A 260,698-nucleotide genomic window follows, 5' to 3' on the forward strand; every position below is an offset into this window, starting at 1 on the left:
CTCTCTGGCCAATGCTCAAAACTTTGGTCACTGAGTTGATCGAAAGTCTGCTGTCTTCACATGGAATCAAGCAAACCACAGAGACTCGGAAGACAATTGAGCACAAGCTCAAAAAATTCGAAGATGTAATATCCACACCGTCAAGACAGCAGGGCAAGAGGCACCCCCATAAAAAACAGATAGAGTCCAGCTCGTCGGAAAGCGACATTGATGAGTCAATTTCAGGTCCACTAAGAACCTATACACCAATTTCAACTTCCATGGCGTGTTCATCAGACTCCATGGATACCACGGAATTATCAGCAAATTCCAAGAACCTAGAGGTCTAAAGATCCTGTAATGGAATGCGCAAGGACTGCGCACTAAATTGCAACACTTGCAATGCATACCAGCAACCAAGGGCATAGACATCCTGATACTACAGGAGAGCTTGCTTTGAGCCGGATTAGAACCTAAAATCTCAGGCTATCGAGGCTTCTTCCTTCCATGGATCAATGGGCAATCCAGGGGATGTGCAATCTATGTAAAATGTGACCTGATCTCCAAATCCATAACCAGCCCACCTCTCTCCGAGAGTGTGAATATAATTGTGATAATTATAATTGTAATAAGGATACAATTGTGGAGCAGGGACAGAGGTAATGGGAGTCACCATTGAGCTAAGACTCGACAAACTTGAAGTGTTCAATGTGTACAGGTCTCCACAAGCCGAAATGGATCTCTCTGTGTTATTTTGACAAGCGACAACAATAAACACAATCATTTGTGGAGATTTTAATGTCCATCATCGATTGGCACTGGGCTCGAACAGAACAAATGAAGCCGGCATACACATTACACATCTACTGGACCAGCTTCCAGAAATACAAATCATAAACAAGAATGAACCTACCCACATCCAAGGAGGCAGATTAGACCTAACCTTCGTTTCAGCCTCCCTAAGAGATGCAGCAACATGGTCAGTTGAGCCCACACTCACAAGCGACCACTATGGGGTCCAAATTGATCTTCAGTTAGACCTACCCACCCCACCTCCGCCTCCATCTGAAGCCTGGAACTTTGCTTTAGCAAACTGGGACCGATTTCAAAACCTCATTTCAGAGTTGCAAAGAAACTATGATCTTCCCGAAGACATTAATTAGGCAGAACAAGAATTTGTCAAAGCGATTCAAAGTGCAGCCAACCACTCAATCCCACTGAAAAAACAGTCCACCGGACACCATAAAGATCATTGGTACTATTGCGAACGTGTCAAAGAACTCAACCATAGACTCAATAGAACAAGAAAGCTATACAAAAAGCAGCCAAGTGACCGCAACAGGATCTTACTTTGTGAGGTCAAGGAACATGTACATCGAGAGACCAGACAAATAAAAGAACAAAAGTGGCTGGAATGGTGTTCACACCTGAATGAACACACCTCTCTCGGAGAGATGTGGCAGCAAATTCACCGGGCCAAAGGGAATAAAACACCTAAAGCTCCACACCCCAAGGATCCTCAACAGGAAGCCAAAGTACTGGCAACCAGGTTTGCAGAGAGAGCAGCCAGCAATCAACTTCCACCAGATGTATTAGCAGTACAGACCGGACTAGAGGAAGAAAGGTGGCACAGAATTCTTACAGCATGTGAAGAAGTCTCTGACACTAATGCCCCCTTCACACTGGATGAGCTCAATCGGGCTAAGAAAAACTCCAAGGATACATCCCCTGAAGCCGACAAAATAACCTATAAAATGATTAGAAACCTCGGCCCAGAGGGAGACGCTGCATACCTAAGGTTAATTAATTTAGCCTGGACTTCTCAAACTAGACCTTCTGCTTGGAATAGAGCAGACATAGTGCCGATCCCAAAACCCAAAGATCCAGCTAATCCCAGGCCCATCTCTCTCCAAAGCTGTGCAGCCAAGACGGCTGACAGAATGGCACTCAACAGACTGGAGTGGAAAATGCCTAAACTGCACCATGATATGTATGCCTATAGAAGAGGGGTTGGCACAGTGGAATGTATTACAACTCTGTTAGCCCACTTGAATGATAGACCAGGACTGCTGATATTCCTGGACCTCGAAAAAGCCTTTGAACTGGCTAGCGCCCCAGCTATTCTCTGCTGCCTCATTGACAAAGAGGTCAGAGGCAACCTGCTCTCCTGGACCAAAAACTGTCTCATAAAGAGAGAAGCAAGAGTAAAACTTCATGGCACAGTCTCTGAGTACAAAAGACATGAAAATGGTACACCTCAAGGAGGTATTCTCAGCCCTCTTCTCTTCAACTGTTTAATGGAAAGAATAATGAAGTTGAAACTCCCACATCACTGCAGGCTGCTAAACTACGCGGACGACTTTGCCATCATCATAAAAGGAAGGGATGTGGCGCGCCTTGCACCCAAATGCTTAGACTGCATCAGTAAAGAGGCAAAACAGATTGGGATCAAACTCAACCCCTCAAAGTCAAAGGCCATGCCCATAAAAATAGCGAAGCCCAACATCCAACTCACAGTAGAGGGTCAACCAATAGAATGGGTCGACACCTATCAGTATCTAGGAATCATCCTGGACACACACATGAATTTTAATGCTGAGGTCACTTACTTGAGAGAGCGAACTGCGGCCCGGACGGCAATCCTCAGGTCGCTAACCTCCCTTTCTGGAGGAGCCAATCTGCAAGTCCTTCGCACATACTATGTACAGGCAGTCAGATCAGTGATCGATTATGCCGCACCTGCACTCACAAATCTATCACACCAACAGTGGAAAAAGCTTGAAGTTGCCCAAAACAATGCTATGAGAGCTGCACTGGGAGCCCCCATGTGGACCAGGCTTCAAACTCTTAGACTGGAGACGGGTTTGCCCTCTCTACAAGAAAGAATATCACAAAGGACAGCTACAATTATCAGTAAGATAATTATTTCTTCTGATCCAATCCCAGTCCGGCAGGCCTTGGTGGTTGGACTAGGCCAAAACAATGGAAACTCTTGGGTTGCAAGAGCAGGGAAAGTCCTAAACAGACTACATTTAAAAAACATGATTCTTGATAGAGAGGGTGATCATCCACACCCAAATTACACTCCTTCCGCGCCGTGGGAAGAGCCTACTTTCAAAATAGTAATAGAAAGTCTCCCAATGAAAAAGGCTGCCTATGATCCGACAATCCTAAGGCGCATAATAGAAGAGCAAATGTATAGCATAGCAGTAGCATGAGCCACCCACATCTTCACAGACGGATCGGTGGACACAGAATATGAGAGTGCTGGCGCTGCTCTTTGCACGACCAGCGTACAGGCATATTGGAGACTGGGAGGACTAGTATCATCAACCCAAACTGAGCCGTTTGCCATACAACAGGCATTCGCATATGTGATTGCACAAAACACTCAAAATGCAATCATACACACAGACTCAAAAGCTGCACTTCAAATACTAGGACAAAAACAGTTGAAATATTACCACCATTTTGTATCTTGGAGCAGTCGCTAAAGGCTAAGGACTCAAGATAACTTTAAACTGGATCCCATCCCATATTGGAATCCCATTAAATGAAAAAGCTGATGAAATTGCTAAATTGGCAACTCGTCATCCAGTGATACATAAAACAATTCAACCCAGCCTAGAGAACATAAAAAACATCATCACCAAAAAACTCTCACATCTCAACAAAGCCGACCTACACCAGAGAACAGCTGAAGGTTCGCCATCTGCAACATGGTATCTACAGGCAACCAAATTAGAAAGGTTAAATATCCCAAAAGGAATCCACAGGGAAATAGCAGTTAGGTTATATAGACTACGTCTAGGTTACAGATGCAACTGGGAGATTGGTGAACCCCGACAGAGAGAGTGCATCTTCTGCCAAACTGTGACAGAAAAGCCATTACTTCACTATCTTCTGGAATGTGAAGCAACCAATGACCTTAGAAGAGCTTTAAGAGTTCCTGAATCATGCAGTGGCCACCCTGAAGCCATCAACACAGCCACTCTCCTGGTCAACAAAGGTGTCCAGCAGCTGGACACCCTCATAAAGACTGTGAAGCAGTATCCTCCCCTGCGATAACAGCTTGATGGTTAAATGCAACCTCAGAATACTGAGAAAAAGAAATTGTACCACTTACGGGCTATTCATGCCCGTGCCACCTCTTGGGTGGCTTAATCTTTATCAATCAATCACCCTATCTCTGTACTGAGGTCGCTTCTTGTGACGTCGCTAAACAACAACGAGTCTGTAGAAATGTATTTGTTTTATAATAGATCAGGTTAGGAGCGTTTGTTCGAGCTTATGAATAAATATCGGAAAATATGAGCAAATGAGCGAAAATACGAGCAAAGGTATCCGAATATCGTCTCTGATGAAACACAGACTACAGTTGAGGTATTGAGAGCGATTAAGAGAATGCACTAATGTGTGAACCTTCTAGGAACCGCATGTAAAACGTTGGCTAAAAGCTTTGTACTCATTGGTGGATCGGACCGCATTATAAGAGATTAGAATATCAGAATGAAGGTAACTGCAGAAGGCCTTATTTCAAAACACGCGAGGCCGCTTTTACTTAATGCATTTCATATATATGTGCACTGAATGAGTATTTTGATTTGTTATATGCTACAGTAAGGTGTGGGGGGGGGGCATGTTTTTGAGCGATTGAGAGACGTTCATAGGACTAGCAGTGAAGGAGGAATTAAATAAAAATGGCTGAGTGTTGGTGTAGTCTGTTTTTTGGGGAAAAATTATATAATATCACATATTTTGGATTACTATCGAATCCCCTGTTGAAGTCTCCCTATGCTCAATAAACGATCCAAGAAGAAAGATTGACAAACCTTAAATTACATTCTCTAGAAAGGCGAAGAAGAAATAGGGGTGACATGATAGAGGGAATATTAACAGCCCATAATACTATCAACACGAGACAGGACACGAAACAATGGGTATAAATTGGATAAGTTTTAAATTTAGGAAAAAGACCTGGGTAAATACTGGTTCGGTAACAGGGGTGAACTCTATACGTGATAGTTCATGCTTTGTGCTGCTCCCCCTTGTTTCATACGAATAAGAGATAGTGTATTTCATCCATTTCTATGCTCAATAAATGATCCTTGGCTAGACACTATAAATATATAACTTCTAGATAAGTATATGGGTTGTGAATAAATACACCACAATAAAAAATAGGCTAATACAGGGGAGATGAAGACTGGTGACGTCATTGACCATTAGCGATGTCTGTGCATGGGTCAGCGGGGTAACGAAAAACACACGACTCATAGAGGCGCCGTCACCAATTGTAACGAAAAACACACGACTCATAGAGGCGCCGTCACCAATTGTAACGAAAAACACACGACTCGTAGAGGCGCCGTCACCAATTGTAACGAAAAACACACGACTCATAGAGGCGCCGTCACCAATTGTAACGAAAAACACGACTCATAGAGACGCCGTCACCAATTGTAACGAAAAACACACGACTCATAGAAAAAAGCCGTCGAAAAAAGCAAAACAGCGCCTCTATGAGTCGTTTCCCACTACTGGTGTGGTGGCGGGAGAAGTTGGCATGGTGTGTTAACATGGTGTGGTGATGTGGTATTGCGTGAGTAGTAGGGATGACAGGTCAGAGGTGACAATCGGTTTTGGGTCCAGCAAATAGACATCTCAGCAGTGACATTTAATTTAGGGATGTCACCGCTAGTCCGTCAGGGTTTCCAGGTAAAAAAAAAAAATCTTAGTTGTTCTTAGTCCTACGGCGTCGGGGGTTCCAGGTAAATTTGTTTTTTCAGAGATTTACTTATTGCTAAGCCACCATCCGTTTAAGGCCGAAATTATTTCCGAGTTCATATAATTATAGAAGTTTGTTTAGGAAATCTTATAGAAAAAAAATCAGGGTCTTCTCTACATTCTTATTAAACTCTACAGACATAAACAGATATTTTAAATCTGTAGGTTTTAAGTAACCTGCATGTATAAATACACTTTATAAGAAAAAACGCCAGTCGCATTACCCACCAACATTCCCTATTCCAACTCCACCTGTTCCCATCTCACACCCCCCTCCCTTCCCCACCGCCCACTCTGGCACCATCAATCTTATCCCTACCTTCACCTTGATCTAATCACCCGCCCGCCCCTCCCCCTTCCCCCGCTCCACCATTTCGCACCTCACATTGCCCCTCCCTCTCTTCATCCTTCACCCCTCCGTGGTGCCTCCTTGCCATGGTGAGGGGCTCACGTACACAACCCTGGGACAGGTGTGGGTTGCCTGTGCCCCCTCTCCTGCCCCCTCTTTGGGTGGTGTACGTGCTGAAGGGCACCATGTAGGGGCCTTGTGAGCCATCGGACCACCCACTGGAGGGGTCGCTTGTAAGAGGCCGCCCTGAGTGGATGGTTGGGTGTCCAGGCTAGGGCGATAGGGAGACTGGGGTCTTAGCACCAGTGTGGGAGAATGAACGAAGTAGTAGGACTCCCCTGTTGAAAAGGGGGAGCACCGCTGGGGACGACACACCCTTCCTGCACTGGCCCGCTCGGCCAGAACCTCGACCGAGCGGGCTGCCCTGGTAGGTGGTATCCCTTGGTTCCGGGTCCCATCCCTTATATATTGGTTTGCTATATGGATGACGACTTGACTACTCCTAACCAGGCTCATGGGGTGGGCGACCAGGCCCCTGAGTTGGACCGTCCTGGAAGACCGGGATCTGTAGCCTCCGCTACAGGGCCCGGTTTAGACTCAGGCCAGACTCTTCCTCCCTGCTCCCCTCCCTCCTCTGTGGTTGGGTCGAGCCCCAAGCCTGCTGTGATGACCGTCTCGTCCCCTTGCACGGCTCCATCTCTTCTTGCGACTACTGAACCTTTCAACCCGTCTCTCTCTACGGGTTCTCATCGCCGTACCCGCCACGGCCGCTCTCGTATGCTCCCTTCCCATCCTCCTTCGTTCCATGCTTTGTTTGGTCCTGCTACATGGACTAAATACTTTGACCTCCAACCTTTGGACTCAACTCCTCCTGATGATTTTTCCCTTCATAGGCATCTTGTCGACTCCGTGGATGCCCCTGTCACCTTCAACCCCACTCGTCTTGGTACCCGTGTCGTTGCTGCTCCTTCTCAGGATGCGGCCACTCACTTGGCCGCCTTATCCTGCCTTGGTGAAACCCCTGTTCGGGTCTCGAAGAACGCTCGGTTGAATGCCAGTGTGGGCACTGTTCTCCTCCCGCACCATGTTGCGACTGGTGTTAGGGATCTCAGGGACTGCCACGAGGATATCAAGCATGTCCTCGAGGCCCAGGGTCATTCTGTCCTCCAGGTGGATACATTTACTCGTCCCCCTCGTGGTCATCGCCGTCTGCCTCTTCAGGTTGTGAAGGTTACCTTTGATGGTAGGACCCTTCCATCCTCTGTTATTCTTGCTGGTGCCAGGTGCTCCGTTCAGGAATATATTCCCTCTCCGAGGCTCTGTGGTAAGTGCTGGAAGTTTGGGCATGGTACCCTCAAATGCTCTAGTCCTGTCTCTCTCTGTCCCCTGTGTGGAAGCGAGGGTCACTCTAAGTTGGAGTGCACTTCTCCCCAGGCCCACTGCCTCAATTGCGGTGAGGCCCACCCTACCTTTTCCCGTGCGTGTATTCATTTCAAACTTGAAGTGGCTGTCCTCAACTTGAAGCACCAGGACCGTTTGTCTTTTCCTGAGGCTCGGCGCCAAGTTCATCGTCTCCCCTCTTTCGCTGGTGTCTCCTATGCTCGCATGGTGCGCTCTTCCTCTCCTCATCCTTCCCGCCTTCCTCAGTCTCACAACCGTTTCCGAGCCTTAAACCCGGACACGCCCACCACCACCTCCCCTGTTTCCCTCCGTTCTGTCCCGAAGGGTCCCCCTCCTGATTCTCTGTCTAGGGCTCCCCTCCTTTCTACCCAGTCTGTCACGTCTCCTGTGTCTTCTATTTCCTCTCCTTCTAGTCCTCCTTCCCGTCCTTCTCCTCCGTCTCCTGGCTCTCCACGCCGCCTGACTGTGCGGGCCGACGTCCATCGCTCTCCTGATGGTTGTGTTGCTCGCTCTCGATCTTCTTCTCCTATCGAGACACTGGAGTTTGTTGCCCAGTACGTTGCTGCTGGGACGCCTGTATCTTTGAGTCAGAAGCGGAAACCTGGCTCCTCTCCTTCCTCCTCCCCTGTCGGTAAGAAAGCTTCGCTTTCTTCTTCACCCCCTCTCTCTGATTCTATCATGCCTTCCCCTCCCGCTTTAGTGGTGGTGCCCCCTGTTCCTACTGTGGGGGTTTCTTTAGCCCCTGGTTCCATCTCGGTTACTGCCCTTGCTGAGGTGCACTCCCCTCTTTCTGCCCCCCTCCTCCCCTTCCTTCTCCTCCAGACCCTGCTCGTCCACCTTTGGTCCGTCCTCCTGCTTCTTGCCCTCCTTCTTTACTCAGTTTACCTATGCCCCCTAACCCTGACTTCACTGACCCTGATCCTGACTCTGTGCTTTTTTAGCGTGCTGTGTTCCTTCTTCACCTTTGTTTCTTCTTTGCTCTCTGTTGCTCTCCTCTCTCTCTTTGGTGATGTCTTTTCTCCAGTGGAACATCCGTGGATTTTACGCCAATTTTCTTGACCTCCAACTTCTCATTTCACAGTTTTCGCCCCTTTGTGTCTGTCTCCAAGAGCCGATGCTTGGTTCTCGTCCTGGTCGCTTCTGTGGCTATTCTTTTCTCTCCCCTCCCCCCAGCTGTAGCTGGGGTCCATAATTCTTCTGCTCTCTTGATTCGTTCCGATGTTCCCTTTGTCCCCTTACTTTTTTCCTCGCCTCTCCACTGTTCTGCCGCCCGTATCTTTGTGCGTAGATGGTACACGGTTTGTTCTATTTATCTACCCCCCACTGTCCCACTTTCTCTTCCCGATCTTAAACACCTCCTAGACTCCTTGCCGGAGCCTGTGCTCCTGCTGGGTGATTTCAATTGTCGTCATGCCTTTTGGGGTGATGTGCTGACAAACACCCGGGGTCGTCTCCTTGAACCTTTCATCCTCTCTTCTTCCCTGTCCCTTCTTAATTCTGGTGAGACCACTCATTTGGACTCTCGGACTCGCTCTTTTCTTGTCTCGATCTTTCTCTGTGCTCGTCATCCCTTTCCTTAGATTTCGGGTGGCGAGTCCTTGATGACCTCCATGGCAGTGACCATTTTCCTATCCTTGTCACTTTTTTCTCCTTTCGCCCTCCTCTCTCCTTCCCTAGGTGGCGGTTTGCCGAGGCTGACTGGCACCTCTTTACTCTCCGTGCTACTATTTCCAACCTCTTCGTTTTACCTCTCCCTCGCACCGTCCTTCTTTTTCATGACACTGTCTTTGACGCTGCCCTCCACTCTATTCCTCGCTCTTCCTCTCGGGGAAGTTTGGACTGTGCTCGGGCTGTCCGCTGTAAGCGTGCAGCCTGGAAGAGACATCGCCGCCAGCAGACGGTTGAGTCTTTTCTTTTGTTTCGGAAGGCGAGTGCGGTGGCCCGTAGGACCATCCGTGCGGCTAAACGTGCTTGCTGGGAGTCTTATGTCTCCACCGTTACGTCCGAAACTCCTCTTCCACTGGTCTGGAAGCATATCCGCAAAATTGCGGGTAAGTTCGTTCCCGATGTCTCACCGGTCCTTCGCCTTCATGGTACTCTTGTGGCGGACCCGTTGCAGGTTGCGACCGAACTGGGTTCCCATTTCTCCTCTGTTAGTTCTGGTTCTCATCTCCCCCAATCCTTCCTTCTTCGTAAGCCTCTCCTTGAATCTCGTCCTTTAAATTTCTGTACTTATCTTCACCTTCCCTATAATGATCCCTTCTCTCTCTCTGAACTTCAATCTGCCCTAGCCCTTTGTGGTTCTACGGCAGCGGGCTCCGATGGCATTCATTATGAAATGCTTCGCCATCTCCCTCCGTGCACGTCTCAGTATTTACTGAGTCTGTACAATCGGGTCTGGGAGTCGTCGTCAGTCCCTGAAGACTGGCTCGATGCTGTTGTCCTCCCTGTTCGGAAACCAGGGTCTCTCGGGTCATCCCCCAAGGACTTCCGCCCTATTGCTCTCACGAGTTGTGTCTGCAAGCTCTTTGAACGTATGGTCAACGTTCGTTTGATGTGGTTCTTAGAGCACTATCGCCACCTCTCCCCTTCTCAATTTGGTTTTCGCAAGTGCCGCAGCACAACAGATGTCCTGGTGAACTTGGAGGTCTATATTCGTACTGCTTTTGCTGCGAAGACCTCCGTTGTTGCCGTCCTTTTTGACCTGGAAAAGGCTTACGACACTACCTGGCGGTATCATATTCTGTCTCCACTTCATTCTTTTGGCCTTCGTGGGAACCTCCCTCTCTTCCTCCGGAGCTTCCTCTCTCGTCGTTCCTTTCGTGTGCGGCTTGGTACTGCTCTCTCTGCCCCTTTTCAGCAGTATGAGGGTTTACCCCAGGGTAGTGTTCTGAGCACTACTCTTTTTCTAGTTGCCCTCAACGGTCTTCTTTCCTCTCTTCCTTCTGGCGTCTTCTCTGCTCTCTATGTTGATGATCTTACCCTTTGCTGTCGGGTGATGATTCCCCTCTCCTTCAACAGCGGCTTCAACTTGCGATTGATGCCATGTCATCTTGGGCCACCGACCATGGCTTCAAGTTTTCTGTGTCTAAGACTTGAGCTATGACTTTTACTCGGAAGCATGTCGTTCTTCGTCCCTCTTTGTCGCTTTATGGTCATCCCATTGTGTACAGGGATTCCGCGAAGCTTTTGGGGTTAGTCTTTGACACTCGTTTGTCTTGGTCAGCCCATATCTCTTACCTCCGAGTTGAATGCTCTAAGGCCCTTAACCTCCTTAAGGTTTTGTCCCATACTTCTTGGGGAGCGGATAGGCGCACGCTCCTCTATTTGCACTCCTCTCTCGTCCTGTCTAAACTCGATTATGGTTGCCCTGCATACTCCTCTGCTTCTCCTTCTACTCTTCGCCGTCTTGATGCTTTGCACCATACTGGGTTGCGTCTCAGCTCTGGTGCCTTTCGTTCGACTCCCGCTCTTAGTTTGTATGTTGACACTGGCTTTCTCTCTCTTCAGGACCGCCGTGATCGCTACTGTCTTCGCTATGTTGCGGGGTCCTTCCAACATCCTTCCTCTCGCCTCTGTCGTGCATTGACTTTTCCTCCTCCTGTGGTTCCTGTTCCTCTTCATTGTCTCCCACTTTCTGTCCGGTTATCTCGCTTACAGGATTCTCTTACTGTTCATATTTCTAATGTTTCTCCTCGTATTGTTCCTTCCTTACCTCCGTGGAGAGTCCCCCTTCCCAAGTTTTGTACGTCCTTGACTTGTACTACTAAAGCCTTTACCCCTCCTACTATTCTGAAAAGCCTCTTCCTTGAGCACTTTTCTTCGCACTCCCACTCTATTTCCATCTTCACTGATGGGTCTAAGTCTGCAGACGGTGTGGGCTACTCTGTTGTTTTTCCTGACCGTACTTATATGTGTCGCCTCCCTTCGGAGGCTAGCGTCTTTACAGCAGAACTTTATGCTATTCTCTATGCTCTTCGTCTCTTGCTTTCTCATTCTCATTCCTCCTTTGTGGTTGTAGTTGATTCTCGTTGTGCCCTCATGGCTCTAGGGTCCTTTAATCCTGTCCATCCGGTGGTCATCGAGATTCAACATTGGCTGTTTCTTATTTCTAGTAAATTTAAATCAGTAGAGTTTTGCTGGGTTCCCAGCCATATTGGTGTTTCTTTCAATGAGCGTGCGGATGCTGCCGCTAAGGAAGCTATCCGTTCTTGTCCCATCTCCCGTAAAAGTATTCCTTATTCCAACTTTTATCCTGTTATTCATTCTTCCATTCTTGCCCGTTGGCAGGGTTGTTGGTCCTCTGTGGTTGGCAACAAGCTGCGTACTCTCAAACGTAGTGTGTCCCCGTGGCCTTCCTCCTACCACCGTAACCGGCGGTGGGAAACTGCTTTGGCACGGCTGCGGGTTGGTCATACCCGCTTAACCCACGGTCACTTAATGGAGCGCCGCCCTGCTCCTTATTGTCCAAATTGCGTTGTCCCTCTTACAGTTGTGCATATCCTTGTTGAATGTCCTGACTTCCAGGACGAGCGTGTGTCTTGTTTTCCGACCGTCCCTCGCGGTCACTTGTCCCTCGATAGAATTCTAGGTGAATCGGATACTTTTGATATCGTTCGCCTTATGCGTTTTTGTTCTCGTATTGGCATTCTTGGTGATATTTAGCGCCCTCTGATTATTTCGCATTTTGATGGTGCTACATAGCCTTCCCGGTTTGGTGCCTTCTTTTGATAATTACCTTACCTCTTCATCCTTCATAGCTTGAAAAATCGTTATTAATCTACATTTCAGACACCCTAAAGCAATTCATAATATTAGTTTGGGATTTGCCAAAATAGACCAAACAATCAATCAGGACTATAATTCATACTAACTAATATCCCTAAAATTTTAAACAGTCATATTACAGACGTAGTAAATAAGATCAAGTCAGTAACCAAGTTCTAGCTCCTTTCCCAACCTTAACTTCCTCTTGTATCTGCGTTAATACCTAATCAAGTGCCCTAAACTTTATCATTCTAGGGAGGCACTAGAATTGCCTTCAGAAAGTCTAATCCCTGACCCAGCGGAGCTGACTAATGACTCAAGTGACGAGTCAGATGGAGAGAATGACCCTCTGTCATCTCTCATCAGTAGTCAAGTGCACTCTCGTCACCCCATGGTAACAAGATCTCGCACTGTACAGTAAAGGTTAAAGTAACTCCCTTAGTCAGTATACTTTAGAATTCATTAGATTTTCCTGTAGAGGCAATGATGTTGATTTCTTAACTGTGCTTAACTCAGATAGCAGACTTTACCTTGCTCTGGGGTTTCCAACTTCCAACAAACCCCAGAGTTATATCCATGCTTCTGTCATGTTATTGTCTGTCTTTCCCCAGGTCTGAATTGTACACCTGCCCAGTTGTTCCAATCACACGTGAACCCTATCTGAGAAGATCAAGGGGGAGGCACGTTACACAAAGTCCTCCCCAACCAGACCCAGTAACTCGCAAATTGGTTACGTAGGGTGAGTGACGTTACACCAGTCACTCGACCGAGACCTCACGTCACTAACGAGGTTGTCTTGGCACAGCGTGCTGTCTACAAGGATGCAGTCACTGGATGTCAACGTTTTACACAATTGTGGGTAGCGGTCTCGACGTCATCACCAACCATCAGCTGCGTCATCAAAACTGCAAGTTGACCAGAAGTAAATGCAGGAAAATCGAAGAGGGAGCCAGCATGTAGCAGTACTAATTATTCTCGTCGATCGATCCATGGTAACGTCGTCTATTGTAACGCAAGCGGAACGAGGCGAACACTAGATGAACGACACAGGCTCCCTACAGAGTACAGTTGACTCGCCATAGAAGGGGGCCAATAGCCTCCCTCGGCCCAAGGTTAACTGTACAAGGGTATACACGAATGGTGTTTACGGTCTAGTAGTCTGGTGTCATCAAGAAACGCCTGAGATGAAGTGAACCATGGTGACTGAAGATTGGGAGCCACTTGTTTGGCCAACACGCCACCCACCTCAACGCCCTTCTGCAGCTACTTCCGTCACGAGACATCGTTGTGCGTTTCAGTCCGGCGCGGTCGTGGTTCAGCTGCTGGTTCAGTCTCTTTTATCAAGACTGTTTTGTGTGTTACAAGATGAGTAATGAGTCGCGTCCCTTTAGCGAGGTGGGCTGTCACTGGTCACTCAACACTCAATTCTCGGACAGTCTGTTATCCTTCAGCGGTAACTGGAATGAAGTACAAGAGGACCAGAATTCTCCACAATTCAGCAACTGATGGTCGTTGGAACTTCAATCAACTACTCGTCAGTCTTCGAACATCATCATCGATTTTTTTTGTGTTCATGAACAATTGTGGAACAGTAAAAGTAATTGTCATCTTTGCTCTATAAAATTAATGTGATGCTTTTGAATACCTAGGAACGTGAGTTTGGAAAAATAGTGTTTAAATGTTGAAACCAAGAAAATAAGTACGTAAAATTCTGGAAGAAGGAAATATGGAGATTTTTTAAAATAACAGTCTAATGAAAACTTATTGCACGGTGCCTAGAACAACAGGTACTAGAAAATTCTGTTGTCATGTCATGTTCTGTGCTTTGAGAGCAAGAGGGGCGAACTCTATAAACATTTGACACTTAGTGACAGTGTGAACATCCTTATGGCTGTAATTTCAGCAAGGAACTGTGACATTAGACGTAGTATTGGTAAATAAATAAAATATTGTATTTTACTGTTTAATCTCAGAGAATGTCATGTAGACATTAAATTTTTGAATAAAAATGGTGAGTGGAACACATGCATGAACTTTGAGGAGTTCAGTTTTCCTTTCCTGAAAGATTGAGATTTCAGTTTGTGTTTTAAGTTCTCATGTTCTAGATGGAACCCGTGGATGGCTAATAGAGGTTATCTTGAGTTGATTTCGGGGCTTTAGTGTTCCCGCGGCCCGGTCCTCGACCAGGCCTCCACCCCCAGGAAGCAGCCCGTGACAGCTGACTAACACCCAGATACCTATTTACTGCTAGGTAACAGGGGCATAGGGTGAAAGAAACTCTGCCCTTCGTTTCTCGCCGGCGCTCGGGATCGAACCCGGGATCACGTGCCCATCGTGCTGTCCGCTCGGCCGGTCGTCCCCCATAATTGGAGAGCCAATGATTTTTGCTAGTTAGCTTTTGCTGAAAGATTAGGGATATTGCATTTAGTTATATTAGTTCAGGGATAGAATGTTTTGTCTTCAGATGTATTGGGAAGATTATTGAGCTGTCAACAGGATAGTCGGGATTCACATCCCTGGGTTTTCAATTGTGTATTAATGATTATTGCTATACAACCTGCTGGTTGTCACTGATGGTTAGATAGGATAGTTTTTGTTATTTTTGGAGGTTTTGGTTCAGATTGGTAATTATAGAGTAAGGGATTGGGATAAGAAACTGTGTGCTAAATAGTTTAACACAAAGTTTCTTAAATACTTGAGTGAGGGGGTTGTAACAGTAGAACTGTAATACAGAAGACCATAGATCTAACATGAAATGTTGTAGTTCACTAAAAAGGAGGATACGCCTTATATAAAAATATGGAGTGAGTGGGTAGTTGACCTGACTGGCAGCTAGGGTCATCCCCCCAACCCCGAGGGATTAGAACTCAATTTGGCCCAATTTGCCTAATAAGCCAAGTTTTCCTGAATTAATATATTTTCTCGAATTTTTTTCTTATGAAATGATAAAGCTACCCATTTCATTATGTATGAGGTCAATTTTTTTTTATTGGAGTTAAAATGGAGTTTATTGGAGTTAAATATATATATATATATATATATATATATATATATATATATATATATATATATATATATATATATATATATATATATGTATTGGGTAAGTTAATGGAAAGAATGGAAGTAACTGTAAAAGGCCTATTGGCCCATATTTCTTGATGCTTCTATATTGGTGCGGAGTCTTGAAGTGGGTAGAATATAGTTGTGCATTAATTGTTATGTTAGTAATACAGTTATGCGTTTCACCAGGATGTGAAACGCCATGCAACCTCTGAAGAGACAACTAACACAACACCTGTACCCCCTATTAGACTATTTTACAGGAACTTCTTTTCCACAGCTTATTAAACTGAGGAAAGGGTCCTGAAAGATATTGTTAATAGAATCGTTATCCCTACAGACAAAAATCAGAATATACAATTGACGATTTACTATAAAACCAAGAAAACGGCCAACCTATTCATGAGAAACTCTCCAGACACAAAGCAGAACGCTTTAAAAGAGACCAATGTCGTCTATGCCTTCAAATGCCCACTTGGGGACTGTAAGCCTCAAAGAACTCAGTATATAGGTAAGACAACAACATCTCTTTAATGTTAACAACTTCAGACCTATATAACAGTTGATGTTAACAACTTCAGACCTATATCAATTCTGCCAAACTTGTCTAAAATATTCGAAAAACTTGTCTACAAGCAGCTTTACTCTTATCTAGCCAAACACAATATATTTAGCTCTTGTCAATATGGCTTCAGATCCAAAAAAAAGCACTAACGATGCACGTATTTGTATGATTAACTTGATACATGCAGCTCTTGATAAAAATGAGTTCCCTATTGGGTTATTTGTGGACTTGCGTAAGGCTTTTGACACTGTCAACCACCAATTAAATTACAACATTATGGAGTCAGAGGACACTCCCTGCAGTACCTTAAGTCTTACCTTACTGACAGGCTCCAGTATGTTTCTGTGAATAATTCAATTTCTCCCACCCTACCCATCAACATTGGTGTTCCCCAGGGCAGTATACTTGGCCCTCTCCTCTTTCTCATCTACATAAATGATCTTACAAATGCCTCCCAACATCTCAAAGTATTTCTATTTGCTGACGACACGACCTTCATTTACTCCAGTCCTGATCCCTTTGCTCTAAATGTCACAGTGAATACTGAGCTAAATAAAGTCCATCACTGGCTAACTGCCAACAAACTCACCCTCAATATTGACAAAACTTTCTATATTTTGTTTGTCAATAAATCCTCAAATCAAATAAATCTCAGGATTAACAATATGCAAATTTGTAACAAAGTAGATGGCAAATTCCTTGGCGTTCTCACTGACCGCAAGCTGAATTTCCAGGGACACATTCTAAATATATCAAAAAAAGTTTCAAAAACTGTTGGCATTCTTTCTAAGATCAGATATTATGTACCTCGCACTGCCCTGGTGAGACTCTATTACTCTCTCATCTACCCTTATCTCAACTATGGTATTTGTGCTTGGGGTTCTACTACCCAAAATCATTTACGTCCTCTAATTACTCAAAACAAAGCTGCTATTAGGACAATATATAACTCTGGCCCCAGACATCACTCGGTACCCTTACTGAAATCTCTGAATATGTTAGATATTAAGTCACTGCACATCCTCTCATGTGTATTTTATATATATAAAACGCTGAACTGTAATGTCAATCCTGACCTTAAAAGCTTCCTAGAAGGTTGTAACAGATCCCATGAACACCACACCAGAAACAAATACCTTTTTGATATTCCAAGAGTACGACTTAGTCAAACTAGAAATGCTTTATAAATCAAGGGACCTCGAATGTGGAATGACCTTCCCAATTATGTTAAAGATTGTACCTCTCCCAACCTGTTTAAGATAAAAACTAAGTACTACCTAATTAACTCAATGTAAGCTAGCTACCTCATCCCTAAATGTTAACCCATGTCTACGATTTTAAACAATGCTGTTTGTTGACCAAATTGTATTTTTGTTTTTTCTGTCATGTTCCCCCCCCCCCCCCCTCTTTTCATTTGTTTTCTTATTTTTTCTCAACACAATTTATACTTTAATCTTAACTAGTATTAAGTTTTAGTCTTAGTGTTTTTCCTGCCCGAAACGCTTTGCGTAATAGTGGCTTTAGGCATTGTATGTACTAGCTCTATCTATAAATCCATCAACTTTTGTATCTCACCTTGTATGTATTTACTTTACCTGAATAAATATTTGTATTTGTATTTGTATTTAATCATAGGTTAAAATAAACTGGGTAATTAACCCCCTTACTTTACAATCTGGTTTTCTCCTGGAACATGAGAAAAGAAAACATACTTGGAATGATTATGCACAGTGACGGTATCTATTAAACCGCACCCAAAACAATACACACAGTTATGTAAATCACAGAATATACTAAATGTGGTAAACATGTGAAATACACACACTCAGGCCAAGCTACGGTGATCACTCAGATACATGGTAATTGCCTACACTCTTTACATGATTCCTCGATCTATGTAACCATGTCTCCCATTTCGGACTATTGAGAAACAACAGGCCGTGAGGCTGATATGAATTCAGCACAAGGAATATGCACCTCTTGATAATGATACAATAAGGAGTTTATTATTCCATTATTACTTTATTATTAGTCCTCCAATTAAGGAGTACTCACTTTGATAACCAGCTTACATTCAAACAATCTCTCTCTCTCTCTCTCACACACTCAGTAGATCTCCACCGTTCTGAAGATCAGGCATGAACACAGACCGCATGTGGTAGATCCCTTGGCACAAGATACATGTGTGGGGTGTTGAGTAGGGTGGTTTCAAAGGACGCTGAGGTGTTGAGCGGGTGAGGTAGCCCCTGAGTAATACGGATTAGAGTCGATAGCTCCGACGGTGGCGTGAGGAGGCAAGTCGAACCACACAGCAGGTGTGGGCAGTGGATGGGAATAAAACAGAGTTCACGACAGTTTGTGATTTCTACGTTTATCTCTCAGATTTTTTGCTTAGTTCACAGATAATTTTATATCTTAAATTCCTGCTATCAGTTTACTTAGCTATGGAACGCAAATGATTAAACCGATGAAAACGGATAAGATTGTAACAGGGGCTAGCCTTTAACCTCACTTACGGGTTAAATGCTGGTCGTTAAGTAAATCTACAGACCAGAATTCTACTGAGTAACCTTCAGATCCACTCCTCGAGATCTAAAACGTTCGATCGTTTAGATATCACGACCTGAGGACACCGTACCCTTCTATGCTACAGTGCAAACCTCTGAGACGCCGCCACCACCTGCTACCTTCTACCAACTGCGTAATTCCCCCAATTAACGGTGAAGCAGGATACCGTCAATTAGGCATAAACCCAGAAAATGGGTTCCCAGTTATCAGAAAAGGAGGGATAAGATTTACGTTAAGTGTGGAATTAAATAAAGTACAAAGGGATTATATGCGATATTAAATAAATGCTTGCTGGCTTGCAAAGGGAGCCTAGTCTCACGTATGGGGCTTGAGCCCAGCAGCAATGTGAAATGAACGATGGGGAAATTTCACTAAATATCATAAAATTCATTTTTTTTTATTAAATCAAAGATTATCAAAGAAAATAAAAATTAATTCACCCTATCTGAACACTTCCTAATTGAGGCAATTAATACAAAAATAATGTGGAATCTACAACTGTACTTAAATCAGAAAGAAAAATTACCTTAAATGCCACAGCTAGGCCAGTTGTTCAGCATGTCTCTGGAGAGGAGAATGCATGTTGACCTCCCAGGATGTCTCAACCCACACTGACCTTAGCCTGCTTTCTCAAGCTAAGACTGACCTAGGCTAAGTTGCCAAATTAATCTTTGAAGAAGATTACTAACTAAAATCCTGTATTCGTCACTGAAGGTGACTTATTATTCCAAAACAATTGGGAATTATCTAGATACTCGAGTCAGGCTAATTACAATATTCAGTAGCACTTGTATTTCACTAATTTACATGAATTAACAAGTAAGCTGGGAGGTACTTATTTACCAAGTAACGAGATACCATATTCTTACTGAAGTCACATGCCTCTTTGATATCATACGAATCTTATTCTTTATTCTTAATTGACGTTAATTTTAACATAAGTACTTAACCACTAATGATTATTCCTACTAATTATTTAATACCTGAATTATTCTCCTAGTTTGATGACTCGACACAGGATGCCTGTGGCGCTGATGTTTTTCTACATAAGAGCTCTAATCCCTCGGGGTTGGGGGGATGACCCTAGCTGCCAGTCAGGTCAACTACCCACTCACTCCATATTTTTATATAAGGCGTATCCTCCTTTTTAGTGAACTACAACATTTCATGTTAGATCTATGGTCTTCTGTATTACAGTTCTACTGTTACAACCCCCTCACTCAAGTATTTAAGAAACTTTGTGTTAAACTATTTAGCACACAGTTTCTTATCCCAATCCCTTACTCTATAATTACCAATCTGAACCAAAACCTCCAAAAATAACAAAAACTATCCTATCTAACCATCAGTGACAACCAGCAGGTTGTATAGCAATAATCATTAATACACAATTGAAAACCCAGGGATGTGAATCCCGACTATCCTGTTGACAGCTCAATAATCTTCCCAATACATCTGAAGACAAAACATTCTATCCCTGAACTAATATAACTAAATGCAATATCCCTAATCTTTCAGCAAAAGCTAACTAGCAAAAATCATTGGCTCTCCAATTATGGGGGACGACCGGCCGAGCGGACAGCACGATGGGCACGTGATCCCGGGTTCGATCCCGAGCGCCGGCGAGAAACGAAGGGCAGAGTTTCTTTCACCCTATGCCCCTGTTACCTAGCAGTAAATAGGTATCTGGGTGTTAGTCAGCTGTCACGGGCTGCTTCCTGGGGGTGGAGGCCTGGTCGAGGACCGGGCCGCGGGAACACTAAAGCCCCGAAATCAACTCAAGATAACCTCTATTAGCCATCCACGGGTTCCATCTAGAACATGAGAACTTAAAACACAAACTGAAATCTCAATCTTTCAGGAAAGGAAAACTGAACTCCTCAAAGTTCATGCATGTGTTCCACTCACCATTTTTATTCAAAAATTTAATGTCTACATGACATTCTCTGAGATTAAACAGTAAAATACAATATTTTATTTATTTACCAATACTACGTCTAATGTCACAGTTCCTTGCTGAAATTACAGCCATAAGGATGTTCACACTGTCACTAAGTGTCAAATGTTTATAGAGTTCGCCCCTCTTGCTCTCAAAGCACAGAACATGACATGACAACAGAATTTTCTAGTACCTGTTGTTCTAGGCACCGTGCAATAAGTTTTCATTAGACTGTTATTTTAAAAAATCTCCATATTTCCTTCTTCCAGAATTTTACGTACTTATTTTCTTGGTTTCAACATTTAAACACTATTTTTCCAAACTCACGTTCCTAGGTATTCAAAAGCATCACATTAATTTTATAGAGCAAAGATGACAATTACTTTTACTGTTCCACAATTGTTCATGAACACAAAAAAAATCGATGATGATGTTCGAAGACTGACGAGTAGTTGATTGAAGTTCCAACGACCATCAGTTGCTGAATTGTGGAGAATTCTGGTCCTCTTGTACTTCATTCCAGTTACCGCTGAAGGATAACAGACTGTCCGAGAATTGAGTGTTGAGTGACCAGTGACAGCCCACCTCGCTAAAGGGACGCGACTCATTACTCATCTTGTAACACACAAAACAGTCTTGATAGAAGAGACTGAACCAGCAGCTGAACCACGACCGCGCCGGACTGAAACGCACAACGATGTCTCGTGACGGAAGTAGCTGCAGAAGGGCGTTGAGGTGGGTGGCGTGTTGGCCAAACAAGTGGCTCCCAATCTTCAGTCACCATGGTTCACTTCATCTCAGGCGTTTCTTGATGACACCAGACTACTAGACCGTAAACACCATTCGTGTATACCCTTGTACAGTTAACCTTGGGCCGAGGGAGGCTATTGGCCCCCTTCTATGGCGAGTCAACTGTACTCTGTAGGGAGCCTGTGTCGTTCATCTAGTGTTCGCCTCGTTCCGCTTGCGTTACAATAGACGACGTTACCATGGATCGATCGACGAGAATAATTAGTACTGCTACATGCTGGCTCCCTCTTCGATTTTCCTGCATTTACTTCTGGTCAACTTGCAGTTTTGATGACGCAGCTGATGGTTGGTGATGACGTCGAGACCGCTACCCACAATTGTGTAAAACGTTGACATCCAGTGACTGCATCCTTGTAGACAGCACGCTGTGCCAAGACAACCTCGTTAGTGACGTGAGGTCTCGGTCGAGTGACTGGTGTAACGTCACTCACCCTACGTAACCAATTTGCGAGTTACTGGGTCTGGTTGGGGAGGACTTTGTGTAACGTGCCTCCCCCTTGATCTTCTCAGATAGGGTTCACGTGTGATTGGAACAACTGGGCAGGTGTACAATTCAGACCTGGGGAAAGACAGACAATAACATGACAGAAGCATGGATATAACTCTGGGGTTTGTTGGAAGTTGGAAACCCCAGAGCAAGGTAAAGTCTGCTATCTGAGTTAAGCACAGTTAAGAAATCAACATCATTGCCTCTACAGGAAAATCTAATGAATTCTAAAGTATACTGACTAAGGGAGTTACTTTAACCTTTACTGTACAGTGCGAGATCTTGTTACCATGGGGTGACGAGAGTGCACTTGACTACTGATGAGAGATGACAGAGGGTCATTCTCTCCATCTGACTCGTCACTTGAGTCATTAGTCAGCTCCGCTGGGTCAGGGATTAGACTTTCTGAAGGCAATTCTAGTGCCTCCCTAGCATGATAAAGTTTAGGGCACTTGATTAGGTATTAACGCAGATACAAGAGGAAGTTAAGGTTGGGAAAGGAGCTAGAACTTGGTTACTGACTTGATCTTATTTACTACGTCTGTAATATGACTGTTTAAAATTTTAGGGATATTAGTTAGTATGAATTATAGTCCTGATTGATTGTTTGGTCTATTTTGGCAAATCCCAAACTAATATTATGAATTGCTTTAGGGTGTCTGAAATGTAGATTAATAACGATTTTTCAAGCTATGAAGGATGAAGAGGTAAGGTAATTATCAAAAGAAGGCACCAAACCGGGAAGGCTATGTAGCACCATCAAAATGCGAAATAATCAGAGGGCGCTAAATATCACCAAGAATGCCAATACGAGAACAAAAACGCATAAGGCGAACGATATCAAAAGTATCCGATTCACCTAGAATTCTATCGAGGGACAAGTGACCGCGAGGGACGGTCGGAAAACAAGACACACGCTCGTCCTGGAAGTCAGGACATTCAACAAGGATATGCACAACTGTAAGAGGGACAACGCAATTTGGACAATAAGGAGCAGGGCGGCGCTCCATTAAGTGACCGTGGGTTAAGCGGGTATGACCAACCCGCAGCCGTGCCAAAGCAGTTTCCCACCGCCGGTTACGGTGGTAGGAGGAAGGCCACGGGGACACACTACGTTTGAGAGTACGCAGCTTGTTGCCAACCACAGAGGACCAACAACCCTGCCAACGGGCAAGAATGGAAGAATGAATAACAGGATAAAAGTTGGAATAAGGAATACTTTTACGGGAGATGGGACAAGAACGGATAGCTTCCTTAGCGGCAGCATCCGCACGCTCATTGAAAGAAACACCAATATGGCTGGGAACCCAGCAAAACTCTACTGATTTAAATTTACTAGAAATAAGAAACAGCCAATGTTGAATCTCGATGACCACCGGATGGACAGGATTAAAGGACCCTAGAGCCATGAGGGCACAACGAGAATCAACTACAACCACAAAGGAGGAATGAGAATGAGAAAGCAAGAGACGAAGAGCATAGAGAATAGCATAAAGTTCTGCTGTAAAGACGCTAGCCTCCGAAGGGAGGCGACACATATAAGTACGGTCAGGAAAAACAACAGAGTAGCCCACACCGTCTGCAGACTTAGACCCATCAGTGAAGATGGAAATAGAGTGGGAGTGCGAAGAAAAGTGCTCAAGGAAGAGGCTTTTCAGAATAGTAGGAGGGGTAAAGGCTTTAGTAGTACAAGTCAAGGACGTACAAAACTTGGGAAGGGGGACTCTCCACGGAGGTAAGGAAGGAACAATACGAGGAGAAACATTAGAAATATGAACAGTAAGAGAATCCTGTAAGCGAGATAACCGGACAGAAAGTGGGAGACAATGAAGAGGAACAGGAACCACAGGAGGAGGAAAAGTCAATGCACGACAGAGGCGAGAGGAAGGATGTTGGAAGGACCCCGCAACATAGCGAAGACAGTAGCGATCACGGCGGTCCTGAAGAGAGAGAAAGCCAGTGTCAACATACAAACTAAGAGCGGGAGTCGAACGAAAGGCACCAGAGCTGAGACGCAACCCAGTATGGTGCAAAGCATCAAGACGGCGAAGAGTAGAAGGAGAAGCAGAGGAGTATGCAGGGCAACCATAATCGAGTTTAGACAGGACGAGAGAGGAGTGCAAATAGAGGAGCGTGCGCCTATCCGCTCCCCAAGAAGTATGGGACAAAACCTTAAGGAGGTTAAGGGCCTTAGAGCATTCAACTCGGAGGTAAGAGATATGGGCTGACCAAGACAAACGAGTGTCAAAGACTAACCCCAAAAGCTTCGCGGAATCCCTGTACACAATGGGATGACCATAAAGCGACAAAGAGGGACGAAGAACGACATGCTTCCGAGTAAAAGTCATAGCTCAAGTCTTAGACACAGAAAACTTGAAGCCATGGTCGGTGGCCCAAGATGACATGGCATCAATCGCAAGTTGAAGCCGCTGTTGAAGGAGAGGGGAATCATCACCCGACAGCAAAGGGTAAGATCATCAACATAGAGAGCAGAGAAGACGCCAGAAGGAAGAGAGGAAAGAAGACCGTTGAGGGCAACTAGAAAAAGAGTAGTGCTCAGAACACTACCCTGGGGTAAACCCTCATACTGCTGAAAAGGGGCAGAGAGAGCAGTACCAAGCCGCACACGAAAGGAACGACGAGAGAGGAAGCTCCGGAGGAAGAGAGGGAGGTTCCCACGAAGGCCAAAAGAATGAAGTGGAGACAGAATATGATACCGCCAGGTAGTGTCGTAAGCCTTTTCCAGGTCAAAAAGGACGGCAACAACGGAGGTCTTCGCAGCAAAAGCAGTACGAATATAGACCTCCAAGTTCACCAGGACATCTGTTGTGCTGCGGCACTTGCGAAAACCAAATTGAGAAGGGGAGAGGTGGCGATAGTGCTCTAAGAACCACATCAAACGAACGTTGACCATACGTTCAAAGAGCTTGCAGACACAACTCGTGAGAGCAATAGGGCGGAAGTCCTTGGGGGATGACCCGAGAGACCCTGGTTTCCGAACAGGGAGGACAACAGCATCGAGCCAGTCTTCAGGGACTGACGACGACTCCCAGACCCGATTGTACAGACTCAGTAAATACTGAGACGTGCACGGAGGGAGATGGCGAAGCATTTCATAATGAATGCCATCGGAGCCCGCTGCCGTAGAACCACAAAGGGCTAGGGCAGATTGAAGTTCAGAGAGAGAGAAGGGATCATTATAGGGAAGGTGAAGATAAGTACAGAAATTTAAAGGACGAGATTCAAGGAGAGGCTTACGAAGAAGGAAGGATTGGGGGAGATGAGAACCAGAACTAACAGAGGAGAAATGGGAACCCAGTTCGGTCGCAACCTGCAACGGGTCCGCCACAAGAGTACCATGAAGGCGAAGGACCGGTGAGACATCGGGAACGAACTTACCCGCAATTTTGCGGATATGCTTCCAGACCAGTGGAAGAGGAGTTTCGGACGTAACGGTGGAGACATAAGACTCCCAGCAAGCACGTTTAGCCGCACGGATGGTCCTACGGGCCACCGCACTCGCCTTCCGAAACAAAAGAAAAGACTCAACCGTCTGCTGGCGGCGATGTCTCTTCCAGGCTGCACGCTTACAGCGGACAGCCCGAGCACAGTCCAAACTTCCCCGAGAGGAAGAGCGAGGAATAGAGTGGAGGGCAGCGTCAAAGACAGTGTCATGAAAAAGAAGGACGGTGCGAGGGAGAGGTAAAACGAAGAGGTTGGAAATAGTAGCACGGAGAGTAAAGAGGTGCCAGTCAGCCTCGGCAAACCGCCACCTAGGGAAGGAGAGAGGAGGGCGAAAGGAGAAAAAAGTGACAAGGATAGGAAAATGGTCACTGCCATGGAGGTCATCAAGGACTCGCCACCCGAAATCTAAGGAAAGGGATGACGAGCACAGAGAAAGATCGAGACAAGAAAAGAGCGAGTCCGAGAGTCCAAATGAGTGGTCTCACCAGAATTAAGAAGGGACAGGGAAGAAGAGAGGATGAAAGGTTCAAGGAGACGACCCCGGGTGTTTGTCAGCACATCACCCCAAAAGGCATGACGACAATTGAAATCACCCAGCAGGAGCACAGGCTCCGGCAAGGAGTCTAGGAGGTGTTTAAGATCGGGAAGAGAAAGTGGGACAGTGGGGGGTAGATAAATAGAACAAACCGTGTACCATCTACGCACAAAGATACGGGCGGCAGAACAGTGGAGAGGCGAGGAAAAAAGTAAGGGGACAAAGGGAACATCGGAACGAATCAAGAGAGCAGAAGAATTATGGACCCCAGCTACAGCTGGGGGGAGGGGAGAGAAAAGAATAGCCACAGAAGCGACCAGGACGAGAACCAAGCATCGGCTCTTGGAGACAGACACAAAGGGGCGAAAACTGTGAAATGAGAAGTTGGAGGTCAAGAAAATTGGCGTAAAATCCACGGATGTTCCACTGGAGAAAAGACATCACCAAAGAGAGAGAGGAGAGCAACAGAGAGCAAAGAAGAAACAAAGGTGAAGAAGGAACACAGCACGCTAAAAAAGCACAGAGTCAGGATCAGGGTCAGTGAAGTCAGGGTTAGGGGGCATGGGTAAACTGAGTAAAGAAGGAGGGCAAGAAGCAGGAGGACGGACCAAAGGTGGACGAGCAGGGTCTGGAGGAGAAGGAAGGGGAGGAGGGGGGCAGAAAGAGGGGAGTGCACCTCAGCAAGGGCAGTAACCGAGATGGAACCAGGGGCTAAAGAAACCCCCACAGTAGGAACAGGGGGCACCACCACTAAAGCGGGAGGGGAAGGCATGATAGAATCAGAGAGAGGGGGTGAAGAAGAAAGCGAAACTTTCTTACCGACAGGGGAGGAGGAAGGAGAGGAGCCAGGTTTCCGCTTCTGACTCAAAGATACAGGCGTCCCAGCAGCAACGTACTGGGCAACAAACTCCAGTGTCTCGATAGGAGAAGAAGATCGAGAGCGAGCAACACAACCATCAGGAGAGCGATGGACGTCGGCCCGCACAGTCAGGCGGCGTGGAGAGCCAGGAGACGGAGGAGAAGGACGGGAAGGAGGACTAGAAGGAGAGGAAATAGAAGACACAGGAGACGTGACAGACTGGGTAGAAAGGAGGGGAGCCCTAGACAGAGAATCAGGAGGGGGACCCTTCGGGACAGAACGGAGGGAAACAGGGGAGGTGGTGGTGGGCGTGTCCGGGTTTAAGGCTCGGAAACGGTTGTGAGACTGAGGAAGGCGGGAAGGATGAGGAGAGGAAGAGCGCACCATGCGAGCATAGGAGACACCAGCGAAAGAGGGGAGACGATGAACTTGGCGCCGAGCCTCAGGAAAAGACAAACGGTCCTGGTGCTTCAAGTTGAGGACAGCCACTTCAAGTTTGAAATGAATACACGCACGGGAAAAGGTAGGGTGGGCCTCACCGCAATTGAGGCAGTGGGCCTGGGGAGAAGTGCACTCCAACTTAGAGTGACCCTCGCTTCCACACAGGGGACAGAGAGAGACAGGACTAGAGCATTTGAGGGTACCATGCCCAAACTTCCAGCACTTACCACAGAGCCTCGGAGAGGGAATATATTCCTGAACGGAGCACCTGGCACCAGCAAGAATAACAGAGGATGGAAGGGTCCTACCATCAAAGGTAACCTTCACAACCTGAAGAGGCAGACGGCGATGACCACGAGGGGGACGAGTAAATGTATCCACCTGGAGGACAGAATGACCCTGGGCCTCGAGGACATGCTTGATATCCTCGTGGCAGTCCCTGAGATCCCTAACACCAGTCGCAACATGGTGCGGGAGGAGAACAGTGCCCACACTGGCATTCAACCGAGCGTTCTTCGAGACCCGAACAGGGGTTTCACCAAGGCAGGATAAGGCGGCCAAGTGAGTGGCCGCATCCTGAGAAGGAGCAGCAACGACACAGGTACCAAGACGAGTGGGGTTGAAGGTGACAGAGGCATCCACGGAGTCGACAAGATGCCTATGAAGGGAAAAATCATCAGGAGGAGTTGAGTCCAAAGGTTGGAGGTCAAAGTATTTAGTCCATGTAGCAGGACCAAACAAAGCATGGAACGAAGGAGGATGGGAAGGGAGCATACGAGAGCGGCCGTGGCGGGTACGGCGATGAGAACCCGTAGAGAGAGACGGGTTGAAAGGTTCAGTAGTCGCAAGAAGAGATGGAGCCGTGCAAGGGGACGAGACGGTCATCACAGCAGGCTTGGGGCTCGACCCAACCACAGAGGAGGGAGGGGAGCAGGGAGGAAGAGTCTGGCCTGAGTCTAAACCGGGCCCTGTAGCGGAGGCTACAGATCCCGGTCTTCCAGGACGGTCCAACTCAGGGGCCTGGTCGCCCACCCCATGAGCCTGGTTAGGAGTAGTCAAGTCGTCATCCATATAGCAAACCAATATATAAGGGATGGGACCCGGAACCAAGGGATACCACCTACCAGGGCAGCCCGCTCGGTCGAGGTTCTGGCCGAGCGGGCCAGTGCAGGAAGGGTGTGTCGTCCCCAGCGGTGCTCCCCCTTTTCAACAGGGGAGTCCTACTACTTCGTTCATTCTCCCACACTGGTGCTAAGACCCCAGTCTCCCTATCGCCCTAGCCTGGACACCCAACCATCCACTCAGGGCGGCCTCTTACAAGCGACCCCTCCAGTGGGTGGTCCGATGGCTCACAAGGCCCCTACATGGTGCCCTTCAGCACGTACACCACCCAAAGAGGGGGCAGGAGAGGGGGCACAGGCAACCCACACCTGTCCCAGGGTTGTGTACGTGAGCCCCTCACCATGGCAAGGAGGCACCACGGAGGGGTGAAGGATGAAGAGAGGGAGGGGCAATGTGAGGTGCGAAATGGTGGAGCGGGGGAAGGGGGAGGGGCGGGCGGGTGATTAGATCAAGGTGAAGGTAGGGATAAGATTGATGGTGCCAGAGTGGGCGGTGGGGAAGGGAGGGGGGTGTGAGATGGGAACAGGTGGAGTTGGAATAGGGAATGTTGGTGGGTAATGCGACTGGCGTTTTTTCTTATAAAGTGTATTTATACATGCAGGTTACTTAAAACCTACAGATTTAAAATATCTGTTTATGTCTGTAGAGTTTAATAAGAATGTAGAGAAGACCCTGATTTTTTTTCTATAAGATTTCCTAAACAAACTTCTATAATTATATGAACTCGGAAATAATTTCGGCCTTAAACGGATGGTGGCTTAGCAATAAGTAAATCTCTGAAAAAACAAATTTACCTGGAACCCCCGACGCCGTAGGACTAAGAACAACTAAGATTTTTTTTTTTACCTGGAAACCCTGACGGACTAGCGGTGACATCCCTAAATTAAATGTCACTGCTGAGATGTCTATTTGCTGGACCCAAAACCGATTGTCACCTCTGACCCGTCATCCCTACTACTCACGCAATACCACATCACCACACCATGTTAACACACCATGCCAACTTCTCCCGCCACCACACCAGTAGTGGGAAACGACTCATAGAGGCGCTGTTTTGCTTTTTTCGACGGTTTTTTTCTATGAGTCGTGTGTTTTTCGTTACAATTGGTGACGGCGCCTCTATGAGTCGTGTTTTTCGTTACAATTGGTGACGGCGCCTCTATGAGTCGTGTGTTTTTCGTTACAATTGGTGACGGCGCCTCTACGAGTCGTGTGTTTTTCGTTACAATTGGTGACGGCGCCTCTATGAGTCGTGTGTTTTTCGTTACAATTGGTGACGGCGCCTCTATGAGTCGTGTGTTTTTCGTTACCCCGCTGACCCATGCACAGACATCGCTAATGGTCAATGACGTCACCAGTCTTCATCTCCCCTGTATTAGCCTATTTTTTATTGTGGTGTATTTATTCACAACCCATATACTTATCTAGAAGTTATATATTTATAGTGTCTAGCCAAGGATCATTTATTGAGCATAGAAATGGATGAAATACACTATCTCTTATTCGTATGAAACAAGGGGGAGCAGCACAAAGCATGAACTATCACGTATAGAGTTCACCCCTGTTACCGAACCAGTATTTACCCAGGTCTTTTTCCTAAATTTAAAACTTATCCAATTTATACCCATTGTTTCGTGTCCTGTCTTGTGTTGATAGTATTATGGGCTGTTAATATTCCCTCTATCATGTCACCCCTATTTCTTCTTCGCCTTTCTAGAGAATGTAATTTAAGGTTTGTCAATCTTTCTTCTTGGATCGTTTATTGAGCATAGGGAGACTTCAACAGGGGATTCGATAGTAATCCAAAATATGTGATATTATATAATTTTTCCCCAAAAAACAGACTACACCAACACTCAGCCATTTTTATTTAATTCCTCCTTCACTGCTAGTCCTATGAACGTCTCTCAATCGCTCAAAAACATGCCCCCCCCCCACACCTTACTGTAGCATATAACAAATCAAAATACTCATTCAGTGCACATATATATGAAATGCATTGAGTAAAAGCGGCCTCGCGTGTTTTGAAATAAGGCCTTCTGCAGTTACCTTCATTCTGATATTCTAATCTCTTATAATGCGGTCCGATCCACCAATGAGTACAAAGCTTTTAGCCAACGTTTTACATGCGGTTCCTAGAAGGTTCACACATTAGTGCATTCTCTTAATCGCTCTCAATACCTCAACTGTAGTCTGTGTTTCATCAGAGACGATATTCGGATACCTTTGCTCGTATTTTCGCTCATTTGCTCATATTTTCCGATATTTATTCATAAGCTCGAACAAACGCTCCTAACCTGATCTATTATAAAACAAATACATTTCTACAGACTCGTTGTTGTTTAGCGACGTCACAAGAAGCGACCTCAGTACAGAGATAGGGTGATTGATTGATAAAGATTAAGCCACCCAAGAGGTGGCACGGGCATGAATAGCCCGTAAGTGGTACAATTTCTTTTTCTCAGTATTCTGAGGTTGCATTTAACCATCAAGCTGTTATCGCAGGGGAGGATACTGCTTCACAGTCTTTATGAGGGTGTCCAGCTGCTGGACACCTTTGTTGACCAGGAGAGTGGCTGTGTTGATGGCTTCAGGGTGGCCACTGCATGATTCAGGAACTCTTAAAGCTCTTCTAAGGTCATTGGTTGCTTCACATTCCAGAAGATAGTGAAGTAATGGCTTTTCTGTCACAGTTTGGCAGAAGATGCACTCTCTCTGTCGGGGTTCACCAATCTCCCAGTTGCATCTGTAACCTAGACGTAGTCTATATAACCTAACTGCTATTTCCCTGTGGATTCCTTTTGGGATATTTAACCTTTCTAATTTGGTTGCCTGTAGATACCATGTTGCAGATGGCGAACCTTCAGCTGTTCTCTGGTTTAGGTCGGCTTTGTTGAGATGTGAGAGTTTTTTGGTGATGATGTTTTTTATGTTCTCTAGGCTGGGTTGAATTGTTTTATGTATCACTGGATGACGAGTTGCCAATTTAGCAATTTCATCAGCTTTTTCATTTAATGGGATTCCAATATGGGATGGGATCCAGTTTAAAGTTATCTTGAGTCCTTAGCCTTTAGCGACTGCTCCAAGATACAAAATGGTGGTAATATTTCAACTGTTTTTGTCCTAGTATTTGAAGTGCAGCTTTTGAGTCTGTGTGTATGATTGCATTTTGAGTGTTTTGTGCAATCACATATGCGAATGCCTGTTGTATGGCAAACGGCTCAGTTTGGGTTGATGATACTAGTCCTCCCAGTCTCCAATATGCCTGTACGCTGGTCGTGCAAAGAGCAGCGCCAGCACTCTCATATTCTGTGTCCACCGATCCGTCTGTGAAGATGTGGGTGGCTCCTGCTATGCTATACATTTGCTCTTCTATTATGCGCCTTAGGATTGTCGGATCATAGGCAGCCTTTTTCATTGGGAGACTTTCTATTACTATTTTGAAAGTAGGCTCTTCCCACGGCGCGGAAGGAGTGTAATTTGGGTGTGGATGATCACCCTCTCTATCAAGAATCATGTTTTTTAAATGTAGTCTGTTTAGGACTTTCCCTGCTCTTGCAACCCAAGAGTTTCCATTGTTTTGGCCTAGTCCAACCACCAAGGCCTGCCGGACTGGGATTGGATCAGAAGAAATAATTATCTTACTGATAATTGTAGCTGTCCTTTGTGATATTCTTTCTTGTAGAGAGGGCAAACCCGTCTCCAGTCTAAGAGTTTGAAGCCTGGTCCACATGGGGGCTCCCAGTGCAGCTCTCATAGCATTGTTTTGGGCAACTTCAAGCTTTTTCCACTGTTGGTGTGATAGATTTGTGAGTGCAGGTGCGGCATAATCGATCACTGATCTGACTGCCTGTACATAGTATGTGCGAAGGACTTGCAGATTGGCTCCTCCAGAAAGGGAGGTTAGCGACCTGAGGATTGCCGTCCGGGCCGCAGTTCGCTCTCTCAAGTAAGTGACCTCAGCATTAAAATTCATGTGTGTGTCCAGGATGATTCCTAGATACTGATAGGTGTCGACCCATTCTATTGGTTGACCCTCTACTGTGAGTTGGATGTTGGGCTTCGCTATTTTTATGGGCATGGCCTTTGACTTTGAGGGGTTGAGTTTGATCCCAATCTGTTTTGCCTCTTTACTGATGCAGTCTAAGCATTTGGGTGCAAGGCGCGCCACATCCCTTCCTTTTATGATGATGGCAAAGTCGTCCGCGTAGTTTAGCAGCCTGCAGTGATGTGGGAGTTTCAACTTCATTATTCTTTCCATTAAACAGTTGAAGAGAAGAGGGCTGAGAATACCTCCTTGAGGTGTACCATTTTCATGTCTTTTGTACTCAGAGACTGTGCCATGAAGTTTTACTCTTGCTTCTCTCTTTATGAGACAGTTTTTGGTCCAGGAGAGCAGGTTGCCTCTGACCTCTTTGTCAATGAGGCAGCAGAGAATAGCTGGGGCGCTAGCCAGTTCAAAGGCTTTTTCGAGGTCCAGGAATATCAGCAGTCCTGGTCTATCATTCAAGTGGGCTAACAGAGTTGTAATACATTCCACTGTGCCAACCCCTCTTCTATAGGCATACATATCATGGTGCAGTTTAGGCATTTTCCACTCCAGTCTGTTGAGTGCCATTCTGTCAGCCGTCTTGGCTGCACAGCTTTGGAGAGAGATGGGCCTGGGATTAGCTGGATCTTTGGGTTTTGGGATCGGCACTATGTCTGCTCTATTCCAAGCAGAAGGTCTAGTTTGAGAAGTCCAGGCTAAATTAATTAACCTTAGGTATGCAGCGTCTCCCTCTGGGCCGAGGTTTCTAATCATTTTATAGGTTATTTTGTCGGCTTCAGGGGATGTATCCTTGGAGTTTTTCTTAGCCCGATTGAGCTCATCCAGTGTGAAGGGGGCATTAGTGTCAGAGACTTCTTCACATGCTGTAAGAATTCTGTGCCACCTTTCTTCCTCTAGTCCGGTCTGTACTGCTAATACATCTGGTGGAAGTTGATTGCTGGCTGCTCTCTCTGCAAACCTGGTTGCCAGTACTTTGGCTTCCTGTTGAGGATCCTTGGGGTGTGGAGCTTTAGGTGTTTTATTCCCTTTGGCCCGGTGAATTTGCTGCCACATCTCTCCGAGAGAGGTGTGTTCATTCAGGTGTGAACACCATTCCAGCCACTTTTGTTCTTTTATTTGTCTGGTCTCTCGATGTACATGTTCCTTGACCTCACAAAGTAAGATCCTGTTGCGGTCACTTGGCTGCTTTTTGTATAGCTTTCTTGTTCTATTGAGTCTATGGTTGAGTTCTTTGACACGTTCGCAATAGTACCAATGATCTTTATGGTGTCCGGTGGACTGTTTTTTCAGTGGGATTGAGTGGTTGGCTGCACTTTGAATCGCTTTGACAAATTCTTGTTCTGCCTAATTAATGTCTTCGGGAAGATCATAGTTTCTTTGCAACTCTGAAATGAGGTTTTGAAATCGGTCCCAGTTTGCTAAAGCAAAGTTCCAGGCTTCAGATGGAGGCGGAGGTGGGGTGGGTAGGTCTAACTGAAGATCAATTTGGACCCCATAGTGGTCGCTTGTGAGTGTGGGCTCAACTGACCATGTTGCTGCATCTCTTAGGGAGGCTGAAACGAAGGTTAGGTCTAATCTGCCTCCTTGGATGTGGGTAGGTTCATTCTTGTTTATGATTTGTATTTCTGGAAGCTGGTCCAGTAGATGTGTAATGTGTATGCCGGCTTCATTTGTTCTGTTCGAGCCCAGTGCCAATCGATGATGGGCATTAAAATCTCCACAAATGATTGTGTTTATTGTTGTCGCTTGTCAAAATAACACAGAGAGATCCATTTCGGCTTGTGGAGACCTGTACACATTGAACACTTCAAGTTTGTCGAGTCTTAGCTCAATGGTGACTCCCATTACCTCTGTCCCTGCTCCACAATTGTATCCTTATTACAATTATAATTATCACAATTATATTCACACTCTCGGAGAGAGGTGGGCTGGTTATGGATTTGGAGATCAGGTCACATTTTACATAGATTGCACATCCCCTGGATTGCCCATTGATCCATGGAAGGAAGAAGCCTCGATAGCCTGAGATTTTAGGTTCTAATCCGGCTCAAAGCAAGCTCTCCTGTAGTATCAGGATGTCTATGCCCTTGGTTGCTGGTATGCATTGCAAGTGTTGCAATTTAGTGCGCAGTCCTTGCGCATTCCATTACAGGATCTTTAGACCTCTAGGTTCTTGGAATTTGCTGATAATTCCGTGGTATCCATGGAGTCTGATGAACACGCCATGGAAGTTGAAATTGGTGTATAGGTTCTTAGTGGACCTGAAATTGACTCATCAATGTCGCTTTCCGACGAGCTGGACTCTATCTGTTTTTTATGGGGGTGTCTCCTGCCCTGCTATCTTGACGGTGTGGATATTACATCTTCGAATTTTTTGAGCTTGTGCTCAATTGTCTTCCGAGTCTCTGTGGTTTGCTTGATTCCATGTGAAGACAGCAGACTTTCGATCAACTCAGTGACCAAAGTTTTGAGCATTGGCCAGAGAGCGTCCAGTTCAGTGGGAGCACTATTTAATGTTGTGCAGGTTTGGGGCCTAGTAGCTTTTAGACCCTTCTCGGTGGTAACTTTGACACTGGAATTGCTACTCCTATTGGCCCCAGTGTGCTTACTGGATGAAATGGGAGGCCGACTGCTTTGAACATGATTCTTGTGTCCTCCATCTTTCTTTTTGTCCTGTACTGTCTTCTCACCCTTCACCATGGCCGATGGTGAAGGGCCGTGTGCCCCCTCTTCCTGAATGGGTAGACCCCACGCGGTTTTAGTAGGCATGGGAGCTGGTATTCGTTTTGGTGGGGGTTTCGGCTCCGCTGTAGGCGTGGTGGGGTTCGTTTGAAGCCTTTTGAGCTTTTCAGGGCATTTCAAGTTCCAGGCATGATGTGCCTTGGAACAATTTGGGCATTTTGCCTGAACAGGGTGGTTTGCCTTGAATTTATCAATACATGTTTTTGTATCATGGGGCTGGCTGCAGACTCCGCACCTCACTGGGCGTTGGCAGCCATCTTTGTGATGCTCAAATCTCTGACCTCTAAAGCATCTTAGGGGTTCTGGGGTGTAAGGCCTGTGTTGGAACACGCCCCAGATTCCAAGGTCAAGTTTCTCCGGGATCCGTCCTCATACTGTGAGAAGGACTTGTCGAGTTTCCTGTTTTGTGGTTCGTACTTGGCATCTCTCTGCTGACACCACATAGTTCAGCTTTTCGAGATGACCAAGGGCCATATGCAAGGGATAGTGGAGGACAATGATTTTACTTATTTTATCCTCTGGTTTCAGTTCCTCACATTTTGCGTAATTTTTTTGAATCGTAGCGGCCGACTCGTCTTTAGGCCTCAGAATGTATTCTCCTTTGAGATTAGGTTTTGCTCTGACCTGGAGCTGGGGGTACTCTTTTTCCAGGTCCACTACCGTAGTGTAGGAAGACTTACCTTCCGTGTGCTGCACTTTGAAGATTGGAAGCGTAGATCTGGTCTGAGGCGCTGGGAGAGCTGGAGAAGCTGGAGAGATTAATGGGCGATGGGTCGTCATGGAGTGGCTTGTCCTGTTAGCCTTATTCACGTGATGCCACTCGCCGTCACTTTCAGAACTAGTATCCATTATCGATGGTCTTTTCCTACACTGAGCAGCATTGCTGGATCGATTATAAGTCAATTGGAATTCCATGATGAAATTCAAATGATCACTTGTGGAGTGGTCTGGTGAGTGAAGGTGATGCTCTGTGCTACTGGAGACAAAGTCAGCGTGCAGTTGGCTCACTGGGTGAACTGTGAGAACATAACATAACAATAAAATGTTATAGGGTGTAAATGTGCATGTGTTACTAAACTTTTTAACCCAGCATGTCGGAGAACCCACAAGGATGAGAGGAAATGACGAACCAGCGAGACTCGACCTAGTCTTCACTCTGAACGACTCCGACATAAGAGAAATCGGTTTTGAGGACCCAGTAGGAATGAGCGACCACAGTGTACTGGTGTTTGAGTACTTGATTGAAGAAGGGTTATTGAACTCGAGGAGGGATACCGAAACCAAAAGGTTAGCATACCGAAAGGGAAACTATGAGGGGATAAGAAAATTCCTAACAGATATAGCATGGGAAACAGAGCTCAGGGGAAAGACGGCCCAAGATATGATGGATTACATCACGCAGAAGTGCAAGGACGCAGCTAACAAGTTTGTCCCAGTCCAAAAGGAAAACAGAGAAATGAAGATGAGAAACCCATGGTTTAATCAGAGATGTAGGCTAGCTAAGCAGCAAAGTAAAAGGGCATGGAGAAACTATAGGAATAACAGGACACTGGAGAGCAGAGAAAGATACCAGAATACCAGGAATGAATATGTCAGGATGAGAAGAGAGGCAGAAAGACAATACGAAAATGACATCGCAAACAAGGCAAAGACTCAGCCTAAATTGTTGCATAGCCACATTAGGAGAAAAACAACAGTAAAGGAACAGGTTATGAGATTAAGGATAGGGGCGGAAGGATTCACTACAAATGACAAGGAAGTGTGTGAGGAATTCAATAAGAAATTCCAGGAGGTATTCACCTTAGAGCAAGGAGAAATTCCAGAGGTAAGTGAGGGAATAGCTAACCAGGAACCACTGGAAGAGTTTGAGATTACCAGTGGGGAAGTAAGGAAGTGTTTACTAGAGTTGGACGTGACGAAGGCTATAGGCCCAGATGGAATCTCCCCTTGGGTTCTAAAGGAAGGAGCAAGAGAACTGAGCCTACCACTCTCCATAGTGTATAACAAATCACTGGCAACAGGGGAACTGCCAGATATTTGGAAAGCAGCTAACGTAGTCCCGATATACAAGAAAGGGGATAGACAGGAGGCACTGAACTACAGGCCAGTGTCCCTAACCTGCATACCATGCAAGCTGATGGAGAAGATTGTGCGAAAAAACTAGTGGAGCATCTGGAGCGAAGGAACTTTGTAACACAGCATCAACATGGGTTCAGGGATGGCAGGTCCTGCCTCACAGGGTTACTTGAATTCTACGACCAGGCAACAAAAATAAGGCAAGAAAGAGAAGGGTGGGCAGACTGCATATTTTTGGATTGTCAGAAAGCCTTTGATACAGTGCCACACAAGAGGCTAGTGCGAAAGTTGGAGATGCAGGCTGGAGTGAGAGGGAAGGTACTCCGGTGGATAGAGGAGTACCTAAGCAACAGGAGACAACGAGTCTGTGTGAGGGGTGAGGTCTCAGATTGGCGAGACGTCACAAGTGGAGTCCCGCAGGGGTCAGTCCTTGGACCTATACTGTTTCTGGTATATGTAAATGATCTCCCAGAGGGTATAGATTCGTTCCTCTCAATGTTTGCCGACGATGCAAAAATTATGTGGAGGATTGAAACAGAGGATGATAGTAGGAGGCTACAAGATGACCTGGATAGACTGAGTGAATGGTCCAACAAATGGCTGTTGAAGTTCAACCCGAGTAAATGCAAAGTAATGAAACTAGGCAGTGGAAACAGGAGGCCAGGCACAGGATACAGAATAGGAGATGAAGTACTTAATGAAACAGACAGAGAGAAAGATCTAGGAGTTGATATCACACCAAACCTGTCTCCTGAAGCCCACATAAAGAGAATAACGTCTGCGGCATATGCGAGGCTGGCTAACATCAGAACGGCGTTCAGGAACCTGTGTAAGGAATCATTCAGAATCTTGTACACCACATATGTAAGACCAATCCTGGAGTATGCGGCCCCAGCATGGAGCCCGTACCTTGTCAAGCACAAGACGAAGCTGGAAAAAGTCCAAAGGTATGCTACTAGACTAGTCCCAGAACTAAGAGGCATGAGTTATGAGGAAAGGCTGCGGGAAATGCACCTTACGACACTGGAAGACAGAAGAGTAAGGGGGGACATGATCACAACCTACAAAATCCTCAGGGGAATCGACTGGGTAAACAAGGATGAACTATTCAACACTGGTGGGACGCGAACAAGGGGACACAGGTGGAACAAGGGGACACAGGTGGAAGCTGAGTACCCAAATGAGCCACAGAGACGTTAGAAAGAACTTTTTCAGTGTCAGAGTAGTTAGTAAATGGAATGCATTAGGAAGTGATGTGGTGGAGGCTGACTCCATACACAGTTTCAAATGTAGATATGATAGACCCCAATAGGCTCAGGAATCTGTGCACCAGTTGATTGACGGTTGAGAGGCGGGACCAAAGAGCCAGAGCTCAACCCCCGCAAGCACAATTAGGTGAGTACATGCACAAATACATTCAATATAGCGTTTTAAGCACAAAGCATTTCTACACAAAATTCCATTTACACAGAAAATACAACATTTACACACCAAATATGTCATTTATGCACAAAATATTATTTACACTCTAAATATACCATTCACACACACAAAATTTATTTGTAGACAAAAATATGTCATTTACATACAAAATATGTCAGTTGCACACAAAAATATACTATTTACACAAATATTGCATGTACACTCAGAGTATGACATTTACACACTCAGAGTATGACATTTACAAAAAAATTATGGTATTTGCGCAAATATAGTAAATTGCTTATACATTTAGACAATCAAAAATACGCTTTCACTAAAATTACACAATTTCACCAACATAATTTTCACAAAATACCCACACATTGGCTCATAAACCAAAATACACTTTCACATGAGGATCTATTTTTTTCCGATTACATATACAACTATCAACCAGGTAATAACCAGAATTTATACAAATACACAATTCGCACAAAAAAATACAGTCGCACCAGTTCCACTTCAGCAAATTAAAAACACAACTTGCATAAATTCACTGTTGGCACAAAACGATTGTAAACCATGGACAATTATTTCACAAATCGTGAAATTATTACAAATCATTATACACTTTGCACAATTAATATAAGCAAACTTGCAATATAATTACATAACTTGCGCATTGACAATCAATACACAACAGGTGTAAATACACAATTCGTCCATATACAATCACACAACATGTGCAATTAATACACTACTTGCACAAATATTATGCATCTTTCATAATTATTATTACACAACTTGCATAAATGCAATCAAAATACATATCCAGCACAAATACATACAATACATAACTAGCTCAAATATGTTAATACGGAACTAGCACAAATGCACAATTCAAACAAATTAAATTACAACATATGCACTATTAATACACAACTTGCACAAGTATAAAAATTGTGCTATTTGTACAGTTACAATCACAACCAACTAGGTAAAACAATACACAACTTGCATTATATTTTTTCTAGGTATGTTTTGGTCATCATTTATAATATGCCGAGGTTAACCATCCCCTCAAAAGTCAGATTTTCACATGAATGAATTGCAAGTCTGACATCCTATGAGCTCAATATGAAAACACATTTACCATAAATGTTTCAACATTATTATTGCTAAACAATTCATCTAGCATATGTCCATTGTTTTTAATATCTTATTAACACCCCCCTTGTTACATACTCTTCAATCATGTCACCCATATTTATTTAGACAAACCCTCAAACAGATTTATTGGTTCCAGCCTTAGTTATGTTAGGGACAGGCGAGGTTAGGTGAAGTCAGTAAACTTAACCATCCTTAACCTAACCTTAGTCAGAAAGGGTTATGAATCACTAAAACTATACAATTACCATTACCCAATTTTCCTTATCCTAAACCATAACTAGGGGGTTTAGACCCCCCTTACCTCGAAATTAAAGTGTAAGGTAATGAAAATTTATAGGGGTGAATTAGGGTTATGATAGGTTAATATGTGAAAATATAGTCCTACCTTAAATATATAGTATAATTTCGAGGTTAGGGGGGTCTAAACCCCCTAGTTATGGTTTAGGATAAGGAAAATTGGGTAATGGTAATTGTATAGTTTTAGTGATTCATAACCCTTTCTGACTAAGGTTAGGTTAAGGATGGTTAAGTTTACTGACTTCACCTAACCTCGCCTGTCCCTAACATAACTAAGGCTGGAACCAATAAATCTGTTTGAGGGTTTGTCTAAATAAATATGGGTGACATGATTGAAGAGTATGTAACAAGGGGGGTGTTAATAAGACATTAAAAACAATGGACATATGCTAGATGAATTGTTTAGCAATAATAATGTTGAAACATTTACGGTAAATGTGTTTTCATATTGAGCTCATAGGATGTCAGACTTGCAATTCATTCATGTGAAAATCTGACTTTTGAGGGGATGGTTAACCTCGGCATATTATAAATGATGACCAAAAAAGTACCTCTTACTTAAACTCCAGCATTATGGAATCCGAGGCCTTGCCCTTGACTACATAATTGTATTTCTATATCTTGTGTTTTGTATAGTCCATGTTTATATGTTTTTTCATTAATCTCTTTTATTACCTAGGTTGCCTAGCCTAGCCATACTCCCTTACTCCATTGTACCCCTAAGCCCCTTGTAAGCTAACTTTTTTGTTTTTTTTTTGTTTTTTCATTTTGTGTTTGTTTTGTACAGTATTGTGTATATTTTTTTCCCTATTTTATAGCTTATTTCTACCTTGTAATTTGCCTTTCTTTCCTTGTTTTTCCTGCAATCAGCTTTTTTTATGCAGACAAGTATAGACCCAGAACTTAACCTCTTATCCACTATCTATGACAATAATCACTTTAATGATCTAAATTGCAGATATTTTGCTGCACATGATGTAAACAATGTATTAACTCATAATCACAATATCTCTGTAATCAATTTGAACGTTAGATCCCTAGGTAAACACCTCGATGATGTTAGTGCCTTGATTGAAACTATTGGCAACAAATTCTCTTTTATTATACTTACTGAAACATGGTTGAAAGAGGATACTACTTAACTCTTTAACATGCCTAACTACTCAGCAATTCACAACTGTCGTCAACTTCAGAGAGGTGGTGGCACTGCTCTTTACTACCACCAAGAACTAACATGCTTAAAAGAAATTAGAACTAGAGACTGCTATGGGTAGTATATCTTCGCCAGCTTCAGAGTCAAGGGTGCCGAGTCTGTCCTGTCTGTGGGTGCAGTCTATAGAATTCCTAACACTGATGTGTCTGAATTCAACTCAAACCTTAGAAATCTAATACTTGATAACAGACTGAACAAAAACCACCTAATTATCGCTGGGGACTTTAATATTGACCTCTGCGAGCCAGAACACCCTACTGCTGTTAGCTTCCTCAACTGTATGAATTCCTGCTTCCTCATACCCTTAATCACTAGACCTACTAGAATCACTGATAGCACTGCCACGACTCTAGATCACATCTGGACCAACATAACCTCTCCGCTCACTTCAGGTATAATCACCGATAGCACTACAGACCATTACCCCACATTTCTCTTAACTAACATTAGCAAACCACCTCTAGAAACAAGGGAGTTAAGCTTTAGGCTGCACAATGAAACTGCTATAAACAATTTTATAACTGCTGCTGATAATGTCAACTGGGAGTCCGAGTTAGGTAACATAGGGGACATCAACCTAGCAGTGCAATCTTTTCTACAAACAACTCTTAGCCTTTATAACACCCACTGTCCTATGCTTACAAAACAAGTCACAAGCAAAAGGCTTAACAATCCTTGGCTTACAAAGGGAATATTTAAATCCATTAACAAAAATCACGACCTTGAGAAGAAGTACAGGTTAGGAATTTTCTCCAAAGAATTCTCAAAGAATTACTCATTATTGCTATCTAAGATAATTAGACGAGCCAAAACTAAATACTACGAAGATAAATTTACCCAAATAAAGAGCAACATTAAACAAACTTGGAGCACAATTTCACAAATATTGGGATCAAAGAAATCTTTAAATAACAAACCGACTCTCCTGTCTAATAACGATGGTCAGCTTTCAGCCTCGGATTCTGCTATTGAGTTCAATAGGTTCTTCTCTTCCATTGGTTCATCCCTTGCAAATGATATTCCATCTTCCAGTACTGACATTAAGGACTATCTTTCAGGTAACTATCCACAGTCTCTGTACCTAAAGCCTATTAACTCCACTGACGTCAATGAGATAATCTTTTCCCTTAAAACCAAGTCTGGTGCCCTTGAGGAGATACCAACTTTAATTTACAAAAAAGCCTCCAGATCTTTAGCCCCTGCTATTGCTTTGCTCTTCAACAAGTCACTTGAACTCCAAACCTTTCCAGATATTCTAAAAAAAGCGAGAGTAACGCCTGTCCACAAATGTGGTGATCTCACAGATGTTAACAACTACAGACCTATATCAATCCTGCCAAACTTGTCAAAAATTTTTGAAAAACTAATATATAAGCAGCTTTACTCATATCTAGCCAAACTCAATATACTTAGCCCTTGCCAATATGGCTTCAGACCCAAAAAAAGCACTAACGATGCACTTATTAGTATGCTTAACTCGATTCATACAGCTCTTGACAAAAAGGAGTTCCCTGTTGGGTTATTTGTGGACCTGCGTAAAGCTTTTGATACTGTCAACCACCAAAACCTTCTTCTTAAATTACATCATTATGGAGTCAGAGGACACTCCCTACAATACCTCAAATCCTACCTTACTGACAGGCTCCAATATGTTTCTGTGAATAATACAATTTCTCCCACCCTACCCATCAACATTGGTGTTCCTCAGGGCAGCATACTTGGCCCTCTCCTCTTTCTCATCTACATTAATGACCTTCCAAATGCCTCCCAACACCTCAAACCAATTCTATTTGCTGACGACACAACCTTCATTTACTCCAGTCCTGACCCCCTTGCTCTAAATGCCACAGTAAATACTGAGCTAAATAAAGTCCATCTTTGGCTAACTGCCAACAAACTCACCCTTAACATTGACAAAACTTTCTATATTCTGTTTGGCAATAAACCCTCTAGTCAAATAAATCTCAAAATAAACAATACCCAAATTTGTAACAAATTAGATGGCAAATTCCTTGGCATTCACATTGACCACAAGCTGAATTTCCAGGGACACATTCTAAATATATAAAAAAAAGTTTCAAAAACTGTGGGCATTCTTTCTAAGATCAGATATTATGTACCACGCCCTGCCCTGGTGACTCTCTATTACTCCCTTATCTATCCATATCTCAACTATGGTATTTGTGCTTGGGGTTCTACTACCCAAAATCACTTACGTCCTCTAATTACCCAACACAAAGCTGCTATTAGGACAATATCCAACTCTGGCCCCAGACATCACTCGGTACCCCTACTCAAATCTCTGAATATGTTAGACATTAAGTCACTGCACATTCTCTCATGTGTATTATACATATATAAAACGCTAAACTATAATGCCAATCCTGATCTCAAAAGCTTCATAGAAGGTTGTAACAGAACCCATGAGCACCACACCAGAAATAAATACAGTTTTGATATTCCTAGAGTACGACTTAATCAAACTAGAAATGCTCTACAAATCAAGGGGCCCAGAATGTGGAATGACCTTCCCAACCATGTTAAAGACTGTACCTCTCTCAACCAGTTTAAGATAAAAACTAAACACTACCTAATAAATTCCCTGTAACCTACCTCACTCCTCTATTGTCAACCCATGTCTGTTATTTTCTTTTTTTTTAATCAACACTGTTTGTCAACCTATTGTATTTGTGCTGCTTTTTCAGTCATGTTCCCCTTTTTTTTATCTTTATTTGTTTTTGTTCTAAACACTTTTTATTCTTTATGCTCAATTAGTATTAAGTTCTAGATATTAATGTTTTTCTTGCCCGAAACGCATTGCGTAATAGTGGCTTTAGGCATTGTATGTACTAGCTCTATCTATATATCAATCCATTAATGTATCATCACTTGTATGTATATACCTTACCTGAATAAACATATTTATTTATTTATTTATTTACATCCGATCCTATCTTAGTGACAGACACCAATATGTAACCATCAATGATACAACTTCTTCCACTCTACCAATTACCGTTGGAGTGCCACAGGGCAGCATCTTAGGACCTCTTCTATTTCTTATATATATAAACGATCTGCCTAATGTCTCTAATATTCTCAAACCTATATTGTTTGCTGACGATACTACCCTTATCTACTCAAACCTCAACCCACATACACTAAATAATGTTGTGAATAATGAATTAAAAAAAGTCCACTTATGGATGTCAACGAACAAACTAACATTAAACATCGAAAAGACTTACTACATCTTATTTGGAAGCAAATCATCAAATGCAATTCAGCTACAGATAGACAACATTAACATCAGTAATAAAAATGATGGCAAGTTTCTTGGCCTATTCCTAGACAAGAGACTCAACTTCAACACCCACATTCAACACATAACTAAGAAAGTCTCTAAGACAGTTGGTATACTCTCCAAAATCAGATATTATGTTCCTAACTCTGCTCTCCTCTCACTATATTATGCACTAATCTACCCCTATCTTAATTATGGCATCTGTGCATGGGGGTCTACCACTGCAAACCACCTTAAGCCCATCATCACACAGCAAAAATCTGCTATCAGAATAATAACTAACTCTGCTTTCAGACAACACTCAGCTCCCTTGTTTAAATCCCTAAACTTGCTAAATATTAACTCCCTCCACACATTCTCTTGTGTCAGCTACATTTACAAAACCCTGTTCTTAAATGCAAACCATGCTCTGAAACTCTCCCTGGACAGATGTAATAGGACCCATTAGCACCACACCAGAAATAAATATCTCTTTGATATCCCCAGGGTCAAACTTAATCTGTGTAAACACTCTATGCAAATTAAGGGACCTAGTCTATGGAACTCACTCCCTAGTGAATTGAAAAACTGTAAAACTTTTGCCTTATTTAAAAGCAAAACCAAAAAGTACCTAACTTCATCTTCTTAGTTTCCTACACTGAGCTTTAAATTTGCTCTGTACCTAGTGTTACCCAATCTCCTAATTTTTATGTAATATCAAACAACCTTATCATTGTGTTCATTGCTGTCTTCTTTTATGTGCTAGCCATATGCTGTATTGTGACTACCAATTTTTGTCAACTACCATTCAAGCTGTCATTGCAATCAATCTTATATTGTTTCTGCTGTATTGTGCCTACCAATTTGTTGTCAACTACCATTTTAAGCTGTCATTGCAATCAATCTTAGCTACCTATGTGCTTTAATATACTGTACCTACAATTTTCTCTCATCTTCTTTTTTTTCTTTTTTTTTTCATTTCATGTAATCTGTTATCATTTTTTTGTCTATAAATTTTGCAAGTATTTACCTCCTTAAAATTTTCTTAGATTAAGGACCTCCCCGAAACGCTGCGCGTGCTAGTGGCTTTACAAGACTGTAATTACCATATTTGTATCCTCACATTCCTTATATACATTCTTGTATATGCATAAATAAAGTAATATAAATAAAATAAAATAAAACAAAACTTACCTAGAAAAAATATAATGCAAGTTGTGTATTGTTTTACCTAGTTGGTTGTGATTGTAACTGTACAAATAGCACAATTTTTATACTTGTGCAAGTTGTGTATTAATAGTGCATATGTTGTAATTTAATTTGTTTGAATTGTGCATTTGTGCTAGTTCCGTATTAACATATTTGAGCTAGTTATGTATTGTATGTATTTGTGCTGGATATGTATTTTGATTGCATTTATGCAAGTTGTGTAATAATAATTATGAAAGATGCATAATATTTGTGCAAGTAGTGTATTAATTGCACATGTTGTGTGATTGTATATGGACGAATTGTGTATTTACACCTGTTGTGTATTGATTGTCAATGCGCAAGTTATGTAATTATATTGCAAGTTTGCTTATATTAATTGTGCAAAGTGTATAATGATTTGTAATAATTTCACGATTTGTGAAATAATTGTCCATGGTTTACAATCGTTTTGTGCCAACAGTGAATTTATGCAAGTTGTGTTTTTAATTTGCTGAAGTGGAACTGGTGCGACTGTATTTTTTTGTGCGAATTGTGTATTTGTATAAATTCTGGTTATTACCTGGTTGATAGTTGTATATGTAATCGGAAAAAAATAGATCCTCATGTGAAAGTGTATTTTGGTTTATGAGCCAATGTGTGGGTATTTTGTGAAAATTATGTTGGTGAAATTGTGTAATTTTAGTGAAAGCGTATTTTTGATTGTCTAAATGTATAAGCAATTTACTATATTTGCGCAAATACCATAATTTTTTTGTAAATAAAATATAAAAAAAATAAAATGTTTACTTAGGTAAGGTACATACATACAATAAATTTTTACAAAGATTGGTTGACTTATAGGTAGAGCTAGTACATACAATGCCTAAAGCCACTATTACGCAAAGCGTTTCGGGCATGATAAACTTAAATACAAATACAAATACAAATTTATTTAGGTACGGTACATACATACAATGAATTTTTACAAGGATTGGTTGACTTATAGGTAGAGCTAGTACATACAATGCCTAAAGCCACTATTACGCAAAGCGTTTCGGGCATGATAAACTTAAATGACAAGCTTAATACTAATTGAGCATAATGAGTAGAATGAAAACAAGAAATGAAAACATAGCTGAAAAAGCAGCACAAATACAATTATGTCGACAAACAGCGCTCTTTAAAGAAAAACAGACATTGGTTGACAATAGAAGGGTAAGGTAGGTTACAGGGAATTTATTAGGTATAGCTTCGTTTTTAACTTAAACTGGTTGAGAGATGTACAGTCTTTAATATGGTTGGGAAGGTCATTCCACATTCTGGGCCCCTTGATTTGTAGAGCATTTCTAGTTTGATTAAGTCGTACTCTAGGAATATCAAAACTGTATTTATTTCTGGTGTGGTGCTCATGGGTTCTATTACAACCTTCTATGAAGCTTTTAAGATCAGGATTGGCATTATAGTTTAGCGTTTTATATATGTATAATACACATGAGAGAATGTGCAGTGACTTAATGTCTAACATATTCAGAGATTTGAGTAGGGGTACCGAGTGATGTCTGGGGCCAGAATTGGATATTGTCCTAATAGCAGCTTTGTGTTAAGTAATTAGAGGACGTAAGTGATTTTGGGTAGTAGAGCCCCAAGCACAAATACCATAGTTGAGATATGGATAGATAAGGGAGTAATAGAGAGTCACCAGGGCAGGGCGTGGTACATAATATCTGATCTTAGAAAGAATGCCCACAGTTTTTGAAACTTTTTTTGATATGTTTAGCATGTGTCCCTGGAAATTCAGCTTGTGGTCAATGAGAATGCCAAGGAATTTGCCATCTTATTTGTTACAAATTTGGGTATTGTTTATTTTGAGATTTATTTGACTAGAGGGTTTATTGCCAAACAGAATATAGAAAGTTTTGTCAATGTTAAGGGTGAGTTTGTTGGCAGTTAGCCAAAGATGGACTTTATTTAGCTCAGTATTTACTGTGGCATTTAGAGCAAGGGGATCAGGACTGGAGTAGATGAAGGTTGTGTCGTCAGCAAATAGAATTGGTTTGAGGTGTTGGGAGGCATTTGGAAATGTCATACTCTGATTGTGTAAATGTCATACTCTGAGTGTACATGCAATATTTGTGTAAATAGTATATTTTTGTGTGCAACTGACATATTTTGTATGTAAATGACATATTTTTGTCTACAAATAAATTTTTTGTGTGTGAATGGTATATTTAGCGCAAGCCCTTCGGGAGAAGGTCTGGGCAAACAAGTATGTGGACATCGAGCACTTGCTTGCCTATGAGCGGGAATCAGGTTCTTTCGAGTCCCACTCAGCGACAATCCCTGACGCAAAGGAGGCTGGTAAGAAGCAGCCGCCCCTGACGCCGGACCAGTGGGCACTTGGCCTTGACATTTACGCCACTATCTACGTCGAGAAGCACCCAGCGGAGGCTCAGGCGCTGTTTACCTATGCGCGTTACGTGAAGACCATGAAGACGACCCTCAAAGGTGACTGGATGTGGTACGATAAGGCCTTCAGATGGGACAGGGAGAGGTCGGGCTGTTCTTGGTTGGACTACAGGCTGGACTTGGAATTTCGCTCGGTGCAATGCATCGCCCAGGCCGCTGCTCAGCCGACGAGGCACGAGGCAGGGCGACCGGCAGCACTTACTCTCTCCAGCGCCCGGGCAGCTGGGCTACACCCGGGCTACTGCTTCGCCTACCACTTGAGGGGACCCGGCTGCACTTTCACCTCATGTTCATTCAAGCACTACTGCCCGCGCTGCCGAAGGAGGCACCCTGCCTACAACCCATGCCCTCCAGCACGGCCTCGCGACGAACCCACAGAGGAGCAGCGCCCACGTCGCCACCCGCAAGTTACGGCTTCGAGGAGCTAGGCTGGGTTCCAACTGGTTACGCCCCTCTCTTTTTGGACTAGGCGGGGCCCTCAGCCGCCTCTAGAAGGGCTTGCCGAACAGTACTATCGCGGTAGGCAGGTGGGAGAGTGACGTTTCCTTTCCAGTTCGGTTGCTGTAGTTGCTTGGCCACCCTGAGGTTTCCCTCGCGGCCAGCGGGCACTCGCCCTTCGGGGGGGGGGGGGGGTTTCCGGCCTACTGGCCTGCGGGGTGGGGGTGCAGCGCCCGTCCCCAAGTGTTCCGCTGTCCGCAGCTACTACTTTGACTTTACAGCCATTCTACTAGTAAGCCCTACCTTGTCAGGTAATTCCTTCTTCCTTGGCGGCTCGGCCTCTGGCCTGGGGTTATTTTCTTCTCCAAATACATATCAGGCTTCCCCAGTCACTATGTATTTTTCTGCCGCCTGATTATTCTCCAGCTAGGGTTTCCCTTATGTTATGTTGTTCACTTTCGTGTCCTGTTATACTTAGAATAAGATTTGTTACATTCGCCTCACTGCTAATTCTAGACAATAGGACATTAGGTTTCTGCAGAGTTTGTTACTAGGCTATAAGATTACGTTATTCTACTACGGGTGTACAATTTAAGATGTTTCGTGTACTTTGAGTTAGCCACGGCTATGTTATACATTTGTTAAGACCTATTTAGAAGCCTGTTTTACTTCTGCAGAATTATTTATCCTGCCTAATAAATTTACGCCCCCATGTGTTGGTGTCTTCCTTCCCCTGATCAGAAAATAATTTTTTGTGCATAAATGACATATTTGGTGTGTAAATGTTGTATTTTCTTTGTAAATGAAATTTAGTGTGGAAATGCTCTGTGCTTAAAACGGTATATTGAGTGTATTTGTTTTATTATTTACACCCCATAACATTTTATTGTTATGTTATTTACGCACCATAACATTTTGTTTAGTAACACATGCACATTTACACAGTTCAGTAACCCCCATTATATATGGTTACTGAAATCTTGTTCTTAAATACATTTGAGGGTTTCATATAGCATAAATTGCTGTGCATCATTTGGTTAGCTATTTGATGGACGTGAGGACAGTTGACTAGCCTATGAACATAGCTACTAATACGCTGAGATGCCAGATGTATGGTAACTACTTGCGGGAAATAGTACGATATTTCAGCGTTTCTGATGTACAATACAATACAATACAATACAATTTTATTTAGGTAAGGTACATACATACAATAAATAATTACAAGGATTGTTTAACTTATAGGTATAGCTAGTACATACAATGCCTAAAGCCACTATTACGCAAAGCGTTTCGGGCATGATAAACTTAAATGACAAGCTTAATACTAATTGAGCATAATGAGTAGAATGAAAACAAGAAATGAAAACATAGATGAAAAAGCAGCACAAATACAATTATGTCGACAAACAGCGCTCTTTAAAGAAAAAAAACAGACATTGGTTGACAATAGAAGGGTAAGGTAGGTTACAGGGAATTTATTAGGTATAGCTTCGCTTTTAACTTAAACTGGTTGAGAGAGGTACAGTCTTTAACATGGTTGGGAAGGTCATTCCACATTCTGGGCCCCTTGATTTGTAGAGCATTTCTAGTTTGATTAAGTCGTACTCTAGGAATATCAAAACTGTATTTATTTCTGGTGTGATGCTCATGGGTTCTGATACAACCTTCTATGAAGCTTTTGAGATCAGGATTGACATTATAGTTTAGCGTTTTATATATGTATAATACACATGAGAGAATGTGCAGTGACTTAATGTCTAACATATTCAGAGATTTAAGTAGGGGTACCGAGTGATGTCTGGGGCCAGAATTGGATATTGTCCTAATAGCAGCTTTGTGTTGAGTAATTAGAGGACGTAAGTGATTTTGGGTAGTAGAGCCCCAAGCACAAATACCATAGTTGAGATATGGATAGATAAGGGAGTAATAGAGAGTCACCAGGGCAGGGCGTGGTACATAATATCTGATCTTAGAAAGAATGCCCACAGTTTTTGAAACTTTTTTTGATATGTTTAGAATGTGTCCCTGGAAATTCAGCTTGTGGTCAATGAGAATGCCAAAGAATTTGCCATCTAATTTGTTACAAATTTGGGTATTGTTTATTTTGAGATTTATTTGATTAGAGGATTTATTGCCAAACAGAATATAAAAGGTTTTGTCAATGTTAAGGGTGAGTTTGTTGGCAGTTAGCCACAGATGGACTTTATTTAGCTCAGTATTTACTGTGGCATTTAGAGCAAGGGGGTCAGGACTGGAGTAAATGAAGATTGTGTCGTCAGCAAATAGAATTGGTTTGAGGTGTTGGGAGGCATTTGGAAGGTCATTAATGTAGATGAGAAAGAGGAGAGGGCCAAGTATGCTGCCCTGAGGAACACCAATGTTGATGGGTAGGGTGGGAGAAATTGTATTATTCACAGAAACATATTGGAGCCTGTCAGTAAGGTAGGATTTGAGGTATTGTAGGGAGTGTCCTCTGACTCCATAATGATGTAATTTAAGAAGAAGGTTTTGGTGGTTGACAGTATCAAAAGCTTTACGCAGGTCCACAAATATCCCAACAGGGAACTCCTTTTTATCAAGAGCAGTATGAATCGAGTTAAGCATACTAATAAGTGCATCGTTAGTGCTTTTTTTGGGTCTGAAGCCATATTGGCAAGGGCTAAGTATATTGAGTTTGGCTAGATATGAGTAAAGCTGCTTATAGATTAGTTTTTCAAAATTTTTTGACAAGTTTGGCAAGATTGATACAGGTCTGTAGTTGTTAACATCTGTGAGATCACCACATTTGTGGACAGGCGTTACTCTCGCTTTTTTTTAGAATATCTGGAAAGGTTTGGAGTTCAAGTGACTTGTTGAAGAGCAAAGCAATAGCAGGGGCTAAAGATCTGGAGGCTTTTTTGTAAATTAAAGTTGGTATCTCCTCAAGGGCACCAGACTTGGTTTTAAGGGCAAGGATTATCTCATTGACGTGAGTGGAATTAATAGGCTTTAGGTACAGAGACTGTGGATAGTTACCTGTAAGATAGTCCTTAATGTCAGTACTGGAAGATGGAATATCATTTGCAAGGGATGAACCAATGGAAGAGAAGAACCTATTGAACTCAATAGCAGAATCAGAGGCTGTAAGCTGACCATCGTTATTAGACAGGAGAGTCGGTTTGTTATTTAAAGATTTCTTTGATCCCAATATTTGTGAAATTGTTCTCCAAGTTTGTTTAATGTTGCTCTTTATTTGGGTAAATTTATCTTCGTAGTATTTAGTTTTGGCTCGTCTAATTATCTTAGATAGCAATAATGAGTAATTCTTTGAGATTTCTTTGGAGACAATTCCTAACCTATACTTCTTCTCAAGGTCATGTTTTTTATTAATAGATTTAAGTATTCCCTTTGTAAGCCAGGGATTGTTGAGCCTTTTGGTTGTGACTTGTTTTGTAAGCATAGGACAGTGGGTATTATAAAGGCTAAGAGTTTTTTGAAGAAAAGATTGCACTGCTAGGTTGATGTCCTCTATGTTACCTAACTCGGACTCCCAGTTGACATTATCAGCAGCAGTTATAAAATTGTCTATAGCAGTTTCATTGTGCAGTCTAAAACGTATCTCTCTTGACTCAAGAGGTGGTTTGCTAATGTTAGTTAAGAGAAATGTGGGGTAATGGTCTGTAGTGCTATCGGTGATTATACCTGAAGTAAGCGGAGAGGCGGTCCGTCTAATTACCACAAGCTACCACAAACTTCAGAAAGCTTCCTGGCAATATGTTAGTAATGAATATATATGATATATTTACTCATTATAATGTTGGTGCTGAATGTACAACACGAAAAAACATAATTTTAATCTGAAAAAGTATCTTTTTATAAAGAAATTAGACAAAAATAAAAAGCTGGTGACGCCAAATCAAGTTGACGATCCAAGCTTCGGTTAGGTTAGGTTAGGTTTGGTTAAGTTAGGTTAGGTTAGGTTAGGTTAGGTTAGGTTAGGATAGGTTAGGATAGGTTAGGTTAGGTTAGGTTAGGTCAGCCTAACTTAATATATCATATTTATTCATTACTAACGTATTGCCAGGAAGCTTTCTGAAGTTTGTGTAGTTTAATTGTGGTAGCTTGTGGTAATTAGACGGACCCGCGGAGAGGTTATGTTTGTCCAGATGTGATCTAGAGTCGTGGCAGTGCTATCAGTGATTCTAGTAGGTCTAGTGATTAAGGGTATGAGGAAGCAGGAATTCATACAGTTGAGGAAGCTAACAGCAGTAGGGTGTTCTGGCTCGCAGAGGTCAATATTAAAGTCCCCTGCGATAATTAGGTGGTTTTTGTTCAGTCTGTTATCAAGTATTAGATTTCTAAGGTTTGAGTTGAATTCGGACACATCAGTGTTAGGAATTCTATAAACTGCACCCACAGACAGGACAGACTCAGCACCCTTGACTCTGAAGCTGGCGAAGATATACTCCCCATAGCAGTCTCTAGTTCTTATTTCTTTTAAGCATGTTAGTTCTTGGTGGTAGTAAAGAGCAGTGCCACCACCTCTCTGAAGTTGACGACAGTTGTGAATTGCTGAGTAGTTAGGCATGTTAAAGAGTTGAGTAGTATCCTCTTTTAACCATGTTTCAGTAAGTATAATAAAAGAGAATTTGTTGTCAATAGTTTCAATCAAGGCACTAACATCATCGAAGTGTTTACCTAGGGATCTAACGTTCAAATTGATTACAGAGGCTAGGCTAGACTTGCCAATATAGTGTGTAATTAACAAAGATACGCTTATAAAGCCTAAAATATTATATATGCCTTCAGAAAGACAGAGATATGCTCGTTATTGTGAGTGCACCAAAGGTAATATATCTTGTTGGAGAACAAAGATATATCAATTCTAAAATAAGTTTCGACTCTGGCCCGGCCGAGAGATAGCGCGACTCTAGCCCCATCTATTGGAGATTCTGTTCACCTAATGACCCAAAGCTACTCAAAGCTTCCTAGCATTACTTAAATAATGAAGAAATATGGTATATTTATTCACTATAATGTTGGTGCTTAATGCAGAAGACGAGAAAACATATATTTACTATGAAATAATATACTTCCATTATGAAATAAGTAAATATGTGGCCTCACAGGAAGTCAACAGTCCAGGTGTCAATGTTGTGGAGCGACTTATCCAAGATATATTGTTGTCTGGAAAGTATTTGTTGGCATATCAACCTTCTGTACACAGTGATCCAGTCGTCGCACTTCTCTCCTTAAATGATCGCAAATTTAATTTATTATATTAACAAGTAGAATACGTATTTCTAATAATATCTAACATAACTAGCCAGAAAACATTTAAGACTTATTGAAAAATACATGTCTGGAAGTTAAATCGACTTCATAGAACAATAGTGTCTCCGTGGTGTAGTGGTAAAACACTCGCCTGGCGTTCCGCGAGCGCTATGTCATGGGTTCGTATCCTGGCCGGGGAGGATTTACTGGGCGCAATTCCTTAACTGTAGCCTCTGTTTAACGCAACAGTAAAATGTGTACTTGGATGAAAAAACGATTCTTCGCGGCAGGGGATCGTATTCCAGGGACCTGCCCGAAACGCTACGCGTACTAGTGGCTGTACAAGAATGTAACAACTCTTGTATATATCTCAAAAAAAAAAAAAAAAAAAAAAAAAAAAAAAAAAAAAAAAAGTGTTGGTCTATACTAATCGTTATTCGTTAGTATGCGTTCGCTACTTAAAACATTTACTGTACTGATGTAAAATCACCCATGTCTCTTCGCACATGGAACACCGAACCCTACACACTCTCTGATATATTGTTTAATTAATAGAGATTCACTAATAAAGCTTATAAATAATCACTGATTTTCTCAGAAAAGCGGTGAAATTCTGCGAAGAAGAAAACGCATTACCATGAGTCGGAGACTAACCGACTATGTAGCGCGCGCGCGCATCCGAGTGGGGTACTTAAATGCAAGCCGCGGACACAACGCCCTCTTGCTCGCCTCTGCCTCACCAGTTACACTACAAAACGGTGGGTCCGTCTAATTACCACAAGCTACACAAGCTTCAGAAAGCTTCCTGGTAATACGTTAGTAATGAATAAATATGATATGTTAGGTTAGGCTAAACTAACCTAACCTAACCTAACCTAACTTAACCAAACCAAACCTAACCAAACCAAACCTAACCTAACCTAACCTAACCTAACCTAACCTAACCGACGCTTGGATCGTCGACTTTATTTGGCGTCACCAGCTCTTTATTTTCGTCTAATTTCTTAATAAAAATATACTTTTTCAGATTGAAATTATGTTTTCTCGTGTTGTACATTCAGCACCAACATTATAATGAGTAAATATATCATATTTATTCATTACTAACATAAGCTTGTGTAGCTTGTGGTAATTAGACGGACCGTGTGGGAAGAGCTTCGGTCAGCTTGGTGGTATGAAGACTCACATGGTGAATTCGGGTGACAAACCTCACGAGTGTCCTGAGTATGGGAGGAGATTCAGTCAGCGTGCAAGATTCAGTCAGCGTGGAAATATAAAGACTCACATGTTAGTGCATTAGGGGGAGAATCCTTATAAGTGCCTAGAGTGTGGGAAGAGGTTCAGGCAAAAAAGAGCTTCAGTCAGCTTGGAGGTATGAAGACTCACATGGTGCATTCGGGTGACAAACCTCACGAGTGTCCTGAGTGTGGGAGGAGATTCAGTCAGCGTGCAAGATTCAGTCAGCCTGGAAATATAGACTCACATGTTAGTGCATTCGGGGGAGAATCCTTATAAGTGCCTAGAGTGTGGGAAGAGGTTCAGGCATTTTCGAAGTATGACCACTCATGTTTTATTACATTCGGCTGACAAACCCCACAAGTGTAGCTGCCAAACCTCACGAGTGTCCCACGTGTGAGAAGAGGTTCAGTCTGCTTCGTCATATGAAGACACATTTTCGTGCATTCAGATGATAATTCCTCACGAGTGTCCAAAGTGTGGTGAGAGATTCGGTCGTCCTCTCCCTATGATGAGACACATGTTAAGGCATTCAGTTGAACGCCGTTTCGAGTGTGCAGAGTGTGGCGGGAGATTTATTCATATGGAGGATCGTCCTCATGAGTGTCGAGAATGTCGGAAAAGATTCAGGCGTCTTCGATGTATGAAGTCCATATGTTACTGCATCCAGGTGTTAAACCTCACGAGTGTCCAGAGCGTGCACAAAGGTCCAGGCAGCTTGGACATATGAAAACTCGCTGGCAGGTACTCACAGGAAGATACTCACAAAACTCACAAGGCTCGCCTCCACCTCGCCAGATACACTACTAAACGCTCCGCCGCCATCCATAGAATTCCATAGTCCATAGAATTCCATAGGTCCATAGAATTACCCAAATCGGCCCAAAACTACACAAATCGTCCTAGCATTACGTAAGTACTGAAGAAATATGGTATATTTACTTACTATAATGTTGGTGCTACACGTAGAACATGATCAAACCTATTTTAACTCTGAAATAATCTAATTTCATAACGAAATGAGACGTAAATATGTGAGAGTTGACGCCATAGGAAGTCGACGGTCCATGCGACAATTGTGTGGAGCGACTTATCCAAGATATATGGTCGCCTGGAGAGTGTTTGGACCGACCGACCAGGGGTGGACTACGACGCCAGTAGCTCTGTCGACTATGGGCCTTCGACTTAGCCTTCAACGCCACCCCCTGTCGCCTGCAAGGGCGGCCCACACGGGGCTACAGAATGATTGAAGTTTTCAGTGTTAGCCATAGGCGTTCCAGAGCAGCCGGCCCATCTCCATTATCCTAAGGTACAGTCCTGCCCCTGTTCCCTCCACGCCCGCGTGTGCGGCGCCCTGTTTTAGTTAGGAATATCACCAGTGCCCGGCGTGTTCCCTGTTTATCGGTCCGTCCGGTCCGTCTAATTATCACAAGCTACACAAGCTTCAGAAAGCTTCCTGGCAATACGTTAGTAATGAATAAATATGATATATTTACTCATTATAATGTTGGTGCTGAATGTTCAACACGAAAAAACATAATTTTAATCTGAAAAAGTATCTTTTTATAAAGAAATTAGGCGTTCTCATCAACCACAAGCTGAATTTCCAGGGACACATTCTAAATATATCAAAAAAAGTTTCAAAAACTGTTGGCATTCTTTCTAAGATCAGATATTATGTACCCCGCCCTGCCCTGGTTACTCTCTATTACTCCCTCATCTATCCATACCTCAACTATGGTATTTGTGCTTGGGGCTCTACTACCCAAAATCATTTACGTCCTCTAATTACCCAACACAAAGCTGCTATTAGGACAATATCCAACTCTGGCCCCAGACATCACTCGGTACCCTTACTCAAATCTCTGAATATGTTAGATATTAAGTCACTGCACATTCTCTCTTGTGTATTATACATATATAAAACGCTGAACTGTAAAGAACACGGTTTCCCAAAAACGGTGGGTTTTCTGAGTGGAAGAAAACGTATGTCTGGAAGCTGACTTTAAACCGCCCCAAGCTGCGCACGCATTGACCCGAGGTTATATAAACCGGGACGGAGACGGCGTGGGCCCCTTTCCCAAGCCAGCAGCTGCTCTTACATAACGTTTTCAGTTTTATATTTATTTGGTCATATAAATAGGCGGCCTCCCAGGCCGCTGGTTTATCCAGACGTGTTGTCTGCCCAGTGTAGCCCGGATGTCACTGCGGCCTCCCAGGCCGCTGGTTTACCCAGACGTGTTGTCTGCCCGGTGTAGCCCGGATGTCACAGCGGTCTCCTAGGCCGCTGGACGCGAAGTTCCAGCTGACGTGTCTTTTTTCACTCCTTTTCGTTATTGTATTTGGTTGTATTTACCTCGGCTCAGTGTTAATCCCGTTTCTCTAACGAGTTATAGTCCAGCTTTATTTTGAGCATACTTTGTTTTGCAATTTATAATTATTTATAATTAATTATAGTTATAATTGGTTTATAATTTTATTATTTACACCATTTTATTTAAGATTATTCATGTAATATAATTTATTACATTGTTAGGCTTTTACAACGACGTCGCCCCAGCCGGTGTTGTTCCTGCAGAGGATGGGCCAGCTGGTGGCTCGGCCGTAGCTGTTGCAGCGGGCGCCCTCACAGACTCGGCTAGTTTCAGCAGACAATGTTACAGCTGCTAACGCCCCAGTTCCATCTTAGGCTTCCCGGCAGCCGATGCTTCAGTCAGGAACCTCCAGCTGAAGCGTTCCAACCGACGTTGCGCCCAGCAATTTATCACTCTTTTTCAGTTTTGTAATTCTCGCTTTCCCAGCTTCATGAATTGTTCCCGTTATTTTCTAGGACAGTTATATTCCAGTCTTTAGCCTTAATTGTCTAGCAGCTGGCCCTCTACTTACCACTAACGTCTTCCCTGGTGGCCAGTTGCTGTTACTTTCCTCCCTTTATCAGATGTTGATGCTCCAGCTGTCGATGACCAGCTGCAGGTGCCCGGGGGCCGGCCAGCCCCGACGTTCCAGCCGCGGACGGCAGGATTTTGCAGTTCAACATTCGGCAACGGTCGTTAAGTTAATCCATTATTTTGCACAAATTTGTCTATTGGTGTTTGTGGTATACACGCTCGTTAATGTGGGTTTAAGGTCCAGGTACTACCCACGTGCATAATTCTTTAACTTATAAAGCCCGTGCTTATTGTATTTGAGTTATTAACTAAGCCAGCTAGGTTGTGCTAGTTGCCGTGTCACAGGCCTCTTGCCTCTTGCTTCAGTTTCCCGGGCTTCGCATTTTCCACTAGCCTACTCACTTTCTTCCCGCTCAGGATGCTTCGTCTCGTTACATGAGTCTTTTACTGTGTTTACGTATGGTTGTTTAACTTTAAGTTTCTGGCCCTGCTTTCATGTTTAGTTCCCTCTGTAAATTATTACTGTTATTACGGGTAGCCTTGCGGCATATTTGTTGTTTCTCCTGGTTACGTTATGTCATTTACGGCCTAAAGGTTTACATTTACCCTATCACAGTTTAATTCAATTGATGCCCTCCCAACCCCAGCTGCAGGTTTTACTTCCCGGTGGAATTTTATGCTTGTTCGCTCGACTTTGTTTAACTTGTTAGGTAAGGCCAGCTAGGCTGAGCGAGTGGCTACTCGCCGTCTCGGTTATCTCTACCTTAAGCTTTGACGCCCTGGCGTCGTGCGGTACGCCGTTTTGGTGTTTTATAATTTATATTTGTGAACAATTTTAAAATATATCTTATGATTGCTAGACTTTCAGTTATGAGTTGTATTGCTTCCGCAATTTATAGCATTGCTTTCGCCTCATGCCTAAAATTTGTTATTGTTGGACTCGCAATTACGATTCGTATTTATTACGGAAAATTTTTCCCGCAATTTACACTTTGCTTAAGTTTCACGTTCAATTTGTTATATTAAGGGACTTTCAATTAGGATTTGTATTAATCTATTGCTTTGCCTCTGTGCCATTAAGTTAATTTCAGCTAGGGTACGCTAGTTGCAGTGCATTCGGGTGGGGTCCCCCCCCCCATTTTTTCCTCCGGTTATTTCGTCCTATTACACTCGTTTCCCCCATTATATATTCTAAATATTGTGCATTATATTTGACCACCCATTCTTCATCGCATCGACAGTACATTAAGATACATTTGGAATGCTACAGAGAAGTTGAGCATGGCCTCGCGCACGGTGTCATGCAATAACTGGCCATACGGCCTTCCTTTCGGCAAGCTCAAGCCAGTCAGTTAGCATGATGTCGGCCAGCATGTTGTTGGCCAGCAGCAGCCAGCATATGCTGTTGGCCATCCAGTCGCTAACGTTCTTTGGCCATCCGGTCGCTAACGTTCTTTGGCCATCCGGCCTTCTGGGCTAATTTACTCTGCTTGACCCTTCGCCATTGTTGTTTCCTACTACGTAATGGTATTCTATTTAATTTAACCTCATCTATCATTAGGTTAGGGGCCCTTACCTCCAACTGCTATTCCTTCCCCTGCGCTCTGCCCGCTTGGCGCACAACGTCGGCTTCTTCTGTTCCCTTTTTTTTGCAGCCACGACAAGCCGAAACCACCCCCCCCCCTCACCCTACTGCGGCGAGGAAGAGAACGCGAGCCGGATATTCCTCTTATCACCATTACAACACACGCAGCGGTGCCGGGTTGCAGCCGCCCAGGGCCTACGTTAATACTATTATCTTCCCTTATTTGCTGGGCTATATGGTAGTATTGATATTATTCCGTATCGTTACTGTCATTCCAGTATTATTTTATTAAAAATATAAATTGTGTTATTATGGTTTGGCGTTGCTTTCTTAATTTCTTCCATTCTGCGGCACTTGCCGTCATCGGTTATTTACGATATTACATTGTATTCTTACATTGTACGATTATTTACGACATTGTATTCTTAATATTATTCCTTATTACAGTTACTGGATGACGGTTCCCTGCCGTCGATTTCAGTTTGCTCCTGTTCTAAAAGACGTAGCCGAAGTTCACGGCGTACTAGCTGCGGCTTGCAGACGCTCATTGACAACACAAGACTACACTCAGCGGCCACTTAAGGCAGACTCCTTGGCTTCTATCCAGCCCTATCACCCGTCTGGAGGCAGAGATGGGATGGAGACTAAGGGTAATGTTCCCCGCTCACATTCTACATCCGCTTAGGACACAAGCATGTTATAGATTTGGCTTTAAGAATTGGTTCTTATTCCATTTTATTGTTTATGTATATATTGCTTTGTTGTATATACACGTTCTTGGTATATGTATTGTTTATATTCAAGATTTATAGTGTTTCGTATTATCCCTGTTTATAGTTGCTTTGTGCTTCTTTGCTGTTCTCCTACTGGCTTTCTCCCACCTTTGCTCTTAGCAAAGGTACTTTCCCCTTCCGTTTGCTGGAAGATTCTTAGAATTGTTAGCCCCCTTCATTGCTACAGTATAATTATTCGGAAACTCCTTATTCATCCAGGATTGTTAATTAAGGAATCTCTTATTTCCTGTGCCGGGCTCCCTCCCCCCGTTTTTTCGTCTCCGTATTGATTCAGCTAGGGTTTCCCTCTCGTTTGTGCCCTTGCCTGTCATGATAACACTGCATGCCGCTTCTGCCCACCCTTACTGCCTTATATCTTTCAGCCCGGGGGAGGTGATCTACGCGACAAAAAATCGACGCACGCTCCGACTGGACCAGGTATCGCTTACATGGTCAGGAATCAACACTCTTCGGATCCTACAAGCGCAGTGCAGGACGCACGCATACCCTAGCCCAGCGAGCGCCCCCCGGCAAGTTCTACCCGGCCAGTGACCAGTGAACAGGCAACACTTCTTCAGGGCGATTAATTCGCGCCGCCCTCACAGAGCTAGGCTCGCCTTCAGCCGACCACGCCCTCTTACCTGTTCTTACGAAGTGTTGCCTGTTCACTGGGCACGGGCCGGGTAGAATTTGCCGGGGGGCGCTCGCTGGGCAAGGGTATGTGTGCGTCCTGCACTGCGCTTGTAGGATCCGAAGAGTGTTGATTCCTGACCATGTAAGCGATACCTGGTCCAGTCGGAGCGTGCGTCGATTTTTTGTTGCGTAGATCACCTCCCCTGGGCTGAAAGATATAAGGCAGTAAGGGTGGGCAGAAGCGGCATGCAGTGTTATCGTGACAGGCAAGGGCACAGACGAGAGGGAAACCCTAGCTGAATTGACAGGGCCACTCGGCTCTCTTGACGGGCTAGCCATCGGAGTTAACGGCGGGTCCAGCAACCAGCTGGAACACCCAGCTGACTACGTCCGAGACGTTGTTGCACTGCCACTCTGAGGCCTCCTTGCGACCAGCGGGCCTCGCCCTTCGGGGGGGGGGGGGGGGCCCGGCCAGCTGGCCTGCGGTGGGGGTGCAGCGCCGGTCCCCAAGTGTCCCGCTGTCCGCAGCTAATCCTTTGCACAGTCTACGTGCTAGTAAGAGTAAGGAACCCCTTCTCCTTAATCCTTCTCCTGCTGGCCCTCGCGGGATTGGGGGTGCTCCGCCGGAAACCCCAGTGATAAGCCTGCAGATAGCTAAGAAATATTCCCATGAATTGTAATTAGTCTAATTAATGCAACTTTCATTTACTACCTATGGATGTAGTTATTAATTGTAATTGATCTCTACTTTATCATTAAGGATTATTCATTATAATTATTCCTTAATACTTTATTGTTATGCACTAGTCAATAATTATTTATCATTCATCCTAATTAGCTATTTGATTAATTAAAAATAATTGCTTATCATTATACTATTTGTTATTATTATTATTTATTATATAATAATTTTATTTATTAATTTATTATTTATTAATTTATATAATAAATTAATTTATTATATATTAATTTATTATATATAAATTTATTATTTACCATTATAAAATAAACAAGTCCCCAATCTGAGCACGTTTTCTTCCAACCTCAGAAAAAGAACACTGTTTCCCAAAAACGGTGGGTTTTCTGAGTGGAAGAAAACGTATGTCTGGAAGCTGACTTTAACCGCCCCAAACTGCGCGCGCATTGACCCGAGGTTATATAAACCGGGACGGAGACGGCGTGGGCCCCTTTCCCAAGCCAGCAGCTGCTCTTACATAACGCCCACCCTCCTCCCGGGATCCTCTGCATCCCCTGTTTTAATTTTGAAAGGGACGGCCCACAGATGTGCTCAAGGGGCACTTGCTCTAGCATGCTAAGCATTTGCTGTATCTTTGGGGGTGCTCCGCCGGAACCCCCAAAGTGATAAGCCTGCAGATAGCTAAGAAATATTCCCATGAATTGTAATTAGTCTAATTAATGCAACTTTCATTTACTACCTATGGATGTAGTTATTAATTGTAATTGATCTCTACTTTATCATTAAGGATTATTCATTATAATTATTCCTTTATACTTTATTGTTATGCACTAGTCAATAATTATTTATCATTCATCCTAATTAGCTATTTGATTCATTAAAAATAATTGCTTATCATTATACTATTTGTTATTATTATTATTTATTATATAATAATTTTCTTTATTAATTTATTATTTATTAATTTATATAATAAATTAATTTATTATATATTAATTTATTATATATAAATTTATTATTTACCATTATAAAATAAACAAGTCCCCAATCTGAGCACGTTTTCTTCCAACCTCAGAAAATGCCAATCCTGACCTCAAAAGCTTCATTGAAGGTTGTAACAGAACTCATGAGCACCACACCAGAAATAAATACAGTTTTGATATTCCTAGAGTACGACTTAATCAAACTAGAAATGCTCTACAAATCAAGGGACCCAGAATGTGGATTGACCTTCCCAACCATGTTAAAGACTGTACCTCTCTCAACCAGTTTAAGATAAAAACTAAACACTACCTAATAAATTCCCTGTAACCTACCTCACTCCTCTATTGTCAACCCATGTCTGTTATTTTTTTTTTTTTAATCAACACTGTTTGTCAACCTATTGTATTTGTGCTGCTTTTTCAGTCATGTTCCCCCTTTTTTTTATCTTTATTTGTATTTGTTCTCAACACTTTTTATTCTTTATGCTCAATTAGTATTAAGTTCTAGATATTAATGTTTTTCTTGCCCGAAACGCATTGCGTAATAGTGGCTTTTAGGCATTGTATGTACTAGCTCTATCTATATATCAATCCATTAATGTAACATCACTTGTATGTATGTACCTTACCTGAATAAACATATTTATATTTATATTTATATTTATAAAATAAAAAGCTGGTGACGCCAAATCAAGTCGACGATCCAAGCGTCGGTTAGGTTAGGTTAGGTTTGGTTTGGTTAAGTTAGGTTAGGTTAGGTTAGGTTAGGTTAGGATAGGATAGGTTAGGTTAGGTTAGGTTAGGTCAGCCTAACCTAACATGTCATATTTATTCATTACTAACGTATTGCCAGGAAGCTTTCTGAAGCTTGTGTAGCTTGTGGTAGCTTGTGGTAATTAGATGGACCCGGTCCGTCTGGTTGCCGCGGGCTGCGCGGGCTTCGCGGAGCTTCAGGGGGCTTGTGTTGGTGGTGAATATGTTCCGAACCATAATGGAAACTGACCCAAGTATAGGATGGGTTAGCCCAAGTATCGCGTTTTCAAAATGGTCGCCCGTGTTGGAAAAGACGAACGCTGAAAGAATATTGTTGAAAACATCTTGGTAACTGATTAAACCAAAATTAATTATTAGTCAGAAGAAAGACAGAAACGCGAGCTATATGTAAAACCTCTACCAGACAAATATTTTAAGTAAAACCGAAGATATTTGTAGTTGTAAAAAAGTGGCAGTTTTCATCGCTCGTCGAGCTCGAAAACCGCAGCATTCATCTCAGAACCATGCCTATTTCACGCAGATTCCTTAATAAACGTAAGAGTTTTATATGTCACAAGAAAGACATATATATAAGCTTCGTTCTAAATACCTTACCATTGGCATATTTAAATTTAAAGCGACGATACGAGTACTTTTATAATAGCCGAGCTCCGACTCTGGACAGATCGATCGACGGAGCAATTCTCTCTCAGAACAATGTTTATTTCACGTGAATTCGTTAATAAACATATATGTTTTATATGTCTCAAGAAAGGCAGACATATAAGCTTCACTTTAAACACCTTACCATACACATATTTAAAGTTTTAATGAAGATACATGTATTTTAAAAATTACGGAGCTCCGACCCCGTACAGTCTTGACGACAGAGCAACTTTCTCTCAGATCAATGTTTATTTCACGTAAATTCGTTAATAAAAACAAATGTTTTATATGTCTTAAGCAAGATAGAAATATGAGCTTCATTTTAAATCCATTACAATATACATATTTATAGCTCAAGTGAAGATACATATGTTTTTAAAGTGGCATTCAGTAGCTTTTCGGTCATGGAGTGCAGACGCCTATACGCACTTGCCGATATATAATTGTATAATTAACAAAGATACGCTAATAAAACCTAAAATGTTATATGCCTCCAGAAAGACCCAGATATGAACATTAATATGATTGCAACAAATGAAATATATCATGTTGGAGGACAAAGATATATCAATTTTAAATTAAGTTTCGACTTCCGCCCGGGCGAGAGAGATGAGGCGACTCTCGCCCCATCTATTGGAGCAGTTGCCCTCAAGCTAGAGGAGGAGCAGGCAGGATGTATCCATCCTCCTGTTTGACATAGGCCTAGGCCTAAGGTCTAGTCTTCAGTACGCCAAGTAGGTCAGCTACAGCGGCACTAAGTGTGACCGCCCCTCCTACCAACTGTGGTAGGCCCTAGACGTGTGGATTGGCCAGAAATTAAGGCAGCAATTGTTAATGTGGCAATATCGAGGCCTGCTGAGGGGAGAGTTGTGAGGTAGGTGGGCCGCCTCGCGGTACCTGAAGCCTGGGGCTCCACGCGCGTAAAAAATAGCCTTTGTGCCCTCCCTACCCAAGGTCGTGGTCTGTGTGCGCGACTAGTGTGTTTACACAAGAGACTGCCAGGACACACCATAGAGTGCCCCTACGCTACGTGTGAGTGTAAACCTTGTGCCTTGTAGGTGTCTAAATGTACATGTCTATATGTACTTGTGTATCCTCCATGGCTATCTAGTGACCTTAATTCTACCTCTAATTGTTTCAATTCTTTTGTTTACTTGCATTTATTGTTGTGTTTTGCCATAATTATTCTCTAATTTAGCAGACTCAATACTTTGTAAGCTCTTATTGTATTGTTATATTATTATATTGTGGTGTTTTGCTATAATTACTTTCTATTTTACAGCAGATTTGCTTTCATCTGTTCCTGTAACTGCTCATCTTATTGTATCGTGACATTCTTATCTATATTGATATATATTATCTATCTATTGTTACTTACAGTGTACCTGAGAGCACTTGTAAGCAATCTACCTCATTTTTCATTTTTGATCAATTTGTTTTTGTATTGCTTAGTCTTGTTTATATTTTTGTTTTGTATATCTATATCTTGCGTTTTGTTCCACATTCAACACATAACTAAGAAAGTCTCTAAGACAGTTGGTATACTCTCCAAAATCAGATATTATGTTCCTAACTCTGCTCTCCTCTCACTATATTATGCACTAATCTACCCCTATCTTAATTATGGTATCTGTGCATGGGGGTCTACCACTGCAAACCACCTTAAGCCCATCATCACACAGCAAAAATCTGCTATCAGAATAATAACTAACTCTGCTTTCAGACAACACTCAGCTCCCTTGTTTAAATCCCTAAACTTGCTAAATATTAACTCCCTCCACACATTCTCTTGTGTCAACTACATTTACAAAACCCTGTTCTTAAATGCAAACCATGCTCTGAAACTCTCCCTGGACAGATGTAATAGGACCCATTATCACCACACCAGAAATAAATATCTCTTTGATATCCCCAGGGTCAAACTTAATCTGTGTAAACACTCTATGCAAATTAAGGGACCTAGTCTATGGAACTCACTCCCTAGTGAATTGAAAAACTGTAAAACTTTTGCCTTATTTAAAAACAAAACCAAAAAGTACCTAACTTCATCTATTTAGTTTCCTACACCGAGCTTTAAATTTGCTCTGTACCTAGTGTTACCCAATCTCCTAATTTTTATGTAATATCAAACAACCTTATCATTGTGTTCATTGCTGTCTTCTTTTATGTGCTAGCCATATGCTGTATTGTGACTACCAATTTTTGTCAACTACCATTCAAGCTGTCATTGCAATCAATCATATATTGTTTCTGCTGTATTGTGCCTACCAATTTGTTGTCAACTACCATTTTAAGCTGTCATTGCAATCAATCATAGCTACCTATGTGCTTTAATATACTGTACCTATAATTTTCTCTCATCTTCTTTTTTTTCATTCCATGTAATCTGTTTTCATTTTTTTGTCTATAAACTTTGCAAGTATTTACCTCCTTAAAATTTTCTTAGATTAAGGACCTGCCCGAAACGCTGCGCGTGCTAGTGGCTTTACAAGACTGTAATTACCATATTTGTATCCTCACATTCCTTATGTACATTCTTGTATATGCATAAATAAATAAATAAATAAATAAATAAATAAATAAATAAATTGTATAGTCCATGTTTATATGTTTTTTCTTTAATCTCATTTATTACCTAGGTTGCCTAGCCTAGCCATACTCCCTTACTCCATTGTACCCCTGTAAGCCCCTTTTGTGGTTGTTTTGCACAGTATTGTGTACATTTTTTGTTTTCCCTATTTTATAGCTTATTTCTACCTTGTAATCTGCCTTTCTTTCCTTGTTTTTCCTGCATTCAGCTTTTTTTAATGCAGTCAAGTATAGACCCAGAACTTAATCTCTTATCCACTATCTATGACAATAATCACTTTAATGATCTAAATTGCAGATATTTTGCAGCACATGATGTAAACAATGTATTAACTCATAATCACAATATCTCTGTAATCAATTTGAATGTTAGATCCCTAGGTAAACACTTCGATGATGTTAGTGCCTTGATTGAAGCTATTGACAACAAATTCTCTTTTATTATACTTACTGAAACATGGTTGAAAGAGGATACCACTCAACTCTTTAACATGCCTAACTACTCAGCAATTCACAACTGTCGTCAACTTCAGAGAGGTGGTGGCACTGCTCTTTACTACCACCAAGAACTAACATGCTTAAAAGAAATTAGAACTAGAGACTGCTATGGGGAGTATATCTTCGCCAGCTTCAGAGTCAAGGGTGCCGAGTCTGTCCTGTCTGTGGGTGCAGTTTATAGAATTCCTAACACTGATGTGTCCGAATTCAACTCAAACCTTAGAAATCTAATACTTGATAACAGACTGAACAAAAACCACCTAATTATTGCAGGGGACTTTAATATTGACCTCTGCGAGCCAGAACACCCTACTTCTGTTAGCTTCCTCAACTGTATGAACTCCTGCTTCCTCATACCCTTAATCACTAGACCTACTAGAATCACTGATAGCACTGCCTATCAAGTATAGACCCAGAACTTAATCTCTTATCCACTATCTATGACAATAATCACTTTAATGATCTAAATTGCAGATATTTTTTATAGATATTAGGTAACTCTAGATCACATCTGGACAAACATAACCTCTCCGCTTACTTCAGGTATAATCACCGATAGCACTACAGACCATTACCCCACATTTCTCTTAACTAACATTAGCAAACCACCTCTTGAGTCAAGAGAGATACGTTTTAGACTACACAATGAAACTGCTATAGACAATTTTATAACTGCTACTGATAATGTCAACTGGGAGTCCGAGTTAGGTAACATAGAGGACATCAACCTAGCAGTTCAATCTTTTCTTCAAAAAACTCTTAGCCTTTATAATACCCACTGTCCTATGCTTACAAAACAAGTCACAACCAAAAGGCTTAACAATCCCTGGCTTACAAAGGGAATACTTAAATCTATTAATAAAAAACATGACCTTGAGAAGAAGTATAGGTTAGGAATTGTCTCCAAAGAATTCTCAAAGAATTACTCATTATTGCTATCTAAGATAATTAGACGAGCCAAAACTAAATACTACGAAGATAAATTTACCCAAATAAAGAGCAACATTAAACAAACTTGGAGAACAATTTCACAAATATTGGGATCAAAGAAGTCTATAATTAACAAACCAACACTCCTGTCTAATAACGATGGTCAGCTTTCAGCCTCGGATTCTGCTATTGAGTTCAATAGGTTCTTCTCTTCCATTGGTTCATCCCTTGCAAATGATATTCCATCTTCCAGTACTGACATTAAGGACTATCTTACAGGTAACTATCCACAGTCTCTGTACCTAAAGCCTATTAATTCCACTGACGTCAATGAGACAATCCTTTCCCTTAAAACCAAGTCTGGTGCCCTTGAGGAGATACCAACTTTCATCTACAAAAAAGCCTCCAGATCTTTAGCCCCTGCTATTGCTTTGCTCTTCAACAAGTCACTTGAACTCCAAACCTTTCCAGATATTCTAAAAAAAGCGAGAGTAACGCCGGTCCACAAATGTGGTGATCTCACAGATGTTAACAACTACAGACCTATATCAATCCTGCCAAACTTGTCAAAAATTTTTGAAAAACTAATCTATAAGCAGCTTTACTCATATCTAGCCAAACTCAATATACTTAGCCCTTGCCAATATGGCTTCAGGCCCAAAAAAAGCACTAACGATGCACTTATTAGTATGCTTAACTCGATTCATACAGCTCTTGATCAAAATGAGTTCCCTGTTGGGTTATTTGTGGACCTGCGTAAAGCTTTCGATACTGTCAACCACCAAAACCTTCTTCTTAAATTACATCATTATGGTGTCAGAGGACACTCCCTACAATACCTCAAATCCTACCTTACTGACAGGCTCCAATGTGTTTCTGTGAATAATACAATTTCTCCCACACTACCCATCAACATTGGTGTTCCCCAGGGCAGCATACTTGGCCCTCTCCTCTTTCTCATCTACATTAATGACCTTCCAAATGCCTCCCAACACCTCAAACCAATTCTATTTGCTGATGACACAACCTTCATTTACTCCAGTCCTGATCCCCTTGCTCTAAATGCCACAGTAAATACTGAGCTTAATAAAGTCCATCTGTGGCTAACTGCCAACAAACTCACCCTTAACATTGACAAAACTTTCTATATTCTGTTTGGCAATAAATCCTCTAATCAAATAAATCTCAAAATAAACAATACCCAAATTTGTAACAAATTAGATGGCAAATTCCTTGGCATTCTCATTGACCACAAGCTGAATTTCCAGGGACACATTCTAAACATATCAAAAAAAGTTTCAAAAACTGTGGGCATTCTTTCTAAGATCAGATATTATGTACCACGCCCTGCCCTGGTGACTCTCTATTACTCCCTTATCTATCCATATCTCAACTATGGTATTTGTGCTTGGGGCTCTACTACCCAAAATCACTTACGTTCTCTAATTACTCAACACAAAGCTGCTATTAGGACAATATCCAATTCTGGCCCCAGACATCACGCGGTACCCCTACTCAAATCTCTGAATATGTTAGACATTAAGTCACTGCACATTCTCTCATGTGTATTATACATATATAAAACGCTAAACTATAATGCCAATCCTGATCTCAAAAGCTTCATAGAAGGTTGTAACAGAACCCATGAGCACCACACCAGAAATAAATACAGTTTTGATATTCCTAGAGTACGACTAAATCAAACCAGAAATGCTCTACAAATCAAGGGGCCCAGAATGTGGAATGACCTTCCCAACCATGTTAAAGACTGTACCTCTCTCAACCAGTTTAAGTTAAAAACGAAGCTATACCTAATAAATTCCATGTAACCCACCTTACCCCCCTGTTGTCAACCCATGTATATTTTTTGTTTTTTTTTTGTTTTTCAAATCAACGCTGTTTGAATGTAATTTTCTGTAATAATTTGTAATTGTATTTGTGCTGCTTTTTCAACAATGTTCCCCCCTCTTTTACCTCTATTTCTTATATGTACTCATCACATCTTTTCTTTTTACCCATTAGTTTTAAGCTGTAGTCATTAATGTTTTTCCTGCCCGAAACGCTTTGCGTAATAGTGGCTTTAGGCATTGTATGTACTAGCTCTATCTATAAAGCCAACAAACTTTGTAAATTTCTTTATGTATGTACCTTACCTAAATAAAGATTATTATTATTATTATTATTATTATTATTATTATTATTATGTGTGTGTACGTAGGGCAGAGTGCAGTGTTGAAGACATACCACCCAACAACACATGAAGTGAGCCGCAGCAAATAGATGGTTGACACGAGAAGTAAGACTTTGAGACAACAACAACAAGTGACCATGGATGGTGTACCCAGGAACCATAACGGCCCCCCCCCCGGCGTAAGCCCCCATCCCCGCCAGGGGCCCCTGGGTGATGGTCCACACCCGGGGCCCTCTGGTCGGGATCCCAACCCGGGGCCCTCCAACAGTACTGATACAGGAGACTCTACAACAGACGATGAAGGTTACCAACTAGTCCAAGGTAGAAGTGGCAAGAAACGGGACAAGTTACAGCGACAGGATGAGCAGCAACAGCAACCTCAACAACAACAACAACAACGACGACGACAAGACGAAGACAGTGAGTGGCACACCCTAATCTTTCCTGCAGGGGAAATGACAGCACCAGAGAAGTTCAGATAGATTATTGAGGCCGCCCGCGCCCACAGAGAAGATTATCGTATAGACAGCAGGTGTGTAGGTGGCAATGTTAGTGCACGGGTGCAGGGGCACAGAGCCCTGAAGTACTTCACAGAGAACAGTCTCGAGTATCAAGGTAAGAATGTTAAATTGTTGGAAGCAAACCCACAGACAAGACAAACTAAAATTATAATTATAATTATATATATAGTATTCATGTTGACGTGGCATATCTCAAGGACTATGACGAGATTGTTTGGGTCGAGCGCAACACTGGACCAGGGGGACTGGCCAAAAATCAAGCAATTGCTATGTGGAAGGGAGAGCTGCCCCAAGTCATTAAAATACCAGGCATGAGGGCGTGCAAAGTGGAGAGGTATATTGGCAGCCCGTCCTTGTGTGGCAACTGTTAACGGTGGGATCACAGAACGTGACAATGTGATCGCCCAATTAGGTGTGGGTGTTGCAGTGGCTCTCATGACACCAAGCAGTGTCTGGCCAAGCTTAAACCGAGTGGGGGTGGCGGGGTAAAACCTAAATGTGTCAACTGCAAGCAGCAGTTGACCCATCATGCCTGGAACAGGTATTGCAGCAAGAGGCCTGACTGGCAGGGCTTGAGAAGGACGCCGACGCAGACAGCAGGTGGACCAGTAAACAGGGGCGGGAATGGCTCCGTGAACAGTACCACAGCAAGCCAGGGTCCAGCCTCCAGTAGGCAGACACCAGCCTGGGGTAGTGGTGGAGTGACCCACCACCACCCCGCACAGGCCCAACCAGACCCCATTTCTCTCACAAACCAACTTACCTCTACCCCACTCACTAACCCCAACCTTATCTCCCTCACTAACCCCAACCCTACCCCACCCAACAACCCCATTCCTGCCTCATCACCCATACCCCCTAACGCCTTCCAGTCAACCAGCCCTTCCGCCTCTCAGGCGACCCTTCCTTCCCCCCACCCTACCACTCCCCCTCCCCACTCACCAGTCAACACCTCACTGGGTCCAGATAAAACAATGCCGCCCGATATGGAAGCAATGATTACCCACATGATAAAAAATCACCCACTCATGCAAGAACTAACAAGCAAGCAAAATAAACTTGAGAATACCCTATGTACAATCCAGAAGACCCAGGAGGACATACTTCACATTCTGCAGGGCCTGAAGTTGCCTCAGGCGAGTTCAGCAGGTTGCAACTTGGTGCATGAGGATGCAACACGAGCCACGGCACATAACAGCAAACTCAGTGCTATCGTTGACCCAGTGAATACACCACCACCAGTGAACACAACACCACCAGTGAACACAACACCACCAGTGAACACAACACCACCAACAGCACCATCAGTGAACACAACACCACCAGTGAACACAACACCACCAGTGAATACAACACCACCAGTGAACACAACACCACCAACAGTGAACACAACGACACTAGTGTACACAACACCATTGACCACTGGCACCCATACAAACAGTACCACCAGCACATGACGGTGGTGCAACACCACATACAACACCACCAGTGCACACACTCTCATCAGCAACAACACCGCACACAGCACATCTGATGACCAACACCTCCACGATGGATAACCACGCTGAAGAAAGTCTCACTATCCTACAATGGAACTGCAATGGCGTTCGCAATAGAATTAATGACATCATACAATACGCTCGTGAACACCAAACTGACGTCATAGTGCTACAGGAGACGATAGTAGGTGATGACTTCAACCCAAGGTTCAGCGGTTATCGCAAGTTCTCCCTGCCCTCTGGGGAAAGAAAACGGGGTCTCATCACTTTTGTAAATAACAACATTCCCGCACAGATTATTGATGACCTGCACATGGGGGATGAGTTTGAATCACTGGGAGTAACCCTTTACTTAAACAATAATGCCCTACATATAATCAACCTATATGTGCCACAGAGTAAACTTGACCTTGACACACTGCCTGAGTTTGTTAATGAAGAACCTACCCTGCTGGTCGGTGACCTGAATGCCAGACACCCACACTTTGGTGCCAACTGTCATCAGCCCAATGTCAATGGACGGAAACTGTCACTCTTTGTCAGGGGAAGTGAAAACCTTAGGGTCCTGGGTGATGAATAGCCAACTCACCTCAGAGGAGGAAGATTAGACTCTGCTCTCCTGTTGAATGCACAGTACACGGATGCCAGTACACACATTGTGCACAGTTTATGTAGTGACCATTGGGCACTGATTACCACCGTCGACATGAGCAAGAGAAGGAAAGAGACAAATAAAACACAGTCTCCGTGGTGTAGTGGTAAGACACTCGCCTGGCATTCCTCGAGCGCTATGTCATGGGTTCGTATCCTGGCCGGGGAGGATTTACTGGGCGCAATTCCTTAACTGTAGCCTCTGTTTAACGCAACAGTAAAATGTGTACTTTGATGAAAAAACGATTCTTCGAGGCAGGGGATCGTATTCCAGGGACCATAGGATTAAGGAATTGCCCGAAACGCTATGCGTACTAGGGGCGGTACAAGAATGTAACAACTCTTGTATATATCTCAAAAAAAAAAAAAAAAAAAAAAAGGATCACTCGGACCAGATATGAGGCCGCACTTCACAAACAGGATGAGTGACTGGTTCACGGAATACCAAATCCCAGAAGACATTAGTACATTTGTTGATGACCTTAATCACCAAATTGAGAGCTGTCTAAGAGTTCCGCGCCGTACGCCTGGGCGAAGTAACCCTCAGAGGAAGAAAATAAAATGGTATGAGAATGATTACATAAAGATGCTTAACGCAAATGTGCGAGACATGAGTAGAGAGTACCGGAGACATCCCACTGAAAGTAACCAAGAGTTGTTTAAAACTGTGTCAAGTAGCCAGGGAAGAGAAGATTACAGAGCGGGAAAGACAATGGCTTGAGTTCACTAGCTCTATTGGACGGGAAACATCTGCAAGACAAGTGCGGGCAAAAATTCAGATAGCTAAGGGGGGCAGAGCCCGGCCTGCGGCTCACAAAGACCCTCAGGGTAAGGCTGAGGAACTAATTCACAAGTGGTGTGATGCAGCATCCTCCTCCTCCCTCCCTGCAGAAATCAGCAGGGAACAGCTCCTGCGACATGTTGACAGAAGAATTAGGATAACAAGAGCACTGTCTAGTGATGACGAATATGGGGAACCAATCACAGCCCAAGAAGTAACGGGCGCTATGAAAAAGGGTAAAAGTACAGCACCTGGTGAAGATGGCGTCACCTACGACATACTCAATGCACTGTGTGAAGTGTCTGGGAATCCACTACTCCACCTGTTTAACAAGTCATTCCTAAGTGGAGTGTTGCCCACACAATGGAAACACGCAATAATTATTCCCATACCGAAGCCTAATGACCCTGGTAATTACAGACCTATCAGCCTCGTGTCATGCACTTGCAAGATGCTTGAAAGGATCATCCTAAACCGACTGTTGCACAAAATAGGCAGGTTAGGGGAGGGGGTCAATGGATTTGTTAAAGGACGGAGCACAGCAAATTGTATAGTTAATTACTTGGCTAATGACACGGCTAGGTACTCTGTATTTGTTGACATCAAAGGAGCCTTCGACAAAGCACAGGGGATTGCGATCCTGGACGAGCTTGCATGCATGGGTGTCAAGGGGAGACTCATGAAATGGGTTGAAGACTACCTCACAGGAAGGAAAGCCAAGGTTTGCTTCAATGGAGCAGTCTCCAGAACAATGAATATGGAACTCGAGACTTCCCAAGGCGGAGTCTTAAGCCCTACACTATTCAATGTACTTATGAACGCCATTGCAAATATTGATTTTCCGGAAGGAACACAACAAGTGGGATATGCAGATGATGTCCCAATACAAGCTCCCACCTTGGGAAAAATTGAACAGTCCAATGAACTCCTCGGAAGGAAATGTATTGAGCTCGGTTTCACTCTCTCCACAAACAAGACGAAGGCATACTCCCATCACAAGCGGAGAGCAAATGAAGAACTGCAAATTAATGGTGTAACACTTGAATGGGTTGACCACTATCGGTACCTTGGCGTCACTGTCGGCTCTAACAAGGGAAAGAAAGAGGAGCTCAATCAACTCATAGGAACATGCAAAAGTCGACTCAGGGCACTGAAAGCTATGACCTGGAATGGACATGGAGCCTCTATTGCCGTGCTCAAAATGATGTACACAGCCTATGTGCGCTCCGTCATAGACTATGCCGCACCAGTACTGTGCACCTACTCCCAAAGCGATATGAAAAGGCTTGAAAGCATTCAAAATGAAGCCATGACAATCATTCTTGGAGTTCCAAGAACTGCCAAAACGTCTAATCTACGAGAGTTGTCCCTTCCCAGTGTTAAAAGCAGAATTCAGGAGCTGAATGCTAAGCTTGCAATTAGGATAGCCAGAGATCCCCATTACAATGATATTGCCAAGAAAAAACTGAGCTCTTTGCTACTTTCAGGGGAAAACAGGAGAAGCAAAAAATGGCATCACAGAGCAGTCTGCTACCTTGAAGAGCTTCACCTGCTTGAGCAAGCCCGTGAGCTCCTGCCTGTAGAGAGGTTACCTCCCTGGGAGGATGACTCATGCAAGATCATCATCAATGAAATGGCAATGAAAAAATCCAACATGATACCACAAGAAATGAGGCACAAGTATCTCGAGGAAATTTATAAAGAAGCCGGAGATGAACTAGATCAAATCTACACTGACGGGTCATCTAATCCTATCAATGGCAGGGCTGGTGCAGCATACACGGTAATCAAGGATAATACCTTCCAACGCAGAAATGAAGAAAAAGCACGTATTGAGAACTATGCCTCTTCAACGCAAGCAGAGCTAACTGCCATTGTTATGGCGTTAAGGTTTCTTGAACGGAACACTAATGGTGCAGTGATTTGCACCGATTCAAAAGCAGCACTGCAAAGCCTAAGTAAAAATCAGGCAGAAAATCTTGCAATAGTCGCTGAAATCAAGAGAGCTGTGAGAGTACTTACCATTCAGGGAAGAGTCATCAAGTTTCTGTGGATCCCCTCCCATGTTGGAATATGTGGAAATGAACGAGCAGATGTGCTGGCTGCTGATGGCGCTGAAGGAGACCATATTGAATACTTCATACCCAAGACTCAACTACAAATTAGAGGTGTTATCAGGCAACATTACCGTGACAAGGTAACTGAGGAAAGGAGGATAGAAGCACAAACCAGTGAATCTGTACGATGGTACAACATGGTTGCAGCTGGCAATCCCAATCAGTATGGCCGAAGAGGAGGAGGACGAGGGAGAGAATCAGTAATAGAGAGAATCCATATCCATGGAGATTTGGAATGGAAACAACAGTTGATCAGCGAAGTTGCAGAATCTGTGGTGAGAGTGATGGACACCGCCTTGACCACTATCTACGTGAATGTGAACACCTGAGAGACATTAGGAATAACTGTAGAATAATAAACCCAACATTGTTTGAGTTAGGAAAACACTATGTCAAATATTGATACTGTTCTTAAAAGATTTCCCCATTTTGCACCCGCAAGATAACGAAAGCTTTTAAGGGTTGATAAATGTTAATCTTCTTGTTTGAGGAGCTGTTCACTTGAGACAGTTAAGCAAGTCCCAGCTGTGTCTGGGTACAAGTGACAGGATGAACAACCCAGCGGGTTTTCTTCCTATTGGGGAGTGTTGTACATTCTGCTATGGCGGTATGTTCACTCACAAGATGAGTGGCGCTGCCCAATAAACTCGCCCCTCGGGGCAAAATTAATTATCTATTGGAGATTCTGTCCACTAAAGACCCAAAGCTACTCAAACCCTCCTAGTATTATCTAAGTAATGAAGTATTATGGTATATTTACTCACTATAATGTGGGTGCTGAATGCAGAACATGAGAAAACATATATTTATTTATTATTTTATTTATTTCTTTATATATATACAAGAAGGTACATTGGGTTTGTGAGAATACATTGGATAGTACAGTATTTACATTCTTGTAAAGCCACTAGTACGCGCAGCGTTTCGGGCAGGTCCTTAATCTAGCAGATAATTTTAAGTAGGTAATTTCAATCAGAATTGATAAATGAAAGATACATTACAAGAGAAAAATGAGATGAGAGAGATAAGTAAGTATATTAAAGCACATTGTTATATTAAAGCTCTGATTGATTACATTGACAGCTTGATTAGTAATTTAAACAAGATTAATAGACACCATACAGCAGATTGACAGCACATATAAGACAGCAATGATCACAATGGTAAAGATGTTCAGAATGGGTACATAAAGATTGGGAGACTGGGTAGCAAAAGATACAGATAAACAAGATTTATAAACACCATACAACAGATTGGCAGCACATATAAGAAAACAGCAATGATCACAATGGTAAAGATGTTCAAATTGGGAACATAAAGGTTGGGAGATTGGGTAGCAATAGATACAGTGCAATTTTAAGGCAAAAAGTGAAAAACTATGAAGATGAAATTAGGTACTTTTTAGTATTGATTTTGAATGATGTAAAAGTTGGACAGCTTTTCAATTCAGTAGGGAGTTGTGGTGTTTGTGTGTTACTGATGAAGTCTTGGTTGTAGGGTTGATGTAAAGTCATGACTTGGTTACTGACTTTAATACTTAATATGATTACATGACTAGTAGCTACCAAGCTTGGCGGGCGTCCTGTATGCTCTCTTGTTTACCTTTCTCTCTGGCGTCTCAGCCGCCGCACATAGAAAACGGATGGTACCATTTTCTGTGAACATGACATCCCTCCTTTTCTTTAAAAAGAATGAATACAGGATGTCTACCATGCGTGTAGCACAAAGCAAAGTTATTGACACAAAGTAAGTTATTACCATATCAAGAGATACTGCATACATTTAACATTAATCAAGCACACAAAGAATTTAAACAACTTAATCTTTTCCACAAAGGATTTCAATGTTAAAAATACATATGCAATGTTAAACAAACATGAAAGAAACTGTACTACAAAGTTACAAAATATTGAATGAGATATCTGCATTATTCAAACAATATTAAATTTAGTTTAGCATAATAAGTAAATACTTTTCATTACATAGGAACACAATTAATCATCAAATCGTGTAGGGCGTTTAACATGACGTTTAGGACGAGAGTCCTTAAATGCAATAACATCCCTTGATGAATTGTTTGTCGGGTTATAACTATTTTTTTCTTTTTCTTTTGCACGACTTTGCACTTCATCATTTTCTACACTAGTTGGAATCACTTTGAAATAAGCCATATTACGTGTTATACTATGATCTCTATTACTAGCTGTTACCATAGTTCCTTTTACACTAATCACTTTATATGGTTTTGTATCATACGGCATATCTAACTTTCCCTCTTTTTTCTTTTTAACGAGAACAGTGTCACCAACCTTTATGAACTGTTCCTTTGCACGTTGATCATGAGCAATTTTCATTTTGCCCTTGGCTAGTGCATCCTTCTGAGCGAGACGTTTATCCGTTACCTCGGCTGGCATGACGGGTAGTGCGATTCTCATAGGACGTCCAAATAAAAGTTCGCCAGGCGACTTGCCCAGTGTTCCATGTGGTGTTGCACGGTAGTTCCTGAGAAAAGCATACATAGCTTGTTTCCAGGATCGTCCTTCGGCATGAGCACAGCGTACCGCTTTCATGAGAGGTTGCATGAATCTCTCAACTTCTCCATTTGCTTGGGGATGTAGTGGCATCACACGGCGGTGTTTGAATCCAATATGCTCAGAAAAGTTGACGAAGTCTTGTCCATTGAATGGCGGTCCATTGTCTGTCTTGACAACTTCAGGAATGCCAAAGTTTGAAAAGATCTTGTCGAGTTTCGGGATGACAGCCTTTGCAGATGTGGAAGTGATGACTTCTACTTCTGGATAACGTGAGTGATCATCAATGACTACCATCAAGTACTCTCCAGTTGGTAGTGGTCCGCAGAAGTTCATCGATACTTCCGTCCATGGTGCAGCAGGTAGTGGTGAAGGTTGTAGAGGTGTTGGTCTTGAAGTATCCACTGCAGCTTGGCAAGGGACACAGGCATCATGCATATCCTTTGCTTGACGATCAATGCCAGGAAACCACACCTTTTCTCGTAGCAGCTGTTTGGTCCTAACAAGACCTTGGTGTCCTTGATGTGCAAGCTTCAGAGCACGTTGCTGGAGAACAGCTGGAATCACGATACGAGTACCTCGCAGCACAGTGTCGCGTTATTGCGTAACACTTAATTCTGTCTGGATGCGTTCAAGTGCTTTGAATGCATCTTGGTCAACTCCTGAGGGTGGGATGCGTGGAAACTTTTTCTTAGTCAATGCATCCACTGTTGCTTGCAGAGTTGGGTCCTCTAGGGTTGCAGTACGGATTTCATCAAGAGTGAGAGCCTTAGGGACTGCATCACAGGTTACAGAGTGTACATATTCCTCGGCAACTTGCTGATGCTTGGTGATGGTGAAACTGTTTGCAGGATGTCGACTGATGTAATCAGCGGGATTGCCTGCACCCGGCTTGTATTTCACCGTAAAGTTGTATGGTTGCAGACGAAGAGCCCATCTCTCAATGCGAGCTGGTGGTTTGGACTTTGGATTATTGAAGATGGTCTCCAACGGTTTGTGGTCAGTGACTATCGTGGCGAAGGGTGCACCAAGCAGATACACATTGAAGTGTTCACAGCCCCATACAAGAGCAAGAGCTTCCTTCTCTGTCTGACTGTATCGTTGCTCAACATCTGTGAGAGAACGGCTGGCGTAGGCAATTACTACTCTGGAATCTGGTTGACCAGGTTTGTGTTGGGCTAAAACAGCACCTAATCCAACAGGACTAGCATCCACCGTTAACTCAGTGTCCATTGATGGATCAAAGTATGCAGCAGTCGCATTCTCTACTAGTGCATCTTTCACAGCATCAAATGCATTTTGCTCGATATCGCTCCAGTACCATGATGCGTTTTTCTTCAGGAGCTCACGTAGAGGCTTTGTAATGGTAGCAAAATCTGGAATGAAGCGAGAACAGTAGTTTGCCATTCCCAGAAAACTGTACTTCAGTGGACGTTGAAGGAGGTGCAGCATTCTTGATATCTGCAACTTTCTTAGGATCTGGAGACAGACCTTTGTCACTAAGTACATGTCCAAAGAATTCAATTTTATGTTGATTGAACTCACACTTTGCTCGGCTTAGCGTCAAATTCTTTTCTCGTAAGCGTTGCAATGTTGCACGAAGAGCTTTGTCGTGTTCAGCTTGGGTACGGCCATAAACAATGATGTCATCAGACATGTTGTCAGCATTAGGTATGTCTTGCAATACCTGGCTGATGATGTGCTGGAATACCTCGGCAGCACTGTTAATACCAAAACTCAGGCGCTTGTACCTATACAGACCTCGATGTGTCGTAAACGTTGTGATGAATCGACTCTCCTCATCAAGTTCAAGCTGATGATAGCCCTTGTTTAAATCTAACTTGCTGAATACAGTTGCACCATTCAAGCGGTAGATCATATCATCTACAGTCGGTGTAGGATGGCGTTCACGCATTATTGCCTTGTTGGGAACACACAAATGCGTATCTCAACAGGATTCTTCGGCTTTGGTGGAGTGACAATTGGGCTTACCCATGGTGTTGGGCCTGTTACTGGTTCAATGATATCTAGTTCTATGAGCCTATCCAGTTCGGCATCGACTTTCTTGCGAGTATGGAATGGTTGTCGGCGATGTGGTTGGGCAACTGGAATTACATCTGGGTTGATATGCAGATGTACTTTGCTATCAGTATAACAACCTATGGATTTAAATCGATCAGAAAATTCAGCAACAATACCATCAACATTGTTTGCAGATTCCACTGCTACAGCATTAGAAAGCTGAAGTAGCCCCAATTTGGTTGAAGTCTTGTAACTGAGTAAAGACTCCTTTGCATTCCTAACAACATGGAATGTAGTAATGAGCATTGCATTCTTTGACTTAATCTCTGCAGTGAAAGTTCCAATCACTGGCAAGGCTAACTTCGAAGCATAGGCAGTGGCTTTACCATTGTATTTTTCTAGCTTTGGGAACTGTTTTCTAAATTTTTCATAGTGGCACTCAGCCATGGTGTCAATGTTTGATCCAGTGTCAATAATAACTTTGAGACAAATACCAGCAATATATACACATGTCTCTGGGTTGTTTGGAAGATCATTCCATTCTGTGATTGCTTGTACTCCATGAGTATAATCACATTCACTGTCATCTGAGACTGGTTGTAATGAAATGTTGTCTTGTACATTATTAACATTCTGGATATGAGGTGCAATATTGTGTTTACCACCTCGACCCCTATGACCTGATCCTCGTACAGTGCTTTTATTCATTGACTGTGGTTTCTTTAGTGCGGAACGACACATAGCACCAAAATGACCTAGTTTTCCACACTCATAGCACTTCTTACCTTGAGCAGGACAAACATTATCTTGGTGTGGGTAGTCTCCTCCACAATTGTAACATTTATTGTTGACACCCTCTGATGTGGGTCGTTGTGACTGCTTGAGCCTTGTTCCTTGACCCCAGTTGTGACGTGGTTCTCGGCTAAATTTACTGTTAGGTTTGCCATGATATCTTCTTTGATCACGGTGTCCTCCCTGAACCTTACGTACCTCATCACTGTTAGTAACAGTGGCAGAACCGTTATTAGCACTGCACTCCATGACACGAGCATCACGTGCAGCATCTTCCATTCGACGAGCCATATCCAGTATCTTGGTAAGAGAACTTTCATCATCAACAAGTTCTAGAGCTCTTCGACGGAGACGTGTAGATGTGCATGTTTCAATTATTTGCTGTTTGATTTCTTTGTCAACATCAGCAAACTCACAATGGGCTGCTAAACCCTGCAGACGTGTGTGGTATTGATCCACAGTTTCATTAGAGAGTTGTTTTGCTCTCCTGAAATGCATAATTTCCATAGCAGTATTTTGCCTTGGTTTGAAATGCTCTGTTAGTTTGGCTTTGGCAGTGTCATAATCTTTGGCACCACCAGTGTCTTTCAGTGTGTCAAAGATGTCACAAACTCTATCACCTGCATAATGAAGTAGAAAGGCACGCTTTCTTTCAGCACTTTTGATGTCAGAAACTATCAACAAATTTTCAAACTTTTTAAGCCATTTGACCCACCTCTGTGACAGGTTTGTCTGGTCACAGTCAGGATCAAATGCAGGAAACTGAGGTATATTTGCCATTTTTTACTGAATAAATGTAAACTTATCACTTAAATGTTCCTCAGAATATTAAACACTTACTGCACTGTATATGTTAGTCAAGAATTCACTGTAATTACTTTAATTTTGCAAAGCACACAAGCATTTTAATGCAAAAGTTCACAACAGTGCACAATATAGCAGCAACTGACTTCTTACCTAGCCCTTGTGTACATGTGTTGTTCCTACTCACAGCAGCAGCACAGCAGTTGGTGCAGCAGTTGGTACAGCAGCAGTTGGTACAGCAGTTGGTACAGCAGTCAGTTCAGTGTGATGAATTTTGTAGCACGAAGCGTCGTTTCGTAACCAAAACATCAGGTTTTGTACACATCAAAGCGTCGTTTCGTACACAACGTCGGCAGATTCCTCAGTACACAGTTTCTTCAGCACAGCTTGGGTAGCACACAGCTTGGGTAGCACACAGCATTGGTTAGCACACAGCATCGTTTAGCACACAGCATTGGTTAGCACACAGCATCGGTTATGGCGCTCACAGCTTCTCTTCCTCCTCCAGGCAGCATGCTTCTCCCTTGTGTTTGAAACTGAACAAATACCTGCGTTCACAGTTCATCCTCGTCGCCAATGTGGTGTTTGTGTGTTACTGATGAAGTCTTGGTTGTAGGGTTGATGTAAAGTCATGACTTGGTTACTGACTTTAATACTTAATATGATTACATGACTAGTAGCTACCAAGCTTGGCGGGCGTCCTGTATGCTCTCTTGTTTACCTTTCTCTCTGGCGTCTCAGCCGCCGCACATAGAAAACGGATGGTACCATTTTCTGTGAACATGACAGGAGTGAGTTCCATAAACTGGGTCCCTTTATTTGCATAGAGTGTTTACACAGATTAAGTTTAACTCTGGGGATATCGAAGAGATATTTATTTCTGGTGTGGTGATAATGGGTCCTATTACATCTGTCCAGGAAGAGTTTCAGACAAGGATTTGCATTTAAGAACAGGGTTTTGTAAATGTAGTTGACACAAGAGAATTTGTGGAGTGAGATTATGTTTAGCATGTTTAGGGAGTTAAACAAGGGGGCTGTGTGTTATCTGAAAGCAGAATTTGATATTATTCTGATAGCAGATTTTTGCTGGGTGATGATGGACTTGAGGTGATTTGCAGTGGTTGAACCCCAAGTACAGATACCATAGTTGAGATAGGGATAGATTAGTGCATAATATAGAGAGATGAGAGCAGAGTTAGGAACATAATATCTGATTTTGGAGAGTATACCAACTGTTTTAGAGACTTTCTTAGTTATGTGTTGTATGTGGGTACTGAAGTTGAGTCTCTTGTCTAGGAATATGCCAAGAAACTTTCCATCATTTTTATTGCTAATGTTTACATTGTCAATCTGAAGCTGAATTGCATTTGTAGATTTGCTTCCAAATAGGATGTAGTAGGTCTTTTCTATGTTAAGTGTTAGTTTGTTGGTTGACATCCATAAGTGGACTTTTTTTAGTTCACTTATGGATGTCAACCAACAAACTAACACTTAACATAGAAAAGACCTACTACATCCTATTTGGAAGCAAATCTACAAATGCAATTCAGCTTCAGATTGACAATGTAAACATTAGCAATAAAAATGATGGAAAGTTTCTTGGCATATTCCTAGACAAAAGACTCAACTTCAGTACCCACATACAACACATAACTAAGAAAGTCTCTAAAACAGTTGGTATACTCTCCAAAATCAGATATTATGTTCCTAACTCTGCTCTCATCTCTCTATATTATGCACTAATCTATCCCTATCTCAACTATGGTATCTGTGCATGGGGTTCAACCACTGCAAACCACCTCAAGTCCATCATCACCCAGCAAAAATCTGCTATCAGAATAATATCAAATTCTGCTTTCAGACAACACACAGCCCCCTTGTTTAACTCCCTAAACATGCTAAACATAATCTCACTCCAAACTAATATAATTTCATTATGAAATAAGTAAATAAGTGGCATCAAAGGAAGTCGACGGTCCAAGCGTCAATGTTGTAGAGCGACTTATCCAAGATATATCGTTGTTTGGAAAGTGTTTGTTGGCATATCCAGTTGTCGCACTTCTCTGCACAAATTATCACAAATTTAAATAATAATGTTGACAAGTAAAATACGTATTTTTAATAAAATCTAACATAACTAGCCAGAAAACATTTAACATTTATTAAAAAATATATGTTTGGAAGTTAAATCGACTTCATAGGACAATAGTTTTGTTATATATACTTGTTATTCGTTGACATGCGTTCGCTACTTAAACTACCATGTACTGTACTTATGTAAAATCTCCCATGTCTCTTCGCTCGGCTTAGACTTGGTTACAAGTATCTCTGGGAATTCTCATTATCTGCTGATGTAGACCTGACCAAATATAAATTGTGTCAACAAAATTATTCGCACACCCTCCGTCACTATGTGATGGAGTGCGAAAAGATACGTGAATTTAGAGACAATTCTATAACCAATGTTCCAGCGATGTGTAAATATTTCATTCAAAATGATCTGCTACCAGAAATTTTAGCCAAGTATCCCCCAGTTTGCTAACTGTAGGTAGTAACTGAGTGATTGTAACCTATCCACCGCTGCCCACTGGATTGGGGGCGGTGTGCAGGACAACATATAAATTTTGACACTAGCTCTCCACATATGTCAGTTGCTTAATTTAGAACCTGTACTTGAGGTCGATCTCGAACCCATTGTTGATGTGACGACTTATATTGAATTTTGTAACTAGCTTATCAAGATTGTAACTTGCTTAGCTAAATGAATTGTGGGGTTCAGTCCCTGAGCCCATTATGTGCCTCTGTAACCCTTTCCACTACCGCCCACAAGATGGGTATGGGGTGCATAATAAATGAGCTAAACTAACTAACAGAGATGAGTTGATAAACATTAATGTTTTATATTTTATTAAAAATACAGATATAAACTTTGTTTTCAAACGTTGAATGTAACAATATTTCAAATGTAAGAACCAAGATATATTTATGATTTAACGATTTCCTATAAAGTTGCAATATTACCGTAATTGCACTCTATCATCATATAACGCAGGATCGCTGTCTAGGTGAATTATGGCTGACACAGTCAGATTATATATGTGAGCCACAAGCAAGTAATTTTCAAAAGAAGGTACCAAACCGGGGAATGTCATCTACAAGTACAGTACAGCTCTTAACTTAAGTATAAGCCTTATATCACACACAAAAGCCTTATATATTATATATCATGAGAAATTCAGAAACATAAAATATACTTTAAAATTTTTGTCATATATTGTATATATATGCGAGCCTGAATGGTCCCTAGGACAATATGCAACTGAAAACTCACACCCCAGAAGTGACTCGAACCCATACTCCCAGGAGCAACGCAACTGGTATGTACAAGACGCCTTAATCCACTTGACCATCACGACCGGACAAAATGAGGTGATAGCCGAGGCTATTTGAAACACCCCACCGCCGGCACTCGGATAGTAATCTTGGGCATAGCATTTTACCAAATCATCTCATTCTTTGGGGCACACGTGAGGAACACAAATGCGAACAAGCCTGAATGGTCCCCAGGACAATATTGTATATATATATATATATATATATATATATATATATATATATATATATATATATATATATATATATATATATATATATTTTGAACCACATACTCATCCTGTGAGTCTTAGTTTACTGTGCCCCCCATATTCATCACGTCACTCAAGGGGTCCGTGTAATTACCCAAAGCTAATTACCCCCGAGGACCAGGCCTCCTCCGGTTTGTAGTTTGGTCTACCAGGATGTTTGGCGCAGCTGTCATTTACACATGTTACATTTATATGTGGATAACTAATCAATCATTGATTTTAACATTAGTAGCTCAACGTCTATAAAAATGATGAGTTGATTTATGAGAGCAGTCAAAACTAACTAGCCAAATTTGCTTCTTTTTTATTTACTTATTTTATTTATATATACAAGAGTTCTTACATTCTTGTAAAGTCACTACCACGCATAGCGTGCCCGCATAGCGGGCATGTCCTTAATCCTAATTTTGACCCTGGAATACGACCCACCAAACCGTGTACCCATTCACTGCTGGGTGAACAGAGCTAGGCTACTGTTAAGGATTGGCACCTGGTCAATTCTCCCCGGTAGATACAAACGAGGGCTTTACCACTGTGCCACGGGGACTGCTTTTTTAACCCAATCTGGCAGCAGGACTCGAGAGAGAGAGAGACCATCCAGATGTGCTGCTTCTAAACAGCACATACATAATCACTAAAAAACTTCTCTAAATATCTTTCCGGCAGAACAATTCAAATAAAAATCGTTCAACAACTTGAATTCTTTTATTAAGCTCTTGGGGGTAAAGCGTTTGAACCTAAGAATTGTCTCAGTCATTCTCTGTTTTATTGTTATTAAACATATATTAAACTCAAGCCAAACAAATCATCGGACGAAGTATTTGCCAGTTGTGCTTAAGAATGTTAGTAATAAAACACCTGGTGTTATTCTTCACCTATATCTTTTTCTGATTAGTCCCCTATTTACATTATGCAGTTCAGGTTTCGTCGCCATACTATATTTTTAGTTTAGTTAATTTATCACATAATGGGTTCAGGGACTGAACACACAATTTATTTATCTAAGCGAGTTACAATCTTGAGAAGCTATCTAGCCACAAAATTCATAACACATCGTCACATCAACAACATGTGTTCGAGATCGACCACAAGTACAGGTTCTAAATTAAGCAGATGACATATGTGGAGAGCTATTGTCACAATAGATATGTTTGTCCTGCACATTTCCACAGTGGTTTGCTTGGGTTCTAATTATCTTAGATATCATTGAAGAGAACTTCCTAGGTACTATATTGTATATATGCTTGTAAGAAGTATAATAATCCTGAGAAATCGTGTAAATTATGTTGTACGAGTGCTTCCAGTTAAGTAACATAGTTCATTTGTGTGCTCGTGCTTGAAGAGGAAATGTTATCCACCCCCCCCCCCCCATTGTAAATATTTGTGGCTTTCAGACCTTACGACCGCGGCTTATCCTCGCCGCGGTCGAGGGTAAGAACACCAGATGTATACCCAGTATTACAAGTAAACATTAGCAATAACATTTATGGAAAGTTCCTTGACCTATACATAGACAAGAGACTGAACTTCAGCACCCACATACAACACATAAGGGGGTGCTGAGAGAGAGAGAGAGAGAGAGAGAGAGAGAGAGAGAGAGAGAGAGAGAGAGAGAGAGAGAGAGAGAGAGAGAGAGAGAGAGAGAGAGAGAGAGAGAGAGAGAGAGAGAGAGAGAGAGGAGAGAGAGAGAGAGAGAGAGAGAGAGAGAGAGAGAGAGAGAGAGAGAGAGAGAGAGAGAGAGAGAGAGAGAGAGAGAGAGAGAGAGAGAGAGAGAGAGAGAGAGAGAGATAGAGAGGAGAGAGAGAGAGAGAGAGAGAGAGAAAAATATCCACTGATGTCTGATTAAGTCCTTTTGGGGACCTTAATCATTAGGACGTCCAATGATGAACGCAAAGTGAGGCGTATTCAGATGGCATATTGACAACATTCAGCATATCTCATAATGACCTAGTAGTACTTGGTGCACAAATACGTTTTCCAAAGGAATCGCAAAACATAATTAAACACAACTGTACCGTACAGTGTTATATATTTATTTCAGTTTGAACACTTTTTAACATTAAAGGATAAATCCTTTAATTGATTGAAATTTGTTTTAACATTCGAAATATAATTTGTTGATGTTAAATAATATAAGGTTCAAATTTATTAAGATAGTTACTTTAAAACCTATTTCTATTTGAAATTTAAATAACAAAAAGAGTACAGAATATAACAAATACCGACTGTATAAAAGACCCGACACTTGCAGCACTTAATTATGCTATTGTAACACATTGAAAGTAATAACATTATTTGAGAGAGAGAGAGAGAGAGAGAGAGAGAGAGAGAGAGAGAGAGAGAGAGAGAGAGAGAGAGAGAGAGAGAGAGAGAGAGAGAGAGAGAGGAGAGAGAGAGAGAGAGAGAGAGAGAGAGAGAGAGAGAGAGAGAGAGAGAGAGAGAGAGAGAGAGAGAGAGAGAGAGAGAGAGAGAGAGAGAGAGAGATAGAGAGGAGAGAGAGAGAGAGAGAGAGAGAGAAAAATATCCACTGATGTCTGATTAAGTCCTTTTGGGGACCTTAATCATTAGGACGTCCAATGATGAACGCAAAGTGAGGCGTATTCAGATGGCATATTGACAACATTCAGCATATCTCATAATGACCTAGTAGTACTTGGTGCACAAATACGTTTTCCAAAGGAATCGCAAAACATAATTAAACACAACTGTACCGTACAGTGTTATATATTTATTTCAGTTTGAACACTTTTTAACATTAAAGGATAAATCCTTTAATTGATTGAAATTTGTTTTAACATTCGAAATATAATTTGTTGATGTTAAATAATATAAGGTTCAAATTTATTAAGATAGTTACTTTAAAACCTATTTCTATTTGAAATTTAAATAACAAAAAGAGTACAGAATATAACAAATACCGACTGTATAAAAGACCCGACACTTGCAGCACTTAATTATGCTATTGTAACACATTGAAAGTAATAACATTATTTGATTCAGCAAAGCATTTGGTAAGGTTATAATAATAATAATAATAATAATGTATTAATTAAATATTTACAATTATACTTCACAACTTGCTAGCACAAGAAACAATTCCACGAATCATCATTACATTCTGTAACACCTACACATGATCCATGGTGCCAAATATTGCAATGGTCACAGCATAAAATCAGCTTCAAATCATTTGGCTTTCTGCAAATGCAGTACACTTCCATCGAGCATGACCGGATGATTCGTTTTCTTCTCAGTGTCAAAGCTGCAGGGAATGAGGTGAGATACTTTCCTTTGAAGTTCTCTTGTAGATGTTGTCTCATATTCTGCACATCATATACAAGGTTCACCGGATCTTCACCATTTGCAAGTGATGCAGCAAACGCCACAGCATATACCTCACTCATACTTGAGTCCCATCCTGGCAATTAGCAAGAGCACACAAGAAAACATCAGTAGATTTGGATGGTAATTTATGCCTGGTGTTGTATATGTTAATTTGTCCAGTTTCTCCAGTGTTGGAAACGGTGACCCAGTGACAACCATCAACTTGAATTATTTGAATAAATTCACCTAATACAGCTGGCCAGGAGAGGTCCCGCTGCAACACTGGGTCATGAAGGCCTTCTACGCTTGGCATATTTTGTTTGATGAGGTCACATGCAGCCTTTATATGAAGGTCAGAGAGCTGTTCATTTATTCCAATGTTTATGATCTCGTCATCTGTTAAATAATTTAACATTCTCAAATGTGAAGCACTGCTATCAATCTCCGTATTATTGCATTGGTGTGAGGAGTGGCAGTGGTTGTGTTACGGCCCTCTCGGGACGCAACGGGGTCCTTACTCTGATGTTGTTAGAGGAAGTTGTATCCGACCCCAAGCCAGTAGTGGCTTTCAAGGGATGTGATCCGTGACGCAAGTAACTTAAAGGGGGGTAGGGAAAGAAAGTTAAGAAATTAAGACTATAATTGATACCATCACCAAATAAATAATATATAAAAGAGTGCACAGGGGGAGGGGTATAAACACTTATTTACAGGGGAAATACACTGTAGTCTTCTGCTGAAGACTCTGGACATAGGCTCTCGGTGCTAAATCCTCGGTGCTTCTTCGTGGCCTCACAACGAATTCTCTGAGAAGTTGAGCCTACCCTGGCCACAGGTCAGCCAAAACACAGGTCCACTGGGGGCACCGCCGTGGAGGCCGTCAACCACACGTCCAGCAGGTCTGCTGGCAGGTTCCGGATCAACAAGGCTGGTCAGGCCACTCCACGAACGATATAAGGGTAACGCCCTAGACAGGAGCCTCGTGTGATAACACAAATCACTCTCCTGTCCTCAATACCCCAGTGGATAAACGTCTCCAGCAGTCGGTCCCGGGTAATCCTTCTACTGCCACTCCACTGGCAGGGTAACACCACAGTGTTCTTCCGGGGGACGACTTCACAGCTGCTGCAGCAAAGCACAAGGTATGGAGACAGCTGCCTTGGGTAGACTGACTCAACTTCCATCACAGCAGTCCCAGGTCGACTCTGTAAGCAGACACGTCATCAATAACTGGGACACACTAAGGCACCTCACTTACAGGTTCAGACACAAACGCCCACCTATCCACTCCATAGATGGCGCTGGTGTCTGAGCACCACCTCACCAGAGGTCAGCAGTGGCTGTGTTGAGCGCTGAACAGGACTGGAAACTGGCCCTCGTGGCCAGTACACGTCGTCCTCACCAAGTGTCGTCGTCCGTTTGGAGGGGGTTTCGGGAGCTGACCCACAGATGGCGCGGTCGTCACTGCTCCGGGCTCGGACGCTGGATCCGGGTTCGTAACAGGTTGGTGCAGTTTATTCATCACCACCTGCCTCTAGCACATCTTCACCAGTGACCTCTAGCACATCTTCACCAGCTGCCTCTAGCACATCTTCACCAGTGACCTCTAGCACATCTTCACCAGTGACCTCTAGCACATCTTCACCAGCTGCCTCTAGCACATCTTCACCAGTGACCTCTAGCACATCTTCACCAGTGACCTCTAGCACATCTTCACCAGTGACCTCTAGCACATCTTCACCAGTGGCCTCTAGCACATCTTCACCAGCTGCCTCTAGCACATCTTCACCAGTGACCTCTAGCACATCTTCACCAGTGACCTCTAGCACATCTTCACCAGTGACCTCTAGCACATCTTCACCAGTGACCTCTAGCACATCTTCACCAGTGACCTCTAGCACATCTTCACCAGTGACCCCTAGCACATCTTCACCAGTGACCTCTAGCACATCTTCACCAGTGACCTCTAGCACATCTTCACCAGTGACCTCTAGCACATCTTCACCAGTGACCTCTAGCACATCTTCACCAGTGACCTCTAGCACATCTTCACCAGTGACCTCTAGCACATCTTCACCAGCTGCCTCTAGCACATCTTCACCAGTGACCTCTAGCACATCTTCACCAGTGACCTCTAGCACATCTTCACCAGTGACCTCTAGCACATCTTCACCAGTGACCTCTAGCACATCTTCACCAGTGACCTCTAGCACATCTTCACCAGTGACCTCTAGCACATCTTCACCAGTGACCTCTAGCACATCTTCACCAGTGACCTCTAGCACATCTTCACCAGTGACCTCTAGCACATCTTCACCAGTGACCTCTAGCACATCTTCACCAGTGACCTCTAGCAAATCTTCACCAGCTGCCTCTAGCACATCATCACTAGCGACCTCTAGCACATCTTCACCAGTGACCTCTAGCACATCTTCACCAGTGACCTCTAGCACATCATCACTAGCGACCTCTAGCACATCATCACTAGCGACCTCTAGCACATCATCACTAGCGACTTCTAGCACATCATCACTAGCGACCTCTAGCACATCATCACTAGCGACCTCTAGCACATTATCACCAGCTGCCTCTAGCACATCATCACCAGCTGCCTCTAGCACATTATCACTAGCTGCCTCTAGCACATCATCACCAGCTGCCTCTAGCACATCATCACTAGCTGCCTCTAGCACATCATCACTAGCTGCCTCTAGCACATCATCACTAGCTGCCTCTAGCACATTATCACTAGCTGCCTCTAGCACATCATCACTAGCTGCCTCTAGCACATTATCACTAGCTGCCTCTAGCACATTATCACTAGCTGCCTCTAGCACATCATCACTAGCTGCCTCTAGCACATTATCACTAGCTGCCTCTAGCACATTATCACTAGCTGCCTCTAGCACATTATCACCAGTGACCTCTAGCACATCATCACTAGCTGCCTCTAGCACATTATCACTAGCTGCCTCTAGCACATTATCACTAGCGACCTCTAGCACATCATCACCAGTGACCTCTAGCACATTATCACCAGCTGCCTCTAGCACATCATCACCAGCTGCCTCTAGCACATCATCACTAGCGACCTCTAGCACATCATCACCAGTGACCTCTAGCACATCATCACCAGCGACCTCTAGCACATCATCACCAGCGACCTCTAGCACATCATCACCACCTGCCTCTAGCACATCATCACCATCTGCACTGGAAGTGACAGTGTCTTCCAGTCAAATAAAAATGTATCCCCCCCCCCCACTGATCAAAAAGACATTTCAGCATTAGGTTTACAAACTCTTTGCCATTGTCTGAATGGAAAATTCTCGAGAGTCCTAAATATGCTAAAACGCGCTCCTCCAGCATTAAAGCAACTTCCTTGGCAGTTTTATATTTTAAATGAAACACAATATATTTGCTGAAATGATCTACCACATGGCAAATATAGTTATAGACTCCGTCTGGAGAAATGGCCTCTGCTTTGAAATACAGAGCGGAGATGTTTCTGAAGAGGGGGACAAAGAAACAGTTGCGCAGTGCGCCCCGCGCTGATGCGCGGGAAGTCTGGGGCCATATAAATTCCGAGGCAGAGAGGGGCTCTCCCTCACTTTCACCCGACCGCCACAGTACTCGAAACTCCCACCCGCCTCCCCTTCATGCAAGTGGCAGTTCCCAGTCATGCTTTGTGCCAGTGTCCCTGTCTTCCCCACCGCAAGTGGGGAGGGGGGTGCAGCGCCGGTCCCCAAGTGTCCCGCTGTCCGCAGCTAATCCTTAGCCCAGTCTAGGTGCTAGTAAGAGTCAGGAAACACTTCTTATTCCTTGGCGGCCGGCCTCACGCCCTGGGAAAAACTTCTCCCATTTGTCATATCAGTTTTCCCCAGTCACTAGGTATTTTCTGCCCGCCTGTTAATTCTAGGATTTCCCATTATGTCTTGGTAGGGCTCCGTTAAGTGTTGTGTCTATACACTTTATTTCCCCATTGTGTCCTGACTGTTATACCTAGTTCTAATTATATTTCATCTGCCATTAGGTTTCTGCAGAACGTGTTTGCCATGTCTAGGCTATGCTTACTACTACGGGGGTACATTTTAAGTTAATTAGTCCTCAGACATGGACATGTTACATTTGTTAATTCCTACTTATATTATTTACATGTTCTGCAGAATTTTATTTACTCTTAAAAAATTTAAGCCCATTCGGCCTGTGTCTTTTTCCCCCTGGTCAGAAATTTCTCATGTCTATCAGCTAGGTCTACTTGTATGCGATGCATAAACTCCGTTTCGACGATCAGTTTCAGAAAGGGGGGGGGGCAGCATGTCTGCTGCTGTGTCTTTTCACAAGTTGGGCAAGATTTGCAAATTTCTTGCACAAATTGCCTAGGAATACCATAAAATTCCCTTTTCAAAATTGACGCTGCCTTTTTGTAACCACAGTGTGCAGTACCTTCTCTATAAACCCTAGCAACTGCATCATATAGCATGTTCTCTGAAAGTACATGCTTTACAGTTCCCAAGGTCCCATCAGCTTCCTCCCCTGAAAAATCGAAAGCTTGACCAGGTTTAATTGGCAAACTAAAACGCATTGGGATCATTACCATGTTTCTGAAATCATGTACATATATATTAAATAAATGATGTGAGAGATAAATATATGTGATATTACCAGAGTCAGACTAAATTTGTTTAAACACTCCATTCATATAAAAGGACCCAACATCTTGCAACTCGCATCCAAATGAATACAATTAAAATGTAACCTATACTTTAATAAAAAGTAGAACATTGAAATATCTAATTTCATCTCTGTAGTATCTTGCCTTGTGCTACTAAGTCTCACAATATCTTTTACATCTAATTTCTTGCTTCTGACCAGTGACATCTGACTGACATTAGTATGACATTTGTGAATTTGATAATATTTATGTCAGTCCAGGATTCTTCTCAGCTGGGGAGGTTGAGAATATGGCAGCGTATAGTGGCCTTGATCGTCAGGCGCATCTGGGGTGGAGGTGATTTTCCGTATCTGTATGGGTGTTTTGTCCTTACTCTACACTCAAAATTTCACCCTTTTATTACTGTTAACGCACAAAAAAATCACCCCCCCTCAGCTTGATTAGTTTCATTACGCGGCAAATTTAGGAAATTTATAGCATTGCTTGCACCTCTTGCCTTAAAAAAATTCTATTTTCATAAAAGAATTCGTATTTTCATGTCAATTTAGTGAACGGGAGCCCGCTCCTGTATTGGTGATTTATGTTCCTCCATCATTAACTATACCCTTACTTAAATAACTTGCTATATTCTTAGTCTTTCAGTCACGATGCGGATTAAGACTTGCCTCATTTATTCCTCAAGTTTTTCCTCAATTTAGCATTGCGCAAGCCTCTGGATTTAGATCCTTTAGTTTAGAGGTAATTAGGTATTCGTTTCCATGTCAATTTAGTGAACGGGAGCCCGCTCCTGTTTTGGTGATTTACGTTCCTCCATCATTAACTAAACGCTTACTTAAATAACTTGTTATATCCTTAGTCTTCCGGTCATGACGTGTATTAAGCCTAAAGTTATTCCTCAATTTAGCATTGAGCAAGCCTCTGGCTTTAGATTATTCCTGCACTTGATTTATGAGTCAATTATCCTCAGCAATTTGTTACTGCAATTTATGCATTGCGTTTGCTCCACGTTTTATTTAACTTTTGTGCCGCAATTATGTATGTGTAACTGCCGCTTTTGTCATTGAGTTTAAGTTAAATCAGCTAGGATGAGCTAGTTAGGTTATACTGTGGTGACTTTCAGTCACGACGTGTATTAAAGACTTTCAGTTATTCCTCAATTTAGTCGGAAGGTACTACGGCTTCCCAGCCGACGTCCTCCCTGTGACGAGTTAAGCCGGCGATGTTTTCAGTTTTAAATTTGGTCATATAAACAGGCGGCCTCCCAGGCCGCTGGTTTATCCAGACGTGTTGTCTGCCCGGTGTAGCCCGGATGTCACTGCGGCCTCCCAGGACGCTGGTTTATCCAGACGTGTTGTCTGCCCGGTGTAGCCCGGATGTCACTGCGGCCTCCCAGGACGCTGGTTTATCCAGACGTGTTGTCTGCCCGGCGTAGCCCGGATGTCACAGCGGCCTCCTAGGCCGCTGGTCGCGAAGTTCCAGCTGACGTGTCTTTTTTCACTCCTTTTCGTTATTGTATTTGGTTGTATTTACCTCGGCTCAAAGTGTTAATCCCGTTTCTCTAACGAGTTATAGCCCAGCTTTATTTTGAGCATACTTTGTTTCGCAATTTATAATTATTTATAATTAATTATAGTTATAATTGGTTTATAATTTTATTATTTACACCATTTATTTACGATTATTCATACAATATAATTTATTACATTGTTAGGCTTTTCCAACGACGTCGTCCCAGCCGGGGTTGTTCCTGCAGAGGATGGGCCAGCTGGTGGCTCGGCCGTAGCTATTGCAGCGGGCGCCCTCACAGACTCAGCTAGTTTCAGCAAACGATGTTCAGCTGCTAACGCCCCAGTTCCATCTTAGGCTTCCCGGCAGCCGATGCTTCAGTCATGAACCTCCAGCTGAAGCGTTCCACCCGACGTTGCGCCCATCAATTTATCACTCTTTTCAGTTTTGTAATTCTCGCTTTCCCAGCTTCATGAATTGTTCCCGTTATTTTCTAGGACAGTTATATTCCAGCCTTTAGCCTAAATTGTCTTGCAGCTGGCCCTCTACTTACCACTAAGGTCTTCCCTGGTGGCCAGTTGCCGCTATTTTCCTCCCTTTATCAGATGTTGATGCTCCAGCTGTCGATGTCCAGCTGCAGGTGCCCAGCCCCGATGTTCCAGCCGCTGATGGCAGGATTTTGCTGTTCAACATTCGGCAACGGTTGTTAAGTTAATCCATTATTTTGCACAATTTTGACTATTGGTGTTTGTGTTATACACGCTACGTTAATGTGGGTTTAAGGTCCAGGTACTACCCACGTGCATAATTCTTTAACTTATAAAACCCGTGCTTATTGTATTTGAGTTATTAATTAAGCCAGCTAGGTTGTGCTAGTTGCCGTGTCACAGGCCTCTTGCTTCAGTTTCCCTGGCTTCGCATTTACCACTAGCCTACTCACTTTATTCCAGCTCAGGATGCTTTGTCTTGTTGCATGTGTCTTTTACTGTGTTTACAGTATGTTTGTTTAACTTTTGCTTCGCCTTAAGTTATTAAGTAAAGTCAGTTAGGATGTGCTAGTCGCGGTGTTACGGGCCCTTGACTCCTGCTTTAAGTTTCTGGCCCTGCATTTATGTTTAGTTTCCTCTGTAAATTATTACTGTTATTACGGGTAGCCTTGCGGCATATTTGTTGTTTCTCCTGGTTACGTTAGGTGGTTTATCATTTACGGCCTAAATGTTTACATTTACCCTATCACAGTTTAATTCAAATTTGGCTGAGCGAGTGGCTACTCGCCGTCTCAGTTATCTCTACCTTAAGCTTTGATGCCCTGGCGTCGTGCGGTACGCCGTTTTGGTGATTTATAATTTATAGAATTCATTTGATGCCCTCCCAACACCAGCTGCAGGTTTTACTTCCCACTGGAATTTTATGCTTGTTCGCTCGACTTTGTTTAAGTTGTTAGGTAAGGCCAGTTGGGCTGAGCGAGTGGCTACTCGCCGTCTCAGTTATCTCTACCTTAAGCTTTGACGCCCTGGCGTCGTGCGGTACGCCGTTTTGGTGATTTATAATTTATATTGTTTGTGAACAATTTTAAAATATATCTTATGATCGCTAGACTTTCAGTTATGAGTTGTATTACTTCCGCAATTTATAGCATTGCTTTCGCCTCATGCCTAAAAATTTGTTATTGTTGGACTCGCAATTATGATTCGTATTTATCACGGCAAATTTTTCCCGCAATTTACACTTTGCTTAAGTTTCACGTTCAATTTGTTATATTAAGGGACTTTCAATTAGGATTTGTATTAATCCTAATTAATAGGCTTTGGCTTTGCCTCTGCCGCAGAGGCTTTGCCTCTGCGCCATTAAGTTAATTTCAGCTAGGGTACGCTAGTTGCAGTGCATTCGGGTTGGGTCCCCCCCCCCATTTTTTCCTCCGGTTATTTCGTCCTATTACACTCGTTTCCCTCATTATATATTCTAAATTGTGCATTATATTTGACCACCCATTCTTCATCGTTTCGGCAGTACATTAAGATACATTTGGAATGCTACAGAGAAGTTTAGCATGGCCTCGCGCACGGTGTCATGAAAAAACGGGCCATTCGGCCTTCCATACGGCAAGCATAAGCCAGTCAGTTAGCATGATGTCGGCCAGCATGTTGTTGGCCAGCATGTTGTTGGCCATACGGTCGCTAACGTTCTTTGGCCATCCGGCCTTCTGGGCTAATTTACTCTTCTTGTTCCTTCGCCATTGTTGTTTCTTACTACGTAATAGTATTCTATTTAATTTAACCTCATCTATCATTAGGTTAGGGGCCCTTACCTCCAACTGCTATTCCTTCTTCCCCTGTGCTCTGCCCGCTTGGCGCACAACGTCGGCTTCTTCTGTTCCCTTTTTTCGCAGCCACGACAAGCCGGAAATCCCCCCCCACCACCACCCTCCTCACCCTACTGCGGCGAGGAAGAGAACGCGAGCCGGATATTCCTCTTATCACCGTTACAACGCACGCAGCGGCGCCGGGATGCAGCCGCCCAGGGCCTATGTTAATACTATTATCGTCCCTTATTTGCTGGGCTATATGGTAGTATTAATATTATTCCGTATCGTTACTGTTATTCCAGTATTATTTTATTAAGAATATAAATTGTTATTATGGTTTGGCGTTGCTTTCTTAATTTCTTCCATTCTGCGGCACTTGCCGTCATCGGTTATTTACGATATTACATTGTATTCTTACATTGTACGATTATTTACGACATTGTATTCTTAATATTATCCTTATTACAGTTAATGGATGCCAGTTCCCTGCCGTCGATTTCACTTTGCTCCTGTTCTAAAAGATGTAGCCGAAGTTCACGGCCTACTAGCTGCGGCTTGCAGACGCTCATTGACAACACAAGACTACACTCAGCGGCCACTTAAGGCAGACTCCTTGGCTTCTATTCAGCCCTATCACCCGTCTGGAGGCAGAGATGGGATGGAGACCAAGGGTAATGTTCCCCGCTCACATTCTACATCCGCTTAGGACACAAGCATGTTATAGATTTGGCTTTAAGAATTGGTTCTTATTCCATTTTATTGTTTATGTATATATTGCTTTGTTGTATATACCCGTTCTTGGTATATGTATTGTTTATATTATCAAGATTTATAGTATTTCGTATTATCCCTGTTTATAGTTGCTTTGTGCTTCCTTGCTGTTCTCCTACTGGCTTTCTCCCACCTTTGCTCTTAGCAAAGGTACTTTCCCCTTCCGTTTGCTGGAAGATTCTTAGAATTGTTAGCCCCCTTCATTGCTACAGTATAGTTATTCGGAAAACTCTTATTCATCCAGGATTGTTAATTAAGGAATCTCTTAATTCCTGCTGCTGGGCTCCCTCCCCCCGTTTTTCGTCACCGTATTGATTCAGCTAGGGTTTACCTCTCGTCTGTGCTCTTGCCTGTCACGATAACACTGCATGCCGCTTCTGCCCACCCTTACTGCCTTATATCTTTCAGCCAGGGGGAGGTGATCTACGCGACAAAAAATCGACGCACGCTCCGACTGGACCAGGTATTGCTTACATGGTCAGGAATCAACACTTCGGATCCTACAAGCACAGTGCAGGACGCACGCATACCCTAGCCCAGCGAGCGCCCCCCCCCCCCCGGCAAGTTCTACCCGGCCCGTGCCCCAGTGAACAGGCAACACTTCTTCAGGGCGATTAATTCGCGCCGCCCTCACAGAGCTAGGCTCGCCTTCAGCCGACCACGCCCTCTTACATTTAGAATTGACAGGGCCACTCGGCTCTCTTGACGGGCTCGCCATCGGAGATAATTGCGGGTTCAGCAACCAGCTGGAACCCCCAGCTGACTACGTCCAGGACGTTGTTGCTCTGCCACTCTGAGGCTTCCCTGCGACCAGCGGGCCTCGCCCTTCGAAGGGGGGGTCCGGCCAGCTGGCCTGCGGTGGGGGTGCAGCGCCGGTCCCCAAGTGTCCCGCTGTCCGCAGCTAATCCTTTGCCCAGTCTAGGTGCTAGTAAGAGTCAGGGAACACTTCTTATTCCTTGGCGGCCGGCCTCACGCCCTGGGAAAAACTTCTCCCATTTGTCATATCAGTTTTCCCCAGTCACTAGGTATTTTCTGCCCGCCTGTTAATTCTAGGATTTCCCATTATGTCTTGGTAGGGCTCCGTTAAGTATTGTGTCTATACACTTTATTTCCCCATTGTGTCCTGACTGTTATACCTAGTTCTAATTATATTTCATCTGCCATTAGGTTTCTGCAGAACGTGTTTGCCATGTCTAGGCTATGCTTACTACTACGGGGGTACATTTTAAGTTAATTAGTCCTCAGACATGGACATGTTACATTTGTTAATTCCTACTTATATTATTTACATGTTCTGCAGAGTTTAATTTACTAATAAAAAATTTAAGCCCATTCGGCCTGTGTCTTTTTCCCCCTGGTCAGAAAATGGCCTCTGCTTTGAAATACAAAGCGGAGATGTTTCTGAAGAGGGGGACAAAGAAACAGTTGCGCAGTGCGCCCCGCGCTGATGCGCGGGAAGTCTGGGGCCATATAAATTCCGAGGCAGAGAGGGGCTCTCCCTCACTTTCACCCGACCGCCACAGTACTCGAAACTCCCACCCGCCTCCCCTTCATGCAAGTGGCAGTTCCCAGTCATGCTTTGTGCCAGTGTCCCTGTCTTCCCCACCGCAAGTGGGGAGGGGGGTGCAGCGCCGGTCCCCAAGTGTCCCGCTGTTCGCAGCTAATCCTTTGCCCAGTCTAGGTGCTAGTAAGAGTCAGGAAACACTTCTTATTCCTTGGCGGCCGGCCTCACGCCCTGGGAAAAACTTCTCCCATTTGTCATATCAGTTTTCCCCAGTCACTAGGTATTTTCTGCCCACCTGTTAATTCTATGATTTCCAATTATGTCTTGGTAGAGCTCCGTTAAGTGTTGTGTCTATACACTTTATTTCCCCTTTGTGTCCTGACTGTTATACCTAGTTCTAATTATATTTCATCTGCCATTAGGTTTCTGCAGAACGTGTTTGCCATGTCTAGGCTATGCTTACTACTACGGGGGTACATTTTAAGTTAATTAGTCCTCAGACATGGACATGTTACATTTGTTAATTCCTACTTATATTATTTACATGTTCTGCAGAATTTAATTTACTAATAAAAAATTTAAGCCCATTCGGCCTGTGTCTTTTTCCCCCTGGTCAGAAATTTCTCATGTCTATCAGCTAGGTCTACTTGTATGCGATGCATAAACTCCGTTTCGACGATCAGTTTCAGAAAAGGGGGGGGGGGGGCAGCATGTCTGCTGTTGTGTCTTTTCACAAGTTGGGCAAGATTTGCAAATTTCTTGCACAAATTGCCTAGGAATACCATAAAATTCCCTTTTCAAAATTGACGCTGCCTTTTTGTAACCACAGTGTGCAGTACCTTCTCTATAAACCCTAGCAACTGCATCATATAGCATGTTCTCTGAAAGTACATGCTTTACAGTTCCCAAGGTCCCATCAGCTTCCTCCCCTGAAAAATCGAAAGCTTGACCAGGTTTAATTGGCAAACTAAAACACATTGGGATCATTACCATGTTTCTGAAATCATGCACTTATATATTAAATAAATGACGTGAGAGATAAATATATGTGATATTACCAGAGTCAGACTAAATTTGTTTAAACACTCCATTCATATAAAAGGACCCAACATCTGTAACTCGCATCCAAATGAATACAATTAAAATGTAACCTATACTTTAATAAAAAGTAGAACATTGAAATATCTAATTTCATCTCTGTAGTATCTTGCCTTGTGCTACTAAGTCTCACAATATCTTTTACATCTAATTTCTTGCTTCTGACCAGTGACATCTGACTGACATTAGTATGACATTTGTGAATTTGATAATATTTATGTCAGTCCAGGATTCTTCTCAGCTGGGGAGGTTGAGAATATGGCAGCGTATAGTGGCCTTGATCGTCAGGCGCAGCTGGGGTGGAGGTGATTTTCCGTATCTGTATGGGTGTTTTGTCCTTACTCTACACTCAAAATTTCACCCTTTTATTATTGTTAACGCACAAAAAAAATCATCCCCCCCCCCAACCCCCATCAAGAACAGTATGTATTATTCCCGAAAAAAATCTATTTTGAAAAAAAATTTAATTAAAGATTAACACACTGGCAAAGCACACATTCAGTCCCACATCAGGAATTATCAGCCACCAATCCCTGTGGAAAGCTGATCATTGCACCAACTTACGAGATTGTAACAAACTAGGCTGTTGTAAGAATTATCCAGAGTGGTTTATCGACAAAAGAGAATGGGAAGCTGAGCCCGCATGGTGACCTGACCCCCAGGGGAATTCGCGGTGGAAATAACCGACGCTTTGTTCATAGCTGTGTATAATGAACCATCCTATAGTATTCAGTAATTTAGAGAAAATTAGCCTTTATTCATTTTGCATTAAAATTGTATTGTATAATAGTACTGGATACAATATCAAGAGTATTCTAATTATTGAGTTTAAGTCACCATCAGTGACGTCACGAATCAGATCTAACTTGTAAGGCGGAGTGACCGGCGGTCATAGGTCAGCAGGGTTGACATGTCTAGTATTTCTCAAAGTTCAATTAACCATTTTGGGGATCGGGAACAGCTCTGCCATTAGATGTTTGTAATTTAATTCAGTAAAATAATTACACCAGTCTGGATCAATTCAGTACAAACAGAGGTTAATTGTTATAACTTAAACCTTGCTAGTAACTTGGTGAAACTTTGACTAGGCGGAAGGTTACAATGCTCTGTCTGGGGCAGACGAGGACAAATCAGTGTGAATACGGGAGCAGCTGGGAGAGGTCAAACATCTTACCTCTCCCCAAGACCAGCCCAACATCTAGAGCTGGTCGCCCAAGGTATAGTTGCTATTGTTAATTATAGGGATAGTCTTCTCATTTGCCATTCAGGTCAAGTAGGGAGTGTTAAAGTGACAGGGAGTGAACATATTTAGATTTTGTTTTAGTTTTCTTTTAATAAATTAAATTTGTTAATATTTTGCATTTCATTATTTCCATGTGTTTGATGTGTATACTTGTCCTGGTCACGTGGTCCACACGAGGCAGAGTTGTATTGGGCGCCGATTCTAACATCGAATCGGAATTATCATTACCGTGTAATTTATTCCACACTCAAGGTCATCGTTTATAGTGGGGATCGAGCCCCTAGGTTGATTAATTAGCGTGATCGATCCAGACCTCGATCATTGCTCTTGTATTACTGGTCTGGTGGTGGCAGCGTAGAGGCGACTCTAGGGTTTTGCTCAGAGCTTAGGTCACGTCATACTGGGAGTAGAATCCTAAGTCGGTCAATCGTCTTAGGACCACGTGGCGTGGAGTTGGCTTTGTTAAAAGTTTTGGAGTCCCTTGGTCCCTTGGTGGCAGCGTAGAGGCGACTCTAGGGTTTTGCTCAGAGCTTAGGTCACGTCATACTGGGTGTAGAATCCTAAGTCGGTCAATCGTCTTAGGACCACGTGGCGTGGAGTTGGCTTTGTTAAAAGTTTTGGAGTCCCTTGGTTTAGAAATAAAAGTAAGAATACGGGTAGAGGGTAAAGAAAGAAAGAGAAGTAGAGAGAGGAACCCAAACCCGAGTTACAAAATTATTAAAAAAAGTTAATATTTAGTTAAATTTTTTTAATAATAATATTTATAATATAATAATATATATAATAATAATATATATAATATATATATTATATATATATAATATTATATATAATATAATATAATATATAATATATAATAATATATATAATATAATAATATTTTAATATAATTATAATATTATTATATAATAATAATATTAGTTAATATTTAGTTAAAATTTTTTCGTAATTCATGCAATTTCCCCTCAGGTCTGCTTAACAGACATAATGTTGCATACGGGGAGGACTATCCTTCAGAGGTCCTTGGAAAAATGAGAAATGCATGGAATATTGCAGCTGAAGCGTCCAAGAAGGCACGGACTCGGTATGCTCATTTTTATGACAAGAAAGTGTGCCCTCTTGAGTTGACGGAAGGAAGCCTCGTATTGAGAGTGAATGAGGCTGCGCCCGCCAATCAGAGCAGGAAACTAGCTCCGAGCTGGCGAGGACCATATAGAGTAATTAAAAGGGCGGGGCCGGTTAATCTTGTTATAAAAGGAGTGTTCGAGGACCAGGTGGAAAGGACAATTCACGTAAATAAATTAAAACAATATCATGCTAGAGAGGAATTAGAACTGCCTTCAGCGGGTCTAGTTCCTGACTCAGCAGTGCTGACTCATGGCTTCACCGACGAGTCAGAAGATGAGGATGACCCTCTGTCATCGCTCATTAGTAGTCAGGTGCAGTCTCGCCACCCTATGGTGACGAGATCTCGCGCTGTACAGTAAAGTAACTTCCTTGGTTAGTATAATTTAGTATTCATTAGATTTTCCTGTAAAGGCAATGAGATGTACTATGTCTATACTTGACTCAGGTAGCAACTTTTACCGTGCTCTGGGGTTCCACCTCCACCAAACCCAGAGTATATCTATGCTTCCGCTGTGTTGTGTCTGTCTGTTCCCAGGTCTGATTGGTACACCGACCCAGTTGTTCCAGCCACACGTGAACCCTTGTCTGTAAAGACCGAGGGGGGAGGCACGTTACACAAAGCCCTCCCCCCACCAGACCAAGTAACCCATACATCAGTTACTTTGGGGATGAGTGACTGTCCAAGAGTCACCCGGCCGACGCCTCACGTCACTAACGAGGTTGTCAGGGCCAGCGAGCTGTCCACATTATAGCAGTCACCGGAGGTGCCATACAACGCCGGGGTAGCTGTCTCGAGATCACCACTACCCACCTGCTGCGTCATCAAGACTGCAGCCATTCCAGCAGTGTTGGAGGAGAGGTCAAGAAATAGAAAGCACGTAGCAGTACTCAAGAATTTCGCCGGAAGATTAATGATTACGTCATCTGAAGCAACAAGAAAGCGGAAATAAGGCGGTCACAGGTGGAAGGCACGGTTTCCCTACAGAGTACCGGGACTCGCCAATAGAAGGTCGCAAAATTGTCTCCTTTGGCCTAAAGTCGGCGGTACGAGGGTATACACAGTTGGTGTTTACGGCCTAGTAACCTGGTGACATCAAGAAACGCCTGAGATGACGTGAGCAATGATGGAAGACGAGATTCACCTGTTCTGCAAACAAGCAACCCGCCTCTACGACCTTCTGACACCACTCCTGCTAAGAGACACTGTTGGTACATCCAGTTCTGCTCTGCTGTGGTCATCTGTGCCGTCAAGTTTAACATCAAGACTGCCGTGTGAACTGTGATTGATATGAAGGCGTGTGGACTGTCGAGAGCAAGATTAATGGCCGAAGTAACAGTATTCTACAGCTGTCACTTGGCACTCAGCTCTACTACACTCTGTCGTCATTCAGGAGTACCGGATGGGAGTACAAGAGGACCAGGTATTGATGTCTACACATGGGAAGAAGCAAGATCGACATCGTCATCGTCAGCGACTACATTCAGCATCCAGCAGCATCGATTTTTTTTTTCGTTTACTCAATATGAACAATTGATACAAACAACAAAGTGGCTCTGAACATCTGTGTAAAGAACATCTGGACACTTTTGTTTAAATGTTGAAAAACAGAGTTAGAATTACAATATTTTTTAAATGTTGAAAAACAGATTTAAAATAATAATTCTGGTATAATATATGAAAATTTAACTCTATAAATTGGTCAGTAATCAAAATCGAAGCCCCTGTGTAATTGTCTCAGCCCAGAACAAACGGTTATGGAAAATTATGTTGTGCTATTTTTGCAGAATGTTTGAACACAGGAGAGGCGGACCAATATAAACATTGACACTTCTAGTGAGTGAGAACACTTGGCTGTACAGTCAGCTGAAACCTGTGATAATAGTATAGGAATTTTTTTTTATATTTTTAGATACATGTAATAAACGTTAGGTGTGTTCCTTAACATGTCAAGGTTGACATTGATGGGGAGTGGGTAGTACACGGATGTGAACTTGATAGTTCCGTAGTACGCTCCCGGATGACTGAAAGTTCAGTCTGATGATATAACTTTAATGTTTGTTTGAGCACGGTGTGGCCGGCTCTAGAGGACACATGAACTTGGCTAGTGAAGAGCCAAGAGAGTTTAATAGCTAGTCTTTGATGATAGAGTAGGGACATGTTATTTAGCTATGTCAGTAAGGATAGAATGTATGTTTCTTGATGTTAGAAGATTGCTGTCAGTTGACAGCTGAGAAATTTATGAATTTAAACATGTTGATGTTGGACTATTATTTGTCAAATTTTATTAGTTAGGTTAGCTTTTGTTTGTGGCATGAGTTGAATTCTGGGTTTGGATACTAAACCTCGTGATTTTTTAACAAATTAACAAGGTTTACTAAGTGCTTGTGCGGGGGGGGGGTTGTAACAAACTAGGCTGTTGTAAGAATTATCCAGAGTGGTTTATCGACAAAAGAGAATGGGAAGCTGAGCCCGCATGGTGACCTGACCCCCAGGGGAATTCGCGGTGGAAATAACCGACGCTTTGTTCATAGCTGTGTATAATGAACCATCCTATAGTATTCAGTAATTTAGAGAAAATTAGCCTTTATTCATTTTGCATTAAAATTGTATTGTATAATAGTACTGGATACAATATCAAGAGTATTCTAATTATTGAGTTTAAGTCACCATCAGTGACGTCACGAATCAGATCTAACTTGTAAGGCGGAGTGACCGGCGGTCATAGGTCAGCAGGGTTGACATGTCTAGTATTTCTCAAAGTTCAATTAACCATTTTGGGGATCGGGAACAGCTCTGCCATTAGATGTTTGTAATTTAATTCAGTAAAATAATTACACCAGTCTGGATCAATTCAGTACAAACAGAGGTTAATTGTTATAACTTAAACCTTGCTAGTAACTTGGTGAAACTTTGACTAGGCGGAAGGTTACAATGCTCTGTCTGGGGCAGACGAGGACAAATCAGTGTGAATACGGGAGCAGCTGGGAGAGGTCAAACATCTTACCTCTCCCCAAGACCAGCCCAACATCTAGAGCTGGTCGCCCAAGGTATAGTTGCTATTGTTAATTATAGGGATAGTCTTCTCATTTGCCATTCAGGTCAAGTAGGGAGTGTTAAAGTGACAGGGAGTGAACATATTTAGATTTTGTTTTAGTTTTCTTTTAATAAATTAAATTTGTTAATATTTTGCATTTCATTATTTCCATGTGTTTGATGTGTATACTTGTCCTGGTCACGTGGTCCACACGAGGCAGAGTTGTATTGGGCGCCGATTCTAACATCGAATCGGAATTATCATTACCGTGTAATTTATTCCACACTCAAGGTCATCGTTTATAGTGGGGATCGAGCCCCTAGGTTGATTAATTAGCGTGATCGATCCAGACCTCGATCATTGCTCTTGTATTACTGGTCTGGTGGTGGCAGCGTAGAGGCGACTCTAGGGTTTTGCTCAGAGCTTAGGTCACGTCATACTGGGTGTAGAATCCTAAGTCGGTCAATCGTCTTAGGACCACGTGGCGTGGAGTTGGCTTTGTTAAAAGTTTTGGAGTCCCTTGGTTTAGAAATAAAAGTAAGAATACGGGTAGAGGGTAAAGAAAGAAAGAGAAGTAGAGAGAGGAACCCAAACTCGTGTTACAAGATACGCCGCGAATGATGTCTAATCCCTGCCAACCTTAAATTTCCCTAACACTAAGCTTGAATTAGTATAAGGAAAAAATATTTTATATAAGGTACCTAGGTCATTACTTTCCTTCTCCACAAGCTTCTGTTACCCCTACATATCTTTAATTCTAAATGTCTGTCTACTTCTTGATAATATATATATATATATATATATATATATATATATATATATATATATATATATATATATATATATATATATATATATATATATGACAATGTCAGACCACGGAGGAAAACATTGTCACATTCTTAATCACGTGTTTATTTTCGTGATACACACACATATATATATATATATATATATATATATATATATATATATATATATATATATATATATATATATATATATATATATATATATATTTATATATATATATATATATATATATATATTATTAAATATGACCGAAAAAGTAAGATTAATAATTCTAACACGAATTTTCTTAATCTTTCGTACATTTCTTTTCACTGTTGGAGGTAATTCAAAAATCAATTCTCCAAAATTCATTTTTATTTCTAGTCTGACGCGACACTTGAGCGCGTTTCGTAAAACTTATTACATTTGCAAAGACTTTAGTTAACACATACACAACTGAATAGAACTTACACATCTCCGATTTTGTTTATATCTACATTTGAGTGAGGTGGATGGGGTGAGGTGGTATTTAATAAGGTATTAATTTCATCAACACAAGCCAGAACATGAAACAATGGGTATTGAATAGAAGTGATTGTAGAAAGCCTATTGGTCCATATTTCTTGATGCTTCTATATTGGAGCGGAGTCTTGAGGTGGGTAGAGTATAGTTGTGCATTAATTGGCTGTTGATTGCTGGTGTTGACTTCTTGATGTGTAAAGCCTCGCAAACGTCAAGCCGCCTGCTATCGCTGTATCTATCGATGATTTCTGTGTTGTTTACTAGGATTTCTCTGGCGATGGTTTGGTTGTGGGAAGAGATTATATGTTCCTTAATGGAGCCCTGTTGCTTATGCATCGTTAAACGCCTAGAAAGAGATGTTGTTGTCTTGCCTATATACTGGGTTTTTTGGGGCTTACAGTCCCCAAGAGGGCATTTGAAGGCATAGACGACGGCATATTAGGAATATAATATTGGGGAATATAAACCTGGATATGCGTATGGAAATGTCAAGACACACAAGCCTGGAAACCCACTTCGACCAATCATTAGCCAGATACCCACACCCACGTACAGACTGGCGAAGCGACTCAACGGCCTACTGACTCCTTATGTTCCTTGCGCCTTCAGCCTGAAGTCTCCAAAGGAATTTGTTGACTTACTTCGGGGCACACAGGCCACAGGGATAAGAGCCTCGTTAGACGTAGAATCGCTGTTCACTAACGTACCAGTGGACGAGACAATCGGGATGATAGCCGACAGAGTGTATCGTGATCCAGCCTGTACTCCTCTTGACATACCAGAAAATATCCTAAGGAAACTACTCCAAGCTTGTACTAAAGAGGCACCCTTCTTGAGCCCGGATGGGCACATGTATAAGCAAGTAGATGGGGTCGCCATGGGTTCTCCCCTAGGTGTCCTGTTTGCAAACTTCTACATGGGTACCATCAAGCAAAAAGTCTTAGTCGACATGAACATGAAACCGGCCATATACTGCAGGTATGTTGACGACATTTTTACACAGGTACCTGATGTCAGACATCTGCAGGAGTTGAAGGATGCATTTGAGCGGAGTTCCGTGCTGCGTTTCACTTACGAGATGGAAAAGGATGGGAAGCTGCCCTTTCTAGATGTAACAGTCATGGAAAAGAGCGGAGGTTTCCACACTGCAGTCTACACTAAGGAAACGAACATAGGAATGTGCCTAAATGCCAAAAGCGACTGTCCAGATAGGTACAAGAGGAGTGTTGTTAACGCATATGTCGACCGTGCTCTCAGCCACAGCTCAGAATGGAAGCAAGTCGACGAAGAACTCTGTAGGGTAAGGCAGGTCAACAACGGCTTCTCCAATGGTTTCGTCGAAGACATCATAAGAAGGAAAGTGAAACGCCATGCAACCTCTGAAGAGACAACCAACACAACACCTATACCCCCTATTAGACTATTTTACAGGAACTTCCTTTCCACAGCTCATAAAATGGAGGAAAGGGTCCTGAAAGATATTGTTAATAGAAACGTTATCCCTACAGACAAAAATCAGAGGATACAACTGACGATTTACTATAAAACCAGAAAAACGGCCAGCCTACTCATGAGAAACTCTCCAGACACAAAACAGAACGCTTTAAAAGAGACTAACGTCGTCTATGCCTTCAAATGCCCTCTTGGGGACTGTAAGCTCCAAAAAAACCAGTATATAGGCAAGACAACAACATCTCTTTCTAGGCGTTTAACGATGCATAAGCAACAGGGCTCCATTAAGGAACATATAATCTCTTCCCACAACCAAACACCATCGCCAGAGAAATCCTAGTAAACAACACAGAAATCATCGATAGATACAGCGATAGCAGGCGGCTTGACGTTTGCGAGGCATTACACATCAAGAAGTCAACACCAGCAATCAACAGCCAATTAATGCACAACTATATTCTACCCACCTCAAGACTCCGCTCCAATATAGAAGCATCAAGAAATATGGACCAATAGGCTTTCTACAATCACTTCTATTCAATACCCATTGTTTCATGTTCTGGCTTGTGTTGATGAAATTAATACCTTATTAAATACCACCTCACCCCATCCACCTCACTCAAATGTAGATATAAACAAAATCGGAGATGTGTAAGTTCTATTCAGTTGTGTATGTGTTAACTAAAGTCTTTGAAAATGTAATAAGTTTTACGAAACGCGCTCAAGTGTCACGTCAGACTAGAAATAAAAATGAATTTTGGAGAATTGATTTTTGAATTACCTCCAACAGTGAAAAGAAATGTACGAAAGATTGAGAAAATTCGTGTTAGAATTATTAATCTTACTTTTTCGGTCATATTTGATAATATATGTCTACAGGAAAGACTGCTACCAATATATATATATATATATATATATATATATATATATATATATATATATATATATATATATATATATATATATATATATATATATATATATATATATATATATATATATATGTCGTACCTAGTAGCCAGAACTCACTTTTTGGCCTACTATTCAAGGCCCGATTTGCCTAATAAGCCAAGTTTTCATGAATTAATTGTTTTTCGACTACTTAACCTACCTAACCTAACCTAACCTAACTTTTTCGGCTACCTAACCAAACCTAACCTATAAAGATAGGTTAGGTTAGGTTAGGTAGGGTTGGTTAGGTTCGGTCATATATCTACGTTAATTTTAACTCCAATAAAAAAAAATTGACCTCATACATAATGAAATGGGTAGCTTTATCATTTCATAAGAAAAAAATTAGAAAAAATATATTAATTCAGGAAAACTTGGCTTATTAGGCAAATCGGGCCTTGAATAGTAGGCCAAAAAGTGAGTTCTGGCTACTAGGTACGACATATATATATATATATATATATATATATATATATATATATATATATATATATATATATATATATATATATATATATATATATATATATATATATCCACATATAATGTAATGTGTGTAAACGACAGCCGCGTCAAACAGCCTGGCAGACCAAACAACCAACCGGAAGAGGCCTGTGGTCCTCGGGGGTAATTAGCTTTGGGCAATTACACGGACCCCTTGGGAGACATGATGACTAAGGGGTGTACAGTAACCTAAGCCTCAGGATGAGTATAGGGTGCACAATAAACTAAGACTCACAGTATGAATATGTGGTTCAAAATACACTGACACTCACAGGATAAGTATGGAGTGCAGAATAAACTACAACTCGCACGACGAGTCTGTGGTATTCATGCTCTATATTAGGTAAACTAGAATACATCTCTGTTTTCAAAATATATAATTTAATAAAACAAAATTGGAAACATATTGTATGTTTCCGAATTTATGAGGATATAGAATATATATTAAAGTTTATAATAAAGGTAAAAGTGGCTGTACTTATGGATGACAATCCTCAGCTTGGCGCCTTCTTTTGATAATTACTTGCTTGTGGCTGACATATATAATCTGACTGTTTCAACCATAGTTCAACTAGACGTCGATCATGCGTCATAATTAATATACAAACAGTATATATCTTTACTTCTGTTTTGTGTATTAAGGTGACTTAAATTTTATAAGTTAAGCAGACGAGGAGTCACAATAACGTGGCTGAAATATGTTAACCAAACCACACACACTAGAAAGTGAAGGGATGACGACGTTTCGGTCCGCCCTGGACCAATCTTAAGTCGATTGTGTCGATTAAGTTCACAATCGACTTTAGAATGGCCCAGGACGGACCGAAACGTCGTCGTTCCTTCACTTTCTAGTGTGTGGTTTAGTCAACTTTATAATTAATTTCTTTCTGTATATGATGATAGTGTGCAATTAGGGTATCATTGCAACTTTATGGGAAATCGTTAAATCATAAATATATCTTGGGTCTTATACTTATATTGTTAAATATACAATGTCTTATAATATATTTTGTGTGTAAATCATGAAAATTAACACGTAATGAAAAATGTGACAGTGTCAGACCACGGAGGAAGAACTGAAACAGGAATTTCCTTAAGTACTTTCGTATATTAATACATCTTCAGAAGGAATGGTTCGCTCTGAAGATGTATTAATATAAGAAAGTACTAAAGGAAATTCCTGTTTCAATTCTTCCTCCGTGGTCTGAGAGTGTCTTATTATATATTGTATATACTGAATTATATATACTATGCTTATATAATATATACTGAAATATTGTTACATTTAACGTATGAAACAAAGTTTATATCTGTATTTTTAATAAAATATAAAACATTAATATTTATCAACGTATCTCTGTGAATTACATAATTTATCAGTATTGTACAGCCTGTGATCTCCACCTGGCTGGCCACTGATACCTAAGTAGCTCTCATGTGTCCGGACACCGGCGATAGGATTGTATTATTTAACTTTAGAGAGAGATATTTCTTGAAATGTTGTCACATTAACGTCTACATCTTCCTTCCTTCTGACATATAGATTTTAAGGTTAATTAGCATATATGGAAATAAATTACACAATTTATAGGCTGGTGTGAAGGGCTTCACACTCTTAGAGCAAACCATCAAGAAACTGTACAGTATCAAGTTGCTATACAAATGCATATATCTTCGCTTTCACTTCAGTTATATTTATGACAAGTATTTAAAGTGTAGCTTATATTTCTGCCTTTCTGTTGACATAGAAAACTTTCGTTTATTACATTATCTAGATAAAATTAGCATTGATCTTCAAAAAGTTGTGGTTGTAACATCCATTATAAACAACATTATTATTGCAAACAGTAGGAGTTTCAAAGTCTCATTTGTTTGGATACCTTCTCATATAGGTGTTGTCCAGCATGATGACACAAACAAGGCAGCTAAAACTGAATGTGATAAGCCTGAAGTTGAGTGGGATATGGGCATTCCAATCTCTTCTGTCAAAGCCGCAATATTTTAGGAAATTAGGGAAGACAGAAGAGCAGTCACTGACACACAAAAGCCAGAAAGCAAGAGTATAAAGAACTATGACATGTTTATGTGCCTCTGTAACCTTTTCCACTACCGCCCACAAGATGATATATGGGGTGCATAATTAATGAACTAAACTAAGTAAACATGTTTAGAATCGAGAATTATATGAACGGACAGCATAAAACTTCCACTAGTGTCACAATGACAGTGTGACATTGTAATTGCCAGAATTAGGCTAGGATATCGATATGTATCGCAGGTGGCTGCAGGTAATGAATAGCCCCCAATGGTGAATATTCCAATTGTAAACTATGTGAACAAGAGCTGGGACATACTCACCAACACTATATCTGTGATTGCCCTGTTATAAGTGACTTCAGACCAAATGGTATAAGGTACTTTGAACTCTGCAATTACTTCATACACTTAGGAATATTGGAAGATATTCTTATGCTGTACCCGGATTTTGCTAACGGAGGCTAATAGATCAGCCTTATATTTTATGTTCTCACCTGATTGTTAGTCACAGTTGATTTTTTGTTATTGAGGCTGGTATTTTATCCCCTGATTCCATGTATAACTAACCATCCTGTGAGATGGGAATATTTGATGAACAAATAGCTAGTTTTTGATATACACTGTGTAATCTTTCATATAGAATAGGGTAGCAGCACATTACTGTGTATACCTAAGTTTGTTAATAATAACAAAAAAAATGGCCACTGCTTCGCAAAGCGGGGATGTTTCTGATGGGGGAGAAAGAAACATTTGCGCAGCGCGTCCCGCGGCGTTGCGCGGGCAGTCTGGGGCCGTATAAATACGGGGGCACAGAGGGGCTCTGCCCTCACTCCACCTGCCCCCGCCGCTACCCTCGCAAAGGCCGGGTACATTACGTGTTATGTGGTCTCTCACTTATTAGTTATTCTTTGTGTCCTGCCTGTTATATCCTAGTGTTATATAATTACTACACATTTGCACTCGGCCTTAATTCTAGTACCAGTTAACCTTTAGGTTTCTGCAGAATTAGTTTCCATGTCACTATAGGCTAAGGTCTCATACTTACTGCGGGTGTACCTTTTAAGTAAAATCTAGTCCTCGGACTTGGAATTGTTACTGTTAATTCTTACTTTATATATTTACTTTATATATTTTAATATAAACTTTATATATTTACTTACTTTATATATTTGAAACTTTATATATTTACATGTTCAATATTAAGTTTAATATAATATAAACTTTGTTTATATGTCTATAATATAAACCGTGTTTAATATAAACTTTATATATTTACTTACTTTATATATTTGAAACTTTATATATTTACATGTTCTGCAGAATTTAATCTTCAATAAATTTAAAGCCCCATACTGCCAGTATCTTTCTCCCCCTGATCAGAAAAAGTTAGTTTCTATCGATAGGGAGAGCGATGGTTCAAAAATCCTTCTTTAAAATATGAATATCTTTCCTATCTCACTAAGATCTAATCTCTGTGATTAAAATGCAAAAATGACTTTGTCACTGCCTTTTTGATAACGTATACAATCATAAGCTTTATTTGTGAATCTCTATTAAACAGTAAATCAGAGAGCGTGTAAGGTTCCGTGTTCCATGTCCGAAGAAACAGGGAGATTTTACATAAATACAGTACATGATAGTTTAAGTAGCGAACGCATACCAACAAATAACGATTAGTATCTATAACAAAAATATTGTTCTATGGAGTTGATTTAACTTCCAACCATGTATTTTTAAATAATCTTTAACGTTTTCTGGCTAGTTATGTTAGATTTGATTAAAAATACGCATTCTACTTGTTAATATCGTTAGATTTGATTAAAAATACGCATTCTACTTGTTAACATATCATAAATTAAATTTGCGATAATTTGAGCAGAGAAGTTCGACGACTGGATCACTGTGTACAAAAGGTTGATATGCCAGCAAACACTTTCCAGAGAGCAAAATATCTTGGATAAGTCGCTTCATGATATTGTTGCTTGGACCATCGACTTGCTTTGATATTTATTTATTTATTTATTTATTTATGCATATACAAGAATGTACATAAGGAATGTGAGGATACAAATATGGTAATTACAGTCTTGTAAAGCCACTAGCACGCGCAGCGTTTCGGGCAGGTCCTTAATCTAAGAAAATTTTAAGGAGGTAAATACTTGCAAAATTTATAGACAAAAAAATGATAACAGATTACATGGAATGAAAAAAAAGATGAGAGAAAATTATAGGTACAGTATATTAAAGCACATAGGTAGCTATGATTGATTGCAATGACAGCTTAAAATGGTAGTTGACAACAAATTGGTAGGCACAATACAGCAGAAACAATATAAGATTGATTGCAATGACAGCTTGAATGGTAGTTGACAAAAATTGGTAGTCACAATACAGCATATGGCTAGCACATAAAAGAAGACAGCAATGAACACAATGATAAGGTTTTTTGATATTACATAAAAATTAGGAGATTGGGTAACACTAGGTACAGAGCAAATTTAAAGCTCAGTGTAAGAAACTAAATAGATGAAGTTAGGTACTTTTTGGTTTTGCTTTTAAATAAGGCAAAAGTTTTACAGTTTTTCAATTCACTAGGGAGTGAGTTCCATAGACTAGGTCCCTTAATTTGCATAGAGTGTTTACACAGATTAAGTTTGACCCTGGGGATATCAAAGAGATATTTATTTCTGGTGTGGTGATAATGGGTCCTATTACATCTGTCCAGGGAGAGTTTCAGAGCATGGTTTGCATTTAAGAACAGGGTTTTGTAAATGTAGTTGACACAAGAGAATGTGTGGAGGGAGTTAATATTTAGCAAGTTTAGAGATTTAAACAAGGGAGCTGAGTGTTGTCTGAAAGCAGAGTTAGTTATTATTCTGATAGCAGATTTTTGCTGTGTGATGATGGGCTTAAGGTGGTTTGCAGTGGTAGACCCCCATGCACAGATACCATAATTAAGATAGGGGTAGATTAGTGCATAATATAGTGAGAGGAGAGCAGAGTTAGGAACATAATATCTGATTTTGGAGAGTATACCAACTGTCTTAGAGACTTTCTTAGTTATGTGTTGAATGTGGGTGCTGAAGTTGAGTCTCTTGTCTAGGAATAGGCCAAGAAACTTGCCATCATTTTTATTACTGATGTTAATGTTGTCTATCTGTAGCTGAATTGCATTTGATGATTTGCTTCCAAATAAGATGTAGTAAGTCTTTTCGATGTTTAATGTTAATATTTAGTAATGACATTTATGTAGTAATGACTTACTACATCTTATTTGGAAGCAAATCATCAAATGCAATTCAGCTACAGATAGACAACATTAACATCAGTAATAAAAATGATGGCAAGTTTCTTGGCCTATTCCTAGACAAGAGACTCAACTTCAGCACCCACAATCGACTTGAGAATGGTCCAGGACGGACCGAAACGTCGTCGTCCCTTCAATTTCTAGTGTGTGGTCTGGTCAACATGTTTAATGTTAGTTTGTTCGATGACATCCATAAGTGGACTTTTTTTAATTCATTATTCACAACATTATTTAGTGTATGTGGGTTGAGGTTTGAGTAGATAAGGGTAGTATCGTCAGCAAACAATATAGGTTTGAGAATATTAGAGACATTAGGCAGATCGTTTATATATATAAGAAATAGAAGAGGTCCTAAGATGCTGCCCTGTGGCACTCCAACGGTAATTGGTAGAGTGGAAGAAGTTGTATCATTGATGGTTACATATTGGTGTCTGTCACTAAGATAGGATCGGATGTAGTCAAAGGCAAGGCCTCGGATTCCATAATGCTGGAGTTTAAGTAAGAGGTAGTTGTGATTAACAGTATCAAAGGCTTTTCTTAGGTCAATGAAGAGTCCAATCGGAAACTCATTTTTGTCAAGGGCTGAGTAGATAATGTCAAGGATACTAATGATTGCATCATTGGTACTCTTTTGGGAACGGAAGCCAAACTGGCAGGGGCTGAGTATGTCGAATTTTACGAGGTAGGAATAGAGCTGTTTGTAAATAATTTTTTCAAATATTTTTGATAGAATGGGTAGATTTGATATTGGTCTATAATTGTTTATGTCCGCCGGATTGCCTCCTTTATGGACTGGCGTTACTCTTGCTTTTTTGAGGATATCAGGGAAGGTGTGACACTCTATAGATTTGTTGAACAGTAGTGCTATGGGTGGGGCAAGGGCATGGGAGGCTCTCTTGTACACAATGGACGGAATTTCACTGGTGTTCCCTGCCTTGGTTTTTAGAGAGTGTATGATGGACACAACATCTGCCGGGCTGATTGGTGAAAGGAGAAGAGAGTTTGGATAGCTGCCTGAGAGATATGTGTTAATATGTGTCTGAGTCTGTGGGATTTTACTGGCAAGATTAGCACCAACCGATGAAAAGAAACTATTAAATTCATTTGCCATTTCTAAATCAGTTGACGGTATATCCCCATCCTTGTAGAGTTTTATTTGGTTATGTGAGTGTTGTTTAGTTCCTAGGATACTAGAGATAGTTTTCCAAGTGTTTTTCATGTTGCTTTTTGCTTCATTGAATCTATTCACATAATATGCAAGTTTTGCCTTTCTTATGATACTGGTAAGCATTGATGAGTACCTTTTAGCTACTTCCTTTGAAACTAGGCCAATCCTAACTTTCTTTTCATATTCATGTTTCTTGTTGATTGAGTTGAGAATGCCACTTGTGAGCATGGATTGTTTAATCTTTTGTCAGTTACTTGCTTTGTAAGAAGGGGACAATGAAGGTTGTAGAGGCTTAGAGTTTTGGAGAGGAAGAGGTTAGCTAATGAATTTATATCATGGGTATTATTGAATTCAGAATCCCAGTTAATATTGTGAAGTGCCTCTGTAAGATTGTCTAAAGCTGATTCACTGTGTAGCCTAAATGAAAGTTTCTTGCTTTTTGGTGGTGTTATGTCCATGTTCGCTATGAGAAAGGTAGGATAGTGGTCAGTTGTTCTGTCGTAGATTATACCAGATACAAGGGGAGCTGTTATGTTTGTCCATATGTGGTCCAAGGTAGTGGCTGATGTTTGAGTGACTCGGGTAGGTTTGGTGATAGTGGGGATTAGCATACAGGAGTTCATGCTGTTAAGGAAATAGTCAACTTGAGAGCAATTTTGTTGACCCAGGTCAATATTAAAGTCTCCTCCCAGAATGATGTGGTTTTTGTTGAGATTGTTGTTTATAATAAGATTCCTTAGGTTGTCTGAGAAAGAAGCTATGTTAGTATTAGGAAATCTATAGATGGCTCCAATAGTCAAAGAGGATTTAAGGGATTTAATTGTACTGAGCAAAAGTATATTCACAGTAGTCATCTCTGTCACTAATAACACTGTTGCAGATAAATGTATCTTGGTAATATATAGCTGTGCCACCACCTTTTTTATTAGGCCTACAGTTATGAATGGCTTTATAACCAGCTAAGTTGTAGAGTTGGGTATAGTCTTTATTTAGCCAAGTTTCTGTTAAAATAATGAACGATAGGTTAGTACTTAGTGCTGTGAGTAGTGCATTTAAATCGTCAAAATGTTTACCAAGTGATCTAACATTTTGGTTATAAACTGATAGATAGGTGCTATTTTGGAGTTTGTTTTTAGCCTGGTGTGCTGTGAAATACTTGCAATAATGATGATCAATGTGCTGGTTGGTATAGATATGAGACAGAAGATTTTGATCAGGATCAATATCAGTGTGCATAGAGATGCAGAGGGATCACGATACAAGATACACGATAAAGCAAAACACAAGAATAAGAGCAGATACAATAAAATAGTAACAATTTAGAAGTAAAATAAAGATCCAATAGATAGCCAGGGAGGACACAGAAGTTACATAAAATAAAACACAAAAAATCAGTAGAGACTGACAATATAAATGTAAAATAAAAAATAATAAGAAAAATAATAATCATAAAAAAAAATGATCTTGAAGATAATTAGCTTAGTAATGGTTAATTAACAGGGTAATAAAAAGCCCTAGGTTTAGTGACAAGGGGATTAACGAAGAACAAATAATTAAGAGTATAAAACAGGCAAAGATGACAAACAAAAAATAAAGTAAAAATTAAAATAAAAATAAAAATAAACACCTTTGGAAAGGAAAGGCAGAGCTTAAGTACACTTTGGTTGTATGTGAGACTACAAATTATGTTCTGGTTATTCAGCTGATATCCCACAGTCATCCAGGAAAGAAGTGAGGTGTGCTTCAGTGGTTATGACATAAGTTTTTCCAGAGTCAGTCTTCCTAGCTATTATTTTACCATCGCGCACAAAACAATGTTTAATAGCAGTGGATCTATTGCGAATTCCACGTAGTTTAAATAAGAGATTTTGTCTGAATCTGGTAAGACATTCGTTCACATAAACCTTGGATTTCCTAGCGACTGCAGCAGTGATAAGGTCTGACTTGCGGGAGCAGCTATCTAACTTCACGCGTATCCTTCTGTTGTTTGCACCAGATGATTTGGTACCCACTCTATAAGCTGACTTAATGTCTCTTGCTTCGATTGAATAATTCAACTTAGTACGCAATTCCTGGATCACGATGGCAGTACAGTCTTCTCTGTCAGTTTCATGGGGAAAATCCTGTGATGAGATGATGACAGAATCAAGGAGCTTAAGTTGGTCTGATTCGTCTTGGGTTGCAGTGTGTTGCTGTAGTAGGGAGTTAAAGTGGTTCTCTAACTTTTGTAACATCTCTTCTTGCTTCTTAGAGGTTTCTGCTGGTTTAAAGTTAGTAACCGAGATCTGAAGAGAGCTTAATTCATGTTCGAGGTGGCCGACTCTGGCAGACAGATCTTGGTTAGCCTTGTGCATTGCCAATGCATCACTCTGAAGCTTCATTATCAGGTCCGACTGCTCTCGGATTATAGACTTTTGGTCATCATGTATTTGAGTCAATAATCTGAGCCATGGATTATCAGCGGGACGCTTAAAGTCAATACATGGGGAGGCAGCTCGTTTAAGTTGCTCCATATGGTTACATAACTGTTGTAAGGCTCGAGTCAGTGACGACGCTTCAATCAGCTGGGAAGGTTTGTTATTGTTGACGCAGGGAGGGTCGGTACTCCCCCCGGTAGCCCCTAAGGGGGAGACAGCCGCATTATTCCTGTTGCTAGCTTGGCTGGTTGGGTTCATCCTGATAGGTGTGCTATCATTCTTTACGGCCTTGCCGAGCTTAGAATTGTTTAGCATGGTAGCAGCAGAGATGTATGCAGCAGATGGGGTAGACTTGTTGATATGGCAGCAGCAAACGTCAGGTTAGCTTCCTCCAGGGAGCAACACTAATGAGGTCGAGATGAGGTAGTAGGTTAGGTTTTGTCGAATATTTCGGTCACTGGGTACTTAGCTGCCTTCTGGGGTTGTTACATCATGTTAGGGATGTTGTGGGCTCAAGGAGCAGCTGATAAAGTTGGAGGGGGAGCAGGGTCGTCAGGAGCGGATGAGCGTTCGAGCGTGAACGAGATGTAAATATTACATATTTACATCTTTTTTTGTTATGAAATGATATTTTTTCAGAGTAAAATTATGTTTTCTCATGTTCTGCATCCAGCATCCACATTATAGTAAGTAAATATACCATATTACTTCATTGCTTACGTAATGCTAGGAAGGTTTGAGTAGCTTTGGGTCTTTAGTGGACAGAATCTCCAATAGATGGGGCGAGAGTAGCCCCATCTCTCTCGACCGGGCGGGAGTCGAAACTTACAATTAAAATTGCTATATCATTGGTCTCCAACATGTTATATTTCTTTTGAGGCACTCACAATAACGATTATAGCTCAGTCTTTCTGGAGGCATGTAATATTTTAGGCTTTATTAGCGTATCTTTGTTAATTACACAACATATTGGCAAGTGCGTAGGCGTCTGCACTCCATGACCGAAAAGCTACTGAACGCCACTATAAAAACATATATATCTTCATTTGAGCTTTAAATATGTGTAATGTAATGTATTTAAAATAAAGCTTATATTTCTATCTTTCTTAAGACATATAAAACATTTGTGTTTATTAACGAATTTACGTAAAATAAACATTGTTCTGAGAGAGTTGCTCTGTCGCTCAGTCTATGCAGGGGTCGGAGCTCGGCGATTATTAAAATACATGAATCTTCATTAGAACTTTAATTATGTCTATGATAAAGTGCTTAAAATGAGCCTTATATTCCTATCTTTCTTGAGGCATATAAAAATTTACGATTATTTACAAATTTACGTGAAATAAGCATTTTTCTGAGAGAGAGTTGCTCCGTCGATCGATCTGTCCGGAGTCGGAGCTCGGCTATTATAAAAGTACACGTATCTTCGCTTTAAATTTAAATATGCCCATGGTAAGGTATTTAGAACGAAGCTTATATATCTGTCTTTCTTGTGACATATAAAACTCTTACGTTTATTAAGGAATCTGCGTGAAATAGGCATGGTTCTGAGATTAATGCTGAGGTTTTCGAGCTCGACGAGCGATGAAAACTGCCACTTTTATACAACTACAAATATCTTCGGTTTTACTTAAAATATTTGTCTGGTAGAGGTTTTACATATAGATTGCGTTTGTCTTTCTTCTGACTAATAAATAATTTTGGTTTAATCAGTTATCAAGATGTTTTCAACAATATTCTTTCAGCGTTCGTCTTTTCCAACTTGGGCGACCCTTTTGGAAGCGCGATACTTGGGTTAACCCATCCTATAGTTGGGTCTGTTTCCAACTGGGGTTCTGTAGCGAGTAGATTATCCCAATAATATACTCGCTCCAAATATAGTGTTAATATTCCTGTCAACCTTTGGAGATGAATGAGGTGAGGCATTGCCCGGGCAACACGGTGAGGTGTTGCCCGAGCAATATAAGCTGCGGTGAAGCGAACATTATACAATACAATACAATACAATTTTATTTAGGTAAGGTACATACATACGATAAATTTTTACAAGGATTGGTTGACTTATAGGTAGAGCTAGTACATACAATGCCTAAAGCCACTATTACGCAAAGCGTTTCGGGCATGATAAACTTAAATGACAAACTTAATACTAATTGAGCATAATGAGTAGAATGAAAACAAGAAATGAAAACAAAGATGAAAAAGCAGCACAAATACAATTATGTCGACAAACAGCGCTCTTTAAAGAAAAACAGACATTGGTTGACAATAGAAGGGTAAGGTAGGTTACAGGGAATTTATTAGGTATAGCTTCGTTTTTAACTTAAATTGGTTGAGAGAGGTACAGTCTTTAACATGGTTGGGAAGGTCATTCCACATTCTGGGCCCCTTGATTTGTAGAGCATTTCTAATTTGATTAAGTCGTACTCTAGGAATATCAAAACTGTATTTATTTCTGGTGTGGTGCTCATGGGTTCTGTTACAACCTTCTATGAAGCTTTTGAGATCAGGATTGGCATTATAGTTTAGCGTTTTATATATGTATAATACACATGAGAGAATGTGCAGTGACTTAATGTCTAACATATTCAGAGATTTGAGTAGGGGTACCGAGTGATGTCTGGGGCCAGAATTGGATATTGTCCTAATAGCAGCTTTGTGTTGAGTAATTAGAGGACGTAAGTGATTTTGGGTAGTAGAGCCCCAAGCACAAATACCATAGTTGAGATATGGATAGATAAGGGAGTAATAGAGAGTCACCAGGGCAGGGCGTGGTACATAATATCTGATCTTAGAAAGAATGCCCACAGTTTTTGAAACTTTTTTTGATATGTTTAGAATGTGACCCTGGAAATTCAGCTTGTGGTCAATGAGAATGCCCAGGAATTTGCCATCTAATTTGTTACAAATTTGGGTATTGTTATTTTGAGATTTATTTGATTAGAGGATTTATTGCCAAACAGAATATAGAAAGTTTTGTCAATGTTAAGTGTGAGTTTGTTGGCAGTTAGCCACAGATGGACTATATTTAGCTCAGTATTTACTGTGGCATTTAGAGCAAGGGGATCAGGACTGGAGTAAATGAAGGTTGTGTCGTCAGCAAATAGAATTGGTTTGAGGTGTTGGGAGGCATTTGGAAGGTCATTAATGTAGATGAGAAAGAGGAGAGGGCCAAGTATGCTGCCCTGGGGAATACCAATGTTGATGGGTAGGGTGGGAGAAATTTTATTATTCACAGAAACATATTGGAGCCTGTCAGTAAGGTAGGATTTGAGGTATTGTAGGGAGTGTCCTCTGACTCCATAATGATGTAATTTAAGAAGAAGGTTTTGGTGGTTGACAGTATCAAAAGCTTTACGCAGGTCCACAAACAACCCAACAGGGAACTCATTTTTATCAAGAGCTGTATGAATCGAGTTAAGCATACTAATAAGTGCATCGTTAGTGCTTTTTTTGGGTCTGAAGCCATATTGGCAAGGGCGAAGTATATTAAGTTTGGCTAGATATGAGTAAAGCTGCTTATAGATTAGTTTTTCAAAAATTTTTGACAAGTTTGGCAGGATAGATATAGGTCTGTAGTTGTTAACATCTGTGTGATCACCACATTTGTGGACAGGCGTTACTCTCGCTTTTTTTAGAATATCTGGGAAGGTTTGGAGTTCAAGTGACTTGTTGAAGAGCAAAGCAATAGCAGGGGCTAAAGATCTGGAGGCTTTTTTGTAAATTAAAGTTGGTATCTCCTCAAGGGCACCAGACTTGGTTTTAAGGGAAAGGATTATCTCATTGACGTCAGTGGAATTAATAGGCTTTAGGTACAGAGACTGCGGATAGTTACCTGTAAGATAGTCCTTAATGTCAGTACTGGAAGATGAAATATCATTTGCAAGGGATGAACCAATGGAAGAGAAGAACCTATTGAACTCAATAGCAGAATCAGAGGCTGAAAGCTGACCATCGTTATTAGACAGGAGAGTCGGTTTGTTATTTAAAGACTTCTTTGATCCCAATATTTGTGAAATTGTTCTCCAAGTTTGTTTAATGTTGCTCTTTATTTGGGTAAATTTATCTTCGTAGTATTTAGTTTTGGCTCGTCTAATTATCTTAGACAGCAATAATGAGTAATTCTTTGAGAATTCTTTGGAGACAATTCCTAACCTATACTTCTTCTCAAGGTCATGTTTTTTATTTATAGATTTAAGTATTCCCTTTGTAAGCCAGGGATTGTTAAGCCTTTTGGTTGTGACTTGTTTTGTAAGCATAGGACAGTGGGTATTATAAAGGCTAAGAGTTTTTTGAAGAAAAGATTGCACTGCTAGGTTGATGTCCACTATGTTACCTAACTCGGACTCCCAGTTGACATTATCAGCAGCAGTTATAAAATTGTCTATAGCAGTTTCATTGTGTAGTCTAAAACGTATCTCTCTTGACTCAAGAGGTGGTTTACTAATGTTAGTTAAGAGAAATGTGGGGAAATGGTCTGTAGTGCTATCGGTGATTATACCTGAAGTAAGCGGAGAGGTGATGTTTGTCCAGATGTGATCTAGCGTCGTGGCAGTGCTATCAGTGATTCTAGTAGGTCTAGTGATTAAGGGTATGAGGAAGCAGGAATTCATACAGTTGAGGAAGCTAACAGCAGTAGGGTGTTCAGGCTCGCAGAGGTCAATATTAAAGTCCCCTGCGATAATTAGGTGGTTTTTGTTCAGCCTGTTATCAAGTATTAGATTTCTAAGGTTTGAGTTGAATTCGGACACATCAGTGTTAGGAATTCTATAAACTGCACCCACAGTCAGGACAGACTCGGCACTCTTGACTCTGAAGCTGGCGAAGATATACTCCCCATAGCAGTCTCTGGTTCTAATTTCTTTTAAGCATGTTAGTTCTTGGTGGTAGTAAAGAGCAGTGCCACCACCTCTCTGAAGTTGACGACAGTTGTGAATTGCTGAGTAGTTCGGCATGTTAAAGAGCTGAGTAGTATCCTCTTTCAACCATGTTTCAGTAAGTATAATAAAAGAGAATTTGTTGTCAATAGCTTCAATCAAGGCACTAACATCATCGAAATGTTTACCTAGGGATCAAACGTTCAAATTGATTACAGAGATATTGTGATTATGAGTTAATACATTGTTTACATCATGTGCTGCAAAATATCTGCAATTTAGATCATTAAAGTGATAATTGTCATAGATAGTGGATAAGAGGTTAAGTTCTGGGTCTATACTTGTCTGCTTAATAAAAGCTGACTAGCCAAAAGCCACTGACTAGCCAAAAACCACTAAAAACTGACTAGCCACTACTTTGGCTAGTAGACTAGCCAAAAGCAATGGCTAGTCTACTTTCAAGTGTGGTCTAGAGCAGACACTTGCGAGATACTGTACCGACGCTCAGTGCGCTCAACTCACACCAAAGTATCACCAGTGTACTACTGTATATTCGACCAAATATATATATATAGTATCTTAGTGTCTGTGTTTATTTGTCACCATACTTTACGTAACAATAGAACCGTTACATTGGTGACCCCAGAGAGTTTCGACGATACCCAGCCACGATGGACTACAACATGGACTCTCACTGGACCTCCACTGCTGCTGCTTGCTGTGGACCGCAGCCACCTGTCATGGAACGTTGCCAACACCCTTGCCATAGCTATGATTTTCATCGCGATCGTCTCTGCATTTTCATCTACTACGGCTTGCTGCTCCACGATCACTACTCACTCATCTGGCAGCTTCATCAGTAACTACATAATGTGTGATCTACAGCCTGTCCTGCCGACTCTCCGTCGCTGCCAGGGCACTGCTTGTTCTACAGGGGCGCCCACGAAAGCTGCTCTTTCGTCAGATTCATCTACACGTTCACTGCATTCTGATACTCTGCCGACTCAAGCACTTTGCGCAGTACAGGACTTACAGCTTGTGTTTCCGACTCTTCGTCGCCTCCAGGACAATTCAGCTCTAGCAGTGATTACCTCGTTGTCCTAACTACGTGCCTACATTACCTCCTAATGTCTTGGTGCCCGAGCCCATCCGCCCCGGATCTAAATGCTCCACCAGCGACCCAAGGACGCAACAATTATGCACATTCTTCTCTCCTGCTACACCGAGCTTGTCCACACACTGCCTACATCTTTTGGTACCAGACTACAATTTCCACAGTCAACAATGTAGTACTCAGCGTGTACAGTCCTAATCAACCCAAGACGCTACAGCTTCGACACAGAGCAGACAGCAGACTACGACCGCATCGAGCCGCCACGCTCTCGCTCCCCGAGTTTAGACACTCACAAATCTCAATCGAGCCGCCACGCTCTCCCACATAGAGCTCCACGACTCCGGCCTCACTCAGCTCTCTGCTCTGCTCCAGGCTTCGTCTCAACGTCTGTGACACTGCTAAATCCAGAGACACATCCGCCGACTACGCAGTTCACTTTTCGACCCCAATTACCAGCCGCACCACAAACTGATCCTACGACGACGGACGATCCTGTGCGACCTCCCACCCTACGACCCCAGTTAGATGACATCAGCGAAGAGGAGGAAGTTAACTTTGATGGTTATGTAACGCGAGCAGGGCGTACAATTCACCGACCAGCTAAGTTCCTTGATCAAGTATTTTTCCTTTCATCCCCTGGGAGGGGGAGTTCTGTAGCGAGTAGATTATCCCAATAATATACTCGCTCCAAATATAGTGTTAATATTCCTGTCAACCTTTGGAGATGAATGAGGTGAGGCGTTGCCCGGGCAACACGGTGAGGTGTTGCCCGAGCAATATAAGCAGCGGTGTAGCGAACATTGGCTAGTCTACTTTCAAGTGTGGTCTAGAGCAGACACTTGCGAGATACTGTACCGACGCTCAGTGCGCTCAACTCACACCAAAGTATCACCGGTGTACTTCTGTATATTCGACCAAATATATATATAGTATCTTAGTGTCTGTGTTTATTTGTCACCATACTTTACGTAACAATAGAACCGTTACAGTTCGAATAAATGTATGTGATATATTTACTCATTATAATGTTGGTGCTGAATGTACAACACGAGAAAACATAATTTTAATCTGGAAAAGTATATTTTTATTAAGAAATTAGACGAAAATAAAGAGCTGGTGACGCCAAACAAAGTCGACGATCCAAGCGTCGGTTAGGTTAGGTTTGGTTTGGTTAAGGTAGGTTAGTTTGGGTTGGGTCAGCCTAACCTAACATATCATATTTATTCATTGCTAACGTATTGCCAGGGAGCTTTCTGAAGCTTTGTGAGGCTTGGGTGGCTTGTGGTAATTAGACGGACCCCTGTTTATTATTATTCCCTTTATTATTATCCTCATATTCAATTATCATACTGGTTATTATAATTTCGCTACTCATTTGTTTTGCCGCTGATGTGATCCCTGCCGATGATCCAGCAGCTATTGGCTCAGCTGCCTTTGGGCCGGGCACAGCTGCTGATGTACCTGTCTCAGACCCTGTTGGAATATTGTTCCGAACCTTAATGGAATCTGACCCATATATCAATCAGGTCAACCCATGTGTTGCGTTTCCAAAAGGGTCGCCCATGTTAGAATCGGTTAGTTAGACACAGTTATCCTCATTCTTATGTTCAGCTCATCTGCTATGCTGCCAGACGTACGATTCTGCTCAAATTGCGGTACGACATTTGGGTCACTATTTTAGTTTTGAACTCATCACTGCATAATGCAATGATTACAGTTGTGGTTGACTAAAAGGCATATTCTTAAACATCTGATTAGGTTAGGTTGAGATGGTTAGTCTAGCCATTTTGAATAATAACATTTACCAGACTACATATGCAAGTACCATGCCAAGACCGCATTGGCCATCTAGTGACGTCACACCCCAGTTTGAAAAGTCAGGTCGCTGTGGGGAAGCCTTAACACCGATTTGTTAATGGGAGCTAATACCCTATCTCTGTACTGAGGTCACTTCTTGGGACGTCGCTATAAACAACAACGAGTCTGTAGAAATGTATTTGTATTATAATAGATCAGGTTAGGAGCGTTTGTTCGAGCTTATGAATAAATTATGGAAAATATGAGCAAATGAGCGAAAATACGAGCAAAGGTATCCGAATATCGTCTCTGATGAAACACAGCTAGACTACATTTGAGGTATTGAGAGCGATTAAGAGATTGCACTAATGTGTGAACCTTCTAGGAACCGCATGTAGAACGTTGGCTAATAGCTTTGTACTCATTGGTGGATCGGACCGCATTATAAGAGATTAGAATATCAGAATGAAGGTGAATGAACACACATCCCCAAGATGCAGCCTTTAGCAGCTTCCTGACTTTCAGGTTCCTATTTACTGCAAGGTAAATAGAGGCATTAGTGTGTGTATGTGTGTGTGTGTGTGCGTGCGTGTGTATACTCACCTAGTTGTGGTTGCGTGGGTTGAGCTCTGGCTCTTTGGTCCCACCTCTCAACTGGCAATCAACTGATGTACAGATTCCTGAGCCTACTGGGCTCTATCATATCTGCATTTGAAACTGTATATGGAGTCAGCCTCCACCACATCACTGCCTAATGCATTCCATCTATTAACTACTCTGACACTGAAAAAGTTCTTTCTAACATCCCAGTGGCTCATTTGGGTACTAAGTTTCCACCTGTGTCCCCTTGTTCGCCTACCACTCGTGTTAAACAGTTTATCTTTATGTACCCTATCAATTGCTCTGAGAATTTTGTAGGTAGTGATCATGTCTCCCCTTACTTTTCTGTCTTCCAGTGTCATGAGGTGCATTTCTCGCAGCCTGTCCTCGTAACTCATGCCTCTTAGTCCTGGGACTAGCCTATTGGCATACCACCAAACTTTTTCAAGCTTCGTCTTGTGCTTGACAAGGTGTGTGTGTGTGAGTGTAACACACACGTACTTATGTGGTACGTATGTACTACATAATTGTAAGGCGTTTGCTGAATTAGAAAAGTCGGCTAGCAGTCCACCCTTAATGACACAATTAACTCATTACATAAAAAAATACGTGGCTGTGCAACAGTGTGTGAGAATTGGGGAACTGGTGTGTATTTAGACGACTGGTGAGCACCAACAATGACGTAGAAGGATGGCATCAGCGTCTGAATCAAAGAGCAGTGAGGGACAACTTGGCTTTATATATTTTAATCCCCTAACTATACCGTGAGGCGTCCCTGGTAACCTTGCAATACCAACTGGTTTCTGATCAAAAGCTAAAGTCCAGTCGCCGCAAGGGCAATAAAGAGAAACAGGAACATTTGTGGAAGCTTTGGGACCGTTACGAGGAAAAACAGATAAGAACCTCACAGTTTCTCAAGGAATGTTCGCGTTTTATCCCAGGAAGTGCCTGAATTAGAATTAAAAAAAAACAGCAGTCTGTTTACTGGTTGTTATTTAACTTAAGTTAGTTGTAAATGATAATGTAAAAATAGCCACTGAGAACTGATGAGTTGCCCAAGACTTTTGCTCGTAAAGAGGGAATTGATTACAAACTTCGACTGCCTGAGGGCAGCAATATCCCAGGAACATCAACTAAATTTCGGAGACTTGAGGCAAAGTGAAGTAGTTAACGGATGGAATGCATTAGGCAGTGATGTGGTGGAGGCTGACTCCATACACGGTTTTAAATGTAGATATGATAGAGTCCAGTAGGCTCAGGAATATGTACACCAGTTGATTGACAGTTGAGAGGCGGGACCAAAGAGCCAAAGCTCAACCCCTGCAAGCACAAATAGGTGAGTACAAATACCTGAGTACACCAGGAAGTAGCCCGTGACAGCTGACTAACTCCCAGGTACCTATTTACTGCTAGGTAACAGAGGCATAGGGTGAAAGAAACTCTGCCCATTGTTTCTCGCCGGCGCTCGGGAATGAACCCAGGACCACTGGATCACATACCCAGCGTGTTGTCAACTCAGCCGGCCGGCCCCCAAATAATTGTAGAAACTTTCATTAGTTTATATTCCTAATTTTCCCCGAAATACGACCCGCCAAATAGTTTAACAACCAGGTACCCATTCACTGCTGGTTGAACAGAGGTTACAGTTAAGGACTGGCACCCAGTCAATCTTCCCCGGCCAGAATACGAACCCAGGCCAAACCCTCGCGAAGCGCTGAGCAAGTGTCTTACCACTGCGCCACTGAGACTGCATGCAGTAGTGGAACTACCACTCTGGTACCAACTACCACTACCCCACTAGTGGGGTAGTGGTAGTGTGGTGGGGTTCTGTGGAACTTGTGGGGTGGTAATTGTAGTGTGTTGGCGTGGTGTGTTGGTGTGTTGGTGTGGTGTTGGTGTGGAGTGTTGGCATGGTGTGAGTAGTGAGAAACGACTCATAGAGGCGCCGTTTTGCTTTTTTCGACACAGCCTCTATGAGTCGTGTGTTATTCGTTACAATTGGTGACGGCGCCTCTATGAGTCATGTGTTTTTCGTTACAATTGGTGACGGCGCCTCTATGAGTCATGTGTTTTTCGTTACAATTGGTGACGGCACCTCTATGAGTCGTGTGTTTTTCGTTACAATTGGTGACGGCGCCTCTATGAGTCGTGTTTTTCGTTACAATTGGTGACGGCGCCTCTATGAGTCGTGTGTTTTTCGTTACCCCGCTGACCCTTGCACAGACATCGTTAATGGTCAATGACGTCACCAGTCTTCACCTCCCCTGTATTAGCCTATTTTCTATTGTGGTGTATTTATTCCCAACCCATATACTTATCTTGAAGTTATATATTTATAGTGCCAAGGATCCATATATATAGCCAAGGATCGTTTATTGAGCATAGAAATGGATGAAATACACTATCTCTTATTCGTATGAAACAAGGGGAACCAGCACAAAGCATGAACTATCACTTATAGAGTTCACCCTGTTACCGAACCAGTATTTACCCAGGTCTTTTTCCTAAATTTAAAACTTATCCAATTTATACCCATTGTTTCGTGTCCTGTCTCGTGTTGATAGTATTATGGGCTATTAATATCCCCTCTATCGTGTCACCCCTATTGCTTCTTCGCCTTTCTAGAGAATGTAATTTAAGCTTTGTCAATCTTTCTTCTAGGATCGTTTATTGAGCATAGGGAGACTTCAACAGGAGATTCGACAGTAATCCAAATTATGTGATATTTATAATTTTTCCCCAAAAAACAGGCTACACCAACACTCGGCCATTTTTATTTAATTCCTCCTTCACTGCTAGTCCTATGTACGTCTTTCAATCGCTCAAAAGCATGCCCCCACACACCTTACTGTAGCATATAACAAATCAAAATACTCATTCAGTGCACATATATATGAAATGCATTGAGTAAAAGCGGCCTCGCGTGTTTTGAAATAAGGCCTTCTGCAGTTACCTTCATTCTGATATTCTAATCTCTTATAATGCGGTCCGATCCACCAATGAGTACAAAGCTTTTAGCCAACATTCTACATGCGGTTCCTAGAAGGTTCACACATTAGTGCAATCTCTTAATCGCTCTCAATACCTAAACTGTAGTCTAGCTGTGTTTCATCAGAGACGATATTCGGATACCTTTGCTCGTATTTTCGGTCATTTGCTCATATTTTCCATAATTTATTCATAAGCTCGAACAAACGCTCCTAACCTGATCTATTATAAAACAAATACATTTCTACAGACTCGTTGTTGTTTAGCGACGTCGCAAGAAGTGACCTCAGTACAGGGATAGGGTATTAGCTCCCATTAACAAATAGGTGTTAAGGCTTCCCCACAGCGACCTGACTTTTCAAACTGGGGTGTGACGTCACTAGATGGCCAATGCGGTCTTGGCATGGTACTTGCATATGTAGTCTGGTAAATGTTATTATTCAAAATGGCTAGGCTAACCATCTCAACCTAACCTAATCAGATGTTTAAGAATATGCCTTTTAGTCAACCACAACTGTAATCATTGCATTCTGCAGTGATGAGTTCAAAACTAAAATAGTGACCCAAATGTCGTACCGCAATTTGAGCAGAATCGTACGTCTGGCAGCATAGCAGATAAGCTGAACATAAGAATGAGGATAACTGTGTCTAACTAACCGATTCTAACATGGGCGACCCTTTTGGAAACGCAACACATGGGTTGACCTGGTTGATATATGGGTCAGATTCCATTAAGGTTCGGAACAATATTCCAACAGGGTCTGAGACAGGTACATCAGCAGCTGTGCCCGGCCCGAAGGCAGCTGAGCCAATAGCTGCTGGATCATCGGCAGGGATCACATCAGCGGCAAAACAAATGAGTAGCGAAATTATAAAACAAGTATGATAATTGAATATGAGGTTAATAATAAACAGGGAATAATAATAAACAGGGGTCCGTCTAATTACCACAAGCCTCACAAAGCTTCAGAAAGCTCCCTGGCAATACGTTAGCAATGAATAAATATGATATGTTAGGTTAGGCTGACCCAAACTAACCTAACCTAACTTAACCAAACCAAACCTAACCAAACCTAACCTAACCGACGCTTGGATCGTCGACTTTATTTGGCGTCACCAGCTCTTTATTTTCGTCTAATTTCTTAATAAAAATATACTTTTCCAGATTAAAATTAAGTTTTCTCGTGTTGTACATTCAGCACCAACATTATAATGAGTAAATATATCACATGTATTCACCACCAACACAAGCCCCCTGAAGCTCCATGAAGCCCGCACAGCCCGCAGCAACCAGACGGACCGGGTCCGTCTAATTACCACAAGCTACACAAGCTTCAGAAAGCTTCCTGGCAATACGTTAGTAATGAATAAATATGATATGTTAGGTTAGGCTGACCTGACCTAACCTAACCTAACCTAACCTATCCTATCCTAACCTAACCTAACCTAACTTAACCTAACCTAACTTAACCAAACCAAACCTAACCTAACCGACGCTTGGATCGTCGACTTGATTTGGCGTCACCAGCTTTTTATTTTCGCCTAATTTCTTTATAAAAAGATACTTTTTCAGATTAAAATTATGTTTTTTCGTGTTGAACATTCAGCACCAACATTATAATGAGTAAATATATCATATTTATTCATTACTAACGTATTGCCAGGAAGCTTTCTGAAGCTTGTGTAGCTTGTGGTAATTAGACGGACCGGACGGACCGATAAACAGGGAACACGCCGGGCACTGGTGATATTCCTAACTAAAACAGGGCGCCGCACACGCGGGCGTGGAGGGAACAGGGGCAGGACTGTACCTTAGGGTAATGGAGATGGGCCGGCTGCTCTGGAACGCCTATGGCTAACACTGAAAACTTCACTCAATCTGTAGCCCCGTGTGGGCCGCCCTTGCAGGCGACAGGGGGTGGCGTTGAAGGCTAAGTCGAAGGCGCATAGTCGACAGAGCTACTGGCGTCGTAGTCCACCCCTGGTCGGTCCATACCGACCGACCCCTGGTTGGTCGGCCCAAACACTCTCCAGGTGACCATATATCTTGGATAAGTCGCTCCACACAATTGTCGCTTGGACCGTCGACTTCCTATGGCGTCAACTCTCACATATTTACGTCTCATTTCGTTAAGAAATTAGATTATTTCAGAGTAAAAATAGGTTTGATCATGTTCTACGTGTAGCACCAACATTATAGTAAGTAAATATACCATATTTCTTCATTACTTACGTAATGCTAGGACGATTTGTGTAGTTTTGGCCGATTTGGGTAATTCTATGGACCCTGTGATCTTGTTATTCTAATAATAGATAATAATTTTAATAATGGAAGCGCTAATTATATGAACAAGTGCCATGTATTTATTCAGACGAGAACAACAGCGAACACAAACCAGCACATATACGAACGGAATGGTTTTGTATGTACAAACTTCTCAGTGAACGAAGTTGTTTCTAGCCCGGTATCCGAAATTGCAGTATACGACTTGACCAGTCCCCGTAACAGTTGGCGGCGGAGCGTTTAGTAGTGTATCTGGCCAGGCGGAGGCGAGCCTTGTGAGTTTTGTGAGTATCTTCCTGTGAGTACCTGCCAGCGAGTTTTCATATGTCCAAGCTGCCTGGACCTTTGTGCACGCTCTGGACATTCGTGAGGTTTAACACCTGGATACAGTAACATATGGACTTCATACATCGAAGACGCGTGAATCTTTTCCGACATTCTCGACACTCATGAGGAAGATCCTCCATATGAATAAATCTCCCGCCACACTCTGCACACTCGAAACGGCGTTCAACTGAATGCCTTAACATGTGTCTCATCATAGGGACAGGACGACCGAATCTCTCACCACACTTTGGACACTCGTGAGGAATTGTCATCTGAATGCACGAAAATGTGTCTTCATATGACGAAGCAGACTGAACCTCTTCCCACACGTGGGACACTCGTGAGGTTTGGCAGCTACACTTGTGGGGTTTGTCAGCCGAATGTACTAAAACATGAGTGGTCATACTTCGAAAATGCCTGAACCTCTTCCCACACTCTAGGCACTTATAAGGATTCTCCCCCTAATGCACTAACATGTGTCGAGTCTTTATATTTCCACGCTGACTGAATCTTGCACGCTGACTGAATCTCCTCCCACACTCAGGACACTCGTGAGGTTTGTCACCCGAATTCACCATGTGAGTCTTCATACCACCAAGCTGACCGAAGCTCTTCCCACACAGTCCGTCTAATTACCACAAGCTACACAAGCTTCAGAAAGCTTATGTTAGTAATGAATAAATATGATATATTTACTCATTATAATGTTGGTGCTGAATGTACAACACGAGAAAACATAATTTTAATCTGAAAAAGTATATTTTTATTAAGAAATTAGACGAAAATAAAGAGCTGGTGACGCCAAATAAAGTCGACGATCCAAGCGTCAGTTAGGTTAGGTTTGGTTAGGTTTGGTTTGGATAAGTTAGGTTAGGTTAGGTTAGTTTAGTTTAGCCTAACCTAACATATCATATTTATTCATTACTAACGTATTACCAGGAAGCTTTCTGAAGCTTGTGTAGCTTGTGATAATTAGACGGACCCACCGTTTTGTAGTGTAACTGGTGAGGCAGAGGCGAGCAAGAGGGCGTTGTGTCCGCGGCTTGCATTTAAGTACCCCACTCGGATGCGCGCGCGCTACATAGTCGGTTAGTCTCCGACTCATGGTAATGCGTTTTCTTCTTCGCAGAATTTCACCGCTTTTCTGAGAAAATCAGTGATTATTTATAAGCTTTATTAGTGAATCTCTATTAATTAAACAATATATCAGAGAGTGTTTAGGGTTCGGTGTTCCATGTGCGAAGAGACATGGGTGATTTTACATCAGTACAGTAAATGTTTTAAGTAGCGAACGCATACTAACGAATAACGATTAGTATAGACCAACACTATTGTTCTATGAAGTCGATTTAACTTCCAGACATGTATTTTTCAACAAGTCTTAAATGTTTTCTGGCTAGTTATGTTATATATTATTAGAAATACATATTCTACTTGTTAATATAATAAATTAAATTTGCGATCATTTAAGGAGAGAAGTGCGACGACTGGATCACTGTGTACAGAAGGTTGATATGCCAACAAACACTTTCCAGACAACAATATATCTTGGATAAGTCGCTCCACAACATTGACACCTGGACCGTTGACTTCCTGTGAGGCCACATATTTACTTATTTCATAATGGAAGTATATTATTTCATAGTAAATATATGTTTTCTCGTCTTCTGCATTAAGCACCAACATTATAGTGAATAAATATACCATATTTCTTCATTATTTAAGTAATGCTAGGAGGCTTTGAGTAGCTTTGGGTCATTAGGTGAACAGAATCTCCAATAGATGGGGCTAGAGTCGCGCTATCTCTCGGCCGAGCCAGAGTCGAAACTTATTTTAGAATTGATATATCTTTGTTCTCCAACAAGATATATTTCCTTTGGTGCACTCACAATAACGAGCATATCTCTGTCTTTCTGAAGGCATATAATATTTTAGGCTTTATAAGCGTATCTTTGTTAATTACACACTATATTGGCAAGTGCGTAGGCTTTTGCATTCCATGACCGACAAGCTACTGAATGCCACTATAAAAACGTATGTATCTTCAATTGAGCTTTATATATGTCTATGGTAAAGTATTTAAAATGAAGCTTATATTTCTCTCTTTCTTAGGACATATAAAACATATGTGTTTATTAACAAGTTTACGTGAAATAAGCATTGTTTTGAGAGAGAGTTGCTCTGTCGATCAGTTTGTGCGGGGTCGGAACTCGGCGATTATTAAAACGCATGTATCTTCATAAGAACTATAAAATGAAGCTTATATTTCTATCTTTCATAAGACATAAAACATTTGTTTATTAACGAATTTACGTGAAATAAGCATTGTTCTGAGAGAGTTACTCCGTTGCTCGATCTGTGCTGGATGGGAGCTCGCCGATTATAAAAATACACATATCTTCGCTTTAAATAGAAATATGCCCATGGTAAGGCATTTAAAATGAAGATTATGTTTCTATCTTTCTTGAGACGTATACAACTCTTACGTTTATTAACGATTCTGCGTGAAATAAGCATTGTTCTGAGAGGAATATTGCGGATTTCCAGCTCTACGATGAAAAATGCAACTTTTATACAACTACAAATATCTTCAGTTTTACTTTAAATTTTGCCCTGAAAGAGTTTTCATATATAGATCCAGTTTCTGCCGTTCTTCTGACATAAAAGACTTTTGGTTTAATAAGTTATTTAGATGTTTTCAACAATATTACTAGGGCGTTCACCGATTCTAACATGGGCGACCCTTTTGGAAACGCAACACATGGGTTGACCTGAATGATATATGGGTCAGATTCCATTAAGGTTCGCAACATATCCACCCAATCTTATTCATATATATGTCCTACCAGCGCTTAAAACAATCAAGGTACCCCACACCCGATATTAGTTTACAATAATAGTTTCAAATAAATAGCTCACATTCTAGTATTTTACACATCAGAAACGCTGAAATATCGTACTATTTCCCGCAAGTAGTTACCATACATCTGGCATCTCAGCGTATTAGTAGCTATGTTCATAGGCTAGTCAACTGTCCTCACGTCCATCAAATAGCTAACCAAATGATGCACAGCAATTTATGCTATATGAAACCCTCAAATGTATTTAAGAACAAGATTTCAGTAACCATATATAATGGGGGTTACTGAACTGTGTAAATGTGCATGTGTTACTAAACAAAATGTTATGGTGTGTAAATAACATAACAATAAAATGTTATCGGGTGTAAATAATAAAACAAATACACTCAATATACCGTTTTAAGCACAGAGCATTTCCACACTAAATTTCATTTACAAAGAAAATACAACATTTACACACCAAATATGTCATTTATGCACAAAAAATTATTTTCTGATCAGGGGAAGGAAGACACCAACACATGGGGGCGTAAATTTATTAGGCAGGATAAATAATTCTGCAGAAGTAAAACAGGCTTCTAAATAGGTCTTAACAAATGTATAACATAGCCGTGGCTAACTCAAAGTACACGAAACATCTTAAATTGTACACCCGTAGTAGAATAACGTAATCTTATAGCCTAGTAACAAACTCTGCAGAAACCTAATGTCCTATTGTCTAGAATTAGCAGTGAGGCGAATGTAACAAATCTTATTCTAAGTATAACAGGGCACGAAAGTGAACAACATAACATAAGGGAAACCCTAGCTGGAGAATAATCAGGCGGCAGAAAAATACATAGTGACTGGGGAAGCCTGATATGTATTTGGAGAAGAAAATAACCCCAGGCCAGAGGCCGAGCCGCCAAGGAAGAAGGAATTACCTGACAAGGTAGGGCTTACTAGTAGAATGGCTGTAAAGTCAAAGTAGTAGCTGCGGACAGCGGAACACTTGGGGACGGGCGCTGCACCCCCACCCCGCAGGCCAGCAGGCCGGAACCCCCCCCCCCCGAAGGGCGAGTGCCCGCTGGCCGCGAGGGAAACCTCAGGGTGGCCAAGCAACTACAGCTACCGAACTGGAAAGGAAACGTCACTCTCCCACCTGCCTACCGCGATAGTACTGTTCGGCAAGCCCTTCTAGAGGCGGCTGAGGGCCCCTCCTAGTCCAAAAAGAGAGGGGCGTAACCAGTTGGAACCCAGCCTAGCTCCTCGAAGCCGTAACTTGCGGGTGGCGACGTGGGCGCTGCTCCTGTGTGGGTTCGTCGCGAGGCCGTGCTGGAGGGCATGGGTTGTAGGCAGGGTGCCTCCTTCGGCAGCGCGGGCAGTAGTGCTTGAATGAACATGAGGTGAAAGTGCAGCCGGGTCCCCTCAAGTGGTAGGCGAAGCAGTAGCCCGGGTGTAGCCCAGCTGCCCGGGCGCTGGAGAGAGTAAGTGCTGCCGGTCGCCCTGCCTCGTGCCTCGTCGGCTGAGCAGCGGCCTGGGCGATGCGTTGCACCGAGCGAAATTCCAAGTCCAGCCTGTAGTCCAACCAAAAACAGCCCGACCTCTCCCTGTCCCATCTGAAGGCCTTATCGTACCACATCCAGTCACCTTTGAGGGTCGTCTTCATGGTCTTCACGTAATGCGCATAGGTAAACAGCGCCTGAGCCTCCGCTGGGTGCTTCTCGACGTAGATAGTGGCGTAAATGTCAAGGCCATGCGCCCACTGGTCCGGCGTCAGGGGCGGCTGCTTCTTACCAGCCTCCTTTGCGTCAGGAATTGTCGCAGAGTGGGACTCGAAAGAACCTGATTCCCGCTCATAGGCAAGCAAGTGCCCGAGGTCCACATACTTGTTTGCCCAGACCTTCTCCCGAAGGGCTTGCGGGACATGCACGCCCAAGACTGGGATGCTGGAGCCCGTGGTCGCCCGGAGTTGCCCCGGCCAAGGGCTAGAAAGAGTGGGGGGCGCTCTCTCCTCGGGGGACTCATCGAAGGAGGACGGACTGGAGGAGCTCGCACGTCGCCTCGACGTATGCCCCCTGGCCCTGGCCCGTAGGCGATGGTCGGTGAAGGGGGGCAGGGCGGCTGTGGCAGCCGCGGCAGGGTCGGCTTCAGAGGTCCCCATGGCCGGAAGGCTTGTGGCGTGAGAGGGGCCCCCGGGCCTGCACGATGAGCGCCTGCAGCGTCGTCCAATCGTCGGCCGAAAGGGGTGGAGGCTGTGACGCTGTGCCACCCGCCGCTTTGCCGGCAGTGGGCCTCTGGGAAGTGTGGTCGCCGTCCGTATCCGAGCCGCCCGAGGAGCCCCCCGAGGAGGGGGAGGCGAAACGGGCGGGCTTCATCCTGGCCATGGCCGGCTGCGTCCTTGCACCACTGCGCTGTTGTCCTCGCGTCGACGCCGCCCGAGCCCTCTTCCGTGTTGCAGTTGCTGCATGATCCGGCTTCTTGCCACTGTGGAAAGGTGAAAATGTAAGCATTGGGCGCTGCTTTAACACTGCAACAGTATTATAAGTAAATACCGGACATAACTGAAGCTGGACTGGTTGCAAAATAATTTTTAGTAAACTTAAATAAACAATAACATAGCGAAGCCAAAACAGCAAGCAAGGCATGGGCGTAAGCAAAGCTAGGAAACAGAAGAAATAGCGGTGTAAATACCCGACAAACTGAAACTGAACAAGAAATAGAATAAGACCGTAATATAATGTACTTGTATTTAAGCTGAACAAATAAAAGAACAACAGTGAATCTTGGGAAGAGTTGGTAGCTGAAAGCGGGATTAATCAAGGGATAGGAGGTAGGTTAAACAGTAATAATGCATGGTATGGTTTGGATAGAGTAAAACTCTAAAGTTCAAGGGATGGAATGGTTATTAAACAGTACTAATCAAGGGAGAATGGCTAGCCTAAAGCAATAATATTCTCAAAAGTGAAACAAAATTAGTTGAGTATCCCACAGCAAAGGACACTGTATTAACGCTGCAAGAGGAATAGTAAGTAAATACAAGGCATAACTGTAAGCTGAACAATGCAAAAATTAATTTAGAAAACTTAAATAAAAGATAATAACATAACATAGCCCACCCAAATGGACAGACTGCTCGACGGCATGCGCCTGCGCTGGGGTAGGACAAGACAGGAAAACAGGAGGGAACGTGTACGTGCCGGAACAACAGGCGGCTACACCGAGTGGGCGAGACGTCGAGGACCAAACAGGCTGGTCTACGCCGGTCAGGCCAACTACTGGGGCGAACATAACGTGGGACACCGTGCCAGCAAACATCTGGGGACGAACAAAACGGGAGAAACTGGCCAGCCCAAACGACTGGGTACGAACAAGCCGGGATACACCGGCCAGCCCAGACGACTGGTTACGAACAGATCGGGCTACACAGGCCAGACTAAACGTCTGTGTACGAACAAGCTGGGCCCCACCTGCCAGAAAAAACGTCTGTGACGAACAAGCAGGGCTGCGCCAGCCAGACAAACAGCTGTGACGAACAAGCTAGGCTACACCAGCCAGACAAACAGCTGTGACGAACGAGCTGGGCTACACCAGCCAGACAAACGTCTGGGGCGAACAAGCTGGGCTACACCAGCCAGACAAACGTCTGGGGCGAACAAGCTGGGCTACACCAGCCAGACAAACGTCTGGGACGATCGAGCTGGGCTACACCGGCCAGACAAACGTCTGGGGCGAACGAGCTGGGCTACACCAGCCAGACAAATGTCTGGGGCGAACAAGCTGGGCTACACCAGCCAGACAAACGTCTAGGGCGAACGAGCTGGGCTACACTGGCCAGACAACAACTGGGACGAACAAGCTGGGCTACACCAGCCAGACACACGTCTAGGACGAACAGGCTGGGCTACACCAGCCAGACACACGTCTAGGACGAACAGGCTGGGCTACACCAGCCAGACAAACGTCTAGGGACAAACAGGCTGGGCTACACCAGCCAGACAAACGTCTAGGACGAACAGGCTGGGCTACACCAGCCAGACAAACGTCTAGGGACAAACAGGCTGGGTTACACCAGCCAGACAAACATCTAGGTACGAAAAGGCTGGGCTACACCAGCCAGACACACGTCTAGGACGAACAGGCTGGGCTGCACCAGCCAGACAAACGTCTAGGGACGAGCAGGCTGGGCTACACCAGCCAGACACACGTCTAGGACGAACAGGCTGGGCTACACCAGCCAGACAAACGTCTAGGTACGAGCAGGCTGGGCTACACCAGCCAGACAAACGTCTAGGTATGAACAGGCTGGGCTACACCAGCCAGACAAACGTCTAGGACAAACAGGCTGGGCTACACCAGCCAGACAAACGTCTAGGTACGAACAGGATGGGCTACACCAGCCAAATGCCTAGTTACCGACAAAACGAGCAACACCAGACGGACAAACAACTAGGACAAACAAGCTGGGTTTCTCCGTCCAGACAAACGACTGAGGAAGAAGATGCCGGACGACACCGGCTGACGCAAGGCAGCCATTAACAAGAAAGTTTTGGGCCTACCCACCGGGGCACCGCCGCCACAAGGGCGTCTCCTGCCCGAGGGCGAGAGGGAGAAGGACAGGAAGGAAGCGTAACTGTTACGGCCCTCTCGGGACGCAACGGGGTTCTTACTCTGATGTTGTTAGAGGAAGATATATATCCGTTCCCAAGCCAGTAGTGGCTATCAAGGGATGTGATCCGTGACGCAAGTAACTTAAAGGGGGAAGGGAAAGAAAGCTAAGAACTTAAGATTATAATTCACCGTCACCAAATATATAAATAAGATATAAAAGAGTTCACAGGGGGAGGGGAATAAACACTTATTTACAGGGGAAAATACACTGAAGTCTTCTTCTGAAGACTATGGATCCTCGCTCTCGGTGCTGAGTCCTTGGTGCTTCTTCGTGGCCTCACAACGAATCCTTCTGAGAAGCTGAGCCTACCCTGGCCACAGGTCAGCCAAAACACAGGTCCACTGGGGGCACCGCCGTGGAGGCCGTCAACCACAAATCCAGCCGGTCTGCTGGCAGGTTCCGGACCCACAACACTGGTCAGGCCACTCCACGAACGATATAAGGGGAACGCCCTAGACAGGAGCCTCGTGTGACACCACAAATCACGCTCCTGTCCTCAATACCCCAGTGGATGATCGTCTCCAACAGTCGGTCCCGGGTAATCCTTTCACTGCCACTCCACTGGCAGGCTAACACACCACAGTGTTCTTCCTGGGGGACGACTTCACAACTGCTGCAGCAAAGCACAAGGTAAGGAGACGGCTGCCTCGGGTAGACTGACTCAACTTCCCTCACAGCAGTCCCAGGTCGACTCTGTAAGCAGACACGTCATCAATAACTGGGACACTAAAACACCTTACTTACAGGCTCAGACACAAACGCCCGACACATCCACTTCATAGATGGCGTTGTAGTCTGAGCACCACCTCACCAGAGGTCAGCGGCGGCGGTGTAGAGTGCTGAACGGGACTGGAAACTGGCCCTTGTGGCCGGTATTCGCCGTCCTCACCAGGTGTCGTCGTCCGTTTGGCGGGGGTTTCGGGAGCTGACCCACAGATGGCGTGGTCGTTACTGCTCCGTGCTCGGACGCTGGATCCGGGTTCGTAACACCTCCCCACCAAAAGGAATTTGGTTTGGGGTTCTAGAAAAAGAAACACAAACCAAATTAGTACGGCGACACAACTCCAAATGGACACACATGCTTCATAAACTGGAACGGCGAGGCTGTCTCGTCCACAGAACTGTACGACTGGGGAACTCTCGCACAAAGGAAACTTGCAGATGTAAGGCCAAACCTGCCTGATGTACTTCTCCACACCTCCACCGAGATGTTAAACTGGAGCATTATCTCACACCTCTCGAGTAAGGATCGGTGTAGACACGATCTGGGGCGACTCGACACTTCCCTGTGTCATGGCACCGATGATGGCTGGACACAGACGGCGTTTCTGGTACCGATCCGGCGGTCCTTCAGGGAGTGAGGCACCTGGAATACAGGGGTCTGATAATTTAGAGTGACAGCGACAGCGGGTAAAACAGTACTTACAGCATACTCTACTAGGTCCACACCTAGTCCCAACGGGGCTGTTCGTACGTCGCAGATGGCATTCGCTCTGCCACCGTTAGGTCGACCAACGTTCCACATAACGCTGTATTGAGGCTCAGCAGTCACGCGGGGGGTGTCGACCTGTCGGAAACAGTCACTCACATTATCATATCTCGTACCTCCTGTATCAACCATCACCTTCCAGGTCCCTTCTTCGACTGCACTACTCACTGTGCACGTCTCCAATCCCTGGGACCTCTTCCCGATGTTCAAGGGAGCCATCATCCTTCGGGTCGTCCACTGATCCTTACCGAGACCACACACGAGAATAAAACAAAATACTGCTAGGAAACATTTGGTCACCTTAGGGACAAGTTTCCTGAGCCTGTCATGTCCATAGCCGGCAACATCCACTAGCCTGGCTTGGACCGAAGAGGGCACTAGATCTTTTGAACACACCTCACATACCTCTGACGTCTGGGGAATCTCTGGCTGGTTCAATACACGCTGTAACTTGCCATACCGCAAGCACACATCCGCCTTCGCTCCAGACTCGTTGGTATCCGTGGGTGCCTGCACACAAGGCCTCTCTTCTAGCTCAGGTACTTCTGCTATCGTAACCTCATGTTTCTTGTTGAGAGAAGAATTAGAAGTCTCTGCTAGAATATCGTCGATCTGCGGGTGAGAGGAAGGATTAAACACACTTAAATCCGGGTCTGTCTTTACCTGGATATTACCATTGCCTGTTACCTCAGACCTTGCTGTTCTGGCTGACTCGTCCACGACCTTGGGATGATTGGTGCTCCAATCCGATACCAAGTCGTTGGCTAGTACCACGTCAATCCCAGCCACAGGGAGGGCATCGACTACTGCCAACGCACATGTGCCGCTGAAGTAAGGCGAGTCGAGATGTACTGGCACTAAGGGGGCGATGTACTGCGTCCTAGGGTACCCAACCAGGACAACCTGTTGTCTCCCGTCCACACTTACTCCCTCGGGTAACGAGCTCTTCACGATCAGGGACTGGGCTGCTCCACTATCTCTGAGCACTACAACTGATCTACCAGTATGATCACTCGATACATACCCGCTTGAAGTGTGAGGGGCGAACAAACTTGATCCTTCCTGTGTCGTCGTCGACTGGCTTCCTGCTGGTGGCGTAACACAGCTCATCATCATCACCTCCCTACGTGCGCTGCCACCTCTTCTGCCTCGACACCTAGCAGCTACATGCCCTTTCTGCCCACAAGTCCAGCACACCATATTCCTCCTCGGGCTCCGGTGTTTCGGACTGCTAGGACTTGTTCTTCGAGGGCTACTTGGGGGCGTCTTCTTAGCGCTTTGTGGGACAGGTCTTTCTTCTTCGTCATGAGGTCTGTCAAACCGGCGCTGGTAATTCCTCGGGACGTACTTAGCAGACGGCCTATGAGTCAGGATATACTCTTCAGCCATGGTGGCTGCTGCACTCAAGGTCTCCACCTGCTGCTCTTCTAAGTATGTCTTGAGGTCTCCAGACAAACAATCCTTGAAGTCCTCTAGCAGAATCAGCTGCTCGAGTTCTTCCTTGGTCTCCACCTTCCGAGAGGCACACCATTCCTGGAAAAGTCGCTCCTTGATCGTGGCGAATTCGGTGAACGTGTGCTCTGAGGTCTTTTTCAGGTTTCGGAACTTCTGCCTGTATGCCTCAGGTACCAATTGGTATGCCATGAGCACAACCTTCTTCACCTTGTCATAATCGCCGGAGTCGTCAAGGGATAACGTAGAGTAGGCGATTTGGGCCTTCCCAGTCAAGACTGACTGTATCATGATGGCCCAATTCTCCCTTGGCCACTCCAAAGAGGCAGCGACTTTCTCGAAGGCTGCAAAGAACTTCGAAACTTCCCTCTCGTTGAATTTTGGGACCATTTTTGTTTCTTACCGGATCGAAACCGCTGGTGTCCGTTGTTGGCCTCCGACCACCGCCTAATCGTAATACTTCTAGTTCATGTTGTCTCTGTCTTTCGTTTTCCTCTCTCTCTCGCTGTTCTCTTTCTCGTTTCTCTTCTCTCTCTCGCTCTTCTCTTTCTCGTTTCTCTTCTCTCTCTCGCTCTTCTTTCTCGTTTCTCTTCTCTTTCTCGCTCTTCCCTTTCTCTTTTCTCTTCTCTTTCTCGCTCTTCCCTTTCTCTTTCTCGTTCTTCTCTTCTTTCTTCTCTTTCTAATTCTAAACGCCTCATCGCCAATTCTTTTTCTTTCATCTCCATTTCTTTATCTTGTCTCTCTCGTTCCATTTCTAACTTCTTCCATTCTATTTCTCGATTAATTTCTAGGGCACGCATTTTGACTGTTAGGAAGCTGATATTAAGCTCACCTGCATCACTGTCAACGTCACTGCCCTTATCTTCCTTTTCCGTGGAAGCTATTTCCTCACCTTCCTTTGTACTAGGAGTCTCGCCTTCCTGTTTCTCTTCTGCCTTCAGGTGCCGGTGAACCTTGGACAAGATCTCCACACGGGAATCACTGGCACGGATCTTGATCTCCAGGTAGGCGCTCACTAGTACAAGCTCTGGTTTGCTCAGATATTTTAATCTGGCAAGACAGTCCACTCTGTTCAGAAAAGCCTGCACATCGTCCAGATCATCGATGGTAGCTTTCTCTGCCATTGTCACCGATAGAACACTTAACTAGCACTTGACACACCGCTTGCACGTTAACACTTAACACACCGAGCACAGTTCTACGTCAATATTGCACTTTATCGCACCAAACACTGCACTTGCCAATATTGCACGTAATCACTTCGGGCACCGAACTACGCAATATCGCACTTAATCATAGCGAACCCTTCGCTCTACAATATTGCACTGAATCACTGAGCACCGCACTACTCAATATTGCACTTAATCGCTTAATCACAGCGAACACCGCACTGCACAATATTGCACTTAGTCACTCTTGAGCACCGCACAGGACGTATAACGTCACACAGGGGGAATTATTTACAGGGATTACGCCACTTCACCACCTCTGTCAAACATACTTAACAAGGGGACGGATCCCGCTGGGGATGCCAATTATGTTACGGCCCTCTCGGGACGCAACGGGGTTCTTACTCTGATGTTGTTAGAGGAAGATATATATCCGTTCCCAAGCCAGTAGTGGCTATCAAGGGATGTGATCCGTGACGCAAGTAACTTAAAGGGGGAAGGGAAAGAAAGCTAAGAACTTAAGATTATAATTCACCGTCACCAAATATATAAATAAGATATAAAAGAGTTCACAGGGGGAGGGGAATAAACACTTATTTACAGGGGAAAATACACTGAAGTCTTCTGCTGAAGACTATGGATCCTCGCTCTCGGTGCTGAGTCCTTGGTGCTTCTTCGTGGCCTCACAACGAATCCTTCTGAGAAGCTGAGCCTACCCTGGCCACAGGTCAGCCAAAACACAGGTCCACTGGGGGCACCGCTGTGGAGGCCGTCAACCACAAATCCAGCCGGTCTGCTGGCAGGTTCCGGACCCACAACACTGGTCAGGCCACTCCACGAACGATATAAGGGGAACGCCCTAGACAGGAGCCTCGTGTGACACCACAAATCACGCTCCTGTCCTCAATACCCCAGTGGATGATCGTCTCCAACAGTCGGTCCCGGGTAATCCTTTCACTGCCACTCCACTGGCAGGCTAACACACCACAGTGTTCTTCCGGGGGGACGACTTCACAACTGCTGCAGCAAAGCACAAGGTATGGAGACGGCTGCCTCGGGTAGACTGACTCAACTTCCCTCACAGCAGTCCCAGGTCGACTCTGTAAGCAGACACGTCATCAATAACTGGGACACTAAAACACCTTACTTACAGGCTCAGACACAAACGCCCGACACATCCACTTCATAGATGGCGTTGTAGTCTGAGCACCACCCCACCAGAGGTCAGCGGCGGCGGTGTAGAGTGCTGAACGGGACTGGAAACTGGCCCTTGTGGCCGGTATTCGCCGTCCTCACCAGGTGTCGTCGTCCGTTTGGCGGGGGTTTCGGGAGCTGACCCACAGATGGCGTGGTCGTTACTGCTCCGTGCTCGGACGCTGGATCCGGGTACGTAACAGTAACACAGCCCAAGGCAAGCGCTCCTCGGAGCGCCATGCCACATGGGTGATGCCGACCTTGGCATGGGCCCCTAGGGTCGGGCCCTAAGGACAAAGACAACTAAAGAACCCGGCCAGGAGGCGTCGCCACCAGGGTGACGCCAGGACGCTCGCAGGGAGCCTGGCCAGTCACGCACGGCCAAGCGCATCACGAACCCTGGCCCCTAGGGCCAAACCTAGAAGGCGCAACAAACCGGGTTCCAGGGAAAAACGCCTGGGACGGGGAAGGAAACGAAGGGCATCCCTGGGGCGAGTGCTCCACCAAGCTCCAAGCCACGTGGGCGCCGCCTACCGGGCTTGGGCCCCAGGGCTCAGAACCACGGAAACCAGCCAAGTGGCGTCGCCACAGAGGGCGATGCCAGACCACAGTAAGGAGCCTGGCCGTGCACGCACGTCCAGGCGTGGGCGAAACATGGCCCTTGTCCTAGGGGCACAGCAAACCGGGGAGGGCACACCTGGGACGAATGGTCCACCGAGCATGCAATAGGGCCGGGCCCCAGGGCACAGGACCACCGAAACCTGGACACATGAAGTCGCCGCAGATAACCAGCACACCAGTCCCGACCTGGAGGCGCGCCTGCAACCCCAGGGAGGCAAGCAGGCGGAAGGCCCTAGGGAACTAGCTAAAGCGGCACAAACGGGCCGCGAGGGACGGGGCAAACACACGCCAGCACTGGGGGGAGTCCTGACTAACTTGAACAGGAAACTCTCTTACCTTAAGGTTTGCTGGGTAGGGCAGGGGGCCCCCTGCAGTACCGGCCTGGGATGTCGAAGGCCCCAAAGGTTCAGAGAACGTCAGATCTGGGACCGTAGTAGCGGGGATGGGGTCCATTTGCTTGAGAAATTTCGTGTACACAGTAAAGCAGAATGGAGAAGCGGTAAGGGTACTGGCCCACGTGTCGATGAGGCGTGGTGCTGAGCGTGGAGCTACTTCGTGAATCGTGGACCGGGTCGGAAGAGGGAGTGAGAGCGAGACCTGACTTCCCGCGCTTTTTATGCCACCCAGGCTGGCCGCACCATGCCTTGCGGAACGCGATGCGCAATTGTCTCATTCTTCCCCATCAGAAACTCCACCGCCTTTTGTTCAAAAGTCAGTGGCCATTTACACTCTAAATATACCATTCACACACAAATTTATTTATAGACAAAAATATGTCATTTACATACAAAATATGTCAGTTGCACACAAAAATATACCATTTACACAAATATTGCATGTACACTCAGAGTATGACATTTACAAAGAGTATGGTATTTGAGTTAATATAGTAAATTGCTTATACATTTAGACAATCAAAAGTGCGCTTTCACTAAAATTACACAATTTCACAAACATAATTTTCACAAAATACCCACACATTGGCTCATAAACCAAAATACACTCTCACATGAAGATCTATTTTTTCCGATTACATATACACTATCAACCAGGTAATAACCAGAACTTATACAAATACACAATTCACACAAAAAAATAGTCGCACCAGTTCCACTTCAGCAAATTAAAAACACAACTTGCATGAATTCACTGTTGGCACAAAACGATTGTAAAACATGGACAATTATTACGCTAATTGTGTAATTATTACAAATCATTACACACTGCACAATTAGTCATTTATGCACAAAAATATTCTTTACACACAAAATATACCATTCACATACAAAATATGTCATTGATAGACAAAATATGTCATTGATAGACAAAATATGTCATTTTCATACAAAATATGTCAGTTGCACACAAAAACATACCATTTACACAAATATGGCATGTACACTCAAAGTATAACATTTACACAATGTATGGTATTTGCACAAATATAGCAAATTGCTTATATATTTAGACAATCAAAAATGCGCTTTCACTAAAATTACACAATATCACAAACATAACTTTCAAAATTCCCACACATTGTCTCATAAACCAAAATACGCTTTCACACTTGCACATAAAGATCTATTTTTTTATTACATATACAGAACTTACACAAAATACACAATTCGAACAAAAAAATACAATCGCACCAGTTCCACTTCAGCAAATTAAAAACACAACTTGCATAAATACACTGTTCGCACAAAACGATTGTAAAACATTGACAATTATTTCACAAATCGTGTAATTATTACAAATCATTACAAACTTTGCACAATTAATATAAGCAAACTTGCAATATAATTACATAACTTTCGCAATGACAATCAATACACAACAGGTGTAAATACACAATTCGTCCATATACAATCACACAACATGTGCAATTAATACACTACTTGCACAAATATTATGCATCTTTCATAATTATTATTACACAACTTGCATTAATGCAATCAAAATACATTTCCAGCACAAATACATGCAATACATAACCAACTCAAATATGTTAATACGGAACTAGCACAAATGCACAATTCAAACAAATACAATTACAACATATGCACTATTAACCCTCAAACCGCGCATATCATATATAAATGACAAAAAGTGATAAAACCGAAACCGCGCACATCATTTATATATGATTTCGTGTCTAGCGCTCAACCCGTTCTCGCAAATTTAATAAGTCAATATTGACTTATTAAATATGTGCATAGGTGACATACTTAACATAATAGATACCCATAAAAAGATTCATAGAAAACACCGACCTTACCTAACCTACTTAGTATGTTAAGATAAGCATCTTATTGCTTCGTAATTACAATTATTACCTAACCTATAATAGGTATAGGTTAAGTAATAATTGTAATTACGAAGCAATAATATGCTTATCTTAAGATACTAACAAGGTTAGGTAAGGTCGGTGTTTTCTATGAATCTTTTTAAGGGTATCTATTATGTTTAGTATATCACCTATGCACGTAGTTAATAAGTCAATATTGACTTTACGAATTTGCGAGAACGGGTTGTAGCGCTATAATTTAAACGCCTCGCCTGGGATAGGGGCAGCTATAGTACAGCCACGACCGATAGTTGCCAGATGCCACCTAGAAAAAAAATCCAGGCCAACATTCTTGGGTGTTACAGCGTCAGTATTGAGCAAGCCACCAAGGCTGGCGCACGCAGCACGAGCTCACAGCACCGCTGTTCAGCTTGTGACCACAGCATCGCCTACAAATACCATAATATAAATGATACTGCTATTATTTAGCAGTGATAGTATTACTGAAGCCCCCTGACTGTGATAAAACTGACCAGGATTCTGATAATAGCTGGATTGTGGTGATATTTAGCGCTGTGCTCCATGGAGGGAGGAGTAAGGCTGTGGGAGGGAGGGTTGTGGCGTCGTTTTCTGACTGTGTGTGGCCACCATTTATTGACTGCACTCACCATACCAGCTTAGTGGTTCGATATGGTGAACACAAATGTAGATAATTATATATAACGTGTGTATAGTGTGAGATAACAGCGAGAGGAGTAGGTTGGGAGCCGCCATTTTGGTGAGGGAGGAGCGTCGTCTGCACGACTTGGCATGTTGTTTACTGATGGCCACTATGGTCTTTGGGCACCATACCAGCTTATTTGTTCAGGTATGGTGAATAAAACAGGTAGATACTTATATATAATGTGTGTATATTGCGTAATAACACCACAAACAATATTGTTGAAGGACAAATATTAGTGCGTTTGGCCTTGAGGGCGGCCACCGATCAGCTGACTGTGTGAGTAGCTACGTCTTATGGCCTTTACTCACCATACAAGCTTAGATGTACAGTTATGGTGAACAAAACATGTAAATACGTATATATAACGTCTGTGTATAGTGAATAAATACAGAAAAAGTATTGTGGGAGGAGAATGAGGGTGAGTGAGGTGGTATTGAGGGAGGGAGTGGCAGTGAGTGGCTCGCTAGTGTTTGGCGGTCACTCCTCGTTGCTTTTTTACTCACAAGACCAACTTAGTAGTTCGTTATGGTGTACAAAACATGCAAATACTTATATATAACCTGAGTATATAGTGTAACAACAGCAAAACTATTTGTTTATTGTTTTATGAACATAATAATTGAATCACTAATATGCACACCATAATTTTGAGTACAGCGATGGTTCACACATTTTATAATATAAATATACCACAATTCACTGTATGGTATAATATTACTGCAAAAAAACTAAGAAAAAATCAGAGACATTGAAATAATTAAATAATAATATATTTGTGGCAACTGCCGTCTGACAGCTCGGGCGGAGTAGACCTCGTCTGGCGAAGGCTCTGCCAACGCCCCTTTTTTGCCACACTTCCCTACCCTATTGCGGCTAAAATATGCCACCTACGATTTTTTTTGTTATTTTTTCCGTGACCAGGGAACAAAAATGAACACTTCTATAAGACGAAAAAAATTTTTGGATTTTTTGTTTTGTTGCGTCTGTGGGTGTGAATTCTGTAACGGTTCTATCGCTACGTAAAGTATGGTGACAATAAACACAGACACTAAGATACTATATATATATTTGGTCGAATATACAGAAGTACACAGGTGATACTTTGGTGTGAGTTGAGCGCACTGAGCGTCGGTACAGTATCTCGCAAGTGTCTGCTCTAGACCACACTTGAAAGTAGACTAGTTAATGTTTGTTATTCTGCTGCTTATATGCTCGGGCAACACCTCACCGTGTTGCCCGGGCAACGCCTCACCTCATTCATCTCCAAAGGTTGACAGGAATATTAACAATGCATTTGGAGCGAGTATATTATTGGGATAATCTACTCGCTACAGAACTCCCCCTCCCAGGGGATGGAAGGGTTCCTTGATCAAGGAACTTAGCTGGTCGGTGAATTGTACGACCTGCTCGCGTTACATAACCATCAAAGTTAACTTCCTCCTCTTCGCTGATGTCATCTAACTGGGGTCGTAGGGTGGGAGGTCGCACAGGATCGTCCGTCGTCGTAGCATCAGGTTGTGGTGCGGCTGGTAACTGGGGTTGTAGGGTGGGAGGTCGTACAGGATCGTCCGTTGTCGTAGGTGGCGGTGCTGCTGGTAACTGGATCTGCTGGTAGCTGGTGTATGGATCCATAGATCCATACACGGGGTCCATAGAATTACCCAAATCGGCCCAAAACTACACAAATCGTCCTAGCATTACGTAAGTAATGAAGAAATATGGTATATTTACTTACTATAATGTTGGTGCTACACGTAGAACATGATCAAACCTATTTTTACTCTGAAATAATCTAATTTCATAACGAAATGAGACGTAAATATGTGAGAATTGACGCCATAGGAAGTCGACGGTCCAAGTGACAATTGTGTGGAGCGACTTATCCAAGATATATGGTCGCCTGGAGAGTGTTTGGACCGACCGACCCTCACCGACCAGGGGTCGGTCGGTATTGACCGACCAGGGGTGGACTACGACGCCAGTAGCTCTGTCAACTATGTGCCTTTGACTTAGCCTTCAACGCCACCCCCTGTCGCCTGCAAGGGCGGCCCACACGGGGCTACAGATTGAGTGAAGTTTTCAGTGTTAGCCACAGGCGTTCCAGAGCAGCCGGCCCATCTCCATTATCCTAAGGTACAGTCCTGCCCGTGTTCCCTCCACGCCCGCGTGTGCGGCGCCCTGTTTTAGTTAGGAATATCACCAGTGCCCGGCGTGTTCCCTGTTTATCGGTCCGTCCGGTCCGTCTAATTACCACAAGCTACACAAGCTTCAGAAAGCTTCCTGGCAATACGTTAGTAATGAATAAATATGATATATTTACTCATTATAATGTTGGTGCTGAATGTTCAACACGAAAAAACATAATTTTAATCTGAAAAAGTATCTTTTTATAAAGAAATTAGGCGAAAATAAAAAGCTGGTGACGCCAAATCAAGTCGACGATCCAAGCGTCGGTTAGGTTAGGTTAGGTTTGGTTAAGTTAGGTTAGGTTAGGTTAGGATAGGATAGGTTAGGTTAGATTAGGTTAGGTTAGGTCAGCCTAACCTAACATATCATATTTATTCATTACTAACGTATTGCCAGGAAGCTTTCTGAAGCTTGTGTAGCTTGTGGTAGCTTGTGGTAATTAGACGGACCCGGTCCGTCTGGTTGCCGCTGGCTTCGCAGAGCTTCAGGGGGCTTGTGTTGGTGGTGAATACATGTGATATATTTACTCATTATAATGTTGGTGCTGAATGTACAACACGAGAAAACTTAATTTTAATCTGGAAAAGTATATTTTTATTAAGAAATTAGACAAAAATAAAGAGCTGGTGATGCCAAATAAAGTCGACGATCCAAGCGTCAGTTGGGTTAGGTTTGGTTAGGTTTGGTTTGGTTAGGTTTGGTTTGGTTAAGTTAGGTTAGGTTAGTTTGGGTTGGGTCAGCCTAACCTAACATATCATATTTATTCATTGCTAACGTATTGCCAGGGAGCTTTCTGAAGCTTTGTGAGGCTTGGGTGGCTTGTGGTAATTAGACGGACCCCTGTTTATTATTATTCCCTTTATTATTATCCTCATATTCAATTATCATACTGGTTATTATAATTTCGCTACTCATTTGTTTTGCCGCTGATGTGATCCCTGCCGATGATCCAGCAGCTATTGGCTCAGCTGCCTTCGGGCCGGGCACAGCTGCTGATGTACCTGTCTCAGACCCTGTTGGAATATTGTTCTGAACCTTAATGGAATCTGACCCATATATCAATCAGGTCAACCCATGTGTTGCGTTTCCAAAAGGGTCGCCCATGTTAGAATCGGTTAGTTAGAGACAGTTATCCTCATTCTTATGTTCAGCTTATCTGCTATGCTGCCAGATGTACGATTCTGCTCAAATTGCGGTACTACATTTGGGTCACTATTCTAGTTTTGAACTCATCACTGCATAATGCAATGATTACAGTTGTGGTTGACTAAAAGGCATATTCTTAAACATCTGATAAGGTTAGGTTGAGATGGTTAGTCTAGCCATTTTGAATAATAACATTTACCAGACTACATATGCAAGTACCATGCCAAGACCGCATTGGCCATCTAGTGACGTCACACCCCAGTTTGAAAAGTCAGGTCGCTGTGGGGAAGCCTTAACACCGATTTGTTAATGGGAGCTAATACCCTATCTCTGTACTGAGGTCACTTCTTGCGACGTCGCTATAAACAACAACGAGTCTGTAGAAATGTATTTGTTTTATAATAGATCAGGTTAGGAGCGTTTGTTCGAGCTTATGAATAAATTATGGAAAATATGAGCAAATGAGCGAAAATACGAGCAAAGGTATCCGAATATCGTCTCTGATGAAACACAGACTACAGTTGAGGTATTGAGAGCGATTAAGAGATTGCACTAATGTGTGAACCTTCTAGGAACCGCATGTAAAACGTTGGCTAAAAGCTTTGTACTCATTGGTGGATCAGACCGCATTATAAGAGATTAGAATATCAGAATGAAGGTAACTGCAGAAGGCCTTATTTCAAAACACGCGAGGCCGCTTTTACTCAATGCATTTCATATATATGTGCACTGAATGAGTATTTTGATTTGTTATATGCTATAGTAAGGTGTGTGGGGGCATGCTTTTGAGCGATTGAGAGATGTACATAGGACTAGCAGTGAAGGAGGAATTAAATAAAAATGGCCGAGTGTTGGTGTAGCTTATTTTTTGGGGAAAAATTATATAATATCACATAATTTGGATTACTGTCGAATCTCCTTTTGAAGTCTCCCTATGCTCAATAAACGATCCTAGAAGAAAGATTGACAAAGCTTAAATTACATTCTCTAGAAAGGCGAAGAAGAAATAGGGGTGACACGATAGAGGGGATATTAATAGCCCATAATACTATCAACACGAGACAGGACACGAAACAATGGGTATAAATTGGATAAGTTTTAAATTTAGGAAAAAGACCTGAGTAAATACTGGTTCGGTAACAGGGGTGAACTCTATACGTGATAGTTCATGCTTTGTGCTGCTCCCCCTTGTTTCATACGAATAAGAGATAGTGTATTTCATCCATTTCTATGCTCAATAAACGATCCTTGGCTAGACACTATAAATATATAACTTCTAAATAAGTATATGGGTTGGGAATAAATACATAGGCTAATAGGCTAATACAGGGGAGATGAAGACTGGTGACGTCATTGACCATTAACGATGTCTGTGCAAGGGTCAGCGGGGTAACGAAAAACACACGACTCATAGAGGCGCCGTCACCAATTGTAACGAAAAACACACGACTCATAGAGGCGCCGTCACCAATTGTAACGAAAAACACATGACTCATAGAGGCGCCGTCACCAATTGTAACGAAACACATGACTCATAGAGGTGCCGTCACCAATTGTAACGAAACACATGACTCATAGAGGTGCCGTCACCAATTGTAACGAAAAACACACGACTCATAGAGGCGCCGTCACCAATTGTAACGAAAAACACACGACTCATAGAGGCTGTGTCGAAAAAAGCAAAACGGCGCCTCTATGAGTCGTTTCCCACTACTCACACCATGCCAACACTCCACACCAACACCACGCCAACACACCACGCCAACACACCAACACACCACTAGTGGGGTAGTGGTAGTGGGTAGTTGGTACCAGAGTGGTAGTTCCACTACTGCATGCAGTCTCAGTGGCGCAGTGGTAAGACACTTGCTCAGCGTTTCGCGAGGGTTTGGCCTGGGTTCGTATCCTGGCCGGGGAAGATTGACTGGGTGCCAGTCCTTAACTGTAACCTCTGTTCAACCAGCAGTGAATGGGTACCTGGTTGTTAAACTATTTGGCGGGTCGTATTTCGGGGAAAATTAGGAATATAAACTAATGAAAGTTTCTACAATTATTTTGGGGCCGGCCGGCTGAGTTGACAACACGCTGGGTATGTGATCCAGTGGTCCTGGGTTCAATCCCGGGCGCTGGCGAGAAACAATGGGCAGAGATTCTTTCACCCTATGCTTCTGTTACCTAGCAGTAAATAGGTACCTGGGAGTTAGTCAGCTGTCACGGGCTACTTCCTGGTGTACTCAGGTATTTGTACTCACCTATTTGTGCTTGCGGGGGTTGAGCTTTGGCTCTTTGGTCCCGCCTCTCAACTGTCAATCAACTGGTGTACATATTCCTGAGCCTATTGGACTCTATCATATCTACATTTAAAACCGTGTATGGAGTCAGCCTCCACCACATCACTGCCTAATGCATTCCATCCGTTAACTACTCTGACACTGAAAAAGTTCCTTCTAACGTCCCTGTGGCTCATGTGGGTACTCAGTTTCCACCTGTGTCCCCTTGTTCGCATCCCGCCAGTGTTGAATAGTTTATCCTTGGTTACCCGGTCGATTCCCCTGAGGATTTTGTAGGTTGTGATAATGTGTCCCCTTACTCTTCTGTCCTCCAGGGTCGTAAGGTGCATTTCCCGCAGCCTTTCCTCATAACTCATGCCTCTTAGTTCTGGGACTAGTCTAGTGGCATACCTTTGGACTTTTTCCAGCTTCGTCTTGTGCTTGACAAGGTACGGGCTCCGTGCTGGGGCCACATACTCCAGGATTGATCTTACATATGTTGTGTACAAGATTCTGAATGATTCCTTACACAGGTTCCTGAACGCTGTTCTGATGTTAGCCAGCCTCGCATATGTCGCAGACGTTATTCTTTTTATGTGGGCTTCAGGAGACAGGTTTGGTGTGATATCAACTCCTAGATCTTTCTCTCTGTCCGTTTCATTAAGTACTTCATCTCCTATTCTGTATCCTGTGTCTGGCCTCCTGTTTCCACTGCCTAGTTTTATTACTTTGCATTTACTCGGGTTTAAATTCAACAGCCATTCGTTGGACCATTCACTCAGTCTGTCTAGGTCATCTTGTAGCCTCCTACTATCGTCCTCTGTTTCAATCCTCCTCATAATTTTTACATCACCAGCAAACATTGAGAGAAACGATTCTATACCCTCTGGGAGATCATTTACATATATCAGAAACAGTATAGATCCAAGGACTGACCCCTGCGGGACTCCACTTGTAACGTCTCGCCAATCTGAGACCTCACCCTCACACTGACTCGTTGTCTCCTGTTGCTTAGGTACTCCTTTATCCAATGGAGTACCTTCCCTTTCACACCGGCCTGCATCTCCAGCTTTTTCACTAGCCTCTTGTGTGGTATTGTATCAAAGGCTTTCTGACAATCCAAAAATATGCAGTCTGCCCACCCTTCTCTTTCTTGCCTGATTTTTGTTGCCTGATCGTAGAATTCAAGTAACCCTGTGAGGCAGGACCTGCCATCCCTGAACCCATGTTGATGCTGTGTTACAAAGTTCTTTCGCTCCAGATGTTCCACTAGCTTTCTTCGCACAATCTTCTCCATCAGCTTGCATGGTATGCAGGTTAGGGACACTGGCCTGCAGTTCAGTGCCTCCTGTCTATCCCCATTCTTGTATATAGGGACTACGTTAGCTGCTTTCCAAATTTCTGGCAGTTCCCCTGTTACCAGTGATTTGTTGTACACTATGCAGAGTGGCAGGCACAGTTCTGCTCCTTCCTTTAGTATCCAAGGGGAGATTCCATCTGGGCCTATAGCGTTTGTCACATCCTTCTCTAGTAAACACTTCCTTACTTCCCTGCTGGTAATCTCAAACTCTTCCAGTGGATCCTGGTTAGCTATCCCCTCTCTTATCTCTGGGATTTCTCCTTGCTCTACGGTGAAGACCTCCTGGAATTTCTTATTCAGTTCCTCACACACTTCCTTGTCATTTGTAGTGAATCCTTCTTCGCTTATTCTTAATTTCATAACCTGTTCCTTTACTGTTGTTTTTCTCCTGATGTGGCTATGCAGCAATTTAGGCTGAGTCTTTGCCTTGCTTGCTATGTCGTTTTCGTATTGTCTTTCTGCCTCTCTTCTCATCCTGACATATTCATTCCTGGCATTCTGATATCTTTCTCTGCTCTCAAGTGTCCTGTTATTCCTATAGTTTCTCCATGCCCTTTTACTTTGCTGCTTAGCTAGCCTACATCTCTGATTAAACCATGGGTTTCTCATCTTCATTTCACTGTTTTCCTTTTGGACTGGGACAAACTTGTTTGCTGCGTCCTTGCACTTTTGCGTGATGCAGTCCATCATGTCTTGGGCCGTCTTTCCCCTGAGCTCTATTTCCCATGCTATATCTGTTAGGAATTTTCTTATCTCCTCATAGTTTCCCTTTCGGTATGCTAACCTTTTGTTTTTGGTATCCCTCCTCGAGTTCAATAACTCTTTTTCAATCAAGTACTCAAACAAGTACCAGTACACCAGGTGCGTGTGTGTGTGTGTGCATGTGTGGAAAAAAATTAGTAGCAGTAGTTAGAAACAGTTGATTGACAGTTAAGAGGCAGGCCGAAAGAGCAGAGCTCAACCCCCAGAAGCACAACTAGGTGAATACAACTAGGTGAATACTCAAGCTCACCAGTTCCACACAACCACACAACCCAACAACTTCCTCCCAACCCCACCACACCACCTCCACTTCTACCAATATCAACCAACAACTACAACAACCACTACCACTTACAACCAATACTGCCAAATACCACTACCACTAACAAGCAACCAACAACAATAACAGGAACCAAAAACCACGACATGCACAAACAAACACAACCAATACCACCAACAACCACTACCATCAACAACAATCAGCAATAACCAACAACAACAACCACCACCACCAATAACCACTACAACCAACAACTACCACCAACAACAATTACCACCAACAACATCAACCACTAACAACCATTACCACCAACAACAACCAACATCCACTAACAACCACTACCACCAACAATCACTACCCTAAACAACAACCACCACCACCAACAGCCAACCCCAATCAACCAATACCACAAAGAACAACTACTACCTCCAACAACAACCACTACCACCATGTTAAGGCCCTTATGGGACGCAACTGGGTTCTTTTCTGATGGTATTAGAGTTTGGGTATCCGGCCCCCAAGTTAGTAGAGGCTTTCAAGGGATGAGCTCAGTAATGCAAGTAAAATGAAAAGGGGAGGCACATTAAACACACAGGTTCTTCACTTTACACCATGTATAATTAGTCTTCCCACTGCCATAGATATATAAAAGTCATAAACGGGAAATATCTCTACACAATGTACATCATCGTCTCACTCTGAAGACGCTGAACACTTGGCGAAGCTCACTCTGAAGACGCTGAACACTTGGCGAAGCTCACTCTGTGCAGTCTTGCCTGGTTTCCCATTCTGCGGCACTACCCTCTGCAAGTACCCGGAAAACCACGATGGGTCTACCTTGGCCACAGGCCAGCCAAATCTCAATTCCACTGGGGTGCCTCTTCGTGAAGACCCACAACCACAGTCCAGCCTGTAGCTGGCAGGTACCAATCAGCCTCACGCTGTTAGGCCACTTCACGAGCGAATACTAGGGTTGCGAGCCCTAGGCAGGAGCCTCGTGTAATTCGCTGGTTACTCTCCTCGTTCGGCACTACAGTTGGCCGTCTCTTCCACCAGCCAGCCCCGGGTACGGCGAATCCCGTCACTGCCACTCCTCAGGCAGATAGTTGAACATTCTACAGTTCTCGTCCGGCGGTGGCTCGCTGCTTCTACAAAGCAGACTGGTGAAGAGACCTTGGCTGCCTTGGGTAGACTGACTCTTCCTGCATCACAGCAGCCCTATGTTGACGAAAGTAGACACGTCATCAGTACTGGGACACTACATGGGAACCACTAGGAAACATCACTTACTGGCTTATACACAAACGTACAGCTTCGAGCTCAATAGATGACGCAGATGTTCTGAGCACCACCTCACCAGAGGTCAGCACTAGCTACCTCACGAGCTACCAGGACAAGAATCTAGCATGTCGAGCTAGCATATTCCTGTCACCACTAGATGGCGTCCATTTCGTGGGGGTTTCGGGAGCAGACTCACAGATGGCGTTGACGTCACTGCTCCGTGCTCTGACGATGAACTTGGGTTTGTAACACAACATCAATTACAAACAACAATGATATATATACTACCAACAACCACTACCACCAACAACCACCACCACCTGTAACACCATAAAGGTGTTTTGTTGTGTTTAGTTAATATATACATAGAACCCTGAGTCAGCCGGACAGGATTTTGAAAGGCGACAGGTTGTCTGACCTGGCGCCTTATTAACACTTAGAGATGTCTGACCTGACATCTCGAAGTGTCAATGACAACAAACTGACCCGTGGTCAGGTTGTGGGATTTGACCGTGCATCTGCTAAGCTGATAATTGTAGCCGGGTAGCCCCATCAAACAAGCCGCGGTTTAAAGTGTGGTAGGTAAATGGCCGGGGGCTATCTTACTTGAAGGGGGAGTTAGCTACTAGGTTCCCAATAAATACCCAGGGAACTGTACATTCGAGAGGATAGAGCAGAGCATAGCATAGCAGACTGCAGAGCATCAGCAGCAGCCGAGACAGGCTGTTGGCCGGCCGGGGGGGGGGGGGTACTCTGCCTGTCAACTGTAGACCCCCTCTCCTCTACTCTACTCTGCTTAGGCCCAGTCCTTGGAGAGTGAACGTTAAGGTGACTTAGTTCGTGTTTACTAAGGTGTTGTGTGATTATCAGGGGCAGACAGCTGTAATGGTCTCAAAGACTTGTGTAATGACTCACATTGTATAGTACTCCCAACCCGTCCTCGACTCAAGTCCATTACATCCAGCGGTCGACCCCACAGACGCATTCATAAATTTTAATATGCTGTTCATTCAAAACGGGAATTTTCTCAAGTATAAATTAATATTATAATATATTAGCATATTGTGCATATATAGTCATAGGTTAAGTGTTTAGGTTCTGTTGGCGAATATTTGTATTTGTAGTATGTGGCTGAAGCATTTATCAACCCGTCCTCGACTCAAGTCCATTACATCCAGCGGTCAACCCCACAGACGCATTCATAAATTTTAACTTGCTGTTCATTCAAAATGGGAATTTTCTCAAGTATAAATTAATATTATAATATATTAGCATATTGTGGATATATAGGCATAGGATAGATTAGGTTAGGTGTTTAGGTTCTGTTGGCGATTATTTGTATTTGTAGTACGTGGGTGAAGCATTTATAGCGTTGTGATTCGGACAAAATTCGTCAGTGAAGCACTTGTTCCGGATATGTTCGAACGTCAGCAGTTGTGAGTCGTGTGTAAACCACTTTTCATTTATAAACGGGGTTTGGCGGGTGCATGGAATCACTTTTGGATCTTTGTTTGGAGGACGGGCTGCATTTATAGCGTTGTGATTCGAACAAAATTCGTCAGTGAAACACTTGTTCCGGATATGTTCGAACGTCAGCAGTTGTGAGTCGTGTGTAAACCGCTTTTCATTTATAAACAGGGGGTTTGGCGGGTGCATGGAACCACTTTTAGATCTTTGTTTGGAGGACGGGCTGAGTAATCCTGACAAAAGTGAACCTTCAGTTCGAGTGCTTGAATTATGATACTTATAATTGTTTAAATATATATTTGATTAACTTGTTTAAATTGTCTTTAATTTGTTCCCTAGAGCTTTGCGAGTTGAGGCAAAAGAGCCTCTGAGTTTATTGATTTTATATTACTACATGGTTAGAGTTGGTTCATTAACTTCTTGGGTAATTTTGTGATACAGACAATTACACACAGAAATCACAATTGTGTGATGCATCAAATAAACAAATCCACAAGGGCCGTGACGAGAATTCGAACCTGCGTCCGAGAGCATCCCAGACGCTGCCTTATCTCCTCGTCACGGCCCTTGTGGATTTGTTCATTTGATACAGATAAGTTTCATTTCTTGTCTTGTATGTAATGAACTAGAATAGATGGTGGCAGCACTATCTACTTCTACTTCTACCTATCTAGCCTTCTACCTCTACCACTACTTCCTACTCTCCCTCCACCTCTCTTCAAACTTTCTCTTTCAACTAATGACACTCTTTGTTCCTCCTTCACCCCAAACCCTCACTCAATACTTTGTTATTCATTTCTTGCCTTTCGTTGCTCTTATAGCAGTCCCCGTGGCGTAGTGGTAAGACACTCGCTTGGCGTTCCGCAAGCGCTTTGGCCTGGGTTCAAATCCTGGCCGGGGAGGATTGACCGGGCGCCAATCCTTAACTGTAGCCTCTGTTCACCCAGCAGTGAATGGGTACCTGGTTGTTAAACGATTCGGCGGGGTCGTATTCCGGGGAAATTAGGGTTAAGGACCTGTCCGAAACGCTACGCTTACTAGTGGCTTTACAAGAATGTAAAAACTCTTGTATATATCAATTAACCCTAATTAACCCTTATACGTTCGTGGCAGTGAAATGTTCTAGAGTTCTCTAGAGTTGCTGGTAGCTGATCAGGTACAATGCCTTGTGGATGTAGCACCTAGGTAATCAAATACCGAGGTGACAAGATGTTGAACTAGAGAGGTTGCAGTATTAACTCTGGAGAAACTCTAGAATAGTTAACTAGGGACGGGGCTAATGGACAAAAGAGAGCTATTTCCCCCCACCCCCCGTTACACACCAACAATAACCACTACCACCACCAACAACCTCTACCACCACCACAAACAACCACCACCACCAACAACAATCATTACCACAAATACACTACACAACCAAACCACTACAAATAAAGTAAACAACCAAACCACTATTACCACATAACACTTCCATCCCCCAACATCACACTTCGACACCACAACACCCCACATACCATACCACCATTCTACCTTACCACACTTCCATCACCACATCAAACTGCAACCACAAATATCAAGCACCACTACCTTCAACCACCACAACCATCAATTACCACAACCATCAAAATCCACAAGTACTACCACAAAACACTACCATCAACTACTACAATCCATCAATCACCCCTACCACCAACAATCATCAACCACCATTACTGCAACAATCAACCACCACTATTACCATCCACAATCATTAACCAGCACCACCAACCTCCACTACAATACCACTGCCATCAATCGTTACAACTATCAACCATCAATCACCAGAACATCACTACTACCAACCATTACCACCACTAACACCAACGCAACAATCAACCACCAGCCACAACTACCACCAACACCCACCACTGCCACCCACCAAAACAACTGACCACCACTGACACCAACCACAACCCAGGAACAGCCACCACCATCATCATGGATTCTCCTTTAAGGGAAAATAATGAATAAAAAATGTTATACCAACCTTTATTATGCCTATCCTGTTTTATTTCTACTAACTGTAGAAATATATTTTTTATATATTTTTACATTTTTTATATATACCATCAATCACAAAAACGACTTTTATGCGACATTTAAGGTTACCACAAAGTCTCAAATTTTGTTTAACCAACGTTGTGCAGTAAGTTGTGACAACCTATTTACAACTCCACACAATAACGTAGCTATTACGTGAAAAGAAACGTTGCCACTGCTTTCAAACACTTTCCAGGTACGTTATGGCAACCTACAATTGTGTACTGGGTGGGGCCGTGTTGAAGACCTCAACTCATCAGATGAGTTGAGGGAACAGTGATTTAGAGGGGTCAAGTGAGTTGATTGGGCTGTGTTGAAGAGACATCAGATGAGTTGAGGGAGCAGTGTTGGAGGTGTGACAGGTAGGTGTATCGAGTGGTCCCTATCGCCAGCCCAAGTGATAAGAGCTGCCCCGGCTGCCTCGCCCACAGACGTCACTTCCGTGGATGGCTAACAATAGTAAATCTTCAAATTATGCATTTTTTCACCATATGCAGTCAGATGTTTTATTTTAAAACGATGAATATAGTTTAATTCCCCCCAAAATATATGAATATGTTTAAAAATGGGGTTTTTGTGATCTCTGTGTGTATTGTCGCAGGCTGTGGAAGTTATAAGCATCCGTACCCCTGACGACACTACATTTGGTCATATTTCCTATGTTTTGTGTTTGAACAATGTCGCAGCAATTTTTATGTTCCTGGCATTCAATTTCAATAATTAAGATACACATCATATAAACTATTGTGATAAAAAGTTATTTTATGTTGAATTATTACTTTTCAGGGTGTGCCGTTGACGCATGCGCACTGATGGAACTGAAGGCAGGCGTCATAATATATCCGGAGCTGAAGGTAGATAGGACTCAGAATATCTCAGGTGCTGTGCATCAACTGGTATGTGCAACGATATTCACAGTATCATATTCTCACCTTTTGACATATTATTTTATCTTAATGTATTGTATGTAGATGGTGATCATGTGTAATTTAATTTGAGGAAATATAAATGTTTTGTTTGTGTGTTGTTGGTAATTGGAGCCACGAACGACTGACTTGGCGTGACAGTGTTTATCTTTTTTTCTCAGTATCTATGTTTAGTGAACTTAAATGATTTTAATTTCATTTTTTTATTATGCACCCCATACCCATCCCGTGGGCGGTGGTAGAAAAGTTTACAGAGGCGTATAATAAGTCCTGAACTGAACCCCATAGCTCCTTTAGCAAAGCAAGTGACAATCTCTTAAAGCTAGTTACACAATTGTTATTTTTACATACACATGTACATATATACATCCATGTACACATATACATTTACATATCAATAATCTTTTTATATCACAAGTGATTCAACAAAAAGCTCATAACTGTCTCTATACAAGGCATTTTACATCCCTCTCTCTCTCTCTAGAGAGAGAGAGAGAGATTTTATATACGTAATATAAAGATACCACCCCTGTGACATGCGTTTTAAAAAAAAACATCTGTTGCACATAATAGCAACATGCACGCTATACTAAATATGTCACGAATTCCATTTCAATGTTTAAGATTGCATTGATAAATTTCATTTTAATATATTTCGATTTATTTTATTTTTTATTGATCTATTTTGTGTGACATTGTGTTGGAATTGAGCTCTGTTGTTTACCATACCGTTCATTTCGTGAGTATAGTTTATTATTTTTTAATTTTTCATATTTTCATTAAATTTTTTAACTGTTTTTATAATATTTCAGTGATGAGGAACATCAGATCACTTAATGTTCCCAATTTTCTGATAATCTCCGAAAGTTCATCTCCGATTTCGGAGATGTTCTGGTCTTGTCCTTACTCTCATGGTGGTATATATATATATATATATATTTCATTGAATATGACCGCATATTCTGTATTTATTATTTTCTGGTTTAGGGCTTCTATCCCTCTAACTATTTTCTTAGCATCAGGGCTTAATTGGAATAGGAGTTCTCCAAAACTCATTTTCGTACTTTTAAGGTGAAGAAAAGAAGTGATTTACTATAGAGTGTATTACACTTATTTGTATAATTTGCACGACGTTTCGAACCTCCATGGTTCATTCTCAAGTGAACAATCTTACAATACTAGTTGATTTTATACCCGTATTAGGTCAGGTGATAATACAATGAAGGTGAAAAACATGGGGGGATACATAAGGGATAAACATAGGGGCTGCAGAAGGCTTATTGGCCCATACGAGGCATCTCCTATCTATACACAAAGATTAATCCAGTGTAATTGGCCTGTTATGTTGGACATTGTCTTCTGTGTTGGCATCGATATGTTCTTGTCTTGTCCTTACTCTCATGGTGGGTAGAGTAAATAGTTCCGTGATTTGGGTGTTCATGGTAGGTCGCTCTATTCTTATGTGAATTGCCTCAAGAATTTGTAATCTTCTTGAATCTTGGGTTTTGTCTATTATGCAAGTATTCTTGTTCAACATTTCTCTTGTTAGAGTAATGTCATGGGCTTGTCTCATGTGATTCCTAGGGGCACCAGATTGAAGATGGCATGTCAAACGCCTCGTCAGCTTGGTCGACGTCATACCTATGTACTTACATTGAAGGTTACATCCTTCGTGGGGGCAAGTGTACATATATACAACGCTTGACTGCTGTAGAGGGTTCTCCGTCGGCTTCGGGCTGTTTTTGATAAGGAGTTCGGAAGTCTTCTTGGTTTTGTAGAATATTATCAGGTTTATGTTTTGGTTAGGAGTAGTGCTTTTTACTCCTTTACGGATTATTTCTTTCATTATTCTTTCCTCTTTTATATGTTCACTGTGCATGGTTGATTTGTAATATAATTTTATTGGGGGTGTTGTGGTTTCTGTTCTAGGTTCTGAATTATACCAACGGTCCAAGTGTCTTCTTATAGCAGCGTTTATTTCCGCGTTGCTATATCCGTTGTTCACCAATACCTGAGTTACTCTTTCAAACTCTCTACTCACGTTGCTCCATTCAGAGCAGTGGGTAAGCGCTCGACGAATATAAGCATTGAGAACACTGGCTTTGTATCTTTGGGGGTGTTACGGCCCTCTCGGGACGCAACGGGGTTCTTGCTCTGATGTTGTTAGAGGAAGATATAGGTATCCGTTCCCAAGCCAGTAGTGGCTATCAAGGGATGAGATCCGTGACGCAAGTAACTTAAAAGGGAGTAGGGAAAGAAAGTTAAGAACTTAATATTATACTTAACACCATCACCGATTAAATATATAGAATAAAAGAGTACACAAGGGGGAAGGATATTAACACTTTACAAGGGGATCAACACTGTAGTCTTCTGCTGGAGACTATGGATCCTCGAAGCTAGGTGCTGAGTCTGCGGTGCTTTCTTCGTGGCCTCAAGACGTGTCCTCTGAGAACTCCTAGCCTACCCTGGCCACAGGTCAGCCACAACACAGGTCCACTGGGGGCACCGTCGTGGAGGCCGTCAACCACACGTCCAGCAGGTCTGCTGGCAGGTACTGAGCCACCAAGGCTGGTACGGCCACTCCACGAACGATGAAAGGGGTACGCCCTAGACAGGAGTCTCGTGTGATATCACCAATCACCCTCCTGTCCTCAATACCCCAGTGGATTATCGTCTCCAACCGTCGGTCCCGGGTAAATCCTTCCACTGCCACTCCACTGGCAGGCTTAACACACCACAGTGTTCTTCCGGGGGGGACGACGTCACAACAGCTGCAGCAAACTTCACAGTATGGAGACTGGCTGCCTCGGGTAGACTGACTCCACCTTCAACACAGTGGTCCCAGGTCGGCTCTGTAAGCAGACACGTCATCAATAACTGGGACACTAATACACCACACTCACAGGCTCAGATACAAACGCCCGACATATCCACTCCATAGATGGCGCTGTCGTCGGAGCACTACCTCACCAGAGGTCAGGAGCGGTGGTGTTGAGCGCTGAACCAGACTAGAAACTGGTCCTCGAGGCCAGTACACGCTGTCCTCACTAGGTGTCGTCGTTCGTTTGGAGGGGGTTTCGGGAGCTGACCCACAGATGGCGTGTTTGTCACTGCTCCAGGCTCGGACGCTGGATCCGGGTTCGTAACACCTCCCCACCAAAAAGAATTTGGTTTGGGGTTCTATAAAAAACACAAACCAAATTAGCAGGGCGACACAACTCCAAATGGACTTACTTATACTATGAACTGGAGTGATGAGGCTGTCTTGTCCACAGAACTTTTCTACTAGCCATTTCCGGCACAACGGGAACTTGCAGATAGAAGGCAATGATCTGCCTGACGTAATCTTCCACGTCTCCACTACGATGTCAAGCAGGGGCGTCATCTCACATCTCTCGAGTACGGATTGGTTTCGACGCGATCTGGGGTGACTCGACACTTTCCTATGTCGTGGCACCGATGATGGCTGACCACAGACGGCATTTCTGGTGCCAGTCCGATGGTCCGTCAGGGAGACAGGAACCTGGAATACAGGGGTCTGATAATTCAGAGTGATAGCGACAATGGGCAAGTCAGTACTTACTATACACTCCTCTACTAGGCCCACACCTAGTTCCAACAGGGCTGCTTGCTCACCGAAGATGGCATTCGCTCTGCCCCCGTCAGGTCGACCAACGTTCCGTATAACGCTGTGTTGAGGCTCAGCAGTCACGCGGGGGGTGTCAACCTGTCGGAAACAGTCACTCATATTATCACATATCGTACCTCCTGTATCATCTATTACCTCCCAGGTCCCTTCTTCAACTGCAACACTTGCAGTACAACTCTCCAATCCCTGGGACCTCTTCGCGATGTTCATGGGAGCCATCATTCGTCGGGTCGTCCACCGGTCCTCACTGAGAGCACAAACGAGAACACATGCGAGAATAAAACAAAATATCGCTAAGAAACATGAGGCCAATTGAGGGATAAGCTTCCCGAGCCAGTCATGTCCATAGCCGGCCACATCCACACGCCTGGCTTGGACCGAAGAGGGCACTAGACCTTTTGAACACACCGCACCTACCTCTGACGTCTGGGGGAATCTCTGGCTGGTTCACTACATGCTGTAACTTGCCATACCGCAAGCACACGTCCGCCTTCGCTCCAGACTCGTTGGTATCCGCGGGTGCCCGCACACAAGGCCTCTCTTCTTGCTCAGGTACCTCTGCCTTCTTAACTTCATGTTCCTCGTCGAGAGAATCAGGAGACACTGCTAGATAACTGTCGATCTGCGGGGGAGAGGACAAATTAAATATGTTTAAATCCGGGTCTGTCTTTACCTGGACATTACCATTGCCTGTAGTTACCTCAGACTTTGCTGTTCTGGTAGACTCGTCCGCTATCTTGGGATGATTGGTGCTCCAATCGGTCACCAAGTCGTTGGCTAGTACCACGTCAATCCCAGCCACAGGGAGGGTATCGACTACTGCCAACGCACATGTGCCGCTGAAATAAGGCGAGTCGAGATGTACTGGCACTAAGGGGGCGATGTACTGCGTCCTAGGAAACCCAACCAGGACAACCTCTGGTCTCCCAACCACACTTACTCCCTCGGGTAACGAGCTCTTCACGATCAGGGACTGGGCTGCTCCACTATCTCTGAGCACTACAATTGATCTACCAGTATGATCACTCGTTACATACCCGGTTGAAGTGTGAGGGGCCATCAAACTTGGTCCTTCCTGCGTCGCCGTAGACTGGTTTCCTACTGGTGGTGCTCCACAGCTCATCAACATCACCTCCCTTCGTGCGCTGCCACCTCTTCTGCCTCGACACCTAGCAGCTACGTGCCCTTTCTGCCCACAAGTCCAGCACACCATATTCCTCCTTGGACTACGGTGTTTCGGACTACTAGGACTTGTTCTTCGGGGGCTACTTGGGGGAGTCTTCTTAACATTTTGTGGGACGGGTCTTTCTTCTTCTTCGTCGTGAGGTCTGTCAAACCGGCGCTGGTAATGCCTTGGGACGTACTTAGCAGACGGCCTATGAGTCAGGATATACTCTTCAGCCATGGTGGCTGCTGCACTCAAGGTCTCCACCTGCTGTTCCTCTAAGTACGTCTTGAGGTCTCCAGATAAACAATCCTTGAAGTCCTCGAGCAGAATCAGCTGCTCGAGGTCTTCCCTGGTCTCCACCTTCCGAGAGGCACACCATTCCTGGAAAAGTCGCTCCTTGATGGTGGCGAATTCGGTGAAAGTGTGCTCTGAGGTCTTCTTCAGGTTTCTGAACTTTTGCCTATATGCCTCAGGTACCAATTGGTACGCCATGAGCACCACTTTCTTCACCATATCGTAATCGCCGGAGTCGTCAAGGGATAACGTAGAATAGGCAATTTGGGCCTTCCCAGTCAAAACTGACTGTATCATGATGGCCCAATTCTCCCTTGGCCACTCCAAAGAGGCAGCGACTTTCTCGAAGGCTGCAAAGAACTTCGAGACTTCCCTCTCATTGAATTTGGGGACCATTTTGATATTTCTTACCGGATCGAAACCGCTTACTCCAGTTTGTCTCTGTCCAGCGCCTAGTCGTAATACTTCTAGTTCATGTTGTCTTTGTCTTTCCTCCCTTTCTCGCTCTCGTTCTTCTCTCTCTCGTCTCTCTTCTCTTTCTCGTTCTTCTCTCTCTCTTTCTCGTTCTTCTCTTCTTTCTTCTCTTTCTAATTCTAAACGCCTCATCGCCAATTCTTTTTCTTTCATCTCCATTTCTTTATCTTTTAATTCTCGTTCTACTTCTAACTTCTTCCACTCTATCTCGCGATTGATCTCTAGGGCACGCATTTTGACTGTTAGGAAGCTGATATTAAGCTCACCTGCATCACTGTCAATGTCACTGCCCTTATCTTCCTTTTCTGTGGAAGCTATTTCCTCACCTTCCCTTGTACTAGGAGTCTCGCCTTCCTGTTTCTCTTCTGCCTTCAGGTGCCGGTGAACCTTGGACAAGATCTCCACACGGGAATCACTGGCGCGGATCTTGATCTCCAGGTAGGCGCTCACTAGTACAAGCTCTGGTTTGCTCAGATATTTTAATCTGGCAAGACAGTCCACTCTGTTCAGAAAAGCCTGAACATCGTCCAGATCATCGATGGTAGCTTTTTCTGCCATTGTCACAGATGGAATACTTAACGAGCACTTAACACACCTTTTACACGTTAGCACTTAACGCACCGAGCACTGTTCTGCGCCAATATTGCACCAAACACTGCACTTGCCAATATTGCACGTAATCACTTCGGGCACCGCACTACCCAATATTGCACTGAATCCAAGCGAATACTTCGCTCTACAATATTGCACTGAATCACTGAGCACCGCACTAGTCAATATTGCACTTAATCGCTTAATCACAGCGAGCACCGCACTGCACAATATCGCACTTAGTCACTCTTGAGCACCGCACAGGACGTATAACGTCACAATCGTCACACACAGGGGGAATTATATACAGGGATTACGCCACTTCACCACCCCTGTCAAACATACTTAACAAGGGGACGGATCCCGCTGGGGATGCCAATTATGTTACGGCCCTCTCGGGACGCAACGGGGTTCTTGCTCTGATGTTGTTAGAGGAAGATATAGGTATCCGTTCCCAAGCCAGTAGTGGCTATCAAGGGATGAGATCCGTGACGCAAGTAACTTAAAAGGGAGTAGGGAAAGAAAGTTAAGAACTTAATATTATACTTAACACCATCACCGATTAAATATATAGAATAAAAGAGTACACAAGGGGGAGGGATATTAACACTTTACAAGGGGATCAACACTGTAGTCTTCTGCTGGAGACTATGGATCCTCGAAGCTAGGTGCTGAGTCCGCGGTGCTTTCTTCGTGGCCTCAAGACGTGTCCTCTGAGAACTCCGAGCCTACCCTGGCCACAGGTCAGCCACAACACAGGTCCACTGGGGGCACCGTCGTGGAGGCCGTCAACCACACGTCCAGCAGGTCTGCTGGCAGGTACTGAGCCACCAAGGCTGGTACGGCCACTCCACGAACGATGAAAGGGGTACACCCTAGACAGGAGTCTCGTGTGATATCACCAATCACCCTCCTGTCCTCAATACCCCAGTGGATTATCGTCTCCAACCGTCGGTCCCGGGTAAATCCTTCCACTGCCACTCCACTGGCAGGCTTAACACACCACAGTGTTCTTCCGGGGGGACGACGTCACAACAGCTGCAGCAAACTTCACAGTATGGAGACTGGCTGCCTCGGGTAGACTGACTCCACCTTCAACACAGTGGTCCCAGGTCGGCTCTGTAAGCAGACACGTCATCAATAACTGGGACACTAATACACCACACTCACAGGCTCAGATACAAACGCCCGACATATCCACTCCATAGATGGCGCTGTCGTCGGAGCACTACCTCACCAGAGGTCAGGAGCGGCGGTGTTGAGCGCTGAACCAGACTAGAAACTGGTCCTCGAGGCCAGTACACGCTGTCCTCACTAGGTGTCGTCGTTCGTTTGGAGGGGGTTTCGGGAGCTGACCCACAGATGGCGTGTTTGTCACTGCTCCAGGCTCGGACGCTGGATCCGGGTTCGTAACAGGGGGCACTCACTTCTACCGTTCAGGCATAATCCTATGTTGGTGGGCTTGGTATATACGTTGGTGCTTAAAGAGGTTCCTGTTTTTGTTATTAGTACATCCAAGAATGGCAGACTGTTATTTTCACTATTTTCATGTGTAAATCGGAGTACTGACTCTCTCTCTAGGTGTCTTTTTAGGTCAATTAGTTCATCTGAGTCTTTTACTATTACGAATATGTCATCTACATAACGGCAGTATACAGTTGGTTTTTGTCTGCTACTGAAGACCCTATCTTCGATGGTTCCCATATAAAAATTAGCAAATAAAACTCCTAAGGGGGAGCCCATTGCTACTCCGTCTATCTGTAAATACATGTCTCCTTGTGGACTGATGAAAGGAGCATTCAGAGCAGAGCTTACCCACTGCTCTGAATGGAGCAACGTGAGTAGAGAGTTTGAAAGAGTAACTCAGGTATTGGTGAACAACGGATATAGCAACGCGGAAATAAACGCTGCTATAAGAAGACACTTGGACCGTTGGTATAATTCAGAACCTAGAACAGAAACCACAACACCCCCAATAAAATTATATTACAAATCAACCATGCACAGTGAACATATAAAAGAGGAAAGAATAATGAAAGAAATAATCCGTAAAGGAGTAAAAAGCACTACTCCTAACCAAAACATAAACCTGATAATATTCTACAAAACCAAGAAGACTTCCGAACTCCTTATCAAAAACAGCCCGAAGCCGACGGAGAACCCTCTACAGCAGTCAAGCGTTGTATACATGTACACTTGCCCCCACGAAGGATGTAACCTTCAATGTAAGTACATAGGTATGACGTCGACCAAGCTGACGAGGCGTTTGACATGCCATCTTCAATCTGGTGCCCCTAGGAATCACATGAGACAAGCCCATGACATTACTCTAACAAGAGAAATGTTGAACAAGAATACTTGCATAATAGACAAAACCCAAGATTCAAGAAGATTACAAATTCTTGAGGCAATTCACATAAGAATAGAGCGACCTACCATGAACACCCAAATCACGGAACTATTTACTCTACCCACCATGAGAGTAAGGACAAGACAAGAACATATCGATGCCAACACAGAAGACAATGTCCGACATAACAGGCCAATTACACTGGATTAATCTTTGTGTTTAGATAGGAGATGCCTTGTATGGGCCAATAAGCCTTCTGCAGCCCCTATGTTTATCCCTTATGTATCCCCCCATGTTTTTCACCTTCATTGTATTATCACCTGACCTAATACGGGTATAAAATCAACTAGTATTGTAAGATTGTTCACTTGAGAATGAACCATGGAGGTTCGAAACGTCGTGCAAATTATACAAATAAGTGTAATACACTCTATAGTAAATCACTTCTTTTCTTCACCTTAAAAGTACGAAAATGAGTTTTGGAGAACTCCTATTCCAATTAAGCCCTGATGCTAAGAAAATAGTTAGAGGGATAGAAGCCCTAAACCATAAAATAATAAATACAGAATATGCGGTCATATTCAATGAAACATGTTTGAAAGAAAACCTGCTGCCAGTATACACCAATATATATATATATATATATATATATATATATATATATATATATATATATATATATATATATATATATATATATATATATATATATATATATATATATATTTCATTGAATATGACCGCATATTCTGTATTTATTATTTTCTGGTTTAGGGCTTCTATCCCTCTAACTATTTTCTTAGCATCAGGGCTTAATTGAAATAGGAGTTCTCCAAAACTCATTTTCGTACTTTTAAGGTGAAGAAAAGAAGTGATTTACTATAGAGTGTATTACACTTATTTGTATAATTTGCACGACGTTTCGAACCTCCATGGTTCATTCTCAAGTGAACAGATCTTACAATACTAGTTGATTTTATACCCGCATTAGGTCAGGTGATAATACAATGAAGGTGAAAACATGGGGGGATACATAAGGGATAAACATAGGGGCTGCAGAAGGCTTATTGGCCCATACGAGGCATCTCCTATCTAAACATAAGGGATAAACATAGGGGCTGCAGAAGGCTTATTGGCCCATACGAGGCATCTCCTATCTAAACACAAAGATTAATCCAGTGTAATTGGCCTGTTATGTTGGACATTGTCTTCTGTGTTGGGTTACAAGATACAGAATAAGTTACAAGATATAATACAAGTTACAAGATATAAGTTACAAGATACGTATAACTTGAAATATATATATATATATATATATATATATATATATATATATATATATATATATATATATATATATATATATATTTCAAGTTATACGTATCTTGTAACTTATATATAAGCCAAGTTTTCATGAATTAACTGTTTTTCGACTACCTAACCTAGCCTAACTTTCTCGGCTACCTAACCTATAAAGATAGGTTAGGTTAGGTAGGGTTGGTTAGGTTCGGTCATATATCTACGTTAATTTTAACTCCAATAAAAAAAAAAATTACCTCATACATAATGAAATGGGTAGCTTTATCATTTCATAAGAAAAAATTAGAGAAAAAATATTAATTCAGGAAAACTTGGCTTATTAGGCAAATCGGGCCTTGCATAGCAGGCCGAGTACGACGTTCTGGCTACTAGGTACAACATATATATATATATATATATATATATATATATATATATATATATGCGAACAAGCCTGAATGGCTTGAATATATATATATATATATATATTGGAGCGGAGTCTTGAGGTGGGTAGAATATAGTTGTGCAATAATTGGCTGTTGATTGCTGGTGTTGACTTCTTGATGTGTAGTGCCTCGCAAACGTCAAGCCGCCTGCTATCGCTGTATCTATCGATGATTTCTGTGTTGTTTACTAGGATTTCTCTGGCGATGGTTTGGTTGTGGGAAGAGATTATATGTTCCTTAATGGAGCCCTGTTGCTTATGCATCGTTAAACGCCTAGAAAGAGATGTTGTTGTCTTGCCTATATACTGGGTTTTTTGGAGCTTACAGTCCCCAAGTGGGCATTTGAAGGCATAGACGACGTTAGTCTCTTTTAAAGTCTTCTGTTTTGTGTCTGGAGAGTTTCTCATGAGTAGGCTGGCCGTTTTTCTGGTTTTATAGTAAATCGTCAGTTGTATCCTCTGATTTTTGTCTGTAGGGATAACGTTTCTATTAACAATATCTTTCAGGACCCTTTCCTCCGTTTTATGAGCTGCGGAAAAGAAGTTCCTGTAAAATAGTCTAATAGGGGGTATAGGTGTTGTGTTAGTTGTCTCTTCAGAGGTTGCATGGCTTTTCACTTTCCTTCTTATGATGTCTTCGACGAAACCATTGGAGAAGCCGTTATTGACTAGGACCTGCCTTACCCTACAGAGTTCTTCGTCGACTTGCTTCCATTCTGAGCTGTGGCTGAGAGCACGGTCGACATATGCGTTAACAACACTCCTCTTGTACCTGTCTGGGCAGTCGCTGTTGGCATTTAGGCACATTCCTATGTTTGTTTCCTTAGTGTAGACTGCAGTGTGGAAACCTCCGTCCTTTTCCATGACTGTTACATCTAGAAAGGGCAGCTTCCCATCCTTTTCCATCTCGTAAGTGAAACGCAGCACGGAACTCTGCTCAAATGCCTCCTTCAGCTCCTGCAGATGTCTGACATCAGGTACCTGTGTACAAATGTCGTCAACATACCTGCAGTATATGGCCGGTTTCAAGTTCATGTCGACTAAGACTTTTTGCTCGATGGTACCCATGTTGAAGTTTACAAACAGGACACCTAGGGGAGAACCCATGGCGACCCCATCTACTTGCTTATACATGTGCCCATCCGGGCTCAAGAAGGGTGCCTCTTTAGTACAAGCTTGGAGTAGTTTCCTCAGAATATTTTCTGGTATGTCAAGAGGAGTACAGGCTGGATCACGATACACTCTGTCGGCTATCATTCCGATTGTCTCGTCCACAGGTACGTTGGTAAACAGCGAATCTGCGTCCACCGAGGCTCTTATCCCTGTGGCCCGTGTGCCCCGCAGTAAGTCAACAAATTCCTTTGGAGACTTCAGGCTGAAGGCGCAAGGAACATAAGGAGTCAGCAGGCCGTTGAGTCGCTTCGCCAGTCTGTACGTGGGTGTGGGTATCTGGCTAATGATTGGCGAAGTGGGTTTCCAGGCTTGTGCGTCTTGACATTTCCATACGCATATCCAGGTTTATATTCCCCAATGATCTTTGGCAGGTGGAGTCCGGATTTCTTGGCGTTCACAGTTTCGATCAGTTTGTTGACCTTTGCTTTTAATTCGGCTGTAGTGTCCTTCGTTACCCTTTGGAACTTAGTTTGGTCAGAGAGTATGATGTTCATTTTCGCCAGATATTCGTCTTTTTTAAGAATGACATATATTGGCGACTTGTCACCTCTCCTGACAACTATCTCCTTGTTCTCACGAAGGCTTTTAGCTGCCGCTTTAAGCTCGGGGGACAGTATGGTGCTTCTGTAGTTGCCTCGATTCTTTCCTCCTTCTGCAATAAGTTTTGCTTGTAAGGTATCTTTGGTAGTGACCTTCTTTTGTGTCTCGAGGTCGAATATGTCGTCCAACAGAATTTCCAACTCTACTTTCCAGGCCATCTCACTCGGTCTGGACATAACATGACAGTTTATGCTCAGATTTAGGAGAGTGACTTGGTCCTCAGTGAGGTTAATTCCTGCAAGGTTCAGGAAGCCATCTCTTGGTCGTGGAATTGCCATAGGTCCTCCATATAATGTTGTTAGTTTCTTGATAATCCTTGGTTCAGTGCTGAGGTTCCAAAGGGTAACGAAGGACACTACAGCTGAATTAAAAGCAAAGGTCAACAAACTGATCGAAACTGTGAACGCCAAGAAATCCGGACTCCACCTGCCAAAGATCATTGGGGAATATAAACCTGGATATGCGTATGGAAATGTCAAGACGCGCAAGCCTGGAAACCCACTTCGGCCAATCATTAGCCAGATACCCACACCCACGTACAGACTGGCGAAGCGACTCAACGGCCTGCTGACTCCTTATGTTCCTTGCGCCTTCAGCCTGAAGTCTCCAAAGGAATTTGTTGACTTACTGCGGGGCACACGGGCCACAGGGATAAGAGCCTCGTTGGACGTAGAATCGCTGTTTACCAACGTACCTGTGGACGAGACAATCGGAATGATAGCCGACAGAGTGTATCGTGATCCAGCCTGTACTCCTCTTGACATACCAGAAAATATTCTGAGTAAACTACTCCAAGCTTGTACTAAAGAGGCACCCTTCTTGAGCCCGGATGGGCACATGTATAAGCAAGTAGATGGGGTCGCCATGGGTTCTCCCCTAGGTGTCCTGTTTGCAAACTTCTTCATGGGTACCATCGAGCAAAAAGTCTTAGTCGACATGAACTTGAAACCGGCCATATACTGCAGGTATGTTGACGACATTTTTACACAGGTACCTGATGTCAGACATCTGCAGGAGCTGAAGGAGGCATTTGAGCAGAGTTCCGTGCTGCGTTTCACTTACGAGATGGAAAAGGATGGGAAGCTGCCCTTTCTAGATGTAACAGTCATGGAAAAGGACGGAGGTTTCCACACTGCAGTCTACACTAAGGAAACAAACATAGGAATGTGCCTAAATGCCAACAGCGACTGCCCAGACAGGTACAAGAGGAATGTTGTTAACGCATATGTCGACCGTGCTCTCAGCCACAGCTCAGAATGGAAGCAAGTCGACGAAGAACTCTGTAGGGTAAGGCAGGTCCTAGTCAATAACGGCTTCTCCAATGGTTTCGTCGAAGACATCATAAGAAGGAAAGTGAAAAGCCATGCAACCTCTGAAGAGACAACTAACACAACACCTATACCCCCTATTAGACTAATTTACAGGAACTTCTTTTCCGCAGCTCATAAAACGGAGGAAAGGGTCCTGAAAGATATTGTTAATAGAAACGTTATCCCTACAGACAAAAATCAGAGGATACAACTGACGATTTACTATAAAACCAGAAAAACGGCCAGCCTACTCATGAGAAACTCTCCAGACACAAAACAGAACGCTTTAAAAGAGACTAACGTCGTCTATGCCTTCAAATGCCCACTTGGGGACTGTAAGCTCCAAAAAACCCAGTATATAGGCAAGACAACAACATCTCTTTCTAGGCGTTTAACGATGCATAAGGAACAGGGCTCCATTAAGGAACATATAATCTCTTCCCACAACCAAACCATCGCCAGAGAAATCCTAGTAAACAACACAGAAATCATCGATAGATACAGCGATAGCAGGCGGCTTGACGTTTGCGAGGCACTACACATCAAGAAGTCAACACCAGCAATCAACAGCCAATTATTGCACAACTATATTCTACCCACCTCAAGACTCCGCTCCAATATAGAAGCATCAAGAAATATGGACCAATAGGCTTTCTACAAACACTTCTATTCAATATCCATTGTTTCGTGTTCTGTCTTGTGTTGATGAAATTAATACCCTATTAATACTCTTGTTCTGTCTTGTGTTGATGAAATTAATACCCTATTAATACCACATTTTGTTCTGTCTTGTGTTAATGCCACATCACCCCTTCCACCTCACTCAAATGTAGATATAAAATCGGAGAGACGTAAGTTCTATTCAGTTGTGTATTTGTGAACTAAAGTCTTTGAAAATGTAATAAGTTTTACGAAACGCGCCCGTGTCGCGTCAGACTAGAAATAAAAATGAATTTTGGAGAATTGATTTTTGATTTACCTCCAACAGTGAAGCGTAATGTACGAAAGATTGAGAAAATTCGTGTTAGAATTATTAATCTTACTTTTTCGGTCATATTTAATAATATATGTCTACAGGAAAGACTGCTACCAAAATATACTAATATATATATATATATATATATATATATATATATATATATATATATAGGGGTACCACCTCTGGTGCAAGTGTAGGGACCCATAGCCTCGGAGAAGAAAATAAAGAGTACTCAGAGAAGACCTTGTGGATCCTCACTGAACACTTTGATATTTTCTTCTCCTACCACCCCCTATTCTTTTCGTAAGTGTGTATATTTATCTAACTTTATTTGAAAATGTCATTACACAAAAAAAGTTACAATATTGATTACATGCAGGGTACAAAGCTGCTTGTCACAAGTTGAAGAGCTCCTCCAGCTCCTCAGATGGCGGGCAGGAAACGTGGATGCAGTGAGCATTTCCTCTCTGGATTGCCACACTAAGGCGCTGAAAAAGAAAACTGGCAGCTCTAGGGTCTCTAGTTGTTTCGATTAACTTAGTCCCCAACTCCTTCAAAAAGCTAGCAGCACTTTTACCCCAGGCACCAAGTGTCTGTGAGGCAATGGGGACAAAATTGTAGTGGTGCTCAAGGTCTCTGTATTTACGTGACTTGGCCGCTTCCCGGTGATTGGCAGCTCCTCTTGCTTGTGTAGCACTGAAGTCAACATAGGTATTGGCTAAAGTTGAAACACAAGTGTAGTCCCACACCAACTGTCTACCATTCTTCCAGGGTAATATATATATATATATATATATATATATATATATATATATATATATATATATATATATATATATATATATATATATATATATATATATATATATATATGCGAACAAGCCTGAATGGTCCCCAGGACAATATGCAACTGAAAACTCACACCCCAGAAGTGACTCGAACCCATACTCCCAGGAGCAACGCAACTGGTATGTACAATCGCCTTAATCCACTTGACCATCACGCCCGGACATAATGAGGTGATAGCCGAGGCTATTTGAACCACCCCACCGCCGGCACTCGGATAGTAATCTTGGGCATAGCATTTTACCAAATCACCTCATTCTTTGGGGCACACGTGAGGAACACAAATGCGAACAAGCCTGAATGGTCCCCAGGACAATATGCAACTGAAAACTCACACCCCAGAAGTGACTCGAACCCATACTCCCAGGAGCAACGCAACTGGTATGTACAAGACGCCTTAATCCACTTGACCATCACGACCGGACATAATGAGGTGATAGCCGAGGCTATTTGAACCACCCCACCGCCGGCACTCGGATAGTAATCTTGGGCATAGCATTTTACCATATATATATATATATATATATATATATATATATATATATATATATATATATATATATATATATATATATATATATATATATATATGTATATATATATATATATATATATATATATATATATATATATATATGTATATATATATATATATATATATATATATATATATATATATATATATATATATATATATATATATATATATATATATATATATATATATTTATATATATATAAGAACATAAGAACAAAGGCAACTGCAGAAGGCCTATTGGCCCATACGAGGCAGCTCCTATTTATAACCACCCAATCCCACTCGTATACATGTCCAACCAATGCTTGAAACAATCGAGGGACCCCACCTCCACAATGTTAATCGGCAATTGGTTCCACAAGTCAACAACCCTGTTACTGAACCAGTATTTACCCAAGTCTTTCCTAAATCTAAACTTATCCAATTTATACCCATTGTTTCGTGTTCTGTCTTGTGTTGATACTTTTAATACCCTATTAATATCTCCTTTGTTATGTCCATTCACCCACTTGTAAACCTCTATCATGTCACCCCTAACTCTTCGCCTTTCCAGTGAATGCAACTTAAGCTTTGTTAATCTTTCTTCGTATGAAAGATTTCTAATTTGGGGAATTAACTTAGTCATCCTACGCTGGACACGTTCAAGTGAATTTATATCTATTCTATAATATGGCGACCAAAACTGAACTGCATAATCTAAATGGGGCCTAACTAGAGCAAGATAATCCAAGTGTCCGATTTGCCTTATTACGAACATTTATGCATTGATCCTTTTGTTTTAAATTCTTACTAATCATAACTCCCAGATCCCTTTCGCAATCCGACTTCGCAATCTCAACACCATCTAGCTCGTATCTTGTAACTCTATCATCATTACCTAACCTCAGAACTTTACATTTATCAGCATTAAACTGCATCTGCCAATCCTTTGACCATTTCAAAACCCTATCTAGATCAACTTGAAGTGATAGTGAGTCCTCCTCCGAATTAATTTCCCTACCGATTTTCGTATCATCGGCAAATTTGCAAATGTTGCTACTCAAACCTGAATCTAAATCATTTATATATATTATAAACAACAGAGGTCCCAGGACAGATCCTTGAGGCACTCCACTTACAACATTTTCCCACTCTGACTTGACTCCTTTTATACTAACTCTCTGTTTCCTTTGGTATAGCCATGCCCTAATCCAGCTTAATATAGCACCCCCAATACCATGAGACTCTATCTTTTTAATTAGTCTTTCATGTGGCACTGTATCAAAAGCTTTGCTAAAGTCAAGGTACACAACATCACAATCCTTACCACTATCAACTGCCTCAACTATGCTAGAATAAAAAGATAACAAATTTGTTAAACATGAACGGCAATTTATTAAACCATGTTGCGACTCAATTAATAATTTATGTTTTTCAAGATGAAGACGAATTTTATTTGCTATTATAGATTCGAGTAACTTTCCCACAATAGACGTTAGGCTAATTGGTCGATAGTTAGACGCATTTTATTTTGAGGCCGTTCTCTTTCCCTGATCATTTTGCCAATTCCTTTCTCCCACAAACACATACTTTTATTACCTCCTTCCTCCAAATCAATTCCCATACCTCTATCTACTAACAGTTTAAACCCAAACTACCACCTCTAACCACTTCTTCCAACAAGTTCGCAACAGCAACAACCCCAGCTCTCGATAGATGGACCCCATCACGAGCATACATTTCATTTCTTCCATAGAAGTGTTCCCAGTTGTCTATGAAAGATATTGCATTTGATGTGCAATATCTTTCCAGCCGGCAATTGACACCAATTGCCCTCGACATCCATACATTTCCCACTCCCTTTCTTGGAAGAATGCCACATATGATCGGGATTCCTCCCTTGCTCCTAACTAATTCAATGGCTGTCCTGAATCTCTGTATTAGTTCCTCACTCCTAACTCGTCCAACATCATTACCCCCTGCACTAATACAAATAATGGGTTTGTTTCCATTTCCCGTCATAATATCATTCATGTTTCCAAGAATATCACCAATTCCAGCTCCCGGATAGCAAACCCTTAATCTGTTCCCCCTATCTTTGACACAAAACGTTCTGTCTAAATACCTCACCTGGGAATCTCCCACAACCAAAATTCGCTTCGATTCTCCCTTTTCCTTTCGAGCAGTTTGAGGGACCTGCACTTCAATGCTCCTCGTTACTTTGTCTTTGCCTCCTCATTGAACAACAGGTTCACCACAGCACTCGTCCTCTAATACGTCAAATGCGTTAAAAGTCCTTAGGTGTAGGCTATTAGTTGTCGGTTTTGCCAAGGTCTTCTTAAGACCCCTGTCTTTCACAACTTGCCAAGACGAGGTCTTCTTAATACTGGTCCCGTCAGTCCTTCTTAATGAGGTCCCGTCAACACTGGCCTCCTCCTTCGTTTCCTCCCGAAGTCTCAGCCGTCGTACCTCCTCCCGCAGGGAATCCATCTCTGCTCTCAGAGCTCCTTCAAATCCTTCACTAATCCTTCCATTTTTGCAATAATAATGTTACTCTAATCGGAGCTCCAGCTAACACAACCACTCACTGTGACTGCACCTGACTGACTGACCTCACACTCACATATATATATGTGTGTGTGTGTGTGTGTATCACGAAAATAAACATGTGATTAAAAATGGGACAGTGTCAGACCACGGAGGAAAATTGAAACAGGAATTTCCTAAAGTACTTTCGTATATTAATACATCTTCAGAAGGAGTGGTTTTACAGATCGAGTACTGGACATAAATAGGCAGGAGAGAATGGTGGAGTGAGATGAGGTACAATACGTGTAAATATTTACTATTTTATGCTATAATTATCTGTGTGTGGGGCTGTGTGTGGTTGCTGCATCAGATGGGCCAATGGGCTGCATCAGATGGGCCAATAGGCCCTCTGCAGTGTATACGTATAGTACCTCACCTCTCTCCACCATTCTCTCCTGCCTATTTATGTCCAGTACTCGTTCGGTAAAACCACTCCTTCTGAAGATGTATTAATATACGAAAGTACTTAAGGAAATTCCTGTTTCAATTTTCCTTCTTGGTCTGACACTGTCATATATATAAATATATATATATATATATATATGAATGAAAACTCACACCCCAGAAGTGACTCGAACCCATACTCCCAGAAGCAACGCAACTGGTAACTACAGGGCGCCTTAATCCGCTTGACCATCACGGCCGTCAAAAGGAAGTGATAGCCGAGGCTATTTGAGCCACTTCCCCGACGGCAACTCGGATGGTAATCTTGGGCATAGCATTTCACCAAATCACCTCATTCTTTGGGGCACACGTGAGGAACACAAATGCGAACAAGCCTGAATGGTCCCCAGGACTATATGCGAATGAAAACTCACACCCCAGAAGTGACTCGAACCCATACTCCCAGAAGCAACGCAACTGGTAACTACAGGGCGCCTTAATCCGCTTGACCATCACGGCCGTCAAAAGGAAGTGATAGCCGAGGCTATTTGAGCCACTTCCCCGACGGCAACTCGGATGGTAATCTTGGGCATAGCATTTCACCAAATCACCTCATTCTTTGGGGCACACGTGAGGAACACAAATGCGAACAAGCCTGAATGGTCCCCAGGACTATATGCGAATGAAAACTCACACCCCAGAAGTGACTCGAACCCATACTCCCAGAAGCAACGCAACTGGTAACTACAGGGCGCCTTAATCCGCTTGACCATCACGGCCGTCAAAAGGAAGTGATAGCCGAGGCTATTTGAGCCACTTCCCCGACGGCAACTCGGATGGTAATCTTGGGCATAGCATTTCACCAAATCACCTCATTCTTTGGGGCACACGTGAGGAACACAAATGCGAACAAGCCTGAATGGTCCCCAGGACTATATGCGAATGAAAACTCACACCCCAGAAGTGACTCGAACCCATACTCCCAGAAGCAACGCAACTGGTAACTACAGGGCGCCTTAATCCGCTTGACCATCACGGCCGTCAAAAGGAAGTGATAGCCGAGGCTATTTGAGCCACTTCCCCGACGGCAACTCGGATGGTAATCTTGGGCATAGCATTTCACCAAATCACCTCATTCTTTGGGGCACACGTGAGGAACACAAATGCAAACAAGCCTGAGTGGTCCCCAGGACTATATGCGAATGAAAACTCACACCCCAGAAGTGACTCGAACCCATACTCCCAGAAGCAACGCAACTGGTAACTACAGGGCGCCTTAATCCGCTTGACCATCACGGCCGTCAAAAGGAAGTGATAGCCGAGGCTATTTGAGCCACTTCCTTTTGACGTCCCTGTACATACCAGTTGTGGGAGTATGGGTTCGAGTCACTTCTGGGGTGTGAGTTTTCATTCGCATATAGTCCTGGGGACCATTCAGGCTTGTTCGCATTTGTGTTCCTCACGTGTGCCCCAAAGAATGAGGTGATTTGGTGAAATGCTATGCCCAAGATTACCATCCGAGTTGCCGTCGGGGAAGTGGCTCAAATAGCCTCGGCTATCACTTCCTTTTGACGGCCGTGATGGTCAAGCGGATTAAGGCGCCCTGTAGTTACCAGTTGCGTTGCTTCTGGGAGTATGGGTTCGAGTCACTTCTGGGGTGTGAGTTTTCATTCGCATATAGTCCTGGGGACCATTCAGGCTTGTTCGCATTTGTGTTCCTCACGTGTGCCCCAAAGAATGAGGTGATTTGGTGAAATGCTATGCCCAAGATTACCATCCGAGTTGCCGTCGGGGAAGTGGCTCAAATAGCCTCGGCTATCACTTCCTTTTGACGGCCGTGATGGTCAAGCGGATTAAGGCGCCCTGTAGTTACCAGTTGCGTTGCTTCTGGGAGTATGGGTTCGAGTCACTTCTGGGGTGTGAGTTTTCATTCGCATATAGTCCTGGGGACCATTCAGGCTTGTTCGCATTTGTGTTCCTCACGTGTGCCCCAAAGAATGAGGTGATTTGGTGAAATGCTATGCCCAAGATTACCATCCGAGTTGCCGTCGGGGAAGTGGCTCAAATAGCCTCGGCTATCACTTCCTTTTGACGGCCGTGATGGTCAAGCGGATTAAGGCGCCCTGTAGTTACCAGTTGCGTTGCTTCTGGGAGTATGGGTTCGAGTCACTTCTGGGGTGTGAGTTTTCATTCGCATATAGTCCTGGGGACCATTCAGGCTTGTTCGCATTTGTGTTCCTCACGTGTGCCCCAAAGAATGAGGTGATTTGGTGAAATGCTATGCCCAAGATTACCATCCGAGTTGCCGTCGGGGAAGTGGCTCAAATAGCCTCGGCTATCACTTCCTTTTGACGGCCGTGATGGTCAAGCGGATTAAGGCGCCCTGTAGTTACCAGTTGCGTTGCTTCTGGGAGTATGGGTTCGAGTCACTTCTGGGGTGTGAGTTTTCATTCGCATATAGTCCTGGGGACCATTCAGGCTTGTTCGCATTTGTGTTCCTCACGTGTGCCCCAAAGAATGAGGTGATTTGGTGAAATGCTATGCCCAAGATTACCATCCGAGTTGCCGTCGGGGAAGTGGCTCAAATAGCCTCGGCTATCACTTCCTTTTGACGGCCGTGATGGTCAAGCGGATTAAGGCGCCCTGTAGTTACCAGTTGCGTTGCTTCTGGGAGTATGGGTTCGAGTCACTTCTGGGGTGTGAGTTTTCATTCGCATATAGTCCTGGGGACCATTCAGGCTTGTTCGCATTTGTGTTCCTCACGTGTGCCCCAAAGAATGAGGTGATTTGGTGAAATGCTATGCCCAAGATTACCATCCGAGTTGCCGTCGGGGAAGTGGCTCAAATAGCCTCGGCTATCACTTCCTTTTGACGGCCGTGATGGTCAAGCGGATTAAGGCGCCCTGTAGTTACCAGTTGCGTTGCTTCTGGGAGTATGGGTTCGAGTCACTTCTGGGGTGTGAGTTTTCATTCGCATATAGTCCTGGGGACCATTCAGGCTTGTTCGCATTTGTGTTCCTCACGTGTGCCCCAAAGAATGAGGTGTTTGGTGAAATGCTATGCCCAAGATTACCATCCGAGTTGCCGTCGGGGAAGTGGCTCAAATAGCCTCGGCTATCACTTCCTTTTGACGGCCGTGATGGTCAAGCGGATTAAGGCGCCCTGTAGTTACCAGTTGCGTTGCTTCTGGGAGTATGGGTTCGAGTCACTTCTGGGGTGTGAGTTTTCATTCGCATATAGTCCTGGGGACCATTCAGGCTTGTTCGCATATATATATATATATATATATATATATATATATATATATATATATATATATATATATATATATATATATATATATATATATATATATATATATATAAAACTGAAAACTCACACCCCAGAAGTGACTTGAACCCATACTGCCAGGAGCACTCTGCTGGCGTACAGGATCCCTTAACCACTCGACCAACACGACTGGACATAAGAGGATGGTAGCCGAGGCTATTTTCATCCCCCCGCCGGCACTCGGTTGGTAATCTCGGGCATGGTATTTTATCAAATCATCTCATTCTTTGGGGCACACGTGAGGAACACAAATGCAAACAAGCCTGAACGGTCTCCAGGCATATATGCAACAGAAAACTCATACCCTAGAAGTGAATCGATCCCATACTGCCAGAAGCAATGCATCTGATTAACAGGAGCCAAGTTTTCCTGAATTTATATATTTTTCTAATTTTTTTCTTATGAAATGATAAATCTGCCCATTTCATTATGTATAAGTTATTTTGTTTAAATTTGAGTTAAAACTAACATAGATATATGACCGAACCTAACCAACCCTACCTAACCTAACCTATCTAAACCTAATCTAAACTAACACAACTACGTCAGTAATTTAAGTTCTTAAAATAATATAATATTAATAATTCAAATAAAGTAATTGGAAACAATTTAATGAAATTAAAGAAAATCACTCGGCCTATTAGGCAAATCGGGCCTTGCATAGTAGGCCGAGAAGTGCGTTCTGGCTACTAGGTACGACATATATATATATATATATATATATATATATATATATATATATATATATATATATATATATATATATATATATATATATATATATATATATGTATATATATATGTATATATATATAAAAGCACCTATAACAGAAACATAATTGAATCTGCTTTGATACAGATCACCAAAGAAAGTAATTTGAATATTAGCAGTGGTCTATATAACTTAGATCCATTTCTAATAGATCAGCTAAAGGGCGATTTAAGTAGGATCATTGGAAAACATTTGTCTCACTAATTCATTATATATATTTACCTCTTTATGTTATAATTACCTATGTATTGTGCTTGTATGTCTGCTGTATCAGATGGGCCATTGTGCTACATCGGATGGGCCAATTGGGTGCATCTGATGGGCCAATGGGCCGTCTGCGTTGTCCAAGTATTGTACCTCACCTCACTTCACCACTCTCTCCTGCCTATTTATACCCATCACTCAATCTGTAAAATCATTCCTTCTGAAGATGTATTTAATATACGAAAGTACTTAAGGAAATTTCCTGTTTCATTTTTCCTTCGTGGTCTGACATTGTCATATAATATATATATATATATATATATATATATATATATATATATATATATATATATATATATATATATATATGTATATATATATATATATATATATATATATATATGTGCGAACAAGCCTGAATGGTCCCCAGGACAATATGCAACTGAAAACTCACACCCCAGAAGTGACTCGAACCCATACTCCCAGATGCCATGCAACTGGTATGTACAAGACGCCTTAATCATCTTAATCATAGCTGGATTAAGGCGTCTTGTACATACCAGTTGCATGGCATCTGGGAGTATGGGTTCGAGTCACTTCTGGGGTGTGAGTTTTCAGTTATATATATATGTATATATATATATGCAAACAAGCTTAAATTGTCCCCAATCTAATATGTAACTGAAATCTCCACACCCCAGAAGGATTCGAACCAAGACAGCCTGTAGCACTATGCACCTTGGCGTACCTGGTACCTTAACCACTAGACCACACAACTGTACAAAAATCATGGTTGTCGTGAGACTATTTATCCAAGATCCGACAGTGCTCGGTGGTTAACTTGACCATAGATTTTTCATCCAATCACCTCACCAAGACTACCGAATCAGACTACCAAGATTTTTGTACAGTCGTGTGAGCCCCCTTTTTTTTAATGGTCCATTTCAAGTCCACTTTTTCTAGAATCTTGACCAGATTATCAGTCCATGCACTTGTTCTATATCGAAGGTTTCTGTGAAACGATCTGTGTATGCTATCTTTAATTGTCAGTCTTGCGGTGGTTCCAACAAGTTTTGCTGTTATGGTGGCTATTCTTTGTTTGATCCTGTTTTCTAAGGCTGGTAAGTTTGTTTCCATTCTTAGATTCTCTCGACGCGTCCATACAGGTACTCCCAGCATTGTTCTTAGGGCATCATTTTGAGACACTTCCAGTTTCTCCCATTGGTTATCACTGAAGAATGTAAAAGCAGGAGTTTTGAGTACTGGAAGATATGCACCATCTCTAAGACTTGTCAGGGAGCGCAAAGCTGAGTTTCTGGCTTTACAACGTTGCCGAAGATATTCTATTGAATGAATTTAAACTGGCTGTCTATTATGACTCCAAGGTATTGAAAGGAGGTAACCCACTAAATTTTGTGCCCTTGTATTGCGAGTCTGATATCTTGTTTTCTCATTTTAACGGCCATTGCTTTGGTTTCATTGCTGTTTATTTTCACTGCTATGCGTTCCGCTTCCCTGCTGATGATGTCTAGGCATTTTTGTGCATGGTTTCTGGCGCCTTTGCCATTGATGATGACCACAAAGTCGTCTGCATAGTTAAACAGTTTGACTTTTGGGAACTTGAGCTTCATGAATTGTTCCATGCGACAGTTAAAGATGTAGGGGCTTAATGTTCCTCCCTGTGGAGTCCCATTTTTCAGCCTCTTTGAAGAGGATGTTTTTCATTGGAATTTGAATTTAGCTTCTCGGTTAAGCAGGCTTCCTTTGGCAAAGGCAAGAGCGTGTCCTTTGATTTCCATATCCACAAGGCAGCATAGTGTAGCTGGAGCATTGGCTAGCTCGAAGGATTTTTCTAGGTCCAGAAAAATAAGGATGCCTGGTTTGTTATTGATTTAATCCAGGAGGGAGGTAAGGCATTCTGTGGTTCCAACACCTTTTCTGAAAGTAAACATATTTTGGTGCAGTGGATTGGCTTTCCAGTCATTTCGATTAAGAGCCATTCTTTGCGCAGTTTTGACCAGACAGCTTGTTAATGAGATGGGTCTTGGATTTCCTGGGTCTTTGGGTTTTGGAATGGGAACTACAGTTGCACTATTCCAAGAGAGTGGTCGAGTTCTTGTCACCCATACTCTGTTGATGAGATTCAAGAAGGCTTCTTCACCCTTTTCTCCTAGCTTGGCCAGCATGTTGTAAGTGATTTTGTCCTCACCTGGAGCTGTGTTTTTAGTTTTCTTTGTAGCTCTTCTGAGTTCTTTCATATTGAAAGGTTGGTCTGGTTCGTCAGGTGAGGCTAAAGCATCATCTATTTTTTTATCTTGCTAATTAAAGTCTTTGTTGGCGAGTCAGAGTTGCTTGAGGAAGTTGAGAGGAACGGGCTCCTGAAGCAAATAGGTTTGCTAACCTTTCTGCTTCTTGCTCTGGATAAACATGATGTGGAGGAGCAGGAGGTGATTTTCCTTTGGCCCTGTTGATCTGCCTCCAGATGTCGCCTAAGAATGTATGCTGATTTAGCTTGGCACACCACTCGAGCCATTTTTATTCTCTGATTTTTGCTGTTTCTTAATGCACATTTTCTTGGACAGCTCTAAGAAGTCCTAGATTAGCTTCGGTACTATTTCCTCTGAAACTCTTTCGTGCACAATTTATTCTGTTATGTAGTTTTTTGATCCAATCACAGTTATACCAATGGTCCTTATCTTGTTGTGTAATTGTTTTCATCTTGGGGATGGCGTGATTTGCTGCTCTATGTATTGCATTTACTAAATCTGTTTCCATTTCTTTAGTGTTGTCAGAAGAAGTGTAATTTTGGTGCCAAGTTTCGAGAAATTCCTGAAACTTCAGTCAATCTGCTTTGATAAAGTCCCATCCGGGCTCGGAAGCTGGAGGTCTGGGAGGTAGTGCTATATTAATAACTGTTTTCGTAGCAAAGTGGTCACTAGTCAGTACATGGTCAACTGACCAATGACACAACTCATAAATACTGGTGGAGACAAACGTAAGATCCAACTTTCCCCCACCAGTGTGGGTTGGTTCCGTCGAGTTAAGCAGTCTGACTTCAGGCACTTCATCCAAAAAGTGTTCAATATGTCTTCCGTTGGCGTCGGTTCTTGGTGAATCAAGTAGTAATTCACTTTGAGCGTTGAAGTCACCCGAGATGATAGTAGGCATGGTGACTGCTATTTCAAAGATAGCAGAGATCCATATCGTGTTCTCTATTGCTTTTGTATACATTGAAGATGGACAGCATTGAGTTCTTCATAGTGGTTACGGACCCGAGCCCAGCGTCCGAGCACGGAGCAGTGACGACCGCGCCATCTGTGGGTCAGCTCCTGAAATCCCCTCCAAATGGACGACGCCATCTAGTGAGGACAGGATATACCGACCACAGGGGCTGGTTTCCCGTCCTGATCAGCTCATAACATAGCCGCTGCTGACCTCTGGTGAGGTGACGCTTAGACAGCAACGCCATCTATGGAGTGGATAGGTGGACGTTTGTGTCTAAGCCTGTAAGTGAGGGGTCCTAGAGTGTCCCTAGTACTAATGACGTGTCTGATTACAGAGTCGACCTGGGACTGCTGTAATGGACGTTGGATCAGTCTACCCAAGGCAGCCGAAGTATTTCCACGTATTTGCTGCAGAAGCTGTGAGTCGCCCCCAGGATGAACACTGTTGTGTTAGCCTGCCTGTGACGTGGCAGTTGAGGAATTGTCGTACCCGGGGCTGACTGGTGGAGAAGACTAGCCACTGGGGTGTTGTGGTGAGGAGAGTGATCTGTGGAATCACATGAGGCTCCTGCCTAGGGCTCGCAACCCTAGTATCGGTCGTGGAGTGGCCTACGCAGCGTTGCTGATTGGAACCTGCCAGTTACAGGCTGGATTTGTGGTTGACGGCCTCCACGACGGTGCACCCAGTCGGACTGTGATTTGGCTGGCCTGTGGCTGGGGCAGACTCGCCGAGAGAATCTACGGATTCGTCGTGAGGCCACGAGAAGGGAACCAGGGCCCTTCATCTTGAGCACCGTGGAACATTCCTGCGACTTCAGAGGAAGACCATTCTGTATATTATAGTGTTTATACCCCCCGTGTGACAGTTAATATATTTATTATTGGTGGTGGTGATAATTATATATTTAATTTTGTGTAATCGTATCCCTTCCCCTTTAATTTACTTGTGTTACGGAACACACCCCTTGAAAGCCACTACTAACTTGGGGCCGGATACCCTACCTCTAACAACATCAGAGAAAGAACCCAGTTGCGACTCAATAGGGCCATAACAATTAACTCTATTAATTTCAACGTTCTCATCACAGTTAGGCAGGTCTGTGATAGTCGTGGCATTGATATGATATCTTTCTAGTATTGAAATGCCTCTGGTGCCACCTTGTGCAATTGAGCAGTGGAATCCTTGATTTCCTGAGATATTGATATTTCTTTCAGTCCTGGTGAGTGTTTCTTGAAGTAAAATAATATCAATGTTGTCCTTGTTTGTGCTTTCTTTTTGAATCCTTGGATATTTCAATGAATAATCTTGAGATTGTCCATTATTCTGTTAGAGTTGAATCCATTGAGTCCATTGTGGTTTCTAAAGTGCTGATTTTGCCGACGGCTTGTGTCTTCTTGGTTGAAGTGGAGACTGCAATTGGGTGCTGAACCAATACAGTTTCGTCACCTTCTTCGACTTCTACTTCATCAACCTTTTCAGGCAGGGCTTGTAGAAGTGTGGAAGAAATAAGTTCAGTAGATTGTTTTTGAACTCTGTTAATATTTCCTGGAAAAAAAGTCGTGGAAAAGAAGTTCCTGTAAAACAATTTAATAGGAAGTACAGGTGTTGTGTTGGGTGTTTCTTCAAAGGTTGCATGGCGTGTCACCTTCCTTTTAATGTCGTCTTCAATATTATTGACTAGGATCTGTCTTACCCTACAGACGTCCTCGTCGACCTGCTTCCAACTTGAGCTGTGAGTTAGAGCTCGGTCGACGTAAGCGTTGACAACTCTCCACTTGTACCTGTCTGGGCAGTCACTGTTAGCATTAAGACACATTCCTATATTCGCTTCCTTAGTGCAGACTGCAGAATGGAAGCCACCATTTCTTTCCGCGACTGTTACATTTAGAAAAGGCAGCTTCCCATCGCTCTCCATCTCATAAGTGAAACTTAACACGAAATTTTACTGGAATGCCTCCTTCAACTAGTGCAAATGTCCGACATCGGGTACCTGCATAAAAATGTTGTCAACATACATGCAGTATATGGCGGGCTTCAAGTCCATGTCAATTAAGACCCTCTGCTCGATGGTACCCATGTAGAAGTTCGCAAACAGGACACCTAGGGGGGAACCCATGGCGACCCCATCTACTTGTTTATACATGTGCCCATCTGGGCTCAAAAAGGGTGCCTCTTTATTGCAGGCTTGGAGTAACTTCCTCAGTATACTGAGGAATACTCAGTGTAAGTATATATACAATATACTCCCTAATATACTGAGGAAGTTACTCGAAGCCTGCACTAAAGAAGCACCCTACTTGATTCCTTCCAAGTGTGAAGTAGTCTCCAACCCAGACATCATAGCCAGCATAAGGACTGCCTTGCCCAGAGCCCATGTCATTAGGGCTGTGAACAGCACTCTCCTTGGAGCCCCCCTCGGGTCTAATGCCATTGAGGAGACCCCTTGATAAGAAAATCACAAACCTCTAGAGGCTCTGGACAACAGCTATTAGTATTAAGGACATATTCCTATGTTCGCTTCCTTAGTGTAAACTGCAGTATGAAAGACTCCATTCGTTTCCGCGATTGTTACATCTAGAAAGGGAAGCTTCCCATCACTCTCCAACTCATAAGTGATACTTAAAACCGAATTTTGGTGGAATGCCTCCTTCATCTGCTGCAAACGTCCGACATCAGGTACCTGCATAAATATGTCGTCAATATACCTGCAGTATATGGCAGATTTTAAGTCCAGGTTAACTAAGACCCTCTGCTCTATGGTACCCATGTAAAAATTCACGAACAGGACACCTAGGGTACACAGTTCATGCCCAGATTTAAGAGAGTGATTTGGTCCTCAGTGAGGTTGATTTCAGCAATGTTTAAAAAACCATCTCTAGGTCGTGGAACCGCCATAGACCCTCCAAATAATGCTGTCAGTTTCTTGATGATCCTGGTTTTGGTGCTGTGGCAATGTCGATCTGCAAGATCGTTGAGGTTTTGGTCGATTCGGGTACGGAGGTCTTCGTCGATGTAAGGAGTGCCTTGCAAAATGCATCCCTAAACGTCAAACCGTAATAAATTGTGAAAATAAACTCTGGAGAGTTAATGTTTCAATTATATAGGCCTAAGTATTTATATGTAAATTATGAACCTACGTTTTCAATAACAAAAGTTTTTGAAGTTTATGCTGCTGAATTTTAACTAGAAAAAATCATTACCTAACAGCATTTGCAGCATATTTTTCTTTTATGTCTCACCCAGATTTATTTTCAAACCAAAAAAACAAAATAAACTACAAATGGGTAAGCATAACTAAGGTACACCTATAGCTATACTTATTGCTAGGTGAACAGGCGCATTATGTGATTGTAAATGCTTCCACCAGCCCGGGATCATCACCTACTCTCATAGAAAATAATAATAATAATAAAAACTCAAGTACACTAGTGTTTATTTACTTAATAACTACTGGAATAATATCTTAATATTATAATTATAAAACTAATTATAACATCATGAAAGACAAAATCATTACAAGTTACAAGCAGAAACTGCATATATAGCTAACATGAAGGACTCACCAGCAAAAATATAATGTTTATTATCGAATTTCGATCCTCCGGTTTGAGTAGTAGAGGCTGTTTGAGTTATATCTAATTTATGTAAAGCTACGACTGGTCTGGAGTTGTCATAGCGCGAGGCGGTGTTCTTAAGAAGATCGTCGTTCTTAAATGTCTTCCTGAATCCCGACATGAAGATGGTAAGAAGGAAAACGTTCCTAAGTACTTGCATAACTGCTTCGTGAATCTGGGCCCCGGCTGCTTGCAATCTGACGTACGAGTCACAGCCTGGTTGATCAGGTATCCAACGAATGTGCTTGTCAATTTCTCTTTTGAACACTGCGAGAGGTTGGCCAGTTATGCAAGCATGTATTAGGGAAGTTTTGAAAAGTCTTGGATCTTTGATGATCAAGTTCTCTCTCGGTGTGCCTATTGCACCTCTGCTTTTCAGTTGGGCTATTTGGCACATCCTGCCATGCCTTCTGGTCTCATGTGGAGTTATTTCTGTGGTGGTGGTGTTATTATTGGGAAGTGGTGGCAAGTATTTATCACATGCATGCACAACCCACAGTAGAAAAACTTGAGATAGCTGACTAAGGGGCTCTGGTAGTACAAAATATTTAATTAAATTCATGATAATGCATAAATATTTATGATATAAATTGTTTAATTCTTAATTTTTTTTTACATTCAATTACATAATAACTTTAGGAATTTTAATAGTTTGCTCAGCTGGTAGAGCATGGTACCAGAGGTACTTGTAGCTAAGCCTAAGCCTAGCAGAGGTAACATCTAAACGCCTTCTGACCTTACAGGATGACTCATAAGCGTGTGGCACTTCTTGCATTGTATTATGATGACAGATGGAATAGGTAATCTGAATTTTACTTTGCCTCATCTCTTTTAAAAGTTGTTGGAGCTCTTATATTACTGTGCTCAGGCTGATCAAAGGCATTCCATGATTGCAATCAACTCACTCTTTAGGAACATATGCTTAGACTAACTCATTGGTTCTCATGCCAGTATGGGTTGGGATCCTTAAGGAACAGACTCAAATTCCATCAATGATGATTATATTATATCTGTGTTGACCAAACCAAACGCTAGAAAGTGAAGGGACGACGACGTTTCGGTCCGTCCTGGACCATTCTCAAGTTGATTGTGAATGGTCACAATCGACTTGAGAATGGTCCAGGACGGACCGAAACCCCGTTGTCCCTTCACTTTCTAGTATATGGATTGGTCAACATCTTTCAGCCACGTTATTGTGACTCCTCGTCTGCATTATATCTGTGCCTTGCATCAGACACACCTATGTCTTGAGGAGTTGAATATGTTCAGGGATGGCCAAGTCACTCAAAAATAACGTGTGAGCTTTGGATACATATACTCATTTGCCTGCGAGGTGTATGGTTTACAATTCTGTACTTAGAGTGGAGGCCCAGTTATTTATACGAGCTCCCTACTTGGAACAGGACTCGTCTCTCGTTGCCAGAACAACTGCACTTCCGGGAGCACCAGAGGAGTGGTGCAGGGAACCATCACTGTAAATCGTTTGAGAGGTTGTGAGTGTTTGATGACTTCAGGAGGGAGCCATATTATGGGTTTCTTCACTCGACTCGACAGGTGAGCATGATATGAGAGCATATTACAGTATATATTAATTATGAGTGGAATTTAATTATAGAAAATACATGCGTTATAAATGCACGACAATTATTAAATTTTAAAGTCTTATATTTACAGGAATTGAAACTAATCTGAAGTAACAGAAAGAAATTGCATCATATCTACTGCAGGAGTACATCAGATAATTAACAATGCATCCATAAAATATTTTATGCAAAGATACATTAAAAATAACAATATATTGAAAATTATTTAAATATAAACCTTCCTGTGAGTGATTAAAACCAGAGGAGGTGCCAACCCGAAAGTCCTGACCTTCCTGTTAGTGAACTGTAACAGAATAAACAGTAATTAGCTTATAAAATGTAATACAAATATTAACAACACAAACGTATACAATATTTGCTTAAAGTTTTGTGTTTTGTGAACGTTGAGAGAAATGGTCTTCATGTACACCCCGTCGAAATTATTGTTTACCGATATAGACTCCTTTGCAAATCATATAGAAACTGTAATCAGTTAAAGCCCATTTGAAAATTGCTGGCTCAACATTGATCCTGTTTCGATTGATCACAAAATATACAAATAGAACTTGCATAGTCGATTGCCTCTGCTGCTGAGGAACTCGACAAAAGTGGTGAGGGAAGTAACAATTAAAATACAGTAAGTCTGCCTCGACTGAGAAGTTCAGTGCGCCTGACTCGACTGTAAAGCCCAGTATGTCTGCTTCGACTGTGAAGTCCGAATTATTTACATCAACTCCACATTCAGTTATCCTACAGGAAGATCTGGACATATGGCGGTATAGACTGGCTGTGAATAAGGCAGGACGAGACGCGCTAGCAAATGTGTTTATGTGGTCGTACCAAGGCACCTTCCCAGTAGTGACTTACCTCACTCAGGACTTGGGGTACACCAATGCTCAGTACAAGCGTGTCTTTGATGCTCACCAGAGGGATAAACTCAAAGCTTCATCTGATGTTGCTACCTTTGACATTAGCCTGTTATACAAACTTCTGCAACGCGTCTGTGGTCTGGCTGAGATAAAAGACCCCACGTGGACCACTGAAGGGCCTCAAAAACCATCGCTTGAGTACCTTATTTATAAGCTGAAGCAGCACCAAATTGCGGTTACCTATGATCGAATGACCATGAGACAGCAAAGCCTCAGCACAACACTGAAGAAGCTCAGGGACTTATTAGATAATATGTTGACTGAGGCTGGTGCTCGGTGTGGGACAAGCATCCAGGATGTCCACAAGGCAAATATTGCAACTGCCAAGTATATTGATGGTCTGCTAGAAAAGGTCAGAGAGTCACTTGATCCCTCGGATATGGTGTACTTGCCTCAGCTCCACCGCGAGATCAAGTTGTACAACAGCCAAATCACAGAAATGGTTAAGAAGAAGAGCAAGAAGGAGCTAACTGCTAAATACCCTATATGGCGCTCGTATATACACCCACTTGAATTAAAGACTTTTCCCACACTCGGGATCCTCAATATTACCTACGACCCAAGTCGTGCTTTCACAAGACTGCAAGTCCTTGAAGATCCCATCACAGGTGTAAGACCTTCCCATGTGACCAAAGGTCAGGATAGCGTAAGATCCTCCCACACGGCCAAAGGTCATGGTATAAACTATGAAGATATCTTAAGTGTGAGACAAGATAACGGAAATGTCCCTCAGTGTGTCCTCCTGACGGGGGAAGGTGGTACGGGCAAGACAACTTTACTCAAGCTCATCTTCGAGAAGTGGGTAAAGGACCCTGCTGCCATACGTCACCTATGCAATGTGGACCTTGTTTTCTATGTACAGTGCAGGGACAGACATCTTAATACCTTCGATGGTCTCCTGCGCCAGTGGCTGCCTCAAACACTTCGTGATTCTGGTGCCGACTTCCAGCTGTTTAGGGAGATAATCTTGAGCTTAAATATATTAGTCCTGATTGACGGCTACGACGAGGTCAACGACCATTCAGGAAGGCTGGTGGAGGAGCTGTTGCACCTGCCTGGCAAGGATGTGAGGTTGGTGATAACCACACGGCCGGGGTGGGACCAACAACTGTCACAGCTCGTCCCACACACCAGACCTCATTGCAACATCCTCGTCTTGGGCATCACTCCAGAACGTCGCGTGGAGTTCGCCGAGAGAACCATCAAGGTGCTGGTGAAGGAAGAGAGCAAACGGAGTGTCATCACAGAGAGGTTTACCCAGCGGCTGGAGCAGATGAGTCAGTTCCTGGGTGAGTACCTCAACACTCCACTCACCTTGACCTTGTTGGCGCTGCTGTGCGTCGAGGCTCCAGAAGAATTTAACAATCTCACCACAATCACTCAAGTCTACGAGAAGTTTCATGACTTCATAACCAGCAAACTGGTGTCCATACTCACAGACCAACATATGATTGACCCAAAAGGAAACTGCGAAATTTTTTTGTCGTTTTTTGATGAAATTAGTTTAAGAGGGATCAAGAGGCAGGAGTACGACCTTTGGCCGGAGACGGAAGAGGAGATTATGAAGAAGTGTGAGACTCTGAAACTACCGCGGTGGATGGTCTTGTCCACTTATTTCACAAAAACATGGTCCCATGGGAGCCTCTGGCCTAAGCAGGTGTTTAGCTATTTTCACGCCAGGTACCAGGAGTATTGTGCCGGCAGGGGGCTGGTCGCTCAGTTGGTGAGGGCTGAAGGAAAGCTCGGTGATCCAACATCACATAAGGAGTCACGTAAAAGTGCAACGAACACCAACCTTGTGCGGGATGTTCTTCTGGAGGACAGAAACACAACGATTGGTGAGATATTTAATGAAACTAGATTCCAGTGCATCTTACTTAATGCTACCAGTGTGTTGAGCAACAGTCATCTTGAACACAAATTTGCGTCGCAGGTAATTGACATTGTAAACTTCGGGGAAACTGTGGAAGAGCTATTAAAGCATGTAGCAGAGTCCCGTGGTAGTGAACACGTCATCCAAGCTGTGTGCAAGAAACTGAAAGAACTAGCACACTGGAAGATAAAGAGTGTTGGATCGTATGCTGTCCTGCCGATTGTTCTTAGGAGGGTGATGCCTGATAGTATCTATCTGGGTATAGAGAGCAGACCACAGTCAAGCCAACTGCAGTGCGTATTGGGATTTTTGAAGAAACAACAGATATATGTAAACATGTGTTTCTATGGTCATTACTTTTGCAGAAATGGCGATCTTTCAGACACTTATTTAGAAACGGTGACAGCACCCGGCAGTAAGTGTATCCTAGAGATATTTGAAGGTTGCTTGTCTGAGGCAGCCATTCCCCTCCTGCCTCTCACCCTCCGGTGTCTCACCCTGCGCCTCACACAACAACAACTGCTCGTCCTCATAGATCACCTGCCACACCTTCGCCACATCAATAACTTAAGTAAATATTACTGTTCTCTATCATAATACTGTAGTTCTATTTTTTCATTTTTGTTTTATATCACTGCTGACAACATATGCGTGGCTATCGTAATTACATTTATATACAATTCTTACAGTCTATATAGTGATCATTAAAGTGACTAAACTTTCTGAAGGTTCCAATGAATTAAGAGAAAATTAATCTATACCTGTATGAAAGAATGTCTGTTTTTTCTGCCAGTCTGTCTGTTCATGTGGTCGATTGTCTGTCCAAAGTTGGAGGCCAGACTCGGTAGGGGTCTAGTCCCACCCAAATTGACACCGATAATGTTCTGAGGTTCGGGATGAACATAGGTTTGTCTGTGTCGCCAGAATTGAAAAGGAATAGTGCGCCAGGTTCACATGAAGACACCCACGACGATTTTTGGCACAGCCTCCTGGCTGCACAGCTAAATATTTTGAAAGCAAATTTTTCAACAGCAATTTATCTTATAATAATACACACTGATTAGTAAATTACTTATAATAATTTACTTACTCGGAAAATTAACAGAAATCTCCTGTTCTTCATAATTTGCCCGTTCTCACATAAAACAGATAATCTTCACGTAACGTTGTAGGTTTCTCAAGCCACACTTCTTTCTGAGAGTAAAGTGGTAACTAGTCTTTGTTAGTATTACACACCATAAACACATTAAACAATATATTTTTTAAAGAAAGATAAATAGACAAATAGAGACAGACACAGAAGGAACCTGACGGCTGAGTAGATATCGCTTGGGATTCGTAGTCTTAGGGTCCTAGGGAGTTTCTTTAACCCTGATGTTTCTGTGCATCTAGCATTAAATAGGTACCTGGGAGTTAGACAGATGCTATGGGCTGCTTCCTGTGTGTGTGTGTGTGTGTGTAATTACGTAAGTAATTACCTAAGTGTAGTTACAGGATGAGAGCTACGCTCGTGGTGTCCCGTCTTCCCAACGCTCTCTGTCATATAACGCTTTGAAACTACTGACGGTCTTGTCCACCACCACCTTCTCACCCAACTTGTTCCAACCGTCTACAACTTTGTTTGCGAAAGTGAATTTTCTTATATTGGCTTCAGGATCTGTGTTTAGCTAGTTTAAATCTATGACCTCTTGTTCTTGAAGTTCCAGGTCTCAGGAAATCTTACCTACCGATTTTATCAATTCCTGTTACTATTTTGTACGTAGTGATCATGTCACCTCTTTTTCTTGTCTTCTAGTTTTGGCATATTTAATGCCTCTAACCTCTTCTCATAGTTCTTGCCCTTCAGTTCTGGGAGCCACTTAGTAGCATGTCTTTGCACCTTTTCCAGTTTGTTGATGTGCTTCTTAAGATATGGGCACCACACAACCGCTGCATATTCTAGCTTTGGCCTAACAAAAGTCGTGAACAATTTCTTAGTATATCGCCATCCCTGTATTTAAAAGCAATTCTGAAGTTAGAAAGTGTGACATAGGCTCCTCGTGTGTGTGTGTGTGTGTGTGTGTGTGTGTGTGTGTGTGTGTGTGTGTGTGTGTGTGTGTGTGTGTGTGTGTGTGTGTGTGTGTGTGTATGTGTGTACTCACCTAATTGTGCTTGCGGGGGTTGAGCTTTGGCTCTTTGGTCCCGCCTCTCAACCGTCAATCAACTGGTGTACAGATTCCTGAGCCTACTGGGCTCAGAAATGTGTGTGTGTGTACTTACCTAGTTGTGTCTGCAGGATCGAGCATTGACTCTTGGATCCCGCCTTTCGAGCATCGGTTGTTTACAGCAATGACTCCTGTCCCATTTCCCTATCATACCTGGTTTTAAAATTATGAATAGTATTTGCTTCCACAACCTGTTCCTGAAGTACATTCCATTTTCCCACTACTCTCACGCTAAAAGAAAACTTCCTAACATCTCTGTGACTCATCTGAGTTTCAAGTTTCCATCCATGTCCCCTCGTTCTGTTACTATTCCGTGTGAACATTTCGTCTATGTCCACTCTGTCAATCCTCCTGAGTATTTAATACGTTCCTATCATGTCCCCCTTCTCCCTTCTTCTTTCTAGTGTCGTAAGGCACAGTTCTCTCAGGCACTCCTCATACCCCATCGCTCGTAGCTCTGGGACGAGTCTCGTTGCAAACCTCTGAACCTTTTCCAGTTTCATTATATGCTTCTTCAGATGGGGACTCCATGATGAGGTGGCATACTCCAAGACTGGCCTCACGTAGGCAGTGTAAAGCGCCCTAAATGCCTCCTTACTTAGGTTTCTGAATGATATTCTAACTTTTGCCTGTGTAGAGTACGCTGCTGTCGTTATCCTATTTATATGTGCCTCAGGAGATAGATTAGGTGTTACGTCCACACCCAGGTCTCTTTCGCGCGTCGTCACAGGTAGGCTGTTCCCCTTCATTGTGTACTGTCCCTTTGGTCTCCTATCTCCTAGTCCCATTTCCATAACTTTACATTTGCTTGTGTTGAATTCCAGTAGCCCTTTCTCTGACCATCTCTGCAACCTGTTCAGGTCCTCTTGGAGGATCCTGCAATCCTCATTTGCCACAACTCTTCTCATCAACTTTGCGTCATCCGCAAACATCGACATGTAGGACTCTACGCCTGTAAACATGTCGTTAACATATACAAGAAATAGAATTGGTCCCAGCACCGATCCTTGTGGTACTTCACTTGTTACTGTTCGCCAGTCCGACTTCTCGCCCCTTACCGTAACTCTTTGGCTCCTTCCTGTTAGGTAGTTCCTTATCCATGCTAGGACCTTTCCCCCCACCCCCGCCTGCCTTTCGAGCTTGAACAGCAGTCTCATGTGCGGTACTGTATCAAAGGCTTTTTGGCAGTCCAGAAATATGCAGTCTGCCCAACCATCTCTGTCCTGTCTTATCCTCGTTATTTTATCATAGAATTCCAGAAGGTTTGTTAGGCACGATTTCCCTGTCCAGAACCCATGTTGATGTTTGTTCACAAGCCTAATGTTCTCCAGGTGTGCAACCAGTCGTAGCCTAATTATTCTTTCCAGTATTTTACAGGGGATGCTTGTCAGTGATACAGGTCTATAGTTAAGTGCCTCCTCCCTATCACCTTTCTTGAAGATCGGCACGACATTTGCCTTCTTCCAGCAACTGGGCAATTCACCCGACATAAGTGACTCATTAAAGATCATTGCCAGAGGCATGCTGAGGGCCTGCGCTGCTTCTTTTAATATCCACGGTGATACTTTGTCTGGTCCAACTGCTTTAGTTGCATCTAGAGTTGCCAACTGTTTCATTACCTCCTCTGCTGTCACCTCTATATCTGATAATCTTTCATCTAGGGTAACCCCTTCCAACAATGGGAGCTGCTCAGGCTTGGTAGTGAACATTCCATGGAAACTGGCATTCGGTGCCTCGTAGATTTCCTTGTCACTTTCAGTATATGCCCCCTCTGTCTTCCTTAGTCTTGTCACTTGGTCGTTCACCGACATTTTTCTTCTTATATGACTGTGTCGTAACTTAGGTTGTTTTTTCGCTTTGATTGAAATATCGTTCTCATAGTCCCTTTCCGATGTTCGTCTTATGTTAATGTAATCGTTCCTAGCTCTGTTGTATCTGATCCTGTTGTCCTCTGTCCTTTGTCTTCTGTACTTCCTCCATTCCCGCCTGCTGGCCATTTTTGCTTCCTGACACTGTCTATTAAACCATGGGTTATTATACTCCTTCTTATTTTTTCCCTTTACTGTTGGTATAAATCTCTCTTCGGCCTGCTGGCATTTCTGTATGACTAGGTCCATCATATCTTGGACTGTTTTTCCTCTAATTTCTTCCTCCCACTGCACTTCACCCAGATAGTCCCTTATCCTCTTATAGTCCCCTTTCCTGTAGTCAACTCTCCTTTTCCAGATCTCTTGTTCCATGGTCATAAGTTTGAATTCCATCATGTAGTCAAAGACTAGGACACAATGGTCACTGGCCCCTAGAGGTATTTCATGCTCTAAATTCTCAATATCTTCTACGTTCTGGATGAAAATCAGGTCTAATAGGCTCGGTGCATCTCCTCCTCTTTCCCTTGTGTCTTCCTTCACATATTGTGTTAGGAAATTCCTGTCTATAACATCTACTAATTTTGCTCCCCACGTTTCGTCCCCTCCATGGGGATTCCTTGATTCCCAATTTATCTCTCCACGATTTAGGTCCCCCATGATCAGCAGCTTCGCTCTCATTCTGTGGGCTAGTGTTGCTGTCTTCTGCAGTTCATCTATACATGCCTTGTTGTTGTCATCATACTCCTGCCTGGGTCTTCTACTGTTTGGTGGGGGATTGTAGATTACCAAGATCACAATCTTCCTCCCATCTACTGTCAGAGTTCCATGTATGAAGCTTGAGCACTCATTGGTAACCCGATTTCCCAGGTCTTCAAACTTCCCTTTCCGCTTTATTAGGAGTGCCACTCCCCCTCCCTGTCTCTGTGTCCTCTCTTTTCGTATCACCTGGTACCCTTCAGGAAAGATTGCATCTGAGATCATGTCATTAATTTTAGTTTCCACAATTGCAACTATGTCAGGATCTGCTTCCCTCATTCTTTCTTTTATCTCTTCTGCTTTATTAGATACCCCATCAGCATTGGTGTACCAAACCTTGTGATTCTTCATGGAAACTCTTGTAACAGAGTTCTCCCTTTCTCTGGGGGTCTGGGGGGGATCTGGGGGGGGGTGTCTGGGGGGTGACTGGGGGCAGGGGGGAATCTGGCGGGTGTCTGGGGGATGACTGGGGGTGGGGAGGATCCGGGGGATGTCCTGGGGGGATCTGGGGGGGTCCAGGGGGTGTATGGGGGGTGAAAGAGGTCAGGAGGGGTGCTTGGGGGGCTAATGGGGGCTGGGCTTCTAGGAAGGTAGGTAGGAGGGTCTGGGGTAGGGCCTGGGTAGGTAGGTCTGGAGTAGGAAGGGCATACTGGGTCTGAAGATTAGGGAGGGTCTGATAAGCATAGAGGGTGTATGTGTGTACTCACCTAGTTGAGTAGTTGTGTGTGTACTCACCTAATTGTGCTTGCGGGGGTTGAGCTCTGGCTCTTTGGTCCCGCCTCTCAACCTGTGTGTGTGTGTGTGTGTGTGTGTGTTTACTAGTTGTGTTTACTAGTTGTGTTTTTTTTGCGGGGGTTGAGCTTTGCTCTTTCGGCCCGCCTCTCAACTGTCAATCAACTGTTTACTAACTAACTACTAACTTACTAACTACTTTTTTTTTCCCCACACCACACACACACACACACACACACACCAGGAAGCAGCCCGTGACAGCTGACTAACTCCCAGGTACCTATTTACTGCTAGGTAACAGGGGCACTTAGGGTGAAAGAAACTTTGCCCATTTGTTTCTGCCTCGTGCGGGAATCGAACCCGCGCCACAGAATTACGAGTCCTGCGCGCTATCCACCAGGCTACGAGGCCCCCTGTGTGTGTGTGTGTGTGTAATTACCTAAGTGTAGTTACAGGATGAGAGCTACGCTCGTGGTGTCCCGTCTTCCCAGCACTCTTTGTCATATAACGCTTTGAAACTACTGACGGTCTTGGCCTCCACCACCTTCTCACTTAACTTGTTCCAACCGTCTACCACTCTATTTGCGAAGGTGAATTTTCTTATATTTCTTCGGCATCTGTGTTTAGCTAGTTTAAATCTATGGCCTCTTGTTCTTGAAGTTCCAGGTCTCAGGAAGTCTTCCCTGTCGATTTTATCAATTCCTGTTACTATTTTGTACGTAGTGATCATATCACCTCTTTTTCTTCTGTCTTCTAGTTTTGGCATATTTAATGCTTCTAACCTCTCCTCGTAGCTCTTGCCCTTCATTTCTGGGAGCCACTTAGTAGCATGTCTTTGCACCTTTTCCAGTTTGTTGATGTGCTTCTTAAGATATGGGCACCACACAACAGCTGCATATTCTAGCTTTGGCCTAACAAAAGTCATGAACAACTTCTTTAGTATATCGCCATCCATGTATTTAAATGCAATTCTGAAGTTAGAAAGCATTGCATAGGCTCCTTGCACAATATTCTTAATGTGGTCCTCAGGTGATAGTTTTCTATCTAGAACCACTCCTAGATCTCTTTCTTTATCAGAATTCTTTAAAGATTTCTCACATAATATATAGGTTGTGTGGGGTCTATGTTCTCCTATTCCACATTCCATAACATGACATTTATTAACATTAAATTCCATTTGCCAAGTGGTGCTCCATATACTTATTTTGTCCAGGTCTTCTTGAAGGGCATGACAATCATCTAAATTTCTTATCCTTCCTATTATCTTAGCATCATCAGCAAACATGTTCATATAATTCTGTATACCAACTGGTAGATCATTTATGTACACAATAAACATCACTGGTGCAAGAACTGAACCCTGTGGTACTCCACTTGTGACATTTCTCCATTCCGATACATTGCCTCTGATTACTGCCCTCATTTTTCTATCAGTCAGAAAATTTTTCATCCATGATAGAAGCTTACCTGTCACCCCTCCAATATTTTCCAGTTTCCAGAACAACCTCTTATGTGGAACTCTGTCGAAAGCCTTTTTTAGGTCCAGATAGATGCAGTCAACCCAGCCATCTCTTTCCTGTAATATCTCTGTGGCCCGATCATAGAAACTGAGTAAATTCGATACACAGGATCTTCCTGATCGAAAACCATACTGTCTGTCTGATATTATATCATTTCTCTCCAGGTGTTCTACCCATTTAGTTTTGATTAGCTTTTCCAATACTTTCACTATTACACTTGTCAATGTGTGTGTGTGTGTGTGTGTGTGTACTCACCTATTTCTGTCTGTAGGATAGAACATTGATTCTTGGATCCCGCCTTTCGAGCCATCGGTTGTTTACAGCAATGACTCCTGTCCTATTTCCCTATCATACCTAGTTTTGAAATTATGAATAGAATTTACTTCCACAACAAGCTCCTTAAGTGCATTCCGTTTTCCACTACTCTCACGCTAAAAGAAAACTTCCTAACATCTCTGTGACTCATCTGAGTTTCCGGCTTCCACCCTTGTCCCCTCGTTCTGTTACTATTCCGTGTGAACATTTCGTCTATTTCCACTCTGTCAATCCTCCTGAGTATTTAATACGTTCCTATCATGTCCCCCCTCTCCCTTCTTCTTTCTAGTGTCGTAAGGCACAGTTCTCTCAGGCGCTCTTCATACCCCATCCCTCGTAACGCTGGGACGAGTCTTGTTGCAAAGTTCTGAACCTTTTCCAGTTTCCTTATATGCTTCTTCAGGTGGGGACTCCATGATGGGGCAGCATTCTCTAATACTGGCCTCACGTAGGCAGTGTAAAGCGCCCCAAATGCCTCCTTATTTAGGTTTCTGAATGATGTTCTAACTTTTGCCAGTGTAGAGTACGCTGCTGTCGTTATCCTATTTATATGTGCTTCAGGAGATAGATTAGGTGTTACGTCCACGCCCAGGTCTCTTTCTTGAGTGGTCACAGGTAGGCTGTTCCCCTTCATTGTGTACTGTCCCTTTGGTCTCCTATCACCTAGTCCCATTTCCATAACTTTACATTTGCTCATGTTGAACTCCAGTAGCCATTTGTCTGACCATCTCTGGAACCTGTTCAAGTCCTCTTGGATGATCCTGCAATCTTTCACAACTCTTCTCATCAACTTTGCGTCATCCGCGAATATTGACATGTACGATTCTACTCCTGTAAACATGTCGTTAACATATATTAGAAATAGAATTGGTCCCAGAACCAATCCTTGAGGTACTCCACTTGTTACTGTCACACGTCACTTGGACGGCAATCAATAAAATACAAACGAACAATGAATTACTCAATTAATGAATCAAAGATAATTAATCACCAACAATTATGTTAATTAATGTAACATAGACAGTCACGTTAATGACACTATCACTCAGACAAGTGCCCGATCAAAGACAATTAAGTTAATGGCTTCAATCAGAAAGTATTCAGACGGATTACTTATCAATTGTCCTCAGACAAGCCACTAACAAGGTATTGCTCTACACCACAACACCTTGCACAATAATTTCACACAAATGAGAATTAATTTCAATATTAGCGTACCACACAGACAACCGCTAATTGCACCACTTACGTGCCACTAAGACAACCGTGGTAATCCGCCTCTCCACAATTCCTGTAACCAGATGTTAAACAAATCCTAACTCAAATGTGTTTATATTATAATTGGTCACACACACACACACAATACGTTACCTGTCACTCCACCAATGACAGGTCAAAGTAAGAGCTGTCATTCAAACTGACAGATTAACACCTCCACAATCTCTTTGGATCCTGACACAGAGAACTCGTTGGGAGAAACTTTGATAATCCCAGATTGGGGGGTTTACTTTACCATCAAAATAATGTGTGCACACTACAGATTAACAATACCCGGGATTCTGTACTTACGTGCAATCACACCTTACGTGTTGCATTTACAGCTGATCCTGAGGACTTTTTAGCTAACGGGTAGACTGGAGATTAGAGCGAGGACACTCAACACAGCATCAACAGTATTGGGTAGAGTGAACCCTCCAGGTACCAAATGATCGATTGATTGATGAAGATTAAGCCACCCAAAAGATGGCACGGGCATGAATAGCCCGTAAGTGGTGGCTCTTTTGAGCCATTACCAGTATCAAGAGCTGATACTGGAGATCTGTGGCGGTGCGACTGCACCCTGCGTGACGGGAGATGTCTCCCGTGATCAAATGATGGGTGTTAAATCCAGGTGTTCGGTGATGCAAAAACGGGAGCTGATCGATCACTCAGACACGACCCTCAGAGCTCCAGCTTAAATGCACCAATCACTTAACAATCTGCATACTGAGGTAACATTTAACCCCACATTCCTCCACAACACTATGGCAGAGTAGCCCACGGTTCAACTCCTGTGTTCTGTTGGTGGCGCGCGTGGGTATACACCCACCCCACGCACACAGCCGCATGCGAAGGATAATACTCACCCTCCTCACTCCTCACGCTCGCCAGCCCACTACACGGTCGCTAACGCTCAAAAGCTAATCACACTTGTGAAATATTCAACACTTGAGTGTTCTTCAGATGATTGGAGAATCACTCTCCAATCACTCACATTGACTGAGTCTTACGACTTGGCTTAGTAGTTGAGCACACACGATATATAGTCTTTCCTTAAGCTGTTTACTCAACCATTCCTTCCTGAATGTTGCACGTGACTCCCTTACTCAGTGATCTTCACACGGCAACCCCCCCCCCCTGGTTGCCTCACATGCGGTCCGGCTTGTCCAAGACTGGCGTTTAGTTCGCAATATCTTCTTGTTGATGGAAATTAGTCCCTCTGACTACCTACAATTATCCAGTGATCCAGTATCTGGCATCAGAGTTATAATGATACTTAAGACACCAGGACAAGGTGATTTATCTCAGAGTTAACGAGATAACCACCTTACCTCCTTGGTTGGGTCCTCCAGAATGCCGTCACCTTGTTCCTCAAGCGGTCTCATGCGCCTGAGGAAGGCCTTGACGTCAGTCCTCCTCGGCCTATCACAAGGCCCATACATTTCTCGCGTTTCCATGCCCTTCTCGGATTGGTCGCGGCACGACTTCTTGCCGGTGGAGCCAAACCAAGCGTCTCCGGCTTCCATACAGTGCCTCATTGTTTCAGGAGGGGGTTGGGGGGTTTGCGGTCAGGACTTCCAACGACTTTTAGAGGGGAAGCCTGTCTCTCACCTCCACTACCATCCTGCAGCACAAATTACCCATCTGGTTTGGGTAGTACCCACACACTCCTGGTAAAATAGATCTTCGTTATCCATAGTAGTACATCCAGACGTCTTAGGTCACATTCAGTGATATCTTGAGACTCCCGTCGATGTGCCGAATCCTTAGATACCCAACTCGATGAACTTAGGGTACCAAATACCGGAGTTAACCATTGCAAGCACATCATCAAGCAATGTGTTATTGCGCTGAGAGACGAGTCTCTCACAAGTTGATGGATGGATAGCTGGAGAGATAGAAGGAGAGATAATGAGTAGATCATTCATCCATCTACTGTAGATGGATATAAAGATAGACAATGAGTAAATGGATGCATAGTTTGATTGATTGGTTGATAGATGTGTAGATAAATGGTTGGATAAACGGATAGATTAACGTAAAGAGGGATTTGCTTTATGAATGGATAGATGGATTAATAGATGGATAGGTAGGTAGATGGATAGATAGATGGATAGGTAGACAGATGGAGGAAAAATAGATAGATTGATGAAAAGATAGACAGATGGATAGGTTATAGATGTAGGAAAATATAGATAGATGGATAGATAGATGAGAAGATGGGGGAATAGAAGGATGGATAGACTTACAGTCAGATGAATAGATTGATGGGTCGATAGAAAGATAGTTGGATCGCTAGATATATAGGTAGATAGATGGATAGATAGATGAATTGATGGATGGAGAGGATAAATGGGTAGATCGATGGCTAGAGAAATGGATAGTTGTATGAGTAGATGGCTGAATAGATGATGGATTGGAAGATAGACAGGTAGATGGATGAATAAATGATGGATTGATACATGGACTGATAGATTGTTGAACAGATGCTGGTTTGGATGATGGATGATTGAAAGGCAGATGAATATATGATGGATTGGTAGATGGATGATATAAAAGCAGGTGAATAGATAGATTGATATATTGATGATAAATCGATGAACAGATGGATGGATATAAATACAGAAGGAATGATAGATTGGTAAATATATGGATAGATGAACATAGCTAGACAGATGGATTGATAGATGGATGAATATATAGAAATACGTGTATAGATAAGTGCATAGAGGGTTTGATGAATTGATAAATGGATAGAAGTATAAATGGATGGATAAATGTATAAATGAATGGATAGGTGAATAGATGGATAGATGAATAGATGGATGGATTGAAGGATAGATTGATAGATACATAGATAGATGGATATATGGATGATTGAATAAATCCACAAGGGCCGTGACGAGGATTCGAATCTGCGTCCGAGAGCATCCCAGACGCTGCTTTAATCGACTGAGCTATGACATGGTAAAAGGAGTTGAAACCGACGTTCTACTGAACTTACTGGATCCTGCAGCCTCTCCGAGGCACAAACCAGGGTTTTTACACAACTCCCCCCATGCACTCGAGCTATGTCAATAGCTCGAGTGCATGGGGGGGAGCTATGGGGGGAGCTATGTCAGGCTGATGTGGTGAGGCTGACTTCATACACAGCACCATATCACCTCACCCAAATGAGAGTATAAGAAAGAAGATTAAGCTGTTTAGTGTTAGTAGAAGTAAGACTCTGTTTAGTGTTTTCAGGTTACAGTTGTGTGTAAACTAAAGTCTTTGAAAATGTAATACGTTATTACGAAACCCGTTCAAGCATCGCGTCAGACTAGAAATAAAAATGAATTTTGGAGAATTGATTTTTCAATTACCATCGAAAGTAAAAAAAAAAAAACATAAGAAATATTGAGAAAATTCGTGTTAGAATTACTAATCTCACTTTTTTGGTCATATTTAACAACATATGTTTACAAGAAAGACTGCTACCAAAATATACTAATATTAAAATGCACGGCACAGCAGCAAGAAATCAAGCCTTTACGATAAAATATCGCCAAAATCTGATTCGAAATCAGATACACAAGGCAGAAAATGAGATCAAAGACAACAAAACGCAACTACTTCATGCTACACACCAATGGAGAAACAGCAACATCGACGAAAACCTCCGTATTCGTATCGACCAACACCTCGATATCCTCACATATCAACATCACCTCAGCACCGAAACCAGGATCATCAAGAAACTAACAACATTTTATGGAGGACCTATGGCGATTCCACGACCAAGAAATAGCTTCCTGAACCTTGCTGGAATCAACCTCACTGAGGACCAAATCACTCTCCTAAATCTGGGTATAAACCTGTCACGTTATGTCCAGACCAAGCGAGATGGCCCGGAAAGTGGAGTTGGAGATCCTGTTGGACGACATATTCGACCTCGAAACGCAAAAGAAGGTTACCACTAAAGACACCTTGCAAGCAGAACTTATTGCAGAAGGAGAAAAGATTCGAGGCAACTACAGAAGCACCGTACTGTCCCCCGAGCTCAAAGCGGCAGCTAAGAGCCTTCGTGAGAACAAGGAGATAGTCGTCAGGAGAGGTGACAAGTTGCCAATAAACGTCATTCTTAAAAAAGACGAATATCTGGGGAAAATGAACCTCATACTCTCTGGCCAAACTAAATTCCAAAGGGTAACGAAGGACACTACAGGTCTACACTACACTACAGCCGAATTGAAAACAAAGGTAAACAGATTGATCGAAACTGTGAATGCCAAGAAATCCGGACTCCACCTGCCATAGGCTATTGGGAAATACAAATCTGGGTACGCATATGGAAATGTCAAGACCCACAAGCCTGGAAACCCACTTCGGCCAATCATCAGCCAGATACCCACACCCACGTACAGACTGGTGAAGCGACTCAACGGCTTGCTGACTCCTTATGTACCTTGTGCTTTCAGCCTGAAGTCTCCAAAGGAATTTGTTGACTTACTGTGGGGAACACGGTCCACAGGGATAAGAGCCTCGTTAGACGTAGAATCACTGTTTACCAACGTACCTGTGGATGAAACAATCGGGATGATAGCGGACAGAGTGTATCGTGATCCGGCTTGTACTCCTCTTGACATACCAGAAAACATTCTAAGGAAACTACTCCAAGCTTGTACTAAAGAGGCACCCTTCTTGAGCCCAGAGGGGCACATGTATATGCAAGTAGATGGGGTCGCCATGGATTCTCCCCTAGGTGTTCTGTTTGTGAACTTCTACATGGGCACCATCGAAAAGAAGGTCTTAGTTGACATGGACTTGAAACCTACCATATACTGCAGATATGTTGACGACATTTTTACACAGGTACCTGATGTCAGACGTCTGCAGGAGCTGAAGGAGGCATTCAAGCGGAATTCTGTGTTGAGTTTCACTTATGAGATGGAGAAGGATGGGAAGCTGCCCTTTCTAGATGAAACAGTCACAGAAAGAGGCGGAGGCTTCCACACTGCAGTCTACACTAAGGAAATAAACATAGGAATGTGCCTCAATGCCAATAGGAACTGCCCAGACAGGTACAAGAGAAGTGTCGTCAATGCTTACGTCGACCGTGCTCTCAGCCACAGCTCAGGATGAAAGCAAGTCGATGAGGAACTCTGTAGGGTAAGGCAGGTCCTAGTCAACAACGGCTTCTCTAATGGTTTTGTTGAAGACATCATAAGAAGAAAGGTAAAACGCCATGCGTCCCCTGAAGAGTCAACTAACACAACACATGTACCCCCTATTAGACTATTTTACAGGAACTTCATCTCGACAGCTCATAAAACGGAGGAAAGGGTCCTGAAAGATATTGTTGATAGGAACGTTATCTCTACAGACAAAAAACAGAAAATACAATTGAAGATTTACTATAAAAACAAAAAAACGGCCAACCTACTCATGAAAAACTCTCCAGACACAAAGCAGAATGCCTTGAAAGAGACCATTGTCGTCTATGCCTTCAAATGCCCACTTGGGGACTGTAAGCCCCAAAGAACTCAGTATATAGGCAAGACAACAACGTCTCTTTCCAGGCGATTAACAATGCATAAGAAACAGGGCTCCATAAAGGAACACATAATCTCCTCTCACAACCAGACCATCACCAGAGAAGTCTTAACAAACAACACAGATCATCGATAGGTACAGTGATAGCATGAGGCTCAACATCTGCGAGGCACTACACATCAAAAAATCAACACCAGCAATCAACAGCCAATTAATGCACAACTATATTCTACCCACTTCAAGACTCCGAACCAGTATAGAAGCATCAAGAGGAAGTATAGGCCAATAGGCCTTCTGCAGTTACTTCCATTCTTATGCGCTCATATCCAACTAATACCCATTGTTTCGTGTTCTGTCTTGCTTTTGTCACAAGTTTGTTCACGTCATCCAAAACTGTTGCACCATATCACCTCACTCAAATGCGAGTATAAGTAAGACGATTAAGCTGTTTAGTGTTAGTAGAAGTAAGACTGTTTAGTGTTTTCAGGTTACAGTTTTGTGTGTAAACTAAAGTCTTTGAAAATGTAATAAGTTATTACGAAACGCGTTCAAGCGTCACGTCAGACTAGAAATAAAAATGAATTTTGGAGAACTGATTTTTCATTTACCATCGACAGTAAATGAAAGTGAAAAGAAAGTGAGTCGCGTCAGACTAGAAATAAAAATGAATTTTGGAGAACTGATTTTTCAATTACCATCGACAGTAAAAAGAAACATAAGAAATATTGAGAAAATTCGTGTTTGAATTATTAATCTCAATTTTTCGGTCATATTTAACAACACACACACACACACACACACACACACACACACACACACACACACACACACACATATATATATATATATACATATATATATATATATATATATATATATATATATATATATATATATATATTTATATATATATATATATATATATATATATATATATATATATATATATATATATATATATATATATATATATATATATATATATATGCGAACAAGCCTGAATGGTCCCCAGGACTATATGCAACTGAAAACTCACACCCCAGAAGTGACTCGAACCCATACTGCCAGGAGCACTCTGCTGGCGTACAGGATCCCTTAGCCGCTCGACCAACACAACCGGAAAAAAGAGGATGGTAGCCGAGGCTATTTCCATCCCCCCGCCGGCACTCGGTTATAAAATATAAAATACCATGCCCAAGATTACCAACCGAGTGCCAGCGGGGGGATGGAAATAGCCTCGGCTACCATCCTCTTGTGTCCGGTTGTGTTGGTCGAGTGGCTAAGAGATCCTGTACGCCAGCTGAGTGCTCCTGTACGCCAGCTGAGGTACGACATATATATATATCCCTACCTAACCAACCCTACCTAACCTATCTTTATAGGTTAGGTTAGGTAGCCAAAAAAGTTAGGTTAGGTTAGGTAATCGAAAAACAATTAATTCATGAAAACTTGGCTTATGAGGCAAATCGGGCCTTGCATAGTAGGCTGAGAAGTGCGTTCTGGCTACTAGGTACGACATATATATATATATATATATATATATATATATATATATATATATATATATATATATATATATATATATATATATATATATATATATATATGTGCGAACAAGCCTGAATGGTCCCCAGGACAATATGCAACTGAAAACTCACACCCCAGAAGTGACAAGGGTGTGTGTCACTTCTGGGGTGTGAGTTTTCAGTTGCATATTGTCCTGGGGACCATTCAGGCTTGTTCGCATTTGTGTTCCTCACATGTGCCCCAAAGAATGAGGTGATTTGGTAAAATGCTATGCCCAAGATTACTATCCGAGTGCCGGCGGTGGGGTGGTTCAAATAGCCTCGGCTATCACCTCATTTTGTCCGGTCGTGATGGTCAAGTGGATTAAGGCGTCTTGTACATACCAGTTGCGTTGCTCCTGGGAGTATGGGTTCGAGTCACTTCTGGGGTGTGAGTTTTCAGTTATATATATATATATATGTATATATATATATATATATATATATATATGTCGTACCTAGTAGCCAGAACTCACTTCTCAGCCTACTATGCAAGGCCCGTTTTGCCTAATAAGCCGAATTTTCATGAATTAATTGTTTTTCGACTACCTAACCTACCTAACCTAACCTAACCTAACTTTTTCGGCTACCTAACCAAACCTAACCTATAAAGATAGGTTAGGTTAGGTTAGGTAGGGTTGGTTAGGTTCGGTCATATATCTACGTTAATTTTAACTCCAATAAAAAAAATTGACCTCATACATAATGAAATGAGTAGCTTTATCATTTCATAAGAAAAAAATTAGAAAAAATATAATAATTCAGGAAAACTTGGCTTATTAGGCAAATCGGGCCATGCATAGTAGGCCAAAAAGTGAGTTCTGGCTACTAGGTACGACATATATATATATATATATATATATATATATATATATATATATATATATATATATATATATATATATATATATATATATATATATATATATATATATATATATATATATGTTGCTAATAATTTGTCTAGTAAGCCAAGTTTTCATGAGTTAATTGGTTTTCGACTACCTAACCTACCTAACCTAACCTAACCTAACTTTTTCGGCTACCTAACCTAACCTATAAAGATAGGTTAGGTTGGTTAGGTTCGTTCATATATTTACGTTAATTTTAACTCCAATAAAAAAAATGACCTCATACATAATGAAATGGGTAGCTTAAAATGTAAGCTATCCCATCTAAGTTTTACCTAACTAAAGTAAATTCAGCACTCCGAGGAATATGTCATATTAAAAGATTAGGTCCAAGATGGCTGACTTGTGGTAAAATAAGGAAATTACACAATAAAACTCATTTCGAAGAATATATTTGAATAAATATGCTCTATTCCAGAGTAGATTGGATGTTAGAAATTTACATTAACATCTCTAACAATTTAATTCAGCTTTTTGTGATATGATTAGTTATATTCATTTGAATTCAACTTTACTTGTTATAATTAGGGTAAATTTAGTTGAATTTGACATAAATTTGACTAAATTTAAATGGGAATAGGTTAAATGTTGCTAAGTTTAATAAAATTTAGTTTTAGTTGTGTTAGATTAGGTTAGGTTGGATTAAAGGAAAAAAAATCTTACTATGAATATAATGTATAGGAGGTAAGACACATCTTTAACAGTGGAAAAAGAATTAAGGATGGAGCAAGCTGTCAGGGACTAGGTGCTGGAAATAGCTAGATGGATACAACTGTAACAGAGTGGAATGACATTAAGAATATGGGTAGGTTATGTGAGGAATAAATGTTGGAAATAAGACGTTGATACTCGGGTAGGATATGTGAGGACTGGAAATTGTAAATAGCTAGATGGATACAGTACTAACAGAGTGGAATAGTTTTGAAAACAGAGTAGGATATGTGCCGATGTTAGAATTAGCTAAACGAACAATATTCTATCAGTAAAAAATGGTGTTAAGAATGGGGTTGACTGCATGGTGATTGCATGTTTGAAATAGATAGACAATAAATTAGGCAAAATTTTAATGGAATAGGTTAAGCTTGGATAAATTTAATAAGATTTAGCTTTGGTTGTGTTATGGTTAGCATAAATTTAGATAAATAAATTGGAATTGACTTAAATTAGGTTAAAATCAGGTAGGATAGGCTAAATTTTGCTAAATTTAATTAAATCTATCTTCAGTTGTGTTTGGTCGAGTTTGGTTAGGTTAGACTGTGTAAGGTATGATGTGTATTATCTTAGGGGCAAATGAACTAACCTTGTTTGGAAGTAGTGTAAATAGCCATATTTGGGTTTGAGTTATTGTTAGTGCTCGTAATAGATGGACAGAGGTTAGGTAAAGGTACTTGTGAGGAAACGGGTGTAAATTATAGAAATAATATGCGTAGGGTAGGTAAAGGTGCAGCTTGAGATGTGATGAAATTATAGAAATAATGTACATTATCTCAGTATGTGAGAACTTGGATAGGTGAGGAAGTTTGGGACAAATTATGCCAGGACATAATTAGAGGCAATTATATTGGGATAAATTAAGTAAAAGTTTGGTTGGATACAGTAAATATGCTTATATTTAGAAAATTCAGCTTCAGTTAGGTTAAATTTGCATGGACACGTTGAATTTTGCCAGATTTAGTTTAATTTAGGGCTTTGTTAGAATGCATTTTGGTAGGATATTGTAAATTTGTTTAAATTTAGTTAGATTTTGAACCTGTTAGTTTAATTTGGAGGGGGTAAGTTCAGTTTAATTAAATTTAGCTTAATTTATTTACTTAAATTAGGATGGGATGGACTTCATTAGGTTGGGATTGGATATTATAGGTTTCAGTTGGACATTATAGGCTAGCATATAGCAATTTGCTTAAATATATTTACATTTTTAGTTACCTATTTTGTTACAAATTTAGTTACCTAATATAACCTAACCAAACCTGACCTAACCTAACCCAACCTAGCTTAACCTAACTAAATCCAATGAGATTGCTGGACGGTTTGCTTCAATAGATTTTGGTGACATGACTAGACTGGGTAAATGAACATAACAAAGGGATATTAATATCATATTTAACATATCAACAAAGTGTATATAAATTGAATGAGATTAAAATATCTTGTGACAGGATCGTAAAAAGTTCAGCATAAATAGTGTTGAAAAGCTATCATCTTGAGGTTATCTTGAAATGATTTCGGTGCTTTTTAGTGTCCCCGCGGCCCGGTCCTCGACCAGGCCTCCACCCCCAGGAAGCAGGCCGTGACAGCTGGCTAACACCCAGGTACCTATTTTACTGCTAGGTAACAGGGGCATAGGGTGAAAGAAACTCTGCCCATTGTTTCTCGCCGGCGCCCGGGATCGAACCCGGGACCACAGGATCACAAGTCCAGTGTGCTGTCCGCTAGGGCGACCGGCTCCCTTTATATAACTATAGAAAGATATTTCTATGAGGACTGAGCACTTTATATACAATACTGTACAATGCACATCTGTAAAATTATGAATATGACATTATGGGTTATTTTGGTTAAACTTTACGTATCTTAACTGATGTACAAATATCTATAAAAATGCTTTTGTATTTACACAAATTGTGTATGGATTGTTTTCGTTGTTGGCTTGTATTTGTTCTAACTGTATGTTTTTAGAAGTTGTGTGGTAGTATTTGTGCAAGTTCCGTATTTGTTAAATTTTAGAAAAAATATCGTCTTTGTGTCGAAGTACGAAAGTGTATTTGTATTTTAACAGTATATAAACATTTTGTGAGTGTGATGTACATGTTTATTGAATTATGTAATCTTTCAAAGTGTATTTTGATTTGTAGAAGTTTATATATGGAATTTGTGAAAATGTGATATTTATGCTAATGCCATACTTCATGTAAATGTCCCACATTGCATGATATTTTGTGTAACTTTGTAACCCATATTTTATGATATTTTGTAACTTTGTGAATAAATGAGATATTTTCGTATAATGTCTTACTTTGTGTAAATGAGATACTTTCGTATAATGTCTTACTTTATGAAAATAGTTTGTGTAAATGTTATAGCTTGTGTGTAAATATGATATTTTGTGTAAATGTTATAATTTGTGTGTAACTGTGATATTTTGTGCATATATCTTACTCTCTGTGTAAATGTGATATTTACGTGAAAATGTCATGCTTTATGTGTAAATGTGATATTATGTGCAAATATCTTAGTATGTCTGTAAACACACAGAAATCACAATAGCGTGATGCATCAAATGAACAAATCCATAAGGGCCGTGAAGAGGGTTCGAACCTACGTCCGAGACGCCCTGACGCACATTAATCGACTGTGCTATGACACGGTAAAAAAATTGCAACCGGGAGTTCAACTGACCTCACACAGATCCTGCAGTCTCTCCGAGACACAAACCAGGGTTTTACACAATTCCCCCCATGCACCCAGGCTGTCAATAAGCTATTCTACCGCTTCGCCCTTACTTCACTATACACAGAAATCACAATCTGCCTGTGTGCCTGTCTGTCTTTCTGTCATTCTGTCTGTCTGTCTATCTTTGCCTGTCGCTTTGTGCATCTCACTGTTTCTTTCTGTCTCTATCTTAGGCTCCGTCTTTATCCCAGTCTCTGTCTCTTTCTCTATTTGTCTGCATGTCACTGTTTCTTATAACAATTGTAATTCTCTAATGTGTAGGTTGTCTGCTTTATAGAATAATAGAACTTTACTATTATAAAGAACCGGGGCCTGAGAAACCTTTGAAGCTGTTGAAGAATTGTTTGGTTTATGTGAGTACGGGAAAATTATTGACAGCAGGAAATTTCGATTAGTTTTCCCATGATTAGTAAATAACGGTGCACATTAACATGATAAATTTTTTTGAAATGATTGTTTTGAATATATTTAGCTCTGTAAGTGGTGGGCAGTGTAGAAAATCTTCGTTGGGGTTTGATTGTGGCACTGGTACGCTATTCCTTTTGAATTCTGGCAGACTCGACAGGCCTATGTTTATCCCATACCCCAGACTATTCCCTATGGACATTTGGGTGAGGCTAGCCTCAACCGAGTGGCCTCCAACTTCGAACAACAGAGAGATATTAACTTTTATATACATACTAGAGAGGTCACCTAGCGTGGCCTTGATCTGTTTGTCTATTTATCCATCCATCTATATTTGTCTACTCATTCATCAATTAATCCTTCCATCTATACATCAATTCATCCACCTATCGTTTCCTCCATCTATCAATCCATCTAGTTTTCCATCTCTCTGTCCGTCAATCTGTTGGGCTATCTATACATCTATCTATTCAACCATCTTTCCATCAATCTATTTCAAAATCTATTCATCTATCCATCAATCTACCCATCTGGATATATGGCTATATATCCATCTATTTATCAATCTATCTATGCATCTATCTGCCCATCCTTCTATCACTCTGTCCATCCATCTATCAATGTAGCCTTCCTTCTATCCAGGGGATAGAGCCTCGTAGCCTGGTGGATAGCGCGCAGGACTCGTAATTCTGTGGCGCGGGTTCGATTCCCGCACGAGGCAGAAACAAATGGGCAAAGTTTCTTTCACCCTGAATGCCCCTGTTACCTAGCAGTAAATAGGTACCTGGGTATTAGTCAGCTGTCACGGGCTGCTTCCTGGGGGTGGAGGCCTGGTCGAGGACCGGGCCGCGGGGACACTAAAGCCCCGAAATCATCTCAAGATAACCTCAAGATAACCCCACCTGACCTATCCATCTGTGGGGAAAACTTAGTAGCAGGAGTTAATTATTGATTTAATTATTATTATATATGTATTTATTAAATGATTTATATTTAATTTGCTCTTAATTTATTACTTAATAGAGAGTGGACTATAAGGTTTGAATTTGTCCCACTTAAAGCCTCCCTTCACATATTCGGGGGGATTAATTATATGTTTTTCCAATCAAAATTAGTTGACTGATGCATTCTACTGTTTAAACTACGATTACATGAACAGTTAATATAATGTTTAGCTAGGCTTAGGTGTATTTGCAGAATGTAGCCTGTATCACTATAAAGGACGTGTCGAGTTCACCCAAAGTCAGTCCTCGTTGACCATGAGACTTATGGTGTCGTTGTAAGTTATGTGAGAACCAGTTAGGATGCTGCCAATATTTCTTTCCATCACAATTTTACCTGCCAAAAGATTACATTGTAGAAATGCAACAACAAATATATAGCAGATATGACATGAGAAAGGTTATTAAATTATTATCATATTCCAGGCGGCTTGTCCTGCAACATAACCGGTCAGGTTATCTTGAGATGATTTCGGGGCTCTTAGTGTCCCCGCGGCCCGGTCCTCGACCAGGCCAGGCCATTTATTCCTGACCAGGTCAGGAATAAATAGAACATAAATTGCCAAAAATGTAATACTTAATTATAGCTAACCGGATGCTGATGCACATTCCAATGTTGTAGTGCAGCTACAACATTGTAGCAGTAATCAGCGACTCTGGCGTCGCACCACAGGGTGACTAGCGGGAGGCTCAAGCTAGTGTGTTGTCTCTTTCGAGTAAATGTGAATAACAATGGTGTCTACTGCCACCCCCTCAAGCAACGCCTCACAGGAATAGTTCTGTTGCCTAGAATCAATAATTGGAAGGAGACCTTGATTTTATTTGTTAGGTAATTATATCCAGTCTTAGGGAATACTTTCATTATCACTTTAATCCGTATACTGGTGATTAAGATGATTTATTAATTCGTGGGTGTATATAAGTCAGTGACTTGGCAATAGGTCTCGTTTTCTGGTAGAGACCCCAAAACACCAGTATCTTAGCATGGGTAACTAAGATAGTTTGAACTAATTAGTGTTAGTATTTACTTAACAAAAAACAGCAATTGCATATTATGTTAAGAGTTAGTAAATGGTGTCGTAAATTTCCGACACCATCCATCTATTCATCTCCCTATCGATCTATATATATATCCCTCTAGCTTTTTATCTATATATCCATCTAGCTATCTATCCATCTCGCTTTCTATCCATCTATCGGCCCATCTATATATCTATGCACCTACTCATCTTTCTATCCATCCAACTACCTTTCCATCTATCGGTTCATGTCTGTATTCGTCTACTCATATATTTACCTATGCATCCATCCTTCTACTCATCTGTTTATCCATCCATCTATCCATCAATCTAAGAATCTATCCATCCATCAACCTATCCCTCTACCCAACTACCAATCTATCCATCCATCTGTGCATCTATCTATCGATCAATCTATATATCCTTTCATCTATATATTTCCTTCCAACTATCTTTCCATCTACCTATCCATCTATCTTCATCTTTCCATGCGTCTACCTATCCATTTATATATTCATCCATCCATCCATCAACTCATTTTTGTATCCATCTATTTGTCCATCTATCGATCTATCTATTGTCTATCTCGGTCTCTTCCACTGTCTTTGTCTCTTTCTCTCTCTATGCCTGTATCTGTCTCTAACTGTGTCTGTCAGTCTCTGTCTCTGTTTTCTCTGTTTCTGTTTCTCTGTTTCAGAAACAGAGACAGAGATTAAGATTACTTTATAGATTACTAAGATAAAGATAAAGAGAGTGATTACTTAGATTACTAAGATAAAGTTAAAGAGATAAAGATAAGATAAAGATTACTTAATCCTCGAGAGGATAAAGTAATTGCAGAGCTCCAGGTACTTATTACCAGCAGGATATAAAACTTGTATTTGAATCCAGGGGATTTGAACGTCAGTGTTTAAATCCTTTGACACTGTAAGAATTACCTGTTTGATGAGAGTACGATTAAATTATGGACAGCAGGAAATTTATGTTAATTTTCTCGAGATCAGTGAATAATGGGGCAATTTTAATATAGAATTTTTTTTTTACAAATTTATTTTGAAAATATGTCGTTGTGAAGCTGATGTAGCAGAGCCAAAACTCGTTGTGGGGGTTTGAATGTGGCATTGACACGCTGTTCCCTTTTGAATTCTGGTATGGCTTTGGAAATCAGAGTCATACACACAAAGAAAAGCCTCTCTAACCAGGTTGTTGCGATGTACCAGCGACCGCCCCGCCACCCCACAAAACTGCTCCTTAGAAATAACTCGGCCCACAACTGACCTTAACGTATTCGCTATCAACTTTGAAATGATCTTGTAATCTTGATTTAAAAGAGTGATCAGAAGCGTATTGGAAAAGAACTGCAAGTCGCTTGGTTTAGGGAATAATTTTATAATTCCAAGAACTTGAGATTCAACCAACTGCATGTTCTGAAGGCAATACTGAAAAGTCACCTGGAAATCCAATCAAACCTCCCCACAACCAACTTCACTAACTAGGACCTGACAGTCCGTCGGAGACAACCTCAGAAGACACAAATCGAGAAAAAACTCCTCCAAAACCCCGATCCCCCTTCACCCTCCGATATAAATTCTTAATTGTTCCTTCCTAACATACAAAAGCGGTCCATCTTTAATTGACAAAACCGAGCTCTCAGGCATATGAAGACTTGTCAGCAACACTGACTCACAAACTGCTTTTTTCCTTCTGAAGCAAAAACTGCAAAAGATGTTCCCGAAACAACCGTTCATCAACCCCAGTTCTCACCTTTACCCCCTCAGCCAACGCGTCCCTCAACTTAGGAATCTGGTTTTTGTACAGAAAAATATCCTCAAACTTATCAAACCCAGCGTTCACCAAGGAATTCAAGTGGATCAACCTCGCTTGCAACACATTCAATAACTCAAACCGTTCAGCTGCCTTTCTCTTAGCAATTGAAATCAAACGATGCCAACACTCGCCTTTACAGAAATCCAAGAGATAGTTAAAATTGTTTTCTGTCCACTAACGACTTCCTCCGAACCCGAACCTGGTCAACAACATCGTAAAACTTTAGCAAATTACAATTACGTTTCCATCACCCTCTCCGTACCCTAACCTGACTCCGAATCTCAATTTTTGCAACCACCATACAATGGTCCGAGAAAGCTACCAGAACCATTATAAGCTCTAACAACCCTCTCCAACCTTAAAATTTATCGAACTGAGAACACCAACCTCGAGACACAAAAGAATACGCCATAGAGTATACTTTTACGCCAAGAATGTTTTACGATAAACTATACTCCTAAACAATAAATTTTTCAGAGGAACATGAACGTTATATGCCATTCTGAGACCATAATGAATAATATAACAATTGGTGACATTTTAAGATATTTTTAGTAATATGAAGTAGTGAATTTTTTAGCTTTTTTCTTTTTATGGTATGATGTTGATCCATTAGGAAAATTTGGGGCATTTACCATGAAGATTATGCACCAAAAAATGTGTGTTTGAGGAAGATTCGGTGCTCATGCACTGGTCCCCTTAAACACTTTTATGGACATATTAGATATGTAATAATCCATCATGTTATCTTATGCTATCAGTAAAATTTGTAGGTACATCTTACTATATATCTTCAGGTATTAGACTGGAAGCCGAGAGACTCATGCACCCAGCCAAACTATCCAGTCTGCCCTATAAAGGAAGAGGACTCGAACTGACAATCGTCTGCAGCTTAACGGATGACAGCCCCGACATCGACTGGTGCTGCCATCTGGCTCGACAACTTTGTCCCCTCTCCAAAAAGTTGTGTTATCCTTTCCTGAGCTACCAGGGCACTGACCTCACAAGTACGTACGGATGTTTGGATTCTTTGAATATTAAAAACAAATCAGAGATTTGATGTGATTCATTTGATGTGTAATTAAAGGCGCTTTTTGTTTGCTTAAAGTTCTTTCAAAGTAACCATATGCCTTGTTTAGCCCAACATTTTTTTAATGCAAGTTACAATGCTAAGTGGTGATGCATTTTATGATGTGCAATATATTGCCAAACCATATAAGCGATTTGTCACATTATTATTTCCAGAAGAAATCCTAAATATTTCTTAATGATTAATATATGATAAAACTAGTAAAGCTTTATTTATTTTAACAATATCCAAACATTTTAAAAAATACTGACGCATGACACTGTGGATGATGTGTGCCTTACTGAGTTAGAAGTCTCCCTCTTTCCTCTCATGCTCACTCTCGCTCTTTCAATCTCTTTCTCTCCTGCCCCCTCTCTCTCTCACTCCCTCAATTTTTTTTATTAATACATGAGGTATATCTGCATTAGTGTAGCTACCCTAGACTATATGAAGTGGAGTACAGTGTGTCAAAAAAGCTAACTAGGTGATATGCTAAAAAATCCCCATCACACCGGATGGTTAGTCATACAGAGGCATGTGATAGGCAGTCTGCACTGGCAGACTCCGGACGCATTTTCAGGATTACTTTAAAAATAAATTAAACAAATTACAAAAAATATCCAGGCTTGGCTTTAATACAAAATGTGCAAAACAAACAAGATGAATAATCAAATTTACGTTACGTTAAGGTGCAAAATAATATATGGTGCAGAATACCATGAGCAGTCTGACTAAATCTGTTACCACACTGACATGTGTCAACAGGTCTACTCAGTTGAGCACACAGGAGTAATCTGAATCTTGGAGAGCTTGGTAGCCCTATTTATACAGAATATCTGCCGGCCAGAGGGCGCTGATAGTCTTCTTTAAACTAGGAGCCTGCTCACTTGAATTGCTTGTTAAGGAGGGCGTGGCCTCCCAACGACCCAGGTGCAAGGTGGTGTGATGGGCCATGGTACAGGAGGGAGGTGGGGGGGGGGAACTGGTGGTATTGTCTAGACGGCTGGAAGTAGTTGTTGTTGTTTTTGGCTGCAGTTCTTGATTAAATAGACGTGAATGAGTAGAATAGGCGATAATGGAGTAGGCCGAATCTCTTACTAGAGATTTTACCGTGACAGCTCTCCCTCAAAGCCTGCTCCTATTGCCTACTCGACTGCAGCGGAGTGTAGAATAGTAGGAGTGGATGAGTCCACCCCATGGACTCTTTAAAGTGCGTCGGCGACGACGTTGTTGGAGTCTTTGATGAAGTTGATGGTGATGTTGAAGTTCTGCAGGTACAGGGCCCAGTGAAGCAGATGTTGGTTGGAGAACTGGGTCTGCTGCAGAAGCTGGAGAAGGTGGTGCTTGAAAATGTTGAGGTAGCACTGCAGGACTCTGAGAAGTATGAATCTGCTGTAGAATCGTGCCAGCTGAATGGATCGACGAGAATGGTGATCCAAGGAGAGGGTGAGATTGTTCTTCTGATGCAAGACCCAGCGTAGCAAGTGCTGATTGGAGAACTGGGCTAGCAGTAGGAACTGAAGGAGATTGTAATACATAATGTTCACATGATGCAGGATTCAGCGAAGTTTGGAGGGACCTGATCCTGATGGAGGGACCGAAGAATGTTGAAGTCCGAGGTGAGGTTGAAGTTGTAACCTAGTAGATTGGATGATACGTTGGGTTGCATGTCGGGCAGGATGTCGAGTGGCTCCTCTCTGATGACAGTAGTTATAGTTCATAATCCCATCTCGCGGTGGTGTGATGTTGTTCCTATCGCCAGGGTGGAAGACTGAAGGTTTTCTAATACCTGGCAGGGCGAGAATGGAGTTAGTACAAGACAAGGATTTACGCCTTTCAAATGCAATGGAAGGCAAGTTTGTCTTACAATATTTTAGCTGAGGGCTGATAAAGTTGTCTGGAGGAACACGTTTCTTTGGATTTGGTTCGTAGAGAGAAGGATCTTTCCTGGTATTGGAATAGATCAAGAATTTTAAACCATTGTTGTCAGTCCAAGTACAACGAGAAAGATTAGACAATACCTTGGTGATGGTGGTTGTCTTACTCAGGTCGTTGAAGAAGTTGGTATCACACTTTTCCTGACTTTCCTGACGGTGTCCGTACTGCGGGCACTGCTTCCCGAGGTGTTTCACAACACCAGCAGCCGTACTGTTCTGGACGGAAACTGCTGTAGAATACCTGATGGTAGAACACAAAGGACCATTACAGGAGCCTGATATATATATATATATATATATATATATATATATATATATATATATATATATATATATATATATATATATATATATATATATATATATATATATATATATATATATATATATATATTTATATATATATATATATATATATATATATATATATATATATATATATATATATATATATATATGCGAAAGAGCCTGAAAGGTCCCCAAAACAATATGCAACTGAAAACTCACACCCCAGAAGTGACTCGAACCCATACTCCCAGGAGCAACGCAACTGGTATCTACAAGACGCCTTAATCCACTTGACCATCACGACCGGACAAAATGAGGTGATAGCCGAGGCTATTTGAACCACCCCACCGCCGGCACTCGGATAGTAATCTTGGGCATAGCATTTTACCAAATCACCTCATTCTTTGGGGCACACGTGAGGAACACAAATGCGAACAAGCCTGAATGGTCCCCAGGACAATATGCAACTGAAAACTCACACCCCAGAAGTGACTCGAACCCATACTCCCAGGAGCAACGCAACTGGTATGTACAATCGCCTTAATCCACTTGACCATCACGCCCGGACATAATGAGGTGATAGCCGAGGCTATTTGAACCACCCCACCGCCGGCACTCGGATAGTAATCTTGGGCATAGCATTTTACCAAATCACCTCATTCTTTGGGGCACACGTGAGGAACACAAATGCGAACAAGCCTGAATGGTCCCCAGGACAATATGCAACTGAAAACTCACACCCCAGAAGTGACTCGAACCCATACTCCCAGGAGCAACGCAACTGGTATGTACAAGACGCCTTAATCCACTTGACCATCACGACCGGACAAAATGAGGTGATAGCCGAGGCTATTTGAACCACCCCACCGCCGGCACTCGGATAGTAATCTTGGGCATAGCATTTTACCAAATCACCTCATTCTTTGGGGCACACGTGAGGAACACAAATGCGAACAAGCCTGAAAGGTCCCCAGGACAATATGCAACTGAAAACTCACACCCCAGAAGTGACTCGAACCCATACTCCCAGGAGCAACGCAACTGGTATGTACAAGACACCTTAATCCACTTGACCATCACGACCGGACAAAATGAGGTGATAGCCGAGGCTATTTGAACCACCCCACCGCCGGCACTCGGATAGTAATCTTGGGCATAGCATTTTACCAAATCACCTCATTCTTTGGGGCACACGTGAGGAACACAAATGCGAACAAGCCTGAATGGTCCCCAGGACAATATGCAACTGAAAACTCACACCCCAGAAGTGACTCGAACCCATACTCCCAGGAGCAACGCAACTGGTTTGTACAAGACGCCTTAATCCACTTGACCATCACGACCGGACAAAATGAGCCCAAGATTACTATCCGAGTGCCGGCGGTGGGGTGGTTCAAATAGCCTCGGCTATCACCTCATTTTGTCCGGTCGTGATGGTCAAGTGGATTAAGGCGTCTTGTACATACCAGTTGCATTGCTCCTGGGAGTATGGGTTCGAGTCACTTCTGGGGTGTGAGTTTTCAGTTATATATATATATATATATATATATATATATATATATATATATATATATATATATATATATATATATATATATATATATGCTTATTGCACAGACTACCCTATTTCAGTAGCTGAAGTTTATAACTTTTTAGACACTCAACCCACCAGGGGACTCGAACACTGGCCAACAAGGTGGCAGTTGCATGCTGTATCCACTACACCATACTTCAAAGCCATAAGAGAGGTAGGAATTCTGGGGTATTTAACCAACCAGAACTCCAATCCTCTCCCAGGCAATGAGATAGTGTGGGACCTCTAATGCTCTTTCATCGGTTCCTGTTATATGGGAAAACTCAGTGCCAAATGCTTAATGCACAGACTACCCTATTCCAGTAGCTGAAGTTTATAACTTTTTAGACACTCAACCCACCAGGGTACTCGAACACTGGCCAACAAGGTGGCAGTTTCATGCTGTATCCACTACACCATACTTCAAAGCCATAAGAGAGGTAGGAATTCTGGGGTATTTAACCAACCAGAACTCCAATCTTCTCCCAGGCAATGAGATAGTGTGGGACCTCTAATGCTCTTTCATCGGTTCCTGTTATATGGGAAAACTCAGTGTCAAATGCTTAATGCACAGACTACCCTATTCCAGTAGCTGAAGTTTATAACTTTTTAGACACTCAACCCACCAGAGGACTCGAACACTGGCCAACAAGGTGGCAGTTGCATGCTGTATCCACTACACCATACTTCAAAGCCATAAGAGAGGTAGGAATTCTGGGGTATTTAAACAACCAGAACTCCAATCCTCTCCCAGGCAATGAGATAGTGTGGGACCTCTAATGCTCTTTCATCGGTTCCTGTTATATGGGAAAACTCAGTGCCAAATGCTTAATGCACAGACTACCCTATTCCAGTAGCTGAAGTTTATAACTTTTTAGACACTCAACCCACCAGGGGACTCGAACACTAGCCAACAAGGTGGCAGTTGCATGCTGTATCCACTACACCATACTTCAAAGCCATAAGAGAGGTAGGAATTCTGGGGTATTTAACCAACCATAACTCCAATCCTCTCCCAGGCAATGAGATAGTGTGGGACCTCTAATGCTCTTTCATCGGTTCCTGTTATATGGGAAAACTCAGTGCCAAATGCTTAATGCACAGACTACCCTATTCCAGTAGCTGAAGTTTATAACTTTTCAGACACTCAACCCACCAGGGTACTCGAACACTGGCCAACAAGGTGGCAGTTGCATGCTGTATCCACTACACCATACTTCAAAGCCATAAGAGAGGTAGGAATTCTGGGGTATTTAACCAACCAGAACTCCAATCCTCTCCCAGGCAATGAGATAGTGTGGGACCTCTAATGCTCTTTCATCGGTTCCTGTTATATCGGAAAACTCAGTGCCAAATGCTTAATGCACAGACTACCCTATTCCAGTAGCTGAAGTTTATAACTTTTTAGACACTCAACCCACCAGGGGACTTGAACACTGGCCAACAAGGTGGCAGTTGCATGCTGTATCCACTACACCATACTTCAAAGCCATAAAAAAATAGAGAAAATATATTAATATATATATGATATATATATATATATATATATATATATATATATATATATATATATATATATATATATATATATATATATATATATATATATGTCGTACCTAGTAGCCAGAACTCACTTCTCAGCCTACTATGCATGGCCCGATTTGCCTAATAAGCCTAGTTTTCATGAATTAATGTTTTTTCGACAACCTAACCTACCTAACCTAACCTAACCTAACGTTTTCGGCTACCTAACCTAACCTAACCTATAAAGATAGGTTAGGTTAGGTTACGTAGGGTTGGTTAGGTTCGGTCATATATCTACGTTAATTTTAACTCCAATAAAAAAAATGACCTCATACATAATGAAATGGGTAGCTTTATCATTTCATAAGAAAAAAAATAGAGAAAATATATTAATTCAGTAAAACTTGGCTTATTAGGCAAATCGGGCCTCGCATAGTAGGCTGAGAAGTGAGTTCTGGCTACTAGGTACGACATATATATATATATATATATATATATATATATATATATATATATATATATATATATATATATATATATAAGGTGAGAGAACAGTCTAGTGGGAATTAATATGCTTAGGAAATAGAATGAAATAAGTCAGTATAAACTTACTTATGTCCCGGTGTGGGGGCTGAGCGGGTGTGTGGCAATGAGTCCTTAACGCTGTGTTAACTGGATGGGATAATGACTAGCAGACCTCCATCTGTCGTCCTCGTTGAAGGGCTAGCAGTTGGTCGTGAGTGACATTAGCTCTCCTTAGCAGTGTTGAGCGGATGGGATAATGACTCGATGACGTCTGTCTGTCGCCTTCAACGATTGTGGTAAGGACTGTAACCTGAAATGGAAACAATGATATTCAGCATGGGTGTATGGGGAAAATATATTTATTATGCAAGTGTTTGCCTGCAAATTGGTTGATGAAAATGTAATACAGGTTAGAGAAGTATATATACATATATAAAACTTACGTTTATGCAAAGCTTCATTCTGACGCTGCCGATCTCGAGAAATCGGTGGTAGTACAGGAGTATAATATGGACACTTCACCGTTTTGTAAACTGAAATTGAAAAAGAAACATATTTAAGTGTGTGGAATGTAATAGATTGGGTGAGTAAATATTCTCACACTATAAGAGAGAATAGTTTACACATGATATTTCACCTGTGGGCTGCAATAAATGAACTGTAGAATAATAAGTAAAAATATTACTCACAGTTATCGCAGAAGATCTTCTGACATCGCTTGCATTTTATGTCGTAATGGCCTAGGGGTGGTTTTGCGCATCTCTCACATTCTAGACGACAGCGTTGATTTGGTGACGGTATATGCAACACCCCGCATTTCACGCAGGCTGTTAAAGTTCGTCTTTCCATGATGTGGAGCGGTATGGTGTGTAGAGAATGAAGACTCGCAGTGAACTAACCTCGCGTTTGTGAGTGGAGGAAACGACCCCGGTCAATTGAGAAATGATTGATGATGACAGGTGCGGCTCACTCCTGATAGTAACAATGCCGGTCCTTAAACGTAAACAGCAGTCAAAGGACAACCCTGGTGGGGTAAACATCTCCCAGACTCCCCAAGTAGACTTTGAAAACGATTAAGGATGATGGGCGACATCCGCACTGATGCGTGTTTTACTAATACCGCAGTAATAGGATATTCGCCCCGCGCGGCATAAGGTTTAAGTTCTGTGTGCTGTGTTGTTGAAGCCCTCCCCTCTCCCATTACGGAGGTAAGATGGGACAGCATACCCTTTCAAACACATGACCCGCCCTTGGTTATGTGTCAAACTTCACAGATGTGACCAACCCCCTTGAAGGCTCGCTCCCGCCCAGGCGTGTGCGAGATGGAGGACCTCATATCTATGTGGTGGTAGTGGTGGTGGTTGTGGTGGTATGTGATATGCCCTGTTATGTGGATGGAGGGGTGGGCAGGACTGACTATGGTAGAGGCTGATGATGACATTCACAACAGTTAGGCCTCAACCTTCGAAGAGCTGATCCCATGTGGTATGTTGTGTCACTCCTCAGACCTATGTAGCGGGTATGAGCCGCATATCCTTAGCGCTCTGGAAGCAGGGTATAGGAAGGGGGGGGGGGGAGAAGCTGGAACCTCTACCGTGAATACCCCTTGAGTATGTCATGAAAACTAATCACCCGCGGAGACCCATGCCACAGGCAGAGAATTGGTAAAATATATATACACTTCACTACATTAAACAGACACCAGAATGAGAGACCCGCGCTATCAGTCAAAGCTTCTGCCTGCTCCCCTCCCTTCCCTTCTCCCCTTAACCTCCTTCATGTACCCTACCCCTAACCACCCATCTTAAAAGGTCGGTCTCCGACCCAGTTATGGGTGGGGAATCCCCATCTAGACCTCCTCAACATATCCTTCCAACATACTGTTTTTTAACTATATATCTGCACACGATTAACTCTACGGCACATACTCACACATATTCATCTACTACTTCTACTATCAATCACCTGGATACCTCACCTGTTCCTATACTTACACTTTTACCCACAGCTACACACAACCCGGTACCCCTCGCGACACATAACCACCGCGCGACACCTGACACGCGCTGCCACGCCCCGCTACGCATGCCCGGGGTCCACACAGAACCCCTAAGAGACATAGACCACGCATTTGCCTGCTTCAGGTGTGCAATTGCACACCTGTTGTAGGGCTCGTGCACGGTCTACATCTCCATTTACGCTACTCATGTCTGGTTTCCTGGGGCTGGGGATGCATGGGAGGCTGTGCGCTGACCCGGGCAGTGAGGAAGGGCATGACCGCCTGATCGGTGGAGGGGAAAGGATGGAGGAGCGGGTTCCATGAGGGGTTTGGAGACACTGCACATTAGGAGTGGGGAAAAGGGGGGTTTTGGGTGACGCTCAACTCTGGGATGATTACTTGTATATCACTACACACTGATGAACGTATTCTAGCTGACTGGGTGTGTGAGGCACTCTTGACATGAAGCTCGCTATGTTCACCACAGAACTGGACTCGACGTATCTTTTTCAAACACTCATAGACAGACGGGGGAACCACTCTCTTGACCACTCCACATACATCCGTCTCCCATCCATTCTGGTAGGGAAGCCGCAGGGCGTGTGGGGTGTGGGCATGTGATGACAGTGGGTGTGGGGTGAGAGTTGGCATGGGGTGACGGTGAGCATAGGATGACGTTAGGCATTGGTCGACAGTAGGCATAGGTCGATGATGGGCGTCAGGTCAAGCGCAGGGAGTTGGTTGCTGGGTAGGCAGGCGAGACCTGTGAGAGGCTATTGAGAGAAGGGGGGGGGGGGGGCTGCACGTCAGAGACAGCGTTCACACACAATTAATTAACATGAAACTTCATTAGTGCATTATGCTTAGCACTACAAACTCAAAGTATATATATATATATATATATATATATATATATATATATATATATATATATATATATATATATATATATATATATATATATATATATATATATATATATATATATATGCAAACAAGCCTGAATGGTCCCCAGGACTATATACAACTGAAAACTCACACCCCAGAAGTGACTCGAACCCATACTCCCACAACTGGTATGTACAGGGACGCCTTAATCCGCTTGACCATCACGACCGGACATAAGGAAGTGATAGCCGAGGCTATATGAACCACTTCCCCGCCGGCACTCGGATGGTAATCTTGGGCATAGCATTTTATCAAATCACCTCATTCTTTGGGGCACACGTGAGGAACACAAATGCAAACAAGCCTGAATGGTCCCCAGGACTATATACAACTGAAAACTCACACCCCAGAAGTGACTCGAACCCATACTCCCACAACTGGTATGTACAGGGACGCCTTAATCCGCTTGACCATCATGACCGGACATAAGGAAGTGATAGCCGAGGCTATATGAACCACTTCCCCGCCGGCACTCGGATGGTAATCTTGGGCATAGCATTTTATCAAATCACCTCATTCTTTGGGGCACACGTGAGGAACACAAATGCAAACAAGCCTGAATGGTCCCCAGGACTATATACAACTGAAAACTCACACCCCAGAAGTGACTCGAACCCATACTCCCACAACTGGTATGTACAGGGACGCCTTAATCCGCTTGACCATCACGACCGGACATAAGGAAGTGATAGCCGAGGCTATATGAACCACTTCCCCGCCGGCACTCGGATGGTAATCTTGGGCATAGCATTTTATCAAATCACCTCATTCTTTGGGGCACACGTGAGGAACACAAATGCAAACAAGCCTGAATGGTCCCCAGGACTATATACAACTGAAAACTCACACCCCAGAAGTGACTCGAACCCATACTCCCACAACTGGTATGTACAGGGACGCCTTAATCCGCTTGACCATCACGACCGGACATTTGCATTTGTGTTCCTCACGTGTGCCCCAAAGAATGAGGTGATTTGATAAAATGCTATGCCCAAGATTACCATCCGAGTGCCGGCGGGGAAGTGGTTCATATAGCCTCGGCTATCACTTCCTTATGTCCGGTCGTGATGGTCAAGCGGATTAAGGCGTCCCTGTACATACCAGTTGTGGGAGTATGGGTTCGAGTCACTTCTGGGGTGTGAGTTTTCAGTTGTATATAGTCCTGGGGACCATTCAGGCTTGTTTGCATTTGTGTTCCTCACGTGTGCCCCAAAGAATGAGGTGATTTGATAAAATGCTATGCCCAAGATTACCATCCAAGTGCCGGCGGGGAAGTGGTTCATATAGCCTCGGCTATCACTTCCTTATGTCCGGTCGTGATGGTCAAGCGGATTAAGGCGTCCCTGTACATACCAGTTGTGGGAGTATGGGTTCGAGTCACTTCTGGGGTGTGAGTTTTCAGTTGTATATAGTCCTGGGGACCATTCAGGCTTGTTTGCATTTGTGTTCCTCACGTGTGCCCCAAAGAATGAGGTGATTTGATAAAATGCTATGCCCAAGATTACCATCCGAGTGCCGGCGGGGAAGTGGTTCATATAGCCTCGGCTATCACTTCCTTATGTCCGGTCGTGATGGTCAAGCGGATTAAGGCGTCCCTGTACATATCAGTTGTGGGAGTATGGGTTCGAGTCACTTCTGGGGTGTGAGTTTTCAGTTATATATATATATATATATATATATATATATATATATATATATATATATATATATATATATATATATATATATATATATATATATATATATATATATATATGCAATTGACGATCACTAAACACTGATCATTTGTATGCGGAAAAACCACAAAGAAATGGGAAAGAGAGATGAACGTTTCGACTTGTTAAAGCCGTTGTCAACACCAGACTGACTGGAGAAAGAGAGAGAGAGGATACACGCCACCACATGGAACCTGACCAACCTATCTCTAGGGAAATGATTACCAGAACAGGAAAGGTCAGAGAGGATTAAGCGGTCAGAGAATAAGGACTAAGGAAAAGTCTCATGAACACACAATAAATGAATATAAAATTGTCATGAGACATTGTATGACTCCCTTTCAGTTTTTTCTTAAACTGTTGTGTAATATTGTAACTTAAAACTGGGTCAACTTTGTACATACCAGTACTAACATTGAGAAGATTTGGACATAGACTAATTAGCGCAGACTCAATTAAATTCCGTTCCACAAAGTCATTGCAACTGGCAATGCTTTTCGCCCTATCCCAATTATCCCTATTATTCTCTGACCGCTTAATCCTCTTTGACCTTTCCTGTTCTGGTAATCCTTTCCCTAGAGATAGGTTGGTCAGGTTCCATGTGGTGGCGTGTATCCTCTCTCTCTCTCTTTCTCAAGTCAGTCTGGTGTTGACAACGGCTTTAACAAGTCGAAACGTTCATCTCTCTTTCCTATTTCTTTGTGGTTTTTCCGCATATATATATATATATATATATATATATATATATATATATATATATATATATATATATATATATATATATATATGCGGACAAGACCAGGTATTAACTACCCTTCGCCTTGCCGCCCCCATCCTCACCGAACATAGGTGCATCTGCGGAACTGCGATGGCAGACCAATATGGTCGTCATGGTCTGGTATGTCGTAAATCACAGGGTAAAATTGCAAGACATGAAGAAGTCAACGACATCATCAAGAGGAGCCTCGCCACAGCCCGCTGCCCGGCACAAAGAGAACCACACTTATCCAGACCTAACGACCCTCAGAAGCGCCCTGATGGGGTCACCTTGCTACCTTGGAAGGATGGTAAGCAAGTGGTATGGGACTACACGTGCGCTGCCACACTGGCCAGTACCTACCTCCACTACAGCACACGTGAAAGCGGTGGTGCTGCTTCTTTCAGGGAATCGCAGAAAATTATTAAATACAGAGGTCTAGCACACTGCTACAGCTTTGTTCCGATCGGCTCAGAGACCCTCGGTTCGTGGGGAAAATGTGCATTGAAGTTCCTGAAGGAATTGGTGGACAAATTGATCAGCGCTACAAAAGACCAGAGAGCAAAAAGTTTCTTGTTCCAGCGCCTCAGTGTTGCGATTCAGAGGGGAAATGCCTGTTGCGTCTTGGGCACTAGTCCAACTTCAGAGGAATTCGAAGAAGTGTTTGACTTGCAACAATGATCGAACCTGTCTGTGACATTCATTAATGTTTCCCATTGTAGTGTTTTTCAAGAGATCCATAACCTTTAAGCACCTTTTTGCATTATTATTTTTGTATCAACCCATGTATATCTTGTAACCATCAAATATATATATATATATATATATATATATATATATATATATATATATATATATATATATATATATATATATATATATATATATATATATATATATATGCCGTACCTAGTAGCCAGAACGTACTTATCAGCCTAATATGCAAGGCCCAATTTGCCTAATAAGCCAAGTTTTCCTGAATTATTATATTTTCTCTAATTTTTTTCTTATGAAATGATAAAGCTACCCATTTCATTATGTATGAGGTCAAATTTTTTTTATTGGAGTTAAAATTAACGTAGATATATGACAGAACCTAACCAACCCTACCTAACCTAACCTATCTTTATAGGTTAGGTTAGGTTAGGTAGCCGAAAAAGTTAGGTTAGGTTAGGTAGGTTAGGTAGTCGAAAAACAATTAATTCATGAAAGCTTGGCTTATTAGGCAAATCGGGCCTTGCATAGTAGGCTGAGAAGTGCGTTCTGGCTACTAGGTACGACATATATATATATATATATATATATTAGTATATTTTGGTAGCAGTCTTTCCTGTAGACATATTTTATTAAATATGACCGAAAAAGTAAGATTAATAATTCTAACACAAATTTTCTCAATCTTTCGTACATTATGCTTCACTGTTGGAGGTAAATCAAAAATCACTTCTCCAAAATTCATTTTTATTTCTAGTCTGACGCGACACGGGCGCGTTTCGTAAAACTTATTACATTTTCAAAGACTTCACAAATACACAACTGATTAGAACTTGCGTTTCCCTGATTTTATATCTACATTTGAGTGAGGTGGGAAGGGTGATGTGGCATTACATTTGAGTGAGGTGGGAAGGATGATGTGACATTAGAGGATATTAATAGGGTATTAAAAGTATCAACACAAGACAGAACACGAAACAATGGATATTGAATAGAAGTGTTTGTAGAAAGCCTATTGGTCCATATTTCTTGATGCTTCTATATTGGAGCGGAGTCTTGAGGTGGGTAGAATATAGTTGTGCAATAATTGGCTGTTGATTGCTGGTGTTGACTTCTTGATGTGTAGTGCCTCGCAAACGTCAAGCCGCCTGCTATTGCTGTATCTATCGATGATTTCTGTGTTGTTTACTAGGATTTCTCTGGCGATGGTTTGGTTATGGGAAGAGATTATATGTTCCTTAATGGAGCCCTGTTGTTTATGCATCGTTAAACGCCTAGAAAGAGATGTTGTTGTCTTGCCTATATACTGGGTTTTTTGGAGCTTACAGTCCCCAAGTGGGCATTTGAAGGCATAGACGACGTTAGTCTCTTTTAAAGCGTTCTGTTTCATGTCTGGAGAGTTTCTCATGAGTAGGCTGGCCTCCTGGCTGGCTATAAAACCTTCTGGTTTTATAGTAAATCGTCAGTTGTATCCTCTGATTTTTGTCTGTAGGGATAACGTTTCTATTAACAATATCTTTCAGGACCCTTTCCTCTGTTTTATGAGCTGTGGAAAAGAAGTTCCTGTAAAATAGTCTAATAGGGGGTATAGGTGTTGTGTTAGTTGTCTCTTCGGAGGTTGCATGGCTTTTCACTTTCCTTCTTATGATGTGAAAGAAATCATAAGATATTATCACATCATAAGAAGGAAAGTGAAAAGCCATGCAACCTCCGAAGAGACAACTAACACAACACCTATACCCCCTATTAGACTATTTTACAGGAACTTCTTTTCCACAGCTCATAAAACAGAGGAAAGGGTCCTGAAAGATATTGTTAATAGAAACGTTATCCCTACAGACAAAAATCAGAGGATACAACTGACGATTTACTATAAAACCAGAAAAACGGCCAGCCTACTCATGAGAAACTCTCCAGACATGAAACAGAACGCTTTAAAAGAGACTAACGTCGTCTATGCCTTCAAATGCCCACTTGGGGACTGTAAGCTCCAAAAAACCCAGTATATAGGCAAGACAACAACATCTCTTTCTAGGCGTTTAACGATGCATAAACAACAGGGCTCCATTAAGGAACATATAATCTCTTCCCATAACCAAACCATCGCCAGAGAAATCCTAGTAAACAACACAGAAATCATCGATGGATACAGCGATAGCAGGCGGCTTGACGTTTGCGAGGCACTACACATCAAGAAGTCAACACCAGCAATCAACAGCCAATTATTGCACAACTATATTCTACCCACCTCAAGACTCCGCTCCAATATAGAAGCATCAAGAAATATGGACCAATAGGCTTTCTACAAACACTTCTATTCAATATCCATTGTTTCGTGTTCTGTCTTGTGTTGATACTTTTAATACCCTATTAATATCCTCTAATGTCACATCATCCTTCCCACCTCACTCAAATGTAATGCCACATCACCCTTCCCACCTCACTCAAATGTAGATATAAAATCAGGGAAACGCAAGTTCTAATCAGTTGTGTATTTGTGAAGTCTTTGAAAATGTAATAAGTTTTACGAAACGCGCCCGTGTCGCGTCAGACTAGAAATAAAAATGAATTTTGGAGAAGTGATTTTTGATTTACCTCCAACAGTGAAGCATAATGTACGAAAGATTGAGAAAATTCGTGTTAGAATTATTAATCTTACTTTTTCGGTCATATTTAATAAAATATATATATATATATATATATATATATATATATATATATATATATATATATATATATATATATATATATATATATATATATATATATATATATTAGTATATTTTGGTAGCAGTCTTTCCTGTAGACATATATTATTAAATATGGCCGAAAAAGTAAGATTAATAATTCTATCACGAATTTTCTCAATCTTTCGTACATTTCTTTTCACTGTTGGTGGTAATTCAAAAATCAATTCTCCAAACTAGAGATAAAAATGAATTTTGGAGAATTGATTTTTGAATTACCACCAACAGTGAAAAGAAATGTACGAAAGATCGAGAAAATTCGTGTTAGAATTATTAATCTTACTTTTTTGGTCATATTTAATAATATATATATATATATATATATATATATATATATATATATATATATATATATATATATATATATATATATATATATATATATATATATATATATTTATATATATATATATATATATATATATATATATATATATATATATATATATATATATATATATATATATATATATATATATATATATATATATATATATATATATAAGGTACAAAGTTGATTGTCATAAGTTGTCAAGTTCCTTCAGCTCCTCAGGTGGTAGCCAGAAACCCCTGAATGCAGTATCTTTCCACTCTGTGCCGCAACGCTGAGGTGCTGGAAAGGAAGCTGGAAGCTCTAGGATCCCTTGTTGTCTCAATTAGCCGAGAGCCCAGTTCTTTGAAAAAAAGGGTGGCACTCTTTCCCCAGGCGCCGAGTGTTTCGGAAGCAATGGGGATAAAATTGGAGCGGTATTCCTGTTCTCTCTACTTACGGGACTTGGCTGATTCTCTGTGAGTGGTAGTGCCACCCGGATGTGCAACATTGAAGTCAAGGTAGGTGTTAGCCAGGGTTGTTACTCACGTGTAGTCCCACACCAACTTCGTGCCATTCTTCCAAGGATTCACTGTGATACCATCTGGGCGACCAATAAGAGCAGCAGATTTACGGAGCGGCTGGTAACTGGGCTCCAGATGTGGTGAGGCTCCTCTTGATGATGTCTTGATGATTACACTGTGCCTGGAGTGCCATCCCCTGTGCTTTGGCAGAGTAAGCCATGGTGGCCGTACCTGTCAGCCACCACCTCCATGCAAATACACCTATTTTGGTATGGATAGGGGCAGCATGGCCATCCGTCACAGCAATATAGAAGGCGTTTTGTGTGAAACATATGCCAGTTGCCGACGTAGGGGTTGCAAACAGGAAGTCACCTGCATGTGAGGCTGCTACTGCTGTGAGGCGAGCAATGTCGTGTTGTGTTGTTGCAGCACCCAGGCACTCTGCAGCAGCTTGTTCTACAATGGGGCTATCCCAGTTGGATTGCTTGAGGGCTTTTGAGTGTGATGGTTGGAAAGATGGGCTTGCACGAGAGACACATTCAGTGGCACTGTGTATAAAATCGAGATCGTATATGTCTGCCAGCCGAAGTAGGAAGGTAGAATATCCTTCACAAGGTTGTCGGATGCCGAGAAGAGGGACAGGAAGGCTGGTACAACGACTTGCTATTCAATCTCCGAGGCCCCGAAGGCTTAAGGGAAGAGAGACTTGCTTTTACTGTAGGTCATCGAGAAAGAGAGGTTGAGGGCTTTTTCTAACATTGATTGTAGTAAGTGGTTATATTCACCTAGTTTTTGGGTACTGTAGGATAATGAACACTTAAGAAAGAAGGTTAACCTGGGGAGGGAAAGGCATTTGATGATGAGGTAAAGTGTGTCATGCACATCAATATCCTCAATCCTCCCATCCATCTTATACAGGTCAGCAATTTTTTTAATCAAGGACCTTATCAATGGCCTTAAACCCCAGGAAGACTCCTACGAGTGTGCTGTCTTCAGGTTTAGTTATATGGATATTTGGCAGAACATCCTATATTTTGGCTATGATGCCCTGGTTGGAACATGTTAATTTGCAATTAAAGGATTCGGGGTGAGGACTTAATTCGCATCTTGCTTCTGGATTGTTCTCAGGTCCTCCAGGAGGGAGTCTTGGGAACCAGCTAAGGTACCATCATCCAAAAACCAGATGTTAAGCTCCTTGGACACAACTTCTGAGATTTGTTTGATGACTAAGCAGGAAAGAGAGGAAAAAAGGGGTCACCCTGTTGGAGACCTTGCGAGTTAATTTCATATTTGCCAAAAAGTAGCTTTAGGTCCATAGTGTAGCACGAATGTACAAATGGATAGAAGGAAATGAAATGACGATAAACTGCACGGAGTACAGCGTCCCTCCACACCAAATTTAAGGCATTTTTTAAATCTAGCTTGATCAAGGCCTTTTTGTCTGTGATGTTAGCAATGAAAGCTTGAGCTGCGTGAGCTGCCGCCTCACACCCTTGTGGAATGCCAAACCTGAGCTGTTTTGTTTTCAGCATGTTAGTGCTGCATGGCTAACTGTTCTTGCAGCAGCTGTTGATGAGACAACGAAGGGAATTGCCCACATCAATTGGTCTGATCCCTCCATTCTTTATCCTTAGAGCACAGAGATATTAAGTTAGCTTTCCGTTCTCTGCCTTGTCTGATTTCTGTTGCCCAGTCATATAATTTAGTCAGTTTTATAAGGCAAGCGTTGGTGTTCCTATGCCTGTGCTTGTGTTGTGCTATTAATGCTCTTCTCCTCAAATAGTCTCCTATTCTCTCAGTCTTATTTATCACTTTGCATGATATAGAAGCAAGGGACAGTAGCTCTAGTGTGTTTATGTAACGGAGGAGGAGGGATGTTTGCTTTTCACCCATTAAAACTTCCTGTAATTCATTTTGCTATAATTGTGTTTTCCAAATTGTGTTTGGAAACACAATTTCCGCTGCCATGAACCTCACACTCCATGTTATATTTTTTTGTATGAGTTTGTGACCCATGAAGATTTTGTTATGTAGGTAACATAGCGACCTGTGGTATTTGGTGTACTTTTTAGTGCATGTGTATGTTGTGTAGCCAAAAGTGGACATTGATGGAGTTACATAAGTGTGTGGCAAAGGCAAATTTTAGGATTCAAAGTTTGCTCCCTACTGCAGGTGTGGGTGTGGAGAATCTTCTGAGAGGACTTGACCGTGAGGGCGTCACCACCAACAACCTCTTAGTGGAGGTCACAGACTATCTTTCCCTGGAAGAAGATCATCGCCTAAGACGTCTGGCTCGAAGGTTCGGAATTCTGGGATTTCAAGTCACTTGGACTGGAAGAAGATCCTACTAGCTCACGAAAACCCTCATTAATTTTTTGTATTACTATCTGGAGCCGCAGGTCAGTATTTGTAACTTAGTAAACTTACTGCAGGTCAGTATAAACTTTCACAAGTTTTACTTTTCAGTTATATTTTAATATAATTGTGTAATGTTATGATATGAATGAGCTGCAGTGTGTGGCATATGAACGACTCGACTCATGGTATTTTTTGTCATGAATTATATAAGTGAATTGCAGCTTATTAACATGTTAATCCTTGAAGTGTGCTGTTCTCTCATCCCTCTGGGTCATTACTATGTCAAATTAACAAAATATATAATTAATAATATATTGTAAATATATAAATTAAATAATCGAGCAATGAATGTAATGAAATGCCTTTTCTTGGTGAGGCCATCAGTGGCTTCACGAGTTCTTATGACATCAGTTATCCAAGATGACTGTCAAATATTACATATCTAAAATTTAGTATATTACCCCCCTCCCCCCTCCCCCCTCCCAGAATGTCCCTGAAAAATGCATATAAATTTTTTATTAATCATGAAGCAATGAACAAGATTGCTTTTAGAAATTTTGTTCTATGTTTAGTGGTTAAGAAATAAGAAGATAGCTCACGTTTTCTCGATGACACAAATTTCTTCTGCATATATTGTCTCTTTGTCCCTATATGCCACATAAAGTTTGGAATTGTTATCTTAGTAATTGCCATTTTTTGTTTTTCTGCATTTGTCTTTCCTTAAAATTTTTCAATGAGGTGTTGAAGCAATAAACAAATCTCTATAAATTAAGTCGAGACCATAGAAAAGTTCATACAACATGCGAAGCTGTCTTCAGGTGGAGCTAGCTTCATCTACGCAAAATCCCAAACTTTTTACTGATAATGCAATGTGAATTTTGCGCCACGCTAATATCAACTTACTTCTTGTCAATTAATTGAATTCTCATGAACTTGTATTGTGTTCGGGAAAAGAGAATTACAAAATCCTGAATATGGTTCATGTTAGTAATTAGCTCAAAAATGTGAGTGTACAGCAGCTACAAGAATTATATGGCAAATAGTACGAAGAGTGCTACAAAAGGTGTACTCATAGGAGCAACATGGTATGAAGAGTGCTACAAAAGGTGTACTCATAGGAGCAACATGGTATGAAGAGTGCTACAAGAAGTGTACTCATTAGAACAACATGAGAAGGGGGGATTTGCTGCCGACACCATTACTAGCTGGCCGCACACGCTTTTGTTCCCTGGAAAACTCAAGATTCTGAGCACATATCAGCTTAGATCATGGCGGTTTTGTGATAATACGTCAATACTCCAAGACTCAGAGAATATCATGTTTGGAAGAAAACAATACCGATTTCATCCGCAACTGATGGACAAACAACGTTGTTGATTATCTGCTGTCCAGCTGACTGGTATTCTGCGCATCCCAGTACGCAGGCAACCCAAAATGTCGTACTGCATTTGTCGCCAATGACCGTTTTTTTGTGAGGGCAAAATGGTTCGAAAGCATACAAAAAGCTACAAAAGTCATTAACCAGGTCACTTAAGAGTCCTTCCCTGAAGGGCAAGGCTATACCCTGCGGGTATCACCACCAAAGCGGGCACCTTAGAAGGTGTATAGTGAAAGGTAGACCAAACAGCTCAATTAAATGTTAGATATCCCTGATTCCACCAGGAGAAATCATTTTATGACCTCCGATGGAGGGGAATGAATTTCTCTAGGGCCTAGGAGTGTCTCAGGCATTATGTAGGGAAGCGAATCGGTCCTCACTACGTGGAGACGTCATGGGGAGCTCAAAGCGAAAGAGAGAATGGAAGCAGCTTTCAGACGAGAAGGGACAATAGACCGAGGTGCAGCAGGCACCGAAGAAAACTGCTATCGAGGCTTCACCTTGTGCTTCTACCAGCAGACATAATGGACCTAGAGAGGACAGCAACAGTCACACACCAGCCAGTGTCAGACAATGCTTCTCTGACCACAACAACCACAAGACGACAGTATGAGACAGAAGAGGACAGTACCAGTCACACACCAGCCTGTGTCAGACACTGTACCTCTCTTCATAGCCCAGTCACAGGAAAACAGTATGAAACAGGAGAGGACACCACCAGTCTCACTCCAGACATCGTCATACTCTGCACATCTTCCAAAATTCCAGATAATGCAGGCAGACAACTTTCCTACAGCATATGGAGTAGTAACGACAATGGAAAAGGAATGACCAGAGCTCAACCTCTGCATCACAGTCAACCTGAAGGAAGAAATAATAATAACACCACGAGACCAACAGGCTACAAATTACTTAGAAAAAGTAACAGTCCAGCAAGGGAAACCTGTATGCTTGGAAAAACTGGCCGAAAGAGACCATACGTCCTGGCATCTATGCATCAAGACATTAACATTCAGTAGGTTACACAATATCAATATCTCCGAGTATGGATAGATTCTAAAATGACATTCAACAAGCAAACTCAGTATCTGAACGAGAAAGGAAAATCAGGGCTGAATATAATGAGAGCAATCACAGGAGCAATCTAGGAGCGGAACACAAAGTGTTAAGAATGTTTTACATACACACTGTTCGTTCCCTAGTTGATTATGCAGCGCCTGTCTTACTCCCTCTTTCTCCTGGTTAGTGGGCAAACCTTGAGGTTATTCAAAATGATGCAATGCGAGTCATAACAGGGGCTCCCAGATGGACTAAAATACTGAACCTAAGACTAGAAACCTAGCTAACGTCGATTGAAATAAGGGTAAAAGGGATTGCTGTGTTCATACTGACCAAGATATATTGACTAGACCTAGAATCAGTTCACTTAAAGATATAATCACTTCACTGGATAGAAGAGCCTCCAATAGCAACAGGTGGACCCATTGTGCGATAAACACCATCAATACACTCGATATAAGAAATACAGTCACTGAGAAAAGTGTCGACCTAATCCATGCAGACTTCGTTATGCAAACCCTTTGAGAATCGTGCCAGCAGACCTTGAGATAATAGCTCCTGCAGGAAAAAAGAACCAGACTAGATCCTCATCTGCTACGTAATATTGCACAGATGTATATAGAAGCAAACTTGGCATCTGACAGTTTCACATATTTCACAGCTGGATCAGTAGACCAGCACGGACAAGAAACCGAAGCTGCAGTTAAGGCAGGAAACGATGTAAATAGTTGGAGACTCTCAAACAGGTGTTCCACTTTACAAACAGATATGCTAACCATTCAGAAGGATTTGGAACATGCTCTTGCTGAACACCGACAACATGTTATCATGCATACGGATTCGAGAACTGTCATTGAAACTTTGCAACAAAACACATACGTGACAACATCCATCTGATCACAATGACATATCATTAATGCAAACACTCAAATGTCAAGACCGTTGGGTATTTACCAAATGGGTGCCAAGTCATGTGAGAATATTAGGAAATTACAGTGCAGGCGAAGCTGCAGAACTTGCAACTAAGAGAAAATATGTAGACATTTACATACCACAAAGTCAATCACAGATTAAGAAAGTAATTAGAAATAGAGCAATGCAAAATATGTAAAGTGACCACAACACAGCAGTTGCAATATCAGGATCAGCAAATGTTGCTGATCCTGCAACACAAAGATGAAAAGGAGCAGTAGAACGGCAGAAGTACACTTACATCGCATCAGGCTTGGATACCCATGTGCTTGGAAAATAGGCTTACAGGTTCCGGAAGATTAGAGGAAATATCAGCACTGTAGAGAAATACCCTACAGACCACTGGAACATTATCTGACACAGTGCACAGTGATAATTCACTGACAGTACTGTCAGTATTTCACTGTTGTACTCATAGGAGCAACATATTCCTCACCTAATTATCAAAATAAATATCACTCAGTAAATTAATTAGCTGAGTGTCATGTTAATTCACTGTCAGCACTGTGGAGAAATGGCCGAAAGATCACTGGAACATTATCTAACAGAGTGCACAGTTACAAACCCAATAAGATTTCAACTTAAAATTCAACAGAGCAGAAGAAGTTGTTAAACACATGGAGCAAAATCTCACTGAAGCGACTATACGAGTCATAAATACTCATACCTGGTTGATGGGGTTCTGGGAGTTCTTCTACTACCCATGCCCGGCCCGAGGCCAGGCTTAACTTGTGAGAGCTTGGTCCACCAGGCTGTTGCTTGCAGCGGCCCGCAGGCCCACATATCTAGAACAGCCCGGTTGGTCCGGCACTTCTTGAAGAAAACTATCTAGTTTTCTCTTGAAGATATCCACGGTTGTTCCGGCAATATTTCTTATGCTCGCTGGAAGGATGTTGAACAACCGTGGACCACTGATGTTTGTACAGTACTCTCTAATTATGCCTATGGCACCCCTGCTCTTCACTGGTTCACATACTTTGCCTAGTTAGAACAGAAACAAGTAACACATATAACACTCACAGAGTAACACTCTGGCCAGCCAGAGGCTTAGGGCCCATGCAGAAATATCCCTGCCCCCCCACCTCAATAAAAAAAAATGAGACAAAGTGCTACTAAAGGTGTACTCATAGGAGCAACATATCCCTCACCTAATTAATTATCAACATACATATCACTCGGCTAATTAATTATTTCCTAACTCTTTCTAATATACCTGTATGATATTTACATAAGTCTCAATTTGACTTCATGCGAGTTCTCATGCAACTTAGCCAATCACTATACATTAAGCACTGTGGAGAAATGCCCAACACACCAAACCATAAATACGCTTACAAATCACAAATCACAAGCACAAATCACCAGGAAAATAGAAGAGGGCAATACCACAGGTGCCATCAGAATCATGACCAGCGATGACACTATTGCCCCCAGGAACGCCACGACAGCAGAAGCTCTTCAAGACAAACACCCACCCAGAGCCCCCGACAGCAGCAGGGATCCCCAGGAAAACAATGCTGGCATAGAACCCTTGACTGTTCGAGAATCTGAGGTGTACAAAGCAGCCATGTCTTTCCCAACAGGTTCAGCAGGGGGCTTTACAGGCCTAAGACCCCAGCACATCAAACAAATGCTGAACCCGGTGCTTGGAGATGCTGCAAAGGACCTTCTAGTGGAACTTACCAGATTCTCCAACATGTCTTTGGCTGGCGGCATCCCTGAGGACATCAGGCCTGTCTTTTATGGAGCAGCACTCTGTGCTCTAAAGAAGAAGGATAGGGGTATCAGGCCCATTGCTGTTGGCAACACCCTCCGACGCCTTGTAGCTAAGGCTGCAGTGAGATCTATCAGCCAGGAAGCAGCCACCTTGCTGAAACCTCATCAGCTCGGGTTTGGGATTCCCCTAGGTTGTGAAGCTGCAGCACATGCAGCGCGGGCTTACATTGCTGATCTCCCGGACCAGAAGGCACTAGTAAAGCTTGACTTCAAAAATGCCTTCAATCAAGTCAGACGAGACGCTGTCCTCAGGGCTGTACACAACCATTTCCGTCCCCTTTACCCATTCATCCGATCGTGCTACAGTGGGGACTCTAAGCTTCTTTTTGGGGAGCATGAAATAAACTCCTGTGAAGGTGTCCAACAAGGTGACCCCTTAGCCCCCCTCCTTTTCTGCCTAGCTATCAAAGAGGTCACTGATAGTCTGACAAGCGAGCTAAACATCTGGTACCTGGATGATGGCACTCTAGCTGGAACTCCGGAAACCATTTTGGAGGATATAAGGAAAATTCAGGAGCAGGGAGCAGCCTTAGGCCTCATTCTCAATGCATCCAAATGTGAAATAATCTCCCGCAACAACCCAGACATCACTGGACAAATACAAAATGTTCTTCCAGACATTCTCGTTGTCGAGCCACTGGACTGCACTCTCCTGGGTGCCCCCATTGGCCCACGAGCAATCGAGGAGGTCCTGGTTGCAAAAATCACTGACCTAAAGAGAATGCTGGACAGGATTGACAAGATTGATGCCCATGATGCTCTCTTTCTCCTTACAAGATGCCTTTCTCTCCCTAAGTTGACCTACTTTCTGAGATGTTCTCCATCCTACAGCAGCCCTAAGTTAAATGTGTATGACACCCTTCTGAGGTCCATGCTGGTGAAAGTCCTGAACCTGCCATTGGACGACTCTCAGTGGGAGCAAGCAACCCTTCCTGTAAGACTCGGCGGCCTTGGTGTCCGCACAGCCTCCCAAATTGCTCTACAGCCTTCCTTTCCTCCTCTCATGCATCGCACGACCTCGTCAGAGATATTTTACCTGCAACCCTGAGAGATTCAGCAGGAATACACGATCCTGCTTTCACTGAATATTCAAATCAGTGGGATGTTCTTGCAGCCCCAGCAACCATTATAGAGCTAACAAAACAACACAAACAGTCCGGCTGGGACCACCCTCTAGTGGAAAAAGTAGCTGATGCCATGCTCAGCGTCGCAACATCAGACAAGGAGAAAGCCCGCCTCAGAGCAGTGCGTGCCCCCCATGCAGGAGACTTCCTCCTGGCAGTACCCATGTCAGCAATGGGCACGCGCCTAGATCCAAAATCCCTTCGTGTAGCAGTGGCCCTCCGCCTTGGTGCCCCAATTCACACTGAATACAAGTGTATTTGCAACAGGGTAGAAGCAGACCAATATGGACTGCATGGGTTGCATTGCGGAAGCACAAAGGGCTGGCATGCAAGACACAACGAGGTCAATGACATCATCAAGAGAAGCCTCGTCTCAGCTAGGTGCCCAGCGGAGAGAGAACCTCGCATCCTAGGGGTCCAAAACCCGGATTTCCCCGCACTTCGCTCTGATCGCATCACCATATACTCATGGAAGGAGGGCAGACAGTTGGTGTGGGACTACACATGTGTATCCACCCTGGCTGACACCTATGTACACTTCGGAGCTGATCAAGCAGGTGGGGCGGCCAACCACAGGGAAATAGCAAAATCACTCAAGTACAGGCGACTGGAAGGTCAATACCTCTTTGTTCCCATAGCGTCTGAGACGCATGGCCCCTGGGGCAAGAGTGCCTTAGGATTTCTCAAGGAATTAGGTTCCAAGCTCATTGACGTCACCAGAGACCCAAGGGCTTCCAGTTTTTTGTTTCAGCGTCTCAGTGTGGCGATCCAGAGGGGAAATGCTTGCTGCGTCCTCGGTTCCTGTCCAGAAGCGGAGGAGCTTCAAGAGATCCATAACCTTTAGGCATTTGTCTTGTATGTTTTGTAACCTTTAAATACACAATAAAGGAAAAAAAAAAAAAAGGGAAGGGGGTGGTAGGAGAAAAGCACACAGAAACTGTATTGGAGGGGGGCCTACATTCCCTCCAATACGTTATATGTGGTTTCCTCCGAGGCTATGGGTCCCCCTTCAAGCCAGAGGTGGTACTTTTTGTTAGGAAAAAAAAAAAATAAAAATAAAATAAATATATATATATATATATATATATATATATATATATATATATATATATATATATATATATATATATATATATATATATATATATATATATATATAGTACAGTACAGTTGTACTATATGTACTATATATATATATCCGGTCATATTTAATAATATATGTCTACAGGATAGACTGCTACCACAATATACTAATATATATCTATATGTCGTACCTAGTAGCCAGAACGCCCTTCTCAGCCAACTATGCAAGGCCCGATTTGCCTAATAAGCCAAGTTTTCCTGAATTAATATATTTTCTCTAATTTTTTTCTCATGAAATGATAAAGCTACCCATTTCATTATGTATGAGGTCAATTTTTTTTAATTGGAGTTAAAATTAACGTAAATATACGACCGAACCTAACCAACCCTACCTAACCAAACCTAACCTATCTTTATAGGTTAGGTTAGGTTAGGTAGCCGAAAAAGTTAGGTTAGGTTAGGTAGGTTAGGCAGTCGAAAAACAATTAATTCATGAAAACTTGGCTTAATAGGAAAATCAGGCCTTGTATAATAGGCTGAGAAGTGAGTTCTGGCTACTAGGTACGACATATATATATATATATATATATATATATATATATATATATATATATATATATATATATATATATATATATATATATATATATATATATATATATATATATATATATGTCGTACCTAGTAGCCAGAACGCACTTCTCAGTCTACTATGCAAGGCCCGATTTGCCTAATAAGCCAAGTTTTCATGAATTAATGGTTTTTCGACTACCTAACCTACCTAACCTAACCTAACCTAACTTTTTCGGCTACCTAACCAAACCTAACCTATAAAGATTGGTTAGGTTAGGTTAGGTAGGGTTGATTAGGTTCGGTTATATATCTACGTTAATTTTAACTCCAATGAACAAAAATTGACCTCATACATAATGAAATGGGTAGCTTTATCATTTCATAAGAAAAAAATTAGAAAAAATATATTAATTCAGGAAAACTTGGCTTATAAGGCAAATCGGGCCTTGAATAGTAGACCAAAAAGTGAGTTCTGGCTACTAGGTACGACATATATATATATATATATATATATATATATATATATATATATATATATATATATATATATATATATATATATATATATATATATATATATATATATATATATATATATATATATATATATATTGGTGTATACTGGCAGCAGGTTTTCTTTCAAACATGTTTCATTGAATATGACCGCATATTCTGTATTTATTATTTTCTGGTTTAGGGCATACTAAAATTAGACATACCTGAGCCACACTTGAAGTCTTCTCGAAGCATGTACAAAGGAAGCCCCTTTCATCAGTCCACAAGGAGACATGTATATACAAATAGACGGAGTAGCAATGGGCTACTCTATATATATTTATATATATATATATATATATATATATATATATATATATATATATATACATATATATATATATATATATATACATATATATATATATATATATATATATATATATATACACCCTCATTATATATATATATATATATATATATATATATATATATATGCGAACAAGCCTGAATGGTTCCCAGGACAATATGCAACTGAAAACTCACACCCCAGAAGTGACTCGAACCCATACTCCCAGAAGCAACGCAACTGGTATGTACAAGACGCCTTAATCCACTTGACCATCACGACCGGACATAATGAGGTGATAGCCGACGCTATATGAACCACCCCACCGCCGGCACTCGGATAGTAATCTTGGGCATAGCATTTTACCAAATCACCTCATTCTTTGGGGCACACGTGAGGAACACAAATGCGAACAAGCCTGAATGGTTCCCAGGACAATATGCAACTGAAAACTCACACCCCAGAAGTGACTCGAACCCATACTCCCAGAAGCAACGCAACTGGTATGTACAAGACGCCGTAATCCACTTGACCATCACGACCGGACATAATGAGGTGATAGCCGAGGCTATATGAACCACCCCACCGCCGGCACTCAGGTAGTAATCTTGGGCATAGCATTTTACCAAATCACCTCATTCTTTGGGGCACACGTGAGGAACACAAATGCGAACAAGCCTGAATGGTTCCCAGGACAATATGCAACTGAAAACTCACACCCCAGAAGTGACTCGAACCCATACTCCCAGAAGCAACGCAACTGGTATGTACAAGACGCCTTAATCCACTTGACCATCACGACCGGACATAATGAGGTGATAGCCGAGGCTATATGAACCACCCCACCGCCGGCACTCGGATAGTAATCTTGGGCATAGCATTTTACCAAATCACCTCATTCTTTGGGGCACACGTGAGGAACACAAATGCGAACAAGCCTGAATGGTTCCCAGGACAATATGCAACTGAAAACTCACACCCCAGAAGTGACTCGAACCCATACTCCCAGAAGCAACGCAACTGGTATGTACAAGACGCCTTAATCCACTTGACCATCACGACCGGACATAATGAGGTGATAGCCGAGGCTATATGAACCACCCCACCGCCGGCACTCGGATAGTAATCTTGGGCATAGCATTTTACCAAATCACCTCATTCTTTGGGGCACACGTGAGGAACACAAATGCGAACAAGCCTGAATGGTTCCCAGGACAATATGCAACTGAAAACTCACACCCCAGAAGTGACTCGAACCCATACTCCCAGAAGCAACGCAACTGGTATGTACAAGACGCCTTAATCCACTTGACCATCACGACCGGACATAATGAGGTGATAGCCGAGGCTATATGAACCACCCCACCGCCGGCACTCGGATAGTAATCTTGGGCATAGCATTTTACCAAATCACCTCATTCTTTGGGGCACACGTGAGGAACACAAATGCGAACAAGCCTGAATGGTTCCCAGGACAATTGTAATAACCCTCATTGTAATACCTCGCCTTGTATCTATCTCGACCGCGCACTCCGCTACTACCACTGAGCTAACCGTGCAATCTCCGCTCTTTCTATGGTAATAACAGATGCTATACCGATCATATAAGATGTTAACACTCGGGCCGTCATACGAAGACGTAAACCAGTACACAGAGGAAGGAGAGAGAGAGGAAGAGGGAGGCAGAGCGAGAGGAGAGAGAGAGGAGAGCGAGAACGAGAGCAAGGGAGGGAGAACGAGAGCGAGTGAGGGCGAGGGAGAGTGAGACACTAGTGAGGGAGAGTGAGACAGAAAGATAGAGATAATCGTAGTCACAACCTATCGTATGAGTTACCGAGTGACGCTGCCACCACCCTGAGGTACCGGACAGGGGACCGGAGTGAGAGTCGTAGGTCTTGCCGATGGAGTAACCTACCAGGACAGGTGTAGGGGACAATTGAACGGTACAAGGATCCTGGCCTGACACTCGAATAATCCTGACCACTTGGGAACTATAGTGTACACAAGAATAAGGCGGGACACACCAACACTAATACCTCAACACGGAAGACGAACGGGGGGAGGAGTACTGAATAATTAAGAGCACTAGGTCACTAGGGCAAAGGGGACGGTAGGCCCAATATCACTAAAGCAAGGAACCATTAATACACATTTAATAACACTTAATATCTGACTTTATTTGAAATAATTAAATAAGACACTCCCTAACTATATTCCCTACTAGAGGCCAAGGGTACTGAATGAGGTGCTTTAGTACAAGAGAGCCGTACTTACTCGTATGTTGTTCCACAGTTTCCCTGGAGATGATGTTCTTTCCCAGAGTCCACACACACCTCCCTACTGGGCTGTGCCCACTCAACTGACTCTCCTGATCTACCGCTCCTCAGCTGAACATGAGGGTTTTGCATTTGTTGTTTAGGGGTTAATCCCTGAAGATTACCATGACGGCATCAATTCTGACCTCTTTGTGATTCGATGACCGTTGACCTGACTCTATGGCTAACTTATACAGAGGTGTAACTTTTACATTGTCTGCCGTCGCCTGACTGGCGCCTGTGGGTTGTTCATCCTCCACGTGGCCTGTTCATGCTGTTATGATGTTCATGTACTATGTACTGCTCTCTTGTTACATATCCCCCAATGTCCCGGTTTAAGAAAAACCGTGGGCGAGGAACTCGAACATGGCTTTTCTTATCCCAGACCATAAAGGAACTAGCACATGCCTCGAAAAAAAATAGCTACCCTATCTAAATATATACATTTCACAGTCGAGAAATATTTATAAAGACTCTCAACAATAACAGTTACCATGGTAACTCAAAATCCAGGCTGACCATACCTGCATGGCAGCCCATCAATCCTCTCAGATGACCAATCAACATTTGAAAAAAAATAACACAATTTATGATGACCAATTAAATTTATATTGGAACCATCTTTCCGCTGGTTCCCCAGTTCACCAGAGTCTACACAAAAATTTTCGTTCATAACTTATTTTCTCTGTAACGGTGAACTCCAAGTTTTCTGAACTTAAAAAAATTACATATATATTGTATATACAAATTAACAAAGTCTTTATCCCACCGCTGCCACCATTGTAATAACCCTCATTGTAATACCTCGCCTTGTATCTATCTCGACCGCGCACTCCGCTACTACCACTGAGCTAACCGTGCAATCTCCGCTCTTTCTATGGTAATAACAGATGCTATACCGATCATATAAGATGTTAACACTCGGGCCGTCATACGAAGACGTAAACCAGTACACAGAGGAAGGAGAGAGAGAGGAAGAGGGAGGCAGAGCGAGAGGAGAGAGAGAGGAGAGCGAGAACGAGAGCAAGGGAGGGAGAACGAGAGCGAGTGAGGGCGAGGGAGAGTGAGACACTAGTGAGGGAGAGTGAGACAGAAAGATAGAGATAATCGTAGTCACAACCTATCGTATGAGTTACCGAGTGACGCTGCCACCACCCTGAGGTACCGGACAGGGGACCGGAGTGAGAGTCGTAGGTCTTGCCGATGGAGTAACCTACCAGGACAGGTGTAGGGGACAATTGAACGGTACAAGGATCCTGGCCTGACACTCGAATAATCCTGACCACTTGGGAACTATAGTGTACACAAGAATAAGGCGGGACACACCAACACTAATACCTCAACACGGAAGACGAACGGGGGGAGGAGTACTGAATAATTAAGAGCACTAGGTCACTAGGGCAAAGGGGACGGTAGGCCCAATATCACTAAAGCAAGGAACCATTAATACACATTTAATAACACTTAATATCTGACTTTATTTGAAATAATTAAATAAGACACTCCCTAACTATATTCCCTACTAGAGGCCAAGGGTACTGAATGAGGTGCTTTAGTACAAGAGAGCCGTACTTACTCGTATGTTGTTCCACAGTTTCCCTGGAGATGATGTTCTTTCCCAGAGTCCACACACACCTCCCTACTGGGCTGTGCCCACTCAACTGACTCTCCTGATCTACCGCTCCTCAGCTGAACATGAGGGTTTTGCATTTGTTGTTTAGGGGTTAATCCCTGAAGATTACCATGACGGCATCAATTCTGACCTCTTTGTGATTCGATGACCGTTGACCTGACTCTATGGCTAACTTATACAGAGGTGTAACTTTTACATTGTCTGCCGTCGCCTGACTGGCGCCTGTGGGTTGTTCATCCTCCACGTGGCCTGTTCATGCTGTTATGATGTTCATGTACTATGTACTGCTCTCTTGTTACACAATATGCAACTGAAAACTCACACCCCAGAAGTGACTCGAACCCATACTCCCAGAAGCAACGCAACTGGTATGTACAAGACGCCTTAATCCACTTGACCATCACGACCGGACATAATGAGGTGATAGCCGAGGCTATATGAACCACCCCACCGCCGGCACTCGGATAGTAATCTTGGGCATAGCATTTTACCAAATCACCTCATTCTTTGGGGCACACGTGAGGAACACAAATGCGAACAAGCCTGAATGGTTCCCAGGACAATATGCAACTGAAAACTCACACCCCAGAAGTGACTCGAACCCATACTCCCAGAAGCAACGCAACTGGTATGTACAAGACGCCTTAATCCACTTGACCATCACGACCGGACATAATGAGGTGATAGCCGAGGCTATTTGAACCACCCCTTGAACAGTGTGGGCTTGTTCGCATTTGTGTTCCTCACGTGTGCCCCAAAGAATGAGGTGATTTGGTAAAATGCTATGCCCAAGATTACTATCCGAGTGCCGGCGGTGGGGTGGTTCATATAGCCTCGGCTATCACCTCATTATGTCCGGTCGTGATGGTCAAGTGGATTAAGGCGTCTTGTACATACCAGTTGCGTTGCTTCTGGGAGTATGGGTTCGAGTCACTTCTGGGGTGTGAGTTTTCAGTTGCATATTGTCCTGGGAACCATTCAGGCTTGTTCGCATTTGTGTTCCTCACGTGTGCCCCAAAGAATGAGGTGATTTGGTAAAATGCTATGCCCAAGATTACTATCCGAGTGCCGGCGTTGGGGTGGTTCATATAGCCTCGGCTATCACCTCATTATGTCCGGTCGTGATGGTCAAGTGGATTAAGGCGTCTTGTACATACCAGTTGCGTTGCTTCTGGGAGTATGGGTTCGAGTCACTTCTGGGGTGTGAGTTTTCAGTTGCATATTGTCCTGGGAACCATTCAGGCTTGTTCGCATTTGTGTTCCTCACGTGTGCCCCAAAGAATGAGGTGATTTGGTAAAATGCTATGCCCAAGATTACTATCCGAGTGCCGGCGGTGGGGTGGTTCATATAGCCTCGGCTATCACCTCATTATGTCCGGTCGTGATGGTCAAGTGGATTAAGGCGTCTTGTACATACCAGTTGCGTTGCTTCTGGGAGTATGGGTTCGAGTCACTTCTGGGGTGTGAGTTTTCAGTTATATATATATATATATATATATATATATATATATATATATATATATATATATATATATATATATATAAATATATATATATATATATATATATATATATATATATATATGTATATATATTAGTATATTGTTGTAGCAGTCTTTCCTGTAGACATATATTATTAAATATGACAGAAAAAGTAAGATTAATAATTCTAACACGAATTTTCTCAATATTTCTTATATTTCTTTTCAATGTTGATGGTAATTGAAAAATCAATTCTCCAAAATTCATTTTTATTTCTAGTCTGACGCGACACTTGAACGCGTTTCGTAATAACTTATTACATTTTCAAAGACTTTAGTTTACACACACACACAATTATAACTTGCGAACACCAAACAGAGTTTAAACAGCTTTGATTTTATACCTGCATTTGGGTGAGGTGATATGTTACAACATTAAGAAGTAGACACCAGCAATCAACAGCCAATTAATGCACAACTATATTCTACCCACTTCAAGATTCCGCACCAATATAGAAGCATTAAGAAATATGGGCCAATAGGCCCTTTGCAGTTATTTCCATTCTTCCTGTTAACTTACAAAATATTATACCCATTGTTTCGTGTTTTGTCTTGTGTTGAAAGTTTGTTTTCACCTCATCCAAAACTGTTGTAACATATCACTTCACCCAAATGCAGGTATAAAATCAAAGCTGTTTAAACTCTGTTTAGTGTTTGCAAGTTATAGTTGTGTGTGTGTAAACTAAAGTCTTTGAAAATGTAATAAGTTATTACGAAACGCGTTCAAGTGTCGCGTTAGACTAGAAATAAAAATGAATTTTGGAGAATTGATTTTTCAATTACCATTGACAGTGAAAAGAAACATAAGAAATATTGAGAAAATTCGTGTTAGAATTATTAATCTTACTTTTTCGGTCATATTTAATAATATATATATATATATATATATATATATATATATATATATATATATATATATATATATATATATATATATATATATATTTATGTATATATATATATATATATATATATATATATATATATATATATATATATATATATATATATATATATTTATGATCGACGTTCCCTTCGGGAATCTTAATTTTAAGATGAATAGGAAAACCAAGGATATACTGAACATCTTGTTTCAGATTCTTTACTTTAAAATGCATAACGTTTCAAATACTTCTCGTATTCATCATCAGATCTAAAAGAAAAAACAGAAATCACAATCAAATAACTGGTAAACAAAGAACTCACACTGAATATAATTGCCTATCAAAGAAAGGAAAATGCTTAAAAAACAAAACACTTAAGCGCACTTAAAGTGATCAATACAAATAAAACTTATTAACTGTCACATATATTAAAGCTAATTTAAAAATCCAATGAACTATAAGATGAATTTTATAACTAAAAAAACAAACCATTCTATTAAGCTTACGGGAAGTGATCAGAAGTGAAACTTGATACCCAACACATAGATACTAAACACTATAACAAATATTTATATAATGACTACAAATCTACAAAAAATGTATATAAAATACAAACAGAATAAACGACAATTATAAAGTACTAACCAAAATCTTATAAAAAACTCAAATATTAAATAAAATTAAATACCAAAAATGTATTATATATCCTAAATAAAAGATTACATTAATGTACAATGTCAAGACTTGAAATAAGTAAGAAAGGGCAAAGACATGGTAAACTAAACAAAATTATAATAAAATTAAACTACCAGAATGAACTATAAATCAAATTACAGGGCCTACTGTGCACTATACAGTGTACAATTGAACAGCTGAAAGGTTGCTATTTAACAGAGGCCGCAGCTCCTTTATATATAAGGATTCCATTATTCTCAAATCTGACTGGCCATTCATACAAGTGTCCAGAATTTTAAAATCAGATTCCAGCAGAGAATGATCAAACTCATAACAATGGTTTCTAATCTCCGAAAATGCCGGTTTAGACAATGGTAATCCAGTCCTAAAAGATAATCCCCGGTGCTCCAGTATCCTAATCTTAAAATTCCGAATGGAACTCCCGATATATCCAGCATTACAGCTGGAACAATTATACATATATACGACATTAGAGCACAGGGGGGTAGGCACTTTATCTTTAAATTTAAAATAAGAGCCTATGGTATTTTTGTTGACAAAAATAAATCTAAAGTCTACTTGAGGATAACAATGCTGCAACAGTCTCCTCAAACGACTCCTTACAGAAAAGCTAATAGTGCCATAAAATGGTAATTTAATATATTTAAGATCCCTTTCCACTGTAGTAATCCTACACGATGGGTGAAACTTCTTATTTAAGAAATTCCTTATAACGGTATATACCATATGCAAAGGATAACCATTATTTGAAAAAAAAATTCACAAGAAAATTAATTTCTTGATCAAAGTTATTCCAGTTTCAACATAAAACAAAGGCCCTATTCAGTAGAGTGTTAATTGCATTTTTCTTAAAAATATCAGGAACAAAAGAATTAAAATTTAAACCTAAATCAGTAAAAGTTGGTTTCCTAAAAACATTAGTGTTGAACCCATTAAGGTTATTCACTTTGACATCAAGAAACGACAATGAATTGTCCACTTCACACTCTGCAGTAAAACGTATATTACTATGTTGTGCATTAAGATACTCTCTAAATTTCTCAATATGACATTGGTCCTTAAATAACAAAAAAGTGTCATCTACATATCTCCTGTACAAGACTGGTTTAAAGGCCAAAGGACAATTATCAAGCCAATTTATTTCATGAAAACTCAAAAAAGCATTAGCCAGTGCAGGACCTAAAGGAGACCCCATTGCTACTCCATCAATTTGTTTATAATATTTATTATTAAACATAAAGATGGAGTCTTTAACCGCTATTTCTAACAGCCGTCTGAATATTTTACTACAAAATCCAGACACTAAGTTAGTGTCAGCAAATAATTGATTTACACAGATATCAATGGTTTCCAACAAAGGAATATTAGTAAAAAGTGATTCAACATCGAAACTGGCCATTATAGTTGGGAACTGAAAATTTAAAGAGGGAAATTCTTTTACAAAATCCTGAGAATTTCTCACAGTAAATTCATTATGCGTTAATGGTTCTAATAATGGAACCAGAAACTTTGCCAGTTTATAATTAAAAGTGCCAATCGCTGATAAAATAGGACGAATCGGTATACCTGTTTTATGAACTTTAGGTAACCCATATAAGATGCCTGGCTTAGAGCCAGTTGCAAGTAATTTTTTATAATCAAAAAGAGAGTCTTTTTGACTCTCAGCATATCCAGGTTTATATTCCCCAATATTCTTTGGCAGGTGGAGTCCGGATTTCTTGGCGTTCACAGTTTCGATCAGTTTGTTGACCTTTGCCTTCAAATCGGCTGTAGTGTCCTTCGTTACCCTTTGGAATTTAGTTTGGTCAGAGAGTATGAGGTTCATTTTCGCCAGATATTCGTCTTTTTTAAGAATGACGTATATTGGCGACTTGTCGCCTCTCCTGTCAACTATCTCCTCTCCATCGGCTTCTCCAATGGTTTGGTCGAAGACATCATAAGAAGGAAAGTGAAACGCCATGCAACCTCTGAAGAGACAACTAACACAACACCTATACCCCCTATTAGACTATTTTACAGGAACTTCTTTTCTACAGCTCATAAAACAGAGGAAAGGGTCCTGAAAGATATTGTTAATAGAAACGTTATCCCTACAGACAAAAATCAGAGGATACAACTGACGATTTACTATAAAACCAGAAAAACGGCCAGCCTACTCATGAGAAACTCTCCAGGCACAAAGCAGAACGCTTTAAAAGAGACCAACGTCGTCTATGCCTTCAAATTCCCTCTTGGGGACTGTAAGCTCCAAAAAACCCAGTATATAGGCAAGACAACAACATCTCTTTCTAGGCGTTTAACGATGCATAAGCAACAGGGCTCCATTAAGGAACATATAATCTCTTCCCACAACCAAACCATCGCCAGAGAAATCCTAGTAAACAACACAGAAATCATCGATAGATACAGCGATAGCAGACGGCTTGACGTTTGCGAGGCACTACACATTAAAAAGTCAACACCAGCAATCAACAGCCAATTAATGCACAACTATATTTTACCCACCTCAATACTCCGCTCCAATATAGAAGCATCAAGAAATATGGACCAATAGGCTTTCTACAATCACTTCCATTCAATACCCATTGTTTCGTGTTCTGTCTTATGTTGATGAAATTAATACCCTATTAATACTACCTCACCCCATCCACCTCACTCATATGTAGATATAAACAAATCGGAGATGTGTAAGTTCTATTCAGTTGTGTATGTGTAAACTAACGTCTTTGAAAATGTAATAAGTTTTACGAAACGCGCTCAAGTGTCGCGTCAGACTAGAAATAAAAACGAATTTTGGAGAATTGATTTTTGAATTACCACCAACAGTGAAAAGAAAAGACTGCTACCAACATATACTACTATATATATATATATGTATATATATATATATATATATATATATATATATATATATATATATATATATATATATATATATATAACCAAATCACCTCATTCTTTGGGGCACACGTGAGGAACACAAATGCGAACAAGCCTGAATGGTCCCCAGGACAATATGCAACTGAAAACTCACACCCCAGAAGTGACTCGAACCCATACTCCCAGGAGCCACGCAACTGGTATGTACAAGACGCCTTAATCCACTTGACCATCACGACCGGACATAATGAGGTGATAGCCTCGGCTATCACCTCATTATGTCCGGTCGTGATGGTCAAGTGGATTAAGGCGTCTTGTACATACCAGTTGCGTGGCTCCTGGGAGTATGGGTTCGAGTCACTTCTGGGGTGTGAGTTTTCAGTTGCATATTGTCCTGGGGACCATTCAGGCTTGTTCGCATTTGTGTTCCTCACGTGTGCCCCAAAGAATGAGGTGATTTGGTAAAATGCTATGCCCAAGATTACTATCCGAGTGCCGGTGGTGGGGTGGTTCAAATAGCCTCGGCTATCACCTCATTATGTCCGGTCGTGATGGTCAAGTGGATTAAGGCGTCTTGTACATACCAGTTGCGTGGCTCCTGGGAGTATGGGTTCGAGTCACTTCTGGGGTGTGAGTTTTCAGTTGCATATTGTCCTGGGGACCATTCAGGCTTGTTCGCATTTGTGTTCCTCACGTGTGCCCCAAAGAATGAGGTGATTTGGTAAAATGCTATGCCTAAGATTACTATCCGAGTGCCGGCGGTGGGGTGGTTCAAATAGCCTCGGCTATCACCTCATTATGTCCGGTCGTGATGGTCAAGTGGATTAAGGCGTCTTGTACATACCAGTTGCGTGGCTCCTGGGAGTATGGGTTCGAGTCACTTCTGGGGTGTGAGTTTTCAGTTGCATATTGTCCTGGGGACCAT

General features: G+C 42.3%; 1 protein-coding gene across 1 annotated transcript; it reads left to right on the forward strand.

Moving 5' to 3' along the window:
- The first annotated feature begins 133,132 nt into the window (after positions 1 to 133,132).
- On the forward strand, positions 133,133 to 241,101 carry LOC123770545 (uncharacterized). The gene is made up of 6 exons (XM_069301892.1): positions 133,133 to 133,209; positions 163,319 to 163,428; positions 194,678 to 194,828; positions 194,949 to 198,230; positions 222,825 to 223,034; positions 240,830 to 241,101. Exons 4-6 carry the CDS (start codon positions 195,551 to 195,553, stop codon positions 241,006 to 241,008), a joined length of 3,069 nt encoding a protein of 1,022 aa, XP_069157993.1. The 5' UTR covers positions 133,133 to 133,209; positions 163,319 to 163,428; positions 194,678 to 194,828; positions 194,949 to 195,550; the 3' UTR covers positions 241,009 to 241,101.
- Positions 241,102 to 260,698: the final 19,597 nt, after the last annotated feature.

Source organism: Procambarus clarkii, chromosome 46 (assembly GCF_040958095.1).
Source record: "Procambarus clarkii isolate CNS0578487 chromosome 46, FALCON_Pclarkii_2.0, whole genome shotgun sequence".
NCBI classification, from domain to species: Eukaryota; Metazoa; Arthropoda; class Malacostraca; order Decapoda; family Cambaridae; genus Procambarus; species Procambarus clarkii.

Excerpts from the sequence above, each read along its gene's own strand:
- LOC123770545 (XM_069301892.1), top strand. The coding sequence starts at position 195,551 with ATGTCTGCTTCGACTGTGAAGTCCGAATTATTTACATCAACTCCACAT. Across the intron at positions 198,231-222,824 it reads TCGCCACATCAATAACTTAA|GTATTAGACTGGAAGCCGAG; the intron begins GTAAATATTACT and ends ATATATCTTCAG. Across the intron at positions 223,035-240,829 it reads CCAGGGCACTGACCTCACAA|GTGTGGGTGTGGAGAATCTT; the intron begins GTACGTACGGAT and ends TCCCTACTGCAG.